General features: G+C 42.7%; 1 protein-coding gene across 1 annotated transcript; it reads left to right on the top strand.

Moving 5' to 3' along the window:
• Nucleotides 1-65,675: 65,675 nt before the first annotated feature.
• GRIN2C (glutamate ionotropic receptor NMDA type subunit 2C) lies at nucleotides 65,676-257,178 on the top strand. Its single transcript, XM_089654919.1, has 13 exons — nucleotides 65,676-65,804; nucleotides 67,666-68,081; nucleotides 112,308-112,894; nucleotides 116,205-116,319; nucleotides 116,394-116,605; nucleotides 116,788-116,950; nucleotides 119,347-119,500; nucleotides 121,847-121,972; nucleotides 143,884-144,113; nucleotides 208,722-208,882; nucleotides 215,846-216,033; nucleotides 248,230-248,462; nucleotides 255,283-257,178. Exons 2-13 carry the CDS (start codon nucleotides 67,680-67,682, stop codon nucleotides 256,324-256,326), a joined length of 3,615 nt encoding a protein of 1,204 aa, XP_089511045.1. The 5' UTR covers nucleotides 65,676-65,804; nucleotides 67,666-67,679; the 3' UTR covers nucleotides 256,327-257,178.
• The last annotated feature ends 31,180 nt before the right edge of the window (nucleotides 257,179-288,358 follow it).

The following is a 288,358-nucleotide window of genomic DNA, read 5'->3' as shown; positions in this document are numbered from 1 at the left end:
ACTCAGTAACAATTCTGTCTGTCCCTGAGTAACAATTCTGTCTGTCCCTGAGTATGAATTCTGTGGCCCTGAGTAAGAATTCTCTGGCACTCAGTAACAATTCTGTCTGTCCCTGAGTATGAATTCAGTGGCCCTGAGTAACAATTGTGTGTCTGTGCAAGTAACAATTCTGTGTCTGTGCAAGTAACAATTTTGTGTCTGTGAGAGTAACAATTCTCTGGCACTCAGTAACAATTCTGTCTGTCCCTGAGTAACAATTCTCTGGCACTCAGTAACAATTCTGTCTGTCCCTGAGTAACAATTCTCTGGCACTCAGTAACAATTCTGTCTGTCCCTGAGTAACAATTCTCTGGCACTCAGTAACAATTCTGTCTGTCCCTGAGTAACAATTCTGTCTGTCCCTGAGAATGAATTCTGTGGCCCTGAGTAAGAATTCTCTGGCACTCAGTAACAATTCTGTCTGTCCCTGAGTAACAATTCTCTGGCACTCAGTAACAATTCTGTCTGTCCCTGAGTAAAAATTCTGTGGCCCTAATAACGTTTCTGTGGCCCTAAGTAACAATTCTCTGGCACTGAGTAACAATTCTGTCTGTCCCTGAGTATGAATTCTGTGGCCCTAACTAGCGTTTCTTTGTCCCTAAATAACGATTCTGTGGCCCTCATTAACAAGTCTGTGTCCCTGAGTAATGGTTCTCTGTCCCTAAGTAACTTCTCTCTGTCCCCAATTCTCGTTTCTGTGGCCCTAACTCTGTCCCTGTCCCTAGTACAGAGCGGTCTGCCTCTGTTCAATGACTGCAGGCAAATGAAGATTTCCAAAATGGCCGCTATATATACCTCGACCATTACACAGTGCTGGCTGGCTGGCTGCTGATTGGCTGATGCGATCACATGTCGTTGAGGAATGCATTATGGGGCAGCGCGCCTTGTCTGCGCGCCTTCCCCGACATCCCCGCTCCGTCGCCGCACATGTCAGCCGCCATTTTCGGAAAAATTTCGATTCGCGCGTCCGAATTAGGCTGTTTTTCGGATTCGGCACGAATCGAAATTTTTCCGATATTCGACTCGAATTCCACTTCGGATACTTCGATTCGCTCATCTCTAATTATTGCACTTTGAAGTTTAACAACCTCCCTTTCTGATCAAACAGGGTTTGGGAGATATTCAGGGGCGTATCTGCCGCGAAGCAAACAAGGCGTTTGCCTAGGGTGGAATTTTTCAGGGGGTGGTGCCGCCCCCAGGCATAAGGGACAAGGGTCCAGGGCTTGGCAGGATGGGAGAGCTCGGCAGGGCTCAGGCAGGAGGCAGATTTTAGGCAGGGCGAGGTGGCCTCGGCAGTTCTCAAGCAGGGAGAGGTGGGTTCAGAAGTTCTCGAGCAGGGGGAGGCGGACTCGGCAGTGCTCGTGCAGGGGCAGCGGGCTTGGCAGTGCTCGGGCAGGGACGGCGGGTTTGGCAGTGCTTGGGTGGGGGCAACGGGCTTAGCAGTGCTTGGGCGGGGGCAGCGGGCTCAGCAGTGTTTGGGCGGGCTTAGCTGACCACCTCCTGTATCCTGTCCGCAGTCTCCTGTATCCTGTCCGCAGTCTCTGACCACCGCCTGTAGAATGTCTGCAGTCTCTGATCATCTCCTGTAGTATGTTTGCAGTCTCTGACCATCTTCTGCAGAAGGTCTGCAGTCTCTGACCATCTGCTGTACCATGTCTGCAGTCTGTGACCATCTCCTATACTAGGTCCGCAGTTTCTGACCAACTCCTGAGGCGAAGCCTAAAGAAGAAGGGGTGGGGCAAATTTAGAAATCGGGGGTGGCTGATTTTAGCCTTGCCTAGGGCAGCAAAAAACCAAAATATACCACTGGAGATATTAATGTGGGTCTTCTGAATAGAGGTGCATGGAATAGGATCATAATTTCTCTCTCTCTATCCATTCAGTTGTATCCAACCCTTGGCGATTGCATGGACCGTCACTCGTAAGTTACTTTTTCCATGAAATCTCTTAGCAATTATTTTATAGGGTAGGTTGCCAGGTCTTTCCCCAACCCCTACCATGCAGGAGATCCAGGGCCAGGGATGAAACTAGGACAATTTAGACAGGAGCCAATTAACCTACCAGCATGTCTTTGGAGTGTGGGAGGAAACCGGAGTACCCGGAGGAAACCTACGGAAGCACAGGGAGAACATGCAAACTCCATGCAGGAAGCGCCATGGTTGGGAATTGAACCCATGACCCATTTACTGCATGGCAGACGTGCTAACCACTAAGCCACTGTGCCGCCCTTGATCATAATTTAATGGGGTATATTTTTGTACAATAAATCAATGAAAATGAAGAAACAACTTTGACATAGTTGTTTATTAACCCCTTGGCACCGGCGCCTCCCGGCCCTTTAAGGGTTCCAGAACCCGGGAGGTGGGGCGGGGTTTTAGGGTCATGTGACCGCCGTTATTCGCTGTCACAGTTGTCACATGATCGGGAAAGGTCCCGATTGAAAGAGGAGATCAGGACCTTTCCGTGAGTACCAAATGTGTGTGCTGGGAGCGTGCAGGGTGCGTGCTCTCAGCACATGATTTTTTTTAATAGAACGAAAATGTGCGGCCGCTCGGCGTCTAGGCCCAGACGCTGGGAGGTCGCACATTTGCGTTCGGCCGACGCCAAGAGGTTAACAAAAATAGCTCTGATTTTTTTGACAAAAGGTATATTTAAAATGGTTGTCTGTTGTAGTCTCACAAATAGGTAAAAACATAATTTTTTAGCATTATGTTGAGACTCTGGATCTTTGGTGGGTTTTGAAGACCTTTATTGTATTATACACTATATTGCCAAAAGTATTGGGACGCCTGCCTTTACACACACATGAACCTTAATGGCATCTCAGTCTTAGTCCGCAGGGTTCAATATTGAGTTGGCCCACCCTTTGCAGTTATAACAGCTTCAACTCTTCTAGGAAGGCTGTCCACAAGGTTTAGGAGTGTATCTATGGGAATGTTTGACCATTCTTCCACAAGCGCATTTGTGAGGTCAGGCACTGATGTTGCATGAGAAGGCCTGGCTCACAGTCTCTGCTCTAATTCATCCAAAAGATGTTCTGTCGGGTTGAGGTCAGAACTTTGTGCAGGCCAGTCAAGTTCCTCCACCTCAAACTCACTTATCCATGTCTTTATGGACCTTGCTTTGTGCACTGTTGCACAGTCATGTTGGAAGAGGAAGGGGCCATCCCCAAACTATTCCCACAAAGGTGGGAGCATGAAATTGTCCAAATGTCTTGGTATGCTGACTCCTTAAGAGTTCCTTTCACTGGAACTAAGGGGCCAAACCCTGCTCTAGAGTCCAGTGGCGGTGTGCTTTACACCACTGCATCTGATGCTTTGCATTGCATTTGGTGATGTAAGGCTTGAATGCAGCTGCTCAGCAATGGAAACTCATTCCATTAGGCTCTCTATGCACTGTTGTTTTGCTAATCTGAAGGCCACAGTGACTTCTGCTCACTGTGTGCTTCAGCATGCGCTAACCCCACTCTGTCATTTTACTTGGCCTCCCACTTTGTGGCTGAGTTGCTGTTGTTCCCAGTTGCTTCCACTTTGTTATAACACCACTAACAGTTGACTGTGGAATATTTAGTAGCAAGGAAATTTCACGGATGGACTTATTGCACAGGTGGCAACCTATCACGGTACCACGCTTGAATTCATTGAGCTCTAAAGAGTGACACATTCTGTTACAAATGATTTTAGAAGCAGTCTGCATGCCTAGGTGCTTGATTTTATACACCTGTGACCATGGAGATGATTGGAACACCTGAATACAGTGATTTGGAGGGCTGGCCCAATACTTTTGGCAATATAGTGTATATACTATGGACAAATACCAGTGTCTGACATACATTCCTCCCTCCCTTCCCAGTTCAACAGGGACTGCCTTGCAGTCATCTTAAAACTTGAGACCTGTTTACCAACACAGACCTATAAAGTATTAACCACCAATAGAAGTTTACATAGTAGTTCAGTGTTCCTCTTCCTTCCATATCACATCTCACAGTAAAGATGTCCTCTGTAAAGACCTGCAAGGTAATAGTCAACGATTAAAATAATTTTTATTGTTATGTAACTACTTCTAAAAACATACAACTAAATGGATTTTTATCAAACTGAGTCTTGAATTACCATCCCCAAGACATGTGAGTGTGTTTGCCTTCTGTAGTTCTCTAGATGCATTCTGTGGTGTACAAAAAGGAACACACAGGTTATAGCTGTGAGTGTTTCACTGTTCTTCATGGGAAGGGGGGATACCCAGGAACTGTTACTATTTTGGTTTGGCAATGGCCATTCCACAAATCTTGGTACCTGGATTGCTTATGACATGAAGTATGGCAGAAAAACATGTACAGTATTTACATTGCTGTTTGCATTGCTGGTACAGTGTGTTAAACATTTTCTTTGCTGCATCTTTGGTGCAGTTTCTGGTCACCTTTCATCGGGATGTATGGTAGTACATGCAAGTTGTATGTAAAATGTACTAAATCTTCTCAAACAGAGCTGTAGTCTTATTTTCTTGGGCCCCGTTTTAGTTTTATTGGTATGCCAGTTTTTACTAAGCTGACACTGTAGATTCAGGCACCAGTTTGCAAATGTTACAGTCAGGATTCATAAAGGGTGTCATAGATACCCTTTAGAATTTCAGAGGGCAGCTCGGGAAGTATCCGTACTGGTATCCAATTCATGTACATGTCAGAGACAAGTATTTGAATCCATTCTTGTCTGCACTGAGGTCAGAGTGTCCACTCTAGACACCCCTTCTTCAGTGCACTCAATCCCCAGCCTCCCTCTCTGGCCACTGAGATAATCACACTGAGAGGCGCATGGCTGAGATGTTTTGTAGCAGGGGTAGCCAGAGACTGATGGGAAACTGAGAGACCATCATGTAGGTGGGTGGTTACTGTCTCTGCTTCTTTCCTGGGGTTAGGATGATTTGCCCTGGGCATCCTTCCCTCCCCTGTGAGGGGAGAGAGCAGGAGCACAGCAAATAGATGTTGCCTCTTTCTCCTTCCTTCACATTCTGACTCCCATTGTCCTGCCTAAACTCCCAGCCTTCTCCCAGGGGGAGGAAGCACCTTAAAGGGGAACCTGTTCTACCACCTGCCTACACTCAAGTCCGCTTTACTAATAATAAACAGCATATGACAGCAGGAAGATCAATAGTTGCTGTTCAGTCCAATAGCAAGCCTTCGAATCTACCCACTGCCATCTGCTGTCAATCAAAAATAAAGTGGACCTGATGGGAAACTAGTCCCTCAGTTCCCCGTCAGGTTCTGCCCACCCAGTGACAAGCAATTTCCCAAATATGAGCATTGCAATGTTTGCGTAATGGCATTCCCTTTGTTTTCATTTAGCTTTTGGCCAAGGAATATCCAGCCAACAACTTAATGGGGTCAGGGAAAAGTACTGTGTAGGAGGCTGTAACAGATAAGACAGCTTCCCAGCATAGACATGCCTTATTCTACATACTGGTGTACCTTTGTACGTCAGCTCAGAGTTAGTCCTAATGACCACCAGTTTCCTAACCTGAGAACTGGTGGTAATTGTTTAAGAATCTGTTGCTGCCATAGTAGTAACTACCTGAATTTGCTGCATTTGTTAGTAATGTTCCCAACACAATGCTTGCCTGAATTTGACACAAGTAGTTCTTAGGGGAATTCCCCGAATGAGGCTGTTTACCTAAAGCAGTTGAGAATCTTCACACACAAATGTAGCACCTCTGCCCTAGGCTGGCTAATTTTAGCTTTTGGCTTTGCTGTATCCATTTTAGCTGGAATTTGTTTTCTGGTCAGGTCTATCCCTTAACTTGGGGGTTGATTGCTCCTGCCTTCCTTTGAAATAATATTCTAGAAATATTGTGAGAGGATCACTTCCTGGGCTATGAATATTTATCTTACTCTAGCCAATCCCTGGGAAGGAGGCCCAGAAGATGTGGCTGGGAGAAGATAAATATTTGAGAGGATCTGATCAGAGCTCTCTCTCCTGGGGCTTCGTCCCTGGAAGGCAGACCCCAGGGAAGGTCTGCTCAGTGCATCAAGGCCCCTCCACTTTATGATGTGTGTACCAAAATATGCCTGTGGGGAAAATTTAGAACATTTTCAGCCAGACTAACTATGTAACTATGAGGGTTAAGTCACCATCCTTCTGGAGAAATTCTTGGTTTGATGAGGAAACCAAATTCCATAAAAGTACTCTCCTGCACTATGATGGAGTATGATCTGGCAGTATTTAGGGTAATTAGATTTTCCCTTGTACCTTGCTAGAAGGATAGAGACATTACCTGCATCATCCTGCAATGCAGAAACTGGATATAAGTATAAAATCTAGCATTTCCCCATAGGTGCATTTTTGTGCATATATCATATGGCAATTCACGAAGAAAGTGGGGGCAGTAAGGTAATGCTTGTGTGAGTGTGGGGCAGGCGTATCCTGTTGACTATACCCAGGTGCGGGCAGGGCCACTTCGCCCTGCACATGGGTGTACCTTTTTTCCATGTGCAAGTACTCATCAATGCCCGGGACAAGGCAGGGGGCGCATTTATGTGACATCAGTATTATGGCAGTTAGAGATGAGCCATACACTGTGTGCAGATGCATAACATACAGAGTTCTTCTGTGAAGTGTTACGTCCTACCCACGTTGTCTGTGAGATGATACATTTAGGAGAGACACCGCTGAACCTATGCCCTCTCCACCTGTCCTTAATATTGGTGCTTGTGGTATCTTATGGCAACTATTTTTGCAAGTTAAAAGAAATTTAGCAGTTTCATGTGTTGTTGATTTAATTTCTTCCATTAAAAATTTTTCATTTATTTATCTTTTTTTGTGGGGTGCAAGTAGCTGGTCTTGCCTAAGGAGCAAAATAGTCTAGCACTGGCCCTGCCTGCCGTGCACATAATGCGGACCTCATGCGTGCACTTGCTTAATTCTTGCTGCTTTCATACCATGCAGCCAGGCTGTGGGTCTCCGTAATGCAGGTTCTGTCCAAATACAGTTGGGGAACTGACCACTGGGGAGGGAGTCAGATCACCAACTCCGTTGTTACTGGAGGACCTGTTGCCATGCCAAGTACCACATTTCATGACAGGCTGCTGTACACTCTCCACCAGTACTTCATTACCAATGCAACTGTTCTCTTTCTCCACTCCTCCTGCCAAGTTAACACTTTTTAATGGCTTTACTTCTGTACCCCGTATGTGTTTTTTACAGGCCCTGTCCTTTCATACTCCAGTATCCATTATGCACGCCTTTAAAGGAACTACAGACCAGACTTGAAATCAGTTATCAGCTTTATTTATGATTTAGCAACACCGTACAACAGCACATATGAAACATATTCTAGCTCTAACTAACTAATGCAGGCTGCCCAGGTCATACAGTCCAAAGAAGCAATGTTCATTCAGCAAGAGTCCAGTGATGGTAGGTTTCTAGTCCAAGCAGAATCCCAGCGGGGTGACCCAGAAGGGGGCCATTCCTCTGTAAATTCCATGTGGAGTGTACTCCAAGTCCTCCCCTTGTAATTATGTGGCTTACAGCACGGGGCAGGACTCAAAAAGCCCAGGAAAGAGTCTAGACACAGTTAACTCCTTCTCATCCTGGGCAATACAACAGCAGAAATACATGACATTAAATACATTTAATGACACCCCACAAGCACCTGCTTACAAGTGGAGTTTTCTTTCTTTTGAAAGGTCTCCTTTGTGTTCCGCTGCCATCTAGGAAAACTGTGTGTCAGGGTCTGGACTTGAACCTGGGACTTCTACTGTGTCAGGCAGTAACTGTTCTCACTGAGCTACCTAGGATGCTGGACAACACTCTGCCTCTTCTATTGGATAATCCTGCCTTGTGCCTTGTTTGCTCTTGAACCTTGAACTCCTTGCTCCTCCCATGAACTTCCTATATAAGCCATGTCCTTGGACTTCCTCCTTGCCAGATTACTGTGCCTTTGAAGCCAATATCCCGCTACTGTTCCTGCTGCTGTCTACTCCTCCGCTACTGATCTTTGGCTTGTTCCTGACCACGATTTCGTCTCATCCTAACGTACTACGATTGATCTGCTACCATTTGTGACCGACCCTTGGCTTGTGACTGACTCTGCTTTCGTCTGATCCCTAACCTGTTGATCCGCTATTGATTCCCAGTCTGCTCATTCCCTGGTGGGGTGATCCTGAGATTTGCGACCTGGTATTAACACGCAGCCCAATCCATCTCCACCATTAGGAGCTCTGGTGAATACCGGTTAATACTTAGACCCCGCACCTCAGGTGAGCCTGCGTCATTCCCAGGGGGATCCGCTGGTGTACCTATCCTGCTGGTTTCAGGTAAGCCTTTTACTGCTATAGCAACTGGTCTCTGAACCTGACCTTACACCGTGACACTGTGTTAGAAAGAGCTCTGCTGGTTGCACACTTGATATGATTTCTTGCAAACAAGCATTACACAGAGTTACATTGTTAGTCTTGCTGAAAAAAGACATAAGTCCACCCAGTTCAACCATTAAAAAAAAAAAAAAAATTCTAATCCTACACCCACAGTTGATCCAGACGAAGGCAAAAAAACCCAGCAAAGCATAATCCACTTTTGCACATGCAGGTGAAAAAATTCCTTCCTGATCCCCCGAGAGGCAAACGGATATTCCCTGGATCAACTTTACCTATAAATGTTAGTATCCAGTTGTAAGAGTAGGGCCCTCTTACCCCTCGTACGTTGTTTGTTGTTGTTGTACTGTGCCATGTATTGTCCCCCCTATTGTACAGCGCTGAGCAAACCCTTTGGCGCTATATAAACTCGTAGTAATAATAATAATAATAATAATAATATTCTATGTATCCGAGAAATAATCCAGGCCTTTTTTAAAGCAATCCACTGAGCTGCCCAGAACCAACTCTTGAGGGAGTCTATTCCACACTTTCACAGCTCTCACTGTGAAGAACCGTTTCCGTGTTTGGAGATTAAATTTATTTTCCTCCAGACGTAAAGAGTGCCCCCTTGTCCTCTGTGATGACCTAGGGGTGAATAACTCTATACCAAGTTCACTATATGAACCACTGATGTATTTATACATGTTGATCATATCCTCTCTTAATCTCCTCTTCTCAAGAGAGAATAAATTCAGTTCCTCTAATCTTTCCTCATAGCTGAGCTCCTCCATGCCTCTTATCAGTTTGGTTGCCCTTCTTTGTACTTTCTCCAGTTCCCCAATGTCTTTTTGTGAATTGGTGCCCAAAACTGAACTGCAATTGAACTGAGTTCAATGGTAACTCCTATGAAAATACACAAACAACCTTTTGCACCCGAAATGTGCAGATGTTAAAGAGAGATTTAAAGGGATTTTAAAGGCAAGTTTAAAAAAATAATAATAAACATGTCATACTTACCTGCTCTGTGCAGTGGTTTTGCACAAAGCATCCACGATCCGCCTCTTCTCAGGTCCCCCGCTGGTGCTCCTGGCCCCTCCCTCCTACCAAGTGCCCCCTAGCAAACAGCTTTACCCTGCCCCTTCTCCTCATTGGGTCACTGGCTGTGATTGACATCAGTGGGAGCCATTAGCTCTTAGCCAATGAGGAGGGAGAGTCCCTGAAGAGTTTAGGCTCTCATGCACATTGTTGGATCATGATGGGGCTCAGGTAATTATTGGGGGGGCTGCTTTAGACAGAGAGTTTTACCTTCATGCATAGAATACATAAAAGTAAAAAACCTTGAGCCTTTAGAACCACTTTAAACTACAACCCAGGTGTGTTTAATACAAATAATAAATGTTTTTATGCAAACCGCTGCCAAATATGGACTATTTAACTCATGCATAACTCAATGTTGCATATTCAGTGAGTAAAACCTCTGCACCAACCTTCTATTCCCACACTGGGTACCACCATTTCACCTCTCTCGTAGGATAGTGAAGGCGAAGACAGGCTGTCAATTGCAGCTTGCATGTCAAAGATAACTTTGTTCTTCCTGTAATGACAGTGGGTCACTGTTCTCTGCAGAAGTCAGTGGCCAGGCAGGTGGTCAGAGGTGGAAATGAGGGCTTAGTTGCTGACTTTTGACATAGGGTCAAAATCTACATACCAATAAGACTGTTTAGTATGCACAAAATTCATGTTATGGAAAAAGTCATTTAAAATAGCTGAAGGAGCAATTTATGGTGGTAATATGCTTACATGTTTGAGGAATGGATAGGCTCATTTTAACAGGAGTGCAGATTGTTGCATTGAATGCGATTTTTACAGCTTTAGCAAGAAGAGTTGTCTTCTTACCACACTGTTCAATTGTCTAGTGCCCTGCCTAAGCAGAATCCACACCCAAACCTTCCGACAAACATCTGGTGCTCTGAGTTTGTCTGAAGAAGTATAACACAATGCCATTTTTTTTTCATAAATTACATTTTATTGATTTTCAAAATGCTTACAATAAACAGAGATGCATAGGATCGCAAAATAACAAGCACAAAGCAATAAAGAACAGAGAAATAGGCTCATCAATAAGGGACATACAGTATAGGTACATACAATGTCAGTACATATCAGTGAATTAGCTATCGGTTTGTAGGAATGGAGTAGGCACATCAGAAATAAAAAGATCCCACAGTTCCCAAACTGCCTCAAAGATGGGGACAGTTAGCATGCAGAGCAGTGAGGTACTCCATTCTTCTAATCTCCGTTATAACCTTCACCAATTCTGATCGTGTAGGAGGCGTAGTAGAAAGCCAATGCATGGCAATGGTTCTCCTGGCCACTGTTAAAACATGGGAGGATAGTTTCCTGGCAAATTTGGAGAGGCATGGGAAAGGTAGGCCCAACAAAAAATGGATGGGTTCAAATGAAATAGGAGCCTGTAAAAGTAGTTTCAAAAGGTTAAGGACCTCTCTCCAAAAAGGTGCAATGTGCTGGCAAGTCCAGAAAATGTGGAAGAGAGTGCCAGTCTCCTTGCCACATTGTCAGCAGGCAGAACAAACACAAGCATGGAGAACCTCAGGGGTCTTATACCAAAACATCAGTGTTTTATAACACAATGCAATTTTTAACAAGTCACCAATGCACTTCATATTGGATAAATACATTTGAGTATATTCAGCAAATAATGGGCAAATTTTAGCAAAATTAGAAGGGACTTCTGATTAATTATTTGCATGAAGTGAAATAACAAATTTATTGTCCAGTATGTGTTATCTAAGATTTATTACCAATTTCTGGATGCAATTTGACTATTGTGTTTTTATTCTTATCTTTTGAACAATATAGTATTTGCTGTCTATCCAAAAATGTTACAGTATTTGTGATTGGTCATGGATATCATTTGTTTCCTAGGCAGAATGATTTTATTACACAACAATAAACAATATAATATTTCAAAATAGATACCACACGTAGAACTCACCCCCAAAGGGGGTACTTGTAATAACTCTGGTCTCCCTTACTTGTTCAGAGCCTGCAAGGCCCAGATAACAGTTACTCGAACTAAGAACGAGGGTGCATATGCCCACGCACTGTAAGCCAGTAGGAGAAGCAAATTACCTAATTTATAGTTAGGGTTTTGTAATTTAGTAGGATTCTTGTGTGTATTAGTTTCCTAAGGATGGAGATCAAACAAAATCACCATTATTCCTCAAAAGAATATAGAAAGAGAGCCAAGTATACTGAATGCAATAGACACCAAGATAAAGGAAAGACTGTCGTAACATAATTTCCTACTTGGTGTGAACACCAAAATAGGGGATAAGAAATTCCCCACCAATCATTTATAGTCCTCTATTTAATACCAATTGACTGTCCTCAGCACAGTTTGAAGTATGTGCAAGTTCTACATATATATTTCAACTGGTACAAAGCAGTGGAGATTGTTGATGCTCTTTCTCCAGTGCATATGAGTCCATCCACTGCTGGAAGTGGTAGTTAATAAATTAATATCCCTGTCTGTTTGCTAACTCTGCAAGCTACTGATAAAGGGAAGGGGGAATGGTTTTCTGCCACTGTATGAGAACAGAGGTATGTTATCACTTACAAAAAAAGGAAAAATGGGTATTAATAATGGTTTTTATATCTATACAGAAATGTTTTGCCTTTATTATTATTACTATTATTATTATACAGGATTTATATAGCGCCAACAGTTTGCTCAGCGCTTTACAATATAAAGGAAGACAATACAGCAACAATACAGTTCAATACAAGAGGGATAGGAGGGCCCTGCTCCTTGGAGCTTACAATCTAGGAGGGAGGGGTTAGTGGTACAAAAGGTAATAACTGTGGGGGATGGAATGGTAGGAAGAGTAGAAGATTCCATTATTAGCTGAGGGCAGGATAGGCTTCCCTGAAGAGATAGGTTTTCAGAGATCACCTAAAAGTGAGCAGAGTAGGCGATTTATATGTTATTGTTAATGTTTTGAATTTTATCCGTTGGGCAATGGGAAGCCAGTGGAGGAATTGGCAGAGAGGGGTGGCTGATACAGAACGGTTAGTAAGGTGGATGAGTCTGGCAGCAGCATTCATGATAGACTGAAAAGGGGATAGCCTGCGATGAGGTAGGCCAATGAGGAGGGAGTTACAATAGTCAAGGCGAGATATAACCAGGGAGTGAATAAGTTGCTTAGTGGTTTCCGACGTTAAGAACGTCCGTATCTTGGAGATGTTGCAGAGGTGAAGTCTACAAGATTGGAGAGCGATTGGATTTGGGGCTGAAAGGACAGATGGGAGTCTAGGGTTACACCTAGCACCCTGGCATGAGGGAAGGGACTGATGATTGTGTTATTGATTTTGATGGAGAAGTTAGGGGAGGGGGCACGGGCTGGAGGGAATACTAAGAGCTCAGTTTTGGAAAGATTGAGTTTGAGGAAGTGGAGTGACATCCATGCCGATATGTCGCTTAGTAGGTTAGTAATGTGAGAGGAGACTGAAGGGGTGAGGTGAGGGGTAGAAAGATAGATTTGTGTGTCATCAGCATAGAGATGGTACTTAAAGCCATGGGAGTTTATCAAGTGACCAAGGGAGGAGGTGTAGATGGAGAAGAGTAGAGGCCCAAGGACAGAACCTCGAGGGATCCCTGCAGAAAGAGGGAGTGAAGAGGAGGAGCCAGAGTTATAAGTAATGCTGAAGGAGCACTGCGATAGGTAGGAGGAGAACCAGGAGAGAGCAGAGTCTTGGAGGCCAAGAGAGTGGAGTTTTTTGAGGAGGAGGGGATGGTCAACCGTATCAAAAGCCGCAGAGAGGTCGAGTAGTAAGAGTACAGAGTAGTGGCCATTGGTTTTAGCAGTTAGTAGATCATTAGTGAGTTTTAATAGGGCAGTTTCAGTGGAGTGGAGTGAGTGAAAGCCAGACTGTAAAGAGTCAAGAAGGTTGTTGTCAGTGAGGTAGGAGGTCAGGCGATTGTAGACTAAGCGTTCTAAGAGTTTAGAAGTAAATGGGAGCAGGGAGATGGGTCTAAAGTTGTTCAGGTTGGTGGGGTCCAGGGAGGGCTTTTTAAGTATGGGAGTGATGTGTGCATGCTTTAGAGGGGAGGGGAAGGCACCGTTAGAGAGGGAGAGATTGAAGATGTGAGTGAGGGAGCATAGGATGGAAGAAGAGGGTGACCATAGTAGTTGTGAGGGGACAGGATCCAGGGGGCATGTAGTGAGACGGGCTTCTTAGAAAACCTTAGTGACCTCTTTAGGAGTAGCAAGGTCAAAAGAGGAAAGTGTTGAGGGAGGTTTATTATAAGGTATGCTATGTGGGATGGATGTCTGTGCAGTGGCGATGTCCCTACGAATTGCATCAATCTTGTTTTTGAAATGATTTACAATCTCGTGAGCAGTGAGTGAGGTGCTGGGTGGAGGTGGATATGGAGAAAGTAGAGCCTTTCATTTATATTTAAAACTGAATGGTCTGTTTCACAAGGTGAGGGTTTACATATACTTTAAACTCTATAAAAGTCAAGTAGGATGGGTTCCTGATGATATCAGCATGGTTCAGCCAATCACATGGCTGCACAAAAGGAAGTCCCTCCTACCAGTCTTTGTTGTCATAATCCACTGAAAGCACTAGGTCCTGCTTTAAAGCCAATTTGAACCATCACTGTTTATTACCATAATGCAGTCAGGCTGGTAATAAATATTGAGCTCCTCTCACACAAAGCTGCAGCCTGGCTCTCCTGTGGTCCACCAGGCCCCCTGAACACCACTGCAAGCAATGCTGTTGATTAAAGCACTGTTCTTGGGTGACAGGTAGTCCAGACCATCTGAAATAAGCAGTGATGTGTGGATAGATCCCTAAATACAAAACACATTGAAACATATTGAAGATGGGGGGCTCCAGCAGTAGAGAACCACATTGGTTTCCACTCTTTTCATCTACACATAGGAAGTACAAACGGTAACCAAAAACATAGGTGAAAACCTATTTCAAGAACAAAAATTAGCAAGTTAAATCAACAGGGTTATGACACAATAGAACCAATTTTCCACCAGATATGCATCCCCCTGACATAGAAATTGTAAGTGGAGTGAAAAGCAGAAGAGAAAATAACCATCATATTGGTGAAAATAGTGCAAAGATTTGCCTCCTAACTAGGTTCCAGATAGGTAAAATAAGAATCCATTGCAGATGTGAAAGTAAAAAAGAAAAAAAAAGAAAGGGGAGAACCTGGTCAGGTCATGTGTAATAAATTAAAGTATACCACAAAAAAAAGAAAAAGAGATGAGGAAATAGAGAAAGTATTGCCTGCATCAACATGACAATGACCCAAAGCACACAGCAAAAAACAACCACACAGTGGTTGAAGGAGAAAAAAGTGAATGTTCTTGCATGGCTTAGTCAGAGCCCAGACTTAAACCCCATTGAAAATCTGTGGAATGACTCGAAGACTGCAGTCCACTAACGATCACCATCAAATTTAACTGAACATGAGCAGTTGTGCAAAGAAGAGTGGGCAAATATTGCAAAGTCCAGATGTGTAAAGTTAGTAGAGACATACTGTATACCAACAGACTAAAACCTGTAATTAAAAAAAAAATAATTTTATATTTAATTAGATTTTCCTTTTTTCATAACAAAAATCCACATTATATCAACAATTCATTTATATATATATATATATATATATATATTCCACATAAATTAAACCAAATCCCATTCACCTCCCGCCTTTATGGCTCCCCCCCTTACCCCCTGTCCACAGTCCAAATTCCTTCCAAGACCTGCTATATTTTCCAATCTATGTCCACATCCTAATTCTTCTGCCTCCTCTCTCTCTTTCCTTCCTATGGTACCCCATAGCTAGTCAGTTAATCTTTAGACTTTTTAAACTTTTAAGCTCTCCCAAATCTACTACTTTAAATTATCTAAAAGATATGGGGAATGGTAGGAGTTTAAAGTCATGCCAACTACTCCACACTTCTCTAAATTTTTCCATGTTATCCTCTTACATATGATAGAACTCCTCCATCCTATTTATGTATTACACTCTCTTGATCCAATCATATATTTTTGTGGTTCCTGGGCTAACCAAAATTTTACTCCAATTGTCTGTGTTCGATCATTATGTAGTTATGTAGTTCAGTCGAGAAGTCCCAGACTGCCATGTGTTTTTGGAAAGTGTAAAGTCAGTTTGTTCATCTGAGAAATTTATTACCCCAGATAAAGCAAAAAATCTAATTTTGTAGTTGATTAAATTCTCTTCTAGGGATTACTATAGGTAAAGTTCTAAAAAAAAATAAAGCAGCCTTGGCAATAAAGTAATTTTAATTGAGTTGAAAAAAAATATTTTAAAATGTTTTTTTATCTATGTAACATATTGTCACCAGTCAGTATCCCTGATCACATCATATTATTTTGCTGTACTGCACTGGTGACAGTATGTAAAGAAAAAAAAAACAATTTTAAGTTCTTAATTTTCAAAAAAATTGTGACAAAAAATTACAACTTCAAAAAACTCGCCATGCCTCCTACTAAATACTTTAGACAGTCTACTTTACAAAAAGGGGAAATTTGGGGGATATTTGTACCGTCCTGGCTTTTTAGGGCCTCAAGAAATGAGAGAGGTCTTCAGTACATCAGGATTGATCGATTTTCAAATATATAGACCATAGTTTGTAGACTTTATAACTTTCACAGAAACCAATTTTTTACACTCTCTTTTTCACACTTATTGGGATTACCAAAAACATGTAGCAGAATACATTTTGGCCTAAATGTGTGAAGAATATTGATTTTTTTTTATTTTTTATAGGATATGTTTTCTAACATAAAATAGACAATATCTTTTTTTCTAGCAGATTGCTGAATATATGTTGTGAAAAACCTTTCAGGCTGTTCTGGGGAGAAAAATGGGTCCTACTAGGAGCTAGGTAAATGACCCTAATAAAGTGGTCACTGGGTGTAGATCAATATAGCAGACAAAAAAGACTAGAGGAAACCAGCACAGATGGATATGGGTCTACAGGACTGACATTTTTTCCCAGAAGAGGGACGGCTGGGAGCTATAATTATAGCTTTTTAATGTTAGACACCTCCAGCATAAACAGTGTTTTATTAAATCTGTTGTAAAATTATACCTATTAGCCATACCTAATGAAGAGGAAAATATTCATTAACAGGCTATACTCCATCATTTCTCTATGGAAAGCTGTGTGCTTTTACAAATTTAATAACACATTTGCTATTTATTCCATATTTTTCTGGTAGTTCTTTTTAATTAAAAGACATACTTGCAAACAAGTGACTACTCTTAAAGTGATACTATTTCAGTATAAGGTGGGTGCAAATAAGAGACTCCTCCTGGCAGAGGGCATCAATTTTCTCTAATATACTTTGCAGCATAACAAAGAAGATTAATTAGCACTTGCACATATTCCAACATGTGGAGAAATGTCTGAATAGAGCAGAAGCACTCATTACCCTCAACACGGAGAACATCCACACAGCCTGATATTCATCCATCCATCACCCATATGGATATAAAGCCTTTCTCCTGTTCCCTTCTACACCCGCTAAGAAAAATCAGTAACCTTCAGCTAATGCTAGCCATATATACCTAGATTTCTCTTATTCACCCATTTGTGAAACTTCACCATTCCAATCCACTTGCTGTAGATTTTTGCAGCATAAGTGAGACACCTGTGAGTGTCAAATTGTTTACCACTGAGGACATAGTAAATTGTGATGAAACGCATAGAGCTTGAGCTTCTGGATGTTCATGTCATCGCTCATGCCACAGATGATGGAGGTGGCAGCTCAATTTGGAGTTGTGGAAGTGTTTTCTATATACTTTTGATAAATCTGCCTTGGATGATTGCACTGTGGGAGTGTTCTTTGTTTCTTAGACATTGGTGGTGCTGAAAGTGCTGGTTATGGACCATTTTTGAATTCTGCATGGGAACTGTACCATACTCATGTGTACACTGACCTCTACATTCTGGGGTCTATCCGTCTAGTAACCCTTTGATTTAAATGCGGTAGTGGTGAACAATTTGACACTCACAGGAGTCTCACTTATGCTGCAGGAATCTACAGCAATTGGACTGGACTGCTGAAGTGACACACATGCCTCTACTATGGGGGCTCTCAAAATTTGTAGAGTTAGGACCACAGATTATCAGGGTGCCGAGATGTGGCTCTGTGGCTTACGTATGTATTTGCAAATGTGTGCTAACTAAACCCCTGTTTTTAACGTATACTGTTAGACAGGTTAATTCGGTTGTTAGTAAGCTGGCTGGAAAGTTAAGCTGGGAACTTTCTTTTCTTTTTGACATTTATTCATTTAGGACACAGTGGTGGAAGACTGTTATTGCCACATTACAGGAATATCACTAGAAATATAAATGTATATTGATACATGATATTGCCAAAAGTATTGGGCCAGTCCTCCAAATTATTGGATTCAGGTGTTCCAATCACCTCCATGGCCACAGGTGTAAAACATCAAGCACCTAGGCATGCAGGAAGACTGCTTCTACAAACATTTTGTGAAAGAATGGGTCGCTCTCAGGAGCTCAGTGAATTCAAGCGTGACACCGTGATAGGTTGCCACCTGTGCAATAAGTCCATCCATGAAATTTCCTTGTTACTAAATATTCTTCTACAGTCAACTCTTAGTTGTATTATAACAAAGTGGAAGCAACTGGGAACAACAGCAACTCAGCCACAAAGTGTTAGGCCATGTAAAATGAAAGAGCAGGGTTAACGAATGCTGACGCTCACAGTTCGCAGCAGAGTCAATAGCTAACGACCTCCAAACTTCGTGTGACCTTCATATTAGCACAACAACAGTGTGTAGAGAGCTTCATGGAATGGGATTCCATGGCCAAGCAGCTGCATCCAAGCCTTACATCACCAAGTGCAATGCAAAGCGTCAGATGCAGTGGTGTAAAGCACGCTGCCACTGGACTCTAGAGCACTGGAGAAGTGTTCTCTGGAGTGACGAATCATGCTTCTCTGTCTGGCAATCCAATGAACGTGTCTGGGTTTGGCAGTTGCCAGGAAAACGGTTCATGCCTGACTGCATTGTGCCAAGTGTAAAATTTGGATGTGGAGGGTTGTGGTGTGGAGTTGTTTTTCAGGGGTTGGGCTTGGCTCCTTAGTTACAGTGAAGGGAACTCTTAAGGCGTCAGCATACCAAGACATTTTGGACAATTTCATGCTCCCAACTTTGTGGGAACAGTTTGGGGATGGCCCCTTCCTCTTCCAACATGACTGCACACCAGTGCACAAAGCAAGGTCCATAAAGACATGGTTGAGCGAGTTTTGGGGTGGAGAAACTTGACTGGCCTGCACCTCAACCTGACAGAACACCTTTTGGATGAGTTAGAGCGGAGACTGTGAGCCAGGGCTTCAGTGCCTGACCTCACAAATGTGCTTCTGGAAGAATGGTCAAACATTCCCATAGACATACTCCTAAACCTTGTGGACAGCCTTCCCAAAAGAGTTGAAGCTGTTATAGCTGCAAAGGGTCGGCCAACTCAATATTGAACCCTATGGACTAAGACTGGGATGCCATTAAAGTTCAGGTGTGTGTAAAGGCAGACATCCCAATACTTTTGGCAATACAGTGTAGATAGAGTCTTTCTTTTTTTGTCTTGTATTATATGTATAAAGGTTTGTGCATGTACATTAGACACATATGGACAGGTAAAGCAGGCCACTCCTACCACTATCAATCTGTGCATGTTAGTCTGCTCACTCTACTGTTTTTAATGACAATGATCTGTACACGCTTACCATAGCACTGCATGTGAAGAGCGCTACTGTTCCACACTCATCTCTGCACCCACCACAGGCATCCCTGTATTGATATGGTGAGTCTTCTGCGTGCCACTCACGTAACACACAACATGACAATAACCAGCTCCATTTTCTCAGGATTTTTTACATTTAATCCCTTAGTTTTGAGATTTATGTTCTTTAACCAATACACGCCCGACCAATAGCCAAAAGGCAGCCGGAAAAATGTATTGGATTTCCGGGTGGGCGCCAAATTGCGTCCTCCCGCACATGCGCACTTTGCGCGCTTGCAGAGCCTTGCTGCGGCGCGATCTGTCACCAGCCGTGTACCTTGGACACGGCCGATGACAGATCTGAGTATCGGCCCCGTTAGCCGGTACCATGTGACCTGCTGTGACCAATCACAGCAGGTCACATGACAGTTGTATACAATGGATGGCTTCATTCATGCCATCCATTGTATACTAGTGTCTAGCTGTAAATGGTCACAGCTAATCACATGCACATGTCATGTGATTAGCTGTGGCCAAATCACAGCTAAGCACAAAAAAAAAACCCTGAATGAATCGATGTCTTTCAGGTAAATTCTTTGCTATAAGCAAATTGTGAAAAAACAAAAGAAATACTGATAACTTCCCCAAAGTAGTACAATGTTACTATGGTAACATTGTACTACTTTGGACATAGTGAAATCTGAAAAAAAATTAAAAAAAAGTAATAAAAAATTAAAAATAATAAAAAAATAAAAAAATATATATATTTTTTTTTTCATACTGTCACCAGTCAGTGTCCCTGATCACCGCCATGCCAGTTATATGAAGATGCTGTACTGCACTGGTGACAGTATGTAAAAAAATAAAATAGTGAAAATAATTTTTTGCATTTTTTTCATTTTCCGAAAAATTATGACAAAAAAAATACAACTTCAAAAAACTCGCCATGCCTCTTATGAAGTACGTCGGACTGTCTACTCTGCAAAAAGGGGTCATTTGGGGGATATCTGTACTGTTCTGACATTCTTGGACCTCAAGAAATTAGATTGGCCATCAGTACTTCAGGATTGATCAATATTCAGATCTATACCATAGTTTGTGAACTCTATAACTTTCCTACAAACTAAAAAATACATCCTAATTTGGGTTATTTTCACCAAAGACATGTAGCAGAATACATTTTGGCCTAAATTTAGGAAGAACAATTATTTATTTGCAAACTTTTATAACAGAAACAAAGAAAAACGTGTTTTTTTCAAAATTTTCGGTCTTTTTTTGATAATTTAGCAAAAAATAAAATCCCCGGCGGTGATTAAATACCACCAAAAGAAAGCTCTAGTTGTGTGAAGAAAATTATAAATTTTTAGTTTGGGTACAATGTTGTATGACCGCGCAATTGTCATTCAAAGTGTGAGAGCGCTGAAACCTGAAAAATGGCCTGGGCAGGAAGGTGTAAAATTGCCCGGTATTGAAATGGTTAAAGAGTACCTCCACTTTTCTTGAGAAAAAAAAACATTCCACTCTTTGTAATCTATGTACATTGCGAAGATTTTCAACAAACTTTGCAGTAGATTCGTACCTTTTATAATTCTGGAGAAATAGCTGTTTGTCTGTGTCCATGTGCAAAGTGAATGTCAATGGTTGTGACTTTATAATTATTGATCAATTTCTGCACTTCCAGGGCTCTAATGAGGAAAGTGGCAAGGTCTGCATCCCTTTTGACGTGATTTGCCTTTGTGAGTATCTCACCAAAAATGACATTTTTGCTGCAGTTCTGACTTGTATCTTAGTGCAGATGTCTGGCAAAATCAGTAAGCAAATCACACAAACAGGAAATTACATTCTGGGGGCTGTTTTGTACACCATCTGTGTATAGAATGCCTCCAGGTTGCCATGTTGTGTTGCATTTTACAGAAAATTACAGAGCTGCAGCTTGAAAATGAAAGGTAATTTTTCATAACATTATATTAACCACCTCCCACCCACCATATAGTAATATGACGGACACAAGGTGGTTCTCTCGTTCTGGGACAATGTCATATGATGTCCTCCCATTCTCACTGTGCATGCGCAGCTCAGGTGATCGGACACAACGGATCACCGATCACGGAAAGAGCTGAAGATGTCGGCTCGGTCATGTGATCAGCTGTGTCCAATCACATCAATGCCACATATCAGTGCCCATCTGAGCTGCCTTTCAGTGTCACCCATCAGTGCCAGTCAGTGCCACCTATCAGTGCTGCCAATCAGTGCCACCTATCAGTGCCAGTTAGTGCTGCCTATCAGTGCGCATCATTGCCTCCTATCAGTGCCAGTCAGTGCCGCCTATTTGTGCCAGTCAGTGCCGCCTATCAGTGCCACCTATCAGTGCTGTCTATCAGTGCCATGTATCGGTGCTGCCTTTCAGTGCCCATCAGTGATGCCTGTCAATGCCCATCAGTGCTACCTACCAGTGCCTCCTCATCAGTGCCACCTATCAGTGTCCATCAGTGCAGCCTATCAGTGCCCATCACTGCAACCTCATTAGCGCACATCAGTGAAGGAGAAAAATCACTTATTTACAAAATTTTATAACAAAAACTAAGAAAAACTTTTTTTTCCAAACTTTTCAGTGGTTTTTGGTTTGTTTAAGAAAAAATAAAAAACCCAGAGGTGATTAAATACCACCAAAATAAAGCTCTATCTGTCACAAAAAAATGATAAAAAATTTCATATGGGTACATTATTGCATGACCACGCAATTGTCATTCAAAGTGCAACAGCGCTGAAAGCTGTAAATTGGCCCGGGCAGGAAGGGGGTAGAAGTGCCCTGTAGGCTAGCGGTTAAAATATGACTTGTATAGCAATTGTATTTACTATATTACTATATTGTATTTACTATATTATTTATTCCCACCCAAGTGGAGTTACCCTGTAACGGCTTTGCACCAGCAGGAGGCAGCGCTTTACACCCCAGTCACAACGAGTGCGACTTAGCATGCGATTTGCCATGCCATGTGACTTGCAAATCGCGTGGCAAGCGGCACCCTATTGTCCGCAATTACAGCGGTCATATTGGTGCGATACCGACTTGGTCAAAGCTGCACCGATTTCTAAAGTAGTGCATGCACTACTTCAGGTGTGACTTGCATAGACATCTGTGTCTTGCAAGCCGCAGATGTCTTGCAAGTCGCACCTTAAGTCGGAATACCATCCGACTTTGAAATCGTGCAACTTCACTGGAAGTTGAATTGGTGTGATCGGGGTGTGAATGGTAGTACCACTTGGTGCACCATCGAGCCCCATAGCAGCTTCTGACAATTGGGATGGATGGTGCACCTTTTCCTTCCACCTTCCAGTGAAGTCGCACGATTTCAAAGTCGGATCGTTGTGACGGGGGTGTAAATTGGCCATGACAACTGGGGCACTATGATTGACTGCACAGTGCTGACATTATCGACCAGCTTCAGCTGTAGATCATCAGTATTTGTCATCTCAGTCATAGTTCTAAGGGCACCAATGAAGCTCTCAGCTATATGGCTGGGCATTAAAGCCCTCCCACCCTGTTGCTGCATTTATGCATATAGCTATCATAAAGGGGTTAAATATTACTTCATGATGCTTCCTGAGTCAACATTTTTGGGACAAGGTCTCTTTAAGGCCTGGTTCACACCTATGCATTGTTTGGTGCTTTTTGCAGAAACGCACTAAAGTCCATTTAGCATGGTTTCATATGGAACACGTTCACATCTATGCTCTTTTCATCTTTTCAGCCACTGCGTTTTTGGAAAGGGGCAGGAGCTTTTTTAAATGCAAAACGGTGTGTTTTTTGTTCAATAAACTTCAATGGAGACACTGCAAAAAAGTATGTAGTGCGTTTTTGACACGTTTTTAATGCATTTTGTATTTTTTAATCTGCCCAACAACAAAACGCATCAAAAAAGACATGAAACACGAAATGCGTCAAAAACGGACAGCAAAACACACAGCAGAAATGGATCAAAAGCAAACCAATCCCTATACATGTAAATGAATTGGTTTGTGTGAAAGTTATAGCATCTACAAACTACGGTATATATACTGGAATTTAGCTTTTTCTTTCTGAATGGAGAGAAGAGAAACAGCGGCACCACTCTAAGTGTAGACTGTTTTAAAAGTAGGCTGATTAAATGATAAAAACACACTCACAAGAGTAGAATAAAAACAGGCATGTTAATATGTGAGAGGTGCGGTCCAGTTCTCTCTTTTTTCTTTTTTACATTTTATTTTACCCATTTTACCCATATCATGCTACTGATAACTTATTTTTATATTTATTTTTGTTTTTATCATCTTACACTTTTTGTTTTTCATTTTAATTTCCTCAGAACCCTTATGGTCTGTTATGTTAGTGATACTGTCCCTTTATGAAAGCCCCCTCTCTTCGATTGTAAGTATCACATATATATTTTTTCCAAAGTATCCTGTCGCTGCATGTCCAGTATTATGTTAATTTAAACATCCGGTCACCATAGTTTTAATAGCCCCATCTGACAACAGCAGTGAAGGCGGACCTGCGATTCCATGCTTCGCCCGCCAGCACTGCCCATATATGCCTCAACTAAAATGTTTGCCGGATCGGCCTGAGGAAGAAGCGCTCATACTTTGAATGCACGCCATATTTGGAGATCCAGTCCCGAGTGATGCCATCATACAGATCCTCCCTGCACCTCTCTGCTACCCCCACGAGCCCTGGAAACCATCGGAGCAGCAGGGACACGCAGTAGTACCGCACAGGATCATCAGCATCACTGGACCTCTCATATATCACCATGCCTGTTTTTATCCTACTTTTGTGAGTGTGTTTTTATCATTTAATCGGCCTGTGTTTAAAACAATCTACACTTAGAGTGACGCCACTGTTTCTCTTCTCTCCTATCTGTGTACTAGAGTATCTTCAAGCTCTGACAGCTGATTGCCTCCACCTTCAAGACACATATATGTCTACAGACTCCCCAATCTTCAAACCCTCCACTTAAGACAGTGCTGCATTATATATCTGTTTACTACCATTTGCATATATGGACCTTTTACTTATGCAATCATCCATGGTCCATCCCTAATCCCCATCCCTATTTGAGTTTATGTTCTAGCGCTCCCAACCTCCCTCTACATTTACTTTCTGATTGCCTATCACATTTTTTAAGCTGTTAAAATGCCAGGGCAGCACAAAAAAAACACCCAAATGATCCCTTTCTGGAAAGTAGACACATCAATGAATTTGCTGAGAGGCATGTTGAGCCCATGGAAGATTTTATTTTTTGTCACAAGTTTTTTACACAAAGTTGTAACTTAAATGATATATTGCTCACACATGCTATGGGTGTTTGTGGAATTGCACCACAAACTACATTCTGCTGCTTCTCCTGAGTATGGGGATATCCTTTGTGTGAGACTTTTAGGGAGCCATGTACAGGACCTGGAAAGCAATGACCACCTTCAGGCTTTCCAAGGACATAATTTCCTCATTTCACTTCCTCACTACCTATCACAACCCCTCCTTACCCAAATGACCCCATTTTGGAAAGCAGATAATCCAAGGAATTGAATAACAGGAGTGGTGAGTACTTTGCAGAAATATTTTTTACAAGGTTTTGAATATTCAGAAAAAAAAATTGTTTTCTTTTTCTTTTTTCATTTTCCAAATACTTGTGGCAACACGTGAGATCTACAAAATACTCACCATGGCTCTTAGCAAATGCCTTGGAGTGTCTGTTTTCCAAAAAGGGGTCATTTGGGGGGTGTTTGTATTATCCTGGCATTTCAAGGCCTCTGAAACTGTGATGGGTAGTCAGGATGTGTACTGAGGAAATAATGCGCTTTAAAAGCCTGAAGATGCCTATTGGATTTTGGCGTCCTGTACGTGGCTAGACTGCCAAAAAGTCTCTCACATGTGGTATCCCCATACTTGGGGAAAGTAGCAGAATGTGTTTTGGGGTGTAATTCCACATATACCAATGGCATGTGTGAGAAATAGCTTATTAAACTGACAACTTTGTTAAAAAAAATATATTTGTCATGTCCAAAAACTAAAAACTTCCATGCACTCAAAATGCCTCTCAGCAAATACATTGGGGTGTCTACTTTCCAAAAAGGGGTCATTGGGGGGTTTTTGAAATGTCCTAGCATTTTATGCCCAACATTAGAAGCCTATGCCACACATCACCCACTGTTCTAACCATTTGAAGACCAAACCTTTTCTGACACTTTATTTACAGAAAAATCTGTATTTTTTTGCTAGAAAGTTACTTTAAACCCCCAAACATTATATATTTTTTTTTAAAGCAGAGGCCTTAGAAAATAAAATGGTGGGATTTTAAATTTTTTATGTCACACAGTATTTGTGCAGCGATTTTCAAATGCACATTTTTTGGAAAAATACACTTTTTTAAATTTTATTGCACAAAAACACAATATATCGGCCAATTGTTTGGTAAAATCTAAAAGATGATGTTATGTCGAGTAAATAGATAACAACGATGACATGCTTTAAAATTGCGCACGCCCATGCAACAGCAACACACTACGTAAGTTTTCAATATCAATAGGAGATGCTTTAAAAGCCCTTACAGGCTACCACTTTAGATTTACACAGGAGGTCTAGTACTAGAATTACTGCCCTCAATCTGACATTCACAGTGATGCCTCACATACATGGTGCAATTGCTTTTTACATGCCAACACAGGACTGACACTTGCATGCGAGTATGGGGGGACTGGGGTGCTTTCATTTTTTTTAAATTCTTCCTTTCTTTTTTTTCTCTATAATAGCAATAGGCAGTGACAGGTACTATTTTCTGAGAAATCTGGGGTCTATTAGACTCTAGATCTCTCTTCTGCCCTAAAGCATCTGAACACACCAATCAGTAGGATAGGATGCTTTCTCAATTTAAAGCTGTTTATATCTGCAAAACCAAAGTGATGAAATGCTTGTTGCATTGAGTTTCTTAGACTATAGAGATTATTGGAGCTTCTCCAGTCTCTGATCAGCTCTATAGTTAGCAGGCAGAACCGCCTCTTGCATTCTCAGGTTCTCTGGTGGGACAGGAGAGCTCGAGAAAGCTGTGGAAGGCGGCAGGAGGGGAGGGCGTCCCCTCCCGCTGCTTGTAAAAGCCATCCAGGATTGCTTTTACAAGAATGGGCATATATGTAATGTTCTCTTATTCATACAGCTTGTGGACACAAAAGAATAAAGATAAGTTAACAGATTCTTCCATTCACATCAATCGATGTGAATGAAGAAATCTCTGCCAGAAAAAGTGTGTAGTATACCCACCATTAAATATACCGCTCTACATTCACCAACTTCTAATGTTGGGCATACATGTAATGTTCTTTTTTTGAAGAAATCTCTGCCAAAAGAAGTGAAAAAAATATTTGCCGAAGCATAGGAGCGATCTGCCCACTGACCACCCCATGCTTGGGCATATACATTCTTATTTAACTGCGGATAAGAAATCTCCTCCAGAGGTGCTGCACACACTGATGTATACTCTGAGAGCAACACTCTGTTGCTGTCAGAATAAACAGATCGGTGCTGCAGCGGATTGGCGTTCCTGGAAAGCAAACAACAGTTATCAATAAAACACAGCAACAATAAAAATATAATTCAATAAAACAACTTTTTTTATTGAAATCTGTACCAAAAAAATGGAAAATATATATGCTGAGGCATAGGAGGCATCCACCCACTGACCACCAAGCTTGGGCATATACGTTCTTTTTTTTAACTGTCAGTGCCTCCAGCAGTGCTGCACGACCTGACATATATTCTCAGAATTCAGCTGCAGCTGAATGGTGATCCTGCAAGGCAAACGACAACAGTTGACAATAAAACACAGTAGCAACAGAACTTTAACTCAATAAAATGACAACTTTCTTTGTAGTATTTTTTTTACTTTTTTAATGTATTTTTAAACTTTTATTGTAACTTATAAGAACAGCCTCTGATTATAGGGTCTCAAAATACGATAGTTTCCTGACTGTCATCTTTGGAGACCCTTGTGTGAAAATGTGCTCTAGATTGTGCCATTCTGTACCCTATACTAATACTCCAGTAGTGTGTGGTAGGGACAGAAGCAGTCTTGGATGCAGAGACGAGGTTTGTCAGGACAGAAAAAGTGGGTGTCACATCTTCTACAAACAGAGCATCTTTTTTGGGGTGACCTTTGGGTCTGGGTACCAGAGAGGACATCTGGAAAATGCATCTCATGCAGCTGGCTTTTTGTTTCAGTGCGTTCCCACAGCCTCTTGTGCACCCCATTCATCTGAATGCATGACAGGGGGTACATTTCCTGTGGTGGCCATGAAGCAAAGCATTGCAGCCATTGCATGTGTACACCTCTGGCTGCTGCCTCAGCAGTAACAGTGGGAGTGGTTGAGGGGTGGCAAAACATGGCTTAACTGGGAGTTTTACTGCTCCTCAATCAGAAGGATAAATGAGACCTATGATAGCTCTCCTTAACTGCACCTTCAGCTGCTGAGAGACGCTTACTCAGAATTAGCTGTGTTTGGTGTTCACATCCAGGTTGTGGTGTTCAATGTGAAAGGTAAGGGTGGACTAGAGCAGGGGATCGGCAGATATCACACATGGCATACAGCATGGCAGTGGTACAGCAGGAAGGTGAGCAGGAAACAGAGCAGAGGGGTCAGCAGATATCACACATGGTGTACAGCACAGGAGTGATGTATCATACTGTAGTATGGAAGTGAGCGGGAAGATCAGCAGCTATAACACTTGGTTGGGATTTTAGCAGAGAGGGAGATAAGCAGAGTGGAGTGGGGGAAAGGTAGTGTGGGCACGGGAGATTACTACTGAGTGTGTTAATTACTGGTGGAGGGGGATAATGTGCCACTGAGTGGGGGGGCCACTACTGACTGAGGACTGTATTACTGAGCCAGGGGGTACTACTGAGCTGGGAAACCACTGTGCAGGAAATCTGCAGAGTGGGGGATCTACTAAGCCAAGGTATTACTGAGCTGGGGAACCACTGAGTGGGAGAATTGCTGAGCTGGGAAACCTATGAGCTGGAGATCTGCCAAGAAACTGATGAGTGAGGGTATTACTGAGCCACCAAAAACACCAAAATAAAAAAACATCAGATACCACACCAACACCTAACCATGCCTCAGATCTGGCGCCTTCCTCATCATTTCCCATTTGACATCACTCCACCTTTAAAACACATAGAAAACCAACACACACAGGGCATTTAACAAGCTTCATTAAAGTTTCAAAAAAGCATCAAAAACACAAAAAAATGCATGTTAAAGCAGTAAGCACTTTAATGTGTGTTATTAATCAACACAAGTGTAAATGAACGCCTAAGGGCCCCTAGAGCAAAGATGATCATATTTTGGTAAGATACTATTCAGCAGTCCTCACCATGCTTCTTCTGGGATGGGACAACTAACCACCTGCTGCTGGTCCCCTCTGCCACATTGTATCACACTTCTAGCCGTAGGTCAGCTTATGACATCCCTGGCCGTGACATCTGACATCACAGTGAGATACTGACAGATTTCAGGAGCAGGCATAATTTATACATGGAATGCCAGCACATTATTTGTGAGCCATCTTCCCTCTATACCTCTTCCCCTAGGGAGCACCACAGAGTTGGGACCACTTCCCCTATGTATACTAAATAAACAGCATGCAGCTTCTGTCAGCCAGTATAATCAAGGTGCTCTCATTAGTATACCAGTCTCTCTCTCTCTCTATGCCCAACTGGCTAAAGTCCCAGATGTCACACTCTCTGCTTCAGAGTCACCTCTTCTCTCTGCACCCATTCCCCCTTCCTCCTCAAGCACCATCCCTTTGTTCCACCCTCTACCCACCACCCAGTACATCCCCTTTTAGAAAATATAGAACCAAGGATCATTTGTGGTGCTAAGCAATTTGTATAGAATGTGTTAATGAGAAAAGCAGTAAAACAGATCCCCTGCAGCCAGCAACAATGTACCCCCCACAACAATAGACCACCCCTAGCAACAATAGACTCCCTGTAACAAAATACCCCCCAGCAACAATAAACCCCTTCCAACATTAATAGATGTCCTAGCAGCCAGCATCATTAGACCCTCCAGCAGCTAGCAGCAGTAGAACCCTCCCTCAACAGTAGATCCCTCCCAGCAACAATAGACCCCCCACAGCAATAGATCCCCATAAGCAACAATAGATCTCCCAGCAGCCAGCATCAATAGATCATCCACCAAACCCCAGCACCCCTTGCCACAACATACATTCAGTGCAGGGGGTGCCTGCGTTCCAGCTGAAAAAAAGCCCTGGTCAAACCCAGTCTCCAGTGTACAAGCGCTCACTTCAGACAACTCTTAGACTGGCCTAAAAAGCCCTTTTACATCTCGCTCACAGACCACAGAAGACTGGAAAAGAGTCAGGGTGACTACAGCTGGTCCTTATGGGTGTTAAACTGCCCCACCCAGAGTTCAGCTCTGTGATGAGCCCTTTGTACTAGCTGACTACATCCAAATAATTCTGGGGTGTTTGACTCCTATGCCCTGTCTCTCTAAGACTCTTCTCATTTAAGGGGACACTAACTCCACCCATTATAACACTAGAGGAAGGTTTCCTCTATAAGGGACCCTAACACCCAATTACAATATTCCCTTATCACACTATTTTGGGACAAAGCCACCTAGTGGCAGGCAAACTACCTGCACCTGCTAACAAGTTAATTTTTTCCCACAGTTTTATTTACATTTTCCTCCACATTTACATAATGTGCATTGTGGTGTAATACATTGGGAAAAAAGTCTGTTCCAGTGTGCTGGCAGCCTATTTAAATAATATGAGACAAAGAATGAAAACCAGGTGAAAATGAATATTTTATAAAGAAAAAAAACATGAAAGTTGTTTTTGAAACACAGTGCTTTGGCAAACTAAATGTTCTTCAGTTGGAGTTTACATGTACTTTAATGCTGGTGGCATTATTGATTAATGATCATTGTAAGCTCCCTGTCAGTGTGAATGGCTTGTCTCAACCCTCTAACTGCTACTTTGCCTGGACATCTTGGTCTGGTTAACCACTTGCCCTCCAGAGGATTTACCCCCTTTCCTGACCAGGCCATTTTTTTTGCGATGTGTTACTGTAAGTGACAATTGCATGGTCATGCATCGCCATACATAAATTAAATTTATGTAATTTTTTCCCCACAAATAGAGCTTTCTTTTGGTGGTATTTGTTTACCTCTGCATTTTTAATTTGTTGCGCTATAAACAAAAAAAAACGACAATTTTGAAAAAAAAACCCAATATTTTTGACTTTTTGCTATAAAACATATTGAATAAAAAAAATCAAATTTCTTCATAAATTTAGGCCAAAATGTATTCTGCTTACATGTCTTTGCTAAAAAAAAAAATCGCAATACCTGTAAATTAATTGGTTTATGTGAAAGTTATAGCGTCTACAAATGGATGTATACATACTGGAATTTGTTTTTCATACTGGCGGCAATCAACAACTTATAGCGGGACTGCGGTGGACATTCTGACACTGGGTGGGAACTGACTAACTGCCACTGACATCCATAGTGACACTAACACAGTGATCAGTGCTAATAAAATGCACTGACTGTACTAATGACACTGGGCAAAGAGCGGTTAACATTTGGGGCGATCAAAGGGTTAACTGTGTTCCATGTGTGTTTTACTGTGTGCTGTTTTACTAGGGAGACCTGTTCTGTATCTCTCTGTTTAATGAAGTTAAAAAATAACACTGGCTGGATCACCAGGTAAAAATAAACAAAAGCAGCCTAAAAAAAGAAAACTCATGCAGCCAACAAATGTAAGGATTGGTAAGATGCAATTGAATACATTTTGGTTTTGAGGTTTAATACCACTTTAATTTCTGCACTGTTTCATTTAACTTTGACATGCCTGGCTTAGACTGATTGCTAAAAAACACAATACTCTCTTATGTGACTTTTCCATTAACTCAGCAGGGACTCTGACTGTATGTCTGCAATACAGATTTCAACAAATATGGATGTGAAATCCACTCAAAAAATGTGCAACTGCAAGCATGTAAAATTGTATGTCAAGGCAAAAATAACTTTCAGGTATATGTTACAGTGATAACACAAAAGGTGAAATGAATTATAAGTTCTCCATAAAGAATAACTAAACCCAAGAACAAAAATGGGAAAGATTGCATCTTACAGTTCTTAGATGTGATGACTTCATTGGTTTTCTTTTTTCCAAGCTAAGAACATTTTCAGAAAATATTGGTTGATCCTGCTAGAAATGCAGTGTCCTCGTCACTTCCTGTGAGCTGCGCTGAATATTATCTCCCTAGCTATCTTCTATAAGCTACCAATTGCCCCGCCCCTATATAATGGAGATGAAGAGATATAGACTTGTTTGTAGTCCATATCAAGCATGTAGCATAAGGTGACAACCATGGTTCCCACCACAGATACAGTGTAGGAATGATGCAGCCACCCAGAGACAGGCTGTGATGCAGTCGTTGAGGGGTTAAAACCGGGGCTGAGGCGGCAACATTAATCCTATTCACCACATGTCAAACACCCTCTGAAAAGCGATCCAACACAGATTGCCTATCAGAGAGCTAACACTAGTCCTTGAAACACTGTCAAGTATTCTTTTGACAGCAGTTTTGCAGTTCCATTCACCACTCATTAAGACCTATTAAGAACCTTGGAATACACTCCTATTTCCAAGGGAGTGACTATAGCAGACCAAGCAAATAGGGCCCCACAGTACAGAGCAACTTTTTAAGAGACCCTGCCATTTTAGCAATGCTAACATTTTCTGGCAGGTATAAAGTGCAGGCACACAAGGGCACATACCATCAGCAGCTTTTAGTATCTTCTGTGGGACCTACAGCTTGCCCATCCTCTTTCACCTCTGAAGCATTCCTATTGGGCAGTACTGCAGCCCATTGTAGTGAAAGGCCAATAGGACTATTAGGAGTGGCTTAGCAGCAAGATCTGACACTTCCTAGAAGTGTCAAAGTATGTCCTGATCAGAGTAGCCCAACATTTGGGCAAAGTGGAGAATACAGAAAGCTGTGCATGCACCTTTGATTAGATGTAAATTAAATGAATTGTTTTGGCATGACCTACTACTAAATTTAGTTACATAGTTAGTCTGGCTGAAAAAATACAAAAGTCCATCCAGTTCAACCATTAAATAGATGTGAATGTAAATCTAGAGCCCTATGCCTTCTAGGTGTTAGCTGTGATACATGAGGCTCTGGTGTTTAGGTCCGGCCGGAAAGCAAAGGTGCACCATCCATCCTTACTGTCAGAAGCTGCTTCGGGGCTCTGTGGTGCATCAAGTGGTACTAATATTTACACCCCAGTCACACAGATCCGACTTTGAAATCATGCGACTTCCAGTGAAGTTGTATTCCAACTAGAGGTGCAACTTGCAAGTCATCTGCAGCTTGCAAGACACAGATGTCTATGCAAGTTGCACCCAAAGTATTGCATGCACTACTTTAGAAATCAGTGTGGCCAAGTTGGACCGATATGACCATGTAATTGTGGACAATAGGGTGCGACTTGCCATGCGATTTGCATGTCGTATGGCATGACAAATCGCATGGCAAGTCGCACCCATGTGAACGGGGTCTTAGGGCAATTTGTGCCCAGGGACAAATGCCCAGAATACAGAATTCTTGTATTCTGGCCTTGTTATCCTTAAAGTTGAGATCAAGCTGACTTTTAAAATACAGACACTTACTTGTCCCTCGCTCCAGCGGTATCCTTACCACCGCTGGTTTCACCAGCCATCTTCTCTCCCTGGCACTGGCATCTTCAGTGTGGGCACCCGGCTGTGACAGTTTGCGGCTTTACAGCTGGGTTCCCACTGCGCATGTGCGAGAAGCGCTGCACTTTTTGAATGGCCCCGTAGTCTTCTGGGACCTGTCACATGTCCCAGAAGACTATGGGGAGGGAGGGGGAAGAACAACTTCCGCTTCCGATCGCCTAGGCGATCGCAGCAGAAGTGGGAGCGGGTATCTGTTAAATTCGGGTACCCGCTCCCCAAAGGTGCCAATCCTTAATGGGGAGCGTGGGACAAAGCATTAAAGCGGAACTTCCCCTTTTGGGTGGAGCTCTGCTTTAAGATATCAATTGTAGCACCCTCCTAGTCAGCTAGGGGGAGCTAGATCCTAATGGTTAGATAAGGGCTAAATAGCAGCAGAGGTGTAATAGTCAGAGGAGTCAAATTTCGGTCAGGAGCTGAAAGGCTGTGCAGACTCAGTCCTCTAAGACTTCCCACTGCCTGAAACTTTGGAGAAAGTTCTAGAAGCAGTGGAGCAGTTCATCTAGGGTCTGGGGTGGTACACTAAGGAGATGCTGGCTAGCTCTCCAACAGAGACTATGCTGCAGTGAAGGATTGTAAATAGTTTCAGGAAGTTGTCTTCAGTTTATTAGTACCCTCGGGCATCCTGTACACCCCACACCCTATCGCAGTTCAAATCCCCTCTGGATGCAAGCTTTGTGAAGATGTTTGATGCCTGGCTGTGCAGGACTATAGGGGGACCCAAATCTTCTAGCAACTCCTTAGGGGGTAGTGCTACGCAAGGTAAATGAAAAAAAAAAGTGGGGGTACGCATGTGCAGGATCTCCGGCGCATACATGTCCGCCTGAGGCTTTGCTGTACAACGGAAGAAGCAGCCTGCCCCAGCTCCGCAAACGATACTGCACTATAAGTGGCACCCCGTGAAGCGAGCATGACGCTCCGGGGAGCTGCAAAGCACCAGCCGCAGACGCGGCCTATCAAGGAAGCCCTGGCAGGGGCCTCCTCCAAAATGGCCGCCGGCTCCAGCTCCACAAAGCAAGCACGCTCCCTCTCCTTTTCAGCTCTGCAGCTTGACCCAGACCACGGCATCTTCTGAGGGTGGGTCTGATGATGACACTGACCTGGGGACACCTAGCGCACCACCTACTGCTGACCCCACCAACCCTGTACAACATGACCTTCTCAAACAGTTTGAGAAAATGCTACACAGAGCCCTAAAGCAGACCTCCGACCATATCACGGACAAATTATCTAAAGAAATCCGTGACCTTGGGGTCCGCAAATCCGAGCTAGAACAACCTGGACGCAGCTGTTCACACATACTCAGATGAACTTGAGGCGTTGCGCGATGAAACCTAACGCTCCAATCCCGCATTGAGGATTTTGGAAACAGGGCCCGCCGCTTAAATATTTGCATCTGCCGACTTCCTGAAACCAGCACTGACGTCCTCTCCACGACTACTGCCCTACTCCAAGAACTTTCTCCTGCTATCCCGATTGAACGCCTAGAGCTAGATAGGGTGCACCGCGCCTTAGCTTCACTACTTCCGCACCAATGAACAGATCCTTCAAGCGGCCCGAAACGCTGGCACCTTAACCTTCCAGGGCCATACCTACCAATTATTTTAAGATCTATGTCCTTCCACCATTGCTGAACGCAGGGCCATGAAACCCCGCCTGCAAATCCTTCAACAACACAGAATTACGTATCGTTGGAACTTCCCATTTGCTGTTCGTTTCTCCTACCAGTCCCGCGACTATATTTGTAGATTTACCGAGGAACTACTGGACACTCTCCGTCACCTCCAACTCCACCCTCCCCCAGACACCCCTGAAGGATCACGCAGAAGGTCTGCTTCCTGCTCGCCCCAGAAAGCCCACCACTCCGCTTCGGCAGCAGGTCCACCCAACACCCACAAATGCGGACGTTATATCTCTCCGGCACCTGCCCCCCAGGATTCCATGGACTGAACCCCACTCCAATTGTCTTCACCCTTCTCCAGCTCCATCTGGCCCATTGTAGGTTTCCGGGACTTGACCGCATTGGCCCTATTCTCTATACTTCACCATGGACCCCTACCTCCTCCGTGTTCAACATCTGTGGTCCCTACCTCTGACCCTCTCCCCCAGGGGGGCCACCTCTATGACCACCTTCCTGATGTTTGGCCTATCGGGCCCTTCTTCCCCCTAGTACCTCTCTACTCTGTTGGTCTCCCGATCTAACCCACCACCCCCTGTTGTTGCCTGCCCTTGAGCCTGTGCCTTTAATTTTACATTTGTTGTTGCTGAGGTCATTTTGTCCTTCAACCTCTTGTTACCCTTACCATGTTATGTATTATCTATTAAATTAAAATATAACTTGTGAGCCACTTAATATAATGAAACTAGGTTCGCTGACACCAAACACATCCTCAGACCATTTTTACATACAATGAAAAATATATAAATGTTGCGCTCCTAATAAATTTTACCAATAAAGTTATAAAACAAACAATATGTGTCACTTTAGAGCAAACTCATCCAAATTCAGAATAAACATATAAAATTAATAGATGATGAAATATAAAATATAATCTCTAGTGACAACTAAATAGTAATAGTCCTAAGAAAATAATGTGATCCAAAAAATAATGTGATCCAAAAAATAAATAAAAGGTGAATTAAAAACAAAAAGTCTCTAGTGTTAAAAAATGTGACAAATCCCAAAAGTGATCCAAAAAAGATAAATTGCAATTCCTGGTGACTCCTTATTATGATTAGGTTATGCACTCGCCTCCTTTTCAGCCTATAATAAGCTTACTCCTCTTTTTGTTCACACATGGAACTATATGTATTATGTTGCACCATGTAAGGAATGGTGGGTATCCCTCAATGGCTTCCCAATGCTCCTTTCCTCATATGCCACTATCCCCGCAGGGATCTCTCACTCCGTTTGCTGATCTTTTTCTCCTCCTTAGATGTTCCTCAATAACAAAGAAATATGGACATAGTGCCTTATCCTTTTAGGAAATACTTTATTAGGTGCCCAAATATTGCACTCACATTCAGTAAAATATAAAACCACTTTGTTTATAAGATACAGATCACTGTGTGCACCGCACACTAAGCATACTCGCCGTCCACGGGTGTAGAGTGACATCGTAGCCCCTCCCCTACGTGTTACGCCGCAGGTCATGCGGCTTCATCAGGAGGTTTTGATTGGACGTTCACTTCACCCTTAATGCTTTATATAGTCGATCTCCTCCATTTTCCTGAAGTCAACATGGGCACGGCCATCTTTTTAGGGCCGAGAAATTCCAATGACCGCAATCACCTCTATCAGTGATCATGATGAAGTAATTATGTTTCTATTTTTAAATACTACGTATCACTCCATCCTGTGGACTTGCAAGTAAATTACGGCTCACACTAAACAGACTATAGTAAAAACAATTGCATAAACAAATACAATAGATACATTTATATATGAAGTGTTTCAAATTCAATTACCCCAGACCACAAACTCTATATAGCCCACTATAATAAAAAATAATAAAAAATAAATAAATACAATTTAAAATTAAAATAATATATCAAATAGATACATTTGTAAGTGAAAGAAATTCCTATGCTTACTATTGATCTCTTTTAATCTTGTCCCAATCCATTCATTAATTCTAATTTGTTGGTTAAGATATTTATTTATACCAATAAATGTAAAAAACGAAAAAAACAAACAAAAAACAAGAAAAACACATCCCCATTCAATGAAGTTCCATACATTAATCCTTATTAACTCAATCTATACCTTTGAAACCAGCATAATATACCTCAACATCACCAATTGTGACTTATTTGAAAGAGTATATTGTCAACATTTAATAGCATTTTATATCTAGGGTCGCTAAATATACTCCGGGGTACTCTCCAGATTGCTTTCGAGGCTGTGCGATGAGGGGCACATACCTTCACACTTGGTGGCCCTGCCCATTATCCCACACCTTCTGGGATGGTATCTTCCACATGCTATCTACCCCTCTCAAAAAACGCTGGAGCCAGCTCCTGATATCGCCTTACTCAATTTACAACTCCTTTGATTCCTAAACTCCAGTTTAAGCTCCTCTTGCAGTTCACAACCTCCGCCAAACAAATTATAGCAAAATCCTGGAAAACCCCTTCTCTTAACATATTGGCGGTTCGGAACAAGGTGACACAGGCCATGATACATGCCAAACTGGAAGCTACCATCACAGATACAGTCCCCAAATTTTTGTCAATCTGGTCTCTTTGGGTTGATCACTTTCTTCCTCAGGGTTTCGATGAATCACTGCTTCTTCCCTAATACCTTCCCCCCTGGAAGGTGCTCCGGAGCACTGGTCCGGCCCCTCATCCTCCTCCCTGTCCTGGAAGTCACACACCTTGCCTACCTCCTTCCCCCCCCTCCCCCTTTTTTTTTCTCTCTTTCTCCTTTTTCGTCCTCTCCCCCCCCCCTTTCGTTACACTGGTTGTTCTATTAAGTTCACAATAATCATACTGTTGCTATAAGGCCCTGGGCCTCATGTTCCCATCTGTTACATGTACTATAAATGATTGTTGCTTCCTGCTGTATGCCTTATTCCCATATAACTCAATAAAATGTTTGAACAAGAAAAAAAAAGTAAAATGTTTTTGAGAATTGTAAAAAAAAACACAAATAAAAATTTTAAAAAAGTTAAGTAAACCCTCTTAGCCCCACAAATACATGCAAATGTAAATGGCATGTTGTATATAAACAGCAATTGTACCACACATGTACCACAAACAGCAATTGTATCACTTTGATAGTCAGAGTGAGAGCATTAATTAATTATAGTGTCATAACACCTGGTAATTCTAAACTGATAACTTGTGGAAAGTCTTTTAAGGGGTGACTGTAGACAATTTTTCGGTACTTAATTTTAAACCATTTCACAGGCTTGACATGTATGGTATCTATTTACTCAATGAAACACCTTCTTTTTTTATTCTACCAAAAAAAATAATATAAAATTTGGTTTGCAAATATTGTGTAAAATACAAAATTGCAACTGAAACCTGTTTATTCTCCAGGGCCTCTGCTTTTAGAAAATGTATGACATTTCAGAGTTTAATGTAATTTTCTAGCAAAAAATTCAGATTGTAACGTGTGAAAAATTTAAAAAATTCCCACGAAAAAATGAATGGCCTACAAGGCATTGTACTACATTCATATAGTCCTTCCTATGAAGGTCATATTGGAATGAGGACAGTCTATGAACATTTTCACAGACACTTGAATGCAGTAATGCAATTGAGTATTTACTAAGAATTATTCAGTCAGCACACGGTAAATAATATTTTTATTTATTTTATTTTTTGCACAGGTATTCACGTGGTGATTATTTGATGAACTGAATGATTTATCTTCATGAAATATCCATGATTTTTTTCACATGGTAATCACTTGGACTGAGTCATTTGGACTTTTCACTTTGTATTATATAGATTATCGGCATTATCAATATTTATAAATATACATTGTTTTGGGAATTTTATAGATAAGTGAATGCATGCACCACTGCAACATTTTTTCTTTTTAAATATTTTTTTGCACACGGTAAATAACGTTTATGCAAATAGCTCTTTATGTAATCACCACCTTGTTGGACTCTTGGCAGAGATGAACACATTGATTCAAACTATGTTTCTAATATGCTCAGTAGGAAGCCTTTGACCTCGGGTATAAAATGGAAAAGAAAGATTTCTCGGTGTCAGCCTGCTCCCTTAACCACTTCAATACCGGGCACCTTTACCCCCTTCCTGCCCAGGCCAATTTTCAGGTTTCAGAGCTCTCACACTTTGAATGACAATTGAGCGGTCATGCAACACTGTACCCAAACTAAATTTTTATCATTTTGTTCACACAACTAGAGCTTTCTTTTGGTGGTATTTAATCACCACAGCTTTATGAAAAACACGTGCCTTACTATACCTGAGTCAACGTTCTCTACTACCTATACAGTCAACTCATGCCCATAACGGGTTTTATACGTTTCCACAACCTGGCTCCTATTGTTACTAGGAAGTCTCTAGTGTTACACTAGACACGATTCTCCTTCAAACGCTACTCAGGGAACTAGTGTCTTTTGAAAGTTTACTTTAGTCGAACATAAGCCATCTGAGATCCCGGTATTCTCTGTGCTCTTTTTTCTTTACTTACCTTTCCCCTTTTTGCTCCACCCCCCTTTTTTTTCTTCCTTTCTACCTTTTTCTTCTCTCCCCCCCCCCTTTTTTCTCCTTTTTTTTTTATTTTATCCCACCCTGTTTCCAGTCCCACTGAACCCTCTCCTCTATCATCTTTGAAGTACTGACAGCCAATCTACTTTCTTGAGGCCCAAAAATGTCAGAACAGTACAGATATCCCCCAAATGACCCCTTTCATAAGAGGCGAGTTTTTTGAAGTTGTAGTTTTTTTTTTTGGAAAATGAAGAAATTAAAAAAATTATTTTCACAAGTTTTTTTTTTTTTTTACATACTGTCACCAGTGCAGTACAGCATCATCATATAACTGGTGTGGTGATGATCAGGGACACTGACTGGTGACAGTATGGAAAAAAAATGTATAATTTTTTTAACAAATTTACTTTTTTAAATTATTTTTGTATTTTTTATCAAATGTTTTTATCTTTTTTTAAGATTTATTTTTCATATTACTCTGTGACCAAAGTAGTATAATGTTATCATAGTAACATTGTACTAATTTGGGGAAGTGATCTTTTTTTTTTTACACAATTTGATTGCTTATAGAAAAGAAATTCTTTGCTATAAGCAAGCATTTAACTGAATGAAATCGATTCATTCAGGTTTTTCTGTTTTTTTCTGATTGGCCACAGCTAATCACATGACACAGATGAGCTGTGATTGGCCCAACCTGTACATGTGATCACTGTGACCATTCACAGCTAGACACACTTGTATACAATGGATGGTATGAAAGGAAGCCAACCATTGCCATCCATTGTTTACAACTGTCTTGTGACCTGCTGTGATTGGTCATAGCAGGTTTCATGGTACTGGCAACGGGGTGGTACACAGATCTGTCATCGGCCGTGTCCGAGGTATACAGCCGGTGACAGATCTCACCACAGCACGGCCCTGCGGGCATGAGCAAGGCGCGATCCAGGAAGGACATCATATGATGCCCTCCTGGATCAACGAGAGGGTCGCCCGGCCATCATTTTACTATAGGCCAGGTGGGAAGTGGTTAAAATCCTTATGCCACAGGTTCAGAAATAACAGCACACTCTGTAAAAGCTAAATGTATAAGCTATGCTATGAACAATTCTAAACAGAGTCCCCCTTTAACATGTGCACAGAGATGAGCACCGAGTCCTGGGCTTGAGAAGTATAAAAGAGAGTTTTGGTGGAAAGAACGTCCTGGGTCTTTAGCTAGCTCCATAAAGGGCCTGAAAAGATTGCGATGCAATGGCGACAAGCAATAATAGATATTTTAGGTAGACGATTCCAGGTACAGATCACAAACTTGTAAGAAGGTGTGCGGTATAAAAGGTGTCTGCATGCAGTGCCCCTTATTGAAGAGTGTACACAGTGTGGACTTCTGCCCACTCAGCAATCCTGACGATACCGAGGCTCAAGGGATCCGGGATGTCCTGGAAAGCTCCTGCAGAATCTGAAACCAGTGTGAGTCGCTTAGCCAAGCACCTTGTGACGCTGGGATTCCTCTGTAATTGTGGCGGTGACGATGCTCATGTCTTGTATCAGTCACTTCTGCCAACAGGAAGCTGGGGTGGATGATCTGCTGGCAGGTCTGTAGCTTACCCGCCAAAGACTGTCCACACCATCCAGACCACGTGTCCTGCTTAACTCTCCACCGCAGCTGGGTCCCTGCTAGGGGCGGACTGACAACTCATGGGAACCCCGGGAAATAGGGGATCATGGGGCCCCTGTGTCCTTGCCTACACTGAAACCACACCCAAAAAAGCCTATGAAAGGTACCAGGGACATCTCATGGGGCCCCCTACTGACCCCGGGCCCTCAGGCAGTGCCTGAGTTCCCCAATGGTCAGTCTGCCCCTGGTCCCTGCTTGCAGCTTCAGCCCATAGTCCCAAGTGCAAGTTGCATCCAGGATGGCAGATACATTTGTCCGAGATTTAAGCTCTATGTGGATTTGATCCACTAGGTGGAACTGCTGAGCCTTCAGCAGTGAGGTAATGAGCCCAGCTGAAGCAAGTGGGCTCATTAGGGTCTCTATAAAACTTCCCAGCCTGCATAGCGAGTTGCTCCATCCTGGAACCAGTTCTGTGCCTGAGTAGACTGGGGAGCATCATATCTGTCTGTGCGGTGAGATGTATGCCTGTGTGGCTAGCCTCAAATTAACAGGGAGATTGGGACTGGGTGTAGCACAAGGCTGCACTTAGTTGATAGCTAGGGAAGCTTTTTGTATAGTAAGTGGCCGAGTTGGCAAGGATTTATTTTCATGTTTCTTTTTGGTTTGATATTTTTCTCTTGGAAATAGTGTAAATAAACCACACCTTTGTTTTTTTCACCTACACTGCTGTTTTGCTGTGCCTGTTTTGTGTTGTGAACTCACCCAGGGGGTCACACACACCCGCTGCTGAGCAAACCCTGTTACAATATCCTCTCCCAGCATTCACTTTGCCTCCAGTTGGCTGGAATTTGTAATTCACAACATCGGCTCCTTACAAATCTCGGCCTTCTGGACTACATGTCCCACAATCTAAAACTCTTTGTTGGATCCTCCTCTCTTTCTCGGTGCCATTAAACACAATGTCACCATTCCAACTAAAACTAGAGAGAGCATTAGGTGAACATAGTTATTATTATAAATGTCTTGCAATGGTAGGTTGACCACCACTGGACGACATCAGCTTTAAAATCAGTCCTCACTGACCTCTGTAGTTATAACCAACATGAAGTAATTCATCCTCACATTAAACAGAAGTAGTAAAGTCTCTGTGGTCAAGCCCCGGTGGGTGGGATGAAATGCATCTCATGTGGCCAGAGAAGCGGCTGGAGGCCATATCACATACAGTGAACTCTTGGGATCGGTCTGAGCGGCATCCATCCATTGATCTTACACAGTTTCGGGAAAACTAGCGGATGCTGATCCCATTTTCCTTTGATGGCAGTGTGATTTCTTTTCTGTGCTTCCTGGCTTGGAGTGGTGCAATATGTCTCCTACAAGTCCTTAGAAGTAGTAAAGTTGTTCAGGTCAGGAGCATTTTTTTCATTCCCTTCTTCCTATGTACCTACTCTCTGTTTACATTAGAGAATAGCAGTCTTGCAGGCTCTTAACTCAGGACCTGTAAGGGGGGAGCTGAGCTACAGAGGAAAAGTGAAAGTAAAAGCAAATTTTGGGAATGAATCACTCCAGATTGACTGCAGCTGCAAAGGTCAGGAAGGGTTTGTTTTAGAACCCAATTCTAGGCTCTGCCCCCATCACCCCTCCCTCGCTTAAAAGTATAATTACAAGTAATGCCTGTTCAGAATATGTAAATATTTGAATGCCCATATCCTAATCATTGCTATACCATTAAGTTTGAATAGAAAAGCCCAATCACAGCAATGCACCCTGGGCTCTTAACTTGTTTGCCCTCATTATAATCCACAATGACACTCTTACACTTGGTTCACATCTGTACGGGTGGTGCAGCTGCGGATCCGCATGAAAATCCATGCAGCCACACCACCCGCAGACCATTAGTTCTAATTGCACACCGCCCACACTGGAAAACGCAAACATACTGGGAGCCGAGGTTCCCATGCGGGCTGCATTTTCAGAAGACGTGCAGGGACTTCTTCCCTGTGTGTCACGGGGCACGGGAGTCTATTAAAATGAATGGGCTCTCATGCCCATGCAAAACGAGGCCTGCAAGGACACATATATGTGAACCAGGGCTAAGGCCTCATTCACATGGGCAGCAGAGGAGTGGAAAACTTTCCTCCCCTTCACTGTCCAATTAAAACCTAACATGGCTGCTGAAGGAGTTCCTACACATGTGAGGCCCATGATATTTTGCTTCATGGCAAATTTACCTCGGCATGTCAAGTTTGACAGGTGGCAGCGCCTGTCCAACTCGCCCATTGAAGCCAAAGGGATCATGCCACGCCACAACTGCAAGTCATGTACTTGGCCCACTGCGTGGTCTTCCCATGCAAAATCCTCCTTCAGCTGTTAAAAAATACAGACACAAAGCAGATATTTGGGAGGCAGAAGTATCACTGTCTGAATTTCTTTGAACCAGATCACAACTATTTTTGAAAAGCAGTTCACATTTGGGGGGGGAGTGGTAAATAATGCCACCTATGTGAAAGAGACCAAACTCCATGAAAATAGCAGTGAAACAGCTGTATGATCTGTCAGCCCTTGACTGCCATGATGTTGGAATTCCAGGATATGATATATGTTCTGTATGATACTTTAAACATATAGAAATGTTGGAGGGGCTCTCTGCATTGTAAGGCATAAGATCCTTAAAAAATAAGCAAGCTTCGTTGATCGAAGCTGTCATGTTTCACATGACTGTCATATGCTTTTAAGTGTTCTCTATATTTTGTCTCTGCTCCTCCTTTTCCTTTGGTTTAGTTAATGCTGTATAGATAGCCCACCCCTTTTCCCAGTAAGGCATTGCAGCTTCTAGCCTCATGTCATGAAGCAGGACATATTATGATCTTTGGATGTTCATTGTTGTAAGATTCTCTCAGTTTATGGAATAAACTTCACAAGATCTACAAGATGTCTTCTGGATTGAGTCACTGGCTGTGTCATTCAACTAAGATTGGAGTTATCACTATCTCATCACAACTGTAAGTTACAGAGATCACACTTTCAATGCTTAGATTGGAGAGACAGAACAGAAGCTAATTATAAGGTTTTCTTGCGATGGTATTTGGTACCCTCCCCCTTGGCGTCTTTTGTTCAGAGGGCCTCCTCCGGCTGTTTCAATGGCTTCAGACAGGAGGGAACATTTTTCCATACGTGGTGGACCTGTAGCAAAGTAAAGAGATTCTGGATTCGCACATATAATTTTATATATTCACTTACCCAGGTTTATCTTATCAAATCTCCACTTCAGGCCCTCCTGGGGGTGCAGGTGGAAGGCATACCCAGATATGTGATATGCCTGATTGCATTTATATTTATTGCAGCCAGAATATCCATTGCACACTCCTGGCGGTCCCCCTTGGTATCCCTTGACCTCCTGAAGGCCAGGCTGACCTGGATTATGGTTAATGAACGTTTGACCGCTATTATTCACGATAGGGTGGCCTACATTGAAAAAACTTGGGATCCTTGGATGAAGTATCTCTCAGCACTGTCCTAGGCAGAATGGTGGACAATATGGGGAATCTACTATATAAACAGTTCACATCTTGTACCCCGTGCCTGGCTGCCCACTGGCTCCTCCTCCTCCTCCTCCACAAGTAATTTTTTTCTTCTTTCTCCCTCTCTATTCTTCTTCTATCTCTCTTTTCACTCTTCCCTTCTTCCCTCTTCCTCATTTCTTTCCCTGGTATTGGATGTAGTTAATTAAAGGCCATGGGAGGTGTCTCCCCTTATGGTCTGCTGATCATTGGAGGGTGGTCGACCCTCCATCAGTGGTGTATTTAGGTTTTGCGCTGCCCTAGGCAACACAAAAATTGTCTGCCCCCACGGACACGGACCAACACAAAACCCTCCTTCCCCCTCCCACGGAGAGAGCCTGACATTGACCAACACCCCTGCCCCCCACCCCTCAGGGCCTTCCACTACCCCCCTTCCCGGCGATAGAGAGACACTCATCTTCACAGCTCCAGACGTCCCTACATACACCATCAAGCAGCCCGCAGCCTATCTTGGATCCCACATGGTTCCCATGGTGCAGGTGTCCTTTCTTTCATCTCTTTTTTTGAGGGGAGGTGCTGCCCCCCTGAAAAATGCTGCCCTAGGCAAGTGCCTTGTTTGCCTTGTGGTAAATGCGCCCCTGCCCTCCATACAGGTCGTAGTAGTCTCTGATGCCAGGCCTGACAAAAAGTTTCACTTTAGCTTTAGTTTTCATTTTCTACTTTACCTTATTTTTTACGGTCCTTACACTTATAAGTCCCAATGAGACCCTTTTGGCTATCATTGACTGACAATTGTCCCAGAATATTGTATATTGTGCATTGCTTGTATCAGCCCAGATGGGAGGCAGTTTGTGGAAAAATGGATGTATAATTTTATGGACTGGCTTGTAACTGCTTCTTTTCTAAGATAAAACAAATAAACATCATTGAAATTAAAAAATAAGCAAGCATTCCTATGTCACAAAAAGAGGGTTCTATAATACAGCGCTTGAAAAACCCAGGCACCTATTTTTTTTAGCTGGCAGCCTCATTCATGCTGTCATCTTACTGCAGCACAGTCATCCCCTTCTGTCTAGATCTCACAAAGCGTCTGTGCTTTCACCGAGCAATTCCTACTAAAACTTTATTCCTTTGAGATCCATCCTTAATAGCTAAGACAGCCTTGCTTGGTGAAGATCATCCTGCAGCATGACCTCTGTATGAGAAAAGTGAATCTGCAACACCTGAAAGCAATCTTCAAAGATTGCAAATGCTTACCAAGTGCCAGCAGCCCACAGAATAGAACCCCCCGTCCCCCCCCTTCCTCCACACCTCTAGCGTTTGTGCCTAATGCAGGTCCTTGAAAGTTCAGGTCTTACAACTCAGGTTTCTAAGATTGTGCAACTTTTGTTAATAATCAACAAATAAAAAATAAAATCTATATCAAACGGCCACCAATACTAAGTTTGGTATCAGTGTTTGTCAAATCCTGCTATGGGTCTATGGTCTAGACCAGCCTTTTTCAGTTCCAGTTCCAGGGAACCCTTGGGTGGTCCTCCAAAGGTTGCTAGGGATTTCTGCCTCAAAGATAAGACCATTAGCACCAATAATATTTTTATCTATTTGTAAGGGGAGCATTTTTTCACTTATCACCAGTATAAAGTGGCCCTTCTCCCAATGACAAACAAAGTAAAGGGTTTTGTTTTCCTTGGATGCCCTTGGCACCTCTTCCATGTAAAGGGCTCCTACCACCAAGTAAAAGGACATTTTTTCACAAACAATACAATTTTCACTGTTCGTATTCCTTTTCTGACCTATATTATTATTATTATCCCTTTCATTATTATTACTAATTATAGGTTTGCTGCAGTGAGCAACCTGGGTGCCAAATACTTACTCGTATTTTTATTTCTCACATTTTGATTATGCTAATGTACCGTGAGATGTAGATATAATAATTATTAGCAGGGGTTCCCTGAGACCTGAATTTTATTTTTAGATTTCCTCCGTGTAAAAAAGATTGGTAAAGTCTGCACTAGACATGGTTGCGTGATGGTATTCTGAATATCAGATCTTTCTCCCAAGCGGCAGAAAATTTCCATGATGTACATGTTTATTAGAACTGCATTTCCTTATTTCAAGGAAACAGTAGGTTGTTGGCCAGAAAACTCCAACCAAGATCAGTTTTTACTCTCAAGGATCCTGACGTTATCTGTTGCTTTGGGAGATCATCTGGAATCTATTTACATACTCTCACTGGCCACTATATTAGGTACACCTGTTAAATTGCCTGGTAACACAAATTGCTAATCAGCCAATCACATGGCAGCAACTCAATGGATTTAGGTATAAAGTAATGGTGAATACAACGTGCTGAAGTTCAAACCAAGTATCAGAATGGGGAAGAAAGGGGATTTAAGTGACTTTGTGGCATGGTTGCTGGTGCCAGACTGGCTGGTCTGAGTATTTCAAAAACTGCTGATCTTGTACACTAATTTTTATTGGTTTTTCACTTTTTTCGTGTTTGAAGAAATAACAAAGTACAGTCATTTAGAAAAGAAGGACCCTCGCAAGTGATTAATTCTCAAGTATATAGTACAATCAATGACATATAGACAGAATAGCCTTCAACAAGAATACACCCTAATTAGAGCGAGATGAACCTGAGTAAAATATTCAGCCGAGGTAAATCACGATAGAGAGCTGTGGGAAGGCAGGGGTGGGGAATGGGAAGAAGAAGGAGGGATAATATCTCAGAGGAGCGAGGAAAAAATAAGTACAGTTAGGAAAAGAAGGAAAGATCAAAAAGATAGAAACAGTATTAAGAGAACCTGAGTGCAGGGACCCCCCTTAAAATTGGTACGAACCCGAGCTGTATTTGGGAAACAAAAGCTGCTGATCTACTAGGATTTTCACACACAACCATCTCTAGGGTTTAGAGAGAATGGTCCAAAAAAGAGAAAACATCCAGAGAGAGGAAGTTGTGTGAACGAAAATGCCTTGTTGATGTCAGAGGTCATAAGGGAATGGATAGACTGGTTGCTGCAACATTCAGATGGTAGGGTCAGAATTTGGCGTAAACAACATGAAGGCATGGATCCATCCTGCCTTTTATCAAAGGTTCAGGCTGGTGGTGGTGGTGTAAGGGTGTGGGAAATTTTCTTGCATGCACTTGTAAAATATTGCGAATAAAACATTTCATAGCCAATGTGTGCGTGAAGACACTGCTGTTCTACATCTTAAACTATTTATGCGCTCCTCAGCCATCCCTGGGCACCTCCCTAGGGATTGGCTGCAGCACCATAAATATTCATGCTGTCCATTTGCTTTGCACCACTCCTATGTTTCAAAACTTTCTAGAGGGCAGGGAGAACAATCAAACCTCTTAAATCCTAAACAGCCAAAAGAAATCAACAACTGTTCCAATGATTTCAGAAGAGCCAAAAATAACTAAATGTATCTAACATTCTAGCAATCTAACTAGCATCTACTACATACATAAAACAGAATGCAATGATTTGCAAATCTAATGAAGCCATATTTTATTCATTATAGAAAATAGAAAACATATAAAATGTTTAAACTGAAAAAAATTACCATTTTAAGAAAACAATAAGGCAATTTTGAAATTGATGGCAGCAACACATCTCAAAAAAGTTGGGACAGGGCAACAAAGAGCTGGCAAAGTAAGTGGCACTAACAAGGAAGACCTGGAATAACATTTTGCAACGAATTATGTTAAATGATAACAGGTCAGTAACATAATTGGGTAAAAAAAGAGCATCTTAAAGAGTCAGAGTTATACTTTCTGCCAGCATATACTGCCTACTGCCATACACTGCACACTTTCTTTCTGCATATTTTGCCCAACATACTCTCTGTAGTCCACTTCTGCGCACACTGCCTCCCATCATACAATCTCAATCTTCGTCTGTACTGTTTCATGCTACCCTCTCTCATCTCATCCAGCACACACACATTCATATTTTCCCAGTCAGGTCCCACCTCCAGCACACATACATTCATATTTCCCCAGTCTGCTCCTACCTCCAGCACACACACATTGGTCTTTCCTCTGTATCCTTGATCCAGCACATACATATTAGTCTTTCCTCTATATCCCTAGTCCAGTGTATACATAATAGTCTTTTCCCTGTAGCACTAGTCCAGTGCACATATTTGTTTTTCTCCTCAATCTCTCCTCCAGCACACACGCATATATTTGTTTTTTCCCTGTAACCCTCCTCTAGCATACACATATGAATCTTGCCCTCTATCCCTAGTCCAGCCCACATATTGGTATTTCCACTGTACTCCTAGAAAAGTGCACACATATTATTCATTCCCCTGTATCCCTAGTCCAGCGCACACTTATTAGTCTTTCCCCTGTATCCCTAGTTCAGCACATACATATTAGTCTTTCTTCTATATCCATAATCCAGTGTATACATAATAGTCTTTCCCCTGTATCCCTAGTCTAGCGCACACATACTAGTTTTTCCCCTGTATCCTTAGACCAGCGCACACATATTTGTGTTTCCCCTGTATCCCTAGACCAGCGCACACATATTAGTCTTTCCCCTGTATCCCTAGACCAGCGCACACATATTAATCTTTCCCCTGTATCCATAGTCCAGTGCAAACATATTCGTCTTTCCCCTGTATCCCTAGTCCAGTGCAAACATATTAGTCTTTCCCCTGTATCCCTAGTCCAGTGCACACATATTAGTCTTTCCCCTGTATCCCTAGTCCAGCTCACACATTAGATTTTTCCCTGCATCCTAGGTCCAGTACACACATAATAGTTTTTCCCTGTATCCCTCCTCCAGCACAAACACATATACCGGTAAGTCTTTCCCCTGTATACCTCCACCAGCGCACACATATTATACTTTCACCTGTATCCCTAGTCCAGCACATACATATTAGTCTTTCCTTTATATCCCTAGTCCAATGTACACATATTACTTTTCTCCTCTATACACACACACACACACACACACATACTAGTATTTCCCCTATATCCCTAGTCCAGCACATACATAATAGTCTTTCCTCTATATCCCTAGTGCAGTGCACACACATTAGTTTTTCTCCTCAATCCCTCCTCCAGCACACACGCACATATTAGTTTTTTGCCTGTAACCCTCCTCCAGCACACAAATATTAATCTTTCCCGGTATCCCTAGTCCATCACACACATTAGATTTTTCCCTGCATCCTATGTCCAGTACACATATAATATTTTTTCCCTGTATCCCTCCTCGAACACAAGCACATATAAGTCTTTCTACTGTATCCCTAGTCCAGTGCACACATATTATTCATTCCCCAGTACCCCTAGTCCAGTGCACACATATTATTCATTCCCCAGTACCCCTAGTCCAGTGCACACATTATTCATTCCCCAGTATCCCTAGTCCAGTGCACACATATTATTCATTCCCCAGTACCCCTAGTCCAGTGCACACATATTATTCATTCCCCAGTACCCCTAGTCCAGTGCACACAAACTGTATTAGTCTTTCCCTTGTATCCCTATTCCAGCACACACACATTGGTCTTTCCCCTGTATCCCTCCTCCAGCACACGCACACATTGGTCGTTCCCCTGTATCCCTCCTCCAGCACACACACATATTGGTCTTTCCACTGTATCCCTCTGTAACGATTGTGCACAATAGAGACATGGACACTGTACACGATAGCCATCTTGTTAAGGTCTCAGCCATAAAACAAAAAAATGGTGGAAAAAATGGACTTTAGAGGCACAGAAACCATAAACACATATCAGTGAAATCATTTGTACTTAATTATGACAATAAGTCATGATACACAACATTTTTTTTGTTTAAAATTCCATTGTACAATGTCCCCACGGGCAATGTCACACATCCCACCATACTAAAGGAACAAGACTAGTGATAAGACATACTATAACTACAAGGAAGGCCCTATGGGTGGTGAGGGACATTAAGCCACTAGAAGAATGGCCCAACATGTTTTGTGACAACAATCGCTTCTTCAGGGGCTAAGTAGTAAAATATATAACATTAATGTGTAGCAAGCAACAAAATCCCTAATCCCAGAGGGCCGACCTCCTCCACTGATCCCACAAGGTAAGGGGCCATCATAGAGCCAGATATGGGAGCACAAAAGTGGCCAGCAGCCTAGGGCCTCACAGGTCTTAAAGTAATGTTATGTAGCAAAAATCAGGATTTCTTGCATATAGAAAAAGGCCTTATTCCCAAGCCTGAGCAGAGGATGTGCAGAGGAGGAAGAGGATCACCCCTTAATATCCAAAAAGACAGGAAGTACAGGGAAGATATTCCAATAAAACAACTTTGGAAGGTAGAGATGTTCCCAAGTTGTAAAAGAGATGAGTCCCAATCACAATAGTATAGCGAGAAAGTATACTTTGGCCTGCCCGTCAAGATATCAAAAAAGTACACAATAGTACTAGGGGATGAATCCAGCCCTCTACTGGATAGTGGGTCAATATTGAAAAGTGTCAATGTTCAATAAATGAACACAGACTGTCTGGCGGGAAAAGGAGCACAACCGCAGCAATAAGAAACCCTCCACGTGGTGCATAGACCTAATGACCCACAAGGCTGGACGTCCCTAGGAAGAATGGGCAAAATTTTCACAGCATGGCGAACCATTCAAGATCATAGTATAACATCACCACCAAAATTATTTGTTATTAATACAAATACTTTATATAGTCATACATAGTTGGCCATTTTTAAAAACCATAATGTGACATCACCATCAACATATAATATTGCAGAGACAATTTCTATTGTTCCAATGCGTTTTGGAGTGACTTCACTCTGCATAGGAGTGACATCATCTACAAGGTTGAACATATATTTGTTTGAAACATTGCTTATATCCACTGACAGAATTTTTGTGATTTTCAATCTGTAGATATACTCACAATATATAAAAGTATAGGAACATAAGTGAAGCTTCAACCAGACTTAAAAACAGACAACTTCAAATTGTCGCCACAGTAGGTAAGTATAGACATGTTTGTTATTTTTTCCTTAAAAAAAAATAAACCTTTAGAATCACTTTAACCCCTAAGCACTCAGCTCCAATGTATGTGCTTTAACCTCGCAGCATCTACTGTATGCTTCTGCTTATCTATATAAATCGCTCAGCTGCCAGTGCCCAGCCGATATGCATTTACTCCTAAGCAGCCAGTCCCCAGCACATGTTTAATGATCCCTCCATGCACAGCATATTTGGGATAACCCCTTAGCACCCACTCTCCAGCACATGTGTGATAATCCTTCACATTTATTCAGAGCACCATGCCTAATTTTAGCCTCACATCTACTGACTGTTCCAGAGGGAATCTTACCTTCACTACCCTAGTTCCATTTAACCACTTTCCACTGTTAAGCCTGCCCATAGATGGATCGAATCTCGGGCGGTCCCTGCTGAACTGGCCTAGATTCGATCCATCTATAGGCAGGCTGGTTGTACCCAAGTTGATCCATCAATTAACTTGGCTGCGAACAGCCTGTTGGATCTTTTACGTGTGCTTACTGCATACTTTACTCCAACTTTTAAACTTGAGAATGAGGTATGCTTGAGGAAGGTAAAGGCCAGCACTATGCATGCCGTGGCAAAAAGTGGTTGTGGACACACTTTACAGTAAAAGGGGCTTAAGGGGCATGGTTAAACAAAACCTAGGCTTCAGATATGTGCTAAAGTGTCACTTTGGGAGGATAGAGGACATGTACTAGAATGTGGGGAAGAGTGCGGGACAGATATTTGGGGGGGGGACTTTGGGAGGGGAGAGGACTTGTGCTAGAAGATAGGGTGAAGGAGGGGTAAGAAATATATTGGGGGGTGCTTTGAGCGGGGAGTGGAATTGTGCTACAAGATAGGGAAGAGGAAGGGATCAGATAAATGCTGGGTGGGTGCTTTGGGAGCAGAGTGGGCTTGTGCTAGAAGGTGGAAGGGCAGATATGTGCTTGGGGGGCACTTTGGGAGGAAAGTTGACTTGTGCTGGGGGAACAGATATGTACTGGGGGTGCTTTGGGAGGGGATTAGACTTGTGCAAGGGGGGTGGGGGTCATATACGTACGGGGTGCTTTAGGAGGGGAGAAGATTTGTGCTAGAAGGTGGAGTGGGTGGTGGATATGTGCTGGGGGGGGGGGCACGTTGGGAAGGGAATGAACTTGTGCTAGGAGTGTCAGATACATGCTAAAGAGGTGCTTTGGGAGGGGCACAGAATTGTGCTTGGGGGATCAGATATGTATTGGGGGGTGCTTTAGGAGGGGAGCGGACTTGTGCTTGGGGGGTCATATACATACAGGGGTGCTTTGGGAGGAGAGCAGACTTGTGCTAGAAGGTGGGGTGGGAGGATTTCAAATCCAATCCCCCCTCCAGAACATGTTTTCTATCCTCCCAAAGTCTCCATCCAGAACATATCCTCTTACACTCTTGTTACCTGCCTCCCTCTACCCCCTTCCTAATCACTGTGTCTCTCCTCCCCTGCAAGTATCTGTTAAACACACTGCAGACCTCCCATCAGCGCACCACCAGCAGAATGATGTTCCTCCTCCCTGGCTCCTTCTCCCTCCTGTGTACAGGAAAACTTTAGAGTTGGGGAGGAGGAGGCGTCTTCAGTCCGATATGCAATGGGTTACTGTGACAAGCAGCCGGTGGTGGCTGCAATACACACACTGGATCGCGGTGTGTGGTACTCCATACACCCCACATAAGCTGTGGGGCAGGTGCAACTGGCACCCATGTTAGCACGCCCTTGCCAGGCAAGTCACTGGAACCAAGTGCTGGAACTTGTTCCGGCACTGGGCTCTGCTCTGGGACTCAGTCCTGATTTACTGGGATGCCGGGACTTACGTCAAATCCTGAGATGGTCCCGATGAATCTGGGATGGTTGGGAGGCATGTTACTGCCAGTGGCTATAGATGCTGCCAGTAATCATTGTGCTCTGCCAGCAGGGAAGGCTCCCCGCTGGCAGGACACAATAGTGCTGTGGGAGGGATTCCCTCATGAACACTGACTGTGTTGATGAGGGAATTGAGCAATTTGAATCACCTATGGCTTGCCTCAGGCCATTCATAAACATCTTGAATAAGTGTTTAAGACAAGCTCATGGCTAAAGTTACAGCCGTAAGCGTGGTACCATTTTTTTCATCCAGTGTCCAGTGACTGGCTTTTTTGTAAAGGAGACCTAGACAGCTCTACAGCTGCCTGATCACTTTTACATTAGTGAGAAGGGCTAAACTCCTCCATCTCCACCTGCTGTGTTTCCTGGTATCTTCCTTTTCTTTGGGGAGCACGTTACCATGGTGAGCTGGAAGCAACAAGCATTTAATCACTTCTAGTTTAACCACTTGCCCTCTAGAAGATTTACCCCCCATCATGACCAGGCCATTTTTTGCTGTTCGGCACTGCGCTATTTCAACTGGCAGTTGCGCGGTTGTGCAATGCTGCACCCAAACAAAATTTATGTCCTTTTTTTCACACAAATAGAGCTTTATTTTGGTGGTATTTGATCACCTCGGCGTTTTTTTCTTTTTGCGCTATATACAAAAAAAATCGAAAAATAAAAATAAATTATATTGTTCACTTTTGGTTTTAAAAAATATCCAATACACTCAAGGTTAGTCATACATTTAGGCCAAAATGTATTCTGCTACGTGTTCTGGGTAAAAAAAAAAAATCCCAATATATGTATATTAATTGGTTTGTGTTAAGGTTATAGGTGTCCGTTTATGAACCAGCGGTAAATGATCGCTGCTCAGTTCTCCGGCATTCTTGGAGAACACAGTTCTCCTGTGAATGCCTTTTATGAAGCAGTTCTCCGAACGAAGGGAGAACGGTCTACAAACACTGGAGAAGGGTCTACAAACGCTGGAAAATGGCTGATTTTACTATAATCTCACGGGATTACAGTAAAAGATCAGTTTACTAAACAGAGGTAAATTATCTCTGCTTAGTTTGCGGTCCCTCCGATTCTCCAGCTCTGGGCTGGAGAATCTGGAGGGAGAACACAGATCTCCAGTGAAGGGCTGAACATGTTCTCTGCTGATCTCCTGAGTGTCAAACTGTGAATGACCAGAGAATAGCTGCGATCCTCTGAATTGCAGCTATTCTCTGTGTCATAAACGGACACCATAGTGTCTACAAACTATGGTGTATATATATATTGGAATTTACCTAGCTTTTACTTTCTGACTGCCTATCACATTTATTGAGGTGCTAAAATACCAGGGCAGTACAACCCCCCTTTCCCAAATGTGTCGCGCTCCTATTAATAAATATCTCTTCTGTACTTCTTATCCCTTAATTACACCGAAAATTATTAATGTATAATCAAATGATCTAATTCACAAAAATATATAAAAAATATATAAAAGAGCACATGTGTATATAATTAATCAAAAAATCCTTATATAATGATCACTTATGTGAAAAATTTCTAATTATTATAATGCCATGGGCATATGTGGAATAACACCCCAAAACACATTCTTCTACTTTTCCCAAGTATGGGGATACCACATGTAAGAGACCTTTTGGCAGCCTAGCTACATACAGGCCCCCAAAATCCTATGACCACCTCCAGGCCTTCAAAGGGCATATTTCCTCATATCACTTCCCCACTACCTATCACAATTTTGGATGCCCAATAATGCCAAGATAGTACAACCCCCCCCCCCCCCCAAATTACCCCTTTTTGGAAAGTAGACACCCCAAGGAATTTGATAAGAAGCATGGTGAGTATTTTACAGATATCATTTTTGTCACAGGGTTTTGAAAAAGAAAAAAAGAAAAAATACATCTTTGTATTCCAAAAACATGTGGCAACAAATGAGATCTGCAAAATACTCACCATACCTCTTAGCAAATACCATGGAGTGTCTACTTTCCAAAAAGGGTTCATTTGCAGGGTGCAGTGATTGGCCCTGTGTATCATGAGACAGCTGTGGGCCAATCACAGCTCACTAGGAAGAGAAGCAGAGCTGTTATGACTTAGACTGATTCATAACAGCTTTGCTTACATAGTGATCACATGATCACTGGGTCCCATTCATCGGGATCTTCATTCTGCTGTATCCGCTGGACACAGCAGTACGGGTACATTTCTTTGCCTGTAGCTGCCGCCCAGGCACAGTACATTGTGGGCGAGCGGGAAGTGGTTAAGTTACTTTATTCACTTGGTCTGTGCTTGATTTGCTGCTGTGGAGGGCAGGGGGAGACATTGGGGTTTTTTTGAGGCTTGACACGCTTGGCATCTATTTACTCAAAGCAACTCCATCTTTTATACTTTGTCAGATGGTAGGGTGTTTTATTACAATTGCGTGCACTGCAATTTATTGAAAATACATGTTTAATAAACAGCTGTGCAAATATTTTTGCAACATAAAAATTTGAAACTGCCACCATGTTATTCTACATGGCTTCAGCTTTCAGAAAATGTATAACTGTGTGGGGGTTCTAGCAGGGGCTGACTGACCATTTGGAAACTCGGGCACTGCCCGAGGACCCGGGGTCAGAAGGGGGCCTCATTAGATGCCCCTGGTACCTTTTTCATGGGCTTTTTTGTGTTTGGGCAAGGACACAGGGGCCCCATGATCCCCTATTGCCCAGGGGCCCCATGAGTTGTCAGTCCGCCCCTGCACACAACATATCTCTCTGCACAGCATATCTCCAAGGTAAAACACACAGCCAGCACACAGTTAACCCTTTGATCACCCCAGATGTTAACCCCTTCCTGCCCAGTGTCATTAGTACAGTGTCAGTGCTTTTTATTAGCACTGATCACTGTATTAGTGTGCAGGAGCTGACAGGGGAGAGATCTGTGTTGCCAGCGGGGAATCTCCAGTTGGGACCCAGTGACTGACAGCTGAAGCCGCCAATAGCGGCGTGGGTAGGGCGTGTGCACGCCCCCTACCCGTAAATGCGAAATCATGTATATATACATGATTTTGCGCAGCCCTGTAGCAGTATTTCTGCTATAGTGCGGTGGAAGAGCAGTTTAACGACCCTGGCAATAAAGCCCTGCCAAATATCCAATGTCCCCAGAACTACCTCCATGACACATTCACTGCTAATAACCTGAATACATTTGGTGTCTCCATTTTAATCGCCACAGTCCACAATTCTACTGATACTCTTCCACATCTGTTTGTTATATCACCAGCCTTTCCCGTTCTGGAGCAGGCACACTTTTACTAGTAAAATACTACCCGGTGATCCTGGAATGGAGGTTCTTGTGCAGTCACGTCCTGTTACGTGGTGAAATGCTCTGTCCCTGACTTCTAATTGTGCTTCTGCATTGGAACACTATCACAAGCACCGGCGAGGACTGTATACAGCCATGCTGATGCTTTTCATTCAGACAAGGTCATCTACTGTCATCACCGGGAAGCAAGCCCCATGCAAAGACGTGCAGCTGCTAGTGGAACACATGCATGCAGATAGAAAGGTGTTTATTTACTAAAGCTGGAGAGTGCAAAATCAGGCTCACTTCTGTATAGAAACCAGCTTCTAACCTCAGCTTGTTCAATCAAGCTTTGGCAATAAAACCTGGAAGCTGATCGGTTTCTGTGCAAAAGTGAGCCTGATTTTACACGCTCCAGCTTTACTACATAAACCCCAAAGTGTCTGTAAAAGGGTAACAGGAGATCAGCAGCACTGATATACAAGTAAAAGGATGTGAAATAATCAAAACAGCATTTTCTTAACCACTTAAAGCCACCTCCCAACAAAAAAATTAAAAGTCAGCAGCCACAAATACTGTGACTGCTGACTTGCGCTCCAGAGGATTTACTCCCCTTCCTGACCAGGCCATTTTATGCAATATGGTGCTGCGTTACTTTGACATTTACGCGGTCATGCGACGGTGTACATAAATTACGTTTATGTCATTTTTTCCCCACAAATAGAGCTTTCTTTCGGTGGTACCTGCGCTTTTTAGTTGTTTTGCGCTATAAACAAAAAAAAAGATCTACAATTTTGGAAAAAAAAAACAATAATTTTTTTTTTGCTATAAAACATCCAATAAATTTTTTTTAAAAATTGCTTCATAAATTTAAGCCAAAATGTATTCTGCTACATCTTTGCAAAAAAAAATTCTGATACGTGTAAATTTTTTGATTTTTGGAAAGTTATAGCGTCTACAAATGGCGGTATATATATATAATATTGGAATTTTTTTTATACTAGTAATGGAGGCGACTTATAGCAGAACTGTGGCAGGTATTCTGACGCTGGGTGGGAACTGACTAACTGCCACTGATATAGCAATGACATTAATACAGTGATCATTGCTAATAAAAAGCACTGACACTGTACTAATGACACTGGGCAGGAAGGGGTTAACATCTGGGCTGATCAAAGGGTTAACTGTGTGCTGGGTGTGTGTTTTACCTTGGAGATATGCTGTGCAGAGAGATACAAAGCAGCATGTCCATGCTGACGAGAGAGATCTGTGTTGTTTACACACAGGTCTCTCCCCTGTCAGCTTTTACCGGGGGCCAGCGGGGAATCACTGGCTGGGACCCAGTGATTGAAAACCCTAGTGCGCCCCCTGCCCGGAAATGCAAATCATGTTTGTATATATACATGTGTGTGATTTTGCGCAGCCCTGTAGCCCTGCAGCAGTGTTTCTGCTATAGGGCGGTGGGTAAGTGGTAAATAGTAGGGCACTTACCTGTCCAGGTATCCAGCGGTGTTCTCACCCTGAGCCGATTTCAGGTGCTGCTGCCGCTATCTTGATTAAGATAAGCCGGCAGCAAAGCTTTGCGGCTTAACCCCTGGTTTCCTACTGCACATGCCTGAAGTGCGCTGCACTTTGTGAATGGGCTGCAATCCCCTGCAGAGGATTGCTGGGGGAGCCAAACTTCCGTCTCAGTTTGCCGCAGCGAACTCATCCAGAAGTGGAAATGGATACCTGTCAAAACCAGGTATCTGCTCCCCCTCCCCCTCAAAAGGTGCCAAATGTGGCAGCAGAGGGGGGGAGGAGGAGGCAGAAAAGCGGAGCTTCCACTTTTGGGTGGAACCCTGCTTTAACGACTGCCCACCCACAATGTACTAGTAAAGTGACATAATGGTACGTCGCTGCTTGCTTCCAGGTTTAGGGCACAGCAATTGTGCACAGCTGGAGTCTGTCAGCCAGCTGATCGACAGTGTCCAATCACAACTCAGAGCCCTCTTTGACAATCAATACAGGGCTCTGTACAGAGGGAACAATCTCTCTGTTTCTCATTCCTGCAAAGCAGGAATAAGAAACAAAGAGATCTGTTAGTAAAAGCAGTACACATTAAACACAGTACACATTGTTAGGCATACATTTAACCCCTTGTTTGCCCCAGATGTTAACCCCTTCCCACTGTCATTAGTACAGTGACAATGTACAGTATTATCACTGATCACTGTGTTAGTGTCACTGGTGATGTCAGTGGCAGTTAATCAGTTCCCCCCCTCAGCGTCAGTTAGTGTCAGATTGCCAGTCACAATATTCTAGTCCCACTATAGGTTGCTGATCATCAGCATTAGTAGTATATATATATAAAAAAAAATCCAGGATATACTGTATACCGGGGGTAGGCAACCTTTCAGAGGTAGAGATCTACCTGAACAACATGAAAGAGATCAAAGTTCACCAGGGTTCAGTGCCATTTAAAAAAAAAATGGACTAGCAAGGCCTAACTAAATAGCAAGGAAAATGTAGAAAAATATACTACAACAAATGTCACTGTAAAAATACAAACTTAGCCTGCCTTAAAAATGGACAGTGTCAGTCAGTAGAGCAGTGGATGGTGTCAGTCAGTAGGGCAGTGGGCGGTATCAGTAGGGCAGAGGTTGGTATCAGTAGAGCAGTGGATGGTGTCAGTCAGTAGGGCAGTGGGTGTATCAGTAGGGCAGTGGATGGTGTCAGTCAATAGAGCAGTGGATGGTGTCAGTAGAGCAGTGGACAATGTCGGTAGGGCAGAGGTTGGTATCAGTAGAGCAGTGGATGTGTCAGTAGCTTTTATTTTTACCTTTTTTTTTTTTTAATATTTTTCACAATTTCTTTAGGAGCCCTGTTGAAAAGGGAGCACTTGGGAGAGGGGACAGGTAGCAAAAATATGGAGGATGAAGGATGGGAGGGGCAGCGTGGGAGGCATTTACTAGAAGTTTCTTCCTGCTGCAGCTGTACACTGGTAGGAGGGCAAGGAGGAGATGCTAGCTTTCAGCTGCTCCAGGAGGACAATAAAGGGATCATTGGAAGGCATGTATTTTAAAAATCTGAACTCCCAGCAAGTGACCGGGAATTGGGATTTGTCTGCCCCCCCCAGCTACTATGGTGCCCTAAGGCAGTGCCTAAGCAGCTGTATGCTGGGCGCTAGCATAAAGCTGCTTAGGCAGCTACCTTAGAGCACCTGGGTGGGGGGCAGAAAAATCCCAATCCCCAGCCACTTGCTGGAAATTCTGATTTAAAAAATACCTGTCCATGGGAGGGGAAGGAGGGGGGGGGCACTTCTGGGGGGGGGGGGAAGAGGGAAGAGTACATTGCTGGGGGGGGCAGAGGTCACTGCTATGGGGGAAAGGGGAGTTATAGGACACTACTGTGGGGGGGTGATATGAAGGGTGGTAGAGGACACTTCTATGGAGGTGGCCCTGCCCATAGCAGTGCCCTCTGCACATCACCTCCCCCCCAGTAGTGTCCTCTGCCCCTACTTTCCCCTATAACAGTGACCTGTGGCCCCCTTCCCCCCAGCAATGACCTCTGCCCCCTTTACCCCATAGCAGTGACCTCTGGAACTCTTCCACCCCAGCAATGACCTCTGCACCCCTTTCCCCCATAGCAGTGACCTTTGGCCCCCTCCCCCCCAGCAATGACCTCTGCCCCCTCTTTCCCCCATAACAGTGACCTCTGGCCCTCTTCCCCCCAGCATTGTCTTCTGCCTCCCATTCCTGCAGCCTCCTCCACTGCTGACATTCTCAGCTCACAGTGGAGAGTGGAAGGCAGCACAACTCAGGACGGAGGGTGGGAGGAGGAGCTGGACAAATTAACTTTTCATATTGGTTATTGGTTATTCACCTGCGGGTTAATATGAAAAGTTACTTTGGCCAGCTCCTCCTCCAGCCCTCCATCCAGATCCCTGCTGGGGGAAAGGGGGGGGGAGGGACCTGTTCGCGGTCTACCTGTCACCTGCCCGCGGTCAACCGGTAGACCGCAATCGACAGGTTGGAGACCCCCTCTGTATACCCTAATTTGTTGGCGCTATAACTTTACTGCAAACCAATCAATATACATCTATTGGGATTTTTTTTTTATCAAAGACATGTAGAAGAATACATTTTGGCCAAAATGTATGTAGAAATTTTATTTTTTATTTTTTATTGGATATGTTTTCTAGCAGAAAGTAAAAAATGTTTTTATTTCAAATTTTAAGTCTTTTTTTCATTTATATCGGAAAAAAAAAAAAAAAATCCAGTGGTGATCAAATACCACTGAACTGGATGGACTTTTGTCTTTTTTCAGCCAGACTAACTATGTAACTATGTAACCACCAAAAGAAAGCTCAATTTGTGTGAAAAAAATTATAAACATTTTATTTGGGTACAGAGTAGCATGACCGTGCAATTACCAGCTAAAGAAGCTCAGTGCCAAATAGCAAAAAATGGCCTGGTCATGAAGGGGGTAAAACCTTCTGGAGCTGAAATGGGTAAAGAAAAGAGCATGGCAATTGTTTATGATACACAGCTCTTTAACAAACTACATTTTATCTAGTTAAAACCTAACTCTGGACATCTAAAAAATTATGCCTTGCAGCTGGGAGGTGTCTGCAAGGGTTAATTGCATTTAGGTCTTGGGAAACAATAAAAGAAGATTCACTAACCCAGTCCTTTGCTTCTCCCTGCTGTTAGACTGGCCAGCACAGTGTCGCCTTCCCTACGCTTTAGGGTCCTGACATCATCAAGAACAAAGCAGAGTCCATTGCCCTGCACTGGATTTGATGACATTGATGAACAGTCCACCGTGGGAGCGCCATCTGCTGGGGGAGTATAGGATCAGGTAGGTAAAACTGTTTTTCTTCTTCCGTAGACAAAATGAGCTATTACCCTTGCTGTGTAGGCACAGCCTCACCTCAAGGGACTAACTTTAGATTATCCCGGAGTTGTGCTTTAAGGTTTCGATCTGCTTTAATGAGCAGCAGTAGGGAAAATGGCAGCAACAGTGAATTTCCACACAGGTCTTTTGAGCCAAAGGACAGGAGACATCCTGTAAGCTGCATTTCAGTATTATGAATTGTTATTTTATTCTTTATCTTAGCAACTTTTACTTTTTTGTAAGCATCCCTTTAATTTTACCTGTTATGCTCATATTGATTTTCAGACAGGTGTTGGAAACTGCGCAATCACATTTAAGATCATAGGGAAGACATGGCTTTGAAATAACTTGGGGACACAAAACTCCAGAAATCCAGCCTTTGCCCAATTGCTTTCAGGTCTTGTTACAATCACATGAAGTGTATAATGATTATCTACTGTCTGTATACACAGTAAAGTGTTGGAGAAGGAAGCCTGGGACACTTCTGGGCATGAATTTTTTCTGGCTAGCGATGTCACTAACCCTAACAGGGTTGCCCCTCAACACAATGGCCATAATCCAGCATGGTCTGTACATTATCCATGCTATCTGAGTCATTAGCACTGAGTTAGTATTGTCACCCTTCCTAGCATAGAATGCAGTAACAGTAGTTAGGTTGCAAAAAATGTGTAGTTCTGTTGTTCATTCAACCTTAAAATCCTTTTGATCTTTAACGCGGAACTAAACCCATCGATTTAACAGTTTCAAAAAACAGTTACATTCCTGAAACGTGCTGGGAATGTAACTGCCACTTTTGCTTTCAACCAAACTATCAAATAACTGTGTCATAACTGATCATATGTTCAGCATCATGGCAGTTGCAGACCAAACAGAAGCTAAGATGGCAGGTTCCTTGGATGAAAAGGAGAGGAGAGTTTAGTTTTAAAAACCCTACTTGATCCAGCGAAAAATGAAAAAATTATAAAACCTAATTAATTTAGCTTTTTTTAACCCCAAAACAATTCTCAGATAATTTTCTGGACCAGCATACTATAAGTGCCGGTTCATATATGTGGATTAGATGCGGTTTGAATCTCATCCAATCTGCATGACATGTGAAAAACATTGCCTGTTCATGTTCACATATGTCCGGTGCACTAGCAGTGCGGATTCGGTGCAGTTTGAAAAAGAGTCGTGTACGATTTCTGAGTAGTGCCTTCAGGAGCAAATGACAGGCTATTGATTTCTATGGGAACTGCTTCTAAACCGCATATGTGTGAACAGGATAAAATCCTGAGCTAATCCTGTCCTGAACCTGATGTAAACCTGACATGAACTGGTGAACAACTACTGTATCAATTAGCTAGAAAACCTGAGCTTCAATCCGCACCGCACATGTGTGTATCAGCTCTTACACATACTACTAAGACTGATCAATTGGGGGTCATTAGGCAAATGCCCCTTACATTGGTAGTGGTCAGTGGTAGGAATGTCCCTCTTTCAGTGGAGGTCAGATTGCCACCCTTGCCATAATAACGTGGGCCCTGCCAAGAGATGTTGAACTTGGAACTGTGCCAGAACCATCAGATGAAAGGTCAGTTAGCCACAGCTCATGGAACCCCTGGCTGCATCTGAAAGAACCCTGCTTAGAAACTGTGCCAGAACCATCAGATGAAAGGTCAGTTAACCATAGCTCAAGGAACCCCTGGCTACATCTGAAGGAACCTGCTTAGAAACGGTGCCAGAACCATCAGACGAAAGGTCAGTTAGCCACAGCTAACTGTGCTAGAACCATCAGATGTAAGGTCAGTTAGCCACAGCTGGCTACATCTGTAGGAACCCTGCTTAGAAACGGTGTCAGAACCATCATATGAATGGTCAGTTAGCCACAGCTCAAGGAACCCCGGCTACATCTGAAGGAATCCTGCTTAGAAAGTCTGTTACAGTGTATTTTTCTAAATACAAGTAACAATGAAAAGGTCACCTTGACCCTTCTAAACATGAACCACAACTGAATATGAATGTATGAGGGATGTGGTATAGGGCTATGTCTATTTCCCCAAAGATGATGCAAGTATCACCAGTGGTAGTACAGGTGGCATGAAATCAGTAGTTAATGGTGATAGATATTAAGAATACTAACAGAATGGGCAGGATGAAAATAACATATCATAGGCATCTTATAAGCTTCTGACAAAGAAAGAACAGTTGGCACTAGTGCAGAACAATATGCTCATAAACAATATAAAGTATGGTGGTGATCCAAGCTCTTTCTTTGCAGTGACTCAAAAAGTATTACATCTAAAGGGTAAGCATTACAGCCAGGACATTAGCATTTTCAGAGTAAGGGTAGTGATGACAGCCTATCTATTTCCATCAGGACAGGTTTCCTTTAATTGCAAACCCTTGTAAAAAATAAACAGGCTGTGTATTTTTTTTTTTTTTTACATTGAGTCAGACTGTGCATTCTTGGCATCTCATAAAGACAGTGCAAAACATAATTACGACTTTCAAAGCCAAAGGGTTTTAAACATAGATAAGGCGTTTTTTTTAACAAATAGTGTAAGTAAAGTTAATTAAAATTGAGTAAACCAAAAGGGATTGCAAACTGTCTAGAAGATATAATGGTGCGTCTAATTCAGTAGTTTACAGTGACCAGCTAGGTTTTTTATACAGTAGAAAGCTTTGCATATTAAAGATATCTTCAGTTTTACTCTCTACAGACAGAAAGGAGATTGCTAATGCCACTGGGGTGGACCTCTGTCTCCCTCTGTGTTCCAGCATCTTGCAGAATAGATTGTGTACATGTATTTATGTGTTATATGTGTATATACTGCCTTTTAATTATATTGCAGTATATGTTATATAAAATATTATATACATTTATATCATTTATCTATCTATCTATCTATCTATCTATCTATCTATCTATCTATCTATCTATCTATCCCTATATATGTTTGTGTGTGTATGCATGAATACATTCAGGATTGGTTAGGAATGAACACTCTGTGAATCTGTGTGATTTATTTTATAGTAAAGATGATTTAAAACTCTCAAAATCTGGTGCATCTCTTCAAAGAAACCAATCAGCTTCCAGGTTTTATTGTCAAAGCTTAATTGAACAAGCTGAAGTTAGAAGCTGATTGGCTACCATGCACAACTGCACCAGGTTTTGCACTTTCCAGTTTAGTAACTCAACCCCATTGTTTATTAAATGCAACTGTACTGTTATGTATGGTGATAATAATACAATCAGACTCCCTGCAGTTGTTCATACATTATACACAATATATATTACAGAAGATCAGTTAAAACAGACAGATGTAAACAGAACATAAGCCCATGGCCATTAAGGTCATATATATAGGAAGGGCATATAGCATCACGTACAGGGCTTCCATCATGTACAGGCTTCCTGTGTATGCATACAAACTATACAAGCTGCAGGTTGTCTAAACAAGATTCAGCAAAAAGTTAGAAAAAGAGAAAAGAAAATGATTGAAAGCGGCTGCACTGATCTTATCAAGGAACCAAAGTCAAGATCAATAAATGTGACAGTGGGTACCAGAGAGAAAAAGAGACAAAGTACTAAAAGGAAAAAATCTCTACAAGAGGAGATGAAGTCAAGTAGCGAGAGTACTATCCGTTGGGTATCAGGTAGAAGAATAGGGCATGCCTGGCGAACACCATATATCCCCTAATACATAATTCAAGAGATCTTTAGAGCTTTAGATATCAGAAAGAGAGCCTGGTAAAAGGGGAAAGACATGAGATCCCTGGATGAGCAGAGATGGAAAGTGTAGAGTGTATGACACCCAGCCATGGACAGGCAGTGCTCATTTAGCTGTGGGTGATATAGAGCTCCTCTCGCTCTCTGTCTCTGTCCTTGATTCTGTCCTTTCTCTCGTGCCTCTCTTTTCACTCTTGATACCTGTCTCTTTCTCCTCCCCGCTGTTGGTTTCCTCCCTCTCCCATTTTACATACCTCCCCATTCACTCTCTCCATCCTGTTCTCCCTTCATCGCGTCCCACACTTCTCACTCCATCCTCATCTTTATTCCCCCTCCTCTTTCTCTCTCTCTTTCACCCTGTACCACCTCCTCCCTCCTTGATTCCGCTCACTCTTTGCATTTTCCAAGTCTCTCCTGTTTCTTGTTGCTCTCCTCATTCTTTCCTTTCATACTTTATCTGCTCTGTTTTGTGTAGTTCTGTCCTCTGTTTTCTTTCTCTTTCTCTCTTTTTCTCTCTTTCTCTCTCTCTTTCTCTCTCTCTCTTTCTTTCCCTATCCTTGTGTTTAGATGAGTCTCCTTTGCGCTCTTCTTCTAACAGCTGGCTTTGCGAGCTCTGCTCTGTATTACGTTCCGCTGGCTTCTTCCTGTGCGGCTTGTGGCTCAGGGCAGGTGAGGGATGAACATTACCTGGCTAGTGCAAACCTTCCTGAAGATTCAGCTCATTTCTTCTTCCATTGCCCTACACTTATTTTAACTCTGCCTTCAGATCTTACCCACCAACATCTATCCTGCACTCCACCTGTGTCTTTCACTTCAGCTGTCTTTTTCCATGGGACATGGCGGCAGCAGGTGGCTCGGAAGAAGGAAGCAGTTTAAGCAGTTGTCCATCCTTTGAGCTGAACCTGATGAAGACAAACGACTGAGCTAGCTAATGTATTTCCAGTTCTACACTCCCAAGAAGCCCCGGGAGCCATATGCCACGTTTGTGCGGTGCCCACTGCATTATGCCATACTCCTGAGCCAGTGCATGGCATTTTGCCACATTCCTGCAAAATCAACATCCTTCTACCACTTTCCAGTTAAGCTTGTATAATTAGGCTGTGCTGCTGAGGCACCTACATTATTAGGCCTGGCTCCAAAGTAGCTTTGAGCACCATACCACCTGCAGAGTAGCTGACATAGTGCCATAGTCCTTTAGTGCTCCTCTATGTATAGAAAACAGATGCAGTGCTTTGGTGGAGAACTCAGTCCTTGTGCTTTCATGCTTTCATGCTTCTAACTTTTGTTTGATTACTGCTGTTTTTAGTTGCAGAGGATAAACCTGTACGACTGAGCGTCCCAATAATGTGCTGTGGATTGCGGTGACAGGGCAGGCCTTATGCACACATATAATCCTCATTCACATTGGATTTTCCAGGTTCTTGCCGCTTTGATTTAGACCTGCTTTGGTTTAGATGATGAAATCTAGATTAAACACCTTCAGCTTCATTCCATTTCAGATTCATGTTGCGTAGTCATTTTAGCATAGCAAAGGTGAGATTTTCTTTAAGGAGTGATGCATTTGTCCTAATGATCCTTCCAGGCATCTTGGACACATTTGTCTGTAGATCAGGTTTCTAGTTTATGCAGTTCAGGTTTTGGCTCAGTGCTGGCTGTGTTTGAGGTCTGGTTCTGGTTATGTGGTATGATCTCAATATGACGTATGCTGTTCAGTCAGGAGTCACAGGATCGGCTGGCACATCCATCCATGAATAATTCATGGTATGCCTAAAAATACATCATAGTGTCTTCTGTATGTCCCATTGTCCTCCCTTAGTTTATCTCACAGCATGTTTCCTCCCTTAAGATGCAGATTTTTGACAACCTGCTCTGATATACTTGGACTACACTCCTTCCGCATGACGCTAATGTATTCCTTCTTGGGTGCTGATTACCTGTTGGCTTCCACTGGTGTCATTTCAAGTCATTAGTAAATTATTTGTGCATCTATCTATTTATGCATAGAAGAGCTCTTTACTACTTGTCTTTCACTATCCTTTAAGCCTCACATTTATTGAAGAAACCTTCATTAAAACTGTTAACATTGCCCAACAGCAGCCGGATACAAACTTTTCATTCTTTTGCTGTTCCTATACTAGGCAGGTTCAAATTTATCAGGTTGTTTTGAGGCAATGCACATGGGAAGACAACAAAATAAGGACTTTTGCAAATTCATATTATCCCTCTTTTATCACTCATGTCCAAACAAAATCTGATCGCAGAATTAATTCTTCTGATGGTTACTATGAATTACTGCACTCTGGTTTGCCATAAGGTCAAGTCCTTTTGTGTTTTTCATTGCTTCCATGATAAATACCAGAACACACATTTTTTTCCCAAACACTTCACATAATACATTTTAGAATTCTTCCGTAATGTATAGTAGAATGCAAATTGAGTTAAGGCTGTTATTATTGTTACATTATGCAATTTGCAGCACAACCACGTGAATGGATAGACTGCCGTAACATTCTCTTCTCTTCACCTGCAGGTTCAATCTTTGACATGTTCCTGGCTTATTCCGTGGGTTGTCTTTTTATTGGCGCACTAGGGTGTGGTGCTGTAGTAATGGAAACACTACTACCTCGAGCTGGAGGACCTGTGGTGAATGTGCCTCTAGTTTTTGGGGGTTCATTTTCTCAGATGGAACTGATGGGGCCTCTTCTTCCAGAAGGATCTTTAAGTCTTCCTCTTGACATTCACGCAGTCCCCGTGTTTGTAAATGACAGCGGCCCAGGACCACTCTTGCGCCAACTGTGCCTGGCACTAAAAGGGGCCCATGCGGTGGTGTTTCAGGATAACATCGGAACAGAGGCCGTGGCCCAGATTCTTGACTTTGTCTCTTCACAAACTCTCGTACCAATTATCAGCATAAGTGGAGGATCAGCTGTCGTTTTAAACCCAAAGGTAAGAAGAGATGATCAAGGGACCTTTTTTTACTTGTTTGTTAAATAGATAGATAGATAGATAGATAGATAGATAGATAGATAGATAGATGTGATAAGTATAACACCACATTACTTGATATGAAAATTATATAAGCTGTGATACCTTATGCTACTCTGTTATTGATATAAATCATCATGGTAATTAAGCATTAAAACAACTGCTTTCATCTACAGAATGTGAACTAGGAGAAAATTGGCTAGCACTGTTGTCAGTTTGGCAGGTTTCTGCTAAACTGGTCTGGTGCTATGGGTTTTAACCTATTAGACAACACACAAGTTTAGCCCCAGGTTTTGAAAACTCTGGGTGGGTTCTGGCCTTACTTTTTTATCACCCAATATTTAAGCTGGATTCTGTCTCTGTGTGTGAATACTAGAGGACATGAGCTCAGCTGTACAGGCTAAGGAATATCACCTTCCCTATCCCCAGTATTATTTGCTGCCTGCCCTGCCAATATTCACCCTAAAGCTACCAAGCCTTTAAATCTATATGAAAATACATAAAGATGCCTACATGTAGATTCACATGCCTTTCAGCACTCAATGCAAGGCCCTACGTCAACAGAGATCCTTACATGTAGCTTCACAATGGAGATGCCTACATGTAAGTCCACATACCCTATAACACTTCCTTGGAGTTCCAAAGTCCATGGACATCCAACATTTAAATAGAGACTTTGGCATGCTTGTTCCCATCCCTCTCACCTTCCATTTGTCACAATTGGCCTATCATTATTATAGGCTTCAGTTCCAGCTGTGTGACACCAGATAAAAGTACACAATGGTAATTGGAATTATAACACACTACTTGAGCCAGGGACAGTGCTGAACATTATAACACAATACCATATAGAAACATGTACATATCTTGGGTTTAAATATTTGTACATAAAGTGGAAGTCTGGGCTAATACTATCTATGCTTAAACTTGCTCCCACTCCCATTGTTATGCCTACACTAACTACCCTGTAAAGGAAAGATGTGTACACTTACCTAATCTAAGGGCTCCCCAGGCCGGTCACTCGATCTCCCCAGCGGCCGGCTTTGGGGGAGTGGAGAGAGCAGCATAAACAACTGAAGTGCCTGGGCATAAAGCCACCCATAAACTTACTATGGGGCATTCTTTGTTGCTGCTTTCTCCACCCTGAAGCCACCACTGGGAGCCAATCATGACTGGAGCACCCTTAGATTAGGTAAGTATACACATCTTTCCTTTACAGGATAGTTAGTATAGGGCTTACAATGAGGGTGGTAGCAGGTTTAAGTTTAGGTAGTATTTGCACACACTTCTACTTTAAAGCCTAACTCCAGGCAGATATAAAACAGTAACTAATGCAGTTATATGTTTATTGAAAAAATTATTAAATGTTTTTTTTTGTTCAACATTTTTATTTAGAAGATTACAATACAAATACAATGTAGGGCAAGAAATATTAGCCAGAGGAACTGGCTAAGTGTTAATTATAAATTGGACAGAGATATAAAGATGCTTTATGATCCTGAGCATTTGGATTCTGAGCACATTTACATAACAGTTTGTGCATGTGCCTGTGCCCAGTTTAAGAAGTTTGGTAGAAATTGGGAGCGGATGGGTCAGAAATAAGCCTAGCACACACTATGGGAATATCGGATGAATTATCATCCGCTTTTTTTTTTTTGCATGCTAATCTCATATAAAAAATGAAGAGGTTACTAAAGTTATGAAACTTTTTGTAACACAGAATAGAACTTTGGATGTGACGTATTGTATTGTAATTTATTCTTTCATTTCTGAGCAGCATCCTGAGTCTTGGTCACTCGATTTCTTTTGGACGATTAAACGAAAATCGGTCGTTTTGATAGAAACATTTTTATGCTTGTCCCTTCAGATAATTTCACATGAACTGTTTTAATCAGCTCTCGAAAGCTGCATACTAACAATCAGATTATCGGACAATCCCTCCAAAAGCAGTATTTTCGTCTGATTTTCTCATTGTGTTTTAGGCAATAGGAGGGAAATGGTTGGAGAAATGGTGGTGCTTTCCTTTCCAATGGTTCTGAATTGAATGATAAGAGCTCAAAACCCCAATAGGGTAACAATAGATGGAATGTTTAGGGCTCTTGTACCGAATCCTGGAAGGTGAAAGTTATCTGTCCAGGGCTACCAGATTTTGATATACCTGCGGACACTACCTTGTAGTGTAGCTTCAATTTTGCCAATTAAATGTGTTTTAGCATATGTATTTGATTGTGTTTTGGTATGTCTCCTGCTATCCTTTGCACAGCACAGGAGGAGCTACACAAGGAGCCAATCAATGCCAAGCTGCGGTTTCTAAAGTGAGCAAAATCCTCTTGTAATACAATCTTGTATTAAAAGAGGTATAGAATCCAGAGAGAAAAAAAATCATATTACCCTGCAAATCATTAGTAACACCTCATCTGGGATATGCAGTTCAGTTTTGGGAACCAATTCACAAAAAGAACATTGGGGAACTGGAGAAAGTACAGAGAAGGGCAACCAAACTGATAAGAGGCATGGAGGAGATAAGCTATGAGGAAAGATTAGAGGAACTGAATTTATTCTCTTTTGATAAGAGGACATTAAGGGGGGATATGATCAACATGTATAATTACATCTACTTGGTGTAGAGTTATTCACTTTGAGGTCATCACAGAGGACAAGGGGGCACTCTTTACGTCTGGAAGAAAAGAAATGTAATCTCCAAACACGGAAAGGTTTCTTCACAGTGAGAGCTGTGAAATGTGGAATAGACTCCCTCAAGAGCTGGTTCTGGTCAACTCAGTAGATTGCTTTAAAAAAGGCCTGGATTCTTTCTTGGATAAACAGAATATAACTGGATTTAAACATTTATAGGTAAAGATGATCCAAGGAATATCTGATCGCCTCTTGGGGGATCAGGAATGAATTTTTTTCCCCTGCAGGAGCAAATTGGTTCATGCTTTGCTGGTTTTTTTGCCTTCCTCTGGATCAACTGTGGGTATAGGTTTACAACTTTTTTTTTTTTAATGGTTGAACTGGATGGAATTTTGTCTTTTTTCAGCCAGACTAACTATGTGACTATATGTGTTGCAGTGCACATGTGCCAAGAGCATGCTCATTTTATGAGGAAAGAGGGAGAAAGCATCATCATTGTGCTGCACTCCTTCATTGTCTATTCACAGTCTGGGAATATGGACTACACTGTTTCGTTTAACTGCTGTAGAGAAAGTTTCCAGGTCATCAACCTATCTGTGCTGTCTGGAAGGGCTGTGGAAATCTCGGGACTGGAATAAGAGAAATACAAAAATCGTACTTCTTAGAATAGTATGTATGTTTGAAATTTGTTTGAGCAAGGTAAATCAGTACAGCTGAAATGTGTGAAAGCAGGGCCACAATTAGTCACCTGCAGCAGTCATGCTGGCCAATGGCCCCTCCAACAATTGGATCAAGATAGGGCAGCACACATCACTAATGTGGAGGAACTCCATCATCTTGGTCACTCACATTCACCCATCCTGAGGACCAACTCCAGAAATAAAGAAAGGTTCATGCATTCAACCTTTTTAATGTTTACTGTAGTAGTAACAGAATATATGGCTCCTTGCCAAAGCACCACTTTGCTGCTGCCACTTTACATCGGACATCAGTAACACTGCATAATTTAGTCAATTTTACCAGAGGGATGCCGACCAGCACTTACAGTTCCCCACTGTATGTTCCCCTTAGGTGGGTTCTCCAACAAGCCTATGCTGGGCCTACCCTGAATCTTTCCCGCCATTTGTAAACGCTATAACTTTCACGTAAACCAATTAATTTACACGTATTGGGTTTTTTTTTTAGAAAAGACATGTCACAGAATGCATTTTGGCAGAAATTTATGACTAAATTTGATTTTTGCATTTTTTTTTACTGGACATGTTTTATAGCAAAAAGTCCAAAATATTGGTTTTTTTTCCTCAAAATTGTCAGCCTTTTTTTTTATAGCGCAAAAAATAAAAACCGCACAGGCAATCAAATACCACCAAAAGAGAGCTCAATTTGTGAGGAAAAAAAGGATGTAAATTTAATTTATGTATCGTATTGCATGACCGCGCAATTGTCGGTTAAACTAGTGCAGTGCTGTATAGCAGAAAAATGGCGTAAATTGCAGTATTTATACCATAGTTTGTAGACGCTATAACTTCCACACAAAGCAATCAATATACACTTATTGGGATTTTTTTTTACCAAAAACATGTAGCAGAATACATTTTGGCCTAAATTTATAACTAACTTTGAGTTTACTATATATTTTTTATAGCTGAAAGTAAAAAATATTGTTTTTCTTCAAAATGTTTGGCCTTTTTTTGTTTATAGCGTGAAAAATAAAAAGCGCACAGGTGATCAAATTACACCGAAAGAAAGCTCTATTTGTGTGAAAAAAAGGACATAAATTTCGTTTGGGTGCAGCATTGCATGACCGCGCAATTATCAGTTGAATTAGTGTTGCACCGAGTAGCAAAAAGAGGCCTGGTCATTAAGGGGGGTAAATCCTCTGGAGGTCAAGTGGTTAAACTGGTGTTTAATGCCCGGGTGTTTTTTGTTTTACATTAATGCATTCCTTGCTAATTAGTCCCCCTCCTCCTGATCCAAGGCTGTCCCGGCTTCCAGGTTTGCCATTCCCTCTCTTCCACTTCATAAAGGTACTCAGACAGCAGCAGGAGCCATTGGCTACTGCTGCTGTCAGTCAAATACTGTGAGCAGAGAGAGAGAGAGCGAGAGAGAGAGAGGGGTGGGCCGAGCTGCACTGTTTGTGCCTATAGATGCATACAACCCATGTCAGGAGCAAAGCCTGCAGGTGTGCCCCCATAGCAAGCCGGTTGCCATGGGGCTCAAAGAAAGAGGAGCCTGGAGTTCCAGTGGGGGACCCCAGAAGAGGATATTTGGGGCCAATCTGTGCAAAATCATTGCCTAGAGCAGATAAGTATAACATGTTTAGTATTTTAATAAAAAAAAAACTAGACTTTAACTAGTGTGTGGGGGGGGGGGGGGGGAAACAGGGAAATACTTAAATAAATTGTACATAACCAAGGGCATTGCTGGGAGTGGGCAGCTTCCAACCACAAGTAACAATGTATTCTTAATAAAAATAGTGCATAGAAATCAGTTAAAAACCAAATAGATTCCACAGCTGCACCTAAAAACACTTGATACTAGTGCAAAAATCAATAAAAAGCAAACCAAATGCTGGGATGTGTCTTTTGAAATAAAACAAAATTAATTATACATACAGTAGCTGCAAAAAGGCCACCGGTGACCAGCAGCACTGATATGCATGTTGAAATGCTGGTTAGTGAGACAGCTGCAGCTCCAGCCTGGAGGGAAACAGTTGATCTGTTTCCTTCACTTTTGCTGAGCTCTGCCTTTCTCCCTGTGCTGAGAATAAAAGGGGTGAGCAGGGGTGGACTGACAACTCATGAGGCCCCCGGGCAACAGGGGATCATGGGGCCCCTGTGTCCTCACCCACACTCAAACCACACCCAAAAAAGCCTATGAAAAGGTACCAGGGGCATCTCATGGGGCACCCTACTGACCAAGGGCCCTCGGGCAGTGCCCGAGTTCCCAAATCGTCAGCCCGCCCCTGGGGGTGAGGGCTCTGCCCAGTCAGACAGTCTGAATGGGAAGGAAAGACATAGATAAGCCACATGTCTCCAGCTGCTTACAGAGAAGAAAGAAGGGGGAGCAGTCCCACCTCAGAGAAAGCCTTCCTGCCATCATATCCACCATGTAGGGGGATTTCTGGGACCTGCAACCCTCCATGAGAAACACCAGTTCTGGAGATCTTCCACTGTGGACGATGATTTGTCTGGACTCTGCAGGTCCGCTATGGAAACTGCTAGTCTGAGTTAAGGATTAGTCTAGGGAAAAGATTGTGCACTTTGTTTTGGAACTGTTGTGCTGAGGGTTCACCTGTAAAGCTTTTGAAACTTTGTCCTTGCCTGGTCTGAGGTTACTTCAATACCGGGCACTTTTACCTCCTTCCTGCCCAGGCCAATTTTCAGCTTTCAGAGCTGTCGCACTTTCAATGACAATTGCACGGTCATGCAATGCTGTACCCAAACTAAATTTTTAGTATTTTTTTTCACACAAATGGAGCTTTCTTTTGGTGGTATTTAATCACCACTGGATTTTTTTATTTTTTGCTAAGTAAACCGAAAAAAGGCCAAACATTTTGAAATAAAACGTGTTTTTTTTGTTTCTATTATAAAATTTTGCCACTAAATAATTATTCTTAATGAATTTAGGCCACAATGTATTCTTCTACATTTCTTTGGTGAAAATAACCCAAATCAGTGTTAATTATTTAGTGTGTAGAAAAGTTACAGAGTCCACCAAACTATGACATATACAGTGTCTGAAAATCGATCAATCCTGATGTACCTCCTTTTGGGAGGACGTAATGTGGCATCCATCCAGAATGATGAAAGCCTCACCCAGTCGTCAAATTGCTATAGGCCAGGCAGGATGTGGTTAGGGGGTGAAATGCAAGTAACCAGCACACAAAGTTTACAGCATGGGTCATCAAAATACATTGAGGTATGAAGAAAACAGTATAAGAGTTAATACGGTGTGAAGACACAAGTAGTTGCCAAGGGTAACAAAGATTTCGGTAACAATCTGTCACAAGTGTGTACATGTGGCAGGTGGGATAGCCTCTTGCAGGAGTTGTTGTCAGCACTCTCTCTCTGTGAGCGGGTCTCCTATAGCAATGGGAGCAGATCATCAATGCAAAGGTCCCCAGCCTGTCCACAGATAAGAAAGAGGAGGAGTCAACTAATTGCATGCATTGAGTTGCACGGTCAGGCAACACTGCACCCAAATGAACTTTACATCCTTTTTTTCGGTGGTATTTGATTGCCTGGGTGTTTTTAATTTTTTGCGCTATAAAAAAAAAAGAGACCGACAATTTTGAGAAAAAAACTATATTTTTGACTCTTTGCTATTAAACAAGTGCAGTAAAAAAAAATTGAATCTAATTTCATCATAAATTTAGGCTAAAATGTATTCTGCTACATGTAAAAAAAAAATCCCAATACTTAAATAAGTAAATTAATTGGGGGGAACTGACTTGGTGTCAGTGACATTCCCAGTGACACCAATACAATGATCAGTGCTAAAAAAGCACTGACACTGTACTAATGACACTGGGCAAGAAGGGGTTAACATTTGGGGGCAATCAAAGGGTTAACTGTGTGATGGGAGTGTTTTACTAGGGGGCGGGGGGATGTGCTTCACAGTAAAGCACACTGATCAGGATGGCTGTACTCAGTCATCCTGAGCAGTGTGCTCAAACTGACAGGGAGGAGGGCTGTTGGTAAACAATGACATCCCCAGTGACACCAATACAGTGATCAGTGCTAAAAAAAAAACACTAAAGCACTGACACTGTACTAATGGCACTGAGCAGGAAGGGGTTAACATGAGGGGCGATCAAAGGGTTCACTGTGTGCTATTTTACATAGTGCTGTGTTCATGTGCTTCACTGTGCACAGCCATCCAAAGCAGAGTGCACAAGCTGACAGGAAGGAGAACTGTTTTGTTTACAAACAGTTCTCCTCCCCATCGAAGATACTCTCGGCAATCACCGGGTGCCGGCTAGTAATCACCGGCTGGGACCCGGTTATTAGCAGCTGCGGCTGCGAACGGTGGCGTGGGTAGGGCGGTACCCGGTAATGCAAAATCACGTGTATACAGTGGGGATCGAAAGTTTGGGCACCCAAGCTAAAAATTTGTATTAATGTGCATAAAGAAGCCAAGGAAAGATGGAAAAATCTCCAAAAGGCATCAAATTACAGATTAGACATTCTTATAATATGTCAACAAAAGTTAGATTTTATTTACATCATTTACACTTTCAAAATAACAGAAAACAAAAAAATGGCGTCTGCAAAAGTTTGGGCACCCTGCAGAGTTAATATCTTGTACTGCCCCCTTTGGCAAGTATCACAGCTTGTAAACGCTTTTTGTAGCCAGCCAAGAGTCTTTCAATTCTTGTTTGAGGTATCTTTGCCCATTCTTCCTTACAAAAGTCTTCTAGTTCTTTGAGATTTCTGGCCTGTCTGTCACGCACTGCTCTTTTAAGGTCTATCCATAGATTTTCAATTATGTTGAGGTCAGGAGATTGTGAAGGCCATGGCAAAACCTTCAGTTTACGCCTCTTGATGTAATTCCCCGTGGATTTCGAGGTGTGTTTAGGATCATTATCCATTTGTAGAAGCCATCCTCTCTTTAACTTCAGCTTTTTCACAGATGGCATCAAGTTACCATCCAAAATTTGCTGAAATTGTATTGAATCCATTTTTCCTTCTACTTGTGAGATGTTCCCTGTGCCACTGGCTGCAACACAACCCCAAAGCATGATTGATCCAACCCCATGCTTAACAGTTGGACAGAGGTTCTTTTCATTAAATTCTGTGCCCCTTCTTCTCCAAACGTACCTTTGCTCATTCCGGCCAAAAAGTTCAATTTTAACCTCATCGGTCCACAGAACTTGTTTCCAAAATGCATCAGGCTTGTCTATATGTTCATTTGCAAAGTTCAAACAATGATTTTTGAGGTGAGGACGTAGAAGAGGTTTTCTTCTGATGACTCTTCCATGAAGACCATATTTGTACAAGTATCTCTTTATAGTGGAATAGTGTACCACAACTCCAGTGTCTGCCAGATCTTTCTGGAGGGATCGTGCAGTCAAGCGTGGGTTTTGAATTGTTTTTCTCACAATCCTGCGAGCTGTTCTGTCTGATATTTTTCTTGGTCTTCCAGATGTTGCTTTAACTTCCACTGTTCCTGATGACTGCCATTTCTTAATTACATTCCGAACAGAGGATATTGACATCTGAAAACGCTTTGCTATCTTATTATAGCCTTCTCCAGCTTTGTGAGCGTCAACTATTTTCAGTTTCAGTTTTCTAGACAACTGCTTAGAAGAACCCATGGTGCTGATTGTTGGGGCAAGGTCAGATGAGTCTGGGCATTTAAAACCTTTGAGATTGACATCACCTGGTCTTCCCAGACGATGATTGAGAACAATCTATGACACTGGCAGGTCTCAGCTTTGCAAAGGGGGCAGTGCATGCTATAAATTCTGCAGGGTGCCCAAACTTTTGCTGACGCCATTTTTTTGTTTTCTGTTATTTTGAAAGTGTAAATGATGGAAATAAAATCTAACTTTTGTTGACATATTATAAGAATGTCTAATCTGTAATTTGATGCCTTTTGGAGATTTTTCCATCTTTTCTTGGCTTCTTTATGCACATTAATACAAATTTTTAGCTGGGGTGCCCAAACTTTCGATCCCCACTGTGTATATATATATATATATATATATATATATATATATACGTGATTTTGCATACCTGTGGCATTATTTCTGCTATAGGGCAGTCAGAAAGCGGTTAAAGTGGTTCTTGACCCTGTTTGAAAAAAATTAAAAGGCAGCAGCTACAAGTACTGTAGCTGTAACCTGTCCAGGGGTCCAGTGCTTTCCTCACCTGAACCAGTTCTTTGCCAGTCTCCAGGTCCTTGGGGCATGTTTGTTGTGGGCAGCCGGCTATGAATCTTTGTTAATGGGACATGTGAAATGTCTCAGAATAGTATGGGGGGAAGAGGGGGGAAAGAACTTCTGGGGATTGCTGTGGCAATCCGACTGGAAGTGGGAGCAGGTACTCTCTCTCCCATCCCCCCAAAAAGTGCCAAAAATAGAATGGGAGTGGGGGCGGGGCATAAAGAAGTGGAACTTCCTCTTTAGGGTGAAGTTCCATTTTAAGCTGACTGAATAATAAATTTTGTAATGGCAACTTTTGGAATTCCAGGTAAAACTCCGGACATGAACTTGAGGAAAACAAACCTTTTATTTACCAGTGCTGGATGACTTAGCAAGGACTCGTGTCTGCAAGCTAAGTGTCTTGAAAAAGTATCTTACAGGGTATACATCTCAGCAATTATGCCACAATGCATATATTTCCTCTTTCACTTTCTGTATATTTAAAAGAATCTCTAAACCGTGCAGGATATGGCCTTGCTAGATAAACTTAAGCTAAAAATAAGGGTACCAGCTACAGACTGGAACACATTATTCCACAGGAAATAAGGGACAGGGGGAAGTGAGCTGATGACCTTGCAAACAGATGCTGTTATAATTGTTAAAGTTTAAAGGGAACTCAGCAATATTTGGGCGCTGCCACACTTTAATTGCCAGATTGTGAGTACTTAATCATAAGCCCTCATGCACACTAGACGTTTTGATAACACTGGTAACGTTAACTGTGTAAACTCACATTAAAAACACGAGTTTTCAGCTTTTTTTTAGCGTTATTGCATTAGTGTTTAGTGGCATTTTGCCGTGTTTAGCTGCGTTTTCCCCATTTGAATTTTTAGTCGTTTTTTTGACCCAAAAAAATTGGGGGGGGGGGTAAAAAAATGTCCAAAAACACCAGATTGTGGTGTTTTACCGCTTTTTGCCATGTTTTTCAGCGTTAGAGCATTTTTACAGCTAAAAAACTCCTCTAGAAACTAGTCCTGGGTTTTCAGGTACTTGGTACCAGGTGCTTCTTAAGGCTAAAATTGTGACACCAAATGAAGTATAGTATCATATTAGGGCAGTATAGTGACAGATTAGGGCAGTATAATAACAGATCTGGGCAGTATAGTGTCAGAGTAGGAAAGTATAGTGGCATATTAGGGAAATATTAGGCAAGCATAGTATCATATTAGGGCAGCATAGTGAGAGATTAGGGCAGTATAGTGTCAGATTAGGACATCATAGTGTAAGATTAGGGTAGTATAGTATCATATTAGGGTAGTATAGTGACAGATTAGGGAAGTATAGTATCATAATAGGTCAGTATAGTGTCAGATTAGGGCAGTATAGTGGCAGATTAGGGCAGTATAGTGACAGATTAGGGCAGTATAGTGTCAGATTAGGGTAGTATAGTGTCAGATTGGGGTAGTATAGTAGCAGATTTTGGAAGTATGGCAGGGTTTAAAATTTCAAGTCCTGAGCTACTAGCCAGGCCTAAGAGTTACTCGCCACCAACAAACACACACAAACAGAGATACCTGTACACACACACAGACATGTACATACACACACACACACAGAAACATGTACACACGCACAGAGGCACATGTACACACACACACACATACAGACACATGTATACACACACAGGCACGTACAGACACGCATACACACAGATACATGTACATACACAGAAATACACACGCACACATATGTACATACACACAAACACATGTACATACATACACACAAACACACATGCATGTACATACATACACACAAACACACATGCATGTACATACATGCAGACACATGTACAGATACACACATGTACTGTACATACACACAGACACATGTACATGCATACACAGACACACACAAACATACACACATGTACACACACACACACGCTGTTAAGTGCTCTCTCCTCTCCCCTGAAGCCACCACTGGCTGACATAGAGGATCATGTGACCAGCGTGAGCTGAAATTAGGCACACACACACCCCTATAAAAAGTTGCAGTACTACGTTCTTCACTCACAGAGGCGGGTACTGCACTCTAGGGGGAGGCAGAGAGCACAGCACATACTCCTTCCTTTGCTTTCACTGCGCTCAGCTATTGAGCAGTCTGACGGCTCCCAGTGCCACTGACAGATCCGGCCTGAGCTCCGAGCCTGCTCAGCAAGACAGCCCTGTGGGACACACTCACCCCACCATAATTTCCACTTGCCATTGGCGAGCAGGCGAGTGGAAATTTCAAGCCCTGAAGTATGGTATCATATTAGGCCAGTATAGTGGCAGATTAGGGCAGTATAGTGACATATTAGGGCAGTACAGTGTCAGATTAGGGTAGTATAGTGGCAGATTATGGAAGTTTGGTATCATATTAGACCAGTATAGTGGCAGATTAGGGCAGTATAGTGTCAGATTAGGGTAGTATAGTGGCAGATTATGGAAGTTTGGTATCATATTAGGCCAGTATAGTGGCAGATTAGGGCAGTATAGTGACAGACTAGGGCAGCATAGTGTCAGATTAGGGTATTATGGTAGCAGGTTGGGCTGACAGTGTGCTCAGTCACTTACCCCATGGCTGGAGATTAAGACTCCTGGGGCTGCTGTGTCCGATCCTCCCTTTTCTTCTTCTTGAACTTCAGGATCAGCCAGAGTGAAGTAGTCTGTGGAAGGAGTGGAGGAGGCAGTCACACCCCCAGCCCTGCCCACCAACTTCACCTGCCGCGGGAGAGATTGAAGATTGAATCAACTAAACAACTAAAATCTGGGGGGAGGGGGCGTAGCCCTCCCCAGCACCCCCCTATATCCGGCCATGCTTTATAATGCTTTAAATGTAATTTAAAATGTACTCTTAACTTAAACTCTTAAAAAGAATACCATGAAGGCTAACCCTAATAAAACCACCACAGGATTTGGTGAATAGTGATTAACTTTCAAAGAACCCAAATTTAGTGTGTAGGCAGGTACAGTCTATTTTCTCCACTGTGGGCGACGCTCAACCGCAGTAGTATCACAGCCTGGAGAGGAAGTCAGAAGATACCTGGTTTCTCTATGGTTTCCTGATCCCTTGAAGCAGCATTCCAGTTGGTTATACTGCGTCCAGGTGAACTCTGGCCATCCCTGTCCAGGTTTTGGCACGCATTGGCAATGTGGCTAGTTTAGGGAAAGTTACCCTGTCTAACAGGGAAAGTGATTAACGACTGGGAAAATTTCAAGATGAACAGGGACTTGCTAACCTCCAAGGACGCCGTGCCTTTTTGGGACTAGACCAGCCAGGCTGCCCTCTGAAACAGATGCAGTTGGTGAATTTCTGCATTTGAACTGAACTGTGAGTGTTTCTATAAGCAGCACTCTCCCGCTGTAGTTTGGTATTCTCTTCAATTCAAGTTTCTAGTTTTATTGCAACTGGACACTGTGTCATTGCTGCTGCCATACCATGCTGCACCTACACGCAAGCGATGAATCACACTGAAATTCATGGGGAAGAAGGGGCAAATCCTGTTAGTAAATTCTGTTTGTTTTGGGGTTAATAGGCAAGCTACTGTGAAGGAAAAAAATATGAGAAGCTGGACACTGACATGGGAGGCATGTGCTAATGCCAAATACAAAAAAAAAACACTGTATAGCAGAGAGAGTACTTTTCATATGGCTTCATAGGTAACATGGAAGAAACACAGATCCTTTTAATTACAGGATTGGGGCATGTCATAAAGCTGTAAGTGGCATTACAAAACAGTATGTTTTCAAAGACAACTTCAGCAACAGTGTACTTTGGCATCATATATTTGTGGAAAGTATTTATATTATAATTAGCTTGGCTTGTGTACTACAACCCCCCTCGTAAGGGCCACTAGATTTGATTGGATCCCTCTATGCTTGCACGGCCAGGCAACATGCATTTATTCCACACTTGTATCCTAAGTGTCAGTAAAACAGTCCTTGAGCTGGTTATTAGTTTTTATTAAGGGGTTAACAACTTGGATGGGGTCTAGGGGTATATGGGATGCCGAAGGAACTGTAGAACTCAAGGACAAACTTCTTAACAACTATGTAGAAAAATGGTGGACTGGCAAAATAACGCAAATATAGTGCTGTCCCTTTTTTCGGTGTACCTCAACAGATCCTGGATATATAGGGAATATTTTAGGCACCCATATTTTTATCACTTCCCTAAGGAGCATAAGAATCCTTTACACCCACCAAGAAAACCTTTGTATGTCAGAGATTCCTTACAGCTACTAAACATTCTCAAAAAATTACTACTGGGAACCCATCTATCTCTGGATGATCAATCACTCTATACCTCCTTCCACTATGAGGGTGGTCTCACTGCCCTCACTAAGGAATCCCATCTAACCCCCCACGCAGGTCCGTTTCATCGTGGAGGGGACACGCTTCTGTTTGGAGCATAACTATTTCTCCTTTCAGGGTGATTTCTTCCTCCAGGTATGGGGCACGGCAATGGGTGCTTCCTTGCACCCTACTATGCCAATCTCACCCTTGGTTGGTTGGAAGAGTCCCGTATCTGGAGGAACAATCCCTTTGCCATCCATATCATCCTCTGTTGATGCTACATCGATGATATCATCGTTATCTGGGACGGCCCCCCCTCTATGTTTGAACTTTTTATGCAGCATTGCAATGACAATACATTGGGCCTTTCCTTCACCCATGTGTGTGACCCTTCTCACCTGGTGTTCCTTGACGTGTAGTTAGGCCATGTCAATGGAAACATCTTCTCCAAAACTCCATTCAAGCCCACCTCTGGTAATTCTTATTTACACTCTCTGAGTTGTCATCATCCAAGGTGGGTAAACAACATTCCCAAGGGACAGTTCAGCCTGCTCTGGAAGAACTGCACCTTGGATCAAGTCTACTCTTCCCAAGGTCAAATCCTCAAGAAAAGATTTGACCAGGCTCTTGTCGAGGCATCCTATCAGGAATGTTCCACCATTCGCACCAAGGCTTCTAAAACTGAAATGACCAGAAGGTCAGACATTAAATTCATCACTCCATAGCAGGGATTTTGCTAAAAGAACCCAAGTTGGGGCCCATTTTCCCTAGCAGACCCAAGTTTGTTTACAGGAGGGCCCCTAATATTAAAAACAAAATTGCCCATAGTAGAGTACCATTTACCAAGAAACCAACATCTCATTCCTTGTAAAATGTGCAAGTTTATGGATCATCAGAAAAAAAGTTGTAAGGGAAAAGTATACCCCATTAGCTCTTTTTTCTCTTGCTCCATGGATCATGTAATTTATTGCCACTCCTGTTCCTGCAACCCTCTTCTATGTGGGCCGGGCAGTTCAGATGATCCAGGAACGATTTGGCAGGCACAAGAAGTCGATTGAAGAGGTCAACATGGGTCACATGGATTATTTCATTTCTGCTGCCAGTGGTCCCTTTTTTATTCCTGTATCTTCTTTCTTGCTAACTTTATTAGTTATTTAGTGTTAACACATGTTTCACATGCGTTTTAGGGAAATGGAATTTTGTTTCTTTTTTATTTCCTTTAATTCTATCATGTCATTCCTCATTTTTCCTTTTCTTTTTCTTCCTCCCCCTTTCTTTTTTCAGATCATGCAACACAGTTTTAAGTATCATGTATAGTCTGCACACTTACCAGGTCCCTGTACTCTTTTATTCCCATATATTGACAGATAGTTGCTTAATATATAATAATATATAATAATATTTATTTATTATTATTAATAATAATAATAATTATTATTATTTTTAAAAAATATATGTCGTTTTATCCTTGTTCTCTGTTATATTTGCAGCACTTTCTAGTAATTGTTTACACATGTTTCTGTGTACACTTTGTGGATTGCCTACCATAACGTGCATGTTGATTGTAGTATTGTGACATTGCCTTGAATGTAGCGGCTCGGTCTTTGTGCCTTCCTCTCCCCTTTCCCACCTCTCCCTTGTCTGCCCCAGTGGCTATTTAAACTAATAGCTATAGGCTTTCCCTATGCATTTGAAAACAAGGGCTGAGACCCTTGAAACGCGCTATGCTTGCCCCCTCCTGACATCATCTAAGGATACTGACAGCCGTCACCCTCACAGTGTGAGTGGAGACACCTCCAGCTCTTTTTAACCACACTATCTGCTGGCCTATTGGAGCTCATGCTGCTGCATATTTTGTGGCCATTCATTGCCTTTGTGTACCTTCAGCTGATCGGCTCTGGTGTCTCTACCTGCTGTGTCATTATCCACTGGTGGATTGATCATTTCTGACATCTAAGGCTGGCCATACACTATACAATTTTCTATTCAATTTCTGACCAATTTCCTTTAAATTTACCTTCAACTATGTAGTGCAAGGGTCTGCTTAATTGCATACAATTGAAATTGTTCAGGTTTGACCTCATATTATATGGTTTTTGGTATATCTAAAGCAATTTTCTAAAGAAAATTGTATAATGTATGGCCAGCCTAAGTGTGCTGCTTTTAATAAAGGTGTTTTTCACTTGGTAATAACCTCAGTGCCCTGCTTTTTACTATTTCCTGCTTTATGAGATGATCCTGCCCAGATTTTAAGGGAACTGCAAAGATGAACGTTCCATCCATCCATCTGCTTATCCATCCACATATCATTAATCAAACATCCATCCATCCATCCGATTCTTCATTCACTCCTCTACCATTCATCTACTATTGCAGTAATTGCTGCTATACAGACTATTAGTGTGTTTGTAGCATTACCCACTTAGGAGTCGCTGAGTTATTTTTGGGCTCCCTATCGTTCTGCACCCCTCTCTGAAAGCCCAACCCCTGCTGACACCACAGTACTCTTCTGACCAGAGTAAATTATCACCAGAAAATAGACTCGTACACAGGTTAGAGTGAACTGATAACTTGTTTTATTAAACTTGACAGTGAGCTCGGTAAAACAGTATAAAGTGGTATATGTGTATGTAATGGAAATTATCACTCTTAGCAACCCTAAGCAGAGAAAACAACACATACAGCCAAATCTCAATCAGCACTGGCAGGCCTGCTATTCAGAAGTTAACCCAGAACCTCAAGCCTAAGGTGTTTCTAGTCCCCAGTGAGCAAAGGAAACTATCAAAGGGTGAACTAGCTCATTTTGGGCCCTCGGGATCTGATGGCAAGGTTTAAATCTGAGATAGGAAAAGTGCTCTTTAATTAGGGTAGTCAATGTCCCTTCAAATGCAGGGAGAAATCTTCTGCACACTCGCTGGGGCCAAGTTGGAGCATTACAATGGTCCAGACCTTTTGAACTGGAAGAGATGAAGGTGGCAGTCCCTCAAAAGGTTAATGCAAGGAGAAAAAAAGGAAGAACAAGTACTATCCCCTTAAGTGACACTTCACTGGGCAGTGTCCCTTTGATGCTCCTAAGCAGGATGTAAATATAGCACTACCCCCTTACGAATTGTTTAGGTTTTGGGTCCCCCTATAGTCCTGCACAGCCAGGCAACATGCATTTTCACCTAGACTTGCATGCAGGAGTCAGTAACCAGTCCTTGAGCTGTGTTTTTGTGATCTTATTAGGGGATTGGATAGGGTTAGGGGTGTACAGGATGCCCAATGGAACTGTAACTGAGAATGATCTTTCTGAACTATGTATAAGCCTTTACACAAAAATCCTCTTCTTGGAGAGCTAGCCAGCGTCTCCGAATGTACCACCCCAGACCCTAGATTCTTCTAATCCAGCTGTTCTGAGGGAAATCCATGAGCCAGTGCCTCCCACGGTAAAGTAAGACAGTTCCAGGTCATTGCTAATCTGGTTTCCCACCAGAGTTCTCCTTCCCTTATCTGGCCCAGGGGGTGCAGGTCTACTCACTCAGTCCTTCTTCTTGCTGGTCGGTTGGTGGCTGCTACCAGGCTTTCCAACTGGGCCGCTTCTTCCCTGCCTCACAGGTGGTCCTCTCAGAGGTCCGGTGAAGTCCAAAGCTTTCCTCCTTCCAAGCCTCCTGCCTGGAGGTGAGCCCTTCTCCTATCTGGCTTCCCTCCTAGGCTCCTACTCTGCAGCCTCACTTCCTCATCTTCTACACAAACTCTCCTCCTGCTGAGCAGGCTCAGTTACTCTTAAAGGCTGTCCAGACTCCTTGACAAGACTCCTGTTGGGGTTGGCCAAGATCCTACAAGAGTACAGACCAGCCACTCCTTTCTGCCCACTGCTTCAGGATCTTTCTCCCCACTGCTTCAGGATCTTTCTCCAAAGTCGAAATTTCAGAGAGCTGATCTGCAAAGCCTCTCAGCACTGACCCGAATTTGACCCACCTGGCTATCACACCCAGGCTGCTACTCAGCCTCTATCTAATAATTTAAACTAGAGCAGAACGGTGTCAGAAGTTACCAGAAACACTTGCTGGCAAAGTACAACTCCTCTCCAGGCTGCAGTAGCCAATGGCAATGGGGATGTTTCTTTAACCACTTTCAGCCTGCCCACCCACAATGTACTGCAGATGGGCGGCAGCTACAGGACCAGTGACATACCTGTACGTTGCTGGTCTTTTACCAACGCAGGGGGCATGCATCCCTCCCCCCCCCCCCACATCCACTGGACAAAGCAGAATGAGAATCCCAGTAATCAGGTCCCAGTGATCATGTAACCACTATGCGATCACAGGATCACAATGACAACAAAGCTTTTATGAATCAATCTGATTCATAAAAGCTTTGCTTCTGTTCCTGGAAGAGCTGTGATTGGCCCACAGCTCTCACATGACACTTGGGGCCATTCACAGCTCCCTGTACCATGTGACCAGCTGGAGCCAATCACAGATCACTATTGTATTGAACTGTCATGAACTTGACACATTCATGACAGTTCAAAGCAAGCTTTGCATTGCTCATGAATGCAAAGTGTACAAAAGAAAAATAAAATCACTAATCACCCCCCCCCCCCAGTAATACAATGTTACTATGGTAACATTGCACTACTCTGATTTGTTTAAAAAGTAAAAAATGAAAAATAATGTTAAAAATTTTTTAAAACAAATATTGAGAGAAATTAAAAAAAAAATTTTTTAACTACTTGCTGCCCACCTGCCAACAATGTGTGGGTGAGCAGCGGCTTTGGGCAAAGCGACGTAATCTTACATTGCTCTCTATTTCTGGGTGTGTGTGCACTTGACACTTTGATCATCCCGTCACCCAGCCAGTGCCATTAGTAGAGTGTCAATATATAGAATTTTTCACTGATCACTGCATTACTGCCACTAGCGACATCAGATAGCATCAGAGTTAGTTAGTGCCCCTCCAGCCAGGGTCAGCTAGCATTAGATTGCCTGCACGCTATCACACTCACGCTATAGGTCGCTGATCACCGCCATTACTAGTATAGTGTTTGTACAGATCAATATTATTATTATTATATTATTATACAGGATTTACATAGCGCCAACAGTTTGCTCAGCGCTTTACAATATAACAGGAGACAATACAGCAACAATACAGTTCAATACAAGAGGGATTTGAGGGCCCTGCTCCTTGGAGCTTACAATCTAGGAGGATGATTACGAACAGAACTATACTAGTGCCTCCTTTGTATAGTGTCCCCAAAAATGCAGTGTTAGCAGAGTCAGTCCTGTTTGCTGTCAGCACTAGCGTTTAGCCCCTCTGCTATTTTTCACCAAAGATTTGTATCAATTGATTGTGGGCCAAAGCTATTAATACAAACAACAATACATTGCCACCCACCCAAATTCAGCTCTTCCCAGACAATTTGCATGGAAACCTATCACAGTTTCTGAATTTAAAACTTTTTTGGGCCTAACCCTTACAAGCATTACAAAGAAGAATGAATTGCAGTCATATTGGTCTACCGAACTGATTCATCATAAGCCTGTGTTCTCTGATGTTACATATATGCCCAACATGGACCATCAATGTACAGGTACGTCGCTGGACTTTGAGTGGTTATACCGGAATGATGCCTGCAGCTACAGGCATCATCCTGGTATCATTTTTTTACAAGCAGCGTTTACAAGTAGCAGGAAGAGACTCCCCCAACCCTTCTGCTACTTTCTAAGGGTTTATTGGGCTCTCCCGTCCCACCGGGGAACCCAAAAATGCAGCCAGCAGTTCTGCTGGCTGAAAATAGAGCTGATGAGAGACTTGAATGCCTCCAATCATCTCTATGGTCTAAGAGACCAGAAGCTACAAGCATTTTGGTGTGATCAGATGTTTTAAGGGCAGAGGAGAGATCTAGGTCTAATAGACCACAGATTTCTCAGAAAAGAGTACCTGTCACTGCCTATTGCTATCACAGGCGATATTTAAATTCCCTGTGATAACAATAAAAGTGATCACAAACAAAAAAAATTAAAGGGACAGTGTAAAAATAATTAAAAAAGCAAAATAAATCATTTAAAAATAAATTCACTCCCACCCCCATCTTTGTGCTTGCACTCAAAGGCAAAAGCAAGCAGCGGTCCCATGGCGGTATATAAACAGATTGCACCATTCATGTGAGGTATCACCACATTAGGTAGCACTAGACCTTCTGTGTATATCTAAAGTGGTGACCTGTAAAAGCCTTTTAAACGTCACCCTAAGGATATTACAAATTTACATAATTTGTTGCCATTGCATGGGCGTGCACAATTTTAAAGCATGTCATGTTTGGTATCCATTTACTCGGCATAACATCATATTTTATATGTTATCAAACAATTGTGCAATAAATTTTATTTTTTGCTTTAAAATTCTAAAAAGTGTATTTTTTCCAAAAAAATTGCATTTGAAAAATCGCTGCACAAATAATGTGTGACATGAAACATGTCAACACCCACCATTTTATTCTCTAGGGCCTCTGCTTCAAAAAAATATATAATGTTTGGGAGTTCAAAGTAATTTTCTAGCAAAAAAAAACAGGATAGTAGAAGCTTCCCCCCCCCCCCTCTCCATGACCCCTTTTTGGAAAGTAGGCACTCCAAGGTATTTGCTAAGAGGCATGGTGAGTATTTTGCAGATTTCGTTTGTTGCCACATGTTTTTGGAAAATGAAGAAAGAAAACTAAAAGGTAATTTTTCTTTTCTTTTATTCTTTTTCAAAACTCTGTGACAAAAATGATACCTGCAAAATACTCGCCATGCCTCTTATCAAATTCCTTGGAGTGTCTACTTTTCAAAAATGGGTCACTTGGGGGGTGTTTGTACTATCCTGGCATTTTAGGGCTACTGTGATAGGTAGTGAGGAAGTGATATGAGGAAATATGCCCTTTGAAAGCCTGGAGGTGATCATTGGATTTTGGGTGTGTGTATGTGGCTAGGCTGCCAAAAAGCCTCTCATATGTGGTATCCCCATACTCGGGAGAAGTAGCAGAATGTGGTTTGGGGTGTTAGTCCACATATACCCATGGCATGCAATATATCATTTAACTGACTTTAAGATTGTGTAAAAAAAAAAATGTAATTTTCTAAAAATTTGTGGCAAAAAATAAAATGTTTCATGGACTCAACATCCCTCTCAGCAAATTTCTTGAGGTGTCTACTTTCCAAAAGAGGGTAATTTGTGGGGTTTTTGTACTGCATTTTAGCACCTCAAAGTATGTGATAGTTAGAAAGTAAAAGCTGTGTCAATTCCAATATACGTATACTGTATACCATAGCTTGTAGATGCTATAACTGGCACACAAACCAATTCATATACATGTATTGGAATTTTTTTTTTACCAAAGACATGTAGCAGAATACATTTTGGCATAAATGTATGACTAGCTTTGAGTTTACTATATATTTTTTATAACCGGAAGTAAAAAATGTTGTTTTTTTTCAAAATGTTTCTGTATTTTTCGTTTATATCACGACAAATAAAAAACCCATTGGTGATCAAATACCACCAAAGAAAGCTCTATTTATGTGAAAAAAGGACATACATTTTGTTTTGGTACAGCATTACACGGCCACACAATTACCAGCTGAAATAGCTCAGTGCCGAATAGCAAAAAATGGCCTGGTCATTAAGGGGAGTAAATCTTCCGAAGTTCAAGTGGCTAAGAGGCTAGGACAGTGGCTAAGGGAACAATGATGTGGTTTGGCCTGCATGGGGTGTGCACTGATGATTAAACTATGCTGAGAATGTGTTCAATAATGGTGGCCGGGAGAGCTAGGCTGCAACACATGTTAACTATATGCAATGTCAGCAACTGTGTGCAGGAAATTGGCAGAAGTGAAAGGAATGTCAGTGTTCACATGTTTGGTTGTTATATGGTACTGCCTCACCTGATCTGTGGCATCATGGTCTCTCACTCTCTGTAGATAGGGGCCCCGACAGGTTCCCTGGTCCCACCTGTAGCATTCAGTCTGGACACAGCGCTCCTGGTCGCCCTGCTGGCAGAATATCTCCCTGAACAGGTTGGGAAGGCTAACAGTCAGCGATTCCTCCTTGCCTCTCTCCTCTATAGCTTTGTGGCCTGGTCCAGTACTCTGGCAGTCAGCACAACCCTCTCCTCACTTCGGCTCTCCAGCTCTTCCTCTACTCACTTCCTGTCCAGTCTTCCAGGCTTCTGTATATAAATGCTCCCACACACCAGCTCCTCTGGGAAATATAGTCCTCGGATACATTGCTCCCCAACAAAGTCCTGCAGTTCAGCATACAAAGTCCATGAGGCTACTCTACAGAGTGTGAGTGCAACTGAATTGCAGGACACTGCCATCTTGTGTTTCTCTTAACATCCTGCAACTTGCATTACAGCAGGGTGTTACATGTTTATCCAAGGACTAATTGTTGTCACACAGTACAGAGGAGCGCTAGATGTTTTATGTAATTTTTACATGTTTCTTTTGTGGATATATTCTGTAGACTGAGTTTTAGTATTTTAATTGTTTGGGATAGTCCCCCCCCACCCCACGTAACTAACCACTGGTATGAAAAAAAAGCCTATTTAAAAGCCCATTTTACTTACCAATCACATGAGGTTGCTGGCTTGATCCATCTCTTAGTCTGTTTACTTTCTTTCTTCTTCTTTGGGTGTCCTGCCTGATATGGACACCTCCTATTAGTGGAGGAGACACTTCCAGCAGCCATGTCCCCTGGTCATTAATTCTTGGTCAAAATTCAATCAGCAGGTGACCCTTTAAGCAACCTCCCACCCAACATCTTTTGATTGAAAAATCAAATGAGCCGGGCAAAACAAATTGACCAATCAGACGCAGCTGCAGTTTGGGTATTTTGACAGGTGGCAGGGGCAGCTGTCAAAACACAATAGCCACAGCAGGAGATTTGTCCTACATGTACATCTACATGTATGGCCAGTTTTTTTTTTCTGATCTGTTCACCCATTTCCACTTCTTATGACTTTCTTTCCTCTGATCTTTTCTAATGGCTCTTACTGAGAGAAATATCAAATGTGCCACAAGTAATTTATGAGGGGGCTGTAGGGATGAGAAAATTGGAAGCATTGCTTTGTAAAGGGGCTGTAATAGCTGTGGTCTCTAGCAGTCTCATGTAATTTGCCTTGATTGTCTGCTGAAGCATGTTCCCAGTCTCCAACAACTCCTATAGCATGCTTGCAGTCTCTGACAGCTTTGTGGAGCAATAAATTCACAGAATATTATGTGCAGCTTTTTGGTGATGTTAGTGGCCACACTTAAAGTGTAACTAAAGCCATCAATTTAATGGTTCCAAAAAACAGTTAGATGCAAGACATGGAATACTAACACTTATTTAGTGTAGAAACATTAGTGCAAAAGATATATACAGTGGGGATCGAAAGTTTGGGCACCCCAGCTAAAAATTTGTATTAATGTGCATAAAGAAGCCAAGAAAAGATGGAAAAATCTCCAAAAGGCATCAAATTACAGATTAGACATTCTTATAATATGTCAACAAAAGTTAGATTTTATTTCCATCATTTACACTTTCAAAATAACAGAAAACAAAAAAATGGCGTCTGCAAAAGTTTGGGCACCCTGCAGAATTTATAGCATGCACTGCCCCCTTTGCAAAGCCGAGACCTGCCAGTGTCATGGATTGTTCTCAATCATCATCTGGGAAGACCAGATGATGTCAATCTCAAAGGTTTTAAATGCCCAGACTCATCTCACCTTGCCCCAACAATCAGCACCATGGGTTCTTCTAAGCAGTTGTCTAGAAAACTAAAACTGAAAATAGTTGACGCTCACAAAGCTGGAGAAGGCTATAAGAAGATAGCAAAGCGTTTTCAGATGTCAATATCCTCTGTTTGGAATGTAATTAGGAAATGGCAGTCATCAGGAACAGTGGAAGTTAAAGCAAGATCTGGAAGACCAAGAAAAATATCAGACAGAACAGCTCGCAGGATTGTGAGCAAAACAATTCAAAACCCACGTTTGACTGCACGATCCCTCCAGAAAGACACTGGAGTTGTGGTACACTATTCCACTAAAAAGAGATACTTGTACAAATATGGTCTTCATGGAAGAGTCATCAGAAGAAAACCTCTTCTACGTCCTCACCACAAAAATCATCGTTTGAACTTTGCAAATGAACATATAGACAAACCTGATGCATTTTGGAAACAAGTTCTGTGGACCGATGAGGTTAAAATTGAACTTTTTGGCCGGAATGAGCAAAGGTACGTTTGGAGAAGAAGGGGCACAGAATTTAATGAAAAGAACCTCTGTCCAACTGTTAAGCATGGGGTTGGATCAATCATGCTTTGGGGTTGTGTTGCAGCCAGTGGCACAGGGAACATCTCATGAGTAGAAGGAAAAATGGATTCAATAAAATTTCAGCAAATTTTGGATGGTAACTTGATTCCATCTGTGAAAAAGCTGAAGTTAAAGAGAGGATGGCTTCTACAAATGGATAATGATCCTAAACACACCTCGAAATCCACGGGGATTACATCAAGAGGCGTAAACTGAAGGTTTTGCCATGGCCTTCACAATCTCCTGACCTCAACATAATTGAAAATCTATGGCTAGACCTTAAAAGAGCAGTGCGTGACAGACAGCCCAGAAATCTCAAAGAACTGGAAGACTTTTGTAAGGAAGAATGGGCAAAGATACCTCAAACAAGAATTGAAAGACTCTTGGCTGGCTACAAAAAGCGTTTACAAGCTGTGATACTTGCCAAAGGGGGCAGTACAAGATATTAACTCTGCAGGGTGCCCAAACTTTTGCAGACGCCATTTTTTTGTTTTCTGTTATTTTGAAAGTGTAAATGATGGAAATAAAATCTAACTTTTGTTGACATATTATAAGAATGTCTAATCTGTAATTTGATGCCTTTTGGAGATTTTTCCATCTTTCCTTGGCTTCTTTATGCACATTAATACAAATTTTTAACTGGGGTGCCCAAACTTTCGATCCCCACTGTATATCTATTCTCAATTAATATCAAAAAATATCAAAATTATGTGCAAAACTATTTTTTAGTGCATAAGCAATTTAAATAATTAAATTTGTGAATATAAAAATTGTCCAATTTTGAATTTCTTCAAATGTCCAAACAAATCCTTTTCAAATTCAGGTGCTCTCAAAGAAATTGTGCCAAAATCCACCACCAAAGTAAAGTTGGGTAACTCACCAGAGCTCCATGCTGATCAATCTCTAGATCAGCAAAAAACGCTTTTTGCTCTGGGAGCAGATGCAATAAATCAACTTCTCAGGTGTGATGATCAATAGCTACACAATCATCCATAAGGTAGGTATCCACCACTCAATATAACGGTTCCAGGAGCATTATATCACTCTCTCTTTTTATATCTCTCCACCGAGGTCATGTTTGGGAATGAAAGAAAAAATCATGGTGCAGCCAGTTTTTTTATAAAAGTATCCATCAATTTAATAAAGATTTACACTCACAAAAAGGGTGTCTTCACCGACACCAGTATAACAGCATAAAACAGCAAATGGTATAACAGTCTCCTGTTCCCCGCACACTCACTACAGCGCTCGTGACTCAATCCTCTCCACAGACGTCAGCATCCAGCAAGCCAAGCCCTACTAGTTTTGTCATGAATGACGTCTTCAAGGGGCGCCCCACACAGGCTTGCATCACACAGGCTTGCATCCAGGATCAGAGATCAGTCCTTGAGCTTTGTTTTTGTTGTTTTATTTAGAGGATTTGAACTGGGATAGGGTTAGGGGTGTACATGATGCCCAAGGGAACTGAGATAGTTCCTGGAACTACTTACAATCCTTCACTGCAGCACAGTCTTTGTTGGAGAGCTAGCCAGCGTCTACTTAATGTACCACCCCAGGCCCTAGGTGAATTCTTCTTCTTCACCCAGCAATCTGGAGGTATCCCTGAACAGGGCATCTGGTATCTGTTACTTTAAGTGTACAGTCCCAAGTAGGCTGGTTTCCCACCAGAGTGATCCTTCCCCTATCTGTCCAGGGGGTGCAGGGGTACTCACTCAGATCCTCTCCTGTACCGCTGGCGGGTTGGTGGCTGTTACCAGGTCTCTTGGCTGGGCCGCTCCTTCCCTGCCATATTGGTGATCCTCTTTCTGGGGGCCAGTGAGCTCTGACCTTTCCTCCTTTCCAGCTCCAGGCCTGCAGGTAGGCCTGATCTCACTGGACCTCCTTGCAGCCTCCTAACTTCTTCCTCACTATCTTCCACCCAAACTCTCCTGAGGCTGATCAGACTCCAACACTTTACAGAGTGTCCCAGCCCCATGCCAAGCCATCTGTTGGGGATTGGCTAGGATCCCTCAAGAGTGCAAGCCAGCCACTCCTCAGATCCACCCACTGCCTCTAGGGCCTTCCTCCAAAACCTCAGTGCAGGGGGAAATTCCAGAGGGGGCAGCCTGCAGGACCTCTTAACTCCAGACCACAATTTGACCTTCTTGCTATTACACCCAGGCTGCTACTCAGCTTTCCTCACTAACAATCAGGACTCTAGCTCCCCCTAGCTTGTCTAGGAGGGTGTTACATCAGTGTAAGAATATTGAGTGCCATCATAACAAATTAATTAGCAAATCTTTGCACATCTTTGTTGTGAATGGGACTTTGTTAATTTTGTAATCTTTGAAATCATCAATGTCACACCACCCACAAGACAACTTCAGCAGGAGCCTAGGGTCCAGGGAACATCCAGGTGACAGGCTACAATCTTCATTCTCCTGTAAACCAGAAGGATGATGCAGTTGGTCAAGCTGTGCACCTGCTTCTCACTTCCCAAGACGGGATGTACTTCTAGGCAGTTGGGGTCTGATGGGGTCATGACAAACAATACAAGTAGGGTGGCTTCTCTGTGTCTGTTGCAATTCCTATCAATGTCATTCTCAGGGATAGGGGAACAAAGCTTGTGCATAGCCTAAGGCCCCATTTTGACTTAATTTTTCTCTGGGAAGCATATACATTCATGTGTACTTCCATTCATTTCAAGTTTTAATAGCAGTTCAGTCTTTATGTACTTATCTATTATAATCATTATATATTATATATATTCAAATACAAAAATTGTACTAATTTTTAGTTTAAATATTCTTAATATATAATTGCTCCTTTTGTATAGATGTGATGTCTCTAACAGCACATTAAACCATTTTAAATCAGAGACTACCATCTAGGGTATTATTTATCCACCACTGACTGGCTGTGCCACACTAAGCTGCAGTGACAGATCGTAAAGTCTTCCCGTAGCTGAGCACCATGGTCTTAGCTGTGCAATCCATGCAGAACTGCTTTAGCTGTAATGTCAATGATCTCGCAATCACAGGTGTAGAGTCTCAAACTCAGAAACCTGAGCCACCTCAAGGTTTAAAAAAGAACTCCAGTCAAATGTAACAAGGTAAAAATTAATAGTTCATAAAAGGATAAAATATCAGAACCACGTTTTGCTGCAATATTCACCCTTTATCCATAGATTTGCCACACAGTACTTTTTTTTGCTGCTAGAGGTTCTCAGCCTAATAGGTAATATCATAAATCTACCTTCTCTAAGCCCTTCTCTAATCTCAGGTCATGCTGGACCTACCCAGACTATAATTCTAGTTAACCACTTGCCTACCGGACACTTTCACCCCCTTCCTGCCCAGGCCAATTTTCAGCTCTCAGCGCTGTTTCACTTTGAATGACAATTGCTGGTCATGCAACACTGTACCCATATGAAATTTTTATCATTTTTCTTAGACAGGTAGAGCTTTCTTTTGGTGGTATTTAATCACTACTGTTTTTTTATTTTTTGTTAAACAAACCAAAAACAACTGAACATTTTGAAAAAAAAAGTTTTTTCTTAGTTTTTGTTATAAAATTTTGTAAATGAAAAATGTTTCGCCTTCACTGATGTGCGCTAATGAGGCTGCAGTGATGGGTACTGATAGGCTGCACCGATGAGCACTGATAGGTGGCACTGATGGGCACTGATGAGAAGGCACTAGTAGGTGACACGAATGGGCATTGACAGGCATCACTGATGGGCACTGAAAGGCAGTACTCATATATGGCACTGATAGGTGGCACTGATAGGCGGCACTGACTGGCACTGATAGGCGTCAATGACTGGAACTGTTAGGCGGCACTGACGGGCACTGATAGGTGGCGCTGATTGGCAGCGCTCATAGGCGGAACTGACTGGAACTGATAGGTTGCACTGACTGGCACTGATAGTTCGCACTGAAAGGCAGCTCAGATGGGCACTGATATGTGGCATTGATGTGCACTGGTAGGCACTGATATGTGGCATTGATATGCACTGATGGACACTGACAGGTGGCATTGACGGGTACTGACAGGTGACATTGATGGACACTGACAGGTGGCACTGATCAGGCTATACTGATCATCAGTGTCCTGATGATCAGTGTTAATGTCCCCTCTGAGGAATGCCGATTACCGGCATTTCCTTATTTTACATGTGATCAGCTGTGATTGGACACAGCTGGTCACATGACAGAGCCGATGTCATCGGCTCTTTCCGCTGATCGGTGATCCACTGTATGCCAGGGACACAGTGCATCACAGATCGCCACGCTGCGCGCCTCTGAGGTTAAAGTGGGAGGATGTCATATGATGTCCTCCTAGAACAAGGAGGTCGTGGTCCCATCATTTCCTTATATGAGCTTCTGAGTTTGTGCTCTCAACTAAACCAAAAGGTACTGTCAGTAACAACTGTAGGCCAGTGCTGGGCTACAGCATTATGGAGATAAAGACTTGGCCTTTTTTTCTTTTATCCCTCTACTGCGATAATAATGTTATATTCTCCTCTGGCCAGCAGGGGAAGAGCTAAAGCCAAGCAAACCCATAGATTTCTATGCAGATTGTTGAGAATCGTAGGAGTTGCAGTTTGAGATGGCAGCCATATAATGGGGCAAATAGAGTCTGTATACTAGAGATCCTAATAGGCACTGTGCAGTAGGAGGGGTGGAGATGATTTGTATTGAATTGCCTGGAAAAGTTCTTCCTCTTGGCACCAAGCGAGTTAGGGAGAGAACACCTCTGTCTGGATGTTCGCCCACTAGCTGGAGACCATACCAGTGGAGATTCGAGCCTGAGACTGGGAGTGAGGACATCTGGGGCTAGTGCAGCACTGCCTACATCACAGCACCTGCACTGCTGCTGCACGGAGAATGGAGCATCCACTCACCCTCTGCTTCCTGCTGCTGATCACCGGAAGCTTTTGGAAAGAGACTGAGGAGGCCCAACCTTTCTACAGGGAGTGGTCACCACAACACCAAAAAATGCACCGGAGGAACCGCATAGATGTGAATGTGACCCATAGGTACTAATGTTAAATGGACTGTGTAGTGCATTTCTGTAAATCTGAAAATACACTGCAAAACACATAGGTGTGAACCTAGCTCAATGGAGTTTTGTATTTTTTAATCCCTTAAGAACAGTGTCACACATATATACAGCATCAAGAAAGTAGGCTCTATTCCTGGGCGCGGCATATATGTGTAATTGTGTTTGTGCTGGTAGCTCACTCAATCTTGTGCTCCCAGCACTGAGACTAAGCTTCCTCCGACAGCTCCTGGTCTCCTACTAATGATTAGGAACTGGGAGAACCAGGTCCCAATCATGTAATCACAAGGGTTAGCCAATCACAATGATCACTACTGTCAATACTTGCCCCAGTGTTGTTTCTTCTCTGTGAGGAAGAAAATATACATTGTATCTAGAGGAGAAGTCTGTGTAAATGAAAAAAAAAAATCTGTTTCAAAATAAATAAATAAACAGAAAAATAAATATTAACTGCTTCAACACTATGGGATGTACCCGTATATCCTCTAGTTGAAGTGGGGATACTTGGTTCGAGGCCAGGAACCCATATCAGTGTTTTCAACCAGTGATGCACTGTAAAAGCAATCCAAACTAAATAGCTGCTGGATTATTTTACAGGCAACAGAAGGGGTCATCCTCCACGCCCTTTTGCTGCCTTCTGCCACCTTCCCAGGCTCTCCTGTCCCATCAGGGAGCCTGAGACTGCAGCTTGCGCCAGCTGACCAAAGAGATGATCAAGGACTAGAACGTCCCTGGTCATCTCTATGATCTAAGAAACCAGAAGTGACAAGTATTTTGTCACTTCCAGTTTTGACTTTCTGTTTAGTGGCTGGCTACCGACTAATGAAGCAGTCGATCAGACTGATCTGTGTCTGATCAGCTGCTTTGGAGGCCAGAGGAGATATCTTTGGGTCATTGGTTGGGACCTTCTGACAAACTCCTGCTGTGTACAATCACAGTGGGAGTCATCTGGCGGGTGCGTGCGCACACGCCCTGTACCTGGGAGACGCCAGCAACATACAGGTACGTTGCTGTGTCTGTACAGGCCCCCTCTCCGCAGTACATTGTGGGCGGTTGGTCCACAAGTGGTTAAACTAACATCTTCAGTAAAGCTGTAGCCCTTCCAACCACCTTTGTTATGGAAGGTTTATCTGGCTAGGCTTCTCATCAGTCATGCTTTTCATTTATTCGTCCACAGGAGATTCTTCCTAAAAGACAGTCAGATATACAGAAGTGACGGCAGCATTTCTTGTTTTCATTTAGGCTACTTTCACACTGATCTGCTGCAAAAACACATAGGCATTTTTACTGCACTTTTGACGCATTTTCTGACCGTATTTAAAGCACACATAACTAAAAAACTACACCAAAAACGCTTCTCAGGGATGTTTTTGAGGCTCTTTTCAGGCGTTTTCCATTGATTTCAATGGGAAGAGGCGTTTTTTTGGGGCTTTTTTTTTTAATTTACCAAACATGCCCCAAAGATGCTGCAAGCAGGCATTTTTACACCGCACTGCAAGCGCAAGGCCTCAGTGTGAAAACATACACAGATGTACATTCACATACACAGAGAAGCATTTTTCTTGAAAAACGCTTTAAAAACTCTTCCGTGTGAAAGTAGCCTTAGTGTGCATACCAGGGTGCATCTTCCAGTTTTTTACTTCCTTGTTGAGATATTATCCCCTGTTTATAAATAATTTGAGATAAAGACTTTTTTTTTGTTTACTGATCATCAAAGAGACACTGCCCCCTTGCCCATCCATGACACGGTGACAATATTTTTGTCAAGGCTCCCTGCCTCCTTCTCCACTTGCTATTGGAAAGCAAATGGGCAGCACAGTGGCCAAATGGCTAGCACTTCCGCCTGGCATTACTAACGTCATTGGTTCGAATCCCAACCATGGCACCACCTGCCTGGAGTTTCCATGTTCTCCCTGTGCCTGTGTGGGTTTCCTCTCACACTCCAAAGACATGCTGGTAGGTTAATTGGCTCCTGTCTAAATTGGCCCTAGTATATGTATGTATGTATGTAAGTTAGGGGCCTTAGATTGTACGGCCCTTGAGGGTTAGGGACTGATGTGAATGTACAATATACAGTTGTGTCCAAAATTATTCAACCCCCACTGAAATTGAGTGTTTTGGCCAGTTTGACATTGCTTTTGATCATTCAGTCATCTTGCTTACATTTACATTAAAGAGGCACTTGTAGGTCAGACAAATATAACATAACAGTTATAATGAAATAACCACAAATGTCTTTTCTGTGCTCACAGCATTATCAGTTTTATTCAACCCCCAAGTGACATTCAATCTTAGTACTTAGTACAGCATCCTTTTACAGTTATAACAGCTTTTAAACGTGAAGCATAGCTTGACACAAGTGTCTTGCAGCGATCTACGGGTATCTTCGCCCATTCTTCATGGGCAAAGGCCTCCAGTTCAGTCACATTCTTAGGCTTGCGCACTGCAACTGCTTTCTTTAAGTCCCACCAGAGGTTCTCAATCGGATTTAAGTCTGGTGACTGCGATGGCCACTCCAAAATGTTCCAGCCTTTCCTCTGCAACCATGCTCTAGTGGACTTGGAGGTATGCTTGGGATCATTGTCCTGTTGAAAGGTCCAACGTCTCCCAAGCCTCAGGTGTGTGACGGACTGCATCACGTTTCCATCCAATATCTCCTGGTACTGAAGAGAATTCATGGTACCTTGCACACGCTGAAGCTTCCCTGTACCTGCAGAAGCAAAACAGCCCCAAAGCATGATTGACCCTCCACCATGCTTCACAGTAGGCAAGGTGTTCTTTTCATCATAGGCCTTGTTCTTCCTCCTCCAAACATAGCGTTGATCCATGGGCCCAAACAGTTCTAATTTTGTTTCATCAGTCCACAGAACACTATCCCACAACTTTTGTGGTTTGTCCACATGGCTTTTGGCATACTGCAGTCGACTCTTCTTATTCTTTGGAGACAGCAAGGGGGTACGCCTGGGAGTTCTGGCACGGAGGCCTTCATTACGCAGTGTGCGTCTTATTGTCTGGGCTGAAACTTCTGTACCCACATCTGACAAATCTTTTCTCAGTTCCTCAGCAGTCACACGGGGACTTCTCTCCACTCTACGCTTCAGGTAGCGCACAGCAGTCGAAGTCAGCATCTTCTTTCTGCCACGACCAGGTAGCGTTTCAACAGTGCCCTTTGCCTTGAATTTGCGAATGATGCTTCCTAAGGTGTCTCTTGGTATGTTTAACATCTTTGCAATCTTCTTATAGCCATTGCCCTTCCTGTGAAGAGAAATCACCTCTTCTCTTGTCTTCCTGGACCATTCTCTTGCCTTCACCATGTTTGTAACCACACCAGTAAATGTCTAGAAGGAGCTGAGTATCACAGTCATTTTAAAGCTGCCTAATTGGTGCTTATTATGCTTGATTGCTGCTCGGTGACATCCACAGGTGTTTTCAATACCTGATGGAAAGCACCTGTATGAACCTCTGTTCTTCAGAGTGGTAGTCTTTAAGGGGTTGAATAATTGTGGCAATGAAGAAACCACATAAGAACCATTTACTACTGTATTACATAAACAATTGATGTCATTTTAGTTGCATTTGGGTAGTTACAACGTCCTTGTAGGATTTGATTCTGAATACAATTCCAAATGTACACTATAGTCCCTAAACCCCTTTACAGCATTGGGGGTTGAATAATTTTGGACACAACTGTATATGTAAAGCGCTGTGTAAATTGATGGCGCTATATAAGTACCTGTAATAAATAATATAACCTACTTTACTATGACAGTGCTCTGGCCTAGAAGTTAATCATTAGGCCCCTGCACTTTTGCATGATAGGGGATGTGACATCACTGCTCTCTTGGGTTGACTACACTGCAGATTTCGGCGCCGGCTCCAATAGAGGCAGAAATGGCAAGGGAGTTCGGACAAGGTGTGTATAGTAGGGTGATCAGACATCCCCAGGAAAAATATGGCCCTGATTAAATGAATGTGTCCCAGATTTCTTTCCAGTTTTAATAAAGGTGTCCTGGGCCCAGGCAGCTGCAGGGTAAGCCATCTTAGCAGCATTTCTGTGATTGGTCAGGAGCAGTAGGAGAGAGGGAAGGAGTGTCTGTTCCCAGCTGTTTGCAGGGTTATTTATGATGTCATGTTCAGGGGCGGACTGACCATTTGGAAACTCGGGCACTGCCCGAGGGCCCGGGGTCAGTAGGGGGCCCCATGAGATGCCCCTGGTACCTTTTTCATAGGCTTTTTTTGAGTTTGGGCAAGGACACAGGGGCCCCATGATCCCCTATTGCCCGGGGGCCCCATGAGTTGTCAGTCCGCCCCTGGTAATGTTCCAATTGTATGTGGTCTTCCCAGCCCTCCCCTCTCAGTTTTTGCAGATATTGTTGCTGGAGGTAAGGATGTGAAACATTTGCTGCCTTTCTCTTGCTGTGATGATGACCTGCAGTGTTTATTTTCAGTGTGCACAAAGTCATATGTAATGAAAGAGCGTAAAGCAAGGTTTCTCAACCAGGGTTCCATGGAACCCTAAGGTTGCTCCAAAGGTTACAAGGGGTTCCTTGAGCAATAACCAATTTTTGCCTCTTAGATAAGTTCCCACTGACACCATTGATCTTTTTAACTATCTGTAAGTGAGTAAACCTTCCCAATGACCACAAGTGTAAGGAGCATTCCTCCCATCGACCATTACATTAATGCATCATGAGTTGTACATATAGTAATTTTTAGCAGGGGTTCCCTGAGACCTGAAAGTTATTTCAAGGGTTCCTCTGTGTTGAAAAGGTTGAGAAAGCCTGGTGTAAAGTATACCTAAAGGCAAAACTTTAACATTTTAAATAGAGTGGAGAAAGATTAGAACCCCTGTCAGTTTTTATTGCTGTTTGTGCCCCAGTTAGGGAGATTCCCCCTCTCTATTTGTCCTGTTTACCATTATCATTGAAAGTGAAAGCAGGGATGTTGAACTTGTATCATCCAATGCCCGGGACATGTTCAGGGTGCCGGGCAGGTAGTTTATTTTATTCTTCAGCCCTGCTGCGGGCAAGCAGCAGGGCTGACCTGTCAGGTAGTAGCATTCAGGCGGCAGCGCTGCCACCGATTGCTTTCACACAGTGCCAGCCTCCGCTCCCCCCTACGTGTGAACCGCCCACTGTCTCTCATGCTCCACTTGCCCATCTGAGGGCCTGGGACTGGCTCACCGCCATCGGCTAGAGGGGAGGGAGGAGACAGACACATCCACTCCCCTCCCCTTCTTGTCCTGTTGTTATGATGTCACTTCCGGGTCCCTGTTCAAAGATTTCCCGGCCATCAAGGCCAGGAAAGAATGTAATGCAGTGTGATGTGTACTGCATTACATTCAGGGGAGGCATCCAGGGTGTTTTAGGCCCTGTATGTCTCAATAAAGAGAACCTGTCACCAAAAATCATCACATAAGGGACTTTGACCCCATGTGATGAAAAAAAAAATTAAGTAAAGTTTTGTTTCTTTTTTTTTTTACTGTAAAACATCAAAGTTACACAAAAGCACATAACATCCCCTCCCCCCAAAAAAAATTAAGGTCCCCCACATATACCCATGTGCAAATGTAAAAGCACATGCTGGGGTGCCTACGCATGAAACCGTCGATTGCGATACACGTTACATATCTCCGCCCACTCCAGAATGAGAGCAATAATTCTAGCACAAGACCTCCTCCGTACACTATACTGATGACCTATAAGGGGCTTAAAAATTGTTGCCTATAGAAAATACGGGGTACTGAAGTTCTTCGCCATTTCACAGTTGCATGCAAATTTAAGGTTTGACATGTTGGATATCTATTTACTCGATGCAACCTCGTTTTTTATATTTTACAAAGAAATAGGGTCATTTATTGCTTTTTTCGTGTCCTAAAATGAACGTACTTGTATTTTTTTACTGACATTTTGTAATATCATGTGACATAAAAATTTGTAACTACCACTATTTTATTCTCTAGGGTCTCTGCTTTCAGAAAATATAGAATGTTTGGGGGTTTTATGTAATCTTCAGGCCTAAAATTATTTTTTAAACGTGTGCAAAAAACACAAAAACGGCTCTGGCAAACAAAAGCGATAAAGGATAAGCCGGACATGCCCCTTTTCTAACGAGCACCCAATCGGTGCTCATTACACTACAAGGTATCTCCCCTCAATGCTAGTACTAGTGCGGTGGTGGAGACAGGCAGGGAAGGGAGAAGGAGATAAACAGCGCAATGTTAAAATTATTACACGTTTAAGTCGCCTTAAAGCCCCTTTTGATTTTAAAAGCCCCAGACATTCCTAAAAGCACCTCCGATTTAAATATGGTTTTGGTTCAAATGTATTCTTTTCAATCAGAACAAGTAGATTTTAATGAGGGGCAAGTAGATTGCAACACCGATTTATTCCCTGGACATGTAGTTTTTTCAAAAATTCCACACCCCTGTGAAAGTAAAAGGAAATCCCAAATTTTGGGTTGTCCCGAGAAAAGTAACAGAGGGGAAATCTTACAATTTTGACACTAGACCTAGGGGTCCCCAAAGAATTCCCTTAATTTGAAGGGATTTCCTCTTACTTCCTGTTTGGATATGGGATGGGAAGTGAAGGGAAATCTCCACAAGGGGACACAGATGGCAAAAGAAAAAATCTGACGGGTTATAACCCTTCCTGGCTCTATCCAAAACAGAAAAAAAAAGTTTTGCCTATAGTTCTATTTTAATTTTTAAAAAAGGATTGTGCTGAGGTTTATGTGTCTGTGGGATTCTTGCTTGTGGCAGAGCAATGTAATCATAATTGACAGATACAGGTAGGTTTTTGTTTTATTTAATCGTGCTCCCACTGTTAGTACAGTTTGGCCACACCCAACATTTTATGTGGCACAGTGTGCATGCCACAAGAGGTCCTTGTTTTCATGCTTATTGTGAGTCAATGATTCGAAGTATCAAAACCAGAGGATTAGCATGACAGACAGCACATGTGTTGAACAACACATGTATTATCTGAACATACACTATATTGCCAAAAGTATTGGGACATCCCTCCAAATCATTGGATTCGGGTGTTACAATCCCCCCCTTTATAGCCACAGGTGTATAAAATCAAGCACCTAGGCATGCAGGCTGCTTCTACAAACATTTGTGAAAGAATGTATCGCTCTCAGCAGCTCAGTGAATTCAAGCGTGGTACTGTGATAGGTTGCCCTACCTGTGCAATAAGTCCATCCGTGACATTTCCTTGTTACTAAATATTCCACAGTCAACTGTTAGTGGTATTATAACTAAGTGGAAGCAACTGGAAGTAACAGAAACTCAGCCACGAAGTGGTAGGCCACGTAAAATGACAGAGCGGGGTCAGCACATGCTGAAGTGCACAGTGCGGAGAAGTCGCCAACTGTCTGCACAGTCAATAGCTAAAGACCTCCAAACTTCAGATTAACACAACAACAGTGTGTAGAGATCTTCATGGAATGGGTTTCTATGGCCGAGCAGCTGTATCCAAGCTTTACATCACCAAGCGCAATGCAAAGCATCAGATGCAGTGCTGTAAAGCACTTCCGGCACTGAACTCTAGAACAGTGGAGACGTGTTCTCTGGAGTGACAAATCACACTGTCTGGCAATCGAATGGATGTGTCTGGGTTTGGCAATTGCCAGGAGAACAGTACTTGCCTTACTGCTTTTTCTGCCAAGTGTAAAGTTTGGTGGAGGGGGGATTATGGTGTGGGGTTGTTCATCAGGGGTTGGGCTTGGCCCCCTAGTTCCAGTGAAGGGAACTCCTAAGGCATCAGTATACAAAGACATTTTGGACAATTTCATGCTCCCAACTTTATGCGAACAATTTGGATATGGCCCCTTCCTGTTCCAACATAAAGGAAGTGCAAAGGTCCATAAAGACATGGAGCGAGGGGTGGAGAAACTTGACTGGCCTGCACAGAGTTCTGACCTCAATCAGATAGGACACCTTTGGGAGTGGAGACTGCGAGCCAGGCCTTCTTGTCCGACATCAGTGCCTGACCTCACAAATGCGCTTCTGGAAGAATGGTCAAACATTCCCATAGACACACTCCTAAACCTTGTGGACAGCCTTCCTAGAGCTGTTATAGCTGAAAAGGGTGGGCCAACTGAATATTGAACCCTATGGACTAAGACTGGGATGCCATTAAAGGCAGCTGTCCCAATACTTTTGGCAATATAGTGTACATTGAGGTCCCATTAAAATAAGTGGGAAAATCAACCTATGTTAAATCACCAAAAATGCAAGCATTGGTGTGAAAGGGCCCATAACCCCACTTATTCACTATATACTGCAGGATACATTTCTTTGTGTTTTGAATTGCCATAATTAACCCCCTTCGAGACTAGGGTATTTTTGTGCTACTTGCTCTGTCATGCAACACTGTACCCAAATTAGCCCAATATTTTCTACGTTCTACTACTACATGTGAAAGTGAAAAATCTGGCACCAAGACATCTCATGAATAAAAGATTAATAACTTTACTTCATTCATTGAATAAAAGGGAATCAATATCTGTATATATTACACATTTCAACCTCCTACTGTATATAGGCCTTAATCATAATGAACAATCGCTTACGACACTCTGGTCAGCTTGGCACCCCTCTCTCTTTTCTTTTCTGTTCACAGCTTTGGGGTTCCAAAACCTGACAGAGGAGGTAGAGTAGCTCAGCCTGTAGTCAACTTATCACTAATTAGAAGTTGCTCACAGCCTCCAGATTAAAGCGGAGTTCCATACAAAGGGGTAAGCTAAGGACTCGTCCTCTGCACCCCATGAAGAATTGGCACCTTTGGGGAGTGGGGGGAGCGGGTACCTGATTTTGACAGGTAGTCACTCCCACCTCTGCTCCGACTGCCTGGGCGATCGAAAGCGGAAGTTCTCTTCCCCCCTCCCTCCCACGGTCTTCTGGGACACGTGACAGGTCTCTAAAGACTGTGGGACCATTCAAAATGTGCAGCACTGCTCTCGCATGCACAATGGGCATCCAGCTGTGAAGCTGCAAGCTGTCACAGCCAGATGCCCACAGTTAAGATGCTGGCGCCAGGGACAGAAGATGGCAGGTAAAACCAGGTGAGCACCCTGCTGGATCATGAGAAAGGTAAGTGGCTGTTTTTTAAAAGCCGGCAACTACAGTTTGTGTAGCTGCTGAATTTTGGTTTTTTTTACAGGAAACTGGAGAACTGTTTTAGTCTTGGTTCACACTACTGTGACCTGAAAGTCGTGTGACTTACAGTGCAACTTTGCCAGGCGACTTGAGTACACTTTGAAGCGACTTTGAAGAGACTTTGACGACATTTTTTATATTTATAAGCCCCAGACTTCGTTTCTTTTTCTTTTTTAGTTTTTTGCCCTGATCACAGCCTCAGAGCTCTTTGTTTACAAATGCAGAGACAATGTTTGGGAGCAGTTGGGTGACAGTGACTGCAATAATAATCCCTAGTATTGGTAAATTATTGCAGTCACTGGAAACATTGGCAGGGAATTTTAATGTGGTCTCTGGCACCAGTAGTGAGGGATATTATTGCTATTACTGGCACCAATGCTGGTGGTTATTATTGTGGCCACTAATACCAATGCTGGGGTTATTATTGTGGTAACTGACATCAATGCAGGGTTTTTTTTATTGTGGTCATTGGCACCAATGCTGGGGGGAGGGTTTATTGCAGTAACTGGCACCAGTGCTATGGGTTATTACTGCAGTCACTGGCACGAGTGCTGGGGGTTATTATTGTGGTCATGGATAACAATATAGTTGTTGTTATTGCAGTCACTGGAACCAATGCAGGGGTTTTTATTATGCTCATTGGTACCATTGCTGGGGGTTATTTTTGAAGTAACTGGCAACAGTGCTGAAGGTACTTATTGCAGTCATTGGCACAAGTCCAGAGGGTTATTATTGTGGTCACGTGCACAAGTGCTGGTAGTCATTATTGTGACCACTAACAATGCTGAAAGCTAATAATATGGCCACTCACACCAATGCTGGAAGTTATTATTGGAGCTGCTGGTACCGGTGCAGGGGGTTATTATTGTGGTCACTGATACTAATGCTGGGGGCAATATTGCAGTCATTGGCACCAATGCTGGGGGGTTATTATTGTATTCACTGGCACCAATGCTGGCAGTTATTATTGTGGCCACTGACACCAATGCTGTTTTTTTTTATTTTGTGGTCACTGAAACAAGTACTCAGAGTTAATATTGTGGTCACTGATACCATGGGGGGGAGTTATTGAAGTCACTAGCACCAATGTATTGTGGTCACTGACACAAGTGCTGGGGTTATTATTATGGTCTCTGATAGCTATGCAGGGTTATTATTATTATTGTCACCGATACCAATGCAGGGGTATTATTGCTGTCACTGGCACCAATGCTGTGGGTTATTATTGCAGTTGCAGTAACTGGCAACAGTGTTAGCTGATATTATTGTGGCCACTGACAACAATGCTGGGGATTTTTATTGTGGGAACAAGTTCTCAGAGGTATTATTGTGGTTACTGGCACCAATAAAAGGGTTATTATTGCAGTCATTGACACCAGTGCTGGGAGTTATTTTTGCAGTCACTGGCACCAGTGCTGAAGGTAATTGATGCTGCCACTGGCACAAGTGATGGGGGTTATTATTATGGTCACTGATAACTTTGCAGGGGTTATCTATGTAGTCACTGGCACCAGTGCTCGGGTTTATTATTGTTGACACCAATGCAAGGGTTATTATTGTGGTCAATGGCACTAATGATTGGGGTTTTTATTGCAGTAACTGGCACTACTGCTTGCTAGGGTTGTTATTGCAGTCACTGGCACTGGTTCTGAATTGAATTAATGTGGTGAATGGCACAAGTGCTGGGAGTTATTACTGCAGTCACTAATAACAATGCTGAGAGTTATTATTGTGGTCAATGACACTAATGCTGAGTTATTTTTACAGTCACTGGCACCAGTGGTCAGGGTTATTACTGCAGTCAGTGGCACCAATGCTGGTGGGTTATTATTGTGGACACTGATAACAACAATGGGAGTTATTATTACGGTCAATGGCACCAATGCGGAGTGTTATTTTTGCAGTCACTGGCACCAGTGGTTGGGGTTATTATTCCAGTAACTGGCAGCAATGCTGGGTGTTATTATTGCAGTCACAAGCAGGGCCGTGGAAAAGGAGGTACCACCAATCCTCCTGTACGGGGCCCTGGCCAGCAGGGGGGCTCAGGCAGCTGAGTGAATCAGATGTGGGCTGGGAGGGCGATCGGCAGAGCAGGGGAGCAATCACTGGAACCGATCCCCTGTATGGCTCTCTCTGCAGCAGCTGAAAGCTGGCTTCTTCTCCTCTCCCTTCTGCTTTCATCTGCTGCAGAGAGAGCTAAACGGGATGGATTTCAGTAATTGCCCCCCATCTGCATCCCCTCCACATCCATCACCCAGCTGGCCAGAACCAACTCTTGAGGGAGTCTATTCCACATTTTCACAGATCTCACTGTGAAGAAACCATTCCATGGAGATTAAATTTCTTTTCCTCCAGACGTAAAGAGTGCCCCTTTGTCCTCTGTGATGACCTCAAGGTGAATAACTCTACCCCGAGTTCAATATATGAACTACTGATGTAATTATACATGTTGATCATATCCCCCCTTAATCTCCTCTTCTCAAGAGAGAATAATTCAGTTCCTCTAATCTTTCCTCATAGCTGATCTCCCCCATGCCTCTTATCAGTTTGGTTGCCCTTCTCTGTACTTTCTCCAGTTCCCCAATGTTCTTTTTGTGAATTACAGTAAATTACAGATCTCACTAGTCACCTCTGAAATTCTGGTATAGAAAATATGCTTTAAAATATATGATTAGATAATTGAGTGTAGTTTTTGGATTTACAGATGGAGCCTGCCTACTCTTTCCCTCTTGAATTACTTCTGATGAGCACTATTTATGTTCTCTGCAGAAAATTGGCATGATTTCTAGACTATGTGTCAAAAATAGGATTCTGTCTCATTAATAAGGATGAGAGTCTCTGAAATCTGTACAATATTTATATAATATATCAGCTAATATACAGTCTAATTTAATTATTTCAAGTAAAATCTGCATGCTCGCTCCCTCAGAGATAGTGGCCTCTCCAAAAACGGTATGAAAGCTGTGCTGACAAGTACTTTAATATTTTATCTGCTGCATAAAACAAATGATAATTTACTTGTATGGTGCAATCTGCTTGTTCTCACACAATGGACATTCTAAAAAGGTTAAAAGGGTATGCAGCATATCTGTAAAATATGTCCTTTCTCACTCTATGAAAAAGGAGACCCTTTTTTTTTGTAAAATTGCAATCTGATTATTCTCTCCCTCATAAATTGCAGCTTTGACAATGAAGGACTCAAAGTTGTGTTTCAAGATGTATTTCAGATGCATTCTTTCCATCTTGAGTGTCCAAAACAAGGACACTGATATACAATTTCCTTTTGTAAACTGTTGTATCCCTCCAGACTTAAGAACTGTTCACATTGATTTGTAAGTGTGGTTGCTAAGCTGTAAGCTTTTCCATCTTCAGTGTGCAAAAAAGCAAACTAATTTTTAAACACTATACACCGTTCCAGGTTGGTCCGCTCTTGTTATTTAGCCCCAAGTGGATTAGGTGCTGGGCCGGCTCATATCGCAAGGCATCAAACATGAAAATTGAATGACAGCACACTGATAGTAATATGGTCTTTAAAGTATATTTTCAAAAACCAAAAAAGTCCAAACAAAGCACAAGGTAAAGAGCAAATGTTGATGCGGTTCATGCCAACAGGCGCTTAATCACAACACATTATACACAGCAATGCTACCATTTAAGTACTCAAGTAATCAAGCATGTCCAGATGTAACCAATCTGTGTATATGCTCTAGCAAAAATGCTTATACAATGCAAGATAAACATTGCAAAATGGAAAAAAATACAAAATAAACCAAATATAAAGAAAACAGAAATACATAAATCAGAGAGTGGAGGTGATATAAAATCAACCAGCAGTATGAATATGAATGTGAATAGATGTTAATATTGGATACAATAAACTCTAATCATAAATCCAAATCCACATTCATAAATTCACATATTAGCTAAATTCATTCACATAATCAAAGATTACAATTAACAAAATTTGCACAATCTGAAGTGTCAGCAAGAAAAAATTAACTATTCATAAAAATGGGTAACATCCCATTTGAAATTTATTGTTTGTTTAATGGTGCTAAATGCCTGCTCAATATCTCACAAATAAAACAAAGTGTTCAAAAATGCTTTCCAGCTGTGGTGCTAGCCAGTATTCTATATCAATCACTGGTGTCCAAAAAAAGTCACATTTTTTTAATAGATGTCAAATGCCTGCTTACGCTCTCAGACACTGTGGTCTATCCAAACAGGCTTTTCAGCTGTGGTCCACACGTTTATGGTACTACCATCATTTCTGTCCAAAAAAAGACAGATAATCAGATAATAAATGCCTGCTCAATTTCTCAGAAATTTCAGTCTGTCCAAACAGGCTTTCTTGCAGTCATGCAAACCTATATGCTATTTTCAGTGTGGGTGTCCAAAAAAGGACACTCATTTTTTATGGATGATAAATGCCTGTTCAATCACAATGAGTCTGTTCAAACAGGCTTAATAACTGTGTTGCAAAGGCTTAAAGGTGTCCTTCAAAACTAAAAAGTAATGCTGCAGTGCAATCAACAATGCCACTTTACAATGCAATGTCTCAGTGTAGTGACAAAAAAAGTAAAAATTCTTAATGGGGTGTGAGGAGGAGTAGAGTGATATGGAGGTTTAAAACATCAATTCTCTACAGACCATCAATAGAGTGACCTAATACAATAAAAATAATTGTGATGTTGAATATAAACCACAGAACAGTCCCTGTCCATATAATGTGTGTGTAATTTTCCAGCAACCATCAATTATTCATATGAGAACCTCCACCATTGTGATTATGGATACATATCGTGCTCCACTAGCTATGAGAAATGGCTGCTTACACAAAACACACAAAAAAGAACTCCATTTGTTCAAGAAAAAACCTGCTACTGTGAGTTTTCTCATGGCTGCAGTCAATCTCACCCCACAAATGATTAGAAAACCGAACAAACATTCCTAAAACAGAACATTTCAAACCAAATTCTGCTGGTGTACTGTATGGTCAGCTTTATTTTTTGTTTTATTTCAAGGAATGGGTGCTTGATGGGGGAAACACTATCGCAGAGCTATTGGGTTCTCCTGGCAGGGGGAGTTACATAGTTAGTCAGGCTGAAAAAAGACAAAAGTCCATCCAGTTCAACCATTAAAAAAAAAAAAGGTTATAATCATATACCCACAGTTGATCCAGAGGAAGGCAAAAAAAACCCCAGCAAAGCATGATCCAATTTGCTCCACCAGGGAAAAAAATTCCTTCCTGATCTCTCGAGAGGCAATCGGATATTCCCTGGATCAACTTTACCTATAAATGTTAGTATCCAGTTATATTCTGTGTATCTAAGAAAGAATCCAGGCATTTTTTAAAGCAATCCACTGAGCTGGCCAGAACCAACTCTTGAGGGAGTCTATTCCACATTTTCACAGCTTTCACTGTGAAGAAACCTTTCTGTGTTTGGAGATTATACTAAGTTCCAGGGGGGGGGGAGCCGGGGGAACACAGTGATTATTGTTATTGGCTTGGCTATAGCCACTGACAATAATCGCATGAAAAATCCGACAGTATATTAAAAGCCCCAGTCCTTCTGAAACACTTAAATATATTTAAAGGGGTTTCCTATTGCTTCCTATCCCTACAGGAAATGAGGTGAAATCTTTCCATAGGGGAAAAAAACCTGACGGAGCATTTATCTGTTCCCTATTCTGTTCATAACTACAGAAAATTAAAGGAATCTTGGAGTTTAGTTTAAATACAGTATAGTTTATGATATTCATTGTTTTTACTTATTTTGGTATTCACTCAGAAGTTGCAAAAACATCTCATTACTTTTTCAGGAGCCCAGTTCTTCCTTCCTGCAGATGGCAGCCTCGGTGGAGCAACAGCTTACAGTTATATTCAAGGTGCTTGAAGAATATGACCTGGGTCCATTCTCTGTGGTGACCAGTCATTACCCAGGACACCAGCTTTTCCTGAAAACAGTGAGAGCCCTGTGTGAGGCTATTCAGCCAGGTTGGGGCCCCCAGGATGAGTTGATATTAGAACCAGGCACTGGTCCACACGGGACCCAGCATGTGCTTAAACAAGTATCTGCTCCAGTGTTTCTACTGTTCTGCTCTAGAGAGGAGGCTGAGGAGTTATTTTTTGTTGCTGGTGAAGCTGGACTTCTTGGACCTGCCCATATTTGGATTGTACCAAGCTTCACAATTGGTTCTCCAGAGCAGCCTGCTCATTTTTTCCCTGTTGGATTGGTAAGCGTTGTGACTGATGGCTGGAGAAGGAGTTTACGGCAGAAGGTACAGGATGGCATAGCAGTAATTGCTGCAGCAGCTAAAAACTATCTTCAGAGGCATGGTGAATTGCCAACTCCTGGAGGAACCTGCTTGGCCCCAATGCAAATCCAAGGAAATGACACCTTGTATAGGTATGTGTCGGGAAATTGTGTTCAGCACTTTAAACACGTCATCGTTTTTTAGTACATTATCTCTTTATAGTACAATCACGACTGTGTTGTAAATTATTTTATGATATTAAGAGACTCGATACTCAAAGAAAAAGGGGGAATATTTAGTGCAACGGGGGGTGGGGGCATGGGGACAGGAATGCATGTCCACTGGATGTAAAAGTCTTGATAGGAGCAATCATGCAAAGTCACTTAGACCACACAGGTCACTCAGATAAGTTCACTCAGCTGTTGCCTAGTCCTTAGAGCATAAAGCGACAGTGGAAGATGAGCACAAAAGGAAAAGGGGACAAGCGCCAGCTAAGTGTAGCAGATAAAACAATTTTAATGTGTAGCCAGCATCACAAGTCTCCGTTCGCCAGGTGGAGAAACTACTGTGGTCCCGCTGATGGGCTGTGGGGGAGGCTGCCAGGGCTTCCTGATCAGCATAAAATGCAGAGGCGGGCGGATGTGACATCACAGCTGGATGTATTATACAGATGTGGTGATACATAGCGGAGCATGCACTCCTTCCTCAGGCCATAACAGCACCATGTTGAATGAGGTACATATGGGCAAAGGAAGCATATACAAAACATAGTAGCATAGTAATGGTCATATAAAAAGCATATTGAATTATCATTTTTATGAACAGTACTATGCCACTATGTTTTCTTTATATGATTCCTGTATTATTGTGGTGGCTGGGTTTACTGTCCACTGACCACTGCCTTCTTTGCCCATATAAACCTCATTCAACATGGCGCAGTAATGGCCTAAGGAGCTCAGCAACGCGCTGCAATGTCTGTCCATTACATCTGGTCGTCACTTCACATCCGCTCATTTCTGCATTCCATGCTGATCAGGAAGCCCTGGGAGCCTCCGGCGCAGCCTATCAGCAGAACCACAGCAGTTTCTCCACCTGGCGACCGTGACTTGTGATGGCGGCTACACATAGTGTTACATGCCTTTCTTAACGTCACTTCTGTCAGTGCATTGATTTTATGAGCATTAAAGAGTAACTCCACTTCTGTTGAGAAAAAACCTTCCTCTCTGTGTGCTCTATGTACATTTCAAGGATTTAAACAAACTTTGTTGCAGATTCCTACCTTTTGCTATTCTGACGAAAGAGATGTCCATGTGGAAAGTGAATCTAATACGATTGGTTTCATAAGTCAGCTGCTGCACCTGCAGGGCTCTAATGAGGAAAATTGCAGGGTCTGCATCCCTTTAAACATGATTTCCTATTGGAAGTATTTCATCAAAAATTTAATTTTTGTTGCAGGGGATGCCTGATATCTGACTTGCATCTTAGTGCAGACCTCTGGGAAAAACTGTGAGCCAATCACACAACCAGGAAATGATGTTGCTGGGGGGGGGGAGTGTACAGAACACCTTCAGGTAGCATTGTAGCATGACCAACTTGTGTCATTGTATATGCTATATTAGCTATATAAAGTGGAGTTAACCTTTAAAGTTATCTGCTACACTTAACTGGTCCTCATTCCCTTTTTTTTTGATACTCACAGACCATCTCCTATTAATATAGTGGAATTGCAAACTAAGCCGAATCGGTATAAAGATAACATTACAATACTATAAAGATAGTAAACATAACAGCAATTATTTCATTTTTCCACTGAATACCTTAACACAGTTTAAAAATGTAATAAAAAATTATACTTATCTGACCAGTCAGGTAAAGTTCATCATAATAGACATGAGTTGAATGTCCCAATCATCCATGTCAAAGGCCATCTGCAGCAAACTTTCAACCATAGTGATTGGTCATGTTTGCTTCCTTCTGCTTTATCTTCTCTGTTCACATAAACACACACTTTAGAGTAACCTGGATGTGCATGTGTAATTGGAAAACACTAGTCAAAGAAATGTTCTAGAGGTGGTATCAAGTCCATCCCATATCTTATGGCTGTGTTAAGTTAAAATAATTCTATCAGTCTGCTTAAATGTGCTACTTAGCTCTACTAGACATTATCAATGGAAGTCCTGTTCCTTGCATCAACTTCAATGTTGAATCTGACAGACAACTATGTAGGGGAAATTATCCTGGCAAAGTACTATCAAATTGCTATGGAAAGTTCTTTTGGCCCCTGTCCATTCACTATGTTTTATGCTTCTGCAGCTCTAATGATTAGCATACATACATTCATGTATTTTATGCCATATTCTTCATACTTAACTTATGTTTGTTTTAATATATTGCCAAAGTTGGCAAAGTGTATGTCCAACCAAATCATTTTTCTTTAGTCTTTAATATTGTGAAAGGGTTAGAACCTATTGAGTTTTACTGTTAACTGGGACTTCAAAACTGGAGATTTTCCCTCACTTCTTGTTCTGCTAACAATGGTGTCATCAGACAGGAAGTAAGAGTTGACCTCCAACAGCAAGTGATACAGAAATATATGCTTTAGTTAAATAGGGGAAGTTTGGAACATCTGTTATGCTAGCCATACACTAGTTGAAAAATCGTTCAAACGGGTTTTCGAGAAATGAACACATGTTCGTGAGAGCAAAGGATATTGCCATCATGTAATGATCAAATTTCAAAGATAAATCATTATCACATAATCATCATGTAAATAAACTGGTTTTTCATCTGTTTTTTGTTTCTGGGTCACATATGCGCAGTACCAACAGTTCAATTTTTAACGGGCGTTACCCTTTAACCGGCTTTAAGCAGGCATTAAACACATTAACCTTTTAATTTATCCAAACTTTTCCTTCGATTTTTTTTGCTTAAAAACATCACTACCAATTTTCAATTTGTGCCCATTAACTGGATGAAAAAATTAACAAATTGTCCAAATAACAGATTTGCACATGATTGTTTTGTCTAGTGTATGGCCAGCATTAGTTTTTATTGCTGTCTGTGTTCCTGTTGTAGATTTTCCCTAACTTGACTGGTGAAACGTTTGACAGGGAAGAGAAAATAAGGGGAAATCTTGCTAATGGATAGTAGTATAACCCAACAGGGTTATAAGCCTTTTCCTACTTTACCAAAAGCTAAAATGTTTTGGAAGGACATACAGTTTAAGGTGTACCTAAAGTCAAAACGTATTTTTTTATTTTGGATGGAGTTGTTTTTTTTTCTTAATTCCCTGTCTGAGTTTAAACTTGTATCCATTGTAACTCTTTGCACTAGATGTTATATTCTGGTTGCATTCAGCATGTTTTATTCACTTATAGTTCATTTACATTCTTTTCTATTTAAAGTCCTATTATCTTATCTCTTTAAAGTTCTCATTATTCGTTTTCTGTGTCCATCTTTTAGGCATATGCTCAATATAGTTTGGCAGGAGAGAGACCTGTCCTTCACTACTCAAGGATTTCTACGAGATCCTTCCATGTTAGTTATTACATTGACTCCTCAACGAGTATGGGAGGAGGTAAGATATACTCTATCTTCTTCTTTTCAGCTGTGAAAAACTTCCTCAGCCAAGGAAACTTTCCTCTTCTCTAGGTTGGCAGGTGGGATCATGGTATAATTCGAATGAAGTACCCTGTGTGGCCACGTTATGGTACTGGTCAACAGCTTGTGACTGATACTCGTCATCTAACTGTAGCCACCTTAGAAGAGAGGCCGTTTGTTATTGTTGAGAGCACAGACCCAATAACGGGAGACTGTGTGCGGAACACCGTGCCGTGTCGCAAGCAGAGCAACCTGACTTTGAGGTAAATTGAGATAAACTGGAAGCTCACAATACAAAGCAAAGATGAAAGGTTTATTTAAAAAAAAATTTGTGGGTAGGGGCAAGCTAATTAAAATGCTAATTTAGTGCTTGAAATCTGGTAAATATATTTGGTTTACTCCTTTTTAACTGGCACATCACTTTTTTTTTTACTTTAATTCTTAGTAGTTCGGGTGAACCCTATTCCAAGTTGTGTTGTAAAGGATTCTGTATTGACATCTTGAAGAAGTTGGCTAGAACTGTTAAGTTCTCATATGATCTTTATCTGGTGACCAATGGCAAGCATGGGAAGCTTGTACGAGGGGTATGGAATGGCATGATTGGAGAGGTAAGAACTTGCTCTCAATAATAAAAAGAAAAAACAATCCTGCGTTACCTTTTATAAAATGTTGATATAAATACAAAATAATGTGCTTTCACTAAACAAATAAGTGGCTTCAAACATGTGATTGTGTTCCCACAAAAATAAAAACAAGTGACAATTGATAAATGCTGCACCTACTCAATAGTCAAATACAAAATTCAAATATGCAATGTCATAAAATAAACATATACACTACCAAAAATCTCTTGTGTGTTTTTTAGCAATAATAGTCTCTAAAATACTCCAAACAAATAACCCATGTGATTGTGTAGTTTTCAGTACTCCAATTGATTGATCAGTGCTCAATGGTTCCTAACACCACTTCAATACGCTCACCTCCATCTTTGCACCTACATGTGTTCAGGTCAAAGTGCACCTTCCCCTGCTGGGGATCACTCCAGATTCCACTTCCAATGCCTTTCCAGATAAAAAAAAAAACTGGGTTTAGTTAGCAGTAGTATATGGGACTTTTTGGAGAAATGGTGCGTATCCTCTTTAAGAGCTCGGACATGAACTCCATGGTTCTCCCCTCACAGGGGAGAGGGGTGACCACAGAGTTCATGCCTAACTTCAGTCAAACGTGTTTTAAAGAAAAAAGAAACTTGGGCTTTATAGCCCAACTCCATGATGGAAAATGTTAACCTTGGAGGTAGAGAGAGATGCTGTGTTACTTTACTGTATTCCAAACTCTGGGAGGCTTCAGCATTCTTCTCCTCTTCCTGACACTCCAGGCTGTAGGCGGCCCCTCAGGGTCATCACACACAATGCAGTGCTGTTAGTCCTGCATTGTATATGGGGAGATAAGCATGCGACCACAGACTGAAACAGTCACACTGATGGAGTAAGCCTGCTGGAGCAAGGAGTAAAGTAAGTATTACAGCTTATTACTCTACCCCTATATTTAATGAGCATGTAACCCTTGCAGTGTGGGGGGAGGGTATTTTTTTCCTTGTTCCTGGAGCTGGGGTATAAGCAGTTTGTGTACTAAAACAGAATACTATCTAGTTAAATTCTTTCACATTAAATAGGATCTTCAGTCTGTTAAAAAAAAAATTAAAAGTCAGCAGCTATAAATACTGTAGCTGCTGACCTTTAATAAAAAGACACTTACCAGTTCAGGTTCCAGCGCTGTCTTCACCTGGGCCAGTTCTTTGCCAGTCTTTGGGTAACTGGTGCTGCCAACTTTACTGTGGAAAGCCATCTTTGACTCTTTGTGGCTTTACAGCCAGCTCACTGTGCATGTATGCATCATACTGTGCTTTGTGAATGGTCCTGCAGTCTGCTGGGACTAGACATGTGCAATTTAAATTCATTCTTCGAACTAAAATTACATTTTTGGAGATTTGGATGTATCCGAATTTCCAAATGGACATAGTGACAAATCTGAACAAATCCTAAAAAGTTCTAACAAAATTTTTGGATTCATTGAGAAAGGCCAGTTGTTAAGGAGCAGGTGGCCATCACATCCTTAACAACCATGACTCATCTGCTATCAGTGGGATTCCCCACTGCTAGCAGAATGTAAACTAAACAAGTGCTGGTTAAAAAAAAAACAGCATGATGGTCCCCCCAATGTATACCAGGTCCTTAGGAACCCCCCCTCCCCTTTTTTATCTGTCATTAGGTGAGTGGCGGGACACGGGACTGCTTGTATTAAGCAATATTTCTGGGGGTGTTTTCATACGTTTTTCGTGAATGATGTTGGTTCTACTTTGCAAAGCACCCCCACATGTTGATGGCATGTGAACTGGTATGGTTCAGGAGGGTGGGGCATGCTCGCTCATCCCCCCCTTTCCTGGCCTGTCAAGCTGTATGCTCGGATAAGATCCTGGTATGAATTTTGGGGAGGGACCCCACGCCATTTATTAAAAAATTTGGTGTGGCGCCCCTTAAAATTCATACCAAGTCTAAGAGTCTAGTATGGATTTTTTGTGGACCCATGCCATTTTTTTTTACTTTGGCATGGTGTTCCCCTCAAAATCCTGAAGGACCTGATATGAATTGAGGGGGGACCTATGTATGCTTTTCTTTTTTCAAATTGTTTTTAACCAGCACTTCTTTCGTTTAAATTCTGATGATAGCGGGGAATCACGCTGACAGCAGAGGAGTCATGGTTATTAAGGATGCTGCAGCGGCCTGCTCCTTAGCGACCAGGCTATTCTAAATGACATGAACTGCATACCAAAGATACAAAACAAATTCCGAAAATGAATAGGGTCCATTAGCAAATGCATCCGAAACAAATTCTTCAGTTAATGAATGCATCCGAAATCCTAACTTTTCTGCTGTCTCAAGATCTTCTTCTCCCTGCTTGCCATATTACATTTGTTTTCCTTCCCTCTCTTTACACAATTCTGCAGGTATATTACCAGCGTGCTCACCTAGCTATTGGATCACTCACTATAAATGAGGAGCGTTCAGAGATTGTGGATTTTTCAGTTCCCTTTGTAGAGACTGGAATCAGTGTCCTGGTATCCCGAAGCAATGGAACCGTGTCTCCCTCAGCCTTCTTGGGTGAGATAACCAAAATTTAACACTTGTGTCTTCCCTACAAAATATTATTCTTTAGCCTTTCTTTGGAGGTATGCATTCAAGTGGGATGGTTTTTCCCATTGTCTGTTTTCTTTGAATGGTTCATGATTCCCTGCCTCTGGTTGACATTTCTGATTTCTGAAATTGCTGATGTTGTTAAAAATTAAACTATTTAAATATAGCTTCATACTGTTTTTGTGTTTTCAGTATATTGAGGAAGGAATAATGGGATTTTTGGTATACCAATATAATAATTTTCTCGTAGCACATCACAGGACACAGGGTATCTTCAGATTCATTAAGATAGGTTATGCTGCCATCCTTAGGTGACTGGACATTGGCAGAAAAGACAGGGAATCTGCTCCTCGTTATAACATTTCTCAGCTAGACAGTGGCATCCCCAGGCAAGTGCGGGGGGTGCGCGCCGTAACAGGTGACACCTATCGCACAGGGTGACACCGGACCCGCTCCACAAAAAGGTAAGTTTTAAAGCAAGCCGACGATCCCTGCAGGATGGACCTAAACTGCAGATTGAGCATAATGGATTGGAGTCCGATCCATTATGCTCCCTAATCTGCAGATTCGATCCATCCTGTGGGGATTGTCGGCTTGCACCCTATGTGGGGTTAACTGATCTCTCCACGAGCTCCACGAAAAGGTAAGTTTTAAAGCAAGCCGATGATCCCTGCAGGATCTTAAAAATCTCAACCTAAATACATGTGCATGACATGTCATCTATACATCACCAAAGCAATGTACAACCAAAGCTCTCACTTTCGCCAAGTTTCACGCAGAATTTCACATTTGCTCTTTATTCTAACTTGCTGTCCATGATGAAATAGCAGACATGGTAATGCACATAGTCAGAATAGCACCAGTTGCACAGCTTCTGATGTACACAGGACGATGTCTTTTGGCACACTGACATATGAAGGTTAGTGCTCCCTGTGACTGTGTATAGCCTTGTGCTGCCATCTGTTGGTGTTTTACAGAACTAGTCTCGAAACTTTTTGATACCACCTTGCATTTTCCTATTGGTCAAATGCTCTTAGCCTATAGTGTTAGACTATTTTTTTTATTGGTGAATGTTAACTCTCAAGGTTGAATGTTCATATAGGATTGTAAGGGAATGTTACACGTCCTTCAGCAAACAGCAACAAAGAAATGATTACAAACATAATACAAACATTATTATTCATTATGCTTGTATGAATGTTGAGACATTTGCAAAGTGATTTTTTATAAATAGACCCCTATGTGTCATTTGTACAAGTATGTATAAGTATATCATCTTTATCTGCTGGCACTGTTAGAATGAAGATCAATGTTTGCTGTTCAAATATGTTAAAAGTTGCTTTGGGTATACTTATTTTTTCACATGACTGTAGGTGCATGATCTTGGCTTGGCATATCCAAAATTCTTCAGGAACTTATGCTGTTTCTGTAATAACTTACACTTATTAACTCTTCTTATTCCACCTTTGTTGACATTGCTTGTCCTACTTGCATCATTTTCTGAGATTTCACCAGGACCAGTTAACCTAATATCAAGCTAGAGCCTTTAAACAATTAAAGTTGAACTCTGAGCAAGCAAACAAATATATGGATAGCCTGTAAATATTTGTTTGTCTTTCACAATGATTATAGGTTTTATATTACATAGTTACATAGTTAGTCTGGCTGAAAAAAAGACAAAAGTCCATCCAGTTCAACCATAAAAAAAAAGTTATAATCCTACACCCACAGTTGATCCAGAGTAAGGCAAAAAAAACAGCAAAGCATGATCCAATTTGTTCCTACAATTCCTTCCTGATCCCCCGAGAGGCAATCGGATATTCCCTGGATCAACTTTATCTATAAATGTTAGTATCCAGTTATATTTTGTGTATCTAAGAAAGAATCCAGGCCTTTGTTAAAGCAATCCACTGAGCTCGCCAGAACTCTTGAGGGAGTCTATTCCACATTTTCACAGCTCTTACTGTGAAGAAACCTTTCTGTGTTTGGAGATTAAATTTATTTTCCTCCAGACGTCAAGAGTGAATCTTGTCCTCTGTGATGACCTCGGGGTTCACCGAGTTCACTATATGAACTACTGATGTATTATACATGCTGCTTATATCCCCCCTTAATCTCTTCTTCTCAAGAGAGAATAAATTCAGTTCCTCTAATCTTTCCTCATAGCTGAGCTCCTCCATGCCTCGTATCAGTTTGGTTGCCCTTCTCTGTACTTTCTCAAGTTCCCCAATGTTCTTTTTGTGAATTGGTGCCAATATATTGTCAATATATAGTGGTGAGATCCATATAACAAAACCTTTTATTTTTCCCTAGAGCCATACAGTCCTGCCGTCTGGATGATGATGTTTGTCATGTGTTTGTCTGTTGTTGCTGTGACTGTCTTCATCTTCGAGTATTTCAGTCCCATGGGATATGACCAAAACATCAACAATGGAAAACGTAAGAGAATACTTTTACATTATCAGTCACATTTAAAACAAAAGCATGAAGAAAATTACAGTATGCATTTATTTAAAGGGTTTTTGCGGTAACTGGTAACATGGAATTATTTAATACGTTTTGATGATATGTATGTTGGATATCATAGATCCCACATGGAACAACACCTGGTTAATCTGCTGATTTATATAATTCCAAATCAATGGACATACGTTAAATGGCTTAAAGTGGAACTTTACCCATAACAACTTGATAAAAAAAAATAATGTTCTTTAGCAAGGAACATACATCCCACACTAATAAGTATGCTACCAAAATTAGCAAGTGGTCTAAATTGACTCCAGTATTGCTCCTGTTTCTTCTTTCTGGAGGATGCCATTTTGCTGAATCCCAGAGCCCCTGAACAGCTGTAAATCTTTAGGTTTTCAGCAAATCTACCTCTACATTTTCGGCACAGTGCCTAAAAATAGAGAGTAACTGAGCATGTGCAGAGCAGGGTGAGAGATTGAAGAGTATAGGCACTTATTTTAATGTTTTATATAGCTACCCCCACAAAAGGGTCCAGCCTGAAGGGATCTATCAAGACCTAGTTTTCTGACTAAAGTTCCACTGTAAAGCGAAACTAAACCCACCGATTTAACAGTTTCAAAAAACAGTTACATTCCCAGCACATGCCGGGAATGTAATTGTTATATTTTCTTGTGCTCTCAACCATACTGTCAAACCATCAAAAGGGCTGGTCTTATAGCTGATCACATGTGCAATACCATGGAAGTTACAGATCAAACACAGGCTAAGATGGCAGCTTCCTTGGCTGAAATTGAAGGGAGGGTTTAGTTCCGCTTTAGCATCACTGACACTGCTTCTCCTGCCTCATTGTCCTCCATTGGATTGCACCTTAGCTACATGCCAGCAGTCAGGGAGGTGGAGGTGATATCTTACTGTCCCCCAGTACTTGCATATACAATGCTTACAGAGTTGCATTTTTCAAATACACCAGCCATGAAGTCATCTACAACTCATCTAACACTTCCTAAACCACATATTTTTCTGACTTCCATACTTCTGTAAAACTGTTTTGTGCCCCCCCCCCCAATTGGGGTAAATTTTAATATCTTTTTCTATGTAGCATACTGCCCTAGTTAGGCTAAATTTAGTTTTTTGCTCTACTGTGTTCCTCGGAGCAGCAACTTATTTTCTGGTCTGGTCAGATTTTCCTAGGCTTGTTGGTTGATTGCTCCTGTCTGCATCTGCAGGAGGCTTCCAGAGGTAGCGTGGGAGCAGTAGCCACTGGGTTAAGAGTGTTTATCTGACCTTGGCTGGTCCCTGGGAGGGGGCGCTTGGTTGATGGATGGGATGAGGGGAGATGTTTGGGAAGCCTGTTCAGCAGAGAGATTCTTATGGGGGCTGCAGCCCTTAGGAGGCAGCCTGTGTATTGAAGTGCTGTTGTTAGCCCTCAGCATATGCTTGGCTGTGGGCCTTGGAGAACATGGACTGAGAGACATTTGCTGGAGGGCATTACCTGTGGAAGCTGAACTGGAGAAGTTCCTTTTCTTTCACTAAAGTGTGTCGCATGGAAGCTGGATGACAATAGCTGTCCTTAGACATTGTGAATAGGACCCTGATCTAGGACTCCAGTTGTGCATGTGCTTTGGGGATTTATACCAGAAGTTGGTGCAAGGAGTAAGACTTTTTATACAAAGTCTCAAATCAGTTGGCTATTTCATCTACCTCCAGTAAAGTCTGCAGTTAGAGCAGTGTTTCTCAACTCCAATCCTCATGGACCCCCAACAGGTCATGTTTTCAGGATTTCCCTCAGATGAAACAGCTGTGGTAATTACTAAGGCAGGGAAACTGATCAAATCACCTGTGCAAAATAATGGAAATCCTGAAAACATGACCTGTTGGGGGTCCATGAGGACTGGAGTTGAGAAACACTGAGTTAGAGGATATGAGATTGAGACACTGCCCTCCTGTACTCGTTTGCGGTTGGAAGTATCCTGCACCCTAGTCCCTCTGTCCTGTTAGTTACTGAAATAAATCCACAAAAATACATCCTGTAGGTGGAGCCTGTATTAGACTTTAGGTCTGATACCCTCAAAAGACTTCACTGCCCAAGACTTTGCCTGCTACTCCAGAAATACTATTATTACAGCAGGAATTACAAATAAAACCAACTTGCACTCACTATCCTATGTGCACTCACCATCCTCCATACACCTCCTTATACTTAATAGCACTGTATGCTTTTTAAATCTTATAAATTCACATACTAACACAGTGTTTCGCAACCTTTTTTTCAGTCAAGGCACCCTGTAAAGTAATGAACAATCTTGAGGCACCCATTAAAATTATGGACAGTCCCAAGGCACCCCATTCTAAAATGTAAAAAAAATAATAGTTTTCAAAAATGCTGCAACACCCACACAAGTAGGACACCCAATGTTAGAGAGGATTTATTCTTCCAAAGCAAATACACTTTTTCACACTGACGCTGAATAGTATTCCAATGTTTCTCTTCTCCCTCAGTTTCTCTCTATCACTCAGCGAATTTGACTCCATTACTGACAGAGAGGGGCAGGGAGGGTCAAACAATGATGCCATGCAGGTGACCAACATCCTCCATATTAACTGATGGCTTCATTGCTTGTTAGGAAGTCAGTGACTAGAAGCTTGTAATGGTGCACAATGAAAACCTAAGGCTAAAATGCAGGCTTGAGTAAACTGCTAGTTTGCATTTTTGTGCAATTTTTACTCATTTTGCCAAGGCATCCCTGAAAAAACTTGGTTGAAAAAGGCTGCACTAACAATCATTTCTCACGTAAAGGCTAAGTTCACCTTTGGGGAAAAATTAATAAATAAACATATTTTTGCAGGGACTGGCGGTACTGGTAGTGCTCTCATTCACAGCCCCACACAGCCATGCTATTTTAAAAATGTGACAGCGGGTGTGGAGAGAAGATCCCCTACCTGCTGTCACAGGAAGGGAGGGGATGGGGATGCAGTGGGCAGGTCTGGAGCATGTTACACGACACACCTGAAATATGGGTGCAATGTGTGACATGCTCAGAAACGAGAACTTATCCTTTAAATGCTGATTCACACTACATGCGTTCCAGTGCGGTTTTCTTTTCTGCATCCAAAATGCACAGAAAGTAGGTTACATGGTTGTCAATGGCATGGTTCACACCCGTGCTTGCAGTTCCAGTTCATTCCAGTTCCAGGAAAAAAAGTAAAACATGCTGCATTTTTCCTGCACAGAACTGTACTGCAATGCGGTAAAACGCATACAAAATGCACCAGAATGCACTGGAACGCATCAAAAATGTACTGGACCCCAAATGACCCAAAATAACGAGGAAAAAAATATCTGGAACTCTTCAAAAATGCAAAGGTACGTGTCAAATACATCAAAAACACTCATGCAGAGACGCATCCAGACTGCATTTCTATGGTGTGAACTGGCCCTAAAGGGATCAATAGTATATTTTAAACACTTCCCCTTTTACACCTACAGGTCCTCTATGGACCAGAGCAATTTTTATATACAGTGTCTGCTATGAGCCTGTTTATGGCAATAACAAACTAATACATATGAATTTTTTGGCACAAACAAGGCTTTCTTTTGGTGATGTTGTGTTGCAGACATTACATTATTTTTAATACAATCTATAGACAAAATTGTAACAAGACAACAAATAAAATCACAATTTTTTCTCATTTGATCAGTGTTATTTTAAAGAAAAATGATTGGTATTGAAAATAAAAAGTATAACTTTTCTGCTACCATTTGTCCTTTTAAAATTGTTATTCTGGTGCAATGCATTGTAATGGTCTTTACAGATGAAATTTTTAAAAAAGATTTTTTTATTTTTTTTTATTTAGTGCTTTCTTAATGTACAGTAACCCTAAAAAAGGAACATTAGTGGTTAAAAAAATAGAAATAAACAAAAAATAATCTCCAGAAAAATAACTACTGGAAAAAAGGGAAGAAGGAGTTAATTAGAGCTGAATATGTTAAAATAAAAATAAAGGTCAATATGGACTAATTAGGAACACATTGTATAAAAAAAAAATTTTTTACTTGTTAGGTTACTTTAATGGACATCATTTCAGATCTAACATCATACCTTTGATCTGCAGATAAATGAAACAAAATTGATATCAAACTAAAAATTTAGCTTTTTATCTCTCTCTATATAAATATTGTTTGAAAACAGTGTGTCAGAAGTTTGCTTTTTGACAACAGTTTCTAGGCTGCTGTATTTACACAGCAATTCCCGGCTATCATTTCAACAGTCAAGAATTGTTAATAAATGTCAAAGGAGGAAGCAGCAGCAGAGTAATAGAAGGTCAGGGTGTAACACACTATCAGTTAGGATCAGGGGCGGACTGACCATTCAGGCACTTGGGCACTGCCCGAGGGCCCGGTATCAGTAGGGGGCCCCATGAAATGCCCTTGGTACCTTTTATAGGCTATTTTGAGTGTGGGCAAGGACACAGGGGCCCCATGATCCCCTATTGCCGGGGGCCCCATGAGTTGTCAGTCCACCCCTGGTTAGGATCCAAAAAGTTTGGCTCTGAAGAAGAGGGTTTACCCTTGAAACACATAAGCCAGTTGGCTCCAGATGGCGTCCTCCAAGAGTCTAAGAGCAGTGGAGTGAACTGAAGGATTGCTACATTTTGATGTGCCTTTGACACTTCTCATTTGTGAGTATCTTTATTTACCTTTTTTCAAATAAATGTTATTGGGATAATGCGCTAGGCTAGTGTTCCCTCTCTCTCTTGTGTAGTTTCAGGTCATTATTAGGACATCCCCAGTCCTTAGTGGACAGCAAGGTATGGCGTGTTTACAGTGCCTTGAAAAAGTATTCATACCCCTTGAAATTTTGTCATGTTACAACCAAAAACATAAATGTATTTTATTGGAATTGTATGTGATAGTCCAACACACATAATTGTGAAGTGGAAGGAAAGTGATAAATGGTTTTCAAAATTTTTTACAAATAAATATGTGAAAAGTGTCCCGTGCATTTGTATTCAGCCCCCTTTACTCTGATACCCCTAACTAAAATCTAGTGGAACCAATTGCCTTTAAAAGTCACCTAATTAGTAAACAGAGTCCACCTGTGTGTAATTTGATCTCAGTATAAATACAGCTGTTCTTTGAAGCCCTCAGAGGTTTGTTAGAGAACATTAGTGAACAAACAGCATCATGAAGGCCAAGGAACACCAGACAGGCCAGGGATCAAGCCATGGAGAGGTTTAAAGCCGGGTTAGGTTATAAAAAAATATCCCAAGCTTTGAACATCTCACGGAGCACTGTTCAATGGATCATCCAAAAATGGAAAGGGTATGGCACAACTGTAAACCTTCCAAGACATGGCTGTCTTCCTAAACTGACAATCCGGGCAAGGAGAGCATTAATCAGAGAAGCAGCCAAAAGGCCCATGCTAACTCTGGAGGAGCTGCAGAGATCCACAGTTCAGGTGGGAGAATATGTCCATAGGACAACTATTACTCCACAAATCTGGCCTTTATGGAAGAGTGGTAAGAAGAAAGCCATTGCTGAAAGAAAGCCATAAGAAGTTCCGTTTGCAGTTTGTGAAAAGCCATGTGGAGGACACAGCAAACATGTGGAAGAAGGTACTCTGGTAAAATGAGACCAGAATTGAACTTACCTAAAAGTAAAACGTGTGGCAGAAAATGAACACTGCACATTACCCTGAACACACCATCCCCACTGTGAAACATGGTGGTGGCAGCATCATGTTGTGGAGATGCTTTTCTTCAGTGGGGACCGGGAAGCTGGTCAGAGTTGATGGGAAGATGGATGGAGCCAAATACAGTTCAATCTTAGAAGAAAACCTGTCAGAGTCTGCAAAAGACTTGAGACTGGGATGGAAATTCACCTTCCAGCAGGACAGTGACCCTAAACATACAGCCAGAGCTACAATGGAATGGCTTAGATCAAAGCATATTCACGTGTTATAATGGCCCAGTCAAAGCCCAGACCTAAATCCAATTGAGAATCTGTGGCAAGACTTAAAAAATTGCTGTTCGCAGATGCTCTCCATCCAATCTGACAGAGCTTGAGCTATTTTGCAAAGAAGAATGAGCAAAAACTTCACTCTTTAGATGTGCACAGCTGGTAGAGACATCCCCAAAAAGACTTGCAGCTGTAATTGCAGTGAAAGGTGGTTCTACAAAGTATTGACTCAGGAGGGCTGAATACAAATGCACACCACGCTTTTCAGATATTTGTAAAAAATGTTGAAAAACATTTATCATTTTCCTTCCACTTCACAATTATGTGCTACTCTGTGTTGGTCTACCACATAAAATCCCAATAAAATACATTTATGTTTTTGGTTGTAACATGACAAAATGTGGAAAATGTCAAGGGGTATGAATACTTTTCAAGGCACTGTACATCTTCAGTTAAGAACAGATGTGTCATAAGTTCTGGAGTTAGATTACCACATCACCCTCATGCAGCAGGAGGTGTTTATTTTGTAGTCTTTATGTATTTTAAAAACAGGGGTTTAGTTTGCACACATATGCAAATACATGCGTAAGCTGAAGAGCCTCTTTACGGCACCCCAATATTCTGCAGTTCCTAACTCTAAATTTTGAGAGCCTCCATGGTAGAAGCACATGTATAAATGGATAGACTGAAGGCAGGTGAGCCCACCCCTCCTTAACTACTTCCCGCCCAGCCTATAGTAAAATGACGACCTGGCAAGCCTCTTGTTCCTCAGGGAGGGCGTAATATGACATCTTTCCTGGATTTCACCTTGCACATTCCCCTCAGGGGAATTTTCACCAAAGAAATGTAACAGAATACATTGGCTTAAATTTATGAAGAACAAATATTTATTTGCAAACTTTTATAACAGAAACAAAGAAAAACGTGGGGGTTTTTTTTCAAAATTTTTGGTCTTTTTTTGTTAATTTAGCAAAACAAAATTAAAACCCCAGTGGTGTTTAAATACCACCAAAAGAAAGCTCTAGTTGTGTGAACAAAATTATAAAAATTTAGTTTGGGTACAGTGTTGCATGATCGCGCAATTGTCATTCAAAATGTGAGAGTGCAGAAACTTGAATATTGGCCTGGGCAGGAAGGAGGTAAAAGTGCCCTGTATTGAAGTGGTTAAAGGTACAGAGGCGCACTGGACACTCAGCATATAGTACAATAGCAGCCAGGGTGTCCAGTGCACCCCCTCACCAGCATGTCAATAGTACAAAAAATGGGCACTGCCCCAATCTATAACTGGCCTTCACAGCAAGGAGCATATGGAAGGATGACGCACGTCAAACAATAAAAGAGGAAAATTCCCAGCTCAACTTACTGACCAGCTTGCGAACAAACCAAATTGTCCTGTTTAACAGTTTTCGTAAAAACAGGGGTTTAGTTTGCACACATTTGCAAATACATGCATAAGCTGAAGAGCCTCTTCACAGCACCCCAATATTCTGCAGTTCTCAACTCTAAATTTTGAAAGCCTTCATGGTAGAAGCACATGTATAAATGGATAGACTGAACACTAGAGAACCTGGCTGCCACTGTGCTATATGCTGGGTGTCCAGTGCAGCCCTGTACCTTTAAGGAGGGGTGGGCTCACTCAGGCTCACCTGCCCTTAGAACATCCATTTTATGTGCTTCTACTATGGAGGCTCTCAAAATGTAGAGCTAGAAACTGCAGAATAACTGTAGAAACAGGGGCGTTCCATATGTCCGTTTTACATCTGTCCGATTATGGATGAAAAACGGACACCCATGTATTTCTATGGACTAGTGGATGTAAACTGCTGATCATCTGTTTACATCCATTAATGTCCGCATCCTTTAACATGTGTTATCCTTTAACATCCATTTTTTTGAATGGAAGAAAACCCTATTTTTCTGCCGTAAATAAAACAGAACGGCCAAACAACGGATGTCAACGGTCATACGGCCCGTTTTTGCATCTGTTTTTACATTGGTAAAGGATGTAAAAAACGTATCTGTTTTTTTCTTTGAAAAAACATGAATGAACTGATGACCAGTTGCGGACTGACAACTCATGGGGCCCCCGGGCAATAGGGGATCATGGGGCCCCTGTGTCCTTGCCCAAACTCAAAAAAGCCTATGAAAAAGGTACCAGGGGCATCTCATGGGGCCCCCTACTGACCCTGGGCCCTCGGGCAGTGCCCAGATGGCAAATGGTCAGTCCGCCCCTGCTGATGACAAAAACGGAACACCAGCGTGAAAGGACCTTTAGGGAGATTCACCCTCTCTATTTGTCCTGTTTACCATTATCATTAAAAGTGAAAGGAAAAGGAAATCCAAAGTTTTGGGTTATCCCAAAAAAAGTAATGGAGGGAAAATCTTCCAATGGGGACTTTAGTTCTGGTGACCTGGGGGTCCCAAGGAATTCGCAAGGATTTCCTCTCACTTCCTGTTTGACTATGGGACAGGAAGTTAAGGAAAATCTCTGCAATGGGACACAGATGGTGAAAAAAAAATCTGACAGAGGTCATAACCCTCCCTTACTCTATCCACAATGGAAAAAAAGTTTTGCCTATAGTTCTACTTTAACTATTAGGGCATGTTCAAATGTGCAGCAATTACTGCTACCCCTCTGAGAAGTAAGCAGTGGATCACTTTTCAGAGGGCAATTGACAGGCGGCGAGGAGGCAATATGCCACCTCTCACAGTTTGTTTTAACCCTCAAATTGGTGACAATACCAGATAAGTACAAATATCCCCAAGTAGGCAGTTAAAGGTATTTAGTAAGAGACATGTTGAGTTTTTTTAAATCGTAATTTTTTTATTGCCACAAATGTGGAAAACTATAAAAGTGAATACACTTTTTCCCACAAAATTGTAATTTTAACAAGTTATTTCTCACACACAGCATGGGCATACTTACAAATACACCGCAAAACACATTCTGCTATTCTTCCCAAATATAGATATACCATGTGGGATTTTTCACAGCCTATTAATATTCTATAAATTATTAATCTAATTTGTTGACTACCTAACACATTTTTGGAGGCCCTGGAGCTTCAGGACAGTAGAGACACTCACAAAATGATATCATTTTGGAAAACAAACACTCAAGGTATTTTCTAAAAGGCATAATGAGTCTTTTGAAAATGTCATTTTTGAAATTGTAGAAAGAAAAAGAAAATGTATTTTATTACACAAAGTTGTCATTTATTAATATATTTCTAACATACAGCATAGGCATACTTAGAATTGCACAAAAACAAAACATATTCTGCTACTCTTTCGAAGTATATAGATACCATATGTATGAGACTTTTTCACTGCCTAACCACATAGAGAGGCCCAAAATCCATCGAGCACCTTCAAGCATTCAGATGCATAAATTAAGCTTCTAATTTCCTGACTACCTATTATATTTTTGGAGGACCTGGAGCACCAGGACCATGGAAACACCCACAAAACTACCACATTTTGCAAAGTGAACACCCCATAAAAATTTTCTAACAGGGATAGTGAGTCTTTTGAAAATTTAATTTTTGGGGGAAAATGCAGATACTAGCACATTAATAAAGATTTACATAAAAATAAAGCCCTCCAGGGGAGAGTTGTCATGACTCCCCTACGCTTCCATCTCCAACCAGTTTTCCTTCCGGGTTCGCGAGCTGCGGCCATCTGATTGGCCGAGCCGCAATGCTGTCACTCCCATGAATGCGCAAAGGGAGTTTTGGTCACAGCACGGCCAATGGCTCCTGCTGCTCGAGTTCTGTGTGAAGAGGAAGAGAGGAGAGAAGAGATGGAGCCATGCACAGCATTGGATCTATTCTCACTCTCTTCCGCTTCACATGAGGAATGCATTAAGGTAAGGTATTTTTTTAGCTTTAGTATCTTTTTAACTCCCTTAAGCCCCTTTATTTGCTCTCAGCCTACTCAAAATCTCTTAAGTTCTTTCTTTTTTTTTTGCTGCTGTGATCTTACTTCTATCAAAAGGATGGATATGTTTGTTCTGCATAGTCCTACTGTATGTATGAATGTAGCCACCCTCTCTTGATTACTTCCGAGGTGGTCTAGGGACTATGGGCTTTGAAGTATGCCTAGAGCAGTGTATATGATGGCATATAATGTGCTCTGCTCAACAAATGGATGTTAGAGGGAAAAGGAAGCTGGAGCTCACAGAGGATGTTACAAGGAGGCAGAAAAACAAAGTAGGATATGATTTCATGAACAATAGTTTACAGGGCCATTAAGTAGATGGATGTGTATAGATTTATTCTGGAATATAAGGATATTGTTTAGTGTCACTTTAAAGGATAAGCCTTTGCGACTGTCAGCTTGTAGTTCTCAGTGAACTACCACAACACTGTTGATTCTTCCTGTCAGTGTAGATCTGCTTGCCGTATGAGGTACGAGCAGACAGATGGACTGACAGGTCTGCAGGAGTCCTGCATGGCACCCTTAATTTGCTGATCACTGGTGCAAAGCTTTCCAAGTTCCCAAAACAAAAATTCGAAAATGCACATTTTGTTATCTACAAAAAAATGTGCATTTATTATTTTTTGTTAAAAAATGAACTTATATTTCAATACTTACCTGTGCCATTGTTCACACTGCTGATCTTAGTTCTGGAAGTCAGGATATTCACAAGGATACACGGAACCGAGGGTCATGGACAAGCTGAAGATCAGCCAGCAATCTTCTTTCACTGTTTCTTCCTTTTAAATAAGGTTTTTGGTGCCAGTTAGGGAATTGGATGCACATGCATGCAATGTGCCTGCCCATTTTTATCATGCAAACGAGGATACCAGCCGAAGAGCCTGGCCTGCATATTGGCGCTCATACGCCTCTGTTCTGGGAAACATCCTGACAGTGCCCCTCTCCTTCCACAATAGGAAGCTCCTGGATGCCTATTCAGGGCAACTACTATGCATACCTGTTGGTGAAATCCTGAAGTAGCCTGGTCGCATGTATGTTGTGAGGAGTCTGTGATAGTGGGCCCTAGATTGCCAAGTCAGGGTTTCCCAGGGTGCAGAGTCTAAGGCTGGCCATACACGTGTAGATTTTCGGCTGAGAATATTCATTTCAAGAATATTCATTTGATTTTTTAATTGTTAGTGGGGTCAAATTGATGTTTGTTTTCGACAGTAGTGACAGAAACATTTGAAGGGGCAAGAAGGAAAACTTTTCTCGATCAAACAAATTTTCAGCCAGTGTATGTGGTTATCATTCAGAAATGACATTTTAAGATCGAATGTTAAAAGCAAAAGACAAATTTACCAAAAATCTATACATGTATGGCCAGCTTAAGCCCCAGACTGCTTATTCACCAGGGCCCCTGACAATGGGGATGGACTTGCAGCAAGCTGGAACCAGGTTGTGGCCTGTGTTGCTTTTGATATAAATATATGTCTGATTTTTTTCTCACACTTACATGAAAGGATCTGTTTGTTCATTTGTCTTAGAAACAGAAATCGTGTTACTTTTGAACATTTGAGTGGACTTCTCAAACAAATGGCTTGGTAACAATTACACAATCTATCTTCTATGAGATACTTAGATACCATTGTTGTATGTTGGACTCTTCTATTGTTCTACATTTAATTATGTAAATTAAAGTTAATCAATGGTTAACAATAGCTTGACCCTCTGACATATATGCCTAATGGCATTTATGATACAACAGTGCCATCTAGAGGTCAGATTGGAGAATGTTTCTCCCATTGAAACACAGTATTGCAAAAGGAGCCTCACCCATTTTATAATGGTAAAACTTTTCAAATTTAAAAGCCAACAAGAGATACTGATGAGGAGGACTCTAGGATGACTTAACACCAATGAAGATCTCTGACAGAAGAAGAAATGTTTGCCAAATCTCCTGCAACTGTTGTAGAGTAAGCCTGGGTCCTCATTGCCTACAGAGATTGTGAGCCTGCTCTAACCTGAGTTAAGTAACCTTTTAGCATATTTCCATTGTATACAGACTTGCCTATTTGTTAGGAAGTAAGTAGCATTTTTGCGTGTTGTATGTATATCTGCCAATCTTGTACTGTTTTTCCTATAGTTGCAATAGTTTCTATATACAGCATTTTCATTTAGTAAAAGCACATTAAAACACTACAGAGGTCTACGTTTCCTTGACTTATACCACAAAGTAACCTTAACTAGACACCAAGCAAAAAATGGCCCATGGGTACGCCCAGCTGTAGTCAGGAAAGTCAGGGCAAGTGGCAGACAAGCACAGACAGTAAACAAAGCTGGGTTTGGAACATGAGTAGGAGATACAGGTCCAGGAATAGCACTACAGCAAGGAGGCAAGAATTACACAGGCAGGGAAACTGCATGCTAAATTGGGACATATGTTGTTTTCTGGTTCTCAAGAGTTTTCTTTAGGAGTATAACCTTTCCGTTTAATGAGGTTTTGGATCTGACCTCCTCATTTCCTGAAATCCAAGATTGATGCTACCTCAAAGTCCACCTCTTCCCCCACCATTATAAGTGGAGGTGGCAGGTCATCTCTTCCAGGAAATGGATCAAAAACAGCTGTCTTGAAGCTTGATTTCCCTTCCAGCCATCTGCAAAGAAATTGGGAGAGCAATATGAGCTGATTGAGTTGTATGTGGGACATCAAGAGATGGACTTACTTGGGCAGACTGAACCATTACAAGGGAAATGGCCAGACTCTCTGAAGTACAGACTGAGGTTATCCTGACTTTGTTGCATCTTCCCCTCAGAGGACAGGGCCGGATGAAGTAGGCCAATTTGCATGGGTTCACCATTGGAGGTGCATGACAGTTGTGCTGATGTGTTGGCGGCTGTCAAAGGCAGGAATCTAGGTAACATCCTTGTTGGTCAACAGGAGTTGCTTTTTTCTGATCACTGTTCCTATAAACGGACATCCAGCTGGATGAATCCCTCTAGGGAGTCAGGTGCCTTGATTTGGGCAAGTTTATCCTTGAGCATATTGGACATGCCTAATTGATTTTGATACTTCAAAGTGGTATCATTTCAACTTGTTTGCTACCCATTTGCAGAACTTGACTGTATAGTCATCTACAGGTTGATAGCCTTGCTGCAGAGCATGAAGACTGGCTTAAGCTGTTGAAGTTCATTGGAGGTCATTGTATAACTGTGTCATTGCCTCAAAAATTATGTAACTGTATTGAGGACAGGACTTCTCTATTCATGGAGGTTGTGTACCCAAGAATGGGGTTCATCAGACAGAAGGAATATGATAAACCCCACCTTTACAGAGTCAAGTGAGAAAGTCCAGGGTTGTAGGGCGAAGTACAGCTGCCATGCATTCCTAAAAACCCTGAACTTACACCTATCTCCCATATATTGCTCAGGGGTTTTAACTCTGGGCTCTGGTAGTGGAATTACCACAGAAGGGGCTCTTGGAAGTGGAAGCCCCTGACAAACTCTGAACAGGTGATACAGAGAAGGAAGTTGGAGATTGAAGTCAATCCTGCAGCTGGAGGTAGCCATCTTGTAAGTACTCCATGGCTTCTGTGAGTGACAAAGTTTCTTGGCACAAACGTGGAAGCACCTCTTTCAGCCTCTAACATGTTGGCTGATAATACTGTCACATACCTGGTTTATGGTAAAAGTGAGGCTTCCCTAGTGGCTATGGTCCAAGCACCCCTGGTGGAGATGAGAGGGAGTGCAAGACTCAAAGAAGCATGGCTGCTTAATGACCAGTTCACTGGTGACTGCTCCAGGTATATGGCTTGGTAATTCTCAGGCAAGTAGGAAAGGACATCAGCAAGAACACAGGGCACAGTTTGGGAGAGAAGGCCAGGCCTGGGCAGTTAGCACTGAAGAAGGTGAAAGTGGAGTGGTGTTGGCAAGGTCAGGATCTGGGCTGAGACCATACATGGAAGATCAGTAAAATGAGAGGTAACTGTGTGGTCAGGGGCTAGAGCCAGGATCATACACGGTCAATCAGAAGGGCGAAGACAGCGGAGTAGTCAGGAACCGAGCTAGGGTCATGCACAGTTGATCAGGAGAGGCAGAGTCTTTAAACAAATCAACTCCAATAGCCTATGTATCTTTCAATATTTACAACAGAAATGTGCACAGTCAGGAAATAATATGGTATTTTCTTAAGTAAGGAATTTGAGATTGATGTAAAACCTTTACAGTACAATTTCACCACAATACTGCAATACAAAGCTTAAAGCTGAAATTCTCTCCTTTTTATACAACAAAAACAAGCACTGTTCCATGTCGGTCCACCACTGTAGTACCCTTAGTGAAGGTTCACACGTCTGCGGTTTTCAGTGCGTTTCTCAGTTTGCAGAAATGCACTACAGTCTATCTAACATGTTTTCCTACAGGACATGTTCACATCTATGCGTTTTCAACCGCTGTGTTTTTAGGAAAGGGTCAGGAACTTTTTTCCCTCAGCAGATTGAATTTTTGGTGCAATAGACTTCAATGGAACTGCACCAAAAATGCAAGTGTTGCCGTTTTAGTGCATTTTGGTGTGTTTTCTTTTTTTGCCAAAAGGAAACTATTGAGTGCGACTTTGATGTGACTTGGATGAGTGCGACTTTGATGCAACTTTGGATTGGTGTGACTTTGGTGCGACTTTGATTCCACTTTACACTCTTTGGCACTCAAATAGCATCAAAGTAATGCAGGAACATTTTCAAAGCTGCTGCAACTTTAAATCGCATAGATTTGAAAGGGTACCATTGCCATCAATGGGCTGCACCTTGCCATACAACTTTCTGTCCAATGTCACATGTTATGGTTAAGGGCTAGGGTTAGGGTTAGCATTAAATATTAGGGTTAACGGTTAGGATTAAATGTAAGGGGTAATGGTTAGGGTTAAGGGCAAGAGTGGGGGTAATTAGGGTTGGGGTTAAAAGTTAGCATTAAATGTAAGGGTTCGAATGCTATCCTTAACATTTAACACTAACTCTAAACCCTAATATTTAAATCTAACCCTAACCCTTAAATTAGAACTATAGGCAAAACCTGTTTTCATTTTGGATAGAGCAAGGGAGGGTTATAACCCGTCAGATTTTTTTCACCATTTATGTCCCATTGCAGAGATTTCCCTTCACTTTCTGTCCCATAGCCAAACAGGAAGTGAGAGGAAATCCTTTTAAATTAAGGGAATTCTTTGGGGACCCCCAGGTCACCAGAACTAGTGTCCCCATTGGAAGATTTTCCCCAATTATTTTTCCGGAGACAGCCCAAAATGTGGGATTTTCTTTTACTTTCACTTTCAATGATAATGATAAACCAAACAAATAGAGAGGGTGACTCTCCTTATCGGGGCACAAACAGCAATAACAACAGGCAGATGTCACATACCTGGTCAAGGCCTAGCTGACGAGAGGGCTACCCTTACACCTCATGTCCTGTTTCCCCTGAAGATGATGACAGGGTATAACAGGGCACAGAGTGGCATGGGTGTATGTAGGAGATCCGATTCTGAGTATCTTGAAAGCGAATACAGAGCTGGAGCAGGTCAAAAGGTAGTAGGAAGATACTGGATCTAAGATGCGTAGTCAGAGGGCAGAGGTCGGCAACAACCGTACAACAGAAGTGCAGAGTCAGATCCAGGCCAAGGTCAACATCAAGCAGGCAGAAGATGTACCAAAACAGCAGGCAGAAAGCAAGGTCAGGTCACAAGCCAGTCAGCAACAGGGGTTCAGGAACCAACAGGACGAGCAAGCCTGATCAGGATGCAGATGAGCACAGGGTCAGGTCACAAGCAGAAGGAGCTGACAACCACTCAGGAATAAACCTGAGCCCTGTAAGGCTTTAAATAGGCCGCTAGCGCCAAAGTCCATTAAACAAGCACGGTCACGCACATAAGCACGTGCACAATACTAATGCTCAAGTGCACGTGCCTATATAGATGGGTCCTAAGGCTGTGCACAGTTCTATGGACTGTTCTGCGTGCTTGCTCATTTCTTTGAGAACAGGTATTCATTTGACCATGGACATTCCTTTGAGCATAAGCATTCCTTTGAGCATGAATTTCCTCACAGATGTTCTAATCCTTCTCCACTCTATCCAAAACTAAAAACCCTTAGGCTTTTCTGTTAAAATCCTCACCAGACCCGAGGAGATTGGGGAGGGGACCAGCGCAGTTTAAAAAAAAAAGTAATGCTGGCATTCTTTTATTTACAGTCAGCAAGTCGCATCCAAGTAGCATCCAAATTGCACCTATCCAAAGTTGCAGCAAAGTTGCACCCATCCAACGTTGCTTCAAAGTCGCTCTTAATACTTTCCTATTGGCTCAAAAAACCACAAAGTGCATAAAAAAGGCATGTTCAAAAAAGAAAGGCGCACAGCAAAACGCGCCAAAACAATGCATGAATCGCAACACACATAGGTGTGAACCTAGCATTACAGAAAGCCAGGGTGCAGGTTCCACTTATACCTAGGAAGATTAAACTCCAGCTTCTTTATTTCAGCAAATTAAAATCCTGCCACAGCACAGTTATACAAGGAACCCAGTTGACGTGTTTCCTATCCACAGATGCTTAATCATAACCTGTTGCATCTGTGTTCAGAGGGCAAATATAGATCCAGCAATCAAGGCTTAACTTCAAAGGTGCACGTTCCAAATCTACATATAAATGTTCATGAACAAACTTCTGGAATGCATCTGGACTCAGAAGGATAAAAAGCCTCTAAATCAGGGGTAGGCAACCTAGATCAGCAAAAATCACTGGGGTGCAGCAGCCAAAGGTCAGTAGTATGAAGAGCAGAGATCAATAGGGCAGATAAGAGGGGTTAGCAAGACGGGGGTTTACAGGGCAGAGAATAGGGCAAAGGACAGGGGTTTAGCAAGGCAGTGTAAAGGGGGGGGGTCAAGAAGGCACAGAACAGAGGAGTCAGAAGGGCCTGGAATGGTGGTCTGGAGGGCACAGCACAAGGGGGTCTGAAGGGTATTGAACTGGAGGGTCGGGAGGGCACAGTACTGGAGGGTCAGGACGGTACAGTAAAGGGGGTCTGGAGAGAACAGCACAGGGGAGTCTGGAGGGTGTGGAACTGGGGAAGTCAGGAGGGCTGGGGGGCATAGTACTGGAACTTCAGGAGAACACAGTACTGGAGGGTCAGGAAAGCACAGTATTGAATTGTCTGTACTGGGGGTTAGGAAGGCATAGCCCTAGGGGTACAGGATGGCATGGTATGTGGGGTCAGGAGGGCACAGTACTGGAGGTCAGAAGGGCACACTACAGGGGGGTCTGGAGGGCATGGAACTGGAGGTTCAGGTGGCCACAGTTCTGGGGAGTCAGGAGGGCACACAGAGAGGTCAGGAGGGTATGCTACTGGAGGTCAGGAGAATACAAGTGTATTACCAATGCAGAACTGCTCAGAAAAGCTGCTGTGGCACAGGCACTGTTCGGGTGCGCTTATCCAGCCGGTCCTCCTCTTTCGGCACACGTCACCAACAAGCATACCCACTGGAGAGAACTGGAGAGGAGTAGATCAGCACACTCCAGTCAGTGAGACATGAGCCGAAACAAATCCCAGGCGGCAGAGGCATTCCTTGCCCTGTAACTGCACATTAAAGGGGTGTGCTGTGGGGAGGGGGATACATCTGCCTATGCTAACCAGAGGGAAAGCTCAGTATTCAAGTCAACCTTCAACCATCACTGGTTGTGTGAAAATAAATATATAAATAAATGAAATTGAATTTATCCCTTCATATTTTCATATTCACTGATATAAACATAGATAATATCCCATTCATAATATAAGCCCAACAGTAATCTGGTAAACAACACTTCCCACTTGCACAACAATCCAAAAATGTCACCCTCTCTTACTGGACACTTAACCCTTTTTATTGCCTGGACCTTCAGAGCTGACACATAATCATGATGACAGTCATTAAAATGTTGAGCCACACTTGTGAATTTTTTTTTCTCCTCAATGTCATACAGGCGCCTTGTATTCGGCCTTGTAAACATCAGGTCACATAGCCAGCCTATAGATTGCTGCGCTAAGTATATGACACAATGTTATACAGATATAAACCAAATGAATAAAAGTGAAAGTTCAACATAAACATAATAGTTTGTGGGAAAAAATCACTATAAAAGTTCCATTACTGTGATGATGATAACACAAACGTCTAAAGTTTCATAACGTTCATAATCCTCTGCGTTATGACGTAGTGAGTGTAAACTCCGCTCACTACGTCATCACACAGAGGAGTATGATTATACAGCTCTGGCTGATTCCCGGGATTGGCATTGCATATGCTTTTATTATCTTCTATAATGATGCGATTTAATATGAGGAACAAAGGAAAGGCGATGGGAGAACACGGCATCCATCCCTGATAGTTTTATGATGAGTTAGAGGGTCCAAAATAGAGGATTACCACACTTTTTTTGACTCTTTCCTATCTAAAGAGTCCACATGCTCTGGTAAGAGTCTTTATTGTCTTAGGTGGTGGTGCACTTTGGTGTTGGCAATGTTTGGACACAATAGAAGTTTGTCTTATCATCACGTGGCGTAATAAACTAATATGTTTATGTAGCACTATCCCCTTAGGGATTGCAGAAGAAGTTGGGTTCCCCTATAGTTCCACTCAGCCAGTCACTTAGTATTTTCCACACAGCTTTCATCCACAGACCGAAATCAGGCCTTGAGCGTTGGTTTTGCTGTTTTATAGAGGGGATTAAACTTGGATAGGGTTTAAGGGAGTAAAAGATGCTGAAATCTGAGGACAACTTCCTGAACTATTCACAGCTTCTTCTCTCTGATACACAGTCTCTGTGGGAATGCTAGCCAGCAGCTCCAGTTGTACTGCCCCAGATTCTAGATTAACTCCTCTTCACCCAGCAATCTGGAGGTTTTCTTCCTGAGCAGAGGATATGGCTCCTGTTTCCTTAAATAAGGTGCACAGTCACTTGCAGAGGGCTAGTCTGGTTCCCACCACAGAGCTCCTTCCCTTATCCGCCCAGGTGGTGCAGGTGTACTCATTCAGATCCTCTCCTGTACAGCTTGTAGAATGGCTGCTGCTACCAGGCCTATCAGCTGCGCTGCTCCTTTCCTGTCATACAGGTGGTCCTTTATCAGGGGACCAGTGAGTCCGCAGTTTCCTCCTTTCCAGCTCCAGGCTTGCAGGCAGGCCCCATCCCAGCAGGCTTCATGGCAGCCTTCTTCCTCCTGCCTCACATCTTCCTGCTTCTCACTCCTCTCCCACCACCACACTCCTGCTACTGAGCAGGCTCCAATACTTTTAAGGGAATCCAGCCCTTTGCCAATGGATAAGGGATTGGCTAGGACCCCTCAAGAGTGCATCCAGCCACTCCTCAGATCCAGCCACTGCCTCCAAGACCCTCCTCTGAGGGCAATCCTTATATACTTTGGTTATACACAATTTATCTAGTTGTTTGTTGCCAGCTGCTTTTTATTCTTTGGTTGGGACTCACCAGTGATTTATCCACTTCCAAATGTATATAGCCAGTATATTGAACCAACATGTTTGACACATATTAACATATATGACATACCTAGTGTTACAGTTCAAGAAGGAAGACATTTTAAACTTCCTCAAGCTTGAAGTAGAATGAACCATGTCACCACAAAGTACTGTATATGTCTTCTCTCCTTTGTACATTCCAATCTACAGTCAGTAGGAGTACAGTCAGTAGAAGTCCTGAACTTCTTTTAAGAAACCAGATTTCATAGGCAGCGGGACTATTCATAACAACGTAACTACAAATATGATAATTGGCACAATAAGCGACCTTGAGTCATGGGATCCCACCCTCCATATGCACCTCTGTACTGTCAATATAAGGAGTTCTGCTCCTTATATTTAAAGTGACCATGTTACCTAAAAATAAAGGGAGCTGCTCCCAGGTATTAAAGTGATTGTAAACCCTCACCTTGTAAAACAACCCATTCAGTATAAAAATGAAAGGCAAAACATTTGTGTATAGATATAAGACATTATATACGTTTTTCTTTTTTATAAGTGATTACATACCCTCTGTTCTCAGTTGCATACAAGGGGAAGCAGTGTGTGTGTGGGGGGGGGGGGGAAGTGTGTTACAACAAGTCTGATCATTGGAGAAGAGCAGACTGAGATCCCAGCACAGCTAGAGAACTGACCACGCTGTGTTCTGTTACATAGTGTGGTCAGTTGTTAATAGGAAAGCAGGGACTGGCAGGAGCACCAGGGATTTCACACAAAAAAAACAATACAAAGAGAACAGAATACTATTTCATACAAGTCCATGGTACAGCAGACACATATCAGGAATAAGAAATTCTGTATTTACATATTCTTTAAGTATATGTATGTGGATTTAAACTGGGTCCCCCTATGGTCTGCATGACCAAGCAACACACGTTTTTCACATTCTGCATGCTGGAGTCAGTAAACAGTCCTTGAGCTTGGTTTCGTGATTTTATTGTGGGGTTGAATGAGGATAGGGTCTAGGGGTATATGGGATGCCCTAGGGACTATAGAACATGAGGACAATTCCTTAGCAACTATGTGCAAAGATTTGAATTAGCAACAGTCTCTTCTTGAAGAGCACTAAAGGCTCTTCGGTGCACCTCCTCAGACCCTGGATAATTCCTCTTCACCCAGCTGCCTCGGTATCCCTGAGCAAGGGGGCCCAAGAGCTGTTAATTTAGAACAGTCCCAGATGAGAAGCTAGTTGGGTCTTGCAGCTGACTGCTCTATTTCCTTATCCGATCCAGGGGGTGTAAGAGTACTCACAATGTTCTCTCCTGTTAGCTTAGTAGGTTGGTGGCTGCAACAGGTCTTACGCTGAGCTGGCTCCTTCCCTGCTACACTAGCTGTCCTTCCCAGGAGACATTGAGGCAGTGGAGATCCTCTTCTCCAGCGACCTGCCTGTAGGTAGGCTCCCCTCCCTGGGGCCCCCTGCCAGGCTCCATACTCCAGGCTTCCTCAATTCATCTTCCACCCACCACTGCACACTTCCCCCCCCCCCAGGCACTGCCATATTTGAGGGTTGCCCTGGTCACCATGCCCAGCCTCCTGCCAGGGGATTGGCCAAGGTCCCTCAAACATGCAGATCTGGGCCTCCTCCACCCCTCTTCCAGAAAGCTCTCAGGTTTCTGGAAAGGTGGGAGGGCTCCAGAAGCCCTGACCTGTTAGAGCCTCCTAGACTGTCCTGAGGTAACCTCACTGCCCAGGCTGAGTCATCCCAGGCTGCTACTCAGCCTCTATCTAAAAATAAAAGCTACCTAACTAACCTGGAGGACGTTACATATATGAATATACAGGTGCCTGCATCTATTCTCATTCATCTAAGCTGTGGACAAATCCTGGTCATTCTGAACAGGTAGAAAGCAATTAAAACTTTTTAAATAAAGTTTCAAACAATTCAATTCATATAACAATGTTCATTTAAATAAAAGAAGGGAAACTTGGAAATCCACCATCTTTTGAAAAAAGACAGTGAAAGCAAAAAAAAAATCCTGTTCTCTTTCGTGGACCTTGCTGAAAATTTACTTCCATAACTTCAACAGGGAAAAAATTCAGATCTATTTTTCCTGTGTTCTCCTGATCATACCCACCTTTTCAGATTTTTTAGATTACCAAATGTGACTGGTAAACAAAAGGGTCCTATGTGTTTTGAACAAAACTATGTCTGGAGTAAACCTAGCCTCACTGTAAGTCATGCACAGGGAAGCATGCAGCAGCCTCATGAGGGAGTCACTGCACATAGTGTTATCTGAATCACAATAAAAAAATTCTAAGACAATTAAAAAAAAACAAAAAACGAAAAACTATAAACAGTATCTATATAAAATGTATCAGTACATCTAATTAATTTAGTTTTTTTTGTGTAAAGGTTGCATTTTATGCTGATTATTTAAAGTATTGGTGGAGATAAAGAATACATACGGATACCTAAAAATTTTGGTGTTTACTTATATCATTTATTTTTTTCAGGTTTAGGAGGCCCAAGTTTTACAGTGGGCAAATCCTTGTGGCTCCTCTGGGCACTGGTGTTTAATAACTCAGTTCCCATACAGAATCCTCGTGGTACTACAAGCAAGATCATGGTGCTAGTCTGGGCCTTCTTCGCTGTCATCTTCTTGGCCAGTTACACAGCCAACCTTGCCGCATTCATGATTCAAGAGCAATACATAGACACAGTGTCTGGCCTAAGTGACCGAAAGGTGAGAGCATTCCCTACTTAAAGTGAATATCAGTTGGTGAATTGTTAACTTATTATTGAGAGAAACATAGAGGCTTCCATTGCTGAGCGTTCCATCTGCAATTGCTTGTTCCATGCATATCATACTGAGAGGGTTCTGTTTATCATATTGGTACTTGTGGGCCAGTGCCAAGGGGGAACAATTTTAGGCCTCAAATTTACAAACTTTGTTAATTATTTGTTTCCCTCTTCTGACCACCTCTGAACATTTGTGATAGAATTGACTAAGAATGCTGTAGAGTGATGAAGGTGCACAAGATGTCAAGAGGAGTCAGGACTCTTCATGATTTAACTATTTCCCATCTGCCGTATATATACGTCCTTAGACAGGAGAGTGATATCTGGATAATGGCTGCCGATTCAGCCATGGTCGTGGTATAATTGTTTTAGCACAGGCAATGAGCTTTCATGTAAAAGTGATCCAAATGGCTGTACAGCCACCAGCTCCCTTTTACAGGTGGCCATAAAAGGTTCTGCTGCCAGCCATCACCATTCCTGTGATCTTCCATCCCACAGGGGGCCCATGACCAGTGCATCTTGTTGCATGAGATGTACTAGGAAGAGTGGGAATAACTTCTGTTGTTCTTCCCCCTCTGGGATGTCAGAAACCAGAAGTGACAGTTTTGGTTTATTTACAAGTCGTTATCGGCTTGCAAAGCAGCCAATCAAACTGATCTAGAGGAAACATTTTTTAAAAAGATAGTGTAGAAAATAAATTTTAAAAATACACAAAATAAATACACCCTCACCTAAAAAAACTGAATAAAATAAACTGCAGTTGCTGTCCCCAGCACAAATAGTGTAAAAACAATCAAATGAATAAAAACAGCGCTTGCAATACAATATTAAATAAATGTGCAAAACATCCAATAAGTTACATATAAAACAAAACAACTGTCTGAATAAAATTCCCAACGTGTTCTAAATTATCACATGCAAGAAAATAAAGTCCAAAATAAAAAGCAATAGCACTGATTTACAATGACAATCAGCTTTATGGAAAAAAATGCCAGTTGCCCAGTGTGCATTCCAGCCGGCCTGGAAGTTATATACCAGAAGTTCCAACTGATGTGTTTCGTCATCATCGTCACAATATTTCCATGGATCTTGATTGTCACTTTTAGAGATGAGCGAATCGAACCAGGCGAACCGGAATTCGATACGAATTTCAGGAAAAATTCGATTCGCGTCGAATCCGAATATTTGCCTACTTCGGGTGCGCGAATCGGATTTTTCCCGATCAGCCGGCAAAAGTGTCCCTGCAGAGAGCTCCGCTATTTCTGACAGTTCTCTGACAGAAGGAACACATGTACAGCGGTTGAAACATTGTATCTATTTGTTTCCATTTAGGATACAGATGTTTTTATTCGGAAACAGATGTTTCAACCGCTGTACATGTGAAGGAGCTGTCAGAGAACTGTCAGAAATAGAGGAACTCTGCAGATACACTTTTTGCCGGTTTGGAATTATTCTTATTTTCATCCTACTTCTTCTTCTTCTTCTTCTTCTTCATCCTCAGAAGAAGAAGAAGAGGATGAGGTTGAAGAAGTAGGATGAAAATAAGAATAATTCCAAGCCGGCAAAAAGTGTATCTGCAGAGCTCCTCTAAGTGTATCTGCAGAATAGAGGAGCTCTGCAGATACACTTTTTGCCGGCTTGGAATTATTCTTATTTTCATCCTACTTCTTCTTCTTCTTCCTCTTCATCCTCATCCTCATCCTCTTCTTCTTCTTCTGAGGATGAGGATGAAGAAGAAGAAGAAGAAGAAGAAGAAGTAGGATGAAAATAAGAATAATTCCAAGCCGGCAAAAAGTGTATCTGCAGAGCTCCTCTATTCTGCAGATACACTTAGAGGAGCTCTGCAGATACACTTTTTGCCGGCTTGGAATTAATCTTATTTTCATCCTACTTCTTCTTCTTCTTCTTCTTCTTCATCCTCATCCTCATCCTCAGAAGAAGAAGAGGATGAGGATGAAGAAGAAGAAGAAGAAGTAGGATGAAAATAAGAATAATTCCAAGCCGGCAAAAAGTGTATCTGCAGAGCTCCGCTAAGTGTATCTGCAGAGCTCCGCTATTTCTGACAGTTCTGTGACATTCACTCCATACAGCGGTTGAAACATTGTATCTATTTGTTTCCATAAATGGATCCATTTATGGAAACAAATAGATACAATGTTTCAACCGCTGTATGGAGGGAATGTCCCAGAACTGTCAGAAATAGCCTATTTCTGACAGTTCTGTGACATTCACTCCATACAGCGGTTGAAACATTGTATCTATTTGTTTCCATAAATGGATCCATTTATGGAAACAAATAGATACAATGTTTCAACCGCTGTATGGAGTGAATGTCACAGAACTGTCAGAAATAGGCTATTTCTGACAGTTCTGGGACATTCCCTCCATACAGCGGTTGAAACCGCTGTATGGAGTGAATGTCACAGAACTGTCAGAAATAGGCTATTTCTGACAGTTCTGTGACATTCCCTCCATACAGCGGTTTCAACCGCTGTATGGAGTGAATGTCACAGAACTGTCAGAAATAGCCTAAGAAATAGCGGAGCTCTGCAGATACACTTTTTGCCGGCTTGGAATTCTCCTTCTTCTCATCCTTCTTCTTCTCATCCTTCTTCTTCTTCTCATCCTTCTCCTTCTTCTCATCCTTCTCCTTCTTCTCATCCTTCTCCTTCTTCTCATCCTTCTCCTTCTTCTCATCCTTCTTCTTCTCATCCTTCTCCTTCTTCTCATCCTTCTCCTTCTTCTCATCCTTCTCCTTCTTCTCATCCTTCTCCTTCTCCTTCTTCTCATCCTTCTCCTTCTCCATCTTCTCATCCTTCTCCTTCTCCTTCTTCTCATCCTTCTCCTTCTCCTTCTCCTTCTTCTCATCCTTCTCCTTCTTCTCATCCTTCTCCTTCTCCATCTTCTCATCCTTCTCCTTCTTCTCATCCTTCTCCTTCTCCTTCTTCTCATCCTTCTCCTTCTCCTTCTTCTCATCCTTCTCCTTCTCCATCTTCTCATTCTTCTCCTTCTCCTTCTTCTCCTTCTTCTCATCCTTCTCCTTCTCCTTCTTCTCATCCTTCTCCTTCTCCATCTTCTCATCCTTCTCCTTCTTCTCATCCTTCTCCTTCTCCTTCTCCTTCTTCTCATCCTTCTCCTTCTCCTTCTTCTCATCCTTCTCCTTCTCCTTCTTCTCCTTCTCCTTCTTCTCATCCTTCTCCTTCTCCTTCTCCTTCTCCTTCCTCATCTCCAAGGGCATTTAAATTAAAGGTACAGTGTTCTGCACTAATTTAAAGGCTCTCTGAAGCCTAGAAACCCTTTTTATAAGTTAACTTCGTAGCGAATAAATTCGCATCGAATCGAATTTCTTCCTGAAATTCGGCGAATCAGCCGAATCGAATTTTTGAATAATTCGCTCATCTCTAGTCACTTTACATCGGTGCTATTGCTTTTTAAAGTATTTTTAATATAAGTAAACAGTTTTTTGCTACTATGTGAGAGGTCTTCTCTTCTTTCTCTGGATCTGGATGACCTGAGAAAGTGGGTTTGGTTCACCATCTATTAGGAACACCTATCTGGGATAAGTGTAGGCTTACCCAAGGGCGGACTGACAACTCATGGGGCCCCTGGACAATAGGGGATCATAGGGCCCCTGTGTCCTTGCCCAAACTCAAAAAAGCCTATGAAAAAGGTACCAGGGGCATCTCATGGGGGCCCCCTACTGACCCCGGGCTCTCGGGCAGTGCTCGAGTTTCCAAATGGTCAGTCCACCCCTGGGCTTACCCAATGGTTCTTACCCAGGGGCCCTGGCTCCTAAGTGGCTATGACAAGCTCATTTGACATTCTTGTTGTTTGACAAGAAGTAATTTACATCTGGTGAGTGCGGAGTGTATCCTGGGCACGTAGTGAAGTGGAACATATGATACTTTTTATTATAATTTTATGATAAATTTAACGCAAGCATAAGTTTTTTATGTTGGACTTTCTTTTCTGGCATGTGATCATTTAGAACACATGGGGACTTTCATTATCACAGTAGTTTCTTTTTATATGTAATTTATTAGATGATTTGCACATTTATTTAATATTGTATTGCAAGCACTGTTTTTATTAATTTTGTTAAAAAATACATTGAAATAAAATAAATAATACGAATTTAAAAATGTTTAAAGTGCCCCCATCCCCCCAGTGCTCAAGCACAAATGCGAATGCACATTTAGGTGCTACACGCATATGTAAACGGTGATCCCACCACACATGTGAGGTAGCACCACAAACGTCAGAGTGAGAGCGATAATCCTAGGGCCAGACTTCCTGTGTAATTCTGAATTGGTAAAAAAAAAGCTTATGCATAATTTGATGTACTATAGTTTGTCGCCATTCCACAGGCATGAGCAGTTTTGAAGTGTGACATGTTAGGTATTTATTTAACCACTTCATGTCTGGACACTTTTACCTCCTTCCTGTCCAGGCCAATTTTCTGCTTTCAGTGCTGTCACACTTTGAATGACAATTGCGTGGCCATGCAACACTGTACCCATATGAATTTTTTGGCATTTTTGTGAGACAGATAAAGCTTTATTTTGGCGGTATTTATTCACCGCTGGGATTTTTATTTTTTTTTGCTATATAAATGAAAGTCCAAAAATTTTGAAAAAAATGTTTTTCATATAAAATGATGCAAATAAATAATATAACTAGTTCAAGATGACATAAAATGCAATAAAATAAGTTCATCAGAGCATTCGTGAATTTAAAACATCTCCTGTGCAAAGATATCAGCTGAAGAAATGCCTATGATTGGCACGTGAAGTTATCCGTGAAGAGTAACTGTGCAAAAGCTTATAAAAGGAAATCCACCCTTGGTACGGATGTACACTCACCAGACCATAAATTATAATGCGCATTGATTATAATACATCGCACATCTGGGGGTGTAGCGGTATGCTGACAGCTACGGCGTCATCCGTCAGGGTGGGTGCCCAGTGGTCCTGGGGGGAATTAGCTCAGCCACAGGAGCCAGAAAGGTGCTTTTAGTGTAGTATTTTATTTAAGGTAATAATAGCAAGTAACATAAAAACGTATCCTCGTGGATAAATAAATGAATAAAGTACCAAAATGGCCACCGCTCATCAGTAGCGGCAGCTAGTGGTCAGCAATAGGGCTCTACCCAACGTGTTTCATGGAATAACACATCCTCAGGGGTACACCCATTGCTGACATCTTTCAAAACTCCCCTTCTATAGCCCGCAAGGCGCCAAAAGAGCATAAGGTGACCGTGGCCATTTTGCAGGTGATCCATGGTCACGTGACAACTGCGGCCATCTTGCTGGAGTCTGGACTGTGATTTGTCACAGCTTGTCACATGGTACAAGGCTCTTGTGAATAGCCTTGTACCATGTGATCTATCAAAGAAATTATGATTTTTATATGTATGTGAGAAATGTCAGACTTGGACCAGATGGCAAATGGTTAAGAATTTATTTTTTTGGATATCCATACATTTAAAAAAAAACAGTTGCTGTGAAAATAAAAGACGAGGCGTGTTTTCTTTTATAGCACATTCTAGCTGTAGCCTTAGATAAAATAATATGAAACTTTACTTTTTGAGTTCTCTGTCACTTGTTACCTTTTTCCTTAGCTTTTTCTCTCCTCTTGGTCTCTCTTTTCCCTCTCTTTTCTTGCTTTATTCCCCTCCCCCCTATTTTCCCTTTTGTTTTAATCTCCTCTTTTTCTCTTTCCACATTCTTCCCTGGGTTCTGGGTTGCCTCTTGTTGAAGGCCTCCCTTTAGCACTTGTGCAGTAGTTCAGTTCCCGTCAGGTACAGTCTCCTTGGAGGAAATTTTCTTTTTTCCTCTTTTTGTTGCAGTGGTGCTTTGTGCCTGCATGATGCCTAACACCACACCATCCATTCCTCCCCATTTTTATTATATGGCCTATCGCTCTTGTCTAAAAATTATTTTGGTTAATGCCAAAGGGCTCAGTGTCCCTAAGAAGTGGTCTCAGCTCCTCCATGAGTTTCACAAACACAGGGCTTAGACTGTATTCCACAGGGTTGCATTCCCCGCATGATCAACCATAGGAACCCTACAATTTCTCATGGTACAGCTCAGGATACTAAGTCCAGGGAATTCTTCATCCTGCTTTCCAGAGGAGCCTCATTTATGCTTTTAGCCCAAAAGGTGGACCAGAATGGCCAGTTTCTGTTCTTGAAAGGTCAGCTTGGTCTTAGGCCAGTGACTTTTGCTAATATTTATTGCCCAAATGAGGGACAAGTTTGATTCTTTCGAGATGTGTGCACCCGGCTAGCAGAATTCCAAGTAAACATCCAAGTGTTGGGGGGGGGGATTCAATGTCCCCTTAGCCCCTCCTCTTGACACATTGACAAGACCTATCTCACCAACTTGACCTTTCATGACTCCTGGCAAACCATGCATCTGTCCAATAAAGTGTACACGTTGTTCTTTACGCCACATTGTAAGTACTTTCGTATCGATTACCTATTTGTTTCCCAGGCTGATCTGGTGTTTCCTACCTGAGCGAATATTGAGCCCATGCTCATTTTGAACCATCACCCAATTACCCTGACCCTTACGCTTGATCGTGATGTACAAACTAAGCTCTGGTGATTGGATTCCTCTCCTCTCATCAATCCTGTACAGGTGACTGCTCTCCAGTCCCACCTGCCCTCTTATTTTGAACAGAATGACACCTCTGATGTTTCTCCTCTCACCTAGTGGGAAGCTCACAAATGTGTGATGCGAGGAAAGTTTATAGCTCTGGCTTCTGCTCCTAAATACGATAAGCAATGGAAAATTAAGGACCTTACTGACACTACTGTAGCATTGGAGAGGGCCCACAAACACTCTTTTGCGGCGGATACTCGCAAGAAGAGAACTCGGGATGCGCACAAGGTGGAATGTCCTCCTTGCTCCAAAGCTCTTCTATGAACAAGGCAACAAGAGTGGGAGGTTGCTGGTCCAATCCCCTCATGCTAGGCAAGCAATGACACAGATTCACCCGATCCGTGATAAGGTTGCTGTGGTCCATAATGACACGGTCAGGATAGCAAAGCAGTTCCAGTTCTACTATGAACATCTGAATAACCTTGCTGCTTCTAACCCTAGTTCCATTTCCTTTACAGAACGTCGGGTCCAGTTGAAGGCTTTTCTCTTGAAATTTAGCCCTCCAGCTTTGTCCTGCCTGGATGCCCAGTGCTTAGAGGCTCTGATTCCATCCGAAGAACTCACTCAATCTCTCAAATTTTTAAAACCTGGTCCTGGCCCTGGCCCAGACAGTCTGTTTGTCTGTTATTACAAGACTTTTTACTAGATACTCACTCCATGGTTTATTTCAGCCTTCAACTCTCTAGTGGAGTTACCCTACCCCTCCTTTTTGGAAGCACACATCAACTTGCTTCTTAAGGAAGGTAAAGATGTGGCTCGGGTAGAGAATTATCAGTCTATTTCACTGATCAATGTGGATGTAAAACTGTACGCTTGCATTTTGGCTAATAGATTGCTCCTATTCCTCCCCAAATGGATCTCCCTCCACCAAGTAGGCTTTGTGCCGGGCAGGGAAGCCAAGGACAGTACACTCAAACCATTGAATATTCATCATTGGCTAGCGATGAGAGGTCAGCATGGATTCTTCCTCTTTTTTCCAATTATTTCTGTTTAATGCGATTTGTATTTTTATACATTTTTTGCTTTATTATAATTTGTTTTTTTGGCATAGGTTCTCAATCCAGAATATAGCGTGGTTTGCTGTATTATGTATACCTGGGAATATCCTTTTTTTCTGATCCAAATGAAGTTGTGGCTCAGCTGACAGTGAGTCTTGGTTTGGCAATTTGGATTGGCATTTACATGGAGGCTTTATTTACACCAGAAAGAGGCTTGGTTTTGCTTATATATATGCAATGGCACGGTTGGGTCTCCTAGTCCCAGAAGATGTCTGTTTATGATGAAACACGTCAGGAACAGCCTCCCTGTGACGTCATTGCGTATAGGCAGTGAACTGGAACTTGATGCTACTTTTGTCAGCTTGGTGAATATATTGACATGCATAAGCATGCAGAGCAATACTGGTGATTAATATCGGGATTGATGTGGAGAGTTGCCGTTGCCATTGAGCTTATGGTGTTCATATGATCACTCTGAACAAGGGGGCCTTTACATCTGGTAATCCTGCATCCTACTCTCATTCCAGTGGTGGGTGACACTGGTGACAGTGGATGAAGAGAGGAGCGTGGAATATTAATATTTTCTGATTTATTCACTGTGGACTTTAATTTATTTATTATTCTGGTGTCTGAGGGACTTATACTTTTTTCATTCTCTGTTTTTTATAGACATTATATATTGTAAATATTTTTGTAAACAATTTTTTTTTTATTTGTTATATCTAATAGTGCAACACTTATTTTTGTAGTGTGGCCTGGGATTACATGGAACTAGCTTTGCAGTTTCAGACAAATGTCTGTCAAAATCAGATTATGTCCCTGGATACCTTTCAATTTTCTTTCTTCATTTTCCAAAAACCTGTGGCAACAAATGAGATCTGCAAAATACTCACCCTGCTCCTTAGCAAATACCTTGGAATGTCTACTTTCCAAAAAGGGGTCATTTGGGGGAGGTTGGGTGCTTCTATTATCCTGGCATTTCAACGTTAGAAGTTTATGTCACACATCACCCACTCTTCTAACCACTTGAAGACAAAACCTTTTCCGACACTTTTTGTTTATACAAAAAAAAAACATTTTTTTTGCTAGAAAATTACTTTGAGCCTTCAATATGTTTTTTTAAAGTAGAGGCCCTAGTAAATAAAACAGTGGGTGTTGAATTTTTTTTATGTCAACAGTATTAGCGCAGCAATTTTTCAAATACAAATTTTTTGGAAAAAAAACTTTTTTTAATTTTACTGCACAAAAATACAATATATTGCCAAATTGTTTGATAAAATATAAAAGATGATGTTGCATCAAGTAAATAGATACCAAGCATGACATGCTTTAAAATTGTGCATGCCCATGCAACGGTAACAAACTGCCTTTACAGGTAACCACTTTATATTTACACAGGAGGTCTAGTGCTAGAATTACTGCCCTAGATCTGATGTTCGCGGTGATACCTCACATGCATGGTACAATCTCTGTTTACATACTGACACAGGACCGACGCTTGCATTCATCTGTGCATGTGAGCATAGGAAGGGGAGGGTGCGGGTGGGATTTTTTTTATACTGTCCCTTTTTTTTGGATCACTTTTGTTGTTATCACAGGGAATGTAAATATCCCCTGTGATAGCAATAGGCAAGGAAAGGTACTCTTTTCTTAGAAATCTGGGTTCTATTAGACTCTAGATCTCTCCTCTGCCCTTAAAGCAGTGGTTCTCAACCTTTCTAATGCCGCGACCCCTTAATACAGTTCCTCATGTTGTGGTGACCCCCAACCATAAAATTATTTTCGTTGCTACTTCATAACTGTAATTTTGCAGTGGGAGGAGTAGTGCCACATCATTGGTGTCAGTGGAAGGAGTAGTGCCCCATCACTGATGTCAGTGGGATGAATAGTGCCCCATCGTTGGTATCAGTGGGATGAATAGTGCCCCATCACTGGTGTCAGTGGGAGGAATAGTGCCCCATCACTGGTGTCAGTGGGAGGAATAGTGCCCCATCACTGGTGTCAGTGGGAGGAATAGTGCCCCATCGTTGGTATCAGTGGGAGGAATAGTGCCCCATCGTTGGTATCAGTGGGAGGAATAGTGCCCCATCGTTGCTGTCAGTGGGAGGAATAGTGCCCCATCGTTGGTGTCAGTGGGAGGAATAGTGCCCCATCGTTGGTGTCAGTGGGAGGAATAGTGCCCCATCATTGGTGTCAGTGGGAGGAATAGTGCCCCATCACTGGTGTCAGTGGGGGGAGTAGTGCCCCATCACTGGTGTCAGTGGGGGGAGTAGTGCCCCATCACTGGTGTCAGTGGGGGGAGTAGTGCCCCATCACTGGTGTCAGTGGGGGGAGTAGTGCCCCATCACTGGTGTCAGTGGGGGGAGTAGTGCCCCATCACTGGTGTCAGTGGGGGGAGTAGTGCCCCATCACTGGTGTCAGTGGGGGGAGTAGTGCCCCATCACTGGTGTCAGTGGGGGGAGTAGTGCCCCATCACTGGTGTCAGTGGGGGGAGTAGTGCCCCATCACTGGTGTCAGTGGGGGGAGTAGTGCCCCATCACTGGTGTCAGTGGGGGGAGTAGTGCCCCATCACTGGTGTCAGTGGGGGGAGTAGTGCCCCATCACTGGTGTCAGTGGGGGGAGTAGTGCCCCATCACTGGTGTCAGTGTGGTGGAGGGGAGAATAGTGGCCCATCGTTGGTATTAGTGACAGCCTGGGCTCGCTCTCTCACTTACCTGTCAGCTGTCTTCCTTCTCTGGCCGCTCTCCTCTTCACTCGCTCCGGCAGCTCCCTCGATCTTCTTTGATGTACGCGCGCTGCCGCTCGGCTCCTCCTCTCCAAGCTCCACCTCCTCGCCGGTGATTGGCCGCCTGTGTGCCTCTCCTGAGCTACAGTTCCGGTGGCCAATCAGCGGCGAGGAGGCGGAGCTGCTGAGCGATCCCGGAGGTGTGGCCAGGTGACAGGAGCAGCGTATCATCCCGCCTACACATCGCCGGAGAGAGGAGCGGTGTCTCGGTTCCTAAGACCATCGGAAATGTGTTTTCCGATGGTCTTAGGCGACCCCTGGGAAATGGTCGTTCGACCCCCAAAGGGGTCACGACCCCCAGGTTGAGAACCGCTGCCTTAAAGCATCTGATCACACCAAGATCGGTTTATATCTGGTGAAATGGAAATTATTAAATGAAATGCTGGTAGCTTCCGGTTTCTTAGACAACAGAGATGATTGGAGCTATTCTGGTCTCCGATCCGCTCTATGGTCAGCCAGTGGAACTGACGGCTGCATCCTAGGATTCCCCTGTGGGACAGGGAGCCAGAGAAAGCCGTGGAAGGCAGTAGGAAGGGGTGGGAGGCATGTCATTTCCCACTGCTTGTAAAAATGATCCAGCAGCTACTAGGATTGCTTTTTCATAAAGCCGACCACCAGCTGAAAAAAACATTACCAGGATGATGCAGCTGCAGACATCATCCCGGTATAACCACTCAAAGTTCAGTGACGTACCAGTACACTACTGGTCCTTGTTGGGCAAATACAACACCTGGCAAAAAGTATGGAATCACCACTCTTGGAAAATGTTCTCTCAATTGTGTAGAAAAAAAATGAATCACACACATGCCTCAAAACTTTTTATTTTAGTATTCCAACCTTCTGGCTTTAAGAAACACTTAAAATAAATAAATAAAAAAGAAAGAAAACTGTAGTCGGTTGCAACAGTTTTTGCAGAAGAAGCAGAAGAAAAAAATATGGAATCATGAAAAAAAAACACTAAAGTACACTTTGTTGCACCACCTCTGGCTTTTACAACAGATTTAATTCTCTGAGGCATGGATTTAACTATTGACAAACAGTATTCTTCATCAGCTTTCTCTTATTGCAGTTGCCAGATCAGCTTTGCAGGTTGGAGCCTTGTATGGACCATTTTCTTTAAATTTCCACCATAGATTTTCAACTGCATTGAGGTCTGGACTATTTGCAGCCCATGCCATTGAAATTATGGCGTTTATTTACTAAAGCTGGTTCACTCAGAATCTGGTTCAGCTGTGCATGGTAGCCAATCAGCTTCTAACTTCAGTTTGTTCAGTTAAGCTTTAGCAATAAAACCTGGAAGCTAATTGGTTTCCATGCATGAGTGCACACTATTCTGAGTGAACCAGCTTTAGTAAATAAACCCCTATGTTTACTTCTTGAAGGAACGTTTTCATGGTTTTTTTCCCTATGGCAAGATGCAAAATGATGTCATCATCACCAAACATCCTTTCAATTGATGGAATAAGAAAAGTGTCCAAAATCTCAATATAAACTTGTGCATTGACTTTTCTTCAGGCAGTCGTCTTTATACGTTTCATTGAAATGACACCAAACAAAAGTTCCAGCATCATCACCCTGCCCAATGCAGATTTGTGACTTTCATCCAGTCATCCACAGTCCATGATTGCTTTTAGTTAGCCCACTTAACCTTGTTTTTTCTGTTTAGGTGTTAATGATGGTTTTCGTTTGGCTTTTCTGTATGTAAATCCAATTTCTTATGATGTCTTACAGTTCAGCCACAGACTCCAGTGTATGCCCATTTGTTCTGCCTTTGTTTTGTTGTGCATTTTCTTTTATCAAGGTATATTGCTTTAAGTTTTCTATCTTGACACATTGATGTCTTCCTTGGTCTACCAGTACGCTTCCCTTTTACAACCTTCCCATTTGATTTTAGACTTTACACACAGCTGACTGGGAACAACCAACATCTGTTGAAATGTTCTGTGATGATTTACCTCCTTATATAGGTTTTATAATCCTCTTCTTTGTTTCAACTGACATCTCTTGTGTTGGAGCCATGATTCATGTCAATCAGCTTGGTGCAACAGCTCACCAAGGTGTGCAAGCACTCGTTTTTTACCTGCAGACTAATTAGCAGATGGAATATGATGCAGATGTTTGTTTTAGAACTGCAAAGTACATGGTGATTCCATAATATTTTCCTCAGAATTGAGTGATTCCATATTTCTTCCACTGCTTGATCTGAAAACACAGTTATAATTGACTACAGTTTTCTTTCCTTTTTATTTTTTTAAGTATTTCTTAAAGCCAGAAAGTTGGAATATTAAATGAAAATAGTTTTGAGGCATGTCTGTGATTGTTTTTTTTCTACACAATTAAACAATTGAATGAATATTTTTCAAGAGTGGTGATTCCGTACTTTTTACCAGGGGTTGTACAGTGCCTTGAAAAAGCATTCATACCCCTTGAAATTTTCTTAATTTTGCCATGTTACAACCAAAAACGTAAACTTATTTTTTTTTGGGGGGGGGGGATTTTATGTGATAGACCAACACAAAGTGATACATAACTGTAAAGTGGAAGGAAATGATAAATGGTTTTCAAAATTTTTCACAAATAAATATCTGAAAAGTGTGGCGCGCATTTGTATTCAACCCCCCTGAGTCCATACTTTGTAGAACCACCTTCTGCTGCAATTACAGCTGCAAGTCTTGGGTATGTCTCTACTAGCTTGCACATCTAGAGAGTGAAATATTTGCCCATTCTTCCTTACAAAATAGCTCAAGTTCTGTCAAATTGGGTGGAGAGCGTCTATGAACAGCAATTTTCAAGTCTTGCCACAGATTCTCAATTTGATTTAGGTCTGAACTTTGGGCTATTCTAATATATGAATATGCTTTGACCTAAACCATTCCATTGTAGCTCTGGCTGTATGTTTAGGGTCATTGTCCTGCTGGAAGGTGAACCTCCACCCACTCTCAAATCGTTTGTAGACTCTAAAAGGTTTTCTTCTATGATTGCCCTATATATGGCTCCATCCATCTTCTCATTAACTCTGACCAGCTTCCCTGTCCCTGATAAGGAAAAGCATCCCCATAAGTTGATGCTGGTGTTTTATGGTGGAGATGGTGTGTTCGGGTGATTTGCAGTGTTAGTTTTCCACCACACATTGCTTTTAGGCCAAAAAGTTCAATGTTGGTCTCATCTGACCAGAGCACCTTCTTCTGCATGTTTGCTGTGTCTCCGACACGACTTCTCGCAAACTGCAAATGGGACTTCTTATGGCTTTCTTTCAACAATAGCTTTCGTCTTGCCACTCTTCCATAAAGGCCAGATTTGTGGAGCGTATACTAATAGTTGTCCTATGGACATATTCTCCCACCTGAGTAGTGGATCTCTGCAGCTCCTCCAGAGTTACCATGGGCCTCTTGGCTGCTTCTCTTATTAATTCTCTCCTTTCCAGGCTTGTCAGTTTAGGTGGACAGCCATGTCTTGGTAGGTTTGAAGTTGTGCCATACTCTTTCCATTTTCGGAACAGTGCTCCGTGAGATGCTCAAAGCTTGGGATTTTTTTTATAACCTAACCTTGCTTTAATCGTCTTTACAACTTTATCCCTGACCTGTCTGGTGTGTTCCTTGGCCTTCAAGATGCTGTTTTTTCAGTAATTTTCTCTAACAAACCTCTTAGAGTCCACCTGGGTGTAATTTAATCTAAATATAAATTACAGCTGTTCTGTGAAGCTCTATTTACTAATTAGGTGACTTCTGAAGGCAATTGGTTCAACTAAATTTTAGTTAGGGGTATCAGAGTAAAGGGGGCTGAATACAAATGTAACCCACACTTTTCAGATATTTATTTGTAAAAAATTTTGAAAACCATTTATCATTTTCCTTTTACTTTACATGTATGTGCCACTTTGTGTTGGTCTATCACATAAAATTCCAATAAAATACATTTACGTTTTTGGTTGTAGCATTGTGGTAAATTTCAAAGGGTATGAATACTTTTTCCAGGCACCGTTTGTAATGGCAGAGAACATGGGCATAAGATGAACAAGGTCTGTGGACCAATATGACTGCAATTCAATCTTTTTTGTAATGTCCACATTGAGGACTAGTCCAGAAAAAGGTTTAAATTCAGAAACGGTGATAGGATTCCATGTAATTGTCTAGCAAGAGCTGAATTTGGGTGGGCGGCCATGTATTGTTGTACGTATAAATTGCTTTGGTATAAATCTTCTGTAAAAAACAGCATAGTGCTGGTAGTGAACATGGTTGATTCTGCTAACACAGTGCTTTTGGGGACACTATTGTAATGATGCATTAGTATAGTTCTGTCCGTGATCAATATTGATCCGTACAAACACTATACTAGTAATGGTGACACTATCTGATGTCACTAGTGGCAGTAATACAGTAATCAGTGAAAAATTCTATATACTGACCATATACTAATGGCACTGGCTGGGTGATGGGGTGATCAAAGGGTTAATAGGGGCGATCAAAGGGTTAAATGTGCTAATTTAACATGTGTGTGTAAAGTGTAGTGCTTTTACTCACAGTGCAGTGCTCTCTCTTCTCTTCCTGGACCAAATGGGGGGCAGAAATAGAAAGCGACGTAAGGGTACACCGCTTTTCCCAGAGCCACCGCTCGCCCACACATTGCAGGCAGGTGAGCATCAAGTAGTTTAAAAAAAACCTTTAAAAAAAATTCAGTATTTTTTTTTTTTACTTTTTTTATTATACTTTTTTTATTTAAATACGTTAATCAGAATAGTAAGATGTTACCACAGTAACGTTGTACTACTCTAGGGGGTTATCACAGATTTTTTTTTTTCACGTTGCATTGCAGGAGCAATAAAGATTATTGTTCCTGCAATGCAATGTTTGTTTTGAGCTGTCATGAATGGATTAAGTTCATGACAGTTCAAAATACAGTGATCTGTGATTGGCTCTAGCTGGTTAAAGGTACTGGGTACTCTGATTGGCCCGTGTACCATGTGAGAGCTGTGGGTCAATCACAGCTCACCAGCAAAAGAAGCAGAGATGTTATGAGTCATATGGATCTGTATTCCGCTGTGTCCGGTGGTCCGGCGGTCGATAGCTGCTGCCCGTCAGCAATATATTGCGGGCAGGCGGTCAGGAAGTGGTTAAAATAATTTTAGGCCTGGAGATCACTTAAAACCATCAAACATTATATATTTTCTGAAAGCAGACACCTAGAGAATACATTTGTGGTAGTTCCAATTTTTTATGTCACATGAAATTAGCGCAACAGTTTATAAACATTTCGGTAAACAAATAAACTTAAGTTGATATTAGGACACACAAACACAATAATTTACCCAATTGTTTGAAAAAATATAAAAGATGAAGTTGCACTGAGTAAATACTGTAGATACCCAACATGTCAAGCATTAAAATTGCATGCACCCATTAAACAGCGAAAAAACCGTCAATACCCTGTATTTTCCATAGGTGATTGTCAGGGCAGGAGCTGAGGAACGGACAGGCAGGCCTAACAATGTAACGCACTGGCTGACGACAACCACCACCCACAGACCGAAGTCCCTCAGGGCGCGGAGTCTAAGTCCCAGGCTGCCCTTCACCAGGGCCCCTGATGGTGGGGATGGACTTGACGCAGCCAGGAACCAGGTCGCGGCCCCTGAGACACCTCAGCTGCGGTAATGGCCGCCGCCAATGGCGTGTAGCTGGTGGAAGAGACAAAAGAGTAGTCAGACAAGCCGGGGTCAACAACAACAGGACAAAACAGTACAGGACAGCAGACGAGAATCACAGGTCACGAGCCGGGTTCAGCAACAGAGGGTCAGATCAAAGGAGAATACAAAGAATAGTCAAGTCACAAGCCAAATCAGATACCAGGAGAGTCACGAGAGTCAGAACAGAGTAATAGCAACACAAAGACACAAGACACAAGTGCAAAGAGCATGTGCGGGCCACAGGCTTATATGTCATCAGCCACACCCCTCTGGGGGATGGACCACAGAAACCTGAAGGCATAAAAGGATTCCCATCATGCACAGCAGAATCCAAGATGGACGCCAGCACATGGAGTAACATAACCTCAGGGAAAAGGTAGGACCTTGACAGTGATGCTTTAAAAGCCCCTACAAGTCATCAGTTTAGCCATGAGCTCTTGTGCTAAAATTATTGATTTCACGCTGGCGTGCACGGTGATATGTAACGTGTAGAACAATTGGCGTTTACGTAGGCACCCCAACAATTGCATTTTTTTATGTATTACAAAATAAAAGAAAAGGGGCGCACAAGCCTTGTGCATTACCTCAATAAAAACTTTAATTGTAAAAAATGGTAGATGTATACTCACAAACGACAAATGTAAACAGGCATATCATTACCAACAATGGTCTGAAAAAGGTGCTCTCATTGCTACGCCTTTCTTTTGCATATAGTACTTATCTCTATGCCAGGAGTCATAACTTTTTCTGGCATAGAGGTAAATACTATAGGCAAAAGAAAGGGGCAGCGGTGGGAGCCAAGTATGCACCTCAATAGCCAACCTCTTTATGAGTAAATGGGAACATGAGTCGATATATGGAAAAGAGAGACCAGAATTAAAGCTATAGAAAAGATATATTGATGATATCTGTATAGTATGGGAGGGATCTCAGGAATCTCTCTTGGGGTTCATTGGAGAGATTGGTGAGAACAAATATAACATCTCTTTCACTGAAAATATTGATGGGGAGTCTATTAATTTTTTGGACCTTACTATATATAGAAAATATAAGAAGCTTTATGCCCATACCCACTTTAAAGATGTAGATAGGAATGGATACATTTCTAAACATAATTGCCATCATCCCAGATGTCTAAACACGATCCCCAAAAACCAGTTTATGACAATCAAATGTAATTGCGATGAGAAAAAAGATTATGAGCAACAAACATTTATTTTAATACAGAGATTTGAAGAAAAAGGATATGAAAATGAAGATCTTATAAAAATTTTAAATTTGGTGAAGGGAATGGATAGAGAATACCGTATTTTTCGCTCCATAAGACACACCTGACCATAAGACGCACCCTAGGTTTTAGAGGCAGAAAACAGGAAAAAAAAATTCTGAACTAATGGACTGCAGACATAGTAGAGGAGATGACCAGAGACTGCGGACACAGTACAGGGGATGACCAGAGACTGCGGACAGTACAGGAGATGATCAGAGACTGCGGACAGTACAGGGATGACCAGAGACTGCGGACAGCACAGGGATGACCAGAGACTGCGGACAGCACAGGGATGACCAGAGACTGCGGACAGCACAGGGATGACGAGACTGCGGACAGCACAGGGATGACCAGAGATTGCGGACAGCACAGGGATGACCAGAGACTGCGGACAGCACAGGGATGACCAGAGACTGCAGACAGCACAGGGATGACCAGAGACTGCGGACAATACAGGAGGTGACTGCTGACCTTTGGGGAGGGAGGGGGAGCGGGTACCTGAATTTGACAGGTACCTGCTCTTACTTCCGCAGAGTTTTTTTTTATCTTACCTGTTCCTCTACCCAGCCGCGCGCTGTCTTCCCGGCTTCTGTAGTGTGGGCGCTCGTCGGACAGCCAGATGCCCAGTGCGCATGCACGAGAAGCGCTGCGCTTTGTGATTGGTCCGGCGGCTTCTGGGATCTGTCATGTGTCCCAGGTACCGCCTTACCATTCACAAAGAGCACTGCTTCTTGCGCATGCGCACTTGGGACCCGGCTGTCACGCACACTACAGAAGCCGGGAAGACAGCGCGCCGCTGGATAGAGGGACAGGTAAGGTCCCACTGCAGAGCTGAGCGGCCGGTCCGGTATTCTGACACGGCGGCGGTGGAAATACCGGACCGGCCGCTCTATATTCGCTCCATAAGACGCACTGACATTTTCCCCCCTTTTTTGGGGGAAAAAAAGTGCATCTTATGGAGCGAAAAATACGGTAATTATTAAAAACCAAAGAAAAGAAAGTCAAAGATTACAGAATAGCATTCATTATGGGATATTTTAGACAATATAGGCTGATAGAGAATATGTTTAAAAAATATTGGCCAATCCCTCTGCAGGATGATATCCTCAAAGGTATTTTGCCTAAGACACCATTATTTATTTATACAAAACCATCCACATTCAGAAACAAACTAGCCACAAATGCGACAGATACCCCCTGCAGGGCAAGCACCTTTCTAGACCAAGTAGGTTTTTTCAGGTGTGGAAGGTGCTTGGTTTGCATGACAATTGGGAATAAAACTAAGAAAAATTTAAATTTTCAATCCTATTCCAAGGGTGAAATCTATAAGATCAGGAAATGTATTTCATGTGCGAGTACCCATGTGACTTACCTTTTAGAATGGCCTTGCAAATTGCAATATGTAGGGAGAACAACTAGAAAACTTTCAGTACATTTGAGTGAACATATTAGAAATATCAAAAAGGGTTTTAGACATCATAGTTTGTCTTATCATTTCAGAAATTTTCATAATAGGGCCCTTGAAGTTCTGTGGGATTGATAAGGTAGAGCCTTTCTGAAGAGGAGGCGACCTAAGAAAGTCAATATCACAGAATGAAACCAAATGGATCCAAAAATTAGACATTTTAGTTCCTATAGGTTTGAATGTCAAAATAGATCTCAATTGCTTCCTTTCCAACTGGTGAAATTTTTATTATATATTTTCATATTTTTCATTGTTGGTCTGACTAATTTTCTTGCACTTGTACCCTATTGCATTTTAGGGTTGAGTGTGGAGATCATCACAGATTGTGTCCTGTCACACTAGTAATATTTTTTATTTCAGCTAATCTGGATCACGGGTCCAAAACGATCCTCATTGTTTATTTATTTAATTTGATATATTTTTTATTTTTGTATTTTTTATCTATTCTCATATAATTTTATTTATAGATACATTTATATTAAAGTTTTTTAAGAGTCAGAGTAAGTACCGTATGATTAGTATTGTTGGGTGTAGGAATCCATTATTATGCGTTTGAAGCTAGTATACCCAACAGGAAGTATTCATGAAGTGAGTCACTAGGATGGGAAATTCTTAGAATGGTATATTAACTGGGACCAGAGATTATTGTCTGTGAGGACACCCTGGAGGAGGGGCGAAATGCGTTGACGCAATTTCCAGTTCTGGTGGTTTTGTGTGATGTCATGTCCGGTGAGTGGACTGTACGTGAATTAGCGGCGCTCCGGAGCCATCTTTGTTTTCACTGTATACCTTTGAGGCAAAATAAGGAATATGATTATAAGACTGATATATTGTTGATCAAATGTGAGTGTAATAATTATCGTTGGTTTTATTGAATAAATGGCTCAACAGTATTACACTATTAGTGTCCTTTCTGCTTCCCTCTATTGCCTGCATGGTGAATTATGGAACATATTGATGAATTGCATCTACCATGGGTCTGACACTCTATTGAATCTTGGATATCTCTGTGAGCACATTCCACCAGAAATAATCATTTTTGACTCTTAAACCCAAAAAGCTAGGTGTCCATCATATCTGGTGAGTGTGGAAAACACAAGTGAAGGTCCACTGAGCAGTACATGGTGAAATTATTCTTATTTTAAAGGAACGGGATATACATTTTTTTGGACTCTCTTTCCTTTGCACATATTTCTTTGAATATAATTTGAAATATATAAGATTGTGGGCTTTATTGTAATAATATTTTTGTGCTGTGTTTATCATTATATATTAAGTGAAGAAGCCTGAGTGTATACACTGCTCCCTCACTGTATATACTGCTCCTCTCCTGCTTCTCTGCCCCCCCATCTGCAGTCCACCCACTCCTGAACCCCCCCACCACCACCACCGCCACCGCATTTATTATGCTTTTTTCTCTTTTCTTGTGCTTACTTTCTGCTGGCAGCAGAGTTGAGTCACTGGTTGTTAGGATGTTGGCTCCTAACAATCAATGCAAAAATAGATGCAAAAGCTGTTTGTTTACATACATTTATCTTCCGTTCCATTTAAAAATGGAACTCTGATTCCTTTAAAAAAAACAGATGTGGACAGATGCAGATGTACTGTAAACAGATGTAAATTGATGATCATCCCTTTACATCCATTTTTCCATAGAGATGTATTGATGTCTGTTTTTCATAAGTCAATGGATGGATGAAAAATGGACAAATGGTCCGCAAGTGTGAAAGGGACCTAAAGGGATCTCAATGAATGGAAGGAACCTAAATTTGCCACTTTTGCAGTCGACATTTGCAATTGCTGTACAATCTGAAAATCAGTTTCTCCAAGTTCAACGCGTTGAATGTCTCGCTTACAGTGGAAGATGTGTTCAACTGTAAGCAACACTTCCCATTTGCCTAGCAGACTGATGCCATCAGTTACTTAGGGATTCCGTTACCAGCTGACCTTTCAGACCTCTAATTTCTTACCTCTGCTTTCTAGTATTACCAGGGATCTAAAGAACTGGGGCAAGACCTGGTACTCTCAAGAATGGTGGCCATTCTCAAAATAAATTGTATTGCTACTCTCGTAGGAGCTGTCCAGATCCTCCCCAAAAGCTTTGCCCTGCAGCCAGGCACATAGGCTCATTCACACATTTCTTCAAGGACCTGTCTAGGGGTGTTGTTTTTTTTGTTGTTTTTATTTTTGGAGAACTTGGATAGGGTTGAGGGAGATGAGTGGGATACTCCAATAACAGAACTATGACCATTTAAGGACTTTATCTAATCTTCAGGATAAACTATGTTGGAGTCCTTGGTTGAATCAAATAGTGAACTTAAGGCTGAAGGTTGTAGGTTGTATTACTAAATAGGTGTAAGAGAAGTAGTAATAGTAACTTCTTTAGAGCCCCAGAGCAGTGTCCCTTTAGAAGTGGACCAGGTAGACAAAGCTCTTCGGATCACCACCCGTGTTCCCCTTGCTAGACATGCAGCTGACTTCGTAGCACCAGAGGAGATGACACAGCACAACGTCTCTAAGATCCTCTAGGGGTGTCTGTACTCACAAGGCCCAAGAGCAGCTGGATGCTTTCTTCCATTATACCAAACTAGATCTTCAATAGACAGCCCCTCAGTCAGCATAGCAGCATTTAGGCCTTCAGATCGCCCACCTGAGACTGCATGGCAGTATTTGTCTGGGAAGGCATTGTGCCCTCTCCCAGGCGGAACCAATCCTGGGCAGGAAAAGACCCAGAGCCTAGTGTGCTCATTGAATGTATATAGTTACCCAGCATACCATCAGATGCAGTCTCTCTGGGATAGGCTGGGGCTGTATCAATTTTCATTCTGCCATCTGCATAGCTCCACACCTGTGATCTAGAAACTTTCCAAGTTTCCTAGATGCAGATCGAGCTGTCAGCCTGACAGCAGCTGACTATGCTGAATAGACCTAACTAGCAGATCAAGGCATCAATGATACAGTGTGCCAGTTATGCTTTTACCTAGCAACAAATTGCAATCACACTGACTACAGTGTGATAACTAAATATACCTATCAAAATTCAAACTAAAGCTATCTAAACCTAGCACCTACCAAGGAGAGTGCTACATCATATTTTACCGTGCTTGTTGTATGTGTTTTAGACAGTCCCCATCTTTTATCCACCTTCCTTTTTTTTGTCCTTGCAAAGAGTTATGCTTACCTTTCTGTGATGTAGCACTACCCTCTTGAGGGCTGCTGGATTTGTTTTGGGTCCCCCTAAGTTCTGCATGGCCAGGCAACACACATTTTTCACACTTGCATATTTATACTCAGTAAACAGTCCTTGAGCTGGTTTTTAGTTTTTTAATTAAGGCGTTAAGAACTTGGATGGGGTCTAGGGGTATAAAGGATCCTCCAGGAACTTTAAACTTGAGGACAAACTTCTTAGCAACCTGTACACTGTACAAAAATATGTGGATCCAGAAAATGGCAAATACAGCACTGTCTCTTTTTAGAGAGCTCTAAGCCCCCTTGGTGTACCTTCTCATACACCAGAGGAATCCTTCCTCTTTACCTGGCTGCACTGAGGGTATACCTGGGCAAGGGATTCCAAAATCTAACAATGAAATAGTCTCAAATGAGAACTAGTTAGGTCTCACACCTGACCCTGACCGCCCTCTTCCTTTATTTGGCCCAGGGATTGTAGAATTAAGCACACTTTCCTGTCCTGTCAGCGTGGTGAGTTGGTGGCTGCTCTCAGGCCTTTCACTGGGCTGGCTCCTTGTCTGCTGCTCAGGATGTCCTTCTTAAGAGATGGTGGAACAGTGAAGTTCCTGCTGTCCAGAAACCAGACTTTAGGTAGGCTCCTCTCTCTGGGGCCCCCTCCCAGGATCCACACTCCAGCACCTTCCTTCAGTCCATCTTCCACCTGACTCCTCTGTTGCTCAGACTTTTCCACATTTAATGGTTGTCTTTGGTCACCATGCCTGGCCTTCTGCCTGGGGATTGGCCAAGTTCCCTTAAACATACAGATCTAGATTTCTTCCCCTCCTCTGCCCCTCTTCCAGAAAGTTCTCTGAGTTTATGGAAAGATGGGAGGGCTCCAGATGCCCTGACCTGTACAGCCTGTCCTGAGGTGAACTCCTGCCTCACTCCCCAGGATGACTCATCCCAGGCTGCTACCCAGCCTCTGTCTAACAAAAATGCTATCTAGCTAAGCTAGAGGGTGCTACAATGGCAAAATAAGGCCCATTGATTAAGCCACAATCTCCTAACTCTTCCTAATCTCAGCCTCCCAGATCTTAAGAAATATCATTGGGCTTGCCACCTTGTCAGGATGGTGGACTGGTCAATCCATTAATAGGTGAAGCATTGGGTTACTGTAGATGCCCTTCCTTGGCTCTCTTCTTCACCCTCCTATCATCAACTTGGAAGCCATATTATTATCGGTACCACACTCTACGTTTTTAGTTTGGCATGTAAACAATTTTCTGTCTCCTCATGGAAGGGCTGGCTCACACCTCTACAGTTCAGCCCTGATTACTGGCAGGTTTCTCATAAACATTTGGTCTAAACCTAATATGTGGGCTGGTCACTTCTTCAACTGGGGCATTTCTTGGACTGAACAATGGTGCCAACCCTTCCCCCAGACTCGCTGATGCTTTCCTGGGCCTATTTTTAAATTCTGCATTTCTTGTCCGCTTTGTCTGCCGACAGGGCTCTGTATGCCAGATCCTGCACTGCTCTTGATTCCCTATGCACCTTTTTTTCCTCATTTTTCTTGCTTGCCTTTCTGTTCTACCTTTAGTCTTTTTATATGCCTTCCTAATTTTGTCTTTGAACCTCTTCTTATGGGTTCGCCCGGGATGATTCAGTTTTGGGACTCAAGACCCATTGGGGGTTTCCTTTTTTCCCCTCAGTTATAGTTTATCGCTTCTTACTTCTATACATTAATGTTCAGCATGTGAGGTGCTTCTTTGGATCATTGGGTTTATGTTGTTCTTTGAAGGTGACTTCTACACAGCATTTTTGTAATATCCCAATCACTCTGTTATTATGCTATTTTTACCCATTTCCCTTGATATTTGTACAGTTTTCATTTCTCAATAAAACTTTTATGGAATAAAAAAATTATGATATGAAACATGGGGTTGAGCAAGTCTCAGTTTCAGAAGGAGGTTAGCAATGGCAGCCTCGTATTTCTCTTTATACAGTAATTTAGTGTGCTTTTCCTTATATACTGTACAATTCTTCATCTGAGCAATTAGTATACTATGCTTTAGTTTACTTTTTTTTCACTGGAATAGTATTGTGTTATTTCTATGGTACCAATGTGATATAAACCAGTATTATTCCAATTATGGTTGACTATATTTATTCCTCCCAGTTTCAGTTTTAGGTGATATCAACTAGGTTTACTCCCTATTTTGGTATATTAGACACTATAAATTTAAAAATTTTCAAATGACATATGTATATTATTATCACCTACCCACACATTTAAGTCTTTGTTTACCTAATAATGAATTTAGACATCAATGATTTCAACATATGGACGTTGTGTCTTCCTGAGTGTGTATTGTAGTTCTGGTGAATTGTAGGGCATCTTCAAAGGTAGGAGCACCCTTTTAGGGCCACCTTGTTTTAAGACAGCAGCCAGAGCTAGTGAACTAATTTTGTCTTTTAGAATATCCAAGATCCAGTGTTTCACACCCATATATCTTGAATCATATTTCTGTCATGACAGGTAAACTTCAAAGCAAACCATAACTAAACTAAGGTAAAGTAAACTAACTTTATCTTTAAGGAGAAGTACAACCAAAGCTTGTTTGGCTATACTTCTGTGGATCACAGGAGTGCAGTTCATTCTGCACTCCTGTGGCCCATTTTAGCTGACAGCGGACTAAAGCCTGCTGTTGACGGACATCGCAGGGCCAGACTAGAATGGGGAAAGATCCCAATCATATGGTCGGGATCCACCCAGGAACCTTGACCTACACCTGGCTCAGCCTCCTGAGCCAGCTGCTCCTTACCCCTCCATAGCTCAGTGCTCCAGTAAATGTTGACAGGGGACAGAGCAGACCGTGGTGACTGACAGTCACTGCTCTCTGCTCAGAGTGGTGGGGAGAACTGAGCAATCCGCAGTGTCTGATCACTCAGTTCACAGCCTTAGAGCTGATGGGAGACAGATGCAGCATCGGCTGATGCTGCATCCACCTAGGTAAGTATTTCAAAATAAAAAATACCATACTTCTCTTTTTAAAGTGGTAGTAAAGCTGTATATTTATGTTTTACCTACATGTAAGCCTATAATAAGGCTTACCTACAGGTAGTGTAAATATCTCCTAAACGTGCACCATTTAGAAGATATTTACTTGTGCAGCATCCCTTCAGAGCCCTGTGCCATAAACAGTGACTCCTACGTGCACATTATAACATTGCTTTTCGGGGGAACGTTTTTTTTAGCTTCAAGTTCACTACTGCTTTAATATAAAATATATAAACTCCAATGCAACTGGCTTTTCACTTGGATCTTGTTAGGACCATGCAAATTCTTTGTCATGATATGTGCAGGTAAGGCTGCAATGGTCTCAGAGTGAATATGTTTTTGGAAGCAAAGACTTCAGTATTTCAGTTTCCCTGGCTTAGATTCAAGGCCATGAGGATAAATGCGATATTAGAATTTAGCTAATGGCGTGGTCAGCAGAAGATGAATGTATTATTAAAAAAAATATTTTCAACAAGGATGCAAATCCTTGAGTCACACTATAGGCTAATGTTCATATTTGTCTGTCATATTTTGCACCTTCTCTGTCTGCTATGAGAGAAACAAATCTTTTTTTGTTTTGCATTTTATTTTTCTTTGCTAATTTCTGACATCATGACTCTTTTATTAAGCTGACTGGCCTTATCTGGGAGCCTAGGATGCTGTTGCTTCAGTCCTTTAGCGCTTATCTATGGGCTAGTGGGCTGTACCTTTTAAAGCCTCAGCACTAGGCAAACAATACAGCTACTGAATAAATCCAACTTTGGAAAGGGCTTTGCCCTTCTCAGCCGCAGACTGGGAAGGGAGTTCAGCCACTGCTCAAATTCAAGTCTGCTACGTTTTCCTGTTGGTATACCATGCTGAGGTGCAGATCAGTGGCTTTCTCTAAGCTTGCTCAGCCTCAATCTCACAGAGGCTTACTGTTCAGGTGTGTGCCATTTTAGTCACACACTGTTGAATGGCAAATCCTCTCTCTGCTTTCTCCTGGCTTCACAGCACAACATTCCTTGACAATCTGGGCTCCCACTGCCAACAGAAATTGGTAACAAAAGGTATACCCCCTTCCTGCCTTGCAGTACAGGTCTTAAGTACTCCTGTGGTGCTTTCCACTTACTACACATGTTGGATCATAGGCATAAGGGGAATTGGTCATTGGGCCTTGCCGCCTCACACTCAGATAATGGCTCAGAAAATTCTGCAGCATCTTGCCTAATGGTCCTAATTTTGATAGTCTACTGCCCCCAGCCTGAGTCACTATTCTCATCAGAGGATTCCCTAGTTCCTTTTGGTTCAACTCAATCCGCTTGTCTTTCCATGGAGGAGTTTTCAGTCTATACATAGGCCTCAGATCACACAGTATGCAATCAGGCTTCCCTTGCAACTCCTCAAGAGTCTATCTCAGATTCTCCTCTTACAATTTCAATGCACAGGAGGATATCCAGTTAGCTAATATCTCTCCCAAATGGAAGAATATTTTTCATTATTGATGCAGTATTCATGTTTTGCCCTGGAGCAGCCTGCGTCAACCACAAAAAAAGTCACCAGCCACCAATACATCCCCTGTACACTTACTGCTGGAGACTGTCTTACTTGGTGACTGGTCTTATCTTGAAAACAATCTTTGTCTCTCCCAAGCGTTGTACTCAGCAATGCTGTTCCTGTTGTGTCTGTCATGGATCCAGCCATTTCCTACCTTAGAAACCCTTATGGTCCCTAATGAGGATATCCAGGTATTCCAGGACCTTGTGGATAAGAGGTTAGAAGCCCTTTTTATGGCACTGTTTTTTCTGGCTGATCCTGCTATGCAACCTATCACCATGTAAGTATGTCAGATCTTAGCTGTTTTCCTACAAGAACATGGCTCAGAACCTTGGGCTCATTCTTAAAGAGTCATCTATCCTTCATCAGTTGGAACTCTTGCCAAATGTCTTAGGCAACCTGTATGGGTTGGCTTGCAAATATCCAGGATGAACCTTCTTTTGGTCCATATGTGAAGAATCCTTTGGCTCAAGCGCTGGTTTGCGGAGCTTTCATGCAAGAAGCCTCTTGGGTGGATGCCTTTCGAAGGTCGAAGGTTATTTGGTGACTTTCTGGACACTGACATGATAGAAGTTATGGTGGAAAGAGTACTCTTACCCAGAAGAAGAAGGTAAAAGCTCCTATAGGCAAACCTTTTGTTGCTGGCACAAAAAAAAGAGTCCAAGGCTGGCTTACACTTTTGCTGTAAGACCTGGATGTCAAATTCCACTAAGCTCAGTGGGCGTGACTGGATTTAGAGCGAAGCAGATGCTCTGAGTGAAACCTCCCACTATTCTCTTATCCATTTATCATCCTGCATACCATCCCAGGGCTGTTACCCACCTGCCATTCACGAATTGGATAGCATATCAAATACCTTGAACTACATATCTCCCCTAAGACACAGGATTTTTGTAGACTTAAAATCTTCCCACTGGTTTACAATTTTAAATCTAAATTGAGAGCATGGAGCAATTTACCGTTGTCTCTGATTGGTAGAATACACTTACTTAAAATTATACTGCTTCCTTCCTTGCTGTATTTTCTACTCCATTCTCCAGTGTGGATTCCAAAGTCCCTTTTTAAAAGCTTTAACTCACATGTCACCAGTTTAATTTGGGGCTCTCGCCTGCCCAGATTCTGGTTGTCTCTGCTTCAGGACTAGCCTGCCCAGATTTCCACTCCTATTTCATAGTCTCCCATGCTCACAATTGGCTGATCTCTGATGATACAAATTAGGTGGTGGTCCTTGAGGCTGCCTACATGGGATCGTATGAAACACTACACAATGCCCTATTCCGCAGCGTCAAGGCCCCATTTCTCCTCACAAATTCTATGAAAATAGTTATCAAGGCATGGAATCAAGTTACTCCTCCTGTTGGGAGTTCCTCCAGAAATTATTCTCCCAACACTCCTCTTTGGATGAATCCATCACTCTCGGAAGAGTCTAAAAATCTCTCTGGACTGCCCTCCTCATTGTTGGCGATGTAAAGCTGAATTAGCAGATTATATCCACATGGTATGGTCTTGTCCAACACTTCAGGACTTCTCAACCCTCAGCAGGTTGATGTATGTCTCCTTGGGTTAGTGGAGGCTTTGGCACCATCCAGGGCTACCTGTACATTGCTATGGATACCATTACTTTATGCTAGGAAATTGATTGTGCTTAAATGGAAATCAGAATTGGCTCCTATCAGTAGTGTATTTAGATTTTGTGCTGCCCTAGGCAACACAAAAATTTTGCCCCCCCCCCCCCAATGAGAGAACGAGAGAGTTCAATAAGTGTGTGTATGGTATATATGATTCTCTCTCTCTACCTTTCTTTCTCTCTTCCCTCTCTCTTTCTCCCTCTGTATCTCCCCCCCTCTTTCTCTGTCTCCCTTGTTCTCCCTCTCCCTCTCTTTCTCCCCCTCTCTCCCCCTCACTTTCTCTCCCCCTCTCTGTCTCCCCCTCTCTCTGTATCCCTCTCTCTCTGTCCCCCCTCTCTGCCCCTCTCTCTATCTTTCTCCCTCTCTATCTTTCTCCCTCTCTCTTTATCTTCCCTCTTTCTCCCCCTCTCTCTCTCTCTTTCTCCCTCTCTCTATCTTCCCTCTTTCTCTCTCAATCTTCCCTCTTTCTCTCTCTCTATCTTCCCTTTTTCTCCCTCTCTATTTCCCCCTCTCTCACTTCCCTCTCTCTCTTCCCCCATCTCTCTCTCCCTCTCTTCCCTCCCTTTCTATTACCCCCCTCTCTCTTCCCTCTCTCTTTCTGCCCCCCTTTCTCTATCTCTCCCCTCTCTCTCTTCCCTCTCTCCTTCTCCCCATGTCTCTTTCTCCCTCTCTTCCCTCTCCCTTTCTCCCTCTTTTCCCTCTCTCTCTCCCCCCCTCTCTCTCTTCCCTCTCTCTCCCATCTCTTTTCCCTCTCTCTCTTCACTCTCTTCCCTCCCTCCCTCTCTCTCTCTTCCCTCCCCCCCCTCCCCCTCTTTCTCTCTCCCCTCTCTCTTCCCTCTTTCTCTCTCTCTCCCCCTTTCTCCCCCCCCTTTCTCTCTCTCTCCCTCTTTCTCTCTCCCTCCCCCTCTTTCTCTCTCTTTCCTCCCTCCCTCTCTCTTCCCTCCCTCTCTTTTCCCTCTTTCTCTCTCTTTTCCCACTCTCTCTTCCCTCTTTCTCTCTCTTTTCCCGCTCTCTCTTCCCTCTTTCTCTCTCTTTTCCCACTTTCTCTTTCCGCTCTCTTTTCCCTCTCCCTCTCTCTTCCCTTAATCTCTCCCCTCTCTCTCTTCCCCCTCTTCCTCTCTCTCTCTCCTCTTTCTTTCTCCCTCTCTTTCTCCCTCTTTCTCCCCCTCTCTCTCCCCCCCCCCCTCTCTTTCTCCCTCTCCCCCCTCTCTCTCCCTCCCCCCCTCTCTTTCTCCCTCTCTCTCCCCCCTCTCTCTCCCACCCCCCTCTTTCTTTCTCTCGCCCTCTTTATCTCCCTCTCTTTCTCCCCCTCTCTCTCTCCCTCTCTTTATCTCCCTCTCTTTATCCCCCTCGCTCTCTCCCCCCTCTCCCCCTCTCTCTCCCTCTTTCCCCCCCTCTCTAGCTCTCCCTCCCCCTCTTTCCCTCTCTTTCTCCTTCTCTCCCCCCTCTCTTTCTCCCTCTCCTCCTCTCTATCCCCCCCCCTCTCTCTTTCTCCCTCTCTCTCTTTCTCCCTCTCTCTTCCATTTCTTTCTCTTCCCTCTCTCTTCCCCCCCATCTCTCCCCCCCCCTTCCTCAGATCATATGGGACCACCACCCCCCCCTCCAAGGGCTGCTGATCTCCGGGCAGCAGGAAGGGGGGGGGGTGCAGACCCATATGACCTGTCAGTGTGTAATGTGCAGGTTGGATGACAGGAGGGAGAACCCACAGAAGACAACACAGCTCATCTCCTCCGGGCTCTTTCCTCTCTGCCACTTCTCTCCCTGCTCCAGGCTGTCCCCTGGCCCTGGCTTGTCAGTTTCTGGAGGGAGAGATACACGACTGTCGCTCTGCAACTGCCCTCCCCCATGCCCCATTCCATCAATCTCCCTGCTGTCCGCCACTGCTCAAAAGGTCCCTTCTTCTAGGAAGGCCCCTAAAAAATGCCGCCCTAGAAAAACGCCTTGTTTGCCTCGTAGATACACCTCAAGCTTGTACCCTGGAGTTTTGGAAATGGTTGGTTAACTCAACTATAACTTTATACAAAGAAACATATTCATCACATGGCTGCCCACAAAAATTCCAAAAGGTTTGGGACATGTGGTTGGAATCAAACAACACCACTGAGGACTGACCAGACTCTGAGGCTGTGGTTGATTCCACATGAGTACTGGTCTATTGTTAATTCCAGACTTGGAGAGCTCCGCCACAGCCTACAAGTCTGATTGATATGGGGGCATTCTCTTAGGATGTTTGGAAACCTATTGTGTTCTTGGAGGGGGTGGTAGGATAAAGGAGTCTTGGGAAGACCTACCCCTGTCAATGGCTGGAAGGTTGATGTAGCACTATCTGCCTAAATAGGAAGCATTGGAAGTTTACTTGTTTCTATGTTTTGGTTTTTGTTCTTTTCTACTGTGATTTTCACTACGGCTGTACTACCTTGAGCCGGGGAATTCCCCAACAGCTATGTTTTGTACACTACTTTCTAGAAACCAATAAAAAAAGAATTAAAAAAAAAAATTCCACCAAGCTTAGGAACAAGCTCTTCCAATGAGCAGGCACTCCCACTTATCAGGGTATGTGCTTTTCAGCCTTTGCAGCCATCTGGGTACAGGACATTTTAGCTGTTGAGTCCGGAATGTTGTATAATGGGGCTACAGGACAGAGTTCCAGTTCTTGCCTCTACCACACATCAATTCCTCTCACAGGTGGTCATTGTCCCAGTTCCAAAGATGTAGATGTTTCAGGGGTTCTATTCCAACCTGTACACTGTCCCTAATGCAAAAAGAGGCATTCTACCTTTTTTGAATCTGAAAATTCCTGGCAATTTCATAAATTCCATATGGAATCTGCCAGGTCAGTCATTGTGTCTCTTCAACCAGGGGACCTGCTGTCTTCTGTTAAGATCAAGGATGCCTTTTAACACATCCCTATTTCCCCCCCCACATTGCTATTTGCATTTTGATGCTGTTGAGCAACATTACCAATTTGTTGCTCTTCTTTTTGGACTGTTCAAGGTTCCTTGGGCTTTTACCAAGGTTATAGCTCCTCTCCTAGCTCTGCTGCACTCCCAATGTTTCACCATTGTAGGATACCTGGATGACATCCTCCTGACGAATTAGTCATTCTAGACTTTGCCAGCCAATGTGAATTGGAAGGTTCAGACTCTGCCGATGTTATAATGGATCCTAAATCTCCACAAGTCAGTGCTGGAGGTAGGTCCAATTCTGCACATGGCACAGTCCAGGGTTTTCCTTTCTCCAGACAAGCTTCTGACCCTCAGCTCCCATGGCCAGATCCTATGGGCACGGAGGGTAGTCAATCTGTTTCCTTGATTTGTAAGATGGTCAAGGACAAGGGCGGACTGATAACTCATGGGGCCCCTGGGCAATAGGGGATCATGGGGCCCCTGTGTCCTTACCCACACTCAAAGCACACCCAAAAAAGCCTAAAAAAGGTACCAGGGGCATTTTATGGGGCCCCTTACTGACCCTGGGCCCTCGGGAAGTGCCCGAGTGTTCAAATGGTCAGTCCGCCCCTGGTCAAGGATGTGCTCAAACATTTTCCACTGCACGAGAGTCTTAGGCCTGAATGTAGCCTCCCTCAAGGCAGTACCATACAGCTAGTTTGACTTGACAGTTTCAGCTCAACATTCTGGCTGTTTAGCACTCCGTGCCTGGATTTTCCTATTCCTTTGACCAACAAAACAAGACTTGCCTAGGATGGGGGAATCTGGTACTATAATCAGGGATGTCCTTTCTACCTATATCTAGGAAGGTACTGATGGCAAACACCAGCATGGCAGGCTGAGGTGGAGACCTGGATGCCCTCTCGGTTTAGAGGACTTGGTTGCCAGTAGAAGCATAGCTCTTGATCAACATCCTAGAACTCATAGCAATTTGGTTGTTCTTGCAGCACTGTACTTCTTGCCCAAGAAACCACCTAACCAGGGTTTTAGGTATGCCTCATACACACACTGAGAATGTCGGATATGATCGTCCATTTTTTTTTCTACATGCTAGTCTCAAATTGAAACCCCATAGATTACTAAAGTTACAAAAATTCTCATATGACAGAATACAACTTCAGAAGTGATGTAATGTTATATTGTATTCTAATGTATTATTTCATTTCCGAGCATGTGTGGTCTTGGTTCCGACAAATACTGTACCGATTAAATGAAAATCATTAATTCTGGTACAGTAGAAGACAAATGTTCGTGCTTGTCCCTTCAGTTAATTTCACATGAATTGTCATGATCAGCTCTCAAAAGCTATGTACTAACAATCAGTTTATCGTATAATCACTTCAAAATAGATATTTTTCATCCAATTTTCTGATCGTGTGCACTAGGTTTTAGATAACACCATGGCTGTGGCTTAAAATCAAGCATCAGGTTAGTTCAAAGGGAAGTGTGAAGAGGAAGGAAATTCTAATACTCCATCGTTTTGCTGCTCGGTTGCTGGCCATACCTGCATGGCTGTTGAGGCCCAAGTCGCAGGGGACAGGAACCTATCGGACTCAGTTATCTCTATGCTCTTGAAAGCTAGGAATCAACTAGCAAAGTCTGTCATTGAACAAGTAAGGGTTTCTTTGCCTGGTGCGAGGCTGGGAAATTTCAATATAGGAAGTGAACCATGGGACATATCCTATCATTCCTCCAGTCTTGTCTGAATCAGCACTTAGGCTTAAGTACCATCACGGGTTAAATTCCAAACCTTGCTTTTACCAGATATTTCATGCCTCTCATTCATTTATGAAGGCTTGTATGCAGGGTGCCACTGTTTCCTAATAATGCTCCCCAGTGAAACCATAAGACCTCAGTTTGGTTTTATCCATCCTAGAGAAACCTTCTATCGAGCCTATCAGGGATATCCTTCTGCCTTCCCTCACTCATAAGATTAACTTCCTTGTAGCTGTCACCTCCATGAGATGTGTTTTGTAATTAATGGCCTTATCCTGTAAGGAACCCTTCCTAGTATTACACAGGGATAAGGTTGTCCTGAGGCCTAGAGATTCTTTTCTTCCAAGGTGGTTTCTTCCTTCATCTTAATTGCGCTTTATCCCTTATGTCCTGCTCATTCCTGGGGGTTCCCTTAGGGGACTTCTTGTCTCTTGTCCCATCTTTGCCAGGTGGAATAATAAGTCTTTACTAGTGCCTACAATCTGAAAGATAGGGTTCTTACTTTTCTGGTAATGCACACCACATCTTAGCATTAGACATCTGTTTCCTTGATTTGTAAGATGCTTCTAAGATTATTCACCTTCACAAGTTCTTGTGACTTCCTTCTGACTTTGAGATGCAGTAAATAAGCTTTAAAGCAAGCCCATCTGGTCCATGTAGCAACAGGCACCATGCATTGATTAAACTGTAAAGCAGTATTAAACAAAAAAACAAAAATGTAATATAGTACAGCTTACAAATCCTTAGATGTGATGGCTGAATTTGTTTTCCTTTTTCATTTTTTCCTTTATTTTCACTTGGTGATCTGGCCCTGGGTGTCTCCAATCTTTTAATTTGGAGGGCCACATGATATATTTTACAGATATTCGTGGGCCCCCCAAAAAAGTTATTTGTAAATTAATCAGCAGCCACTGAATATAATTGAATTTGAAAGGACGCCATCAGTGAGGCTGAATGATGCACCTGTACCCTCTGCCTACATTAGGGAGGGGAGAGCACCGGCTGTTAGGGGAGCTAGGGATAAGGTAAAACCGCATGTTAATGCTACCCTAGAGTTCATATTTAAATATATATGACCTTGCTAAAGCTGCACATTAAGGGTTATGATTATATGATGGTGTTGGTGGGATTGTGGTCTATCTTCTTCAAGCTGATTCATGAGTGCTGGAAAAGGGAGTGTCCTTCTGACTTATACAAAATACAAGTGCAGACGCTGAGTATCAGGTCCCTTTCACCCTGCACAATCAGTCAACAAGCTTTTTCCAACTTCCACTCAGAGTCAGTAACCAGTCCATGGTTACAACTGGTTACAGTCCATGGTTACAGCTTGGATAGAGCTTAGGGGTAAATGGGATGTCTATCTTGACTTGCAGTAATAACTCTGAGGATACACTTTCTAATTCTGTACAAAAAGGTAGATCCTGAACTTTCTACTCCAGTCAGAGTGGCCCAGTCTCTTGATAAATCAATAGCAAAGTCTTTGTGAGGAGCACCTAGTCATCTCTCTTCAAACCCCAGTTAGAAAATGCCCATCCATCTGGCTGTCTTTTGAAGAATATCCTGGAGCAAGAGATTCCAAGACAGTAATGCAGCACTATCCCAGAGAGAACTGGTTACATATGGCACCTAGCAGCCCTCTGTCCTGTAGGCCCCCGTGTTGTAGAGGTACTCACATTATCCTTGTAACGTGCAGCTTTGGGTAAACTGCGTTCAGGCCTCACTCAGCCAGTTTCTGTCCTTGCTTGCAGGCTGTCCTTCTCTGCTGGACTGTAAGGCAGTGGAGCTCCATCTGCCAGCCCCCTTTCCTTTGCTCAAGTCTCCAGCCTGGAGGGAGAACCCCTCTTCTCTGGGGTCCCCTTTCAGGCTACACAGCTGCACCCTCAGTAATCCATCTTCCACCTGACTCCCCTTGCTGAGTGGCTTTTCCATATTTATAAGCCGGTCTTCCCACATTGCCAGGACCTCCTGCCTGTGATTGGTCAGACTGCCATGAATATGCAGATGCAGGTCTCCACCCCTCCTCCCACTAGCTTCTGGAAGCTTCCATGGACCTCCAGAACCAGGGGGAGGCGACAGAGGCCCAACCTGTTGAGTTAGCCAGCCTAACCTGGGATTGACCCCTACTCAGACATGCTCACTCCAACTAGTGAGTGAGCCATTTCATTTTCCTAACTCTCTATCAACACTAGAGGATGCTATACAAGGTCATTTGTTTGCCTAAAAACAAATAGGCTTCTTGGTTAGTTATAAAAACTATACAAAAAGAAGTTGGAACAAAAGCAGAATCATTACCCACAGCGACAAAATGAATCCAATTTCCTGAATGTAGCATTACCCCCTTATGGGTCACTGAGTTATTTTTTTGGGCTCCCTGTCACTCTTGATCTCGCTCTGAAAGCCCAACCCCTGCTAACACCACCGTATACTTCTGGCCAGAGTAAACTCACTGAATAATAACATAAAATAGACTCACACACAGGTTAGAGTTAACTGATACATACTTTGTTTAGAGTCAAGTATGATCACAGTAAAACACAAAATTATAGGCATGCAAATAATAACAATTATCACTCTTACTAACTTTAACCACTTACCCTCCAGAGGATTTACCCCCACCTTCCTGATCAGGCCATGTTTTGCGATACAGCGCTGCGTTACTTTAACTGACAATTGCGCAGTCATGCAATGCTGCACCCAAATAAAATTTATATCCTTTTTTTTCCCACAAATAGAATTTTCTTTCGGTGGTATTTGATGGCCTCTGCATTTTTTATTTTTTGCGCTATAAACAAAAAAAGACTGACTGACTTTTTGCTATAAAACATGTCCAGTAAAAAAATGTTCAAAAATCAAATTTCGTCATAAATGTAGCCCAAAATATATTCTGTCTTTGCTAAAAAAAATCCCAATACATGTAAATTAATTGGTTTACGTGAAAGTTATAGCATTTACAAATTGCGGTATATATACTGGAATTTTTTTCTCTACTAGTAATGGCGGTGATCAGCGACTTATAGTGGGACTGCGGCGGGCATTCTGACACTGGGGAACTGACTTGGTGTCACTGACACCAACAAAATGATCAGTGCTAAAAAAAAAGCACTGACACTGTACTAATGGCACTGGGCAGGAAGGGGTTAACATGTGGGGTGATCAAAGGGTTGACTGTGTGCTGTGTATGTGCTTTGCACTGTAAGCACACTGCTTTATATGGCTCTGCTATGCGGAGCCAAACAAAACAGTGTGCAGAATCTGACAGGGGAGAGATCTGTGTAGTTTATACACAGGTCTCTCTCCCATCTGTAATACTCGGAGATCGCCGGGTGCCAGTGATTGACAGCTGAGGTCGCGCGCGCCCCCTACCCGGAACTGCAAAATCACACATATATATATATATATATATAATGTGTGTGTGTGATTTTGCGCACCCGTGCCACCCTGTAGCAGTATTTCTGCTATAGGGTGGCGCAGAAGCAGTTAAGCAACGGTAAACACATATATAACAAAAATCTGTCAGTTCTGGATGTCCTGCAATTCAGAATTTAACCAAAGGCATCAACTCTGAGATGTTTATGTACCCAGCTAGCTCACTTTGGGCACTTAGAGGCTGAATACAAGGTTCAAGTCTGAGGTAAGGAAAGAACTCTTTAATTGGGAAGACTAATGTCCCTTCACCTGCAGTAAAAGTTCTTCTGTGCGCTTGTTGGGGCCCAGATGGTGCACTACAAGAATTCAGATCTCCTTGGCTGCAACAGGTGGAATTTCCTCAACAAGATTTATGCAAGCACAGGCACTATCTCTTTAAGTTGTATTTAACTTAGGTCATACCCTTTTAAGGCACCAAATGAGATACAGGTTTTAAGCAAGAGGTTTAAAGGGTGGGCACTTATCGACAAAGAGTAAAAGGATAAGTAAAATTTTCATAACATGTTACATATTACCCCCTTATTCAGGGTGTAATATGTAACATATTCACCCCCCCCGATCCTCGCTTTGCCAGCTAGCTTTCAAGTTAAATAAAAATGTGGCCATGTGGGGCTCTTTTTTATGTTTTAGGTAGAATTTAATTAATGGAAAATCTATAGAACATTTTCTTACTAGCATGTAGCGTTTCTATTTATTTTCTGCTTCAATTGACCTAACCTGAATTGATTCATTTTCATCAAGCCTTTCTTTTACGTCAGTTCGTTAACAAGTCTTTTTACTGTTTTATAAGATGAATGTAATTAGCACATCTAGCAGAATGCTTACAAATGTAGCACAAAGAGAGGAAAGTAGATTGCCAGAAAGCTATCTTGATGGAGTTTGTATAGTAGCAATTAACAACATGGCACCTTATCAAAATGCCATGATACTGCAACATTTGTCTACTACACGGCCACGGGGCACACAATCGCCAAAAAAATTTAGGAAAAATAAATAGTGAAATTCTGTATATAGCTCCACAGAACAGACAGTGCACAGTTCACATATGTTTTTCTGCTTTACTGCAACAAGGAAACAGGAAAGTTTTTTGTTTTTTTTTTTTTTAGAAAAGCAGAGTTTACCATAGATGCAGCGACAAACTTATAAAACTGCCATCTACAGGTTGAAGAATATATCTCTACTGAATACTGATGTAGTTGTTGCGCAAAATATATGAACACTGTATTCAGATAGATAGATAGATAGACAGACAGACTTAATATTTCATGCGTATTGTCATAGCATGACAGCAGAGCTACTAGTAATTTCAGAATGAAAGGTCAGCAGTGGAAGCCTCCATGTTTCTCTCAGTAGAAGATAACTTTAGCAGTTCACTGATTGTGATCAGTATAAATGCCATCACATGGGTTAGTAAAAGAAGAACACATGGACAGTTTCATTTTTCAAACAACTTTTTATCCAGAACACCAGAATTCATAAAACTTTAACCATTTCCCGCCCGACCTATAGTAAAATGATGGCCGGGTGGGCCTCTTTTTCCTCCGGGAGGGAATCATATGACGTCCTTCCCGAATTGTGCCTTGCATGTGCCCGCAGGGCCACGCTGTAGCGAGATCTGTACATTGGACATGGCCAATGACAGATCTGTGCACCGGCCCCGTTGCCAGTACCATGTGACCTGCTGTGACCAATCACAGCAGGTCACATGACAGTTGTAAATAATGGATGGCTTCCTTTTATGCCATCCGTTGTAAGCCATGTACCGGGGTGGGCTCCCCAGGATACAGTGAGGTCACGGACGAGGAAAGCAATCCCAACACCAGCTTTTGCCACAACAGAATTTTACTTAGATGTGGCAAATAAACACAACCACAAATGCTGAGAACATACAATAAATTTACATAGACCCAGCCCAAAGGCGGAGACCCTTGTGCTGCACAGCACGGCGCCTTCTGATGGATGAAGGTGGAAGGTGTAGTAATTTACCTACTGGCGGGCACAACTAAGCTGCCACACCTTTCCTGTTATTACCCTAAAAGAGCAGGATTCAGTGTATGGGTGTACGGTATGGGCTAGCCTACGGTGCAGCACAACAGCTTACAATCTTACACAAATCTACAGTATTCCTCCTCCCATAACTGTTCCTGTAGCACGTGCCTGAGTATTCCTTCTGGGCAAAACGCCAGTCTGGCTTGAGTTTGTGGGATTTTATCAGCTCTCCAATGTGAAATGTCGCTTTAAGTTATGAAGTCCTTCCAATGATCAGTAATAACACTTGTGGCCTGACACAAACAGAGACCCTAACTAACTATAGGCCTGGTCTCAGTCTCTAGGTGCCAACACTGAAATGAGGTGAGTGCACGATCTGGGTCTGCTTTGCATCCACTGGTGACTTTGAACAGAACAAATGTCTCTCCAACAAGCATGCGGCATCACAGTGTATGTTGCTTTGTTCCTCTGCTCTCATCAGCATTCCTGGCATCAATCTTCCTTTCTCTAAACAGGATCAGGGTCTTGAACACGATCAGCTTCACTTAGCTGCAGCTCTGGTTACTGAGGGATGCTCTCACACCTGGATGCCATCAGATTCTCTGCTCACCTGGCTCCTTCATTCACCATCCTCCAAACATGGCTCCTCTCTCCTCTTCCTGTACTCTAAACTCTGAGTCAAAACTCCACCTCTTCATGAATATAGAAATATCTATGCAGTCTGAGGCTGTGTTAGGAAAACAATGGCATCTTGTGGCTAAACCGCAGAATGTCAGTCCAGAACATTTAATTTACTCCACACAAACAGTGTTCAAACAATGAGAGCTCTTTCCCCATCTCACAATTGTATACAAGTGTGTCTAGCTGTGAATGGTCACAGTGATCACATGCACAGGCTGGGCCAATCACAGTTTATCTGTATCATGTGATTAGCCGTGGCCAATCACAGCTAATCACAACAGAAAAACCTGAATGAATCAATTTCATTCAGTTACATGCTTGAAATTCTTTGATATAGGCAATAAAAAAAAATACTGATCACTTCCCCAAATTAGTACAATGTTACTATGGTAACATTATACTACTTTGGTCATAGTGTAATATGAAAAAAAAATCTTTAAACAAGAGAACAAAATGTAATAAAAAATTTAAAAAAAGCCCAGACTTGCTTTTTTATTAGTATATTTGACTTTTGGGCTACAGCAAATGGTTATCCAAGCCTTTGTGGTCAAATCTGATAATGTGCCTGTCACCCAGATAGATAAAGTGAAGGAAATAAGAATTTGATCCCCTGCTGATTTTGAATGTTTGCCCACTCACAAATAAATGATCAGTCTAAAAATCGAATAGTAGGTGTATTATAACACTGAGAAACAGAATAGCAACAAAAAATTCTAAAGAAATGCATGTCTAACAAATTATGCACTGATATGCATGTGCATGAGGAAAATAAGTATTTGATCCCTTATCATTCAGCAGGATTTCTGGCTACCAGGTGTCTTTTCATACAGGTAACAAGCTGAGATTAGAAGCAGTCTCTTAAAGGGAGTGCTGCTAATCTCATTTTGTTACCTGTATAAAAGACACCTGTGCACAGGAGCAATCAAACAATCAGATTCCAAACTCTTCACCATGGCAAAGACCAAAGAGCTGTCCAAGGATGTCAGGGACAAGATTGTAGACCTACACATGGCTGGACTGGGCTACAGAACTATCGCCAAGCAGCTTGGTGAGAAGGTGACAACAGTTGGTGCCAGGGGCGGACTGACAACTCATGGGGCCCCCGGGCAATAGGGGATCATGGGGCCCCTGTGTCTTTGCCCAAACTCAAAAAAGCCTATGAAAAAGGTACCAGGGGCATCTCATGGGGCCCCCTACTGACCCTGGGCCCTTGGGCAGTGCCCGAGTTTCCAAATGGTCAGTCCGCCCCTGGTTGGTGCAATCATTCGCAAATGGAAGTGGTTAAGTAAGATAGATAAATAGATGGATAGATGTGCTTTATGCTTGCTCATTTTGTACCATATGTCAACATGCCGATGAGTATTAGTATGGGCCTTTAAAATGAGCTAACTGGTACAGTGGAGAGGAGGACAGATCAAAGCAACAGAGACTGGAGGTAAATTTGAAGATATTGAAGGTAAACAGAGAAGGAGGTAAATTCAGAATGAATACAGATGGTAAACTAAAATGGGAACAAAACTGACATAAATAATGCAAAAAAGCTAAATAAAGGAGAGAAAGAAATCAAAGGGGTGTAAACAAACAACAGGTTGAAACGTTCTGAGAACGGGTAAAAGAAGCAGACATCCCTCATTATGTTTGCAATCATTAGCATATGTTGTTAATTACCAGGCCGGAACAAATTGCTATTATCTTGCCAGCCGCTGCAAGATCATGAACAGTCATATAGCAATCTGCAGACTGCCGAGGAGGGACATCATAGATCTGAAAATAGACATGTGTGGTATAAATGTATGCAGCCAAAAGAGAATCTATTTTTATATATTCTAAATATATATATGTAAATATGGTTGATTTTCTGCTGAAAATGTCTTGTGTGCCTGTCAGTATTTTATCAATCTTGTTTTTTTTTATAGCAATAGATTGGTGACAGTAGATTTAACTAATAATAGTTTGTAATTCTAAGGCCATGGGTTGCCGTGTTTGCGTATTATGGGAAAGCAGTTTTCTGCTTAGCAATGCCAGCACCTTACAGTTGATTATTCTCAGTATGAATTTATCTCAATTTTCATGCATCCTAAAATGTGTCCTTTAAAGGGATGTGTACTGGAATAACACCATACCTGCATTGTCTTCATTTTTGTATACCCTGGGGCCTTAGTTACTTTTGGAACGTGACATTGAGTGCTTCTGTTTATCCTACTGTAACAAGTATTCCCAGTTCCTTCTTCAGCTCTGTTTCTCCATCCTTACATTATAATATGCCATTTAACTGCTCTGTACTATCTCACTACCCTGCTGAGTTTAAATAAATCTACAAAATTTAGTGTCATAACCAAAAGCAAGGGTGCATGGGGAAAGGATAGGGTAGACTCTCCTTCATCCACACTCAGCCATCATTATGCTATTCCCTTGCCTGAGGGATGTTTTAAGGTAGCTTGATAAAGGCTACTGTGCAGGAGCACTTTATACTCAAGGCCTGAGAATATAATCCAGTAAATCCATGTCCACCCAAATCTGTCATGGGTGGCATTGTAAGAAAAAAAGTCCACTTTTTTTTAATCTTGTCAATTTGACTATCTACAACTTTGTGCAAGTTTTTTTTTTTCCAAAGCTCTGGATAAAACCCCTGGTTGCATATATTAGCTGTGGGAGGACTGATCTGTTGTACGTTTTCATTGATATTGGAATTATGATGTAAAATAAATAATGCTGAGTCATTTAGAATAATAGTTTGTACATTTTGCAATAATGTACTGAACCTCCAACCAAAAGGTTGGAGTGCATGTCAAGCCCAGAAGACCATCAGTAATATGTAGGGGAGTATTTCTGGTGTTCTGTAACAATGGGTAAAGATTTTCAACCCTAATTCTGGTGTCTAGTATAGATATGGATACAGTTGTACTAAAAAATTTGGCATTGATATTGAAAATATCACTAAGCATGCCAAAAAACTGTCCTTTATTTAAAGCGGAGTTCCAGCCAAAAGGGGAAGTTCTGCTTTAAAGATTGGTCTGCTTCCCATTAAGGATTGGCACCTTTGGGGAGCAGGTACCCAAATTTGACAGGTACCCGCTCCCACTTCCGCTGTGATTGCCTAGGTGATTGGAAGCGGAAGTTGTCCTCCTGCCCTCCTTCCCCGTAGTCTTGTGGGACATGTGACAGATCCCAGAAGACAACGGGGCCATTCAGGAAGCGCAGTGCTACTCGTGCATTGCACAGTGGGCACCCGGCTGTGAAGCCGCAAGCTGTCACAGCCGGGTGCCCCCACTGAAGATGCCGGCGCCTGGAATACAGGACGGCCGGTGAAACAGGCTGCAGCGGGGGCACCGCGTGATCATGGGACAAGTGAGTGGCTGTTTTTTAAAAGTCAGCAGCTACAGTTTTTGTAGCTGCTGACTTTTATTTTTGTACAGAGTGAGTGGAACTCCACTTTAAGTATAGTAAGCATATGAAGCCATTTATTAACACATAGTTGTATACCTCCTTTTTAAATCATAATTATAACAGAAATAACAAATAGCCCTGATCAAAAGTTTATATACCCTGGAATGTTTGGCCTTAGTATAGACACACAACAGGTTAAAAATGTGAATTAAAGGTTAATTTCCCACATCTGTGGATTTTTAAATTGAAATTCTCTGTGTATAAATAGTCAATGTGTTGATTAGCTCTCATGTGGTTTCACTGAGCAGGCTAGATACAGAGCCATGGGAAGCAGAAAAGAACTGTTAAAAGACATGCATAACAAGGTAATGGAACAGGATGGAAAATTAAAAATGGAAAATGAAGATGGAAAAGGATATAAAAAGATATCCAAAGTCTTGAATATTCCAGTCAGTACTGTTCAATCACTTATTAAGAAGTGGAACATTCAGGGATCTCTTGATACCAAGGCAAGATCAGGTTGACCAAGAAAGATTGCTCCCACATTTTTCAGAAGAATTGTTTGGGATACAAAGAAAAACCTACAGGTAACCTCAAGAGAAATACAGGCTGCTTTGGAAAAAGACGGCATGTATGTTTCAAGGTGCATAATATGACAATGTGTGAACAAAAATTAACTGCATGGTCGAGTTGCCAGAAAGAAGTCTTTACTGTGCCAATGACACAAAAAAAGCCCAGATACAATATGCCCGACAACACCTTGACATGCCTCACAGCTTCTGGCACAATTTAATCTGTAGTGACGACACTAAAAGCTTTGTGGTCACAACCATAAGCGCTATGTTCGGAGATGGGTCAACAGTGACAAGAATACCATTCCCTCTGTGAAGCATGTTGGCGGCTCAGTGATGTCTTGGGGGTGGGGGGGGGTGTAAGCTCCAAAGGCACAGGGAATCTTGAGAAAATTGATGGCAAAATGAATGCAGAATGTTATCAGAAAATACTGGCAGACAATTTGCATTCTTTCGCACATAGCTGCACATGGGAAGCTCTTAGACTTTCCAGCATGACAATGACCCTAAGCACAAGTCCAAGTTGACCCTCCAGTGGTTACAGCAGAAAAAGGCGAAGGTTCTGTAGTGTCCGTCACAGTCTCCTGACCTTAAAATCATCAAGCCAGTCGGAGGAGATCTCAAACATGCGGTTCATGCAAGACAATCAAAGACTTTGCATGACCCAGATGCATTTTGCCAAAACGAATGGGCAACTATACCAACCTGCAGGAATTTGGGGCCTCATAGACAACTATTACAAAAGACTATGACATGAAAGTGCAGCACTAAAATAAATTATATAATATCAGGTGGAACAGTCAAGTGAAAAAATATATATAAAATAGTCCGTAAAATATAATAATGTCCGTAGGACTACAAGACACAGCAATCATGGCCAAGGACAAACTGTGATAATAAGTGAAGGTGCAGGAACTGGGGTGATCTGAGGCATAATGGTGCAGGAATTTCGGCTGTTCTGAGGTGCGACATGCAGGAATTGGGGTAGTGTGAGGGGTGATCTGAGGTGGGAAGTTTCAGAAATTGGGGCTGATCTCAGGGGTGAGGGTGCAGGAACCAGGGTTGATGTGAGGTATGAAGGTACAGGAACTGGGGTGATCTGAGGTGTGAAGGTGCAGGAATTGGTGTGATCTGAGGTGTGAAGGTGCAAGAATAGGGGGTTAATCTGAGGTGTGAAGGTTCAGGAACTAGGGCTCATCTAAGATGTGAAGGTGCAGAAACTGGGGTGATCTGAGGCATAATGGTGCAGGAATGTTCGCTGATCTGAGGTGTGACATGCAGGAATTGGGGTGATGTGAGGGGGGAAGACGCAGGAAATCGGGCTGATCTGAGGCCTGATGGTGAAGGAATTTGGACTGATCTGAGAGGGGAAGGTGCAGGATTTGGGTGAAGGAATTTGGACTGATCTGAGAGGGGAAGGTGCAGGATTTGGGGTAATCTGAGGTGTGAGGGTGCAGAAATTGAGGATGATGTGGGGTGTGGAAATGCAGGAACTGGGGTGATCTGAGGTATTAAGGTGCAGGAATTGGGGTGATCTGAGGTATGAAGGTGCAGGAATTGGGCTGATCCGAGGTATGAAGATATAGGAATTGGGGCTGTTTTGAGCTGTGAACATGCAGGAATTGGGTTGATCTGAGGTGTAAAGGTACAGTACCAGGGGTGATCTGAGGTGTGAAGGTGCAGGAATTAGTGTGATCTGAGATATGAATGTGTGGGAATTGGGGTGATCTGAGGTCTGAAGGTGCAAGAATAGGGGGTTTATCTGAGATGTGGAGGTGCAGGAACTGGGGTGATTTGAGGTGTGAAGGTGCAGGAATTAGGGTGATCTGAGGTATGAACGTGCAGAATTTGGGGGTTATCTGAGGTGTGAAGCTATAAGAAATGGGGCTGATCTGAGGTGTGAAGGTGCAAGTATTGGGGCTGATCTGAGGTCTAATGGTGAAGGGACTCACCTGATATGTGAAGGTACAAGAACTGGGGTGATCTGAGGCATGATGGTGCAGGAAATGTGGCTGATCTGAGGTGTGAAGGTGCAGGAATTGGGGTTGTGTGAGGGCTGATCTGAGGTGTGAAGGTGCAAGTATTGGGGCTGATCTGAGGTCTGATGGTGAAGGGACTCACCTGATATGTGAAGGCACAGGAACTGGGGTGATCTGAGGTATGATGGTGCAGGAAATGTGGCTGATCTGAGGTGTGAAGGTGCAGGAATTGGGGTTGTGTGAGGGCTGATCTGAGATGTGAAGGTGCAAGTATTGGGGCTGATCTGAGGTCTGATGGTGAAGGGACTCACCTGATATGTGAAGGTACAGGAGCGGGGGTGATCTGAGGCATAATGGTGCAGGAAATGTGGCTGATCTGAGGTGTGAAGGTGCAGGAATTGGGGTTGTGTGAGGGCTGATCTGAGGTGTGAAGGTGCAAGTATTGGGGCTGATCTGAGGTCTGATGGTGAAGGGACTCACCTGATATGTAAAGGTATAGGAACTGGGGTGATCTGAGGTGTGAAGGTACAATAATTGGGACTGATCTGAGGTGTGAAGGTGCAGAAAATGGGGCTGATCTGACGTTTGATGGTGAAGGAATTCAGACTGATCATAGAGGCGAAGGTGCTGGATTTTGAATAACCTGATTTGTGGGGGTGCAGGAATTGGGGCTGATATGAGGTGTGGATGTGTAGGAATTGGGGTGATCTTAGGTCTGAAGGTGCAAGAATTGGGGCTGATGTGAGGTGTGATGGTGCAGGAATTAGGACTGATCTGAGGTGTGACTGTTAAGGAACTGGGGTGATCTGAGGTGTGATGTTTCAGGAGATTGGGCTGATCTGAGGTGTGAAGGTGCAAGAATTGAGGTGAACTGGGGTGTTAGGACCTGTGTCATTACTTGGGTCACCTGCTGGTGGCACTATTGTTCTCAGTGTAGAAGGGTGCAGTTCCAGTGGCCACCAGTGGGTGTCTCCCAGAAGCTGGGCTGTCCAAGTAATTAAGCAAGCAATGTGTTTTGTATATAGTTTAATATATAGGTTAAAATTTGGGGTTTTTCACTATTGCGTTTATCACTTGCATTGTTTATGGTTTACTGGTATTGGAAGTATGTCATTTGTCTTAATAAACCTATTTTATCCTTATTCAGCCTGGTTCCTGATTCCTTAAGGTACAGACTATTGATCTGATCACCCTTGCTGGATGCTTGATTCCCTGGCATAACCCTGAAGCTATTAACGATTAGATCGGCTACACATGAGAATTAGGTCTCAGCATTTGCTGATTGCTGAAAGATGCCATCTGTGGAGGTTTTCAATTGTGCACTGCTTGTAACAGAAGACAGGGGCTATTGCTGCCAAATTTTGAAAGCACAGACTAGGGAATAATTGTTGGAACATATCCGTCTGGCTCACTCTCTTGTTGATCAAGGCAGAGTTTTGTTTGGATAAATTCAGCCACTCATTGAAACCTGTGCAGAGTTGGCTTTGTCTAGTCTAAGGCTGGCCATACACTATACAATTATCTTGAGATTTTTGTTTTAGATTTACCAAAAACCATATAATATGAGGTCAAACCCTAACAACACTTTCAGTTGTATCCAGTTAAGCAGGCCCTTGCACTACACAGTTGAAGGTAAATCTAAAGGAAATTGGGCAGAAAATTGTATAGTGTATGGCCAGCCTAAGGGCGGTGATGATTACTCTCCTCCTTTTAGTGTGTCTCAGGTGGAGTCTCTGGTGTGGCTATTGGAAGATGATAAATCCTATTTCCTTGAACATTATTTGAATATTCACAAGAGGCTCTGCTGGATCGTATCAATGCAGTACATTCTCTATTCAATGCTAGGGAATTGTAAATTAAGGACCAGTTCACACAACAAAAAAGCACTCCGGATGCCTTCCGGATGTGTTTTTGCTTACAGTTCACAGCACACTCCGTTCCAGTGCATATTTTGCTGTGTTCCAGTATGGTTCTGTGCAGAAAAAATGCAGCATGTTCTACTTTGTTTTCTGCACCAGAAACTGACTGCACTGGTGTGAGCTATGCAAATGTAGAAAACACTCTCAGCGCACTAAAGGCTCATATCCTATTAAGTAATGAAATGTATAATATGAAGTCCATGATAGTCCATAAATATCCATAAAAAATATTAACGCTTAGGTGACAGCCATCCCAGAGTATGCCAACTCTATAGAGATAAAAAGGAAGGAAGAGAGAAGCACCTTCTAAGTGCAGTACCAGGTGTACCTCAGTTAACGTAATTTTCGGCTTACGAATTAAAATCTATTGAAAATAATGCCTCAGTTTACAAATTTTTAACACATTTTTTTCCCAATAAGAAGTGTATTTCGGTGCCGATTTTTAAATGCAATTGCCGGCTTTTTTTTCTTCCCTATAGCTCACAGAATTAGCTGTCACTTTCCCTGGAATTAAAGGAAGCTTAGTTTCTTTTAACTTGGGGAAATAAACTAAAAATAAACTTTCTCTTTTAGCTGGGGGGAAAGTTACAGCTGAATCTCTGAGCTATAGTGAAGAAAAAAAAAGCGGTAATTACATTTAAAAACTGACACCATAATAAATAAAAAGTACCCCATACTCATTCAAATATGGGGGGTCGGGATTTGGGGGCCCCCTTGTCAAAGGGGTCTTCCAGATTCCGATAAGCCCTCTGCCTGTTGACCCCCACAACCACCGGCCAGGGTTGTGGGGAAGAGGCTCTTGTCCCCATCAACATGGGGACAAAGTACTTTGGGGGGGAGCCTCCCTGCCCCAAAGCACCCCCCCATGTTGAGGGCAGGGAGGCTCCCCCCCAAAGTACTTTGTCCTGGTATGTGGCCTGGTATGGTTCAAGGGGGGTGGGCGCTCGCTCACCCCCCCCTTAACTGACCTGCCGAGCTGCATATTCGGATAAGGGTCTGGTATGGATTTTGGGGGGGACCCCGCGCCATTTTTTTTTCCTTAATTTTGGCGTGGGAGTTCGCTTCAAAATCCATAGCCCGAAGGGCTTGGTATGGATGGGAGGGGGGACCTCACGCCGTTTTTTTATTTATTTTTTGTAATTGCCAGCAATTATTTTACATTCAGCTGTCAGTGTGGAACCCCGCTGACAGCTGAAACGTTAACACATGGTTTTCACTATTAAAATACTGCATGACGTGATAAAATAACTCATGCAGTATTTTAGTAGCGTTTACTTTTTTCTGACTTCAGGAACAGATTAATTGGTTTTCAGTGCATTATTCGCTATACGAAAAGTCCCGCAGAACAAATTAAATTCGTAAAATGAGGTATGCCTGAATGTAAATACAGTTTACTAAGCCACAGTAAAAAACACTCACAATGGTAAAAAGTTAAAAAGCCCATTAAGAGGTTAAGAATATCTCCAGGTATACCGCCATCATCCACATCCTGCAGTCTGTCCACCCACCATGGGAGCGCCATGGATGGTGAAGGAATCTCAGAGCGCTGCCACCAAAGGCCTGAAAATGTCCACGACCAGCATGGACCGCAAGAGCCAGGTGGATGTGATGTCACAGAGGGGAGGGGGCGGCACACCAGGGAAAGAAAAGCTACGCACTCGGAGCTTACTGCTCCTTCCAAAGGGAAACCTTTTTGGACTTAGCCTGCACCCACATAGACTTTTGAGTTAAAGGTGAAATGGAGGCCACTCCTCAAGGGAGAGGGGACTGTCAGGACCTGTGTCATTACTTGTGTCACCTGATGGTGACACTATTGTTCCCAGAGTCAAAAGGTGCAGTGCTGGTGGCCACCAGCAGGTGTCTCCCAGCAGCTGCGCTGTCTAAGTGATTAGGCTGCACCTGACATGGGCTGCTTGGAGGTATATAATCCCGCCTTTGAGTAAAATTCAGTATTCTTCCTGGAAGCCATTTCCCTGCCTGAGCCTAATCCTTGTACCTGACTCTTAGACTTGCTCCCTGTATCTGCTGTCCTGACCTTGTCCTGATCATGTGTTCTTCTCCTCCTTTTTGTATATAGTTAGATTAGTATTTGTTTTTTTTTCACTGTCATTTATTTATTACTTGCATTGTTTATGATTTACTGGTGTTGGAAGTGTGTCATTTGTCTTAATAAACCTATTTTAACCTCATTCAGCCTGGTTCCTGATTCCTTAAAGTGGAGTTCCAGCTAAAAAAAAAAAAAAAAGCAGCTACAAAAACTGTAGCTGCTGACTTTTAAAATACAGCTACTTACCTGTCCCTTGGTCCAGTGGTGTCCTCACCACTGCTGGTTTCATCGGCCTTCTTTTCTCCTTGGCATCGGCATCTTTAGTGCGGGCACCCGGCTGTGACAGCTTGCGGCTTCACAGCCTGGTGCCCACTGCGCATGCGTGAGAAGCGCTGCGCTTTGTGAATGGCCCCATAGTCTTCTGGGACCTGTCATGTATCCCAAAAGACTACAGGGAGGACAACTTCCACTTCTGATCACCTAGGTGATCACAGTGGAAATGGGAGCAGGTACCTGTCAAATTCCCCGCTCCCCAGTAAGGATTGGCACCTTTGGGGAGCGGGGGTAAATTTGACAAAGCCTTAAAGGGGAACTTCTTCTTTTAGGTGGAACTCCGCTTTAAGGTACAGCATACTGATCTGATCACGTTTGCTGGATGCTTGCATCCCTGGCATAAGGTGTGAACATACAGGAATTGTTCTGAGATGTTATTGTGCAGGATTTTGGACTGATCTAAGGCATGAAGGTGTAGGAATTGGGGCTGGTCTGGGATGTGAAGTTGCAGGAATTGGGGTGATCTGAGGAATGATGATGCAAGAATCATGGCTGATCTGAGGTGTGACATGCAGGAATTGGGGTGATGTGAGGGGAGAAGATGCAGGAAATCGGGCTGATCTGAGGTCTGATGGTGAAGGAATTTGGACTGATCTGAGAGGGGAAGGTGCAGGATTTGGGGTAATCTGAGGTGTGAGGGTGCAGAAATTGGGGATGATCTGAGGTGTGAAGGTTCAGGAGTTTGGGTGACCTGACGTTTGAAGATTCAGGAGTTGGAGCTGATCTGAGGTGTGAAAGTACAGGAATTGGGGTGATCTGAGGTGTGAAAGTGCAAGAATAGGGGTTGATCTGAGGTGTGAAAGTGCAAGAATAGAGGTTGATCTGAGGTGTGAAGGTTCAGGAATTGGGGTTGATCTGAGGTGGGAAGGTTCAGGAATTGGGGCTGATCTGAGGTGCAAAGGTGCAGGAATTGGGGCTAATCTGAGGTGGGAAGGTTCAGGAATTGGGACTGATCTGAGGTGCGAAGGTGCAGGAATTGGGGTTGATCTGAGGTGGGAAGGTTCACAAATTGGGGCTGATCTAAGGTGTGAAGGTGCAAGAAATGTGGTGGTCTAAGGTCTATAATGCAGGAATTGGGCTGGTTTGAGGTGTGAAGGTGCAAAGCTCCATATCCATTTCTTACTGTTATTCAGGTCATTTACAGCATTTAGTTTATAAAAATTCCTTTTTCGTGACTGAGTGTGTGAAGTTGGCCTTTTTATGTAGCTGGCACTCTCAGCTTCTTTGAGAATATTTTTCAGCACACTATAGTCAAAAGGTTGCCTACCCCTGACCTAGAGGGCAGAGAAAAGCAGTTGTACTTACCTGATCTTCCACACCCATAGGCTTCAATGTGCTGCAAGACTGGTGACAGCCGCCACTTCTTCCTTATGCTCTGTCAGTCGAATGTCTCTGGTGCAGAGCCTATATCCATTATAGCGATTCTCAATTATTATACAGGATTTATATAGCAGCAACTGTTTACACAGAGCTTTACAAAATAAACACAGTATACACTGTAGTTACAGTACAGTTCTTGAAAGAGAATTAGGAGGACTCTATTCAATAAGAATGTATTTGAACTTCACCATACACATTTATGATGTGGTTCACAGCATACACCATTGAGAATAGTATAGCTATTGATGTTAATCACTAGATTCTCCACCACCTTGGGTTCAGTTTCCTAATATATGGTCAAAAATTCCTGCCGAAACCCATGATACAACATATAGCCTTTGGACAAACTTGCCACCTCACTATAAAAGGGTGGACTCTGAGCAGCCATCTTGTCAATGTGTGTTGGAGCTTGTTAGAAAAGCTGCGAAATCTGTGTAGGGAGAGCGTAGAATAAGATATGACTCATCTATGTCATTATGGACTTTGCTTTGTGCACTGGTGTGCAGTCATGCTGGAACAGGAAAAGGCCATCCCCAAACTGTTCCCACAAAGTTGGGAGCATGAAATTGTCCAAAATGTCTTGGCATGCTGACACTTTAAGAGTTCCCTTCACTGAATCTAAGGGGCCAATCCCAACCGCTGAAAAACAATCCCACACCATAATCCCCCCTCCACCAAACTTTACACTTGGCACAATGCAGTCAGACAAGTACCGTTCTCCTGGAAACCACCAAACCCAGACACATCCATCAGCTTGCCAGACAGAAAAGCGAGATTTGTCACCCCAGAGAACATGTGTCCACTGCTCTAGAGTCCAGTGACGGCATGCTTTACACCACTGCATCCAATGCTTTGCATTGCACTTGATGATGTAAGGCTGGGATGCAGCTGCTTGGCCATGGAAACCCATTCCATGGCAGAACAATACAGATTTCCAGTATTTAAGAGAACAGAGCATAAAATGAAATCTCTGGTAATAAACAGTACAGCACAATTCAGTATATAGCAAAAACAGATACCTGCAGGTCTCTGGAAAATAACACCTCTCTCACAAGGAGGCTATTTCCCTCAAAATGACTCTGCAGTCAGGACTGGGATAGGTGTCAATGGCAGGTGAAAAGATGTTATCCTTGTGTAGTAATTTAGCATCCACTTATGAGACACGCTAACTCACACAAGAGATGTCATCATGCTCCCACAAATGCGGGCCATTGATTGCAAACAAGATTTGTTAATATGCACACACAAAGTGTTTTTCCTAACATATTCATTCAAGACCATGTTGCAAAAAAGAATGCACCTCAATGAAAGTCTTAGGAGCAAAGCTAAATTTTAGACAACAGAGTCCTAATTAACAAGAATTCAACTACAAGTGAGTCTATTTATTCACTAAACAGATGTCCAGCAGACAGTTGATTATAAAAGAGCGTTATTTAACAAAGAAAACCCCTTCCCATTTCATGCTGTCAGCAATGGCACCACATGGAAGAGAAATGTCACAGGGTCTGAGAAAGAAAATAATTTCTTTACACAAGAAAGGTAAAGGCTACAAAAAGATCAAGAGGTAATATATTGGTGCTGGAGAGATGGGGTTAAATATTAGAGTCCCATAAGTAGTATTGAGGTATTCAGTTATTTGAATCGCACAGTCATGAGGCAGCACCCTATAGAGTTAAGCTGGACTCTGTAGTGGAAGATAAAAAGAGATAGAGGGGCGCCAGACTAAGTGCAGTATTGACAATCATTTATTAGCACACAATGGTATGTAACTCACTAGATGCAAGTAAGTAATAGGCATGGATAAAATATTATTATTATTATTATTATACAGTATTTATATAGCGCCATTGGTTTGCTCAGCGCTGTACATTACAATGGGAGACAGTACATGAGACAGTACAGTAACAATACAATACATGAGGGGTTCAAGGGCCCTGCTCCTTGGAGCTTACAGTCTAGGAGGGAGGGGAAAATGGTACAGGAGGAAATAGCTGTGGGGGATGGAGTGCTGGGAAGAGCGGAGGAGATCAGCAGTTAGGTGAGGGTGGGGTAGGCTTCTCTGAAGAGATGGGTTTTCAGGTTACGCCTAAAGGTGAGGAGGGAAGGTGACAGTCTGATGGATTGGGGTAGTGAGTTCCAGAGGATGGGGGAAGCCCTGGAGAAGTCCTGGAGACGGGCATGGGAGGAGGAGACCAGGGAACTGGAGAGTAGGAGGTCTTGTGAGGAGCAGAGAGTGCGTTTTGGGTGGTAGATGGATATCAGGTCAGTGATATAGTTTGGGGCAGTGTTATGAACAGCTTTGTACGTCAGTGTTAATATTTTTAATTTTATGCATTGGGCAGTCGGAAGCCAGTAGAGGGATTGGCAGAGGGGGGTGGTGGATACAGAGCGGTTGGTAAGGTGGATGAGTCTGGCAGCAGAATTCAGGATAGACTGAAGCGGGGATAGCCTGTGTTGGGGTAGGCCGTCATCCTGATGGAGTTCCTGAGGCAGAGAGGAGAGGGTGGATGGACATCTAGGGGGCCACGGCTGTGGTAGAAGTCCTCTCCAGTGTGTACAGGCTGTGTCTCATGTGGAAACCAAGATGGAACGTAAATAGCCACCGTGACGTCACTACGGGAGCGTGATGCTGCAAGGAAGGGGCGGTAACGTCTTTCAAAGCTGCTGCTTCTTCATCAGACCTGATTGACCACTGGGCTGTCCATCTAAATAGGGATTTGAAGGGGTGGGGAACAGCTGTGTGGGATGGATATACCCGTCCTCTCAAGCAATCGTTACAGGAAGGGGAATAATGCGATGATAGTCATGTGAGACAAGGCAATGAACAGATTGCAGGATACATATGGGGGACAATAAACGAATATGCAATATATATATAGAACAAGGAAAGCAATATGTAAATAGAGTAATGCTGGGTTTAAAACGTGCATAGAGACAAATGGCAAAAATAATAGATAATTAATAAATTAATAATAAAATGGTACATGTTAAAACGTAGCAGTGATGAGTGATGATGGTCTACTTATATGATGGTGATACACAATGTTAAATAAAAATTATATATTTTGTTGATAAATTACAATACAGTGCAAAAACCACATCTCAATAATTTGCACACCGAGATGTGGGAATATTAGCACTCAGGGTCACGAATATCGGGCTCTATGTAGAAAATGCAAAAAAATGCAACAAAAGTAAAAAGAGTTTAAAAAATTTTTGAAAAATGTGTATATATGTACATACATATAAAAATGACACACAAAACCATGATTCCTTACCTCTGGTGCTGGTAAATATGTAATGCATTGTAGGCTCAGCCGATAGAAAAATATATAAAAAATTATCCTAAAAATAAATAAATAATATATATCCTAAGACATGTCTTAGAAAATCTCTAAACAGATTGAAAGGCACTAGAGAAAATTATATATATATATATATATATATATATATATATATATATATACACACACACACACATATATATATTGTGACAGTATGAACGGCAAAGTGATGGATGGAAGATATGTGTCACCTCGCATGAGATCATACTGTGAGGTGTAAGGTGGAGTCCACTCCGGGTTTTCGGGGCCACAATGGCAGAGGTGGTTCCGGACCAGAGTTTGGGCTCCACTAATGACCACCAACAGGTGATACAAAAAGGGCAGGGCTGGAGCAAGGAGTTGCTCGTGGCCTGGGACTCAGAGAGGTATTCTGAGAGAGCTGTGTGTATGGACTATACCTACAAGAAAAGGTTTGCTGTTATTTTGTTTTGGTGACAGGGAGAAGCCCTTCACCTCTGAGAGAGGAATCATCTTCTGTTTAGTTGCCTGGATGGCAAGGGTTTATTTTGATGTTTTGTTTATTTTGATATTTCTTGCAAACCTTTTTAATAAAACTGACAACCAGTCAGATTTTGACGAAAGCCTGCTGTGCGGTCTACCTTTGTCCCAGGGAAGGAGATCCCCCATCTGAGCTAACCCCACAATATATATATATATATATATATACACACACATACATACATACATACATGCATACACGCATGCGTGCATACACACATTCACACATATTATTATATAAGAATTACTTACCCAACCTGTTCAGTGAGCGACAAAAATAAGTAAAAAATTGCAGTCCCACCCCGATGGAGAATGAAGGAGATGGTGAGTTTACCGATTGGCAAAAAAACCTGGAATATGTGGGAAAGAAAAGGGGGGGGGGGTTATTAACAGAACTAGCAAAAGGGTCAATACGAGATAATTAGAGTTTATATCTTAATGTAACTAGAAAATTTGTTCTAAGATATTAGTAAGAACATAATGGATCTTGTAAATCACAGCTAGAGTGGGATGGATTTATTATAGTGTAAGTACTATCTACCTGTACTGGGTGACTCACTAATTAAGAACACTGGGGGGGAGGGAAAAACACAGTGTGGGATTCAAATAATAGTGTATATCTCGATTTCCTCATTCAAACCTCTGGTGGTAAGGGTATCAAGAGTGAAAATCCAGTACGTTTCTTGTTGACAGAGTGTTTTGAAATGTTCAGCTTGGGAAAGCTTATCAGGTATAGCTTCAATTACCCTGTCGCGATCAGGGGTGTCAGGGCTCCGGGTATGACCAGAGGTGTGTGGACTGACACAGGGAAACGCAGGCTTCAGATATAGTATAAACAATATAATTTATTTAAGACTAAACAATACATAAACGCAGTGCAAGACTAAACATAAACACCGTGCAAACAAACCAAAACCCCCAACAGATAACAAAAGAACAATACTAAGCGTAGTCAGGCAGTCCGGGTCGGTAGCAAACGGGCAGGCAAGGTACAAAGGAGCAGGCAGAGCGTAGTCAGACGGGCCGGGTCAGGAACAATCAGGCAGACAAGGTACAAAGGAGCAGACTGGAGAGTGGTCAGGAATAGCAGAGGTCAGGACAGGCGGTGTTCAATCAGAGTCAGGGATCAAGCAGGATCAGACAGGAAGCAGACAGGATGCAGGTACAGGGGCTCTTGGGAAAACATGCACCAAGGCCCTGATTGCAAGTCTGGCCATTCCTTATATGCACCTCCTGTAATCAGCCTCAGGTGTTTTGGCTGACGGCAGGAGTGAGCCTCTGGTTGCTGAGAGCACCCGCTGGCCAGTCCTGGTACTGCAACCCACAAGGCAGGTGAGTCCCACCACTATTGGCGAGTCCATTCTTGACAAGGGGTCAGGCTCGAAGACCAGTTGCTATAGCAGTGGAAAGGCTCACCTGAAACCAGCAGGATAGGTACACAGGCAGGTCACCATGGCGGAAGAGTGGGATCACCCGAGGTGCGGAGTCTAAGTACCAAGCAGTGTTCATCAGAGCTCAGGATGGTGGAAATGGATTTTGCTGCGTGTTAGCACCAGGTCACGGTCCTCAGGATCACCCCACCAGGAGGTGGGCAAGCAGAGGTCCAGTAGCGTATAAGTAGGTGAGGATCAAATGGAAGCGTCGTCAGTAAAGAAGCCAAGATCGATAATGAGCAGTCACAGGTTGGAATCAGGCAGAAGCGTAGTCGAGAACAAGCCAAGGGTCAATAACGAGTGGTAGCAAAATATAGATAATAACAGAGAAGACAAGGAGCAAGGTACTGGCTGGAAAGCACAATAATCTGGCAAACAGGAAGTGCAGAGACATGGCTTATATCAGGAAGTTCATGGGAGGAGCAAGGGGTTCAAGGTTCATGACAAACTAGGTCAAGGTAGGATCATCCAAATAATTGTCAAGGTAGCTGTCCAGCATTGCAGGTGGCTCAGCAAGAAGAAACATTGCCACTCACTGCGGAAGGCCCAGGTTCAGACTCAGGCTCTGACATACCCACACGTGCAACTTGGCAGAAGATTTTGAGTGGAATTCTGCAAAATGACGCAGTATACTGTGTTTAGTAATGCCTTCGTCTACTAATCTACGGTGTTCTCCAAATCTTTTGCGAAGGGTCCTAGTGGTACGGCCCACATATAGTAGGCCGCAGGGGCAAGACAGGCAGTATACTGCGTACGTAGAAGAGCAATTATAAAAAGCTCCAATGGAGTAAGTCTTGTCATTGGCTCTAAAGGTTTGTTGGCCATGTTGTACGTGGGCACAGGTGAGACAGAGTGGTTTTTTTGCACTGGTACATCCCTATTAGTGGGATTAAGACAGGCCTGTGGGTAGTATTGGAAGATCTATGGGAAGGAATTTTACTTGGTGCAATCTTATTTTTAATATTTGCAGGTCTTCTATATACAAATTTTGGGGCAGGTAGCATGACTGGTTTAAGATATGGTTCCTGATGCAAAATCAACCAGTGTTTTTTAATTATGGATTCCATTTTGGAATATTGTGAATGGTACTGTGTGATAAATCGAACCTGGTTGGATTTGGATTGTCGTTGTTTGGGCGAGAAGATGGATTCAGATAAATAGGTTTGGTAGGCTTGGATCAACAAGATCCGTGGGGTACCCTTTTTCGGCAAATTTTTGTTTTAGCACAATGGACTTGGTCTTATAATCTTCTAATAGGGTGCAATTATGTCGCAGTCTGCAAAATTGCCCTTTTGGTATATTATTGAGCAATTTGGGGTGGTGGCAGATGGTATAGTGGAGAAAGGAATTACCGGCTGTTGGCTTAGTATAGTTTTTAGCTATAATCACGGATTCTGAGTGATTTAGTTCCAAATCTAAAAAGCTTATAGACAATGGATCTGTTACATGAATGAAAGAGAGGCCAAATGGGTTGGCATTGCAATGGCCAACAAAGGGTAGGATAGATGTGATTGGACCATCCCAAATAATAAGAATATCATCTACACAGGGACTGTAGAAGACTAAATGGACTGCAAAAGGATTGTTCTTCCAAATGAATCTGTCTTCCAAAAAACCCATAGCCAGGTTAGCATAACTTGGGGCGAAGTTGGCTCCCATAGCTGTGCCTGTCTTTTGTAGATAGAAGGTGTCATCGAATTGAAAATAATTATGACAGAGACAAAAATTGATAGCAGTAAGAATAAAATTACACTCCCTAGGGTGCAGGAAAGGGTCTTGTGATAGAACATTTAAAACAGCTTCTATGTCTACCTTGTGGGGGATAGCGGTGTACAAGGAGCACACATCAAGTGAGACACATGTGCAGGATTGTTCCCAGGAATATGCACGTAAGAGTTCAATTAGGTGGATGCCATCGCGGATATAGGAGGGGAGTGACTGTGGTTGGAGGAAACTTTCAATTGAGTTGTGTTCAAAATAATAGCAGTGTGTTGAAAAAAGTGAATAAAGCTCAAAATCCTTCTAATAGCTTTTATTTCCATACACACAAATGCATTGGGAACACTACACATTCTATTCCAAATCAAAACATGAAGAAAAATATATCAAATTTGTGTTGTTAGTCTAAAAAAATTGAAGAAAAGTGAATATTACACTGTTCAAAAAAATAGCAGTGTTTGTATTCTTCTTTACAAACTCAAACATTCACTATATAAACTGAAAAATGTTTGAAGATTTTGCTTTCCTTTGAATCACTTAATTAATATTTAGTTGTATAAGCACTGTTTCTGAGAACTGCTATACATCTGTGTTGCATGGAGTCAACCAACTTCTGGCACCTGTGAACAGGTATTTCAGCCCAGGATGATTGGACTACATTCCACAGTTCTTCTCTATTTCTTGGTTTTGCCTCAGAAACTGCATTTTTGATGTCACCCCACAAGTTTTTTATTGGATTAAGATCCGGGGATTGGGCTGGCCACTCCATAACGTCAATCTTGTTGGTCTGGAACAAAGATGTTGCACGTTTATTGGTGTGTTTGGGGTCGTTTTCTTGTTGGATCACCCATTTCAAGGGCATTTCCTCTTCAGCATAAGGCAGCATGACCTCTTCAAGTATTCTGATGTATTCAAACTGATCCATGATCCCTGGTATGCGATAAATAGGCCCAACACCGAAGTATGAGAAACATCTCCATATTATGATGCTTGCGCAACCATGCTTCACTGTCTTCACAGTGTACTGTGGCTTGAATTCAGTGTTTGGGGGTCGTCTGACAAACTGTCTCTGGCCACTAGACCCAAAAAGAACAATCTTACTTTCATCAGTCCACAAAATGTTGCGCCATTTCTCTTTAGGCCAGTCAATGTGCTCTTTGGCAAATTGTAACCTCTTCAGCACGTCTTTTTTTCAACAGTGGGACTTTGCGGGGGCTTCTTGCAGATAGTTTGGCTTCACATAGGTGTCTTCTAATTGTAACAGTACTCACAGGTAACTTTAGACCTTCTTTGATCTTCCTGGAACTGATTGTTGGCTGAGTCCTTACAATTTTGGCTATTCTTCTATCCATTCGAATGGTAGTTTTTTGCTTTCTTTCACGTCTTTCAGGTTTTGGTTGACATTTTAATGCATTTGCAATCATTTTAGTTGAGCAGCCTATCATTTTCTGCACTTCTTTATATGTTTTCCCCTCTCCAATCAACTTTTTAATCAAGGTACGCTGTTCTTCTGAACAATGTCTGGAACAACCCATTTTACTCAGAATTTCAGAGAGAAATGCACTGTAACCAGCATGTACAACATTTGCTGCCTTCCTTCCTTAAATAAGGGCAATAATTGCCACCTGTTTTTCAAAGAATGAATGACCTCACTATTAGAACTCCACACTGCTATTATTTTGAACATGCCCCTTTCAATTAGTGATTCAATTACACAGAATCAGCAGCATGCATGTCATGACTGTTGGGTCTGTTGGATTTCTATTACTCTACTACACCTGCTAGTAAATTATTTGCCATGTAGAAATATCATTTCTACCAAAAACAGTGATTGATCAGGTTAGTGATGTTTGACTGATATTATTTTGAACACAACTGTATATAATGAATAACTAGTAGTAATACTCTCCATGGCTGCAACTATTGGACGGCCAGGTGGGTGGTTGAGATCCTTATGGACCTTAGGAAGATGTTAGAAATATGGTGTTTTATACATTTCTCTATGGACAAAGGAGGCTTCAGATTTGGATTAATATCCCCTCCTGGGTGGCAGCTTTTATGATGGTGTTAGATTCTAGGATGAAATTCGGGAGTGGATCCAAGGTCAATTTGGTGTAAGTGTGTCTGATAATAATCAGGTGGCTTCTGCAAAATAGTCATTTCTGTTTTGGATGACTATCCCGCCACCTTTATCTGCCATTTTTATGAGAATGTTATGATTGTTACTCAAAGTTTTTAGAGCTTGAGATTTGAGATTGTTAAGGTTAGACTTGGGTTTATTTTTCTTTGAGCACATGGCAGTGAATTCAGTGTGAACCATTTGAAAAAGCGTCTCTATATAAGGACCTTTATTGTGGGTGGGATTAAACATAGATTTAGGTTTGAAGGCTGTGTGTCATATGGGAGGGGATCCTGTTAGATGTTGGGACCAAATAGCAGTGTCACTGTATTCTCCATCATTCCAAATTTCCACCAATAAATTTAAGGCCTGAGGATCGGTGGAAGTATCCAAGTCCTGGGATGTATCACTATTGGAGGGCGATATAGGTGGTGTACTATTCTTTTGGGCCTGTATGTGAAAATGTCTTTTTAAAGTGAGATTGCGGGTAAACTTATGGAGGTCTCTAAACAGGGTGAAGGGATTGGGTGTTAAGGTTGGAACAAAATTCAAACCTCTTTTAAGTAGTGAGATTTCGTTATCTGCAAGGACTATGGAGGAAAGGTTATACATTTTCATAGTTTCCTGATTTTCTCTGATTGTATTGGATTTTTTTCTACCCCCTCTCCTGCCTCTTCATCGTGCTTTCTTTTTGTCCATGCCTATTACCTACTTGCATCTAGTGAGTTACATACCATTGTATGCTAATAAATGATTGTCAATACTACACTTAGTCTGTCGCCTTTACTAAGCTTTACTTATCAGTCAGAATACTGTAGAAAAACTGATACAAAAATTTAACAAAGATGGAACTGCAACCATTTAACAGAGATGCCCAGGCCATCCATGGAAGTTAACACCTCAACAGGAACGTCTTATGATGAAAAAGGTTGAAGAAAATTGCCATGCAGTTAGCTAAAGAAGCAGAACTCTAAACTGGGGTGACTGTTTCCCGTGACACAATATGACGTACACTGCAGAGGAATGGCATTCGTGGGTGTCGTCTACAAAGGAAGCCTCTCCTAAAGCCCCTAAAGCAAATGCACAAAAAAGCCCACCTAGAGTTTGCCAGAGGCCGTGCTGAAAAAGAAGAAGACTACTGGGACTCTGTACTCTGAAGAGATAAGACCAAGATAAATGTTTTAGGAACCAATGGCTTCAAAACTGTGTGGCGTTGCAAAGGTGAGGAGTACAAAGAAAAATGCATAGTGCCTACAGTGAAACATGGTGGTGGCAGTGTTCTTCTGTGGGGCTGAATGAGTGCTTCTGGTGTCGGGGAGCTGCATTTCATTGATGGTATCATGAATTCACAGATGTACTGCTCTATATTGAAAGAGAAGATGCTACCATCACTCCTTGCCCTTAGTCGTCATGCACTTTTCTAACATGACAATGATCCAAAACACACATCTAAGAACAGGGTGAAAGTGATGCAGTGGCCAAGTATGTATCCTAATTTGTACCCAATTGAACACCTATATGGAATTCTGAAGGGACAAGTTGAGCAAAACTCTCCATCCAGCATCCAGGCTCTAAAAGATGTCGTTCTGGAAGAATGGAAAAAGATAGATGTTGCAGTATGTCACCAACATGTTCATTCCATGCCTAGAAGACCTGGTGCTGTCCTTACAAATCATGGAGGTCATACAAAATACTAGATGTAGTAGTTTTTGTTGTGGGGTGTATTCATTTTTGCATCAACTAATTTGAGTAAAACTGAAGTTTTTGTAATTTAAATTATATTATTAACCTTACTTTCATGTAATGAGCTAAACAAATGTTCTACTAAACTCAGTTTTGTCAAAATTTTGGAAATTGTTCTTGTGTTCATTGAGATATTGATTAAAATCTTACTTTTCAAAAGAGGTGTACTCATTTATGCTGAGCACTGTATATTTCTTTTATCTATATATGGCTGTTTATGGCTGTTTATAGAGCTTGCATAATATGGATTCATTCTACGGGCTATCTGGAGAATAGGAACCTCTACTCTACTCTGCAGGTTGAATTATGCAACTTAGATTGCTAGTCCTGAGTGGATTGAAACAAAGGTCCTTTGTACCCTTAACTAGTCTACTTCTGTATTCCATATGTTTTTACTGCAGCCCCCTCTAACTTGTACTCTGGACAATTCCAGATCTCCAGTCTATTTTCAATAACCTCCAGTCACAAAACTAATGGACCAACTAGTAAGTGCAATACCTCCATTGTGCAGAGTACAGTCTCATATTGTATCATCTTCATGTGGATATTGTATGAAGTGTACCAAGTGCAGATTTTGTAAGTTCTAAGGGTATCTATGTTACAAAGGCAAGGCACGGCTATAACAGTGCATGCCACATTATCAAAATAAGCCTCAAGTGAAATGGTTCATCCTATAGACCACAGAGGCAATCCCATCAAAGCTTTCAGTTGTAACAATATGGGCAGATTTGGTGAAAATTCCAGTTCAGGTGGACTAGCTTACTCATTATTATTAGTATGTAACTGTAAGTTGTCTTCTTGATTACCAAAAGAAGACCATAGAAGACATCCAATCAAGACTGTCATTTCAAGTTACACCCTGCTGAGAGGCTGTCGAAAATAATTATAAAAGGAAATGACCCAGAGATCGGGAATAGCTGGTTGAGAATAATGGGGCACACACAAGTGGTGCTACAGAGAATACAATGATATGTTGTTAGTAGCCAATATAGTGATAAATCCATGAACACATGGCAAGGCAAGGCAAATAAGCTGTTCAGTTTGTAACAGAATTTTCTCTTAGCTTAGTCAATGAGTTGAAGCTTTGCAGCAAACACGTGCAAGCAAAAATAAGGTGGGTTTTTTTTGCTCTACATGCCCATGATTGGGTATTCTTTGCAAACTCATTTGTCACTAATTGTCACTCATGTAAGTGAAAATTCCCTTACAAAGTGAACAGTCTGTTGCCTTTAGTAAATCAAACTCCATAGTGTTGGTTACTTTTATTTAACATTTTTGCCCCGTAATCCCCCAGTGCAGTCAGTAAAGTAGAGTGTGTACTGATGAGTATAAGATGGCCTTAATTTACTATGAGCAAGGACGGATTTCCATTTTCTCCTGGGAAAATAGGTATGTTTCTGAAAATAATACTGAAATAGTACTTGGAAAAAATATGCTTACCATAGGGTCATTTTATATGCAGATGTTGTTAAATACACTTGATGTAAAATATGCAATTTGTTGTTACATGGGTACCATGTAGATTGTAGGGCAATAAAATGAATTTCTCAACACATATCATATAAAAGTTACTTGTATGACCCCATAACCATCAAATCAGTTCAATCCTGCAATGGAGAATCAGAGCTAGAAAATAAATGTCTGATTGGTGGGTAAGGGGCAATACAGGCAGGTAATATTAAAGAAGTGTTGATAACCAAGGCTCACCATGCCATGGGTGGAATGTGATATGGGTATTCTAAAGCGTATGTAGCGCTACCCTCTCAAGGACCGCTGGATTTGGTTGAGTCCCCCTAAGCTCTGCATGGCCAGGCATCACGCATTTTTCAACATCTAACACACAGAGTCAATAAACAGTCCTTGAGCTGGTTCTTAGTTGTTCTTATTGAGGGGTTAACAACTTGGATGGGGTCTAGGGGGTAAATGGGATGCCAAAGGAACTGCAAACTTGAGTACAATCTTCTCAGCAAACTGTGTACTGTACAAAAATGGGGATCAGGAAAAGAGCACTGTCTCTTTAAAGAGCACTGAAGTCCCCTTGATGTACCTCCTCATACCCCAGATGAATCCTTCCTCTTCACCTGGCTGCACTGAGGGTATCACTGGGCAAGGGATTCCAAATGCTAAGTTCTGGATGAGAACTAGTTGGGTCTTGCACCTGACCGCCTTCTCCTTTGTCTGTCCCAGGGGGTGTAGAAGTACTCACACTATCCTGTCTTGTAAGCTTGATAGGTTGATAGCTGCTTTCAGGCCTTATGCTGGGCTGGCTCCTTCCCTGCTGCACAGGATGATCTTCCCGAGGAGACTTTGGGCAGGGGAGATTCTTCTTTCCAGTATCCCACCTCCCAGGCTCCACACTCCAGCCTACTCTCAGTTCATCTTCCACTTGACCCCAGCAACAACTCCCCTGCTGCACAAGCTCTGCCATTTTTAATGCTTACCCTTTGCCACCATGTCCGCCCTCCTGCTTGGGGATTGGCCAAATTTCCTTAAACAGGCAAATCCAGGCCTCCTCCCCTCCTCTGCCCCTCTTCCAGAAAGTTCTCACCGTTTCTGGAAGGGTGGAAGTCATGACCTGTAGATCACAGCCTGTTCTGAGGTGAACTCACTCTACCTCCCTTCCAGGCTGACTCATCCTAGGCTGCAATCCAGCCTCTAGCTAATAAAACAATAAAGCCTATCACTAGGGAGCGCTTCACATACTTTGACAAAGTGATGCATGAAAAGTTTGTCCTAAACTATATTCAAGATTTGCATATCTACATAAAGTTGTATGAAATTATAAATCAGTATTAAAACATGATTTAGCTCCTGTTAGTGCTCGATAATTGTATTATTATTTTTCATGTATTATTTCCTTATCTTTTTATTATTTCCTATTTTCAATTAATGTATTTGATATATGTAAATAATTGCGCGATATAAGAGTCTTCTAGCGGCAGTATAAAAAATTCAAATTATTACTTCTCATTCCAGGACTCTCTGTTTCTCTTATATTACCAATTGTCAGAAAATAGTCAATGATGTGCTATATTTCTTCACTTTTACTTTGTGCTTTATTAACAGTTCCAGAAACCTCAAGAGCAATATCCACCATTCCGGTTTGGAACTGTCCCAAATGGCAGCACAGAGCGTAATATCCGTACCAACTATCCTGACATGCATAGTTATATGGTGCGCTACAATCAGCGGTCAGTGGAGGATGCTCTTGCTAGCTTAAAGGCTGGGTGAGTACTATGATAGGACCCATAAGACCCTAACTGGCTGCATAAAAGCCTTGGCCAATGAAATGTGGAATTATTGTATATCATTACATTAAATGTTTTCCCTCTTATTTTATTTATATTTCTTGATGTTTTAAGAACCTAGGATAATTTTAATGCTTCCCATACATGATATAATACTGAAACCAGAAACAATATTATTAACCCATAAACATATTTACTATAAACAAATTATTAGACAACAGACATTTGGAACCATTTTTCTGTCACCTGCCTAACTGTGCAATTAAAACACATATTGTTTAATACAGGGTCTCCAAACTATGGCATGGAGGCCAAAACCTGCCCACTACAAGATTTTTATGGCCCACAGCTAGGTTCAGAGTTCCCCAGTCTTAGTTTCTTCCCATTATCCACAACTTCCCCTCCTGTCTCCAATGCAGATTTCTCTGGCTGCTTTGTCATTGTACCATAATTGGTAGGACCTCCTGTGTCCTAACAACCCTTCATGTTGATCTCCCTTGCACAGAGCCCCCATACACAAGAATTCCCATCAGATTTCCCCCTACATCAGGGTCCCAATCGGAGTCTGCTCTGCATTAGAGTCCCAATCAGAGTCCCCCCAACAGGGACCCTGATGTAAGAGGGAACTCTGATAGACTCAAGTATATTTGTAATTTATTTGCTTTGTTTTGCTCAAGCTCTTATTCCTTTATCTGTATCAAATTGTGCTAATTGCAAAAAGCTCCAAGTAAAATGTATTCATTCATTTAAATTTTATTCATTTATTTATAAATGCTATTTTATTTCAGCCCGTGAATAGTTGTAAAATATGTGATGTGGCCATATTATTTAAAAGTTTGGAGACCCCTATTATAAGGGATACCAAGCGCTTTTGCCTTTGCATGAATAATCTATTACTCTACTTTTTTCTATTCCTGTGCATTGAGAATTGTCATCACATACTGAGGCTGGTGTACTCACTGCTATAATTGCATTGACTGTGTCTGCAGTATTACTGGAAACAAGGAATGAGAACAAGGAAGGTTTCTATGCTACATACCTCTTTGAGTAGTTGCAATGTCAAGAGCCATAAATGATTTCTCCCTTGCACTCGTACAGTATATTCTATAGAAAATCAGACCACTAATTTTCAGAAACAAGATAAGAATTTTTAGAAGTGCCGTGCCCTTAGAATAAATTAATGATTAATTAATATAAATTATATATATATATATACATATAACTCGTGGTTTTAAAATATAATAATTGGAATGTGCAATAAATCCTCTCAAATAAACAACTGTAAATGTGCTGAATGATAATAAATAAAAAAAAAGGTACAAATGTGACTAGTATAACGTGGAATGTGAAATCAAATAATATGGAATAATAAATCCACAATGCTGAATGAATAAAAAATATATAAATAAAGAATATAGTGTCCAAATAAATATAAACGTCCAGACAATAACGCAGATCCTTCCTTGGATAGTGACACTTTTATATGCTCACCTTCCTGTAAGCCTAAGTCTAGGCTAAACACATGGTTGGATTCTATTAGGTGATAATGTACTGGAATCCTTCAAGGTGAGATGCGCTGTGGAAATGTGCTTGGTTCTCCTGGATAGCCACTATCATGCCTGGTGTAGACAAAGAGATGTTTCCCTCCTTACACTGCTGTGCGTGGCTTCATCCCCTCGCTCTTCTCCTCGTTTTTGCAATAATAAAGAAAAAATAGATAGTGACTTATCCTTTATTAAAAGGTTTATTGTGTGCTCTGATGTATATGCACTCACATGGTGTAACAGTATACAGCGCTTTGTTAATATAAACCGCTCTGTGCGGGTGTAATAAGCCTCCTCTGGGTGTCCTTTCCGACCGTGTATACTCGCCGTTCTGCAGGTACTCGGTGACGTCAAAGCCCCTCCCCCTTTGATGGAGGGGAGTCATCATTTATGACTCCTCGCAATAAAGACATTGAATAAAAAGGTATGGGCAGCAGATTCTTTCCTTATTGTTCTCACCTTTAAGCCAGTCATAGATGATTCGAATCCCTGTTGGTTTAGCAAGGACCAGCCGAAATTCAAACCATATATGGGCAGGCTGAAAGTACCCATGCTGATCGGTTGATCAACTTTGGTACAACCAGCCTGCTGGATTTAACATGTGATTATTGCTAGCAGCTGTGATAGCAGCTAGCAATAAGCACTGTGTTCTCTTGACTGGGATGGCTTCCCCGGCCCACCCGCCAGGAGAACACAATGGCTCCGTGGGAGGAATTTCCCTGTTAACACTGGTGCAGGAAATAAATTTGCACCATCTATGGCCAGCCTTAGACACAAACTGAATGTAAACAAAACCATGTATGCTCTGGTCTAAGACTGTTAAAATAGAATAGAAATGTGGTTTGGAGCACCATTGGTGATATGCCTCCATCCCTAATTACAAATATATACAAATTCCAATATGTTCTGAGACTTTAAATTAGGCAATTCACCTATAACTCATAGTAATTGATGTACATAATTGCAAATTCATTATTCCATAAATTACCACAATAAGAAAAAGGTTAAAAATAGTCATGAGCTGATTTATGTATTAAATATAATAACACTGTAAATTCATTCAAAGTCATGGTGTAATCTTTGCATATACACTATATTGCCAAAAGTATTGGGACAGCCCTCCATATCATTGGATTCAGGTGTTACAATCACCTCCATGGCCACAAGTGTATAAAATCAAGCACCTAGGCATGCAGACTGCTTCTACAAACATTTGTGAAAGAATGGATCGCGCTCAGGAGCTCAGTGAATTCAAGTGTGGTACTGTGATAGGTTGCCACCTGTGCAAAAAGTCCATACGTGAAATTTCCTTGCTACTAAATATTCCACAGTCAACTGTTAGTGGTATTATAACAAAGTGGAAGCAACTGGGAACAACAGCAACTCAGCCCTGAAGTGGTAGGCCAAGTAAAATGACAGAGCAGGGTCAGAGCATGCTAAAGCGCACAGTGCACAGAAGTCTCCAATTGTCTGCAGAGTCAATAGCTAAATACCTCCAAACTCCATGTGGCCTTCAGATTAGCACAACAACAGTGTGTAAAGAGCTTCATGGAATGGGATCCATGACCGAGCAGCTGAATCCAAGCCTTATATCATCAAGTGCACTGCAAAGCGTCGGACGCAGTGGTGTAAAGCATGCCGCCACTGGACTCTAGACCAGGGGAGACATGTTCTCTGGAGTGACGAATCACACTTCTCTGTCAGGCAATCCAATGGACGTATCTGGGTTTGGCGGTTGCCAGGAGAACAGTACTTGTCTGACTGCATTGTGCCAAATGTAATGTTTGGTGGAGGGGGAATTATGGTGTGGGGTTGTTTTTCAGGGGTTGGGCTTGGCCCCTTAGTTCCAGTGAAGGGAACTCTTAAGATGTCAGCATACCAAGACATTTTGGACAATTTCATTCTCCCAACTTTTTGATAACAGTTTGGGGATGGCCCCTTCCGGTTCCAGCATGACTGCACACCACTGCACAATATAAGGTCCATAAAGACATAGATGAGTGAGTTTGGGATGGAGGAACTTGACTGGCCTGCACAGAGTCCTGACCTCAACCCAACAGAACACCTTTGGGATGAATTAGAGCATAGACTGCGAACCAGGCCTTCTCATCCGACATCAGTGCCTGACCTCAAAAATGCGCTTCTGGAAGAATGGTCAAACATTCCCATAGACATACTCCTAAACCTTGTGGACAGCCTTCCCAGAAGAATTGAAGCTGTTATAGCTGCAAAGGGTGGGTCAACTCAATATTTAACCCTACTGACTAAGACTGGGATGCCATTAAAGTTCATGTGTGTGTAAAGGCAGGCGACCCAATACATTTGGCAATATAATGTATATTACAAATATTGATGCATGATGGTATGACATATAGCATCCAATAACTCAACGCATTTCCTGGATCTCTGTTCACTTCTTCCAGAGCAGATGCATGGCACATATTTATAAAAATATAACTTAATAATAGTATCAAATAATTCAATTAAAAACTCCTCAAATGCAAAGGATAGCCCAATTACTTACAAATCAGCTCCAAGTTAAATCTAATGATACTAAAGGTTGAAGATCCTAGAGTACGTCTCCCCTGGGAACAGTGGCAGCATAACCTGCAGGGACCAAAGGGGGTGGCAGATGGAGGGCAGCTTGAGGGCCAGTAAAATGCATATCCATGTGTAATGGTCCATTGTGGTACCAAAACAAATACTGACAGTTTCTGCAAGGAATAATATAGGTGTACATTACTATCTTTAATATGTGTGTCGGTATTAATATAACAAATATATGAAATAATATTGCTGTCTAGACAAAAGAAACAAAGAAAATAAAAAATGGAAAAATATGTGAACTGAAGTGCACTACTGGAAACTAAAACCAAAGTAATAAGGTGACAGTAGAAAGAGAGCTAGGGGCAATGTAGGACTCCTGTAATAACAGAAGATTGCCAAAAATAAATAAATAAACCCAACAAGTAAAGGAAATTAGATATAAAACCAGTATCAAAAGAGTAATGCAATGATAAATGCTATAATAATCTTCCATGATGGAACTGATGATGGCCTGAGACAGTTATAATAACTCTGAAAGCTCAGGCAAAGAAAAGGAAGGGGTAAGGCCTTGTTTACACAAGTGGCAGAGGGGTAGTAAAAATAGTTGGGCCACAGTAGTTAAGCCCCCAATTTCCCACCTCATCCTAACATGATGGCCGGAGGGAGGTGGTGCACATGCTGCAGCAAAAATCTATACCACACATATAGTGAATAGGACAACACACTGCAACCACGTACAACATGGCAGGCTTTCATTGTGTAAAATAGTCATCCAGGAGGCAACATAATACCCCTGAGCTGCCTGTCAAGAGCCCTCTATAAATCACTCCACCTCAGATTGTATTGCAGAGGGCACTGCAAGTGTAAATGAGGCTTACTGTAATTGTTATATTTGTAAGGCAGCTTGTTTTCCCTAATAAAGGTATTAAAATAGCTAAGCTGTCATTTCATGGTGTGTTTATACTAACATACAGTACATAGCCTTCCAGCATGATAAGAGTCCAAGTCACAATTGTACTTACCAAATACGTATTGCACAGATTATTATGAATTTTGCATTCTAATGGCAGGCTTTATATTTTTACAGGAAGCAAAGCAGATTCTTACCATTTAGTATAAATAGCGGGCCATTACAATATACATGTACAGTTGTGTTCAAAATAATAGCAGTGTGTTGAAAAAAGTGAATAAAGCTCAAAATCCTTCTAATAGCTTTTATTTCCATATACACAAATGCATTGGGGACACTGCACATTCTATTCCAAATCAAAACATGAAGAAAAATATATAAAATTTGTGTTGTTCCTCTAAAAAAATTGAAGAAAAGTGAATATTAGACTGTTCAAAAAAATAGCAGTGTTTGTATTCTTCTTTACAAACTCAAACATTCACTATATAAACTGAAAAATGTTTGAAGATTTTGCTTTCCTTTGAATCACTTAATGAATATTTAGTTGTATAAGCACTGTTTCTGAGAACTGCTGTACATCTGTGTTGCATGGAGTCAACCAACTTCTGGCACCTGTGAACAGGTATTCCAGCCCAGGATGATTGGACTACATTCCACAGTTCTTCTCTATTTCTTGGTTTTGCCTCAGAAGCTGAATTTTTGATGTCACCCCACAAGTTTTCTATTGGATTAAGATCTGGGGATTGGGCTGGCCACTCCATAATGTCAATTTTGTTGGTCTGGAACCAAGATGTTGCACGTTTACTGGTGTGTTTGGGGTCGTTGTCTTGTTGGAACACCCATTTCAAGGGCATTTCCTCTTCAGCATAAGGCAGCATGACCTCTTCAAGTATTCTGATGTATTCAGACTGATCCATGATCCCTGGTATGCGATAAATAGGCCCAACACCGTAGTATGAGAAACATCCCCATATCATGATGCTTGCGCATCCATGCTTCACTGTCTTCACAGTGTACTGTGGCTTGAATTCAGTGTTTGGGGGTCGTCTGACAAACTGTCTCCGGCCACTAGACCCAAAAAGAACAATCTTACTTTCATCAGTCCACAAAATGTTGCGCCATTTCTCTTTAGGCCAGTCAATGTGCTCTTTGGCAAACTGTAACCTCTTCAGCATGTCTTTTTTTCAACAGTGGGACTTTGCGGGGGCTTTTTGCAGATAGCTTGGCTTCACATAGGCGTCTTCTAATTGTAACAGTACTCACAGGTAACTTTAGACCTTCTTTGATCTTCCTGGAGCTGATTTTGGCTGAGTCCTTGCCATTTTGGCTATTCTTCTATCCATTTGAATGGTAGTTTTTCACTTTCTTCCACGTCTTTCAGGTTTTGGTTGCCATTTTAAAGCATTTGCGATCATTTTAGCCGAGCAGCCTATCATTTTCTGCACTTCTTTATATGTTTTCCCCTCTCCAATCTACTTTTTAATCAAGGTACGCTGTTCTTCTGAACAATGTCTGGATCGACCCGTTTTCATCAGAATTTCAGAGAGAAATGCACTGTAACCAGCATGTACAACATTTGCTGCCTTCCTTCCTTAAATAAGGGCAATAATTGCCACCTGTTTTTCAAAGAATGAATGACCTCACTAATAGAACTCCACACTGCTATTATTTTGAACATGCCCCTTTCAATTAGTGATTCAATTACACAGAATTAGCAGCATGCATGTCATGACTGTTGGGTCTGTTGGATTTCTATTACTCTACTACACCTGCTAGTAAATTATTTGCCATGTAGAAATATAATGTCTACCAAAAACAGTGATTAATCAGGTTAGTGATGTCTGACTGCTATTATTTTGAACACAACTGTAAGCTTTCTCCCTAAAATGTGCAGACCAGTCATATTTGCCTTTCTGCTTCTCTTCTTTTATCTTATGGTAGAAAGTTGGATGCTTTTATCTATGATGCAGCAGTGCTGAATTACATGGCAGGAAAGGATGAAGGCTGTAAACTGGTAACCATTGGAAGCGGCAAAGTCTTTGCTACAACAGGTTATGGTATTGCTCTGCAGAAGAATTCACGTTGGAAGCGTCCCATTGATCTTGCACTGCTGCAGTTTCTAGGAGATGGTGAGTATTAGGGTTAGTTTTACATAAATTGTGTCTTAGACCAAAGCATGGGGAGCCAGCAGCTGTACTTTGTTGGTCCTACAATCTAGGACACACAATAGAAAGTAATTAAAAAAAAAAAAAAAAGTTATCAATGTCCCTATGAACAATGCTGCCTGTGGCATCACTTAAAGCCCAACTTCAACAAGAACATAACTATATATAAATTTCAATAGATTTGAGGAAGAGTTTTGACTTTTGTCATGTTCTTATTGTTTTTCTCAACTTTGCCCACCCAGGCAAAGAAAAAGAGAGGAAAGGATGTCACTAGAGAGGGAAGAAATAGAGAGCATTTAAAACCTTACAGTTCTAACTCTTCGTTACTCTATCCACAACAAAAAAAATAACATAAATTGGTTATAGTTTGGCTTTAAAACTGACCTTAAGGCAGATAATAAAAAATACTATTAAGGGTCCTTTCAGACGGGGCGGACCCATTTAGGGGTCTCTCCGCTGATCCCCGCTGAGCAAGCGAATGACAGGTCTGTGTCTGCTCTGCTGCTGCAGACACAGAGCCCCGCGCTTTCCTCAATGGGCAGTCGGATGAAAATGGACCGCCCGTCTGTTTACATTCAACTCGATCTGACGTTCAGAAGGTGAATTGGATCCTCATCCGTACCTTTTTTGCGGATCGGATCCATTGGATGTTGGCAAGTGTAAACGGACACATATCTGTTTACACTTGCTGTGCTGTCTCCCCAATCTAAGCATTGATAGTGTGATCTCTGTAACTTACAGTTGTGATGAGATAGCGATAACTTCAACCTCAGCTGGATACCACAGTCGGTGACTCAATCGATAAGACATCTTGTAGATCTTGTGAAGTTTATTCCATAAACTGAGAGAATCTTACAATGAACATTCGATAGGTCAAAAGATCATAATGTTTCCTGCTCCATGACATGAGGTTAGAGCTGCAATGCATTTCTGGGAAAGGGGGAGGGCTATCTATACAGCAATAACTAAACCAAAGGTAAGGGAGGAGCAGAGACAAAACATAGAAACACTTAAAGGCATATGACAGTCAATATGACAGTCATGTGAAACATGACACTCGCTGCTCTAGAGGAGAGTTGAGGTTCTGATCGGGTCCGCCTGCCCGTTTTTCAGGCAAACCCGATTGGAACCTCCATTCTCCTGTATAGAGCAGCAAGTGTCCATCCGAAAGAGGCCTTCAAATAATCATGCAGCTAGTGTAAGTGTCTGACTTTGTTAGTTGACATCAGCCTGCTGTAATCCACTGTGTAGCAGCATTCAGGATGGCAGAGGAAAGGCCAATGCTAGGTGCATGCCAGGGGCGGACTGACAACTCATGGGGCCTCTGGGCAATAGGGGATCATGGGGGCCCTGTATCCTTGCCCAAACTCAAAAAAGCCTATGAAAAAGGTACCAGGGGCATCTCATGGGGCCCCCTACTGACCCCGGGCCCTTGGGCAGTGCCGTGTTTCCAAATGGTCAGTCCGCCCCTGGTGCATGCACATCTGTTGAGAGTTAACACGCTGACAGCAGGAGAGAATAAAGAGAATAAAGGTAGCAGAGAGATGACCTCATCAGAGATTCTGGCTATGCTGTCTGATAGGGGTTCCTGGATCACAAGGCTGGCTGCACACAAATTCTGATTCTTTAGGTGGTAAAACATTCCAGTATCTGTAGTCATTCTGTGTTTTTTTAGGTGTTTGTCTGAAACTCAGCTTCAAAAAGCTTGAGAGAAACTAGCGGATACAATGCAACGTAGGAACCTAATTTATTGCTGCCTCTACAGCAGGGGTCTCCAAACTGCTGCTCGAGTTCCGGATGTGGCCCTTTGCTAGCCTTTATCTGGCTCTTGGGGCACTATTCCTCCCACTAACACCAACAATGGGGAATTATTGATAACACTTATGTGGTACTATTCCTCCCATTAATACCAATGATGGGCACTATTCTTCCTCCTACTGACCACCATCCTTCAGGCCATGTTTATATTCAATTATGCTGGGCCAGAAACATTTTCTACCCCCACTGGCCACACTCACTGGCCACACTCCTCTTAGAGTCTGAAGGACCATAATCCGGCCCTTTTGTTTGAAAAGTTTGGAGAACCCTGCTCTACAGGATGCTGCCTGAGAAAACATTCCTAGTTTTTACAACATAATTAAAGCCTGGGCTCCTCACCCCCCCCCCCCCCAATGCCCCCTCCCTTACCTGAAGTTCTTCCAGTTTATTTTTATGTTCCTCCTCTCTGGGCTGGATGGACGTTACTGATATAAGGAAAGTGAGCACATAACAGCATCAGCACCCATCACTGCACCAGTACATTGTGAATGAAGGGCATCACGGTGATGCCCTCTCAGGAGGCAAGCCCAGGACACCCTGCAATCACAGTAGAGTCCTCAGTCCCAGAAGACTAAAAATATCTTGTGGTCAAGAAGTACTATGGGGGACATTTCATAATTGAATACCGTAATACATCCTGGAGTTGGGCTTTAAGTCTCACGCTCTGTTTTCTGTAATCCTTTCTTTGAAGCTAAACTCAGGGGACGATCTATATTGCATTTTTACATTGGGCTAACATGGCATATTTTAAGTATAGGTATGGGATACCCAATGAATATCTGTGGAAGCTGTAATTCACTGTAGTAGCCAGAGTTATGGACGCCATGTCGAGTAGCTTCTCTTCTGCATTGTGATGCCACCACCTCTCCTCTCTACCTCATCCAATCAAGGAATGCTTTCAATTCTTTGAGAAAAATGCAAGCTATTCTGTAAATGGTGGCCATGAGTGAATGAGGCTGAGTGAGTGATCCCCTGTGGTTACTATGCAGAAGGGCAGACGGCAGTATCATTGCAAAGGATTTTATAAACTCAGATTAAAGGTAAGTTAAGTGGACCTTTTGACATTTGCAATGATATATACATAGCATTTCCTGATTTATAATGCATTTGATTTAGTTTTACTTTCAATTCCACTACAGCAGCTTTTATGATTTTGACTTGCATTTTCTTTAAAAAAAGTTTATTAATCATGATGGTCACAGTCAAAGCTAAGAGAAATAAGGACTTTTTCATTTAGAGATTGCAACTTGAGTCCTGTGATGTTTAAAGTTGCTGATATGGTAGTATCCATTGTCTACTGCTAGCAATGGTGGGGGCCCATAATCATTAGTGAATACTGGTAATTCAATTAAATTAAACAGATAGACTGTGGTACTGCTCAAAGCAAAGATCTCCTGGTACTGAGGTGTAAATGTGTCTGTATGCAGTAACTCTAGAGCAGTGTTGTTAGCCCCGAGGAAGTCACGTGACAAACATGACGCAAAGCGTAGGCACGCGGTGACGCACTTCCGGTTTGGACGCCATCTTTGTACACCCATGCAACTACACCCAGAACATGAGGTTTTTCCTATCAATGCTCTGATCAAGATGTAGAAAAATGTGAGTGGATATATTGGAGGATTTTGCTTTATTTCTTTAAAATAAATGGTATTATGCTATGGGAGTTCTTACTTGTGTTTTATAATGAGATAACTGGCCACATCTCATGTATCTGCTTGGAGAGGAGGTCTGCCACCATTAAGCCTGTCCTTGAGGGGGAGACCACTATGGGGAGAGTGACCCGATTCCAGAGGAGTCTCATGCATGAAGGATCCAGAGTAGTGATCCTAAAAGTGTTTTGGCTCTGTGTGGGTCGAGGCATGGAGGTGAGCGTGCATTTCAGTCATCTTTGGATACCCTCCTGTCATCTTATACACCTATTACCCACCTTCACGGGTGTTTGTTTTATCTGAATATATGGTGGTTTTACACCACTCTGGACATTCATTCAGTTGCTTATTATTTTGTATACACATTTTCAGTGACATGCGGTTTTCTTAGTGATTGTTTATATTTTCACGTCATGTGATTCATTTTATGCACTATTATGCATGTGGTTATGTGTGTGTTGTCTTTTGACACTGTTTGATGTATATATTTGAGTTTTTTTTTTGTTTTTGTTGGGGAATTATTTCTTTTGCATGCGATTACATGTGTTATTCATTGTTTATCCCAATTTGAGCACACCTGATGTCTTAGTCCCATTTGGACTGTTTGGATGGTTTACTATCACTCATAGATCAAATTAGGATCAATTTGGGCACACATGATGCACTAGTCCCTTTTTTGGACTATATTGGATATTCTTCACCACTTGTAGATCCTATTAGGATCTATTCACACACAGTATTGTGTGAATATTGCTGATACTTTCTTTATATATTTCTCACATTCTTTGTTCACTATTCTGGTCCTTGGGAGATCATATTTCACATTTAGACCTCACAATATAGGCAGTACCTGTGAGGTTCGATCACATTGCTTATTTTATTATAGTTACATATTGTTGATTCTCATTTATGTTTGTATAAGGTATATTCTTATCTTCCACTTTTATTTGTATACTTCACATATGTATTTTGTTATTAGCGCTACATCATATTTTGTGTCACAGGTTTAGTAAAACCAACAAACTCTCGTGCTCCAGGATCCTGCTGCCACTGCAAGGTCAGCTATCCTTCATATACTGTGAATCCGTGCAACGCCAAACACAAATAAGTGGTCAAACATCAACGTGTGATCTGAATAGTATGGCACCTGTCAACCCATATACCTTACCAGATTACCAGATAATGCAGGCTTAACTCAGACAGGGTTCAAACTCCAGTCTTTGGCTACCAGTACTCCAAAATCAGCGATGTAAATGCCTAGAATGAGAATACAAGATCATTGTGTAAAACCTTCTTAAAATTTGCATGAATCTTTATTAAAAAGCACTTACATAATAGCAGAGTAAATGCTCGCTGTTTCCTATTAGCAGTCTGGACCACGGTACGTCCGGTAACGTCTGACATCACTTCCTGATGTCAGACGTGATAGTCGTGATGACGAAACACGTCAGAAAAGTGATGTCAGTATTGGCTATAGGACTCAACGTCCCAAGATTCTCTGCTGTCAAAAATACTGAATCCACTCTGCTAACATGAAATGCTGTAGCAGTTCCAGTACTGGGAACAGGATTAACCATAGTCTCATCTGTAAATGTTCCTGAGTGGCATAATGGTATAGCCAGCACCTGGCTACATCTAGGTCTGCATCAACTTCCCACAATGCCATGTGCAGGAAAAAACAACCTAAGACTGGAGGGTAATGGTCAGGCCAGGCCAAGTGGACAATCTCATTTTCATGCACTAGGAGTTGAAGGTGAGATGTTTAGGTAACTTCTAGTATAAGAATTGCACAAGAAGAACCTCAGTAGTGTTCATCCATAGCCAGGTGGGCATGCAGATGATACAAGAAGTTGCTGAAAGCAGCTTCACCTTTAAAGCTACAGGAACAGGACAGTGTGAGTACCTCTACACCCCCTGGGCCTACAAGGGAAAGGGTCAGGTGCCATACCCCCCTAGTTCTCCCTGGGACAGTAGCTTTTTGTGTCTCAGAATTCCTTGCCCAGCGACACTTTTCATGACAGCCAAGTGGAGGAGATTTTCATCTCAGGACTGAAGAGGTTCATTTAAGGGGACTGAATGCTCCTAGTAAAGGCTGTGTGCTTATCTGCCAAGAGACAAAAAGCCACTCTAAGGGGAAAGTCCAGGATTTTTTTTTGTGCTTTTTGCTGTGTTTTTTTTTTACATAAGAAGTTAGTCCTCCAAAATTGTTTCAGTTCAGCTGGGCATCCCATATACCCCTAGACCCTATCCAAGTTGTTTAACCCTCAATAAAACAAAAAACAAACCCTTGGACTGATTACTGACTTTGGATGCAAGAGTGGAAAATGCGTGTTGCCTAGCTAAGCATAGCTTAGGTGGGCCCAAAAGCTCCTACTGGGGTAGCGCTACAATAATGAAAACTGTTGCTATCTTGGTTATGTAATTGATTCGGAAGCAGTAGCAAAGACTTACAAAAGGTTAATTTTTTTTTTTTATGAAGGGCAAACTAAAAGGTTAATTTAGCCCTACTCTGCCCCTAAGCATCATGTATTCCCCCTTCCCCCACTGGGGTTTACTAAAGCTGGTTCACTCAGAATCTCGTGCACTTCTGCATACAAATCAATCAGCTTCCAGGTTTTATTACTAAAGCTTAACCATTTGCCCTCCAGAAGATTTACCCCCCTTCCTGACAAGGCCATTTTTTGCGTTACAGCGCTGCTTCACTTTAACTGACAATTGAGCAGGCATGCAGCACTACACCCAAATTAAATTTATGTCCTTATTTTCCCACAATTTAACTTTCTTTCGGTGGTATTTGATCGCCTGTGCGTTTTTTATTTTTGCGCTATAAAAAAAAAGACCCCCAATTTTGAGAAAAAAAATATTTTTTTGACTTTTTGCTATTAAACATGTCCAGTAAAAACATTTAAAAATCAGATTTCATCATAAATTTAAGCCCAAATGTATTCTGCTACATGTCTTTGCTAAAAAAAAAAACCGGTACGTGTAAATTAATTGGTTTAAGTGAAAGGTATAGGGTTTACAAATGGCGGTATAGATAATGGGATTTTTTTTATATACTAGTAATGGCGGCAATCAGTGACTTATAGTGGGACTGTGGCGGGCATTCTGACGCTGGGGGGAACTGACTAACTGCCACTGACATCTCCAATGACACCATACAGTGATCAGTGCTAAAAAAAGCACTGACACTGTACTAATGGCACTGGGCAGGAAAGCGTTAATGTGAGGTTCGATCAAAGGGTTAACTGTGTGCATAGAGTGTTTTACTAGGGGGTGGGGGGTGTTCTTCACTGTAAGCACGCTGATCGGTATGTCTGTACTGTGCACAGCCATCCCGAGCAGTGTGCTCGAGCTGACAGGGAGGAATATTGTTTGTAATCAAAACAATCTTCCTCCCCATCGGAGATGCTCGGCAATCACAGGGCGCTGGTGGGACCCGGTGACTGACATCCGTGGATGCGAATGGCAGCGCGGGTAGGGTGCACGGCTTGCAAGCGCCCCTTACCCAGAAATGCAAAATCCTATATACGTGATTTTGCGCACAGGTGCCGCCCTGTAGCAGTATATCTGCTATAGGGCAGCCCTTAAGCGGTTAATTGAACAAGCTTAGGTTAAAAGCTGATTGGCTATCATTCACAGGTGCACCAGATTCTGAGTGAACCAGCTTTAGTAAATAAACCTCACTGTGCTTTGTTCATCCACTGGGACTGGAGAAAGAAAGGCCTGATTAAATGACTTGTTGGCACTCACACTGGGCTATAGGCTCTTTCCTAAGGGCTGCTTCACACCATGCCCCGAGCTGAATGGGACAGGAAGGATCCTGTGTTCGCATCATGCCCCGAGCTGAATGGAACAGGAAGGATCCTGTGTTCACATCATGCCCCGAGCTGAATGGAACAGGAAGGTTCCTGTGTTCACATCATGCCCCGAGCTGAATGGAACAGGAAGGATCCTGTGTTCACATCCTGCCCCGAGCTGAATGGAACAGGAAGGATCCTGTGTTCACATCCTGCCCCGAGCTGAATGGAACAGGAAGGTTCCTGTGTTCACATCCTGCCCCGAGCTGAATGGAACAGGAAGGTTCCTGTGTTCACATCCTGCCCCGAGCTGAATGGAACAGGAAGGTTCCTGTGTTCACATCATGCCCTGAGCTGAATGGAACAGGAAGGATCCTGTGTTCACATCCTGCCCCGAGCTGAATCAAACAGGAAGGATCCTGTGTGGAGTGTCTGTGCAGTGCTGAACATTAAAGTTAATTATACCCCTTGGAAGTGGTGCACGGCTTCAGAGCTGAATTCTGTGTGGGAGGAACCAACCCTGAAGGAGTGAACACATGCCATCTGCAGCTTGCAGAGATCCCAGAAGTGTGGGGATAACCTACAGTTGTTGTTCATTTTTCTTGGCAAATTTCTGTAATGTTCATAAATGAAGTTGGATTGAGACTGTTGCTATAAAATGATGTTCAAATCTTGTCATAGATTCCCAATTGGATAAAGCAGTGGGCTATGATCGCGGTGAGGTCCATTTCAGTGTAGCTTTGGCTGGGTGCTTGAAGTCATTGTGCTGCTGGGAACTTACCTAACAGACTAGAAAATGATTAACCTGAGATTTGACCTATATGCTTAATCCATTTTGCCCTGGTTAGGTCTTCAGTTTTTTTTCTAATGGAAAGCACCTTCTTAATATGACCATCCACCACCATGCTTCACAATGAGGATGATGTGTCCAGGTTGACGAGCAGCTTTGAATTTCCACCACACATTGGGGTTAATTTAATAAAACCAGAGAGTTTAAAATCTGATGCAGCTCTGCATAGAAACCAATCAGCTTCCAGGTTTTAGTTTCAAAGCTTAATTGAACAAGCTGAAGTTAGAAGCTGATTGGCTACCATGCACAGCTGCACCAGATTTTGCACTCTACAATTTTAATAAATCAACCCCATAGTACTTTGTGCTAGGGCCCAAAAGATAACATCAGACAATGACTTTTTTCATACATTTGTTGTGTCTCTCACAGGCCTTTGAGAAGGCTCTACATTTGACATGAAACTTTTTCAGCATTTGCTTTCTTCTTCACCCTTACATAACATGCTTTGAGGAGCATACAGGTTATAGTAATCCCAGAGATGGTCTCACCCATCTAAGCTGTTGATCTCTGAAACTTTTGGAGTTATGCTTGTACTCTTGATGCCCCCCCCCCCCCCCCCAATTGTTTCCTCTTAAACAGTCCATGTTTTTTTAAGTTTTGGTTTGCCATAGAATTTGTAATTTTGTATAGTTATTGAAATCTTCCAAAGTGCAAAACCAGGCAGGCAACTTCCTGGTGTAGCAATTTAGCTTCCTACCCTGTTTCCCCGAAAAATAGACCTACCCCGAAAATAAGACCTAGTACTATTTTTAGAAATTGCTAAAACATAAGACCTACCCCGAAAATAAGACCTAGTTGTGATCAGGGCTTTCTTTCAGCCGGAACATGACGGAACGCCATTCCACCACCTCCAGCACTGGCCCTGCGCACACCCATATCTACTGTCTCTTCTAAACACAGAAGCGCGGCTTTTGTGTTTGCAAGTACAGTCCCTCTTGTAAGTGACAGCATCATCCGCTCCCACAGAACCTCCCTACTTCTGTACTCACTGTGGGACAGGGAAGGAACAAATATCTGCGGGTGCAGTATGCAGTGTGTTTAGGGGTGGGGCATCTCCTCCTGCAGCCTAATGTATGGAAGCCGATACCCCAGAGGTGAGTGCCGGCCAGTGGGGAAGAGGCGGAGCGGTAAGTGCGCTTGGTGCACTGTGTGGGAAGATAGGACCCGAAATGGGAGTTACTATAGAGAGAGGCCGGCTGCTGACGGCTATTTTGCAAAGCTAGCTAACCATATGAGGGCAGTGGAGGGGGGATGTGCAAAGGTGAGCTACAGTCAGGTGTTGCAGAGGTAAATTGACAGGTGAGTTGCAGTCAGGGAGCATAGATGAGCTGCTGCTAGGGGGTGCAGAGGTGAGCTGAGTTGCAGCTCACCTCTGCATCCCCTGGCCACAGCTTGCCTCTGCACCCCCCTTTTTACAGGCAGCTGTTTCCCTTCCCGGACATTTATGGACAGAGTAAAAATCAGCCATTAGTTACAAGCTATCCATAATTTACGGGCAGTAACTGCTTGCAATGGAGGCATTCATTGCTCCTGAGCAGGGGCGGACTGACCATTTGGAAACTCGGGCACTGCCCGAGGGCCCGGGGTCAGTAGGGGGCCCCATGAGATGCCCCTGGTACCTTTTTCATAGGCTTTTTTGAGTTTTGGCAAGGACACAGGGGCCCCATGATCCCCTATTGCCCGGGGGCCCCATGAGTTGTCAGTCCGCCCCTGCTCCTGAGCCAGCTCTGTGTTCATAAGACACACAGAATGCGGCACAGCCCCACCCCCGCTGTGGCTGTGATTCACAGCAATGTATCTAAGTATATCAGGAGGGAGGGAGCCACTGCCATCACTGGATTAAGAACAAGATCAGGTAAGTATAGGGAGGGAAGCTGGACAAAGTTTTTTCAGTTTCTTCAGCTTTTAGAAATACTTTAAGTCAGTGTTGTCCCTAGGGGGTTGTGAGCCGAACCAGGTAACACCATCACAGGGGGTGCAGGAGCAGGATGCCAGCACAGTGACAGCTGTCCCTGCCTCGGTGTAGCTGTAAAATGAGTATCCCCTGAAGCAACTGCACATGTGCCAGTTTCAGGCCGAAGAAGCTGATCGCCGGCTCTGTGCTAAAGTCGGAGGTCATCTTCTTCGGCCTCAAACCGGCACATGTGCAGTTGCTTCAGGGGATACATATCTTCAAGGGATACTCACTTTTACCGCTACACCAGCACCGCTCCTTCCTCTCTGGAGGGGTGACACCACGTGTTACCGCACCGGCGGGTGATACCAACCTTAAGGATGCCTCTGCTTTAAGTACAAAATGGAAAATTTACTCTATGGAGCTGACAGGCAGATCTCCCACTTTCCAGTACCTGCTTCTAACAAGATTTGCTCAAATTACAGCTAAACCATAAAGTTTCATAAAGTTTTTTAGGTGATGAATTTTTAGAGACCCTAGATAAAGTAGTATTAAAGCCAAAATCAAAAATGTATTGCAATTTATAAATCTTCATAAAATGTGGGTGCTGCATTAGTTTTCTGCCTAAAGGATAAGTTCACCTGTGGGAACATGTTACATGTTCCATCCGTTTTTAGGGTGTAACATGTTCCCACTTCTGCAGCCGCTCACAGATCCTCTCTCTCCCTGTGACAGCAGGGGAGAAGACCTCCTTACAAGCTGTCACAGGGCTCTACCCACACAGCCGCGTCATTCATTCATGCACAGAGTTCTGTGAATGAATCAACTACAAGTGCTAACATCCTTTGCAGCGGAACTGTCACTACACTGTTGAGTGCTGTGATTCTACTTGTCAGTGTGTATCTGCCTGTCCGTACACTGACAGTCTGCAGGAGTTCTGCATGACACCAGCGATCCAGGACCTCAACCTTAATGTGCACCAACTAGGACCCCACCAAGCAAGCAGGAGAGTTGTTGATATATCATGGGGTGATAATAAAGGGAACATTATTATTATCTACAGTACATATCCATCTTTAAAGTTAAACCTTGTTCCCAGTCATTGAGAACCCAAAAGTGAATTAGCCCAAATTCTTCATAGTCTATTTCAGCTGGTTTTGGGAAAGATATCTCAGTTCGGAAATTGGTGATTAAACTCTGGTCCTGCATGACATTTTAGGTTTCATTCTAAAGTGGTACTGTGCTTGGTCATTTGCCTGAGTAAATAACTTTTGCACACTCTTACTGTTATTTCTTTTGTGCTTGTATTATTTTTACTTTGATCTCAATACAATACAATACAATCAGAGTACTGATTCACCTTAAACTGTATGAGTACTTTATATTCCAGGACCAGGGGATTCCCCTAGTCAAGGTCTTACCATGGTGTCTGTGACGAACGCCATGCCCGACCCCTGCTCTTCTCACCAGCTCATGACAAAGGACCAGCCAATCTCACACCGCGCTGTCACTTGTGTATCAACAACACTCTCAGTTACACCCTGCACAAAGATTTTCCAGCTCGCAGGACCACAATCTATGTGCCAGCAGCTTGAGAGCGAGTTAAATTAATTAGGCAATCAAATCTTTAAGCTACCACCACCCCTTTTTTACTGAGGCGGGGAACTCATAATCTTAGCAAGAATAAATATGGAAAAAAAAATTATTTACACATACTGTCACCACAAGCAGGTATATTCAGAGATCTGTCTGTCAAGAGACAGGGATTTCTTTCTGTTTGCATGGAAAGCCTTAGGGACTGTTGAACACTTTTCAAAACGGGGTTTAATGATGAAAAGGTCAAAATGGTGCAAATAAAATATTTACAAAAAAAAGGTGTTACAAGGAAATAAATAAACCATAAACCAACAGAGAAATAAAACGTAGTTGAAAATGGAGAATACTTGCAAAGTCCTTGGTTTTAGAGTTCAGTCAATAAGCAAGGTGTTCTCGGCTTTCATAACTTGACAGATGATCCTTTGTTGATGGTAAAATGAGAGCTTTCCCATAGGTCCTGTCCAGGGGCGGACTGATCATTTGGAAACTCGGGCAGTGCCCGAGGGCCTGGGGTCAGTAGGGGGCCCCATGAGATGCCCCTGGTATCTTATTCATAGGCTTTTTTGAGTTTGGGCAAGGACACAGGGGCCCCATGATCCCCTATTGCCCGGGGGCCCCATGAGTTGTCAGTCCGCCCCTGGTCCTGTCATTCCCTTTTTCTGTTGTATCAAAGGGCTTTTAACATCCGGTTTAAGGGATGGGTGGTGGGAGGTCACCACATTTATGACCAAGTCCCATATACAGTTTCCTATAAGTATTCATATTTCTGAATACCTACGGTTTACAGTCAGCTACCATGCAGATTATTGTCCAGTATGAATTTATCTTCAAAATGGATATAGATATGACAGGATATCTATTTCTCATAGGAGCTGTGTGGAGGCCTAATCCACTGTGCTACCTCCTAGCATAGGGGTGTTTGGGTTCAAAATGCCACCCAATAACTGAAGGATGGAAATATGGCTATATTCTGGCTGTGCTGTAATGATTTAATGCATTTTGACATATGCTGAAGTTTTAGAATCTTGGCTGATAAACCATCTACCAGAAATGTGTATTCCACTAGAGTATTTATGACCCAAGGTCTGTTAGGTGTCTGGATTGCTCAAGCCTGCAAGGGTAACAGTTTTATTAGAGTTTTATGACTGGAATTGTGGATTGAGTAATGGATGGATAACAAGGTCCTAGCATCAGTTAACAGTTTGTGTATTGCACCAGAGGCGCCCTGAAGAGATGAAGAGAAGGGACCCACTGCTACTATTCACCAGCTTGTGCTATAAACTGTCATGGCTGAATCTGAATAACATGGTGTCCTTGCACTACAGCTTTGTGAGGGCTCAGTACATGTAACCATTATAGTGTAAGCAGGGGCTGTGCTTCCAAAGGACAAGGGGGCACTCTTTACGTCTGGAGAAAAATAAATTTAATCTCCAAACACGGAAAGGTTTCTTCACAGTGAGAGTTGTGAAAATGTGGAATAGACTCCCTCAAGAGTTGGTTCTGGCCAGCTCAGTGGATTGCTTCAAAAAAGGCCTGGATTGTTTCTTAGATACACAGAATATAACTGGATACTAATATTTATAGGTAAAGTTGATCCAGGGAATATCCGATTGCCTCTCGGGGGATCAGGAAGGAATTTTTTTCCCTGCAGGAGCAATTGGGATCGTGCTTTGCTGCATTTTTTTTTTTGCCTTACTCTGGATCAACTGTGGGTGTAGGATTATAACTTTTTTTTTTTCTATAGTTGAACTGGATGAACTTTTGTCTTTTTTCAGCCAGACTAACTATGTAGCTATGTAAGCTCAGAACAGACAGGGAGTCCAAAAATACCCGGTGGCTCTTAAGGGGGTAGGGCTACATATATATATATTTTTTTTTAAAGGTGAACTTATCCTTTAAAGTGGTTCTAAAGTCACAAGTTTTTTACCTGAATGTATTACCTGCATTAAGGTAAAAAGACTTTTACTAGGTGTTTGCTTCCTCACTCTCCCTAAATACTTACCTGAGTCATGTATCGACCCGTCTGCAGCCATGCTGGTTTCTGGTCTCACAGGGCAGATTTATAGCAGCGGAAGCAATTGGCTTCTGCTGCTGCCAAACAAATCCAGTGAGGAGGGAGTGGGGGGGATGGGTCTGAGCTGCGCTGTGTGTATCTATGGATGCACACAGCCCAGCTCTGGAGTGAGCCTGCATGTGTATCCCCAAAGCACATGGCTTGCTATGGGGGCACACGCAGAAGAGGAGGAGCAGAGAGCATCAGCAGGGAACCTCAGAAGAGGAGGTAAGGTGCCACTCTGTGCAATACCAGCGCAAAAAGTAGGTAAGTATAAACCTCTTTTTTATTTTAGGTAAAAACATTGGAGCTTTTAGAATCATTTTAAGGCTTTTTTTCCCCCCTCTATTTTTACCTAATGAAGTGATCAGTAACACTACTGTCCAAGGGTGACTGCACTCTGAAAGATCAACAGGCCCACCCTTAATCAGCAGCATTGTCAACATACAAATTAAAGCTGAACTCCAGCTAACACATTTTAAGCCGACACAGCATTTTTTTTTCCTTTTGGGATAAAGGTTTTACATGAATGGATAAAAGCTGATCACTGTAAGCAGGGGCAGACTGACAACTCATGGGGCCCCCGGGCAATAGGGGATCATGGGGCCCCTGTGTCCTCACCCACACTCAAATCACACCCAAAAAAACCTATGAAAGGTACTAGGGGCATCTCATGGGGCCCCCTACTGACCCTGGGCCCTCGGGCAGTGCCAGAGTGCACGACTGGTCAGTTCGCCCCTGATTGTAGGCATTCCTGGCAGTTTTAAATGCTTTATCTCAACCCCTATGCAAAATGCATGCAATGGGCCCTCATAATTTAACCTCATCACATCACAGTGCATAGATGTGAGCCAGCCACATGGAAAGAATGGAATTTCTACTTCACATTTTCGTGAGGTAAAAATTACGTGTTATACTGCAGGAAAGCAGAAATTGGGAATAGGCCCTTGGATTGTCTGTATCCCCACACCAACTCTATAATATTTGTGCTAAAAGATGTCCTTTAACTGAAATATGTTTGATCAGATTAGCTAAAACCACTTTAACTGCAAGAACCTTCTGTGCCATAATGCGGTATTCAGCACAATAAAATGCGTTCCATCTGCAGAAACCGTCTCCATTTCTATGCAGAGCAGAGCAGACAGGATAAAATGAAAAGAGAGCACAATAAAATGGCTGCACAGCTTTGTCCGTAGAATTTGAATTCCTTGTAAATCATGCATACATTTCAAAATTCTGTGGCCATCCATCACAAACACAGAGTGGAATCAATTTATATAGAGCAGAAAGCACTCACCAAACTTTATTTCACTACTGCCATTTGTAGGAGTCTTTGACAAATGGCAGTCAATTACGTTTAGACAAACACCATGCATAAAGCTGAAAATAAAATCTTCATGTACATTCAGTAATGTGCTGATTTTCAGGACTGTAAACAAACATTACATTGCTTATGATCAGCAGGAAAGAAATCCTTTTACCATTAGGTTAAAGGGAATGGGCCATTAAGGAAAAAACAAAAACATGTTTCTGCCAAGTTACATAGTTGCATAGTTAGTCTGGCTGAAAAAAGATAAAAGTCCATCCGGTTCAACCATTAAAAAAAAAAAGAACTTATAATCCTACACCCACAGCTGATTCAGAGGAAGGTAAAAAAACCCAGCAAAGCATGATCCAACTTGCTCCTGCAGGGAAAATTCCTTCCTGATCCCCCCCAAGAGGCAATTGCATATAACCTGGATCAACTTTGCCTATGCATGTTAGTATCCAGTTATATTCTGTGTATCTAAGAAAGAATCCAGAACTTTTTTAAAGCAATCCATGGAGCTGGCCAGAACCAACTCTTCAGGGAGTCTATTCCAAATTTTCACAGCTCTCACTGTGAAGAAACCTTTCCGTGTTTGGAGATTAAATTTATTTTTCTTAAGACGTAAAGAGTGCCCCCTTGTCCTCTGTGATGACCTCAAGGTGAATAACTCTACACCGAGTTCACTATATGAACCACTGATGTATTTATACATGGAGATCATATCCCCCCCTTAATCTCCTCTTCTCAAGAGAGAATAAATTCAGTTCCTCTAATTTTTCTTCATAGCTGAGCTCCTCCATGCCTCTTATTAGTTTGGTTGCCCTTCTTTGTACTTTCTCCAATTCCCCAATGTTCTTTTTGTGAATTGGTGCTTTAAAACTAAACTGCATATTCCAGATGAGGTTTTACTAATGATTTGTGCAGGGGTAAAATGATATCTCTCTCTCTGGAGTCTATACCTCTTTTAATACAAGAGAGGATTTTGCTCGCTTTAGAAACCGCAGCTTGGCATCGCATGCCATTATTAAGCTTGTGATCTACCAAAACTCACAGATCCTTCTCCACCATTGATTCCCCCAAAGTTATTGTCTATGTTGCGTATAACAAACATTTATAGCAGAAGTCCAGATTTTGTGCCACCCCAACCCCCTGCCCTCCTCACCTTCCTTGATACCACCTTCAAATCTATTTTAAGAAAAAAATATGTAAATAACTTTTTCCAACATTCTTAGGCCAGTCAGGTGACCTTACAGGCCCTTCCTTGGTGGTGGGAATAGGTGCTCCCTCCTCCTGGAATAATAGCATGCAATGACAAGTGAGCACCACTTAGTCCGAGATTACTCTAAACTCAGGTTGCATGACTATGCACCTCAAGTGGGTGGGTCCATTACAGCCTGGGTTCACAAGGCCCACAACTGGCTGGCCTATATAGTCTCCTCAACCCAGCTTTCCCCTAGTGTTCTCTTGGGATATGGGGAGGTTGGCACAGCTACATACAATACATTATTCTCTATAAACCAGCATGCCAAAGACCCCATCTAACCTGATCTCATATGCATGCAGGTTTGAATGGGGGAAAATAAATGTGAACAGCAAATGTACGTGCTGTACACTTTTGGCTTTCACCTGCCACTCTTCAGTAGCCCAGGAGTGCAGAGAAGGCTGTACATCTTACTTCCTCGCTGTCTCTGTTTAACAACCTATTGAATGGAGATCAAATATTATGCTTTACCAAATAGTGGATAAAGTCTTCCACCATAATTATCTGGAACCAGTAAACTATTAACCAGCAAACAATAGTTGAAGTTTTGAAAGGTATATAATGTATAGTAGGGAAGAGCTGAGTGCTCGGTCTGAACCTAAGTTCGGACTGAACATTCTCTGTTTGGCCTTTCAGACAAATCCTGAACTTTTGGGACATTCCAGCAATATTGTTATTATTTTATTAAATTTTTTTAACGGTTCGGGGTTACGGTTGGGGGTTATTATTTATGTATTATTACATAGTATTTATTTATGATTATTTGTATTTATTTGTGTATTTATTTTACATCTATTTATTAATTTATCATTAATTAACAACTAAATAATAATAAATAATAAGATAATAAATAAAATATTAACTCTCAACCCAAACCCCAACCTCTAATCCTAACCCTAATAACTCTAACCCCTTACCCTAGCAAAAAACAAAATAATAATAAATGTATAATAATAATAATAATAATAATAATAAAAAAGAAATAAAAGCTGATGGAAAGCTTAAAAAGGCAGAAAAACCTAGCAACAAATGATACAACAGGTGATATTTTATGTATTGGCTAACAAAAAAAAATCAAAGCTCAAAAATGACTAGAAAATGCTGTATGAAATTGCGCAAAAACGCTCAAAATTGCAATGAAATATGCACAAAAAAATCACAACAAAAACGGATCATTTCCCTGAGCCCCCTGTCACTATTTGAACAAAACGCCCACACTGCCATGTCATTCATTTACAATTTCCTGTGGATGCACAAACTACAACTACCATGAGCCTTTGCAGTTGACAGCTTGTAGTACTGATGAGCGGCCTCATAGTTCAATCAGAAGCCCTGCAGCCTATATGAAGGTATGGGCTGTAAGCTTCAGGGCTTTTCTGCAGGAGTCTGGCATTCTACCCCTGATCGACTGATCACGAGTGCAATGTTTTACAGGCTCCTTAGGGGAAAAATAATAAATGCACAATTTTTTTCCTGCAAAAATATGTGCATTTATTATTTTTTCTCAAAAGGTAAACTTATCCTTTAATGGGCTCCGAGGTTGAGGAGGAAAGAAACCGGAGCCTAGAGGGAGGGGACACCAGGTAGGGAGAACCAATTGGCAGTGATGTTCCTGAACCTGCAGCATACTTCCAAGTTGGCTGTAGCGATGAGGAGGGAGGGAACGATGATGAGGTCTCTGACCATACATGGGTACCCAATAGAGCAAAGGTGGTAAGCAAGGCAGAAGCACAACCCCAGTGAGGCAAGATGTCATCCTGGGACATTGGCAGAGAAGTGGATTGAGAAGCTACCGTGTTCCACTGTGGGTTAGAGCTTCACAGTTGAAGGATACTGTTGTTCCCTGGCCTGCCTCCCAGACCTCACTTGTGGTGGACTTTTTTAACACTTGTGCAGCAGGCTACCCCATTGTTATTTGCAGTCTCCTCCTCCAGCGCATCAGGTGTTGTCATTTGCGCGCCGCGTATGAAGAGGCATCTGACCTCTCATCATGCAGCTCTTTGAGAATAGGGAAGGGAAAGGGAAAGTCACAGAGCTCATTCTACCCTTGCCGAGAAAACAGAGGATGAAACATCTGGAAGATGAACTACAGAGGATCCTGTGTCACTCATTTCCAGAGGCTTGCAGGATAATGTCTCACAGACAAGGTGTCTCCAAGACTCCTGATGATGAAAGGATAGATACACATTTCATAACATGTTACACCCATATTCAGGGTGTAACATGTTAGGAAAGGACCGGCCCCCGATTCCCTGTTTTGACAGTTAGCAGAGGATCTTCTCCCCCCGCTAACTTTTAGAAATTTTTAAAAAGTGGCCATGCCGGGATACATCTACCCAACTTTATCACTCATTCATTGTACTCTGTGAATGAGAAAACTACAAGTTCCGACAGCCTTTGGCTGTTGGCTTGTAGTTCTCAATGTACTCCTATGGCGCTGTTGAGTGCTGTGGTAGTTCATTGAGTCTTCTTGTCAGAGTGTATCTGCTTGCCCATACCAGGTACAAGCATACAGATACATTGACAGGTCTGCAGGAGTACTGCATGGCACCAGCGATCTGCTGATTGCTAATGGAATGCTTTACAGGCTCCCAAAACAAAAAAGCAGTAAATACACATATTTTTACCTGCAAATGTATTATTTTTTGTTAAAAGGTGAACTCATCCTTTAAAATATTTTTCAGTCCTCGGTGCCTAAGGTTGTCTTCTGCCAGCCCCTATCATCGGCAGCTGAATCACGTGGTGGTTGGTAATCTGGGGGCAAAAGCAGATACAGAGATCCTTTGAATGGATGATCCCCTCTACTACTGAGTCACAAGGATGAACCACTGGTCAGAACTTGCACAGTATGCAGCTGAGCTGCTGGACTGCCCTGCAGCCAGCGTGCTCTCTGAATGTGCATTCAATTCAGTGGGGGGCTTGGTTACAGACAAAAGAGTGTTTGTCCATGGACACTGTTGACTAGCTAACATTTGTGAAAATAAACCAAACTTGGATCAGCAACAGCTACCAAGCTTCTGCTGCAGATGCTTCTGAGTAATTACTTGGGGGATCCTGTTGCCCTCCTACTTTTTTTTCATCCAGAGCTGCTCTTTTCACTGTTGCAGGCCACAAACAAAATCCCACATGCTGCTACCATGCTGGGTGTGCTCATTCTCCATGAGCATACCCAGGCACTGTTAGTAGATCCCACTTTCTGCCACTATTGACATCCCTGCCACTGTTGTAGGCCTGCTAACACTGCAGTCTAAAAGTGGGGCGATAGCTGCTGTTCTTTGCAACAGCAATATTAATGCGGCACCCACAAATTTTAGCAGCTGTGACACAGTTGCAAATGCTGTGAATTTTGCTTAAAATGATTAATCCTGTAACCTGAGAGATTTTTTCTCTGCGGGATTATGGTGTTTGGGCACCATCCACATCTAAAACCACATTTTTTTGCAGCTATTTAACAATCACAAATATGTCAATATTTGTTAAAGCAATGTCCATTGTGTACTCTGTAAGAATTTTTCTGTGGGCGTATGGTGTTTGGGCATCATCCACACCAAAAATCCAATTTTTTCACAGCTATGTAACAGTTGCACCTATATGAATGTTCATTAAAGCAGGGTCCATCCTGTGCTTTTCAGGATTTTTTCTGTTGGTTTTATGGTGTTTGAGCACCACCAATGCCTATCGCCTAATATTTTCGCAGACATGCGATGTCACAAAACATACATTGTTTGGCCATCCTCCCCACTGCAAGAATTTTCTTTTTGGGCTATGGTGCTTTGTCTCTGCATGAATTATGCAAAATTTACATTGTAAAAAGCCTCCTTCATGGAAGTAGAAATTGCCCACTTTTGGGGCATTGGTAAATACTAAGTTGGCCATTAATTTTTGGGTAAAATTGCAGTGCTTTATTATATAAAATGCACAACACATGCTCTTGGAACTATGAGGCTTTGATGGCAGATGGTATGTTGTTTATTTTTTTAAGAACACATTTGAAGCCTTTCTCATATGCCAGCTTTAGCTCTTACAAATTGCGACCTGTCCAAACAGGTATTTTAGTTGTGGCTAAAAGCTGTGTGCTATTTCCATCCTCAGTGTAAGCAAAAATACAGTATTTCTTTTTTTCCAATGCTAAATGTCTGATGAAGCTCTCAGAAATAGTGGCCATTAGCTGTGGTGCAAACCTGTATGCTATTTCCATCATCAGTGTTCAAAAAAGTGTTTCAAAAGATCAAAACCTGCACAATCTCTCAGAAATTGCAGCCTATCCAAAGAGGCTTTTTAGCTGTGGTGGACACCTGTATCTCCATCCTCCGTGTCCAAAAAAGACACTAATATTTATTTTTTACAAATGATAATTGCCTGTTCAATCTTTAAGAACTTGTGGCTTGTTTAAAAGGCTTTCCAGTGTCCAAAAAAAAAAACACAATTTTTTTCAGAAGCTAAATGCCTGCTCAATCTCTCAGAAATTGCAGCCTGTTCAAAATTGCTTTCTAGCTGTGGTCCACATCTGTATGCCATTTCTGTTTGTCAAAACCACTGTGACTTAAGCTCCTGGAGGGGCCTGGGGGCAAGCCTCCTTCCCACTAACTGTGGACCCAGAACTAAGAAGACCCACCTCTTGGGGCTCTCAGGAACCTTTTTCCCAAGAGGGTTATATCACTTTCCTGGGTACCTGGTAGCCATGAGGGACTGTTTCTGGGACCCCCTGGCATACTGTGCATAGATCTATTATCCTGGAGCAAAGTGTTATGTGCAGGGGGTGAATTCCAGCATATGTGGGCTTAATAAATGTTATTTTCTGTTACAGGTTTTCTAGCATCAACTATTGGTTGCTGTAATTTGGTTTAGGTGATAAGCTCTCAATTTGTTTAATCACCTCCAGTTTCCAGACTGCTAAGTGCCAGGAAGGAATACATTGTTTTCTTGTGTTTGTTTATTTGTTTATGTAATGTAATTTTCTCCTGGGACTTGTAATGAGAGTCTAAGAGGAAGGTTTTTGTGTATAACTGCAGTCCTGCTTTACTCCAACATTGGTTCTGTTTGATGCTTAGGGTAAAGTTGCTATATTCCTCCAGAGTGGAGGAAGCTGTAGTTTGGTGAAGATACCCAGTTGGGGTGTCAGTCAGTCCATCACACTATTGTTGTTGTTCAAAAAATAATTTGTTTTTTTAGAAGTTAAATGCCTGCTCAATCTTTTTGGCATGTTCCAAAAGGCTTTCTAGCTGTGGTGAACACCTGTATGCAATTTCCATTATCAGTGTTCAAAAAAGAGACCTACTCAAGCTCTCAGAAATTGCAGTCTGTCCAAATAGGCATTTTAGCTATGGCGCAAACCTGTATGCTATTTCCATACCTGTATATTTTTTCCATTATTGGTGTAAGGAAAGGTTTTTTTTTTTTAAGGAATGCTAAATTCCTGTTCAGTTCCTTATAAATTGAAGTCTGTCCATACTTTTTAATACTTCTTGCTGCAAAAGTGTCAAATTTTTTCCATTTTTAGCCTTCCAAAGAAGAGACAAATTTTAGGTTTCAAGGCAATCTGATTTTTCTCACTTCTTCCAAAATTGTGGCCTATATGAGAAATGCTTCAAAAGGTGTCCTTTAAAACGGATCCATTTTCAATCTTCCAATTTAGAAAAGTATGTATAATAATGTTTTATAATAATAATAAATAAAAACCTTCACATACTGCGTAACACTTAAAAGCTTTATTTATCACTATAGCATATCCAAATACACACTCACATGTGACAGGTGCCAGACCACACCAAGTATAAAATGCCTCCAATGAACCTCCAATTTCTTAAGATTTCGGAGGTTGTGAGTTTTTTTATTTATGAGGAATACTGCTGATGAGGGGTGCATTTGGAGCGAGATATTAACATCCATCATTCATCAAGTTGATCTTCAGTGCCCATTGTGGGACCAAAAGTGCAGTTAGACCAAGCATATCATATGTGAGGTCGCACTGCTGGAGGTGAGCAGACATCTGGTGGAGGAATTGTGCATAATTCTTTGGTTGGAGCACTCGGTGATCACAGGAGGAAGGAAAGTCTATATAAAAGCATCTTTGTTTGGACTTTTATATTATCATCATTTACATTATTTATTATTATTAATTAGCATATTGAAGTCTTATGATTTGTAGCGCTGCACTTTTTTAATATTTAAATTTTTTTTATATTTTTGTGTTCTTTTTATATGTAACCTGCCTGCTCACTCAATCTGGAATAGTGTAATTGCAAAAAGGCTTCAAGACGTCTGCATGAAAAGTTTACAATTGTTTAGGTGTACTGTACATTCTGAGAAAAAAATACATTGTGATTTGTTTATCCCAAATCAGGTCTGCCAGGTCTCCCTCAGACATAGAATCTCAGAAAATAATAAGTACATACTGTCCATTTTGGAAATCAGTTCAGATTTTCTGTCTTGTTGTTCTGAAAACGTGCACTCTAATATATATTTTAGGTCGATAAACCTGCCTAGTCACAGCATGTGGCTTGTCAGTACAATATTTCTGGCTCTCAACTGGGACAGAATAAACTGATTTTTTTTTATCTAAATAAAATGTGCTTCATCCCTCCTTCTGACACAGTGGCTAAGAAAATATGCTTGCTTAATAGGCAGTGAGTCTGCAATATTTAGGGCTTTCGTGTTTGAAATATTTTATCCTAAGGGCCAGTTCACACCAGGAGCGGACTGACAACTCATGGGGCCCCCGGGCAATAGGGGATCATGGGGCCCCGTGTCTTTGTCCACACTCAAAGCACACCCAAAAAAGCCTATAAAAAGGTACCAGGGGCATTTCATGGGGCCCCCTACTGTCCCCAGGCCCTCGGGCAGTGCCCGAGTGTTCGAATGGTCAGTCCGCCTCTGGGTCACACTACAGAAATGCACTCCATTTGCATTCTGGATATGTTTTTGCTTACAGTTCACACCACACGCAGTCCTGGTGCAGTTTTGATGCAGTTTGCTATGTTCCAGTATGGTTCTGTGCAGAATCAATGCAGCATGTTCTACTTTTTTTTCTGCACCTAGAACTGACGGCACTAGTGTGAACTAGGGCCATTGGAATACATGGAAAACACTGTGCATGCATCTTGATGCAGAAAAAAAGCACATTGCATCTAGTGTTAACTAGCCCTAATTGGTTTTTCTTGGAAAAATTTGACTCATCTCTCCCTTACGTTGTTTCCATTGGCCCTAATGAAATTGCTTGCATGATCTCCAGTTACTATGTAAAATGATTTGCTTTGGTCTCTGCAGAGGTGAGGCAGTTGCTATGCCTCACAATGCCATATTTATAATTTGGACTTGTGGTTGGCACACAATACACTGTGTTCCCAAATATATGATCATAACAAGCTCTGCTCTCTATTTTGTCCCTGTTTGGCAATGTATATGATGTTGATATCTTTAGCTTTTGTTTTTTTAAAGAGTGTAACCTATGATAGCTTTTTGCTCTGTAAAGCCCTGCTATTGTGCACACCACATGATGTTAAGAGACACAAAGTGGCAGTGTCCTGCAACTCACACACTTGGGAGAAAAGCTTCATGGACTTTGTAAGCTGAGCGCAGGACTTTGCTGTGAGATAGCGAATTAAAAGACTACATTTCCCAGAGGATATGGCATGTAGGCGAGGCAAATATATGCAGGAACAGGAAGTTCCAGGAACAGGAAGTGAGCTCAGAGAGTTGAAAGGAAAGTGTGAGGAGAAGATTGTGCAGAACGCTAGAAGACTGGACCAGGCAACAGAGCAAGAGAATGGAGGAAAGGGGAGGAATCGCTAACCGATGACATCGACGACGAATCTGGAGGACCACTCTGTTGACCGGTGATCTGGAGTGCTGCTGTCAGGAGCGATCGCTGAAAGGAGGAACTGCAGGACCGTTGGGGGCCCCCCACCTACAGAAAGACCACCATTTACCTGAATGAAGCCACAGATCGGGTGATAGGGTTCCATTCTTAAGCCCTATAAGTTGTCACTGGCAGTCATCAAGTTGGCCACTCTCTACCTAGTTACTGACACTGTTCACAAGTTGGACATGGTCAGACCTAGTTCACCCGGCCTATTAGCAAACACACTTACAGCATAATCCAGTCATAAGAGCCTTCTGCAGTGTCTGCCCCACTGTAGGCCAATCCATATCACTGCTTCTTCTGCAATTGGCCAACATTTATTAGGGGACATTTATTAAGGGACACATTTCATTGTTGCCATTTGCTATTGTGGCCTAAAGAGGAATTAACTCTTACCACCAAGTTCTTCTGCTCGCCCATAAAACCCCCGTTTAAAATCTGCATCTCATCTTTATAATATGTATAAGCGGGTTTATGGGTGGGGATTGTTCCGATTCTGTTACAGCTGGAACCTCCCCCGTTTTTGTACATCGTTCATGTATGGGCTTGGTTTGGAGGTGGTAGTTCATTCCGATCATTCCTAGTGATTGTTACTGCCCCCAGCCTTGCCCATACCAGTCACAGCACCAATGAACTGGAACACTGCAGCTACGGTCAATTAGGTTTTAGAAAGGAGCTGATGGGTGCTCCAAAATGATCGTGCGTTCCAGGGTGGTTCCGTTCTGGCTTCCCTGTCACTTCTGGCTCCATGTCTGTCACGATCCTATTCAGCTGTGGAATTCAGCAGTCCTTTGCTTACTTCTGCTTGGTTTCCATCCTTCACACCACTTCTGGATCCGTATGCCGAGGCCTGTCACTGACTACAAGCACTCTACCTGTATACCAATGTGAGTGCAACATTGATAGTTTTAATAAAGTGTTTTTAAACTGCACATATAGGAACCCCCTTGTGCTTTTTCTTGTCAGAATATGGTGTCACTGATGCTGTCCTCAAGAGTCCTAATGTTGTGTAATTCCAAGTAAAACTTTTAAGGTATTTCCCAAGCATTTTTATTATTTAATTGAATTGCATATGTATTATGTTGCCCTTTGAACGGTTCCAAAATTGTCTCTCCTCATTGAACAATAACTTTTCCAGTTATTTTTGTTATGATACATGTCCTCTAGGTCAATGACCCCCCCCCCCCCCATGCTTTTTTTTTCTCAATCCATTGATCTTTATCTCGACTGTATCCATTACTGAGAGTTAAAGTTTGACTCATATTGATTTCAATAGAGTTCGGTTTCCCGTTTCGAACTTAGGTAATGTTTGCCAAACCGAACCGAGATACATTTGAATCATCACTACTGTATAGTACAGAACAGAAAGGCCCTCTATAATGACCATTGATGCATATTGTTTGACGTAACCACTTTGATGCTTGGATGTAATCATATGAACCTTAAAATGTTACTAAACCCAGGACCCTAAATTCACTATATCTGGTCTCCCACAGTACACAGAACATGGAAATGCAATTATTTTAGTAAATACAAACTGCTAAGTACCTCTTCTCATCAGCAGTATATAGCAGTCTTGTGACCTCTATCAATATCTAGCAGAGCACAGATTAAAGCTTGTAAGAGGAGTTTTTATTCTGATTGTCCTATGAGGCTGACTGACCCCTTACCCTCTGGACAGTGCTAATTGGCCTGTGCTGATCAGATGCACATAAGAAAAAAAAATCCTCTCTAGCAGTACACACCAAACTGAGCATGTGCAAAAGGCTCTGTTCTATCAGCAGATGTATTGGGGACAATAGAAGAAGAAAGGATCAGAGCAGACAGGATTAAACAGCCTTTTACACAATGTGGAGGATTAACCCTTTAGATTCCACAGTGAGTATAACAAGCATGATTTACTGCTTACACAAGTGGGTTTAATAACACTTTAATTTCTTTGAGTAATGTATAAAACAGAGTGGCGTAATAGTGAACTAATATGGCTTTATAAAACATAGATCACCATAGATAATCACCTATGGATGTTGTATGTGCTTTTTATGGCACTTTGCAAAAGTGCTTTATACAGTTCCTTATACAGTTTAGTGGAATGTTCGAGGCTGCAAAGACTACAGGAGTTACTGATGTATGTACTGTATATGGGTTAGGAATAGGTTAAAGAACAGAAGACAAACAGCTATAAATAAAATGTATTCAAAATAGATTGGTGTTCCTCACAAATCAGTATTGACCCCAATTCTTTTCAATCAGCTTGTATAGCCCAAGGAACTGAATAAAAAGTATGCAGCTATTTTTGCCCATGTCATAAGATTTTGTTAATGTATTAAAACCTAGCATGCAAGTGACAAATTACTGAAGAACCTTAACATGACATGATGGCAGGTTGAGCGGTTAAGTGGCAGATAAAATGTTATGTAAAATTATGCATCCACGATAGGTATAGCAGAAGCTTTACCTTCATTCTTTAAGTAGAATACAGTTAAGCAAACACAACTGGAAAATACTCGGGAATACTGATTAATACTCAATGCCTAACAGCAGTTGCAAAAGCAAAGCAAATCTTAGGTGCTAAACATGATGAAGCAATGTGTGGTCCCTATATAAGTCTTTATAAATCACTCATGGTATGAGTTACAATTTTGGGAACCGCAATGTATGCATGACAAAGAAGACGTGAAGATTGACCTGCTAAAGAAATACTGTAACACTTTCAATTAAACAGAGCTGTTTCACTTACAAAGAATATTTAGAGCTGAATATATATATATAAAATATAGCAGGGCTTAAAATTCCCACTCGCCTGCTCATATTTTGCGAGTGGAAATAACATGGGGGCGAGTGTTATTGTTGGCTACTCCTTGCCCATTACTGACCGATCCTGCACCTTCTATCACTCCCTTTTCTTTTACCTATCAACTGTACTCTGTATGATGTTCTCCCGCCTCCCCCAGTACTTGTGTCCTGTGGCTCGTCTAGCTGTCTGTATCCGATGGCCACTCCGGCATCAGATGTTGCTATGGTAATGTCGGGCACATGCGCACCCCCTCACACAACCTCCTCTCTGCTCCCGGGACCGGAAGACAGACTTTCCGGGATCCCAGAGAACGGGGACGGACAGGAGGTGCAGGTAGCCAGGGACCGCTCCATCTCACATTACATAGATTCGCTGGAAGGAGCAGAGCACATACTGTCCTCACCAAGAGCAAGACCAGACCCTGCCCGCTGCTTGCTATCATGCACATCCTGCTGGCATGGAAGGTATCATACTGAGCATCACACACAGCAGATGGGTCCTGGGACAAGGAGGCACAGGAGGAACTGCAGACAGCGTTTGTATCAGTGGGAGGAATTATACCCTGTCATAGGTATCAGTAAACGTAACAATACCCCATGCTTGGTGTCAGTGGGAGGAATAGTGCCCCACGCTTGGTGTCAGTGGGAGGAATAGTGCCCCATGCTTGGTGTCAGTGGAAGGAATAGTGCCCCATGCTTGGTGTCAGTGGGAGGAATAGTGCCCCATGCTTGGTGTCAGTGGGAGGAATAGTGCCCCACACTTGGTGTCAGTGGGAGGAATAGTGCCCCATGCTTGGTGTCAGTGGAAGGAATAGTACCCCATACTTCGTGTCAGTGTGAGAAATAGTGCCCCACGCTTGGTGCTAGTGGGAGGAATAATACCCCACGATTGGTGCCAGTGGGTAGGGATAGTGCCCCATGCTTGGTGTCAGTGGAAGGAATAGTACCCCATGCTTGGTGTCAGTGGGAGTAATAGTGCCCCACGCTTGGTGCCAGTGGGAGGAATAGTACCACACGATCGGTGCCAGTGTTAGGAATAGTGCCCCATGCTTGGTGTCCATGGAAGGAAGAGTACCCCATGCTTGGTGTCAGTGGGAGTAATAGTGCCCCACGCTTTGTGTCAGTGGGAGGAACAGTGCCCCATCATTGGTATCAGTGGGAGGAATAATGCCTCAGCTTTGGTATCACTAGTGCCTCAGCATTGGCTTCCCTAATGATGTAAAATTAAAGCTATGTTAGAATTGCAGTTTTTTATATTTTGGACTCTTTATTCTAAAGAAGAATTTAATTTCATAAGCTTTAGGGGGGCGTGGTTGGGGGCAGGGCTGGTGCAGGGTTGGGGGAGGGGGTGGGGTTGGAGGCGGACCTGGGCAAGGTTGGGTGTGGCAACTGGTGGAGAGTAAGGTTTGTGCCTGGCTAGTAGGTCTAGACTCGAAATTTTAAGCCCTGTATATATATTACATAAAAAATGCAGCGCTAAAATGACAAAGTGACTGACATGAGCACTTGTTTGCGCTAAAAGTGATAGCAGTATATATGAAGTGTACAGTCAAATAATGACGCATAAATGGGTGAAAATACACAAGTAAAAGTGACTTCAGTGTATAATGAACTATTATTCTGACATAAATTCAATAACATCAAAAGTCCTAAATGCTAGCAACTATTTTACGGTCACTTTTTCTCCATTTTATATATATAAATATATATATATATATATATTTATTTATTTATCTATACAGTTTGGCAGTAGGGATGAGCCAACAATTTGATCTCAACCTTGGATCGGATATGCTGCTCTGTGGGAACTAAGCATCAATATAGAAGCAATATTTCTACTACTTCTGTATACGACAGCTTCAACCTGTCAATGAATTCTATGGTAGCTGGCACCCACTGTGCTCCTAGCAAACGCTGCTGTCACCAGTACATTGCTTACATGGCCAGGAATCCTAGCCACATAAGCAAAGGTTGGCGATAGCTGTGACATTACAGCCCAAATATGATCTATGGCCATATTTTGGCAATGGCATTGACTTCATGTGGCCATGGTCATATTTTGGTAAATGATGTGTCTCTCAATATATGTCTGCCCCTTACCCTATATAGCTGATGACAGCTCAAGGAACTGTCCTTTAGCAAGCAGTACCATCCAGATTGGTTGTGTGCAGGGGCGGACTGACCATTTGGAAACTCGGGCACTGCCCGAGGGCCCGGGGTCAGTAGGGGGCCCCATGAGATGCCCCTGGTACCTTTTTCATAGGCTTTTTTGAGTTTGGGAAAAGAATTTACAACAAGGGACATTTTTGAGGGATGTTTGATGGCACAAGCTCCGACTGAACTCCGACAAGACCCAACCCCCCTTTTCAAATCCTGGCAAGACCATGCTTCAATGCTGCGTACTCCAATCAAGTAAGTACCCCCCCCCCTTTTCCTCTTGCATAGGCTCCCACCCAAAATACACGCTCCGCCTTATCTGCACGCCCCAGTCATGCTGGCCCTCCCTTTTATCTTCGCTCAGTCCAGGCCTTGACTGATTGGTTGTGTGCAGGGGCGGACTGACCATTTGGAAACTCAAGCCCGGGGTCAGTAGGGGGCCCCATGAGATGCCCCTGGTAACTTTTTCATAGGCTTTTTTGAGTTTGGGCAAGGACACAGGTATTTACAACAAGGGACATTTTTGAGGGATGTTTATCTTTTATGAAAGACTTGTCAAACATTTTTTTTTATGAAAGACTTGTCAATCTTTTTCTTTTCGTGAATAATTTCAGGAAACCATGTAGAGGGGGCTGGTATCTGGGGGCCCCCCTTATTTTTATAAAGGAGGTTTTCCAGATTCCAATAAGCCACAGGCCATCAACATGGGGCAAGAATGCACCCGCTCCCATTCTGAGGGTATGTGGCCTGGTATGGTTCTGAAGGGGGGGGGGGGCACACTCATACTCCCCTTTCCTGGCCAGCCAGATTTCATGTTTGGATTGCAGGCCTGGTATGGATTTCTTGGGGTCCTCTTGCATTTTTTATTGTTTTTTTGTGAGACACACCCCTTATAATCTATACTAGACTCAAAAGGACTGGTATGCATTTTAAGGGTTGAGACACTACGCACATTTTTTTTTTTAATCAATCTTGCGGTAAAATTGCTAAAGCAAAATAGATATTTACAAATAAAAAAAAGATATTGTTTAATTTGCCAGCAAAAGACCCCTCCAAAGGTCCCCTAAATATTATCCTTTGTAAATGTCAGTCCTTTAAAAAAAAATCACTGGAATTTTTTAAAAATGTTGTTGCACTGGTACATTCTCTTTTTTGACAATTCTTTGACCTATTAGCTCAGAAATTGGGAATTCAGTTTTGATTGATTTCAGTAGAACCCTGCTTGAACTGAACCCAGGGCACTTTGGCTCATCCTTATGCAGTGTATACATGTGTAACCGTTTTGTATCATGCTTCACTGCATACAGTTTTCGTAAGCAATTACAAAGTTTCTTACCTGTGATCCAGTAAAAGTACTCCCTGTTGCAGTCTGAAAAATGTTAAGCCCTGCTTTGCTATTACCAGCACCATTGACAGCATGATGCCTCAGTTGGCCATTGGTCTGCCTATGAGGTCTCTGCATGCCTTCTGCAGCTCTGATAGGCAGCCCAACAGCCAACTGAAGAAAGTAGGCTGGCAAAGTTGCTCCTAATTACAAGTCAGCAGCTAAGCATTGTGAGCCTTAAACCAGAAGACATATTGCAACTGATTCACAAAAATAATTTGTTTAATATGCACTGTTTTATTGGGCAACTATGTGGCAAATGAGATTTAATGTTGATAAATGTAAGGTTATGCACTTGGGGGCTAAGAATATGCATGCATCATACATACTAGGGGGGGTACAACTGGGAGAATCAATGGTGGAGAAGGATCTGGGAGATCTGGTAGATCACAAGCTTAATAATGGCATGCAATGTCAAGCTGCAGTTTCTAAAGCGAGCAAAATCCTCTCTTGTATTAAAAGAGGTATAGACTCCAGAGAGAGATCGTTTTACCCCTGTACAAATCATTAGTAACACCTCATCTGGAATATGCAGTTCAGTTTTGGGCACCAATTCACAAAAAGAACATTGGGGAACTGGAGAAAGCACAGAGAAGAGCAACCAAACTGATAAGAGACATGGAGGAGCTCAGCTATGAGGAAAGATTAGAGGAACTGAACTTATTCTCTCTTGAGAAGACGAGATTAAGGGGGGATATGATCAACATGTATAAATATATCAGTGGTTCATATAGTGAACTCAGTGTAGAGCTATTCACCCTGAGGTCATCACAGAGGACAAGGGAGCACTCTTTACGTCTGGCGGAAACGAGATTAAGGATTTTTTTTTTTTTTTGAACTGGATGGACTTTTGTCTTTTTCCAGCTAGACTAACTATGTAATAAAGCTTACTACAATAGGACATGCCAAACATACTGCAAAGTAGATTTCAGGTTTAACCATTTTGCTGCCATAACCATTATGGATGCTGGTTATTTGTTAGCTTTTTTCAGTCTCGGCTGTCAGCTTTCTTTTAAAAGTAGTTTACAGCAGTCTGATCAATTCTACATGTACTATAGTAAAGTGCCACTATCTGACCCACACCCAGGAGCTCCATGGCCCTGATAAGCATTGGAGCAAACACTGTATGACATAAAAATATTCTACTAATATTAGAAATTTATAAAATATTTGGTGGTTATGTATAATAAGTTGGGTTTTTAAGTTAATTTACATTATGTACATGTACATGTGCATTTTAGTATGTGTGCAGAAAATGAAAAAAAAATACTCTGGCAGTGAAAGGTTATTTATACTTTATCTTTTTTTATTGGGAAGGGATAATTAGCTATGTATAGAATATAGAAAGGAGATAGTTAGTTATAGTAAGAATGATTTTGTTGTGGTTCAGATGTGGAATGCCCTATTACATAAAATAGTAATGGCAAAATCAATAACATATAACTAAAAATAGACTGGATGCTTTTCTTACTATTAATGGTATCTGCGAATATAAAGGATAGTGTTTTAGATATTTGACCTGGGGAATTGATTTGACTGCTGCTGAGGGTCAGGAAGGATTTTTCCCTGGGGTTGCCCATGGGGTTTTGTATTGCCTTTCTCTAAACTACAATGTAAAACTAATCAAGTTTGTTAGAGGTTGAATCACATGGATGTGTCTTTCATGAGCTATGTAACTGTTTACTGACAGCTAAAGATCTATTCTTAACAAACTATGACTGTTTTATGTAAGGTGAAACTCAGAGACTGGAGACAGTGTGGTTGTCCGGCATATGCCAGAATGAGAAGAATGAAGCTGTGAGCAGTAAACTGGACATTGATAACATGGCTGGAGTATTCTACATGCTGTTGGTTGCTATGGGTTTAAGTCTGTTGGTCTTCTCATGGGAACACCTTGTGTACTGGAGGATGAGACACTGTATACCCAGACCTTGTGTGGAGCAGACCCTGCTTGGAATCAGTCGGGTAAGAAAAGTGAACAGATTTCAAAGGAGGTTTTTAAATGTACAGTGTTTTTTAAAAATATATTCTATTGTTTATATATTATGCTCAGCACTAAAAAATTATTCAGATATTGTTGTATTGCCCATGTGGTTGAACAAAGTCTGTTGGCTACAGAGCCCAGTAACCCAATTTGACATTTATAAGCACAATGGGATTATTAACCTTCCTGGCGGTATTCCCAAGTGTAGCTCGGGGTAAAGTTTCAGTACCACAAGCGGTAACCCCGAGTTATACTCGGGCTTACCATGCGGATCTGTTCTTCACTTACCTTGTCCTGCGCTCCCGCGTTGTCCCTCCTGCAGTATCCCTGGCAATGTAATCCGGCAGATGCCGGCATCTGTCATCTGGGTTCCATCCCCTGCGAGTGTCGGGACATACGGGGGACGGAACGGCGGGAAATTTGAAAATGACAAAAAGTGACATTCACTAAATACACTAAAATCACATAGTAAAACATTACTGTACCAAACCATTTCACATACATTTTGTCCCTAGTGCTTTGTCCTGTGCCCTGCCTGCATTTTTACTGTTCTTTCTGCCTGGAAACTGAGAAATGCCCATGGCGTCCAAAAAGCGTCCCTTTAGGTCAAAATCGGTTTTAGACCAGCTAGAGAACAGCGATAGTAAATCAGAACCACTTGCAGAATTGAGTGATAATGGTTCGTGGGGAAATTCGACACTGAAAACGATTTTGCGACTTTGCTCAGTGACGTGCGAACTTGGCGTTCTATTTCAAATTTCAGTGTTTTTGGTTTGATTACATTATTGAATTAAATTTATTATTATATTATTATTTTTTATGATTATTTATTAAATTATAATTTATGATTTTGTGTTTCAAATTGTAACATACCCGGGATGTTTACTAGACTCTTGTTCGGGCAGATTTCAGTGAGTTATTCCTAAAAATGACAGGCCTACAATAAAAAAAATATATATTTCCATGCAAAAAAATGTAGCGCTTTGAGCACAGAAATATGGTCATACCGCTAGGGAGGTTAAGTCCTCCCTCATCTGTTCAAACAGACCTGTTTGATTTATTTTAAGAAAACCTATTGTGCTCCTTGACATTAGTTCCCTGTTCTGTTCTTTTTTGAAAATCCACATGGCCCCATGACATGACTGCACCGTTGTTTTATGCCCCATATTGTGGGTTTGTGTGTATTAGGCAAGCTGCAAGAGAGTGACAGCTTTGTCACAACTTTGTGGGAGGGGCAGATACACAAGATACTGTGGAAAACGTCTGCTGGAAATTTCTAAACACATAACAATCTATTGAGTAACTGAACTGAAGTTTTTCTTCAATGCAAACATTTTGAAATTGTGAGTAAAAAATAGTGCATGCAAAGCTGAAAACTGTGTATCTTAAAGCAGAGCTCCAGTCAAAATAAAAATAAATTAAGGTCAGCAGCTACAAAAACTGTAACTGCTGACTTTTAAAAAACAGACACCTGTCCCTTGATACAGTGGGGCCATCCTGTGTCCCCAGTGCCAGCATCTTCATTGTGGGCACTCGGCTGTGACAGCTTGCGGCCTGACAGCTGGGTACCCACTGCGCATGCGAGAGTAGGGCTGTGGTTTGTGAGGACAAAATAGAGCTTTCTTTTGTTGGTATTTAATCACCAGTGGGTTTTTAATTTCTTGCTAAATAAACAAAAAAAACCATTTACATTATAGCATTTTGCCAATAAGCTATTTTTCTTAATACACTGTGACCAAAATTTAAACTGCTACATTTCTTTGGTAAAAATAACCCAAATCAGTGTATATTATTTGGTCTATATGAAAGTTATAGAATCTACAAGCTATGGTGCATATAATTGAAAATTAACCACACCTGATGTACTGGCTGCCTATATCATTCTTACTCCTAACATGCCAGGACATTACATATACCCCCAAATGACTCCTTTTTGGAAAGTAGACAGTCCAAGGTGTTTAGTAAGAGGCATGGTGAGTTTTTTGAAGTTGTAATTGTTTTCCACAATTCTTTGGAAAATAAAGAAGTAAATAGTTCTTTTTTATTCACAAAAATGTCATATTAACAAGTTATTTCTCACACACGGCATAGGCATACTTGCAATCACACCCCAAAACACATTCTGCTACTCCTCCTGAGTATGACGATACAACATGTGTGAGACTTTTTCACAGCTTTGCCACATAGAGAGGCCAACATCCAAGGAGGTGTTTTAAAATTACATCTAATTTCCTAACTATATCACATTTTTGAACACCCTGGAGCACCAGAACAATGGAAACACCCACAAAATGACCACATTTTCGAAAGCAAACACCCACTTGTGGTTTTAGTAGTGCAGTTCTCAGCAGATGATGAGTGGGAATGGTATCTCGCATGGTCAGTACAAAGATCAAGGCAGCGAGCAGGAATATGGTCCATAAACAGGCCAAGGTCAGTACAGGCAGCAGGCAGAGGTGTGGTCAGGTTTGACAGCAGGCAGAGTCATGGTTAATTACCAGGCCAGGGTCAGATTGCAGCAGGCAGAAGCATCAAGCTTAGGGACTCGGTAAGGTAAGACCTGGACATAGGGGTAGAGGCTTCTTCCCACCCAAAGCTCTTCAAAGCCTCTGGTCTCCAGACCCTAACCCAGGAATTACAATACCCAGAGAGAACCAGAAAGTTAGTGTTCTCCACTCTACTCTGGAGCCCCTCATATACATGAGACCCCATGTTATCTTGAATGCCACTAATACAGTGGCAGGGCAAAAGATCAGTCCAGGTGGCAGGCATAAAACATGGTCAATTCAGGTGGTGGGCAGAAACATAGTTAACAATTCAGGTGACAAGCAGAGGCATTGACGATAAATGGTCCAGGATCAGTTTAGGCGTCAGGCAGAGGTGTGGTCAATTAACAGGCCAAGGTCAGTTCAGATAGCAGGCAGAGGCATGGCCATACAGGAAAATAGCAGATAGCAGACACTGGAGAAATATCTACACTTCACCTATACTTCACTGATAGTGTAGTGATGTATGATAGGTCTGGAAGCACTCTCCAATATAGAGGCCTGGCTGGGAGGGACATTAGGGACAATAGTATCGGGGGTCACAGTAAATCCTGTTACTGGAACATACACAACATTTTTGGGGGGTTTGCAGCCTGTGTGGGTAAGAGGGAGGATATCTGGGAAATGTCTTTTATGAAGTCTGCTCACCGAATCAGAGCACATTTGTTCAGGGGCATGGCCATCCAGATAGAGAAGGGCTGTTACAATATCCTCTTGGTATTTCAAGGCAGGCTAGGGGTCAGCCATATGGGATTTAAAAGCAAGTCTGGAAGGTTAGTTTGGGCCCTACTTCTTCGTGGTGGGCATAACGTCCTGCTACTAGTACCTGACCTATTATCTGGGAGTGCTGTGCTGCTTGTACTCGCCATTGCACCAGGATTTACAGCACTGCTGGTGGATGCCTGCTTCTCCTCAGATTGCCTGAATCTCTTTGTTGAAACTCTCTTCTCTTCAGAATCCGTTACTGACCCACTGCTTTAAACTGGCTCATACTCAGAATCTGAATATGAAAGCAAGAGTTCCCCACTACTCTCATCCATCATACTCAGTATTTGGAATGCCTCCTCACTGGTGTACAATTTTTTAGAATGGTGTTTGGATGTTTATTGCTGCACTGTTGGTATTATGACAGATACTGATGCTGCACTTCTGACACCATGACAGATGTTGATGGTGCCCCGGTGATGTGACAGATGTTGGTGCACTGGGACACTGGGGAAGATGCTGGTGTGGTGTGAAGAGAAACAGAGTCGATCAATTGACAGGAACTTTTGTTTACATTTCATGATGGCTGTGATCAGAAGGGCCAATCACAGTGCCCATCTGCCGATCAGTGATGCGCTGTGTCCAAAGGAAACAGGCATTGCTGGAGCAAGCATCTGCAAGCCCCCAAGGCCATTACAGAGGCTTGCTGTATAGCACTAGTGGCTAGTCTCTGTTCCGATTGAACCCTATTTATAACCACACTCTGGTATCAATTCTTCAGCCAAACTGCATATCCACTGAACCACCCAAGGGTTAAGTCCTAGCGTGTACAGCATTTGTATTAGATCATTATGTGGAACTGTATCAAATGCCTTGCTGAAATCAGGATAGGATGTCCACAGCACCACACTGGTCCAAAACATTAGGGATATAGTCCACAAATCCAATCAGATTAGTCTGACGTGATCTGCCCTCAGTAAAGCCATGCTGCTTTGGGTTTAGCAAGTTGTGTGTTTTGAATTAATCAATGATTCTTATTTTTAGGAGGGATTCCATTAATTCACTAACACAGATGTTAAACTCACTGGCCTGTAATTTCCAGCTTCTACCTTGCTACCCTTCTTGTGAATAGATACAATATTAGCCAGTCATGAAGAACTTCTCTCATTAGAAAAGACTGATTTAAAAATCAATTATTGGTCCAACAGTTATATCTAGAACTTTTCTTAGAATTCTGGGATAAATACCATCATAGCCCATTGTTTTATAAAGCTTTAAATGAGCCTGTTCCTCTGCTACCTCTGTTTCTAGAAATCCCTAAAATAGTTACAAAGTTAATCTGGTTGAAAAAAGACATATGCCCATCTAGTTCAACCATTAAAAGGGGGGGAGGGGGGAGAAAAAAAATTATACACAATCCTATACCCACAGTTGATCCAGAGAAAGGCAAAAACACGCAATAAAGCTTGATCCAATTTACTTCAGCAGGGGAAAAAATTCCTTCTTGATCCCCCAAGAGGCAATCCGATATTCCCTGGATCGACTTTACCTATAAATATTAGTTCATTAGTTCATATACAGTTATATTATGTGCAATTAGGAAATAATCCAGGCTTTTTTTTAAAAAAAACAATCTACTGGCCAGAACCAGCACTTGAGGGGGCCTTTTCCACATTTTCACAGCTCTTACTGTGAAGAAGCCTTTCTGTATATGGAGATTAAACCTTTTTTCCTCCAGATGTAAAGAGTGCCCCCTTGTCCTTTGTGATGACCTCAGGGTGAATAACTCTACACCAAGTTCACTAAATGAACCACTGATGTATTTATACATGTTGATCATATCCCCCCTTAATCTCCTCTTCTACAGAGAGAACAAATTCAGTTCATCAAATCTTTTCTCATAGCTGATCTCCTTCATGCCTCTCATCAGTTTGGTTGCCCTTCTCTGCACTTTCTCCAGTTCCCCAATATTCTTTTTGTGAATTGGTGCCCAAAATTGAACTGCATATTCCAGATGAGGTCTTACTAATGATTTGTACAGGGGTAAAATGATATCTCTCTCTCTCTGGAGTCTATACCTCTCTTAATTCTCTTAATGGAAAACCGCAGCTTGGCATTGCATGCCATTATTAAGCTTATGACCTACCAGAACACCCAGATCCTTCTCCACCTTTGTTTCCCCCAGTTGAACCCTCCCTAGTATGTAACATATATGCATATTCTTAGTAACCAAGTGCATAACGTTACTGAGATACCTTTCAAATATGTATCTAAGTTATCTGCTCTCTCTTGTATGGATCCATTCCTCCATTATTCACATGGATTAAGTAGCTTTGTGCCCCTCATTTCTTCTTAACATGGTGTCAAGGACAGAAATCTTTCTTCCTTGTGTCCTGTTCCTAAGCACCCATAGCAGATTGCTTTACACTGTCTGGATGTGGTCAGATCCATCAGGGTACCTCAAAGCTACAATTTCTATCTGGAAGACGAACTCCCTATTTATCCTTCCCTCAGGACCTCATAAGGAACATCTTGCTTCGAGATCCACCATTGCTATGTGGATAAGACAACACATCTCAAGAGTTTACGATCTAAAGGATAAAGTATCTCCTGCACTAATACATACTGTGCTGTACATACAGACAAAAGGACTTTGACTTACCTGTAAATCCTGTAACATAGGGAACAGTATAGGACACAGGACCCTCTGGTTCCATGTTACTCTGAATGGGGTAGGGGGATTGTCAGGGGGTCTGTTTTCAAAACGTTTGATAGTGTCCTATCACCTGAAGGTAGCAGCCTATATCCCATGATCTCTGAATGTCCAGCCTGTGTCCTGTAATAAAATGCAAGAACAGATATTCCCTTTTTAACTGTGGCTTTCTCAATAGGTTTCTTAGCTGGTGTGCAGGTATAGCAGTATAACTTGATATTCTCCACGTTCACTGATTTGATCTCTGCTGACTGAACAGCTTAGTGATCATAGGCTCTCCACACTCTTCCTCACATTTTGATAATGAGCACAGCACTATATAGTAGAATATAGCTCTCCCAGATCCTCCTGTTTTCAGCCTTCTCAGTTGATTGACATCTATATTTAGTAAAACAAGTGCTTGATAAAAGAGCAGAAGAAAAGGAGGCTAAAGGTGGGGATACAACCACCAAATTACATGCCCAGTTTCTTAAAATGAATAAACGTATTTCCTGTAGAGCTCTCCTGTAAGGAAATGATTACATCACTTTCCTCAGATGGTAGCTCCCCCTTTATCACCTCCCCCCAATATTGATGAAATGTAATGGAATAGACTATGCAAGGTGGCATATCAATAACATAAAATATTGATAAAGCAAAACAAACACAGACTTACAGGTATGCATGCACTTTTAACTTTCACTTTCTGAATGTTTGCTTCAATTTGTTTAGTTTTTTGTCATTGTGCTCAGTGCTTACCCTAAACCAACATATCAGTTCTGGGTGACTTTGGGTAGAAAAAACAATAAGTACAGTTCATTCAATGTAATTCTCATTATCTGTTCTTTTGTTTCCTAGGGTATATATAGTTGTTTCCGAGGTGTTCAGAGTCCATCCCATGGTCCCGCTTGTCCTGAGCCTGATGTAACAGGGACTCCAGTACCCGTCAACGTCTTAAGGGTTCTGCAGACAGCCAAGGATCTTGTTTCCTCCTCCGCTGTTGGTGGGTCCCTGGAGACTGCATCACATGCTTTACGTACATGGAGACAAAGAAGTGAGAGTTTGCAAGCTGTCTTCTCAGTGCAGGGTGCACAGCAACAATCACAGGCCAGTTCATCCCCTCATTATGTTGTCACTTCAAAACCTATAGTAACTGTAGCCCCATCTAACAATATGTCACTTGTTTCTCCTATTCTCCGATCAAACCAAGTTTCATGTTCACCAAGAGAAGAAACAGATGCTAAACCCACAACTTTAAACACTTGTCTTAGTCCAGACACTATGCCAAAAATGGCTATCGCTACCCATAATGAAAATGTTCGGAGACCAGAACCTGGCACTACAAGTGGAAACTGTGAAACATCCCAACTTCCAGCAGGCAAGAGATGGGAATTAGTTGAAAGAGCACCTGCCACCTCCACAACAGCAGTTCCTCACTGTAGTTCTTGGTGCCATTCCCCTATCCCCAGCCATGTACCAAGACGACATATCTTGCTATGTGATTCATTTCATAGGAAGGACTGGAGGCTGCACGAACACTGTGGGTGCCCATCGTACTGTTCCCTCCCTCACACCAATCAAGCCTGCTTTTTATGCAGCAGTAATCCTCCTTTTGAACAAAAAGGGAAAAAATGGCTTAGTCCAGTTTACTGTAAATCCTCCCAACAGGAAGCGTGCTTTGCTGCCCCAATTCCTACCTGTGCCAAGCCAGCCACGCTAAGCCACAGAGACCATGATACTGCTTACAGTGTTGCATCTGTAGGGAGGACTGTTTGCCCCAGCAAGACAAGAAGTAGAAGGAAGCCTACCCCTTTTCCTTTAGGGACATTTCCAAGTGAAAGATCAAAAACACACCACCCTACTGAAACATGGAAGAGAATTAGCAGGGAATCAGAAGTGTAAAACTGGAATAAAATGAGTGTTATTATCAAATATGGCAATAAGGACTGTACCAGCTTTAATGGATGCAATACAACTGCTGAAGCTCAGGTACAGGTGGCACAAACACTGTATATCTCTTCAAAACTGGTACTGATAAGGTTTCAAGATTGATACCCTGTCACTTAACATAAAATTTGCCTATTAAAGATGTAATCCTGCTATTTACAATGTGGTATATTCTACACAAATATGTTCTCGAATTAAAACTATATGTATTCCCCTGCATTCGCCCCAAGGGCCCAGTGTGTTTTTGAAATATGCAGTGTTTTCTAGGTTGTCCCCTGGTCCTGCTTGTCCAAAAAAGCTATTTTACTGAGATGATTTTGTGTTTCATCTGATAGTTTAGCAGCAATAATACAATGCGGTGATCTTAGAACTGCACAGATCTATAGAAGATCACAAAAGACACAGTATTCTGGTTTTATCCAGTAATGTTTACAAAATGCCTGACCTAAATAAAATGCCTTCATGTCATTGAGTTTTCATTATTATTGTACAAATAATGTGTGTCCATACATTATGTGGTTTGTAAGAATACAGCAAATTGTCTGGTTTGTCAATGTGTCCATGAACATTGGATAATTATCTTCTGATACTTGTGATTGGGCGATATTTGGGCTGTTTATGGGTTACATTGAAGCATTTGAAATGATGCGTGAAGAAGCCATTGTTGTATGTATATACTGTGTGAAATAAAGACTGTTTGGCAGTTACCTAATACCCAACTGCCATCCTATAATTATTCTAGATTTAGAGCTCACAATCTACTAGCGCACAAAAAGAATCATATAAATGATGGTTTCTTGCCTGGTATTTGATGCTGTTGGATGTGATTATTATAAATCTTAAAGCTGACCTCCAGTTGGATATAAAATATACAGAAAAATGCAGTTCTGTGATCAATAATAAATTCTTAAATTCATTTTTTTAATATAAGCAGTGTAAGTACCTGGATTTGACCTAGTTTCAGACTTTTGCAGTTCCTGTGCAGCAGAGCTTAGATGTAGTAAGGGTAAGCAGCAAACGGAGTCAATCAGTTGTGCTTCAATGCAAACAGCATATTAATAAGGGGAGAGATTAGCGTGAAAACAAAAAAAATAAGCTCATCTCATAGTTACATAGTTAGTCTGGCTGAAAAAAGACAAAAGTCCATTCAGTTCAACCATTAAAAAAAAAAGTTATCCTATACCCACAGATGATCCAGAGGAAGGCAAAAAAAAAAACAGCAAAGCATGATCCAATTTGCTCCTGCAGGGGAAAAAATTCCTTCCTGATCCCTGAGAGGCAATCAGATATGCCCTGGATCAACTTTACCTATAAATGTTAGTATCCAGTTATATTCTGTGTATCTAAGAAAGAATCCAGGCCTTTTTTAAAGCAATCCACTGAGCTGGCCAGAACCAACTCTTGAGGGAGTCTATTCCACATTTTCACAGCTCTCATGCTATTGCTTCTCCTTTTACTCTCCAATCACAGAGAAGGGACATAACCTTATAACTTATTTAAAGCTAATCTCCAGGCACAAAAAAACTTTCATTTAAATATAATCTTTAATACCTGCAAAGAATCTAAATCCACTTTGTGCGCACCAAATGCCTTTGCAACTATAATTATTGCCTTGGAAAAGTAGCACTGGCATCATCGCTGTGATGTACAAAGACTGTGTGAAAAGCAGAGCTGTGGGAGGGATCCAGCAGGCCCCACCCACTACAGGCTGTCTTCAGAAAAGTACAGGAGGGGGCGGAGACAGACCTGTCACCCTGCACAAGGATGGAGAGCAGTGACCGGTCTTTATTACAGAAAGCTCCTGCACAAAAGTTTCACTATGGATTACTGCACAGATCTGAAAGAAATACATAAAGTACACCAAGGTTCAATGAAAAATACACATGAAAAAAATGGAGTTAGACAAAATTTGCTTAGCCTGGAGATTAACTTGATTATTGATGTTAAATACTGAAAATTATACACTTAGGGAGATAGCCTAAGGCAGCCTTTCTCAACCAGGATGCCCAGCACCCTGGGGTGCCTTGAGGTCTCTTCAGGGGTGCCTTGGCAAAATGTCTATAAATTGCCCAAAATTTGTATACTAGCCAGCAGGTGGAACAAGCCTTTAGTTTCACAATTACACAGGTTTTCATTGTGCACCATTACGACCTTCTAGCCACCGATTTCCTGACAACCAATGACATCAGTTGATAAGGAGGATGTTGGTTGCCTGTACAGCATCCTAGTTTGCCCCTCCCCTGTCCCCACATTAGCGGAGTGATGGAGAAAATTGAGGGAGAAGAGAAACACTGGAATACTAGTCAGTACCAGTGTGCAAAAGTATATTTGCTTTGGAAGAATAAATCCCCTCTAATGTTGGGTGTCCTACATGTGTGGATGTTGCTGCATTATATAAAGCTATTAGAATCGTTTTTCACATTTTAGAATGGGGTGCCTCAAGACTGTCCATAATTTTCAAGAGTGCCTCAGGATTGCCCATAATTTTAAAGGGTGCCGTGACTGAAAAAAGGATGAGAAACACTGGCCTAAGGCAGTCAAATATGGGACCTCTTATAGGTTCTCTCTAGGGGTTTCATACCTTTTATTATAAAATCTCTGAAATATACAATTATCATATGCATAAAAGTAAGCAATGGCTTCCTATTAGTTAAATGATGAAATTATGAATGATACCACACAGAGGCGTAACTAAAACCTTCAGGGCCCTGGTGCAAGAAACCATGAAGGGTTCCTGACCCCAGCAAGGCCCTTCCCTCCAAGCCAGGGGCCCTTCCCACTGATCCTGGGGCCCTATACTCCCATCACGGGCCCCTTTATTCTGGTCCTGCAGTGGATTCCTTCCACATGTTCTGCAGAGGGCTCCCTTCCTGCCATCTTGAACCCCCCCCCCCCATGGTGGCAGAATGCCAGAGCCGGTTGCAAATATGACCTTTGCGACCCTGGAAGTTCCACCACTGGTGTCAGAAGGACTGTGAATGGTGTTGATCAGTAGATCAGTGGACTTTGTCAGTAATGCAGTGGATTTGGTCAGTAGGGCAGTGGACGGGGGAAGTAGGTATTAATTTTTGTTATTTAATCTTTTATTATTTTATACAATTTTTTAGGAGCCCTGTTGGGGGGCTTTAGTGAGATATCAGGGGTCTAAATATACCTCTGATGTTTCACCTTTGAGAAACAGAAAGCAGGTTGAGGACACAGCCCTTAATCTCTGACTCTACAGTCTCAGCAGCACAGAATGAATAAACAGGAATAGTTCTGTACACAGTTTACTATGCCTCAGTTACTGAAGGACACGTTGAGCGTGGTACCGTGTACATTCAGAAAGGGAAGGGGCAGGCAAATTATGTATTTACTTGCCCCTTCCTCTGCTCTTCAAGCATCCCTTGCAGCAGCCAGAAGGAGAGGGTTGGGGCCCAGGAGCAGCAGGAAGCAAGTAACGTGGATACAGGGTTGGTGCAAGGATTTTTGTCTACACAGGCAAAGATGCATTTTACTGCGCTCCGCTTCCCCCCAACCATCCTCCTGCTAAACCTGCCAAACACAGTAACACACCTCCTGTATTCAAGTTCCCCCCATTCACTCTGGATGAAGGAGCACAGGGGGGACCTTTAGTCTGATGGGAGGGGAATGTTAAATGCACTAGCAGCTTTAGAAACACTAACATGTTGCAAACTTCAGTTCATACTTTATAATCAGTTACATCAACAGTTTTGTTCCTTTTAAATAAATAAATAAACGCTGATTACTGTATGCACCCCTGTAAGTGGGAGATGGTCTGCCATATTCCTCTAACTGCTAGGTCTTCAGGAGAGCCTGTTCTGTTTAAAAACAACAGACTTACTGGCCAGATCACCGGATGAAAATAAAAGAAAGTAAGTCTGAAAAAGAAAACTAATGCAGCCGTTACATCTAAGACAGGTACCTTGGGCAGTGTGATAGCAGAGGGGGGCAGTGTGACAATAGGGAGGGCAGTGTGACAAGAGGGGGAGAAAGGAGGGAGCAGTGTGACAAGGTCAGGATAGTGTTACAAGAGGGGGGCAGTGTGACAGGATGGGGGTAGAATGACAGGAGGGGGGCAGTATGATGGGGAGGGGCAGTGTGACAGGAGGGGGCACTATAAAGGGGTGGTTGTGAAAGGAGGGGGCAGTGTGACAGGTGGGGGAATAGTATGATGGGGACGGTGTGATAAGAGGGGGGCAGTGTGATGAAAGCAGTATGACGGAGGGCAGTGTGATGGGGGAAGTTTGACAAAAGGGGGGCATTGTGACAGGAGGGGGGCAGTATTTAAAAATGGGGACACTGGGAAAGGAGGAGGGCAGTAAAGGGGGGAGGGGGGTATTGTGACAGGAGGGCGGTAGTATGACAGGGGGGAAGTGTGACAGGAGACTGGCAGTATGATGGGGGGCAGTGTGATAAGAAGGGGGCAATGTGACAGGGGCAGTATGAAAGGGAGTGTACTGTGACAGGAGGGGGGCAGTGTGACAGGTGAGGGAGCAGTGTGATAAGAGTGGAGCAGTATGACAGGTGGTGGGGGGGGCAGGGTGACAGGAGGGGGACAGTATTATTGTAGGAAACCTGATCAAACAGTATACTCACTCAGGTGCCAGGCATTGCTGTAGAAGAGAACATATAGTATCTTCTAGGCTACCCAGGCAGGAGCAGCCTGGAGGCAAGATGTGGGAGTCAGAGGTGGGGGTCGGAGCCGGCAGTCCTAGCAGCTGATGGCTGCCCCAAACTCCTAACACCAGGCAGGATAGGAGGGGCAGCGGGGGCGGCATTTAGTGGAACCAATGCCCTGCATTTGCTACTGCTGCCTCTGAATGAGTGCTTCTCCTCCTCTCTCTCCCACAGGCATTCAGAGTCTGCAGTAGCAAAATACAGGGCATCAGTTCCACTATATGCCGTCCCTCTCATCCAGTTGTACACCAATGTGTCAGAAGGGTCACACGGGTCCCCTGAAGCATGGGTTGCAATTGCAACACCTATAGTTACGCCTGATAGTTCTGTGGACTGCCATTCATTTAAACTGCATAATCCCATTACCTCTACAAATGCCTGGGTCCACAGCCACACAACAAGTACTCAAGGCCTCATGAGGCCCTTGCTTGCAGATTGGGCAACAAGGCTCTATAAGAAGATAAGGTAGACCTATACTTAAAATCTAACGTTTAATGCTTTTTTTAGGAGCACAATTTAATGTGATAAAGCATTCAATAAAATATGTACCTTTAGCACATGATCCTCGGTTAGAACCAGCTAAGCACTTTTGCAAATTTGACATTATCTAGGCACCCTCCATTCTTCTAGCCTCATGGACACAGACTGCAATAGCAACCTGACAGTAATTCTAATGCTGGCCATATACTATACAGGATGTCAGCTGGTTCTGGATAAACCAAACCAAATATGCAATATTGGTGGCTTTGTCGCCCCCCTCTTGCTCAACTTCCTTGGACTGAAAGATTGAAGGAATTCAGACCAAAATTGGCAGCCAAACAGCGGCTGCGTGTAATCAGATGCAGCTACTGTTCGTGTATTTGGGTAATACAATAGCTCAGCAGGGGGATTCATCCATCTGTGCTGTAATGCATGGTTGGAAGAGCCTGTACATTTTTTTTCATGCAGCACACAGGCTGAAAGAAAAAAATCGAATTATGTATGGTCAACCTTTTAGGCACTTTCAAAAGTTGCATTAATCACTTACTGAGTCCACAGCATCTTTATCTTTCAATCCTTGTCTATGTTCCATTTTAAGTTGGTGCCATGATCACTGCCACAGACTTCCTGTTTCAGGGTAGCTGCAGTGTGCTATGGAGGTACCCTTTTTTTGGTCCGCACTAGAATTGGATCACATGGGTATTTACACCCATGCGATCCGATTCTGCTCATCGCACCGTAGTTTGAGAACACATTTTGGGGTGTCATTAACTTAACATACACACCTGCAGCATGAACGGGGTGCGATTGTGATGCGGTGTGAAATTTGTACAGAAACTGCTGCGAATTTTGCACTTCATCAGTGTGAACCCAGACTGAAGGTGTAATGCTACATTAACCCAAACTATCCAAACAAATTGGACAAATTTGAGAGGAGCACATTTTCAACAAATTATCCTACACATAGAGTCAGCCAGTTACAAGCTGAAAAATAATACAGGGCTCTGTACCAAAGTAATATTATTATGGGCCATGTTAACCACTTACCCTCCAGAGAATTTACCCCCCTTTCTGACCAGGCCATTTTTTGCAATGCGGAGCTGCATTACTTTAACTGACAATTGCTTGGTCATGTAAATGTCCATCCAAGGCAGTGTGCCCGAGCTGACAGGGAGAAGAATTGTTAGTAAACAAAACAGTTCTCCTCCACGTTTGAGATCCTCAGTAATCACTGGGCAATGACAAGTAATCATTGGCCGGGACCCGGTGATTGAAAGCTGCGTCCGCAAATGGCAGCACGGGTAGAGCATGCGCACACCTCGCACGAGCCCCCTACCCAGAAATGCTCAATCACGCATATATACATGATTTTGTGCACCCGTGCTGCCCTGTAGCAGTATTTCTGCTATAGGGCGATCGGGAAGCCATTAATATAGGGGAAAAACAAACCCATTCTTTTGAAATGTCTCTGAATTGGGCTGTGCTCCCAAAGTTATTCAAATCTGTAAAAGTATACTACTGTTTATCCTTGGTCAGAAACAAGGTACATTCTATTCACTCTTCAGCAAGGAACTAGCTAAGATAAAAGTCTTTCCCATTATAGAAACTGTCTCTGTAACCAGTCTAGCTTGCCTTTATTAGGACTACAAAATAGTAAAGTAATTTATTAACAAGTAACAAAGTAACAAATTAGTATCAAACATATAGAGATTTAATGTACAAACAGAAGGTGAACATGTGGGGTATGGGAGCAAAAATAATTTTTCCATGATTAGTAGACAGTCATGACATCAAGGCCTGTGTCAGTGTAGGAATTTATGATGGATCCCTTTGAAGATGTCACCAATTTATGACATATCAGCTTTTTTATTTATTAATTTTTTTTACAAACGTTTTTTATTAAGGAATAAAGTGCAAGAACAGCATAACAACATAATGTATAGTATACAACAGGAAAAAGGCACGTACCGGTAAGTAATAATCATCTTAATAAAGTACAATCATGTAAGAAATAAAGGTCAAGCACATGAACAAGTTAGTCAGGAAGATATGCAGAGTAATAAAACTACCAACAAAGGAACAATATCAAGCAAACAATGATAATCCATCAGTCAAACAATAGATGCCGATGAGTTTTCCAACCACACCACTTTCTGTCAATAAGTGCATCCTATCCACCAATGTGTAACACGTTCCATAAGCATCACCACATCAACTCTCCATAGAGCAGCGGCCAAAGGTACTACTGGTGACTTCCAATGAAGGGCTAGGGCCCATAGGGTTGAGACACAGATGTTGTGAACAGGGGTGGACTGACAACTCATGGGGCCCTTTGGCAATAGGGGATCAAGGGGCCCCTGTGTCCTTGCCCACACTCAAACCACACCCAAAAAAGCCTATGAAAGGTACCGGGGTATCTCATGGGGCCCCCTACTGACCCTGGGCCCTCGGGCAGTGCCCAAGTTCCCGAATGGTCAGTCCACCCCTGGTTGTGAATTAGCCTCATAACAGCTTTTTGATTATTTTTGATGAAGGTTCTTTATTAACAATAGGTTTATCATAGCATTGCACCACCACTTTTCCGCAAAGTTTCAGTCTGCCTAATGTTTACATTTATTTTTATAACCTGTAGGCTCAGTTCACACTAGCTTTGTCAGCAGGCGTCAGACAGGAGTTTGGGAAGCATTTTTAACACTTCTCAAATGCCTATGAAAATTCTGCACATGGCAGCACACAATGCTGTTCACACTGAAGCATTAGCGTCGCGTCACATTGCGTCACGGCAAAACTGACGCCTCATGTCCAGTCAGGAGGAGTTGAAGCCTCCCATTCAAGTCTATGGTGCTGCCGCTCTGCAAATGCCTGGCAGGCGTTTGTGGTGTGGTTACAAGGCGGTTGCGGAGTGTTAATACCATTTAACTTCATTATAGACATTTGTGGTGCGGTTTTAACACTTGGCAAATGCCTATCAACCGCCTCAAAACCACGCATGGGGCGTTTGGGGAGTGTTAAAAGAATAGGGTTTTCCTCTTCACTCCCAGTGACTGAATGAAGCAGTTGGGAAGTGAAGGAAAGGTAATCATAAGTTTTTCCAGCTTCTATTCTGTAAGATATATTCAAGTTTTTTTTTCTTTGTACATGTTTGTGGAATTCCTTTTTTATGAACACTAATTAGACATTATTAGAAATCCTTTACAAACCTAGAAGTTCTTTTTTACTTTATAAGTCATATTTTAATATTTTATCTATGTTAATATACATTGAAATATGCCACCTCTGCTCCAATGATGACAGGAAATTGGTATAATCCATATAGTATATTTGTTGCTTGTTAGAATTGTATCAAGTTGAAGAATATGTGTATAAGAATATGTACTTTATAAGTCTGTGCCCCTTATCAATATTAAACCTATAAAGTGTCAAATCCAAAAACTGCTGACAATTTTATTTATAGGAGCCCAGCCTTAAAAATCCTCAACATAACCCCATTAAATATAAAAGTGACAAAGTGCCCAATATTGCAAATAGTAAAATAAAAATAAAAACAATTTCATAAATGCATATAAATAAAAAAAAAAATGCGTAAATGTCTACAGTATTGTCAGTGGGCTTTAAAGTGGGAAGAAGAAGGTGGCTCTTACAGTGTAAAACCATTTTTTTAATCAAAATGATAAAATGTAAACAGTGGCACTCACATATAACAGTGCGCAGACCTCACTATAAACCACTTAAAGGATAAGTTCACCTTTTAGAAAAAAATAATAAATGCACATTTTTTTGCAGGTAAAAAAATGTGTATTAATTATTTTTGTCTGCAGGAGCCATGAAAGCATTGCACCAGCAATCAGTAGATCGCTGATGCCACACAGGTCCCCTGCAGACCTGTCAGAATATCTGCTTGAAGTACGGGATGTATGAGCAAGGAGATATTCTGAGTGGAAGAATGAATGAACTACCACGGCGCTTCACAGTGCTGTGGTAGTTCATTGAGGACTACAAGTTGACAGCCGCTAAGGCTGTTGGGACTTGTAGTCTCTTTTTCACAAATGACTGTGAATGAGTGACGTGGCCATGTGGGTGGAGCCCCACACAGCCACTTTTTTAAAAATTTGACAGCGGGGGGGAGAAGATCCCTCGCTGGCTGTCAAAGCGGGGAGCGGGGGCAAGTCTGAACGTAACATATTACATGCTACACTCTGAATATGGGTGTAACGTAACATGAAAGGTGAACTTATCCTTTAAATCTCTTTATAAGTCACAGCATGCATGTGTGATGATGTCGCTGACTACTCCTCCTGAGTCTCTACGTGTTTCGTCTCTCTGACTTCATCAGGGAGTATAGGCGGTGATGTGTGATTAGAATAAATATAATTTCAAACAATTCGCCCCTTTTTAACCCTTCCTGCAACTTTTCTCCAGAATGAACTTTGCCCTTAATAAAAATATAAATCTGAAATAATGCCTTTTTATCCTTCTTCCCTATTCTAACATAATCCAATACAATTATAAAAACGATCAATAAAAAAGTAATTCATCCCATTCCGCCCTTATCTGAAACTGAATAGTGAACATTTGTGCATATTCATTTATTTATATGCATTTATGAAATTGTTTCTACTTAATTGTACTTGTAAGTAATATTCTACTTGTAATATTGAGCACTTTGTCAATTTATATTTAGGGGTTCATTAAGGGTGTTATGAGATCTCTAGGTGAATGTATTTAGGCAAGGGGCAATTTTGAAGATAATGCTGAGCCATTTAGCATTTTTGAGGGCTTGGACACTTAATAGATTTAATATGGAGAAGGGAGCAGCTTTGTATGTCAAATATTCATTTAAAATATATCAGAAGCTATTTTGTTCCTCATTTTGGATAGAGTGGGGTAGGGTTATAAACCCTGTCAGATTTTTTTTTTTTTTTGCCATCTTTGTCCCATTGCAGAGATTTCCCTTCACTTCCTGTCCCATAGCCAAGTGAGAGGAATTCCTGCAAATTAAGGGAATTCCTCAAGCATCCCCAGGTCACCAGAACTAATGTCCCCATTGGAAGGTATCCACTCCATTACTTTTCTTTGGACAACCCAAAATTTGGGACTTTCACTTTCAATGATCATAGCATAGTTCTCATTAGAGAGCTTTCCCTTTACTTCCTGTTGTGAAGACTCAACAAAAATTGAAAGAAAATCTTTCCAATGTGAGGGAGACCCCCTCTTAAGCTTGCCACACACACTACAATCTATTTTAGATCTATCATCAAGTATGTAGTACAGAGACCTGACTAACTGGATACAAATTGAAAGAATAGTTTAACCACTTTCTGTCCATCCTATAGCAGACGTACTGCTACAGGGCAGAAAGGATGCGCAAAATCATGTATATATACGTGATTTTGCATTTCCGGGTAGGGGGCGCATGCGCTCCCTACCTGCGCCGCTATTGGCTCCTCGGCATGTCAATCACCGGGTCCTGGCCGCTGATTCTTGGCCGGGACTTGGTGATCATTGGGGGAGCTGACAGTGGTGAGGTTTGTGTGTAAACAATACAGATCTCTCCCCTGTCAGTACAAACAGGCTGCTTTGTATTTCTCTGCACAGCAGAGCAATACAATGTGGCTTGTATACATAGTAAAACACACAGTACACTGTTAACCCTTTGTTCACCCCAGATGTTAAACCCCTTCCTGCCCAGTGTCATTAGTACAGTGTCAGTGCTTTTTATTAGCACCGATCACTGTATTAGTGTCACTGGGGATGTCAGTCGCAGTTATTCATTTCCCATGCAGTGTCAGAATGCCCGCCGCAGTCCCGCTGATCGCTGCCATTATTAGTAAATAAATAAATAAATAAAAAAGTCCAGTATATACCGCCATTTGTAGACGTTATAGCTTTCATGTAAACCAATTAATGTACACATATTAGGATTTTTTTTTAGCAAAGACTTGTAGCAGAATACATTTTGGCTTAAATTTATGAAGAAATTTTATTTTTTAACTTTTTTTTATTAGATATGTTTTATAGCAAAAAGTCAAAAAGATTGTTTTTTTTTTTCAAAATTGTTGGTCTTTTTCTGTTTATAGCGCAAAAAAATAAAAAATGCTCAGGTAATCAAATACCACCAAAAGAAAGCACTATGTGTGCGAAAAAGGAGATAAATTTAATTTGGATGCAGCGTTGCATGACCGTGCAATTGTCAGTTAAAGTAATGCAGCGCCTGGTCAGGAAGGGGGTAAATCCTCAGGAGGGCAAGTGGTTAATTAGGTCCTCATGGTAAATAGCTTTGTTAGATCTAAAGTTGATTTACAGAGATTGTACGGTATGATTTTAACATGTAGAGTGAACCTTAGACAATTGCCCGGGAAAAAAATGTCCGCATTGGAAGATTTCAACTCACTTTTGTTCGTGGTGACATTGGTCATCAGGACAATAGTGAATCTCCCTAACAATGAAAAAAATGGCAATAAAAAAACCTGACAAAGGTTGTAACCCCTCAACGCTCTATCCAAATCCAAAAAAATGCTTTTCGTTAAACTTTAGAGAGTTATTTTTTGTGTGTGCAGCAGCCCTAGAGACATGCATATAGTGGGAGTTGGTTAGTGCAGAAAATTAAGTGGAAATTGATTATTTACACTTATTAAAATAGATATTTCTGCAGCAGACATGGGTAGGTTTAATCATTTAGAGAATACACAAGTTCATTTGGATGAAAGGGTAGAAAAGCTGACGATCTTGTTGGAGCCTTCAAGTGCCTGGGATGTAATTTAAAGAATTGCATTTACATACAGTGGGATATGGTATTATTTTTAGCTATTTAAAAGAAGATAGTATTGCCCGTAAATTAAGATGGGATATAACACCCAAAGATACTGTAGATTTAGTGATGAGAGAGGAAATTGTTGGGTTTGTTGCTGAAAACGAAAAGGAGGAATCTGGAAAGAAAAGAGGAGAATCTTGAAAGATGTAAAGAGAGACTTCATCTTAAATGATGAGACTAAATCTACTCAAAGAGCCATCAAAACATGTAGAGCTCTTTAGAAATGTGCAACAGTCCTTGAAGAAAATAGATCAGCTTACTAAATATAAGTATAGGAAGACAACTAAGAAATTCAACTGACTATAAAAAAAGAGGCAAGTTTATAAATGAAAAAAACAAAATAATATGGGAAAACATTTCAGGGGATAACATTGCTGATAAGGAAGGAGAGACAAAACAGGGAGGTTAGGCCAGTGAGAGAGAAGACTGGACCTAAATCCAGAAAATGAAGGATCAAGAATTAAGCGTTGGTAGGAATTAGAGATGAGCGAAGTATTCAAAAATTCGATTCGGCTGATTCGGCGAATTCGCGGAATAAATTTGATTCGAGTCGAATATATTCGCTGCGAATTTAACTTATAAAAAGGGTGTTTCTAGGCTTCAGAGAGCCTTTATATTAGTGCAGAACACTGTACCTTTAATTTAAATGCCCTTGGAGTCTGCTGGGGAAGAGAAATAATACTGTCAGTCAGTATGACATGCAGATGAGTGCCGTCGATCTTAGAATCACCGCACACTTCACTCATTTGGGCAGTCACGGGGCCAAAACCAGAGTGTGGAGCGACAGTGTGGCGGTGGAGGCAGCAGCAATGGGAGGCCGTACAGGGACACATGAGACACTCTGGACCTGGCAGCAGCATGAGGAGGCGGTACGGGGGCCCATGGCAGATTACGGGCCTGGCAGCAGCAATGGGAGGCCCGTAATCTGCCAGCACCCTATGACAAAATGGAACCCACCAGCAGTGTGAGGAGACCTGAAAGTGGCACATGGCAGAGCGTGGCGATGGAGACAGCAGCAATGGGAGGCCGTACAGGGACCCATGGGACACTCTGGACCTGGCAGCAGCATGAGGAGGCGGTACGGGGGCCCATGGCAGATTACGGGCCTGGCAGCAGCAATGGGAGGCCCGTAATCTACCAGCACCCTATGACAAAATGGAACCCACCAGCAGTGTGAGGAGACCTGAAAGTGGCACATGGCAGAGTGTGGCGATGGAGACAGCAGCAATAGGAGGCCGTACAGGGACCCATGAGACACTCTGGACCTGGCAGCAGCATGAGGAGGCGGTACGGGGGCCCATGGCAGATTACGGGCCTGGCAGCAGCAATGGGAGGCCCGTAATCTGCCAGCACCCTATGACAAAATGGAACCCACCAGCAGTGTGAGGAGACCTGAAAGTGGCACATGGCAGAGTGTGGCGATGGAGACAGCAGCAATGGGAGGCCGTACAGGGACCCATGAGACACTCTGGACCTGGCAGCAGCATGAGGAGGCGGTACGGGGGCCCATGGCAGATTACGGGCCTGGCAGCAGCAATGGGAGGCCCATAATCTGCCAGCACCCTATGACAAAATGGAACCCAGCAGCAGTGTGAGGAGACCTGAAAGTGGCACATGGCAGAGTGTGGCGATGGAGACAGCAGCAATGGGAGGCCGTACAGGGACCCATGAGACACTCTGGACCTGGCAGCAGCATGAGGAGGCGGTACAGGGGCCCATGACAGATTACGGGCCTGGCAGCAGCATGAGGAGTCGGTACGGGGGCCCATGGCAGATTATGGGCCTGGCAGCAGCAATGGGAGGCCCGTAATCTGCCAGCACCCTATGACAAAATGGAACCCACCAGCAGTGTGAGGAGACCTGAAAGTGGCACATGGCAGAGTGTGGCGATGGAGACAGCAGCAATGGGAGGCCGTACAGGGACCCATGAGACACTCTGGACCTGGCAGCAGCATGAGGAGGCGGTACGGGGGCCCATGGCAGATTACGGGCCTGGCAGCAACAATGGGAGGCCCGTAATCTGCCAGCACCCTATGACAAAATGGAACCCACCAGCAGTGTGAGGAGACCTGAAAGTGGCACATGGCAGAGTGTGGCGATGGAGACAGCAGCAATGGGAGGCCGTACAGGGACCCATGGGACACTCTGGACCTGGCAGCAGCAAGAGGAGGCGGTACAGGGGCCCATGGCAGAGTGGCGAAGCGTAAGCAGCTTAAATTGAAGGCCATACAGAGGCCTATGTTAAAAATAATAACATGTTTGGGGCATGATTCATGGCGGATTTAGTCAGTTGTGTCAGGAACTGGTGGTTTGAAATCCAGACTAATCCACGCCTGATTCATTTTCACAAACGTGAGTCTCTCCACACTTTGGGTGGACAGTCGTGTCCTCCGCGGAGTTACAATACCTCCTGCCGCACTAAACACGCGCTCCGATGCCACGCTACTGGCCGGGCATGACAGCCTTTCAAGGGCAAATTCAGCTAGTTGGGGCCAAAGGTCAAGTTTCGTTGCCCAGTAGTCAAGGGGATTGTCTACCTCGGTTGGCAGGGTGCTGTCCAAGTAGGCCCAAGCCTGTTGTTTGAGGTCCTGCTCCAGGTCCACCTGATGCTGCTGCTGCTGCTGCTGCTGCTGCGGCTGGTTAGTAGTTTCCTCACTGCGCTGGTGAAGAAAGCTACTCATCATCGACTGCAGACTGAGGCAGCCGCTGCTGGTGGAGCTGCCACTGCTCCTACCACCCCACCCCTCCCCTGCTGCCATGGCAGCGGAACGCGAGCGCACAGGGCCCACAGTGTCTGAGGATGGACGTTAGCGCAGAAAGGCAGAGACCAACTGACTACATAGGTGGTTTTTATAGTACGTTATTTTGGCCTCCCTCTCAGCAGGTGTGAAAAAGGCCACCATTTTTGAACGGTAGCGAGGGTCCAACAAGGTGGACAGCCAAAAGTCATCCCTCTGTCTGATGGTTATTATTCGGCTGTCGCTACGCAAGCAACCGAGCATGCTATGGGCCATTTGTGCCAAGGAATGCGAGGGACTCCCTGCCTCCATCTCCACAGCATACTGCCACGGTGCGTCTGGGTCCTCTGTCTCCTCCTCTACCAGATGCTCCTGCTCCTCCACTCCTGTCCGCTGAGTGGAAAAACCACCCATTTCACTCAATAATTCCTGAGCACCAATGTCCTCCTCTACCTCCTCCTCTTCTTCCTGTTCTGCCCCCACAGGGGTCATGTGGCGTTGACATCTGTGCGCCACGTCTACCGCACCCTGACCAGCCATTGTTAACAGCATTTGTTCCAGGACGTGCAACAGAGGAATGACGTAGTTCATCCCATAGTCCTGCCGACTCACGAATAGCGTGGTCTCCTCAAAGGGCCTGAGCAAGCGGCAGGTGTCACGCATGAGCTGCCAATGGCTGACATCTAAGTTACACAGGGGAGTACCTTTATCCGCTTGTAACATCAGGAAATCGGTGATGGCCTTTCGCTGTTCGTAAAGGCGGTCTAACATATGTAGGGTTGAATTCCACCTTGTTGCAACGTCACAGCATGAGGAGTCGGTACGGGGGCCCATGGCAGATTACGGGCCTGGCAGCAGCAATGGGAGGCCCGTAATCTGCCAGCACCCTATGACAAAATGGAACCCACCAGCAGTGTGAGGAGACCTGAAAGTGGCACATGGCAGAGTGTGGCGATGGAGACAGCAGCAATGGGAGGCCGTACAGGGACCCATGACACACTCTGGACCTGACAGCAGCATGAGGAGGCGGTACAGGGGCCCATGACAGATTACGGGCCTGGCAGCAGCATGAGGAGTCGGTACGGGGCCCATGGCAGATTACGGGCCTGGCAGCAGCAATGGGAGGCCCGTAATCTGCCAGCACCCTATGACAAAATGGAACCCACCAGCAGTGTGAGGAGACCTGAAAGTGGCACATGGCAGAGTGTGGCGATGGAGACAGCAGCAATGGGAGGCCGTACAGGGACCCATGACAGATTACGGGCCTGGCAGCAGCATGAGGAGGCGGTACAGGGGCCCATGGCAGATTACGGGCCTGGCAGCAGCAATGGGAGGCCCGTAATCTGCCAGCACCCTATGACAAAATGGAACCCACCAGCAGTGTGAGGAGACCTGAAAGTGGCACATGGCAGAGTGTGGCGATGGAGACAGCAGCAATGGGAGGCCGTACAGGGACCCATGACAGATTACGGGCCTGGCAGCAGCATGAGGAGGCGGTACAGGGGCCCATGGCAGATTACGGGCCTGGCAGCAGCAATGGGAGGCCCGTAATCTGCCAGCACCCTATGACAAAAATGGAACCCACCAGCAGTGTGAGGAGACCTGAAAGTGGCACATGGCAGAGTGTGGCGATGGAGACAGCAGCAATGGGAGGCCGTACAGGGACCCATGACACACTCTGCACCTGGCAGCGGCATGAGGAGGCGGTACAGGGGCCCATGACAGATTACGGGCCTGGCAGCAGCAATGGGAGGCCCGTAATCTGCCAGCACCCTATGACAAAATGGAACCCACCAGCAGTGTGAGGAGACCTGAAAGTGGCACATGGCAGAGTGTGGCGATGGAGACAGCAGCAATGGGAGGTCGTACAGGGACCCATGACAGATTACGGGCCTGGCAGCAGCATGAGGAGGCGGTACAGGGGCCCATGGCAGATTACGGGCCTGGCAGCAGCAATGGGAGGCCCGTAATCTGCCAGCACCCTATGACAAAATGGAACCCACCAGCAGTGTGAGGAGACCTGAAAGTGGCACATGGCAGAGTGTGGCGATGGAGACAGCAGCAATGGGAGGCCGTACAGGGACCCATGACACACTCTGGACCTGGCAGCAGCATGAGGAGGCGGTACAGGGGCCCATGACAGATTACGGGCCTGGCAGCAGCAATGGGAGGCCCGTAATCTGCCAGCACCCTATGACAAAATGGAACCCACTAGCAGTGTGAGGAGACCTGAAAGTGGCACATGGCAGAGTGTGGCGATGGAGACAGCAGCAATGGGAGGCCGTACAGGGACCCATGACAGATTACGGGCCTGGCAGCAGCATGAGGAGGCGGTACAGGGGCCCATGACAGATTACGGGCCTGGCAGCAGCAATGGGAGACCCGTAATCTGCCAGCACCCTATGACAAAATGGAACCCACCAGCAGTGTGAGGAGACCTAAAAGTGGCACATGGCAGAGTGTGGCGATGGAGACAGCAGCAATGGGAGGCCGTACAGGGACCCATGACAGATTATGGGCCTGGCAGCAGCATGAGGAGGCGGTACAGGGGCCCATGACAGATTACGGGCCTGGCAGCAGCAATGGGAGGACCGTAATCTGCCAGCACCCTATGACAAAATGGAACCCACCAGCAGTGTGAGGAGACCTGAAAGTGGCACATGGCAGAGTGTAGCGATGGAGACAGCAGCAATGGGAGGCCGTACAGGGACCCATGACACACTCTGGACCTGGCAGCAGCATGAGGAGGCGGTACAGGGGCCCATGACAGATTACGGGCCTGGCAGCAGCAATGGGAGGCCCGTAATCTGCCAGCACCCTATGACAAAATGGAACCCACCAGCAGTGTGAGGAGACCTGAAAGTGGCACATGGCAGAGTGTGGCGATGGAGACAGCAGCAATGGGAGGCCGTACAGGGACCCATGACAGATTACGGGCCTGGCAGCAGCATGAGGAGGCGGTACAGGGGCCCATGGCAGATTACGGGCCTGGCAGCAGCAATGGGAGGCCCGTAATCTGCCAGCACCCTATGACAAAATGGAACCCACCAGCAGTGTGAGGAGACCTGAAAGTGGCACATGGCAGAGTGTGGCGATGGAGACAGCAGCAATGGGAGGCCGTACAGGGACCCATGACAGATTACGGGCCTGGCAGCAGCATGAGGAGGCGGAGCAGGGGCCCATGACAGATTACGGGCCTGGCAGCAGCAATGGGAGGCCCGTAATCTGCCAGCACCCTATGACAAAATGGAACCCACCAGCAGTGTGAGGAGACCTGAAAGTGGCACATTGCAGAGTGTGGCGATGGAGACAGCAGCAATGGGAGGCCGTACAGGGACCCATGACACACTCTGGACCTGGCAGCAGCATGAGGAGGCGGTACAGGGGCCCATGACAGATTACGGGCCTGGCAGCAGCAATGGGAGGCCCGTAATCTGCCAGCACCCTATGACAAAATGGAACCCACCAGCAGTGTGAGGAGACCTGAAAGTGGCACATGGCAGAGTGTGGCGATGGAGACAGCAGCAATGGGAGGCCGTACAGGGACCCATGACACACTCTGGACCTGGCAGCAGCATGAGGAGGCGGTACAGGGGCCCATGACAGATTACGGGCCTGGCAGCAGCAATGGGAGGCCCGTAATCTGCCAGCACCCTATGACAAAATGGAACCCACCAGCAGTGTGAGGAGACCTGAAAGTGGCACATGGCAGAGTGTGGCGATGGAGACAGCAGCAATGGGAGGCCGTACAGGGACCCATGACAGATTACGGGCCTGGCAGCAGCATGAGGAGGCGGTACAGGGGCCCATGGCAGATTACGGGCCTGGCAGCAGCAATGGGAGGCCCGTAATCTGCCAGCACCCTATGACAAAATGGAACCCACCAGCAGTGTGAGGAGACCTGAAAGTGGCACATGGCAGAGTGTGGCGATGGAGACAGCAGCAATGGGAGGCCGTACAGGGACCCATGACAGATTACGGGCCTGGCAGCAGCATGAGGAGGCGGTACAGGGGCCCATGACAGATTACGGGCCTGGCAGCAGCAATGGGAGGCCCGTAATCTGCCAGCACCCTATGACAAAATGGAACCCACCAGCAGTGTGAGGAGACCTGAAAGTGGCACATTGCAGAGTGTGGCGATGGAGACAGCAGCAATGGGAGGCCGTACAGGGACCCATGACACACTCTGGACCTGGCAGCAGCATGAGGAGGCGGTACAGGGGCCCATGACAGATTACGGGCCTGGCAGCAGCAATGGGAGGCCCGTAATCTGCCAGCACCCTATGACAAAATGGAACCCACCAGCAGTGTGAGGAGACCTGAAAGTGGCACATGGCAGAGTGTGGCGATGGAGACAGCAGCAATGGGAGGCCGTACAGGGACCCATGACAGATTACGGGCCTGGCAGCAGCTTGAGGAGGCGGTACAGGGGCCCATGGCAGATTACGGGCCTGGCAGCAGCAATGGGAGGCCCGTAATCTGCCAGCACCCTATGACAAAATGGAACCCACCAGCAGTGTGAGGAGACCTGAAAGTGGCACATGGCAGAGTGTGGCGATGGAGACAGCAGCAATGGGAGGCCGTACAGGGACCCATGAGACACTCTGGACCTGGCAGCAGCATGAGGAGGCGGTACAGGGGCCCATGACAGATTACGGACCTGGCAGCAGCATGAGGAGGCGGTACGGGGGCCCATGGCAGATTACGGGCCTGGCAGATGACGACGAGGCTGCCAAGTGCGATCAGCCTCATCATCATCAATTAGGGTCTCCGCCTCACTACTAGCCCCCTCGGCTGCGTGTGGGTCAGGAGACAGACCTGTCTCTAGACCGGCTACCGAGCCACTCTCCTCGCCAGTACTTCTTCGCCTGGCTGCTGAAGAGGCGGATGTCTCCCCCCGTTCCTGACCGCCCTCTGTTAGCTCTTCCTCACTGTACAGTGGGGCTGAGCCCACAGCATGCGATACTTCGCTTGGTGAGGGAACACCAAAGGACAGGGGCAGGTAGAGGACACGTGATTTCAGTGGGCTTGCTCCCGGGCCATGCCAACTAACGGTTGTGTCTGACGTACCCACCGACCGTTGGCTGTAGGTGTCAGAGGTGACCTGGGAAGAGGAAGACGACCGAGCCAACCAATCGATGACGGCAGGGTTGTCGGTGGAGACACGACCGCTGGATGACACCGGGAGCACTGGCCTCTGGCTGCGACTAGTGCTGCCTCGACCCCTTCCTCTGCTGCCACGTCTGCTCGCTCCTGAAACATTGCCTCCTCTGCCACTCCTCTGCGTGTTGTCTGACATACTCTTTAATTCAACGATTCTGTGTCCCTGAGTAACAATTCTGTGTCCCTGAGTAACAATTCTGTGTCCCTCAGTAATGATTCTGTGTCCCTCAGTAACAATTCTGTGTCCCTGAGTAACAATTCTGTGTCCCTGAGTAACAATTCTGTGTCCCTCAGTAACGATTCTGTGTCCCTCAGTAACGATTCTGTGTCCCTGAGTAACAATTCTGTGTCTGTCCCTGAGTAACAATTCTGTGTCCCTGAGTAACAATTCTGTGTCCCTGAGTAACAATTCTGTGTCTGTCCCTGAGTAACAATTCTGTGTCCCTGAGTAACAATTCTGTGTCGCTCAGTAACAATTCTGTGTCCCTGAGTAACAATTCTGTGTCCCTCAGTAACAATTCTGTGTCTGTCCCTGAGTAACAATTCTGTGTCCCTGAGTAACAATTCTGTGTCCCTGAGTAACAATTCTGTGTCCCTGAGTAACAATTCTGTGTCCCTCAGTAACAATTCTGTGTCCCTCAGTAACAATTCTTTGTCCCTCAGTAACAATTCTGTGTCTGTCCCTGAGTAACAATTCTGTGTCCCTGAGTAACAATTCTGTGTCCCTGAGTAACAATTCTGTGTCCCTCAGTAACAATTCTGTGTCCCTCAGTAACAATTCTGTGTCCCTCAGTAACAATTCTGTGTCTGTCCCTGAGTAACAATTCTGTGTCCCTCAGTAACAATTCTGTGTCTGTCCCTGAGTAACAATTCTGTGTCCCTGAGTAACAATTCTGTGTCCCTCAGTAACAATTCTGTGTCCCTCAGTAACAATTCTGTGTCCCTCAGTAACAATTCTGTGTCTGTCCCTGAGTAACAAATCTGTGTCCCTGAGTAACAATTCTGTGTCCCTCAGTAACAATTCTGTGTCCCTCAGTAACAATTCTGTGTCTGTCCCTGAGTAACAATTCTGTGTCCCTGAGTAACAATTCTGTGTCCCTGAGTAACAATTCTGTGTCCCTCAGTAACAATTCTGTGTCTGTCCCTCAGTAACAATTCTGTGTCCCTGAGTAACAATTCTGTGTCCCTGAGTAACAATTCTGTGTCCCTCAGTAACAATTCTGTGTCTGTCCCTGAGTAACAATTCTGTGTCCCTGAGTAACAATTCTGTGTCCCTGAGTAACAATTCTGTGTCCCTCAGTAACAATTCTGTGTCCCTCAGTAACAATTCTGTGTCTGTCCCTGAGTAACAATTCTGTGTCCCTGAGTAACAATTCTGTGTCCCTCAGTAACAATTCTGTGTCCCTGAGTAACAATTCTGTGTCCCTCAGTAACAATTCTGTGTCCCTCAGTAACAATTCTGTGTCCCTCAGTAACAATTCTGTGTCTGTCCCTGAGTAACAATTCTGTGTCCCTGATTAACAATTCTGTGTCCCTGAGTAACGATTCTGTGTCCCTAAGTAACGATTCTATGTCCCTAAGTAACGATTCTGTGGCCCTAAAGTCTCTCTGGCCCTAACTCTGTCCCTAATACAGACAGGTCTGTCTCTCTTGAATGACCGCAGGCTAATGGAGAATTGTAAGATGGCCGCAATTTATAGCTCCACCATTACACAGTGCTGGCTGGCTGGCTGCTGATTGGCTAATGCGATCACATGTCATAAATGAATGCATTATGGGTCAGCGCGTCTTGTCTGCGCGCCTTCCCAGAGATCCCCGCTCCGTCGCCACACATGTCGCCGCCATTTTTGGGAAAATTCGATTCGTGCATCCGAAGTTGGCTAATTTTCGGATTCGGCGCGAATCGAATATTTCCCAATATTCGAAACGAATTCCACTTCGCCATGTTCAATTCGCTCATCTCTAGTAGGAATAATCTAAACAAAAATGGCAGCCACTGCAGCCAATTTATTATTAGATCTTAACGTATTAGCAGCACAACATTTAGCCACATTGCCTCATCAAGGCCCCTTTGTGCCCTGCGGTCCTAACTCTAATCTTCGAGGGACCTTTCTTGGATCATATATAGCATTGGATAAATTAAGAGCAGATATGCCTTGGGGGCAGCCCATTCCTCCAGAAGTCCAGCACAGCACAATGGCTGATAAAGACCTTCATTGTGCCCTCACAAAGGAATAATGTAATGACAAAAATATATACCATGTAGATAACGTTTCCAATGAATAGACAACCAAATCGTAATACAAATACACCTAATAAATATAAATAATATAACTTAGAATACCTTACAATGAACATTTTGGTTCAGAATAGATCTGGCCCAATATAAGGTACTGATGGATACAAACCTCCATTTTTGGAATATAGCATCAGCCTCCCCCAATAAGCCATCAGCACAGAATAGGGGAATGGAGACCTTACTGGAATTAAACAAAAAAAAAAATGGGAATAGAGGAGGGAATGAGGGAAGGGAAAAAGAGACTTCAAGGGACAGAAGTGCTTAGGTTCAGTCAACTTTAATCAAGCTAAATCAGGTTCAATTTAACTAGTAGCCGACCGCAGATAGCTGAATGACGGCTGCACTGCGGCTGGCCAGTTCTGAGTGGACGTCATATGACGTCCCCCCAGAACGCGCTCTCCTGCGCGCCCCAGGGGGCGCGCACCCGGCGATCTCCATGATCGCTGTGTCCTACGGACACAGCTGATCACGTGATGTGGTAAAAGGCCAATCACAGCGGCCTTTTACCACCTGATCAGCGGTGTCCAATGACACGCTGATCAGAGGGAAATGCAAGTGCCGGTTCTCGGCTGCACTTTCCTCACGCTGTCAGATCGTGAGGAAAGTACTGCCGAGAACCGGCAATTGTCAGAGCGGGGATCGGCACCGATCATCAGGGCACTGATGATCAGTGCCCTGATGATCGGTGCCCAGCAGTGCCACCCGCAAGTTCCGCCCACCTGTTCCCAGCAGTGCGCCCACTAACTCCGCCCACCTGTGCCCAGCAGATCACCCACCTGTGCCCAGCAGTGCACCCACCTGTGCCCAGCAGTGCATCCACCTGTGCCACTCTGCAGTGTCACACACCTTTGCCCAGAAGTGCCACCTACCTGTGCCCAGCAGTGCCACCCACCTGTGCCCACCAGTGCCACTCACCTGTGCCCACCAGTGCCACCCGCCTGTGCCCACCCACCAGTGCTGCCCACCAGTGCCACCCACCAGTGCAGCCCAGCAGTGCTGCCAGTCAGTGCCACCAGTCAGTGCCCAGCGGTTGTGCCAGTCAGTGCCGCCAGTCAGTGCCCAGCAGTGATGCCAGTCAGTGCCGTCTATCAGTACCCATCATCAGTGTCACCTATCAGTGCCGACTATCAGTGCTGCATATTAGTGCCGCCTATCCGTGACACCTCATTAGTGCTGTCTATCAGTGCCGCCTATCCGTGCCGCCTCATTAGTACTGCCTATCAGTGCCCTTTAGTGCTGCCTATCAGTGCCCATCAGTGCCGCCTATCAGTGCCCATCAGTGCTGCCTCATCAACGCACATCAGTGAAGGAGAAAAATTACCTGTTTGAAAAATTTTATAATAGAAACAAAGAAACTTTTATTTTTTTTTTTCAAATTTTTTGCAACTTTTTTATTTATAGCGCAAAAAGTAAAGCGCCCAGTGGCGATTAAATACCACCAAAAGAAAGCTCTATTTGTGAGAAAAAAATGATCAAAATTTCATATGGGTACAATGTTGCATGACCGCGCAATTGTCAATCAAAGTGCGGCAGCGCTGAAAGCTGAAAATTGGCCTGGTAAATAAGGGGGTATAAGTGCCTGGTAGGCAAGTGGTTAATCAAGTTGTCAAAAAAATCTAAATACATTTGACATTTTTATTGGGATACACATAAACTTATACAGTGTATTAGCAGCTGGGATTTTAGATTTTAGTATATATATATATATATATATATATATATATATATATATATATATATACATACAGTGAGGAACAGAAGTATTTGAACACCCTGCAATTTTGCAAGTTCTCCCACTTAGAAATCATGGAGGGGTCTGAAATTCACATTGTAGGTGCATTCCCACTCTGAGAGACAGAATTAAAAAACTAAATTCAGGAAATCACATTGTATAATTTTTAAAGAATTTATTTGTCTTGCACTGCTGAATATAAGTATTTGAACGCCTAAGAAACAGCAAGAATTCTGGCTCTCAAAGACCTGTTACTGTGCCTTTAAAAAGTCCACCTCTACTCCACTCATTAATCTAACTTAGTAGCACCTGTCTGAGCTCTTTAAAGACACCTGTCCACCCCACAGTCAGTCAGACACCAACTACTACCATGGGAAAGACCAAAGAGCTGTCAAAAGACACCAGAGACAAAATTGTGGACCTCCACAAGGCTGGAAAGGGCTAAGGGGCAATTGCCAAGCAGCTTGGTGAAAATAGATCATCAGCCCAGAACTACAAGGGAGGAGCTGGTCAATGACATGAAGAGAGCTGGGACCACAGTTTCAAAGGTCACTGTCGGTAGAACACTACGCCGTCATGGTTTCAAATCATACATTCCCCTGCTCAAGTCATCACATGTCCAGGCCCGTCTGAAGTTTGCCAATGACCATCTGGATGATCCAGAAGAGGCATTGGAGAAAGTCATGTGGTCAGATGAGACCAAAGTAGAACTTTTTGGTCTAAATTTCACTCGTCGTGTTTGGAGGAAAAAGAAGGATGAGTTGCATCCCAAGAACACCATCCCCACTGTGAAGCATGGGGGTGGTAACATCATGCTTTGTGGGTGCTTTTCTGCGAAGGGGACAAGACGACTGCACTGTATTAAGGAGAGAATGAATGGGGCCATTTATTGTGAGATTTTGAGCAACAACCTCCTTCCCTCAGTCAGAGCATTGAAGATGGGTCGTGGCTGGGTCTTCCAACATGACAACGACCCGAAGCACACAGCCAGGATAACCAAGGAGTGGCTCCGTAAGAAGCATATCAAGGTTCTGGAGTGGCCTAGCCAGTCTCCAGGCCAAAATCTAATAGAACATCTTTGGAGGGAGCTGAAACTCCGTGTTGCTCAGCGACAGCCCCGAAACCTGACAGATCTAGAGTTCTGTGTGGAGGAGTGGGACAAAATCCCTGTTGCAGTGTTTGCAAACCTGGTCAAGAACTACAGGAAATGTTTGACCTCTGTAATTGCAAACAAAGGCTTCTGTACCAAATATTAACACTGATTTTCTCAGGTGTTCAAATACTTATGTTCAGCAGTGCAAGACAAATAAATTCTTTAAAAATCATACAATGTGATTTCCTGAATCACAGTGTATGATGAATCACATTTCCTGGGTACGTTACATACAGAGTGCAGGGTTCAGAGGTGCTCTATGTACAGAGTGCAGAATTCAGAGGTTCCCAATGTACAGAATGCAGGATTCAGAGGTGTGCTACATACAGAGCGCAGGGTTCAGAGGTGCACTATGTACAGAGTGCAGGGTTCAGAGGTGAGCTATGTACAGAGTGCAGGGTTCAGAGGTGAGCTATGTACGGAGTGCAGAGTTCAGAGGAGCGCTACGTACAGAGTGCAGAGTTCAGGAGTGAGCTATTCTCAGTTCAGGAGTGTGCTACACACAGAGAGCAGAGTTCAGGGCTGTATAGAATGCAGAATTCAGACCTGTGCTACATGCGCTATGTACAGAGTGTGGGATCCTGAGCTGTGCTATGCAGTGAGTGCAGGGTTCAGGATTGTGCTACAAACAGAGCACAGGGTTCAAGGCCGCACTATGTATGGAGTGCAGATTTCAAAGCTGCACTATATCCAAAGCACAGGGTTCAGGACTGCGCTATGCACAGAGTTCAGAGCTGCGCTATGTATGGAGTGCAGAGTTCAAAGCTGCATTATAAACAAAGCACAGGGTTCAGGACTGCGCTATGCACAGAGTGCAGAGCTCAGGGCTGTGCTAAGTATGGAGTGCAGAGCTCAGGCCTGTGCTATGTATGGAGTGCAGAGCTCAGGCCTCTGCTATGTATGGAGTGCAGAGTTCAAAGCCACGCTAGGCAGAGTGCAGAGCTCCTGGCTGTGGTATGCATAGAGTTCACAGGTAGCCATACATCTAGAGGGCAGAGTCCAGTGCTGTGATATGCATAGAAAACAGAGTTCTGGGCTGTGCTACGCATTGATTGCAGGGTTCAGGGCTGTGCTACGCATTGATTGCAGGGTTCAGAGCTGTGCTATATATAGAGTGCAGATTTTAGGGCTGCGCCACACATAGACCACAGGGTTCAGGGCTACGGTACATACAGAGTGCACGGTTTAGGGCTGTGCTATGGAAAGAATGCAGAGTCCAGGGTTGTGCTATGCATAGAGTGTAGGGTCCAGGACTGTGCTGTGTATAAAATGCAGAGTTCAGCATGTGCTTTACTCTTGTTGCTCTATCTGCTGAACCACTTCCCCGAACACTGTAGGCTCCGCCTCTCTCACCTGGAGGGAGATCATCCAGCAAGGGCATTGGCATTAAGCCTTTAAGAAACAGACAAGGATCACCAGAGCTGCTACGTACCGTGCAATGCCCACCTCCCACCCATAACTGCACTGCATCCAGGGCCTCTGCAACTCCCTTGTCTGCCATAAGTGTAGGACAGGGAGGAACCTGTGCGAGGCACTGGTAGAAGTAAGCACAGATGCAGTGCTTCTGTGTTTAGAATTGACAGTGATGAGTGGTGAGCAGTGGACCAGAGCCGGAGATGGCAGGGTTCTGCCACGTTCCAGCTGAAATAAAGCCCAGTATATATACACACGTACAGTATAGAGTTTTCTAGCTGGGGATCAGGAAGTTTTCTTCCCTTATAGACAAACTAGACCATACATTATAAGAGTGTGTAGATGAAATACATGTGTTCTTATTGTTATTTCAGGTACTTATATAGCGTTGTCAATTTATGCAGCACTGTACATATATATTGTATATACACATCATCATTGCAATTATTTATTGAATACCCAGGAATACAAGTGTAGGAGCCCTCAAGTTTAGCTTAGGAGAGCTAGTTAGTTTTTAGACAGAGGCTGAGTTGGGATGAGTCCGTCTGGGTGTCAGTCAGCCAGGTTATTTTAGGTCAGGGCTCTGCAGGTCAGTTCCCTGAGACCTCCCCCTGCTCTAGAAGCTGGAGATGTTTCTAGAAGTCAGTAGGTGGGAATGAGGAGGGGCTGATCTGCATACTTAAGGGATCTTGGCCAATCCCCAAGCAGGAGGCTTGGCATCGGGCCAAGACAGCCCTTAAGTATGAGAGAGCCTGATCAGCAGGGGGAGTAGTGTCGAGTAGAAGATGGTGTGAAGGCTGGAGTGTGGGGCCTGGGAAGGTGCCAAGGGAAGGGGCCTACCTGGAGGCTGGTGCTGGACAAGGGAGTCTCCACTACATCTTCCAGGAAGGACAGCCTAAAAATCAGGGAAGGAGCCAGCCCAGCGAAAGACCTGAAGGCAGCCACCTGAAGGCATTCAGGATCAGGAAGGACAGTGTGAGTATGCTTACATCCCCTGGACAGGATAAGGGGAGAGGGCAGTCAGGTGGAGAACCTAACTAGCTCCTCAGAGTTTGTCCTCAAAGTTCAGTTTCCTTTGGCTTCCCATGCATTCCTCAACTCCATCCAAGTTTAAAACGCCTTATTAAAACTCCAAAACTAAGCTTAAGGACTGTCTACTGACTCCAGTATGCATGATTGGGGTATTGCCTATAGCTCAGCTGCTATGACACTAACCACCCACGTCTAAAAACCACCCCCACACCTACTGTTAACATAATAATAAAAACACAAAACACTTAACTTTGGAATTTAAATGGCCATAGAAGCCAGTTTATTTAAATAACATCAATACATAATACATATATCAGTTTTCATCGTATGTAAAACCATAACAAATATTACCACAAATGATAGGTTTTTGAAGGCACGGAAAACTAATACCCAGCTGTATCTGACACCATCTTACAAATTAAGGCCCCCAGCCACACATACACCAGCTCGGGGACAACTCCTTCTTAAGTCACAATCCAATACAGCCCCACCAATCCAAGAACCCATTCCTGCTGCACTTATTAGGGAAGGTACACCCATACCCAAGACGGTCCCAACCCTATTTTTTTTAAACAGTTTACCATCCCCGCCTTCAAAAACCTTGATACCTCTGCCCCCTGCTATGACAATACCCCCAAAAAAACCCAAAGCAATGTACCCAATGTTAGCTTTCCAAACATCCACCCAACGCTGGCCCCAAAACCAACGCAACTGCAAACCCAGAGCAGCAGTAACTGCCCAACGGAAACAAGAAAAAGGGGAAGATGGGTGGGAGAAGCTCATCCAACGCTGCCCGTGCTGGGAATGGTGATACAAGAAAGACCACCTCCCACAAAACCCCTCTCCAGCCTGGTTTGACCCCACCCCACCACACCCCATGAATCTCCAATAAGGTAAGGCTGTCTATATTTAAAACACGACCCTCTTAACCCTTTCTCTTCCACAGTCCTGCATCAGCAAACCCAGTCATGCAGGCCTTTCACTAATACTGCGCATAAGTTACAGGCCTGATGCTTGTGTGAAAGAAAATGCGTATTGCCTGGCTGTGCAGAGCTGTCGAGGGACCCAGAACTCAGACACAGTGCTACACAAGCCATGGGGATGCTTTGACCAAACATCTTCTGGAATCTCAGTAATCAATTTGCAAGTGAGATAGGCCTAAGCAATAGGCTTCCTTGTACTTGATGCAATTCACAGATTTTGCTGCATGCCTGTCCCTGTACACCGGACTATCAGTCACTACAACAGGTGTATTATTCTGCAATAAATAGGGATATGAGTGAAATATGCTACAGCTCAAGGCTATAGATCACTGTGCTAACAGCACAGGACAAAATTACATGAACACATCACTTATTTGCATCAACATAGAGGCAATTTGTCACTGACAGAGAAACGATTACTTTTGTCACAAAGACTTTTGTAAGCAACACATCAGGATACATAACCCTGGATTAAAAAAAAAAAAGTTTACCAGTCAAGCAGCTTTGAAGAAATCAAATACACATAGTCTGACTGAATGTACAGTAAATGATGCCCCCGCCTGATGTCATAACTACCTTACTAATCAGCAGGTTTTGTGGATGGGATCTCATCATACAAGCACTCACATTCAGATAGCACCTGTAAATGGCTAATGCAATCCGGATTTTGAAAAGGGAATATAACAGGAATAAAAATGAAAGTTTATGTGTAGCCAAGTTATCATTGTATTTTTGGATAAAGTAAAGAAAATTGACATTTCGGGGGGAAAGGTGCTGTGATTTATAGTGAAAGGGGGTTTCACTATAAATCACAGCACCATACAGCTCTGTGTGCTGATTATAGTCCTTATATATAGTCCTTAGTTTTAATCCTACACCCATAGTTGATCAAGAGGAAGGCAAAAAACCCAGCAAAGCATGATCCAATTTGCTCTAGAGGGGGGAAAAATTCCTTCCTGATCCCCCGAGAGGCAATCGGATATTCCCTGGATCAACTTTACCTATAAATGTTAGTATCCAGTTATATTCCATGTATCTAGGAAAGAATCCAGGACTTTTTTTAAACAATCCACTGAGCTGACCAGAACCAACTCTTAATGGAGTCTATTCCACATTTTCAAAGCTCTCACTGTGAAGAAACCTTTCCGTGTTTGGAGATTACATTTCTTTTCCTCCAGACATAAAGAGAGCCCCCTTGTCCTCTGTGATGACCTCAGGATGAATGCCTCTACACTGAGTTCACTATAAGAACCACTGATGTATATATACATGTTGCTCATATCCCCCCTTAATCTCCTCTTCTCAAGAGAGAATAAATTCAGTTCCTCTAATCTTTACTCATAGCTGAGCTCCTCCATGCCTCTTACCAGTTTGGTTTCCCTTTTCTGTACTTTCTCCAGTTCCCCAATGTTCTTTTTGTTAATTGGTGCCCAAAACTGAACTGCATATTCCAGATGAGGTCTTACTAATGATTTGTACCGGGGTAATATGATATCTCTCTGGAGTCTATACCTCTTTTAATACAAGAGAGGATTTTGCTTGCTATAGAAACTGCAGCTTGGTATTGCATGCCATTATTAAGCGTGTGATCTACCAGAACTCCCAGATCCTTCTCCACCATTGATTCCCCCAGTTGTACCCCCCCCCCCTAGTATGTATGATGCATGCATATTCTTAGCCCACAAGTGCAGAACCTTACATTTATCAACATTAAACCTCATTTGCCACATAGTTGCCCAATTAAACAGTGCATTGAGGTCGGCTTGTACGTTGGAGACATCCTGTAAGGACGTTATTCCCCTGCACAGCTTGGTGTTATCTGCAAAGACTGAAATTGTATATTTATTCCCAGACCCTATATTGTTTATAAATATAATAAAAAGTAAAGGTCCCAACACTGAACCTTGGGGTACACCACTGACAACCCTAGACCATTCAGTGTATGAATCATCATTAACCACTACTCCCGGAATACGATCTTTTAGCCAGTTTTCTATCCATTTACATACGGATTTTTCCAAACAAACATTTTTTTGTTTTTGCCGACAATTACTGTTTTCCACTTCACAATTAAGAGAGGAACGAATAATCAGTCAAAAAGGAACAAGAAAGAATTGGGTTTTTAACAGTTCTGATACATTTTCTCAGAAAAAAAAAACAGCCACTCTTTGAAATAAAATCATCATTTTTATTTTACAATTGATTAAAATTGATGGGGTAACACATTCCACTGCAAATAGTAAGATCAAGACAAACTAAGAGAACAGAACCTCATATTTGTCATTAGTATCACAACTTCAAAAATGCACTTCCCCTCTTTAGTAGACTCATAATACAGTATGGTACTTTACAGCAAATCAGACAGTATGTCGATCAGTAAGAGGGGGTGCCGGGTCCCGATGCGTTTCACACTGTAGCTTCTTCAGGGGTTCAAGGGGTGCGGTTGTGAGTAACTGCTAAAAACACATAGCATGCTGCATAGATATCAATACACTTACAAATTCGAATAGAGCAAATGAAGATTAAGTTCAATGGTACACTCTAACACACATGTCAGCAGGCGCAAAGGGGCCAAGGATGGTATCACAATGGAGAGGACATCTGGGAGCCAGCCCATAGCTCCAGAGGTCCTACACAGTTCCTGACCACTTCCTGACCACCCTATACCAGAACTATTGCTACAGGGTGGCAGGGCTGCGCAAAATCACATGTATATATACGTGATTTTGTATTTTCGGGTAGGGGGCCATTGGGGGCTACAGCTGTCGATCAGCAGGTCCTGGCCAGAGATTCTCCGCTGGTACCCAGTGATCGCCAAGGAACACTGAAGGGAGAGAGAAGTCTGTATGTAAACAATACGGATCTCTCCCCCGTCAGCATCAGCATGCTGTTTTGTATTGTTCTACATACCAGAGCAATACAAAACAGCATACCTCCCTAGTAAAACACAGCATACAGTACAACACATACAGCACACAGTTAACCCTTCAATCGCCCCAGATGTTAACCCCTTCCTGCCCAGTGTCATTAGTACAGTGTCAGTGCTTTTTATTAGCACTGATCACTGTATTAGTGTCACTGGGGATGTCAGTGACAATTAGTTCACCCCAGTGTCAGAATGTGTGCCACAGTCCTACTATAAGTAGTTGATCGCCACCATTACTGGTATAAAAAAATAAATCAATAAAAATTCCAGTATATAAACTGCCATTTGTAGACTCTATAACTTGCATGTAAACCAATTAATTTACATGTATTGGGATTTTTTCTTAGCAAAGACATGTCGCAGAATACATTTTGGCCTAAATTTATGATGAAATTTGATATTTTTTATCTTTTTACTGAATATGTTTTATAGCAAAAAGTCAAAAATATTGTTTTTTTTTCTTCAAAATTGTCAGTCTTTTCTTGTTTATAGTGCAAAAAATAAAAAACAGAGAGGTGATCAAATACCACCAAAAGAAATTCCATTTGAGGTGAAAAAAAAGGACATCAATTTCATT

Source organism: Staurois parvus, unplaced genomic scaffold (genome assembly GCF_062004578.1).
Source record: "Staurois parvus isolate SC_StPar_1 unplaced genomic scaffold, SC_StPar_1.0 ptg000813l, whole genome shotgun sequence".
NCBI lineage: Eukaryota > Metazoa > Chordata > Amphibia > Anura > Ranidae > Staurois > Staurois parvus.
Note: the sequence above shows the minus strand (reverse complement) of the source record. Positions and strands in the feature narration are given on the sequence as shown.

What these genes read in the sequence shown, in the direction of transcription:
- GRIN2C (XM_089654919.1), top strand. Translation starts at nt 67,680, where the DNA reads ATGTTCCTGGCTTATTCCGTGGGTTGTCTTTTTATTGGCGCACTAGGG. An exon ending in GGAATGGCATGATTGGAGAG is followed by an intron (nt 116,951 to 119,346) that starts GTAAGAACTTGC and finishes ACAATTCTGCAG; the next exon opens with GTATATTACCAGCGTGCTCA. An exon ending in CCCTGCTTGGAATCAGTCGG is followed by an intron (nt 248,463 to 255,282) that starts GTAAGAAAAGTG and finishes TTTGTTTCCTAG; the next exon opens with GGTATATATAGTTGTTTCCG.